Raw genomic sequence first — 225,432 nt, forward strand, 5'->3', positions numbered from 1 at the left:
CAAGCAGCCAAAAAACACATGAAAAAATTCTCACCCTCACTAATCATCAGAGAAATGCAAATCAGAACTACAATGAGACACCTCTTAAGTCTGGTAAGGATGGTTATTATTAATAAGTCAAAAAAAACCTGTATGTAAACCACATATGTAGCCACTCCTGATTTGTGCTCTACATCTTTAAAATTATATATATTTTTATAAATTTATATATAACATATACATAACATATATATTTATATATGTAAAATCTAAAAAAAAACAAGTCATGAAACAATAGGTGCTGGTACAGCTGCCAAGCAAAAGGGGCACTGCTATACTGTTGGTGGGACTGCAAGATAGTTCAACTTCTGTAGAAAGCAGTGTGGCAATTTCTCAAAGAACGAAAAATTGGGCTTCCATATGACCCAGCAATCCCTCTCTTGGGAATATATCCAAATCTCTCTACCAAAAAGGCACCTGCACATGCATGTTTTTGCTACACTATTCAAAATAGCAAAGACATAGAACCAACACAGATGCCCATCTAAAGGGGACTGGATAAAGAAAATGTGAACATATATACAATGAAATATTATGCAACCATGAAGAAGAGTGAAATCATGGCCTTTGCAGCAACTTGATAGCAGTTGGAGACCATCATACTAAGTGAACTATCACAGAAACAAATAACTGAATACCGCTTGTTCTCACTTGTAAGTGGGCCCTGAACACTAATCACACTAGCACAAGGATGGGATCAGCAGACCCTTGGCACTGCTAAGGGATGGAGGGAAGAAAGTGGGAAAGGGAATGTGACAACACAATGGGTACCTGGTCCATTACCAAGGGGAGAGAGGGCCAGTTAGAAGTCCAAACTTCACCTGCATGCAGCCTACCTATATAGCAAATTCTCACTTGTACCCCACAACTCTAATGTTAAATTTAATTAAATTTTAAAAGTTGGAGTCAATCCTCTTAAACCCTGCTGTGCTTTATCAACTAATTTTATGGAATATTCTAAGTTCTTTTTGTCATTTCAACAATATTCACAGCATCTTTGCCAGGAGTAGATTTCATCTCAAGAAATCACTTTCTTTGCTCACCTATAAGAAGCAACTCATCAGTTCTGGTTTTATCATGAGATTGCAGGAATTCATTCATGTTTTCAGGCTCCACTTCTAGCTCTAGCTCTCTATTTCCACTACATCTGTGGTTACTTCCTCCTCTGAAGTCTCCTAAGTGACTTCCCCTTCTGAGTCATCCATGAGGATTGGAATCAACTTCTCCCAAACTCCTGCTAATGTTAATATGCTGACCTTCTTCCATAGTTTTCAATTTATTTTGCCCAGATACATCAGAAGAATTGCTATCTATAGCAGCTATAGCATTATGAAATGTATTTCTTAAATAATATGACTTGAAAGTCAAAATTAATCCTTGATCCATGGGCTGCAGAGTAGATATTGTTACCAGGCATGAAGATAACACTAATTTCTGGTATATCTTCATGAGAGCTCTTGTGTGACCAAGTGTGTTATTAGTGAACAATAATATGTTGAAGGAAATATTTCTTTATGAGAAGTAGATCTCAACAGCAGGCCTAAAAGATTCAGTGAGCTATGCTGTAAACAGATGTGTTGTCATCCAGGCTTTGTTGTTCCATGTACAGAGCACAGGCAGAATTGGTTTAGCATACTTTTTAAGGGCCCTATGATTTTTAGAATGATTAATAAGCATTAGTCTCCATTTAAAGTTACCAGCTGCATTAGCCCCTAACCAGAGAGTCTGCCTGTACTTTGAGGCTTTGAAGCCAGGAATTGGCTTCTCCTCTCTAACTATGAAAGTCCTAGATGGCATCTTCTTTCAACAGAAGGCTGTTTCATCTGCGCTGGAAGTCTGTTGTTTAGTTGTAGCTACCTTCATCAATGATCATAGCTTGATCTTCTGGAGACCTTGTTGCAGCTTCTCCATTAGCACTTGCAGCTTCACCTTGTACTTTTGTGTTATAGAGATGGCTTCTTTTCTTAAACCTCATGAACCAATCTCTGCTAGCTTCCAACTCTACTTTGGCAACATCCTTACCTCTCAGCCTTCAAAGAATTGAAGAGAGTAAGGACCTTGTTCTGGATTAGGCTTTGGTTCAAGAATGTGTTGTGGCTGGTTTGATCTTCTATCCAGTACACTCAAACTGTGTCTCAGTAATAAGACTATTTCACTTTATCATTGGTGTGTTCACCAGCGTAGCACTTCTTACTACCCACAAAAACTTCTCTTGTCTTCACAACTCGGCTAACTATTTGGTGCAAGAGGCCTAGCTTTCAGTTTGTTTCGGCTTTTGACATACCCTCCTCATAAGCTTAATCATTTCCAGCTCTTTATTTAAAGTGAGAGATATGTAACTCTTCCTTTCACTGGAGCATTTTCAGAACACTACAGGGTTATTAATATTGTTGTGTCTCAAGGGACATGGAGGCTCAAGGAGAAGGAAAGAGACAAGAAAACAGCCCATAAGTGTAGCAGTTGGATCATACATAACAGTTATCAATTAAGTTCACTATCTTATATGGGTGTATTTCATAACATCCCAAAACAATGATGATAGTAACATCAAAGATCACTGATCAAAGATCATCATAACAGATATAATAATAATTAAAAAGTCTGAAATGTTGTGAGAATTGCCAAAATGTGACACAGAGGTACCAAATGAACACATTGGTGTTGGAAAAATGGCACCGATAGACTTGCTCAATGCAGGGTTGCCACAAACCTTCAATTTATGAAAAATGCAATGTCTGTGAAGTGCACCAAAATGAAATGCAATAGAACAAGGTATGCTTATATACATTTCTTACAAGTAATTAATTGTATGGTCTTTAAATTACTTAAAGCCAGGGGCTTTGGACACCATTTATGTTTTTATAGGTTTGTTTGCCAGCATCCTTGTCAAACAAGCCCATCTCATCAGTGTTGAAAAGCTCCTCTTCCACATAACTCTCTCCTGTATAATGCTTAACAGGTATTTCTGAATTTCTTTTGCAGTCTCCTGATTTGCAGAACTTGACTTGCCTGTAAGTTTAAGATTTTTCACGTTATATTGCCTTTTGAAACTTGCAAGGAAGCCAGCACCAGCCAAGAAGGATTTAACATTTTCCTGACCCTTGATAATATAACCGTAAATTTCTTAGACTGTCAGCTTCACAACAATGCTGTTCACTATGAAATTCTTCTCAGTTGTTATCTTATGAATTCACAAATATAGCTGCTTTTCCACAGTTTCCATAGCTTCTCATGCACTCTAGATGTTACTTTGGCATTTTCCAGAGCAGCCTCACATACAGATTGGTGAATTTCCTCTTCCTTTTTTTGGATGTACTAGATTGCTGATTAACATTGCACACACGGCCAACAGCACTATAACTCATGTCTGAACTAATTTATCTAACACATAATTTTTTCTGTAACGTACATTACAGCTTTCTTCTTTAGGAACACTAGACAAGCACTTCAGCACTAAGATTGGGGGCCATTTTAAACATCAACACAATGCACAGAAATGTGAGACACATGGCCTTAAATAGACTATGAAAATAACACTTGTTTTACAGTTTGAGAGCTGTAACAAGAAGGCAGAGTATTGCCTTGTTCAACTTCAGCTGGGATTGTGCATGTTGGGAGATTCAAAGTTTGAATTACTCTGTGCACTTCTGGGAATGAGCACTAATACTCCATAAATATTGATTTTGGTGTTACACATAAATGTTAGCAAGTAGGTGAAATTCACAGACAGAATCTACAAGTAATGACAATGACTCATATCTGCATCTGAGCTCTCTTTTATGGTCCCTTTTTCTAATTGGCTTGTCCCTATACTGTTGCCTAATTTTTATTTTTGTAATTTTGAATGTCGTTAATATCCAATTGCCCTAGATCTTCCCCCTCTTTGTTCTTCTTCTTCAAAATCAAGTTTTGTATTTGTGTACTATTATTTTTTTCATAGACATTTTATAATATAGTCTTTGAATCTTTCAAATGATTCAGCAGAAATTTTGTTAGGTACTGGATTCAGTTTAAAGATGAATTAGAGAATAGTTGACTTTAGAATGTTAACTTATCCATCTGTGAACATAGTATACCTCACTACTTATTTAGATTTTCTTTTGTATCAATTAGAATATTTAAATATTTTTCTTCTATATTGTTAGATGAATTTTAGGTACATTATAGCATTGTACCTATTGCAAATAATATCTTATTGTTTATTGTATTTTAAAATTGGTTATCATAGGTGAAAAATTTTTGTGAGTTGATATTTTATCTTGCAATATTGATGAACTCTTTTATTCATCTGATGGTTCTGTCTGGTTTTTTTTTTTAAGACCTTTAAAAATAGTAATTTTAAGTTTACAGCAAAGTTGAAAGGAAGGTATAGAGATATTCCATCTAACCCCTGCCCCTATACATGCATAATTTCTTTCACTGTCAACATCTGTGGTACATTTGTTACAACTGATGAACCTACAGTGACACATCATTATCATTCAAAACTCATAGTTTACATTAGGTTCAGTTCAAGTTTACTTTGTGGTCTAGTTCAAGTATATTCCATGAGTTTGGACAAACATATAACAATATGTATTCACCATTATATTATTTCCCTTTCTGCTGCCAGCCCCTGGCAACCACTGATCTTTTTACTGTCTCCATAGTTTTGCATTTCCAGAATGTCAATAGTTGGAACCCTACAGTATGTAGCTTTTTCAGATTGGCTTCTTTTACTTAGTAATATGCATTTAAGTTTCCTCCATGTTTTTCATGGCTTGAAAGCTCATTTCTTTTTAGAACTGAATAGTATTCCATTGTTTGGATGAACTACGTTTTATTTGTTCACTCAAATTTGTGGGCATAGAGTGGTTCATAGTATTTCTTCATTATTCTTTCGGTGTCCATGGGAGCTGTAGTGATAACCCACTTTAATTTTTGATATTAGTAATTTTTAATCCTACCTCCATTTTTCCTAACCTAGCTAGTGGGTAATCAATTCATTGACATTTTCAAAGAACCAACTTTTAGTTTCACTGATTTTCTCTGTTGAATTCCTGCTTTCAATGTCATTGATTTCTGCTCTAATTTTTAAAATTTTTTTCTTCTGTTTACATTGGATTAAATTTGCTCTTTTTACTTCAGTTTCCTAAGGTGGAAACTTAGATCATTGATTTTAAATCTTTCTTCTTGTCTAATACATAAATAAATATAAATAATCACTGCTATAAATTTTTTTTTAAGCACTGCATTCCACAACTTTTTTTTTATTTTTTTTTGAGTTGAGGTCTCACTCCGTTGCCCAGGCTAGAATGCAGTGGCACATTCATGGCCACCCCAGCGTCAACCTGCTGGGTTCTGGCGATCCTTCCACTGCAGCCTTCCAAGTAGCCAGAAATACAGGTATGCACTACCATGCCTGGCTAATTTTTTTGATTTTTATTGTAGAGATGAGGTCTTGCCAAGTTACCCACAAGCTCAGGCAATCCACTCACCTTGGCCTCCCAAAGTGCTGGGATTACAGGCTGAGCCACTGAGACTGGCCACAGCCCACAATTTTTGATAAGTTCTGTTTTCATTTTCATTTAGTTCAAAATATTTTAAAACTTCTCTTGAGATTTCTTCTTTGGTCCATGTATTATTTAGAAGGGTGTTGTTTAATATCCATGTGCTTGGGATTTTCTAGTTCTATCTGTTATTGATTTCTAGTTTAACTTCAATGTGATCTGAGAGCAGACATTGTATGACTCCTTTTATTTTCCATTGTTAGGTGTGTTTTATGGCCCATAATGCAGCCTGTCTTGTTGAATGTTCCATGTGATCTTTAGAAGAATGTGTGATCTGTTTTTGTTGGTGACTTTAACTATGTCGGTACTGATTTCCTACCTGCTGAAACTGTGTATTTTTGATAGAGAAATGTTGAAATCTCCAACTATGGTAATGGATTCATCTATTTCACCTTGCAGTCCTATTGGTTTTTGCCTCATGTATTTTGACCCTCTGTTGTTAGGTGCATGCACAATAAGAACTATTATATGTTTTTGGAGAATTGATCCCTTTGTCATTATGTAATGTCCTTCTTTATCCCTAATAACTTTCCTTGTTTGAAGTCTGCTTTCTGAAATTAAGATAGTTATCCCTACTTTCTTTTGACTAGTGCTAGTATGGTATATCTTTCTTTATCTATTTACTCTTAACTTAGATGTGTATTTATATTTAAAGTGTGTTTTTTGTAGACAACATAGTATTGGGTCTTGTTTTTTAATCCACTCAGACAATCTCTGTCTTCTAGTTGGTGCATTTAGAACACTGACATTCAAAGTGATTATTGATACAGTTGTAATAATAACTACCTTATTAGTTAGTTTTCTATTTGTCTCCTTTGTACTTTGTTTCTAATTTTGTCTTCTACTCTTTTTCTACTTTTTGTAGTTTTAATTGAGCATTTTGTGCAATTTTGTTTTCTTTCTTTTCTTTGCATATTAATTACACTTTTTTTTTCTTTTTTTTGTGGTTGGCCTAGAATTTGTAATGTACATTTATAACAAATTTAAGCCCACTTCCAAATAACACTCTACTATTTCATGACTAGTGTGTGTACCTTCTAACAACAAAGTAAGCCTAATTATTTCTTCTAGTTCTTTGTGTCATTGATGTCCTTCATTTAACTTATATGCAAGTGTGCATACACAATATATATATATTTATACACACACACACACACACACACACACACCCCTACATAATAAAATACATTGTTTCTATTTTGGGGGAAATTTACTTCTGTTTAATTTTCTATTAAGCATTCTTTTATTTCAACACTTATTTATTAAATGTCCCTACTATGAAGTCATAGTACTATGAACACGATCTTATTAAGATGAATGAGGGTTTGAGCTGGGAATGCTGTGATCAGAGCTAAAATATGGAGGCTATGATAAGCCCAGGTAAGTGTCATGAGATCCTGAACTAAACTGAGGGCTGGGAGAATGGAAAGGAAAAACAAGTCTGTACTATTTCACTCAGACTTGGAGAACAGGTATGTAAATGTTATTTAAAGATCTGCCATACATGGTCATATCAGATACTATAATTTTTTTATATGCCCCCAAATGATGCAGATACACAGAGCTTCCAATTTATGCTTCAAAGAGATAGTTTGATAAATGATAAATGCTTATTCAGAATTCTAAAAAGAAAACCATGAGATAAACAGTTGAGAGGAGATCCCTGGGAAGAAAGATTCTTACATAGGAAGAAAACCTCCTTCTGTCTACTCATAGAGCACTTTGTTCATGTTTGTTATAGCCTTAAGCTATAATAAGGCTTATAATAAGCTATAATAAGGGAATTGCCATCCCTTATTTATATTTCTCCTACAATTTTGAGTACAAAGATCAGGTATACTATTTATCTTTGTGTCTACCTAGCCTATGCCTGACACACGGTGGACAGAAAGTGATTTCTGGAGGTCATCTAACTTGACTTGTCTGCAACATCTAAAATTGTTGACCATAGCCACCTTAAAACATGTCTCTCTTTGCTTTCATAATACTAGGATCTCTTGACTCTTTCTCCCACATTATTTTCGGTTTTCTTTGCTGAGTTATCTTCCCTCCAACTACCCTTTCTGTACTGGTATTCTCCAAGGTACCGTATTCTTTTTTTTTCTCTCTCTCTCTTTTCATTTATATTAAATCTCAAAAAAATTCTTAGCACTTTATATTTTGAATATTTCTTTAACATTCTTTCTATACTTGCCTTCTAAACTTTCAGTTAGCCCTAGTTTACATTTTCTTAATGCCATTCTCAATCCCTCTTAACTTCCTTCATACTTTTTTCATATCTTTATTCTTTTTGCTGGATATAATAATGTGATCTGTTTTTCAAATTACAAATTATTTTAGTTCTCTGATTAATTCATCCAAGAAAGGTTTTATTCTGTACTTAAATTATCAGGCTCTCCTCAAAGTTATGTTTGGATCTTTTTTTTTTTCAAACCCACCCACTTAGTTATTATAGTTTCTTTATCTTACTCATCTTTTAAAAACACTTTTATTGTAAATTGACAAATTATATGTATTTATGGAGTACAAGGTGATACTGTGATTTATAAATATAATGTGAAATAATCAAATCAAGTCAAGTAACAAATTCATCACCTCAAATACTTATCTTTTTTTTGTGGTGAGAACATCTAAAATGTACTCTCTTAGTGATTTTGAAATTTATATACACTATTATTATCTATATTCACCAAACTGTGCAATAGATCTTTTTAAAAGAAATTCCTGTTCTTCCTTTCTAACTGAAGCTTTATACTGTTTGACCATCATTCCTCCCATATCCCAGTCTCAGATAACCACCATTTTACTCTCTGCTTCTATGAGTATGACTGTTTTAAATTACATTTATAAGTGAATAACAGGCAGTATTTGTCTTTCTGTGTCTAGTTTATTTCACTTACCATAATGTTTTCCAATTCCATCCTTGTTGTTACAAATGACATGACAGAATTTCTTTTTTTTAAAAGCCTGACTGTTATTCTATTACATATATATATTCCACATTTTTTAATCCTTTCATCTGTTTATGAGTAGTTACATTGATCTTATAACTTGACTGTTTTGAGTAATGCTGTAGTGAACATGGGAGTGCAGATATCTCTTTGACATACTGATTTCAAGTCATTTGTGTAAATACACTGAAGTGGGATTGCTGGATCATGTGGTAGTTATATTTTTAGTCAGTTTGTTCAGCTTTTTATTTGTTATTAGGATGGAGTGGTGACTTCTAAGCTCTTTACATGTGCAGCTGGAAACTGAAAATCCCCTGTAGGGTTTTCTATGTAGATTATCAAATCTGAAAATATGAACAGTTTTATTTCTTCTTTCCAAATTCTTTTAGTTCTTACTTCCTTTTTTGTCTCATAAGTGATTGCCAGTACTTCCAGATTTATATGGAGTAGCAGTGGTAATAGTGGTCATTTCCAATCTTTGTGGGAATATTTAGATTTTCCTAGTAAGTGTAATATCTTCATTGACAAAGTATGTTGAATTCTTTGGGTAATTTTTGTCATAATAAGAAAGTACTCTTGCACTTCCATCTCTGAGATTTTTTTTTAAAGTAAAAATCACCAATAGAAATTGAATACTTTCAAGTGCCTTTCTGCATATGTTATCATAATCACATGGTTTTTCCCTTTAATTCTTTATTAAGGACTGAATATGACTGCCTTTCTGGTGCTAAATTATGCTTGAGTTTCCAGGGTAAACCTTTCTTGATGACAAAGCACTGTCATAAAAACCACTGTTCTTAGCTACTATTTTGTTCTTAAGTAGAAAGAACTACTTTTCTTGTTCTCTCCCTATCCGATTTCAGAATTACACATATAAGAGGGATTATTTTTCTTGAAAGGCTGGTAGAAGGCACTCATAATGTTCTTTGAGTCTGGGTACTTTTTGGAAACTTTAATTCGATTGCCCTAATAATTGTTGGCCTATTTAATATTTATTTGTCTTTTTATGCCATTTTTTTTGCATTTTTCCAGAAATTTATTCATTTCACTTAGATTTTCTTTTAGTTAAGGCTAAGTTCTTAATACTTTTATCACTGCTGTATCTCTGCTGTGTCATAGCTGTTCCCTCCTCTAATCCCACATTTATTTGACTTGTATCACCTTTTTTTTCCTTGTGCAATTGTACCAAAGGTTTGTCTACCTGATTAGACAGATTCATCTCAGAGTGTATTTTTACTGGCCAAAGCAGATCCAATGTTCTTTAAAAAAAATTAGCAAAACTTTCCCCATTATTTTGTAGCAGTTCTTCTCTTTTCAATTTTCTCTGGGAATTTCCCAAACCAGACATAAATACTAAAGGTTTAATGTACATACATTAAAGGTAAGTTTACATGCTATATGATAGTAAAAACAACCAGATTCCTTATCCCAGGGAGATTACAGTCCAAGTGAAGTTAGGCTGCTGTCTAATTATCCCACGAACACAAAAACTACCTCTGTCATGAGTCCTAAAAAGAAGAGGGGAAAAACTATGAGAGATAAAAGAACTGACATGAGATTTCTCTGATAGGTGTTAACCTGGTGAGGAGGAACAGCATTTTACAACAGGGAACAGCATGAACAAAGCTCCTGGCATCAGGAAGCCGGTGTGACTGAATGAAGAGAAAGAATAAATAAACACATGCGGGGATTCCTGTAGCCTTGGGTTTCTCTTTGGTATTAGTCTGACACAGGAGGGTTGGTTGTATGTTTAGATAGAGAAGGGTTGAGAAAGTACCACATAATGAACTAAAAGAGATAAGCATTAACACTTAACATAGGAAAAACAAAAAATCAAATTGAGAGATATAAATCTTATTTTCATCCTAAGAATAACTGCAAAGGTTTCCTTTGATAACTGAAGATACCCTCTGGAAACATTCTTCTCTCGCTACAGGTTTCATAAAAAATGCTGACTTGGGAACACTTTGACATTGTTTCTACATTGACTTAAAATAATTAAAATCCAAAATGCTGAAGTTTAAAATAAAAAATACTTCAACTTTAAAATGATTCCTTGGGATCAAATAATCCATGGGAACAAGTGAGCTCTAGAGTAAAATCTCTTCAACTTCCCTCTCATTTAACATCGAGGATTAATATATTTTCAACTTATGATAGTATTTGCCCTTCATTTAATTCCAGTGAAAAGGTGCTGATTAGAAACTTTTCAAATCTGCAACCACCAGGCTTCCTTAGGCGTACACACGCAGCCACAGTGCATGTGCTGCCATGCCATGACCTACTGAGGAGGTGGTGTGTATGCATTGGCCCTTGAGTCTCCCTTGTGCCACATACCAACCTTTTGGTTGAAAGATTATACCCACAAGCACTAAATACTCTTGAAGTGAACAACATTTAGGATTCCTTAAAGGGAACAAACTGCAACTGCCCCAAAGATGTGAGTGTAGCTTACAAATATGAGCCAAGAAAGAGCCAAGAAATTGAGGGGCTGTGATTTACTGCTTCTGTTTCAAAGAAGTTGATGCAAAGGGATTTGTTCATCTTCATAGGATTTTAATAGATTCTTTCTGTGACCCTTATTGCAAACTAGAACATTAAGCATAACGGAAGCCTTATTATGACTATGGATTTAGAAACACAACAAACAAATTGCCTTGGATATAAAACTTGAGATTGCTTCATTTGCTTTTGTGGCATATGGAATTCTTCTTGCCAAGCCATTACACACGCAATACGCCTTTCTAATTAAAACTGGTGATTTCTTTTGCCGCCATTTATTCCATCATTTCCTGGTGCAGAAACCTTCACAGCGTGTGATAAAGTGCAAATATCATGGTCTGAATGCAGCTCCTCCATGACCTTTCTTTCCGGGCTTGCTACCTTCCAGCTCCTATGGGAGAAAACCTTGTAGATAAACCATCAATGTGCTCCTCCCTAAATGCTGCTGAGAAAGTTCTATTTTTTTCTCTTCACCTCTGTCTACTGGAAGCCTTGTTTTGGTTTTTTTGTTTGTTTGTTTGTTTTTTTTGTTTTGTCTTTAGATTTGTCTCAGCTGCACCAAGCCTCTGGAAGCTTTACCCAGTCTTCCTAACTATGTTCACCCCCAAAATTGGGTTCCACAGAACACCAATCCTAAGATCATATACGGACTCTGCTTCCAGGAGTGTCACAAAACAAAAGGAACACCTAGATGCCCCGAGAAATCATAAATACACCTGATGATTTTTTTGGTCAGTTCAGCAATTTCTTATATTTGACTATGAAATTCTGTGGGTTTTTTTGGTTCAAATAGCACTCATTATTATCCCAGAGAGCACACTTTAAGAAATTTTTCCACACTGCACTGTGTTCTTTTGTTTCACATTTTAATTTATTCATCAATTTAATAACAGATATTTGTTGACTACCTGCTAGATATAGAGAAAGGTTCTTAAAAAACAACTCAGACTTAGATCCGAGAGAAGCTTCCAGTACAGTGGGGAAAATACGACAGTGATGGTAGCCCAAGGTAGACTGTGTTACACGTCATGAGAGAGGTACCAATGAGGTGCCCTGGGGGCTCAGGAGAGGGTAAACATGATGGCAACCCCGGGGGAATGTGCAGACTAGATTTCAAGAAACAGATTGCAAGACAGGATTAAGCATGCAAGGATTCAGTTAGGGACGACTGGCTCAGAAAAGGGAAGGAAGTTGAAGAAGCCTGTGAGAGCCACCCAGCCATGCAAGCTCAACCCTGAGCAAAGGAAAGGGAGAGGGTTGGGTGGAAATGTGTGCAGCCCAGGTAAGATCCAGCAAAATTCTTCAGCTACCAGAATCCCTATGTGATCATAGGATTGGCATTCTGCAGAACCCAACTGGGGGTGGGGGAGGGCAGTGGTTAACATAGTTAGGAAGACCAGGTAAAGCTGAATCAAGTCTTCAAGCCAAAGTTGGTGTCAGAGTTGTCCTGAGCTTCCCAGGAAAGAGTCTGTCATCCCCTGTCACACAGGACACAGCCTGTGGGTAGCATGGCTTCAGTGCACATACGGCAGTAAAATCCCGAGTGAAGCCGTAGGTCTCGGGGTCAATTCCATCCTGTCAGGGCAGGTATCTGAGTGCATTCTTTGGCTGCAGCATAAAATCTGGTAGATTTTGTGTGGGAGCTGGCATTGCTTGACCTTGATGTTGCACCAGAACACAGGGACGGAAGAGAAGAATATTCCATTAAGAGAAGCAGTGTGACAGTATGAGGCTGTCTAGGGAAGCCTGATATGGCAGGGACATGGGATATGGGACCCCTGTTAAGGATTGTAGACATACATTCTGGAGTCAGGCAGTCTGGCCTAAAATCCCAGCTGCTCTTCTAATTTGGGTACGTCACTTAACATCTCTCCACTATAGTTTCCTTATTTTTAAAATGGGAATATTTATGAGCCTGTTGTGTCTTCCTAACAACAACTGATTTTCTGATTCTCTGAAACCAACTGCATGTCCAACAATTCAATCCTGACACTAACACGCTGGAGTTAGCACAGACCCCACAAGTTAAGGACTCAGTCCCACAAGACAGCTCTCACTTAAAGCATCAGCTACAATTGGAGGTCCCCAGGCTAGCTGTACTTCTTTCAGGCCAGCTATGAATTTGGAATTTTCCACAACCCCCCTTCAGGTTTATAATTTGCAAGAACAATTCACAGAATTCAGGAAAGCACTTACAATAACCACTTCATTATAATGGATACCACTTAGCCAGGCGTAGTGACACACACCTGTAATCCCAGCACTTTGGGAGGGTGAGGTGGGAGGATTGCTTGAGCCCAGGAGCTTGATCAGCCAGTCTGGGCAACAAAGTGAGACCCCATCTCTACAAAAAATAGAAAAATTAGCCAGCATGGTAGCGTATGCCTGTAGTCCCAGATACTTGGGAGGCTGAGGCAAGGAGATTGCCAGAACCCAGGAAATCAAGACTGCAGTGAGCCATGATCATGCCACTGTGCTCCAGCCTGGCCCACAGAGCGAGACACTCAATTCAAAAACAAAACAAAACAAAAATACAACTCAGGAACAGCCAAATGGACAAGGGCCAGGAATGGGGGAGGTGCAGAGTTTTATGTCCTATCTGGCCACAACACCCTCCCAGCACCCGCATGTGCTCACTAACCCAGGAGCTCCCCGAGCCTAGTTCATGCCTTTTATCAAGACTTCATTATGTAGGCATGATTGATTACATCACTGGCCACTGGTAATGGAACTCAGTCTCCAGACCCTCTTCTCTCCCTAAAGGTCGAGGTTGGGGCTGAAAGTTTCAACACTTTAATCATACGCAGAGTCTTTCTGGCATGGCCAGCTTCTTATTCTTTTATTTTTTTGTTTTTTGTTTTTGAGTTGGAGTCTCAGTCTGTCACCCAGACTGGAGTGCAGTGGCCGCTCCCGGCCACCGCAGCCTCGACCTGCTGGGCTCCGGCGATCCTTCCACCTCAGCCTTCCGAGTAGCCGGAATTACAGGCGCGCGCTACCACGCCTGGCTGATTTTTTGATTTATTGTAGAGATGAAGTCTCACCTGCCCAGGCGGGTCTCCAGCCCGCGGGCTCAGGCAATCCTCTCACCTCAGCCTCCCAAAGGTGCAGGATTACAGGCTGAGCCACCGAGCCCGGCTCAGCCTCTTCTTTGAAACATCTAAGGGACCACCTATGTTTCCCTGTTAGCATAAACTCAGGTATGGTCAAAAGGGGCTCATTATGAATTACAAAAAACACTCCTTTCACTGTATACTGGCATGCAACTTCTAAAATCCTTAGAATCTTCAAAGAGATAAGTGTCTTTTTGTTTGCTATTGGGTTGACTAATGGCAGGCAGTTCCGGTAGCTGCATGATGGAGCTGGTCACCAGAAAGACCAAGGCATGATCTAGAGGGTTGGGACTTTTGGCTCTACATCCCAACCTCTAGAAAGTAGAGAGGATCTGAAGGGTAAGTTGATTGCCAATGGTCAATTATTTAACCAATCATGTCTATGTAATGGAGCTTTCATAAGACCCTAAAAGAACAGGGCTTGGATGAACTTCTGGCTAGCTGAACATGTTCCTGAAGCGTGGTACCCCAGGAAGGACTTAAAAGCTTCATGCTCCTTCTCCCAGTACCTCACCGTATGCATTTCTTCATCTGTATCCTTGGTAATATCCTTTATAATAAACTAGTAAATGTGTTTCCCTGAGTTCTGTGGGCTGCTCCAGCAAATAATCAAACCCAAGGACAGAGGTGTGGAAATTGACTTATAGCACAGTTGATCAGAAGCACAGGAAAAACATTGGCACTGGAAGTGGGGAGCAGTCTTGGGGATTGAGCCCTCAACCTGTGAAACTGTCCTCATGCAATTAGTAAAACTAAATTTAGGTTTTTAACTGAAATGTAAGCTTTGAGTAGAAGCATAGTTAAGCAGTAATCAGCTTGCCCTTTGGCACTGTTCCTTATCGCAGCTTACTGCTTAGAAGTCCCTGTCACAAGGTCCTAACTTCTGTAGATGACATCTTAAATGTTAAGATACCTAAAGTTTTTCATTTTGAGATATCATCCTGCATCTCAGTGGGTCCACTGATGCCAGCCAGGCTGAAGATCTCCTCCAAGGAACTGACTCAGCAAAGGAATGTGGTTTTCTCATCTCCCTGTCCCATGATTTCACCCCTTACACCTTGACCAATCAGCAACCCCCAGCTCCTCAGCTTCCTATTCACCAAAATTCTCTTAAAACCCAGGTCAAAACTCTTCAGGGAGGCAGATTTGAGGTTCCCTCCCACCTCCTCATTTGGCTGCCATTTGATTATTAAACTTTTTCTCTGCTCCAGCTCCTGCTGTTTTGGAGTATTGGTCTGTTGCTATCCACAGAAAGATCTGTGGATCTGACTGTACCTACAGGTAGACAGTGTTAGAACTGAATTGAATTAGAGGACATTGCAGGTGGTGTCTGCTGCAGAAGCATGGTGTGAGAGTATAGCAGGAGAAACTAGTGGAAAAAAAGGTGTTTTTTTTATTAGAAAATATAATTTATTTAAAAGTAAATTAGAGAGACAGAGAGAAAGACAGAGAGAGAGAGAGACAGAGAGAGAGAGAGGAGAGAGAGAGAGAGAGAGAGAGAGAGAGAGAGAGAGAGAAAGAGAAAGAGAGAGAGAGAGAGAGACAGAGAGAGGAAGATTCACCTCCTCAAGGTGGGGTAGGGGACCAAAGCCAGGAAGCATGGTGACAGCCATAGCTCAAAGAGCTCATGGCCACACCAGAGTCTAGCAAGGCAATGGTCCAAAAAGTTTTTCTTCACAATTTTTTTACTATACTACACTGACCTAGCTCAAAGTGTTGTTATGAGGATTAAGAGTTCAGCAGCGTAAGAGTGTTAAGAGTTTAGCTCAGTGCCTGACAAAAGTAAATGCTTGATAATATTAGCTATTAATATTCTTAGTGAAAATAAGGTGTCAGTGCTTAGGGATTTAGATTATACTCCCTAGGCAGGGACCAAACATGAACAAGAAGCTGTAATTGGAGCTGCCCTTAGAGAAAATTAATTGGGAAGAATATGGATAATAATCCTGAGGGGAAACTTCTATTTATTGAGTACTTACTATATGTAGCACATGCTCAAAACATATGCACACATTTTCTCATTTAATCCTCATGAGGGACCATATTAAGTACATTTTACAAATGAATAATCTGACGAGTGATTCTCACATTCCCAGAATTGCACCTAGGTCTATTTTACTGGAAGAAGCCAGAGGGTTTTTTTTGTGATAAGAAGAGAAGTAACAAAGAGATATGGTTTTGTGAATGGACAGAAAGATGCAAATTATGGAGAAGCATGGGAAAGAAAGGAGGATGGCTTCCTTAGGTTGTCCATGGTGTAATTCTTTGTGTGATGGTCTCCTGCTGCACACTAAGGTATTTTACACATGTTGTATCTTTCACAATATTTGCCTCATAATAGACACAGCAACCTATACTCATCACAAACAATGTGCCCAATGCTGCTCTAAGAGCTTTCAATCCACAAACTAATTTGATGATCACAACAACCCTTCGACATGGATACTATTAATAACATCTTAATTTTACTAGAAAGGAAACTGAGGCATTGAGATGGTGGGGAATGTGCCCAGGATCATGCAGCAGTTAGGTGCCTCATTGTTCAAGCTAGGATGTGAACGAGGAGGTTTGGTCCCTGAGTCTGTCCTTCATCACAATGCCAGCTGCCTTCTGGCTCCATTTCAGCAAATACTGAGTGAATTACATGATAGTTCTACTTTTTGGTAAGTCTTGATTTTTACCTTACTTAGTGTTTGTATCTAACTAAAATAATGGAGGCTATGGTAATCAGAAAAATAAAAATTTCTGTTTTTTCCTCCCAAAGAAATAATAAGAGATCATAATATCCCCTGGAGATATTTCACAGGAAAGAGACTCTCTCCTTCACTGCCTGCTGCCTGCTTCTAAGATTTGGCTTGAGTCCCTGGGTGGATGGCACTGGTTTTTATTGAAATGGGGATGGCTGGTCTAGGTCTAGGATGGGGGTAAGAGTGGAGAAGTCAGAGTCAGTTTGGGACTGGTTAAGTTTGAGGTGTTGTTTGGTCATACAAGTAAACATGTGAAGCAGTTACGTGAATATATGCACCTGGAATTCAACAGGCTAGAGATACATATTTGAGAAAATAGGCAGTTAATTAACCTGGCAATCATAGAAAGCTTATAAAGAAGTCATGAATATTCCAACATTTTGGGATCAAGTAGAGGAAGAGGGACTGTCAAAGAAAACAGACGAATATATATAACTGCTAAATGAACTAGTAGCAATGAAGGGGTAAATCAGCTAATAAAATTTTATACAATTTAAGATGACTAACTTAGGTAAGTACAGATGAGAAGCATTACTTGATCAATACTGGCGGAAAAGGTGCCTGTCTCGATCTGCTAACATGGGAGAGAAAAACTATTAATATATTACAATTGGCCAGGCTCGGTGGCTCAACCTGTAATCCCAGCACTTTGGGAGGCCAAGGCAAGTGAACTGCCTGAACCCACAGGTTTGAGACCAGCCCAGGCAACTTGGTGATACCTTGTCTCTAGAAAAAAATCAAAAATTAGCCGGGCACGGTAGTGTACACCTATGGTTCTGGCTACTTTGAAGGTTGAGGCAGAAGGATAGCCAGAGCCCAGCAGGTTGATGCTGGGGTGGCTGTGGCACACCTGGGCGATGGAGTGAGACTCCAACTCAAAAAAAAAAAAATATATATATATATATATATATAAAACAATTGCCTGAAGTAACAATGAGCCTGTATCTGGTAAGAAACAATATATAAATAGGGTTAGCTAAATGTTCTGCTAAACTATTAGGCTGTGATCAAAACAAAACAAATAAGGAAAACCCCCAAACATTTCATAATGGACTATAACTCAAAATGGACTATAGGTCTAAAAATAAGAGCTAAAGCTATGGAATTTCTAGAACAAAACATAGGAGGAAAGCTTCATGACATTGGATTTGGCAATGATTTATTGGATAAGCACAGGTAACAAAATTAGATAAAGTGGGCTTTGTCAAAATTAAAAACTTTTGTGCATCAAAGAACACCACCAAGAAAGTGAAGAGACAACCCATAGAATGGGAGAAAACACTTGCAGGTCATATATGTAATAAGGAATTAATATTCTGAACATATAAAGAACTCCTACAACTTAACACCAGAAAAAAACAACAGTTCAGTTCAGAAATAGGCAAAGGATCTGAATAGACATTTATTCAAAGACGATATACAAATGGCCAATAAGCACATGAAAAGATGTTCAACATCACTAGTCATTAGGAAAATGAAATCGAAACTACAATAAGATATAACTTTATACCCATTAGAGTGGCTATTATTTAAAAACAACAACAACAACAACAAATAACAAGTGTTAATTAGGATATGGAGAAACTGAAACCCTTGTGCATTGCTGAAGGGCATGTAAAATGGTGCAGCCATCATGGAAGATAGTTTAGCAGTTCCTTACAAAATTAAACATAGAATTATCATATAATCCAGCAATTCAATTCCACTTCTAGGTACATACCCCAAAGAATTGAAAGCAGGGACTCAAGCAGATACTTGCACACAATGTTCATAGCAGCATTATTCACAATAGTCAAAATATGGGAGCAACCCAGTGTCCATCAAAAGTTAAATGAATAAACAAGATGTGGAGTATACATACAATGGTCTATTATTCAACCACAAGTATGGAAATTCTGACACATGCCACACATGCATGAATTTTGAAAGTATTATGCTAAGTGAAATAATTCAGACACAAAAATATTGCCTGATTCTGTTTATGTGAAATATTTAGAACCGGCAAATCCACAGGGACAGAAAGAATAATGGAGGTTACAAGGGTCTGGGGAGAGGGGAGAATCGGTAGTTATTATTTAATGGGTACAGAGTTTCCGTTAGGAATGATGAAAAAGTTCTGGAGATGCACAGTTGTGATGGTTGCACGATATTGTGAATGTACTTAATGCCACTGAAGTGTATTCACTTAAAAATGGTTCAAATAGTAAATATGTATATTTCACCACAATAAAAAAGATAATACACAAGACAAGAAAAAGAAATAATGGATTTGAGAATCTCAGATCATCTCTGACCAGCAGGTCTCTTCTTGAAGAGACCTAGCCCTTGACTGTGGGTCAGGTCTCTTCTGAAATTAGTGACTACCTAAGCAAAGTGGAAAGAAATCTACCGCAACCTTGTTTGTCGGTCTCTTACCTCCATGACTGTGAAGTAAAGCAATCTTTGCATTGAATAATATTCCCCTCAGTGATTTCTAGAGAAGAGTCTTGCTCTGCAGCCAGTGCTGTGGTCACTGCCTGCAGAACCCATGTCTCACTACCCTGTTCACGTCAAAGGAATTTTGATACCTGATGAGGACTATTTTTAACCTGTTTCAGTTTCTGTTTGCCTAGCTGAATCAAGGGCAAAATACGATTTTTCTCCTGGAACTGTTAGATGTCCTTATCACTTGCTAGAAGGAAACGAGTGTATGTATAGAGGTATATATACGTGTATGTGTAGATGTGTCTACACACACACACACATTTAAGAGTTTTTCATCTACTTCTTTCCAAAGTGTACAGCATACATTCATAGGTGTTGCATGTCTTTTAGATTATCTCTGAGGGCTACAGTAATAATTTTCCCCTCATTTAAGACAGTAAAAGTTAAAAATTATTTTCCAAAAGTTGTAATTTATACTGACATGAGCTCTATCATTTGTTTTTCTTGGAATTCATGCTCATCAGATGTACTCATTTGTGTATAATCCATAGGATTTCTGATGATTTTATAATAATGACCCTGAATACTTTTCTACTCATTATTTCTTATTTTTGAGGGATTGGAAAACAACAATTTCTTGAGGTTCTAATATCTAGTATGATATTATCATCACCTAAAGTTAATTATACTCTTGAGAGCATTTTCTAAAAAATACTGTATTTCTAAAGTCCTGTCTTTTTCAAATGCACAATAATCTCAGCTGAATATCAGAGAGCACTGCATTGTCAGGACTGCCTCAGTAATCTGGGTGTTCAGACCTTGGGAGGTGGGCTTGGATTTGGGCCCATCTAGGGCAGGTCTAGGGAGGCTCCATGAACTCAACCCCTGCTCTAGCAGAGGAATGTCTGCTCTAGCAGAGGATTCTAAAACTTGGCTCTGGGCTGTGGTGGCACCACAGAACTGCTGGGTTTGGGTTCTATCCCATCTCATCTACCAGAACAACTCCGCTTCTGCATATTTCACACATCAGAGTTTCATCTCATTTTTCAAAAGTTTGAAACTCATTTCCCTCCAGTAGTCCAAGTTGGGAATAGCTCTAGGGGTGACCCAATTCTCTGGCCATTCTCTGGATCAGAGATGACATGAAGTCAAAATCACAGGTTGGTTACAGCAATAGAAGAACACAGCATTTTCTGATGACCCAGCTGATTAAAAAATATAACTTGTAATTTTCCTTGAATATGCCTGTATTGAAGATACTTGCCCCTTCCCACTTTCCAGTATTTTAAGACTAAAAGAAAAACAAACCTAATCCAATAACAGAAATATTGAGTTACTGAACAAAAACAATGGCAACAAAGCCCAAATATGTACTCAGAACATAAGGCCAGTACTTATGTTTAGAACATAAAATCAGTGATTTGGGTCTGTTTTTAATTAATAAAAGAGGGTACGTGAGGTTGGCGTTAAAAAGAATAATCTGTCCCCCAGATTGTTAATTATATACTTCTATTCATTCTGATAAAATACAACCACTTATATAGTTTAGATACTACATTGAATTACTAGCATTTTACTTTGGCCTAAAAACATCTAAAGGCAGGTGTTAGAATTAGAATGTCTACCTTAGCCAAAATAAAATCCCAACAAATTATACTCATAAATGCTTAGCTTTCAGCAACGATATTTTCCAAAAGTAAGCTGTAAAATGTACATCAGTCACTAAATGAGATTATTAATCATATGCAAACATTTAAAATTAATATTTGATATCAATTTAAAGTTGAAATGCTTTTTAAAGAATCTTAGAATACTTATCTTCTTTCAAACTAATAAAATCTGATGATTTTTGTGTAAAAGAGCATTTGTATTTTTGTTTGAGCATAGGAGCTTTTTTATAGCTTCAGAGAATGAATTCATTTTTTATTGTCTTAAAACATTCTTCTATGTATTTAAAAATTAGCTTTATCTAGGTAAAATTCGCATGCAACAAAACACACAATTTTAAATTCACCAATTCAGCCAGTTTTGTCAAACTTACCTACCTGTGTAGCCACCACACCATCATGTTATACTTACCATATCTACATTTGATGTTCACTCATGTTATTAATTGCCTTTTGTATGGATAAATGCATCCCATTGTATGGATACATGCAATTTATGAATTAACTGGTTGATAGATATTTGGGCTATCTTCAATGTGGCTATTATGACTAAAACTGCTATGAACATCTTAATATAATTGTTTGAGTGGAAATATGCTTTCATTTATGTTGGGTAAATATCAATCAGTAGGATTTCTGGATTATATGTTAAGTATTTTTTTAAAAATAAGAGACTGAAAAACTATTTTCTAAAGTGGTTGTACCACTTCAAATTCCCACTAGAAATATATGGAAGTTCCAGTTGCTCTATATCCTGACGAACATTTGATGCTTGTTACTGACAGTCTTTTGAGTTTTAGTCATTTGACTGGTTGTGTAGTGATAGCATACTATGTTTTAATTTGCCTTTCCTAACCACTAATGGTGCTGATCATCTCTTCATGTGCTTACTTCCCTCCCAGTCATCTTCTGAATTTAAATTCACTAAATCAATTAGTTTTGACAAATTGATATACCTGTGTAGCCACCACACCATCATGTTATACTTACCGTATCTACATTTGATGTTCACCATATTATTAATCGTCATCGTATCAATAAACGTATTCCATTGTATGGATACATGCAATTTGTTTATGAATTCACTGGTTGATAGACATTTGGGCTATTTCCAATTTGGTAAAGTGTCTGTTTAAAATTTTGCCCAGTTTAAAAAAATGGTATCTTCTTACTGAGTTATGAGTTCAACACATATTTATGCACACATTTTTAATAGCTTTAAGATATATTTCAAATACCATAGCTACCTGTTTAAAATGTATAATTACATGGATTAGTATATTTATAGAGTTGGGGAAATATCACTCCAAAAGGAAACCCATACCCATTAGCAGTCAATCTCCATTTTCTCCCCATGCCTAGCACAAGGCAAATACTAACCTATTTTTCTTTCTGTAGGTTTGACTATTTGGGGCATTTCATATAAATGAATAATAGAATATGCAGTCTTTTGCTAATGGCTTGTTTCACCTATCATAATGCCTTCAAGGTTCATCTGTGTTGTGGCCTGTATCAAAATTTCATTCCTTTTTAAGGTTGAATAGTATTCCATTGTATAAATATACCACATTTGCACTATTCATCAGCTGACGGATATTTAGGCTGCTTCTATTTTGGGGTTATTATAAATTTTGCTGCTATAAACATCCATGTATAGCTTTTTGTGTGAACAGATGTCTTCTCTTGAATTTACGCATATACATTTTGCAAATGTTTTCTCCCCATCTGTGTATTCCTTTCTAATTTTCTTAACAGTACCTTTTGAAGAGCAGAAGTTTTCAATTTTGATGAAGTCCAGTCTGTCAATTATTTTCTTCTATAATTAATGCTTTCAGTGTCTTATTTAGGAAATCTTTGCCTATCCCAAGGTTACAAAGAATTTTTATTCTAGAAGTCTTATAATTTTAGCTTTTATGTTTATGTCTGTTATCCATTTTTAATCAATTTCTGTATATATTGTGAGGTAAAGATCAAGTCCATTTTTCCAGCATATGGATATCTAATATCAGCATCACTTTTTGAAAAGACGATCATCTCACCGTTGCATTACTTTGGCACCTTTGGTAAAAATCAATTGACTATGTGTGTGTGGGTGTTTTCTCAACTCTTATATCTGGTTTCTTAATTTATATGTGTATTCTTATTCCCAATACAACTCTGTCTTGATGACTGTAGCTTTACAAAGTGACTCTGACTCTAGAAATTAGGTAATGTAAGGCCTACAACTTTACTCTTCTTTTTCAAAATTGTTTTTGCCTACTTGAAGCCTGCATTGCCATATAGAGTAGAACTAACCTGTCAATTTCTACAAATATGTGGCTAAAATTTTGATTGGAATTGCATTAAGACAATAGATAAATCTGGGGGAGAACTGACACTTTACTGATATTGAGTCTTCTGATTCATGAACATGGACTATCTTTCCATTTTTTTGCATCTTTACTTTCTTGAAGACATGTTTTGTAGTTTTCAATGCATAGAATTCTGCCCATTATTTTGTTAAATATCCCTAAGTATTGTATGTTTTTATGGCATTGTTTTTTTAAATTTAAATTTCCATTTTTTAATCACTATATAGAAGATATAATTGCTTTTTGAATAATGAACTTATACCCTGTAACCTTAGACTCACCCTTTCTAGTTGCTTTTTTGGAAGTTCCTTGTTTTCTACACTGTCTTCAAATAAAGAGAGTTTTACTTCTTTTTACCTGCAATCTGTATGCCTTTCATTTATTTTTGTCATATTGCACTGGGTAGAACCTCTAGTACACAGTTTAATTAAAGTGTGAGAGATGACATTCTTGTTTTGTTCCTAATTAGGAAGAAATAATTGAATCCTTCACACGGAGTATGATGTTAACTACATGTTTTTTGTAGATGCCCTATATCAGGTTGAGAAAATTCCCTTCTATTCCTAGATTGTTGAGAATTTTTATGACTTGGTGTTGAATCTTGTCAGATGCTCTTTCTACACCTACTGAGATGGTAATATCTTTTTTGTTGTTTTTTTTGAGTTGGAGTCTCACTCCATGTCGACCTGCTAGGCTCCAGTGATCCTTCCGCCTCAGCCTTCCAAGTAGCTGGAACTATAGGCGCGCGCTACAGCGCCCGGCTAAGTTTTGATTTATTGTAAAGATGAGGTCTCGCCAAGTTGCCCAGGCGGGTCTCGAACCCGCGGGCTCAGGCAATTCACTCACCTCAGCCTCCCAAAGCACGGGATTACAGGCTGAGCCACCGAGCCTGGCCGGTAATATCTTTTTAACTGTGTATTCTGTAAACAGTGAATTATACTACAGATAGTCCCCAACTTTCAATGGTTAGACTTACAATTTTTAACTTTATGATGATGTTAAAGCAATACACATTCAGTTGAAACCATACTTGAATTTTAGTCTTTTGCTGGGCTTGCCATATGATGTATGATACTTTCTTGCAATGCTGTGCAACAAACAGCAGAGAGCCATGGCTCCAGTCAGTCATGTGATCATGAGAGTAAACAATGGACAATCTAGTGTGCTATGTTGCCAGAGGTTTTTTGGGTACTGTGTTGCTTTTGTATACCATCATGTCTACAAAACATCCATTTGTGTACAGTACACTATACTATAATAAAATGGGTTATGTGTTAGATGCTTTTACCCAACTGGAGGCTAATGTAAGTGTTCTGAGCCTGTTTAAGGCAGGCAAGGCTAAGCTATAATGTTGGGCAGGTTAGGTGTATTCAATACATTTTGGACTTATGGTATTCTCAACTTATGATGAGTTTATTGGGATGTAACCCCGTAAGTTGAGGAGCATCTGTAACTGAATTTTGAATGCTCAAATAACATTGCAATTCTGGGATAAATCACACTTGGTCATGTTGTATTTTCCTTTTTATGCATATTTCAAATCGATTTTGTAATTATTTTAAGGATTTTTACATCTTTGTTTATGAGAGGTATCAGTGCACAGGTTTTGTTCTTGTAATGTCATTGTCTGGTTTTGTTATCAGGTTAATGCTAATTTCATAGACTAAAGTAGGAAATGTTTTCTTCTATTTTTTGGATGAGTTTGTGCAGAAGTGGTACAACATCTCTCTTAAATACTTGGTAGAATTCACCAGTGAAGCTGAGTTGGGAATTTTCTTTGTGGAAGGATTTTTAACTGGAAATTTAATTTATTTGATATTAGACTATTTAGATTATTTTTTCTTGAGTTTGGTAGCTTGCATCATTCAAGGAATGTGTCATTTTCATCTAAGTTGTCAAACTTATGAGTATAAAGTTCAAAATATTTCCTTATTATTCTTTTACTCTGTAGGATTTGTAAAGATGTCCCCTCTCTCATTTTTGGTATTGGTTATGTGTGTTTCATCTCTCTTTTTCCTTGATCACTCTTGGTAGAAGTTTACCAGTGTTACAAATCTTTTCAAAAAATCAGATTCTGATTTCATTAATTTATTGTATTTTGTTCTCTGTCATTGGTCTCTTTTTTATTATTGACTCCCTCCTGTTTAGTTTTAATTTTATTATTTTGCAAGTTCCTTAAGGTGTAAGCTTAGATGACTGAGTCCTGTATTCAATTCTATATAAGCATTTAATGCCATACATTTTCTTATACGCACTGATTTCACTGCATGCTACAAGTGTTGGTATGTTGCATTTTCCATTAGTTCATATTGCAAAATTCCCTTTTTAAAAAACCACTTATGGACAATGTAATGTGTTTTCAATTTTCCAATAATTTAGGGGATTTCTTCAGATTTGTTACTGATTTCTAGTCTAATTCTTTTGTAGTAAAACACTTTGCAATTATTTTATATTTGAGAATTGTCTTATGGCCCACAATATGGTCCATGCATTGTTGGAGGAAAAAAATGTGTTCTGCTGTTGCTAAATAGAATGTATTTTTGTTCACTAGAGCAGAGGGGTTTCTTTTTCTTCTTTGGCTTAGGGACAAATTTCATATACGGATTGTTCTAATATTCTCCCATGGATCTTAAGAGGTGAAATCTGTTCTAACTTTACATTTTCATGTCAACATAATTACTGCAGTTTAGTAATACTCTTTTCAAGCTATTTTTAGTTTACACATAGATTTAAACAATCTCTTCTTCCCTTTCTCTTTTCTACCATGCTATGAAATGTATATTGGTCTTATAGATATTTTCTATTCGTATTCTTTAAGGCAGAATTAAACTGAATTAAAATGTAGATACTGTACACTATTCTGACAAAAGATGATTTTAGAGTCAGATGGGCATGCTCAAATTCTCTTTCTGCTACTTAATATGTATGTGCGCATGGGCACATTGTCTTTATTTGTACTTTTAAGGCTTTTGTGAAAATAAATTTTGATAGTGAAATACTGGAGCATGGCATGAGTAAATAACATATAGTACTATTATTATTGTTGTTGTTATGTGATTTGAGGGAATACTGCGAAGGGTCCACACATATTTTCCTTTTCAAAACTTCCGATAATGCCTAAATACTTTTTATTAGCCACTTAGCCATATGTAACAAGCACAGTCCTTGTTGCGCTTTATATTACAGCGTGCATACCTCCTAAGAAGGGGTCTCTAAAGTGAGTCTACTAGGTTTGGTCCTATCAGTCCTACCAGTGGTAGTCTTGTCCATAAAGCCTTCAATGCCTGTGCCATATACATGAACTTAAGTACCAGGGAGACACCTAGAAATAAACTCTTGGCAAGTCAGAAAATAAGGCTATTAGAAAAAGAAGGAATAATTAATTATATCTACTATGCCTAGTGTTTAAGAAGACTTAATAAGAAAATCATTAAATTGTTATAATCATTTAACTTATATATTCTGGAATTAGAAGAAAAAGACTAATGAAAACATGGCTGAGCTCTGTAAACAAGCAGATTATATTTTCATCCAACAAATATTTATTAAACCAACTAGTGCCTAAGCACTGGGGATGTGAGCGTGACTAGTGGGGAAGGAAGGAATATAAGTAACAGAATTGGAGCTATGAAGGGAGAGGTCCAAGGAGCTGTGGGAGAGTTAGAAAGGCATCTAAACCCAGACTTTCCTGAAGTGTCATGAAGGCTGAGAAGTTGGGGATTAAGAGTAGGGAGTTAAGAGTTTCAGGAAGAAGGAGTAACCTCTGAGGAGACCTTTAGCTGTGAACTCAGACCTCCCTAGAAACATTTAGCCACAAGAAAATTCATAATTTAGTGGAGAATGTCTAAAACATTTAGTGTTACCCAAACTCAGTTCAAGATGAATCAAATGCAGGATGACAGTGTAATACCCCCATTTCACAGAGAGTTTTTCAAAGAAAATATTGATAATGATTAAAAGAATGACAGCAGGTCAGGCTTGTTGATGCATTTTATTGTGAGATGGGGGAGTCTGGTAAAAAACTAGAAAATGACCATGGTGTAACAAGGAACTTAAAAATGAAGAGTCAGATTTGTAACTTACATACATGAATACAGGAACAAATTGGCACAAAATGTTAAACATTGTTCCCAACACTGTTTATAGAAGGTAATCCTAATTTGGCTTACTAAGGAAATGAGAGTTTTATGGTTAGGCTAATCTCTTAATAAAACTGCAGAGCATCATGCTATTAGTCACACAGTGAATTTCAAAATTTAAGAGTTTTATATTAAAAACTGGGTAAAGGTAAAATGACTTGATTGTAGTTGTAAAACTAATACATTCCCATTTAAATTCTGTTCTACAGTCCAAGGCAAGTATAAATGTTAACATAACACCATTAAATCAAATCTCAATGCAAGAGAACCAATTGCATCTCTACTTTAAATCTTATCAACTTTCCAAATTTTCATACTAAAATATATTATTGTATTAATACAAACTACAGTATTATACACTACACTGTGTAATAAATAAAGAAATATAAAAATAAGACACATAAATATAAAAGTTTTCTAAAACTAAAAGTACATATGTCAGTAAGAAGGGTATTAATACTGCCAGGTTTGAAGACATACAGTACAAAAATGTTGCACAGATCTATAAACTAAAAGAAATAAAATAATACTGATAGGTAAAAATCAGCTAATGTTGTTAATAAATTGGGTCCATAATAACTAACATTTGGAAACAGTTATGATCCAAATAACAATGGCATGTCCATGTCTGAAATGCAAGTACATGGATAAAGCAGATTAGAAAATTTCCCTTTCGTTTCTGTAGAGAAATTCTGAAAGTCAATTAACACAAAATTAATACTGAGGAATTAAAGGATGAAATGTCCCAGTGTTTCAGTTTCTCTGACAGAGCCAGTGGCTTTAGGTTTTATTTGGGAATTTGATACAACAAACAAATCAACAAATGCTAGTTATTGTAGGCCACACATTGGATAAAGGCGGTTAGAGCCTTGAAAATACTGAGAAATGGCACTTACAGCACACAGGTCTTGCTTAAGGCCAGAGGAGATACAAAGCTTCATGTCATATCCTTCATATTTGTTACCACATACTCAAACACAATCACAAACACTGATTCTGACGACTTTGCTGTCCTTACCAGATTAGCATGGTTAGTCTTAGTCCCTGCAATCAGAACTCAATGACAATCTTTTGAACTCCATTTTAAATCGCATGAGTAAGAAACTTCAGTTCTATCAACTGCTTTCTTAAGGCTAACAATACACTTTAAATGATAATATGTTCTACTAAGACATCTAAATATTAGAAATGACTACCTTCTAGATTGAATTTATAAAAGGTAGTTAGCACGGGTTCGAACTACATTATACTTCGTGAAGGGAATTTTGTAGTGCAGAAGTTCTCACATTTTAAAAAACATAATAAAATACTGAAGCGGATTTAGCATATGTTTACCAATAAAAAATTATAAAATTTTCCCAATTGTACAGCTTAAGAATAAACCAACATAAGAGCGATTATTAATACTGATAAAATAAAACAATGCCAGATGCTTATCTAATTAATCAGTTTCCTTTAACCTATTAAATCTTTACTTTCTGAGTCATTAAAGTTTTCTAATCTGCTTCATGTTACAAACTTGTTCCTAACTTTGAAAACTGCATGAAAAATTACTAGGTCTGAGGTTCAGGCACACCCGGATTTTTTTTTTGTGTGGTTTTTTTTTTTTTTTGTATTTTGTATTTTTTTAGTTTTTACTTTACACAGTAGTGAACAGGAATCACAGCATACAGGTTACTGTGTTTCCATGAAAAGCATGGATAATATAGAACAAACTTCATATCCAATTAGAATTTATTTTCCTTCTAGAAAGACTACTAGGCTTCATTTGTTTTTTCTTCAGACACCTGCTCACTATTCTCGCTTACTTTTTGCTCTAAGCTGCTTGCTTGACTTACAGCTCTGTCATCCTTCATCAGACCTTCAGTTTTTGCTGCTTCTCCCTCATTCTCTGCCTCTTCCACCTCTTCTTCTTCTACTTCTTCCTCTTCCTCCTCCTCCTCCTCATCCCCTTGTGGTTTTTCACATTCTTTTTCTTCCTGCAATTCTTCCATCTCTTTATCCTCCTCTTCTTCTTCCTCCTTTTCACTGTCTTCATCCTCTTCCCTTGTCAAACTCTCCCTGTCATCGGAGTCGACCTGTGAGGGAGATTCCCTAGTGCCCACATGCTCACTCGTGAGGGCTTCTGGGCCTGCCTCCTCCTGCTCTGTGCCGTCACGTTCTTCGGCTTCTCTCTTGCAGTAGGAGTAGCGATGATTCATGTGTTGAGAATAAGACCCAGAGTGTGAGAAGCGCTTTCCACATTTGTCACATTGATAGGGCTTTTCTCCAGAATGTAATCGCATGTGTTCAATCAAATGATGTTTGTGTTTAAATGCCTTTTTACAGATTCCACACTCGTGAGGTCTTTTACCTACAAAATAAGAACACAGCTATGAAATAAAATGGTGGTATCAAGCAAATAAAACCCTTATAACAATTTTGGGGCACTTCAGGATATGGAAATAAGAAGGTTATTAGTTTAATTTTTAAAAAACTTCCAGGTCCCAAACTCTCTGTAACATACTACAATAATTTGGTCTGTTACTTATATAAGAAAATCCAGTGTTCTATATTCTGCTTTGTAGATGAGAAGGTTAATGGGAACCATATGAGACCGAAATCCCAAAAATACAAGCATTATGACAGCAAGATGGAAAATCAAACAAGTGCAATTCACATGAGGTATCTGGTATTGAACACAGCAAGGGCAGGTAGGAATGGGTATGCTTCTCAACTTGATTTTTTCATGAACAGGACCTTAAGGATTCTTTCGGACATTTTTTCCTCTAGTCACAAACCCTGTCCCCAATGGAATGTTAATGCTTCCTATATATTTTTTACATATGATAAAACTCACATATAGACAGTCTATGTACTGAGGTCCTTCAGAAAACCACAAACCATTGTAATATCTCAGATTTTTTTGCCCCCAAGAAACAAGTGTTGCCCCTTGAGGAAAACATTGCCTCTTCTGACAATTCATGGGCTGGAGAAAGGATGCTGCCCACACATGAAAAGAATTGACAACAACTTGATCATAATCAGGACTGAGAATGTCCAATTTCAGTGCTATCAAGCTGTTACTAACAAATGCAGATGTGATTTTTGGAAAATATTTAGGAATCATCTATCTTTTGAATATATTTTTCACTTTGGTATTTGTTGATATTTAACTCTTGCCCAAGAGAAGATTTTCTAACTTTTCTCACATCTCAGTGAAAACAACCAAAGGAATGAGTTACAAGGGGCTTATTTTGAGAGGTATGACTTTCTCTTATGTAACATTCATTTTTAACTCCAAGAATCTTCCAAGTGTCACTGTATGAATCTACAGATTAAAGAAGGGAAAGCAGTTCTCTGTACCTTTTCGCACAAAAGAAATGAATGAAAGCAATTGATAAAACTATGAAAGATAAATATGGATTCTATAGCCAAAATGGCTGGTGGTGGGTACAGAGAAGAGAGGGAGGGGATTAAAGAGCTCATGATAAACCCAGCCCTTCCACACAACCCATGTTAGAGGCAGGTGTGGCTAAGCCAGTTCATACCAGCTGGAGAGAGTGTACTGCTAAATTTTCAGGAATTCTGCAAGCTGGTTGACATCACAGTCAAGCTTGAAATCAGTCACGGTGACAGTATTTATGCCACACAAATCTGCAAACACTAAAATCAAAATTTCCCTGACCAATCAGAGATCCAGTTGTTAAAATTTATTAGCACTCTACTGGACAGAAGGAATCAGATCGGCCATGACCTGGCAAATGTTTTCTGTAAAGGTCCAGACAGTATTTCAGGCTTGGAGGTGAAATGGTCTCTGTAACAACATTCGTCAACTTTGCCACTGTAAAACAGTGTGAAAGCTGCCATGAACAATATGTAAACAAATGGGCATGGCTGTGCTCCAATTCACTTTATTTAGGGACATCAAAATTTGACTTTCACATCATTTTCACCTGTCATAAACATTAGTCTTTTTTTCTTCATTTTCAATCACTTCACACACATACATACACACCCACACACACACACTTCACAGGCCTTAGAAAACCAGGTGGAGACTCTCATTGGCCTATGAGGCAAGGTCTGCCATCTCTGAGTTGGCCTAAGGAGTGTATATTTTGTGGAAGATTTATAGGATCTCAGAGTTGGAAGAGCTTTTAGAATCATCTAGTCCAACTTCTTAGGCAGAATTTCTTTCTAAAATCAAAAGAGCCTGACTTGCCAGCACAGCAGGCTGCATACTTCTAAAGCAGCTTTTCCTTTTATGAAGCCAGATCCTGTCTCCCATGACTTTGGCCCATTGGTACCATATTTTTAATTAATGGAAACTACATTTTTATTAGTACAGCATAAGTTTGCATCAAATGAATGTGGACAGAATGAATGCCGTGCCAGCTTAAAGGAATTAAGTCATTAAAGAAAAGTCAGGTAGAAGTGGCAACATCAGAAAATTGAAAACAAAAATAAAAGCGTTTAGTTTTTAATTTAGCCTTTTTCAGTATGTCACATCATAGGCACTTTTAAAAAGAACAATATGTTTGTGTTCATGGACATACCTGTGTGTTCATATTTATGTCTCAATAACGAACTACTTTTTTGGAATATCTTATCACACAAATCACAAGCATACATTCCATTTTCTGTCTTCCGCATTTTCTTTTTAGGTGGTGTAGAATCAGAGTCGTTCTGATCTTCCACATTTGATACTCCTTCTGAGCTAGTGTCTTGCCTTTCATCCTAAAGGGGAAAAGGAGTGAGACAATTTCAAGCTAAAAGGTAAACAAAGAGATATAAATGAAAGCATGTGTTAACAAACTACTATGACTTATACTTTTACCAACTTGATCCAAACAAGCATACTGCTCACTGCATATGCGCTCCAGGGGTGGGGCTAGATCATAGGTGGGCTGACAAAGACAGAAGTGAGCTGGGGATAATACTGCCAAACTGTAGCAACAACATATGCCTAACTGGTAGTGGAAAGAAGAAAAAAGAATGTGTAAAATGTATATTAGCAAAATTTACTTGGTTCCACGTGAATCCTTACTTTATGAGAACTCTGCAGAAAGTTTTAACTTATGAGTTTGCTAATTAATTACTCATTTCTAACCGCACCATTTACCTTCATTTTTCCATTCTGGGTTTCACTAAGCAAAAATCAAGATTCTGTTTTTAAAAAGTGGTCTTTAAATTGTATCCTCCAGAACTTTGGGGTTCTTTGAACTAACTTCCAGTCTCCTTGGAAAGAGATTAGCTCTACCACTTTTCTAAGATAAGATGGAAAAATAATGCAGGAGGGCTTCTATTTTTAAGTAGGCTTATTTGCTAGTTAAAATGAATCATTAGAATTCCAATGGAATGAAAAAAAGTTCAGGCAGTCTCATGGAGATAATTTTGGGCAGTGGCTCTCTTATGGAGAGAATAATCCTACAGAGAACCTGATGTGGAATTGGATCCTCTAAGATTGTTGTGCTTTTCTAGTGTTTCATTCTATTGCCTCTCTAACAGGTGAAGGTTTTTCACAACAGTTATTATGGCTTTGTTAGGCAGGAGAGGTGCAGCCTGGGTCATTTGTGTGCTGCCAAGAGGTGCAACTTGATTCTACTTTCATTGCTATGTGATCTAGTCATATGACTATTGAGAGTTAAAGGCAGCTCTTTTTCTGTTCAAAGGCACACAAAGTGTCCTATGCACTAAAATTTTTTAGGAATTCACTGGTCATGAAACATTTTTTTCAAGAGTTACGAAAATTAAAGGAAACCCAATCAGTAGCAATATTTAAGGAAGAACAAAAACAGCAAATACATGGTTGAGTTGATATTGAAATTATAATAGCTGTGCCTATTTACAGCAAATATTTGCATAAAAGATCAAGTTTATCTCTAGTACTCATTTGCTTCTTCAGAACTTGATGGAAAAAAATGAAAAAAAAAAAAACTAACAACATTAGTGTCATGAGAAAAGCCTGGACAATGAGACACACAACAGCTCTATCACAAACCATCATGGATTTTTGGGCAAGGCAAGTTCTCAGGTTCTTTCTTGACAGAATAGACACTGTACTGGTAAACATTAATGATCGTTAAAGAGGGCAATCATATATAGGTTCAGAGCCATATTTCCTCATATATATTAATTATGACTGAACACTTGTATGCACAGCTTGTAAACTGATCAGTAAATTCACTAGATGAGTTCTTTGTGTACTGAATTCTTGTTTGTTTAATTAAAGCCTTTTATAAAAAGCGGTGTTAGTACATAAAAGTGATAGTTAAGTCTGCCTGGTGTGGACCTATGAATGGAAACATATTTTCATTTGTTAATGATCATAATCAAGGCAGAAACTATTACTAATTTTAGAAATTTAAGTATAAAAACAGGAATCCAATTAGTATTTAGATTTTTATTTTCTCTTTTGCTTCTAACTTCAAATAGGCCTTTAGTTGAGACATAAATCATTTTTTACAGTAGGATAACATTTCAAACCTTAAATTAATAACAAAACCTTAGCCGAGCAAACAACTGGAGACATTATGCCAGAAAAGTTAAAGCAAACACTGATCTATTTCCTTTTAACAATGACAGTTTGCAACAACCCAGCTGACTCTGCAAGAGACTGGTTGTTATTAGACAAAGTTAATTGAAATCAGTCAAACTAGCATTTTACTAGTCAAGTTCAGGATGGGGTATATATTTTTTTGTACCTGATTTCCATTTGGCTGGATCACTTTCAAAGGTGGCTCCTGAACTGCAGGGCTGACTGTAGTTGAGTATGTATAAGCCACCTGGGGAATCAGAATAGCTTGCTTATTGGCAGCTAGTGCTCGTAAGCATGGAACACTGTTCTGGTCGGCAATGGCCACGATTGTGGGTAACTGGGCAGTGACTGTAGGTATAGCGATATTTATGGGGTTGGCACTTGGTGGGATTACATTTACAACTGATTCTGAGTCTGTAACACAACTGTCCTTTTGTGGTTCCTTTTTTGTGCAAGACAAGTTCAAGGGTTCTTCCTGGACAGAATAAACACTGTTCTGGTAAACACTAGTGATAGTTGACCTTTCCAATAATTCTCCCTGTTGCTTTGGTAGTGAAAGATCAAGAGGTTCTACTTGTGGCTCTTCTTGTGCACCCTCTGTTGTGTACAAGTAACCCTGTGTATTTCTGGATGAGGAAAGGTTTAGAGGTGATGGGGATGGTGTACTACTTCTGGAATCATTGGCAGTTGATCCCACTGGTAAAACTGGAGAGTTAGTCATCTTTAGAGGACTCTGTATATTTACTGTACTGTCCTGGGGTTCGTTAGCATTTGTAGACTGAGGTTGATCATCATTCTTTGCAGGGATATTTACTTTGCCTGGTTCAGGAGAAGATGGTTCAGAAGACTGCACTGAAATCTGTCCAGCTTGCATCTTTTCAAACCACTTTTTTACTACATCCAGTGGTAGGTTTACTGAATCAGCAATTTTTGAGAGCTCTTCTGCACTTGGTTGTGCATTTAAAGCATAATATGCTTTTAAAAGAGACAAGAGGTTCTTCAAAGGTGGCTGACTAGGGGACAAATTTCCATCTCCAGTACCTGATGAAACAGAGGGCTCGGGCTTCTCAGCTTCTGGTGCAGGGATTGGAGGAGGTTGAACAGACGGCTTTAGGTCATAGTGCTTTAATTCTGGAAGTGCATTAAGATCTCCTGGACAATCATCACACAGAAGGCAAGTGCTATCATTCACGCTCCCTCCAAAGCTTTTGTCCTTTTCAGATTTAACAGTAAGATCTTCTGGTAACTTTTCACTTTTGCAACTGTTTGTGGGGACTGGATTTTCTTTTTTTAAATTTTGAGGAACAACTTGAAGTTGGCTAGGCTGCTCAAGACTGTAGTTGATGATAATTTTGGTTGTTCCATCTTGATCAACCAAAGGAAGACTAATAGCTGAAATAACAGAATGGCCACCTTGTTGTATGGATGAAGCACTGATTGTTTCTTGTTCTTTGGATGCAAGATTGGCTTGATTATTCTCCAAAACTTGCCTTATTACATTACCATCTACTGCCACTTTAAGTACATTCTGAATATCACTTAAATTGATACTTATGGGAGACACCAAACCAACTGTTGGCAGAACAACAGCTTGCACCACACCCTGAGGAGAACTGGTTGCCTGTAATGGGCCACCACCACTAAAAACCCCATTTTGTAAAGGGGTTGAACAGTTGATTCCTGAAGCAACCACTATGGGTTTGAATTCATAATCCACAGGTTCAGTTTTAATTTGGTTTACAGAAAGTTGTTCTTGAAGGGGCTTATTCTCTATCTTTTGTCGTATCTGTGGTCGTGTGGGACTGCCAGGTGATGCTGAAAGAGATGGCGAGGAACATTGAGGTGTCTTGAGTCCTGTTCTTGGTCGCCCATTCACAGGCATCAAGCTGATGCATTTCTTACTGCTTATATGTGAGCTATAGGAACCAGAATGAGAAAAACGTTTCTTGCAGTTTGGGCATTCATATGGCTTCTCTCCTAAACAAAACAAAATTATTTTCATTGAATGATTACATGTAAACATTTATGTATCCATGTTTTACCTAAAACAAGCAATATCAATTTAAAAAGAGATTACCACGTATGCGTGTGATATAATTTTATTCAGAATCATCATTTTAAGTTCAAAACCTACATATATGTTAAAAACACTAGCAAAGCCTTAGTTTGAAGTACACATGCTAACCAATTAGGGAATCTTCTCAGCATACGTATGTAACATTTCTGCCAACATTTGTAACTTCAAATAATTCTCCCAAACCAAAAATAATTACATCCTACTCTTTCAAGTAATTTTTTTCTTATCCTGTTTCACCAATCTATATAATTTTATTTCACTCTACTAAACCATCTGTAGGAGAAATTAATGTTAGGGGAAACAAAAGTAAGTAAAATCTCCCATAAGACTCAACGAGTGTGAATATCTATCCTTGATTTTAAAAATTCCCATATCCATAAGGTTTCCTTGAATAGATTTTTTTTCTAATGGGAGGAAAACTTTAAATATAAGGTATTGCTATTATCACTGGCTTATTAAACAGGAATGTATATACCTCCAGAGTCATATGCTTTAGTGGGTATATGAAGCATCGTGGAGTTTTAATTTCAGTGACAGTGGATATGGTAAAACATTATTTTTATATTAAATCAGATTATACTATGGAGAAAAATGCAGTATTTGTGTGAACTGTTAGGAAAAATAACCCAAAGTCCAAGAAGCCTCTTACTTGTAGAGATGTCCCTCAAGCTGCCTCCCCATACTCTTCGGGCTCCAAGGTCTTCATTTTCCATGGGCCAGTAGCGATACTTTGGTAGAACACTTTGAAAAGTACTGAGCTAAATGGTTTCCATACAAACTGAATTTTCATTTGGGTTTTAATTTATAGTTACAGTTCACAATTTATAGGTTACCACCTATAAGTTCAGTCAGATAGGAACTTCTGGGATTTGTTTGCCATTTACCCAATGCACCTATCACAGTGCAGGTCACAAAGATGTTCATGAAATCTGTTAGGTGACTGAATGACTAATTACTGAATTATGAAGTGTGATGATGCTGATATGTCTATTCAATATAAAAATAAAGCACTCTCTCATTCTTTTAAAGAATTAAAATGAAAGCACTTAGAAAGTCAGTGTCAACCCTGCTAACAATGTAACTTCAATGCTGTAAAGCTAAAAAATGGGAGGTATGTTTTTTCAAAAGTACGATTATTTGAAGTTTGAGATATTTGAATTGGAAGGGATTAAGAAGCTCTGTAGTACAGCCTCCTTTTCAATAAAGAGTTCATTTTATATCATCCTGGACATCAGCTAGTGTCTACCTGAACTCCATTCGTGAAAAGGAGGTTATGACTGGGTAGATAGTCCTATATAGGAAGGTCTAGTCTGGTTCTGCTGTGGACCATGAATTTGGGTTTAAATCCTTGCTCTGTCACATACCATTTTCTTAATCTTTCCAAGCTTCCAGGTTTTGATGTATAAATGTAAATAATTCTCACTAGAGTATTGTAGGGGTTATATAGCAAAAATCTCAGTATGCTCTTAACAAATACTAGTGATTCTTTTAAAAAGTATTTCTACTGAGAGAGAGGTTAAGTACCTAGCAAAAGTTGGCATGCTATAATGCCTATTTCCCTATCCTAGTCTGGCCTTCTGATGTCACACAAAACAAGTATAACTTTTCTTCTACAAGCCAGACTTTCAGGTTCACAAAGAACTACCACGTGTACCCTTAAACTTCACTTGTGTACTTTAAATATATCCAGGCCCTTCAAATATTCCTCACAGAATGTGGTTTTCAGAACCTTTATCTGTTTGTTAACTTGCCTCTGGATATTCTTCAGTGTATCAATATCTTTTCAATGGGATGCCTGGAATAGGGTTCAATATGCAAAATACATCTGATTTTCCAAAGGGGGTAAAGCAAAAGATACATTCTAGTACACCTCTATTTTAATGTTTTAAGTTACTTGTTAACATTTTTAGATAAACTACATGCTTATTTTGCTGCTAGAGACACTAGAAAGACAAACATCTATAATATAGACTGTTTATCTTTAAAACAGGGAGACAGAGGAGAACAGAAGGTAAGGCAATGAGACTTTGGAGTCAAAATGACTCATCAGAGGCCCAGCTTTGCAAGGTACTAGCTGAGTCCTTTGGATAAGTTAATTAAGCTCTCTAAGGCTCCATTTTCTCGTAAAAAGGAAGAAATAATAGAATCTACCCCAAAAGGCTATTCTGAGGACTACGTGAGTTAGTGCATACAAATAACTAACATGTGGCTGTGCACAGCTAAGTGTCCAATAAATACTGGTTATCACTGTTGGGAATTACCTTGATATTTTATCACTGCCAGAAAAAAAGTCTACAGAACAATTATTCTAAAGCCAAATCCTTATTGTTTGTTAGAAAATTCCTAGTCTCAAACTTCATGGCTTTATTGTTTATAGTTTAAACATATCACTTAATTTTTATATTTAGGTTAGGATTTACAACTAGTTTAGTCTGGAGTGTACATCAACAAGTTCCACTACTCAAATTTAGATATACTATGAATACTGAGATTTTTTTTTTTAAAGTAGATGAAGTAGGTGCTTTGTTGCATCTAATGTAAATGTTTTTTAGGCAAAAATTACTAATCATTGAACAAACCTAAACTTATTTTCTGGGAAGGGTCCTGGTGCATGTGCAGATGTTCATTTGTCTCATGTCTGTGTGGAAGTGTGGTAGCCTTCTCTTCATTATAGCTCAACTCCTGCTATAGGAGTTCAGATAATTGTTAACATACATGATTCTGCTTAAGGTTTATTATTAAATTTTATGGGCATCAGTATATAGCAACAATCTAGGTAATTTAAGGGAGTATAATTTTGGATGCTGATTATCAACCTTTTAAAACTCATCTAAGAAAAACAACAGGTTTCTGAAGGATATGCAGTTCATCATTATTAGATACTCTAAACAGTGCTTTTCAAATTACTTGTAGTGAGGGACCAATTTTTTTGCTTGTTTCTTTTTTGTTTTAAATTTCCAATCTACTGTGGACTAATATTTTCTAAAATATAATGAAAATGCCACAGCAATATCTTGTTATGATAGTTTCTAAGTGCTACTCTCAATTTCTGTATTCATCTCTTCAAGAATGAATTACAAATGGTTTGCAGACTGGCACGAGTCCTGAGATGACACTTGGGTAGCCCTGCTTGACAATCTTCCCTTGGAATAAACCAGACCATCAGAGAGCTGTATATGGCGGGTGGCGGGGGGGTCCCCCCCAAACCCCAGAAGTGTCTTTTAGCAGGGCAGGTCCTTTGTAGTACTGGCTTCCTCTGCTAGGTAAGTGTTCTAGAAACCCATCAGCAACACAGTGTATATGCTAGCATTGTTGTGAGAGGCTGCATTCGGCTTCAGTTAATTTTTTTTGGAGATTCTTTCGACATGTCTGGTCATTTCATGATGGGTGATTTAGGAGAATACCTGCCCATGCTGTGCTGAGTGTTCAGTTGTCTGACCAAAACCGGCATGACCCCTATACCCCGCCTCCCTATTCACCCAATCTTGCCCCAAGTGACTTTTTTTTTTTTGTTATTTCCCGGATGAAAAAAATATCTTCAGTAGGAAACATATTGCTGATGTGGAAGAGATGAAACAAAAAATGGCAGCAACGCTAAAAGGCATCAAAATTGATGAGTTCAAAAACTGTTTTGAGCAGTGGAAGAAGCACCTCAATAGGTGTATTGCATCAAATGGAGAGTGACTAAAGTTTAAACATGTAAGAATAAATACACAATTTTTTATAAATAAATTCTGGGTTTTTTGGGGTCCCCCCCATACTTGAACTGTCTCCAACTGGCTACCCTGGAGAACTGCTTGTCCTAAATTATACTTTGATGAAGTATCACTGGCTTCTATTGAATAATATGATTTTAAAAAAGAAACCCACTGCTGTATTACTTTAAGGATATTTCTGAGGATTATATAAATTACATTTTGCTCTTTCCTCTTTTTGATGCTCCAAGGAACAACTTTTTCAATAGATTTAGAATCAGGAAGAACAGTTCTTTTTCTAGCAACTGACTCTTTTTACTTACAGACACAGTTTGACTTGACTGTAGTTTTCTTACTTCCTAAATCTTAGAACCTAATTTGTGGGGCACTTCCAGCATGTGTATGGGATTACATAGTATTCATTTCCTACCCCCACATTTACTTTATGTCAGTATTAATTTTCTTTGCATATTTTAAAATTACTTGCTGCATTAAAGGTACACAAGCCTCATATTAAAATAATTTTAAATTTAACTGTAAATACATTTTCAGTAGAGAATACAGAGGGACTTTTGGGTTCCGTGATCTTGCCTGAAGTTGCATGTTTTTTTTTTTTTTTTTTTAAGCAGGAGCAGCCTACTGTCAGTTTGTATTAACCTCTGGACCATCCAAATTTACTACTTGATTGAGACCAATTTTCACAATTAAATTTCAGTTTCTTGCATCTAGACTAATATTTTCACTTCTTTAAATCTCCGTGCTTTCTAACTTCGTATCACTTATAGATCTGATAGGTCCTCCTGTATGACTGCAACACGACAAAATAAATATGATGCATCTTGTACATGAATCATACTTTAAAGCTTAATATTTTTCTTCTAGCTCAATTTCAACATTTTAAAAACCCTCTTGAATTAGCTATATTTCTGTCAGCAACTTTAAATTGTCTCTGGCAAGAAAGTAGGTTATTAAAGAACATTATTATTGATTAAAATGTTCAACAGCATAGGGGCTAAGAAACAGGATCCTGTAGCAGGCTGAAAAAGGTAGCCATTTACTTTTCAGCAACATGAATCATATATGAAAACAAATAAATGTTTTGGTAAAGATCTTGGTTAGCATTTTCAAGTGGTAACCTTAGCATATTTATCATTGAAGATTAATTGCAACAAGGAATACAGTAAAACTGCTAGAAATGCAGTTCTAAAATGAAACAACAAATGTCATCAACTACTCCTCACAGAGTTACCCAACTGTGTATTTTTGTAGAAAGATGTCAGTAAGAAGTAAATGTCAATACAATGATCTTCACAAAATAAGCAATGTACAAACACCCACAATTTCCCATTCATGGCTAATAGTTCTTTTTAATTAAAATTATTTAAATCTAAAAATAAGTAGCAAAATTAATTCAGAGATGAAGAGATTTCGTAGTGAGATGTGGGATACTACTAACTTTTCTTGATGAGCTTTTGTTCAAGTAGAGTCTTTAAAGAAGTGCAAATATAGCTCTGTTTACTCTAGGTTTCTAAAATAGACAATCTTTCATCATATAATATTCATCTTGTAAGTAATAATTTAGAAAATGACATGGAATAGAAGGGTGAAGATGATGGGGAGCACATTTTTCTTTTACATTCTCATTTATGCTGCAGTCCTCTCATGCTGCCCTCTCTCACTACCTCCACAGTACCTCTCCACCACTTTCCTATCTTGACTTCCATTTCTTTTTTTTTTTTTTTCACATAAAGGATATCCTCACCTCCTTATTCCCTTGAGCAAATCATATCTTTATATTCTTTATCATTCCCCATAGAAACTGTGCAAAGAAGGCAATGACATCCACATTCACCAGAAGACAAAAGTGTTTTCAGGCTGTCCTTGATAATATGCTATATTATCTACTAATGAAGAAATCTGGACCTTGTCATATTACATTATTTTCACATACTTTAGTCAAAGGTTAAGTCTCCAATAATATATCATTTATAAACAGAAAATTTATCCATATTAGTCTTTATTCTAAATAAAGCAATAAGTTTTTGATCATGTATGTAGAGCATAAATTATGACAGATTTATTTATTACCAGATATGCTATGATATTTGGGGCGTAAAAAAGAAAACAAATATTTACCACTGTGAATTCTTAAGTGCTCTTTTAGATGGTGTTTGTATTTGAAAGCTTTTCCACATTCAGTGCACTTGAATTTACGATTACCCCCAGACTGCGTCACATGTCTCTGTAAAAAAGAATTTGTATTTTATTTGCAAAGCAAAAGAACTTTAGACTAAAGAACATCCAATCTGCTAAAAGTAACATTTTGGGTGAGTCTGATGATCATTTGTTTCTTAAACACCGCAAACTGCAGCAGTGACAAAAATCTAACACTTGAAATAATTATCAAAAAGCATGGTGATAGTGGAACAGAATTTTGACACAGAAAATCTCCACTTTATAATTTAAAATATCAGAGAGTCCATACTTTACTAAGCAATATGTACTTAGCAAAATAAAGCAATATACGCTTTACTAGGAACTAGAGATTATAACATCTGCAGCTTAATTTACAGATAAAGAAATAGTTCAAGAATATTTAATAATCTGCCTAATTCAACATAATAGGTCTTGAATAGAAAAAACAGGCAGACTTTTTACAGTACTTTATCCTGTCTCTTATATGTTTGATATTTCAAAAATGTACTTTAATCTGATGGTTTAAAAAATACTTCCACTTATCTAAGGTGGAGGATAAGTTAGAAAAAAAAAAACCTTCCATTTTTTTCCAGTCAAATGTGGATTATTATAACTTTCTGTCTGGTTTATTAAATTATAACTTTTATATATTCAAAACATATTCATTACACTTAGATTAATCATACAAAAGCATTGCTTGAATTGAATTGTATCAACTCTGCTCATAAATCTCTGAAGGATCCTCATTAACCCTGAATAAAGATTTGGAGTCTGTAGATTCCAAGATTATCATTTCTAAGATGATTCTTTACCAGTTCTTTGTGAAGGCCATGCCTCAGTCATTTAATGAATTACAGATTTCTACACACATACTGCTCCTTTCTATTCCCTTGCTTTGGTATACATTATTCCTTGGCTATGTGTCCCCTTAGTTCTGACAGGATTCCATCCATCCTTTCAAGGCTGAATTTACTACTACTGGCTTCACATTCTCCTTAGTTGGAATCTCCATTCCTTTGCCTTTTATTCAGGAAGGAAAGATAATGGTACTTACTCTGTATCAGGCCCTACAGGCCCTACTTCAGACAAATTCATGGCTTGAAACACCAAATAGATGGTAATACCTCTCAAATGTGTATCTCAAAACCTCTTTCCTCAACTCCAGACACTTGTAGCCAATTGCTTCTTTGACAATGTCAGTTGGAAGGTGACAGACATCTGAAACTTAGCATGATTGACACCAAACTCTTAATTTCTCTCCTGAAAATTAGCTCCTTCTTGGTGTCTCTGACCTTTGTAAAATGGCACCCTCATTTATTCTGTCATTGCTTAGGCCTTGAACTCGAGTTATCCTTGATTCCTCTCTTTCTCGTACACATCAGCAAGTCATCTGAACATATTCTGAATCCAGCGTTCCTCCCTGTGTCTGTCTACCATCACAACTTCTGGCCTAGATTATGACAGCAGCCTCTAAACTGCCTTGTTGCTTCCATTATTGTCTTTTCTGACCTATTTTTTACCCAATAGTCAATGTTTTCTTAAATATAAAAATAAAAAAATCCAATATCCTGCACACAAGTCCCCATCACACTTTAGAATAGACAGGCGCCTACATCACATGGCCCCTCATGCCTCTCTGGCCTCACTTTTCTTTCTTCCCTTTACTCACACTGGCCCCCTCGCTGTTCTTAGGGCATGCCTGGCAGGTTTTGGCCCCAAGGGTTTTTTTGTTTCACTCTGTTCCCTCTGGCTAGAATACTCTTCCTCCAATATTCCATGATGTGCTCCTTCATTTTACTCAGATGTGCCATTTCATTCCAGTTCAAATGTACCATTCTCAGCAAAGTCTCCCTACCCTGTAAAACTAGCAGTTTAATGCTTTCTGTCTCTTATTCTGCTTTATTTTTCTTCATATACTTGTTCATTATTTTAGTTCTGTTCTATATCTCCTGCTAATGTATGTTTCCTACTGTCAAGGACTTTGTCTTTTTCACTACTGTGCCTTTAACACCTAGAATAAGGCCTGATACATAATAGAAACGCAAATGTTGGTTGAATAAATAAATTAGTAAAACAGAAATGTTTTTAGCTGTAGTATACTTTTCAAAGGCTGCATGATAGACATTCTACCCTTTAGTGTGCTGGCTTGCAATCTAAATGGTTTCTAATACCTCCTAGTTATATTTCTTCATATTACCGGTTTTCACATTTATCACAACGCCTTCCTGACCTTAGTCTGACCCATCAGTTTTTTAATACATAAAACCTACTACATTTGTACCTACCAGAAAAAAAATCATCACAAAAGTGGCTTTAATGATTACCAAAGATTTTAGAGATCATTTTACCATTTTTATTATTAGAGATGAGGTCTTGCTCTGTCACCCAGGCTGTAGTGCAGTGGTGCAATCACGGCTCACTGCAGCCTTCAAGTCCTGATTTCAAGCAACTTTACCGCCTCAACCTACCAAAGCTCTAGGACTACAGACATGAGCCACTATGCCTGGCTAGAGATTGTTTTTATAATGGCATATTCTACTTTCACCACCAGTTCTAAGTATCCTTTCCTTTGACAAGGACACTCAGGTGTCAGCAGTTATAGGATGGGTCTGCTTCCTACATGTCATGTGAACAGGCTCTCTTCCCAAACCTTGTCTATTCTGTGGTCATGTCAGGACTCTAAGGTAAACACTCTTTTGCTGTTCTGCCCCTAGTAAGACTCATCAACAGGGGCACCTGGTAAGAAGATGGTGTTCATCTTCAGTAGCCTTTTCTATACTGATATGTTCCTTCTCTTGGGACTATTTCCGATTTTAAGTGCTCCTTCATGGACTTAACTGTTAACCTATAAAATCTTGGTTCTATTCTTCAATTGCCATTCTCTCATTATTTTGTTATTTTATGAATGTTGCTGCTAAGAAAATAGGTTGACCCTGCACAATCGTTCTTTTTCTGTTACAATTTATTTCATTTAGCCATCATTAGCAAATGGTCTAACTTATTCTCTAGGGCATATGTGAGATGTTAGCTTGTATACTTAGGGCAAAGTTCTCCCAAATTTAGGTATGCATAACCCTTTGACATAAGAAACTGGGTATGTGTCCAACATATTCTCCTCACATGTCTTGACTAATTGATTATTTATTTGATTTTTAAAGTTAGAGTTAAGTCAATATTAATTTGATTGTTAATACTTGATAGTTGTTAGGGCCTTGTAAAAGAAAGACAATTGATAAAAAAGTTTATTTGACTTTAGTCCTAAAACCTTAGTCCTAAGTGTAGAGTCAACAGTTTAAACGTGACTTATAGTTAAAATAGTATTCATTTATTCTTCCAGAAATTGGAGCACAGTGACAGAAGCAGAGTAAATCATATGAACATCGAATCTTCTTAAAGGTGGCAACTCCCTTTCTACAGGAAAAAATCTATAGTAGCTTAAACAGAATAAATAAAACAGTTGCAGGTTCAAATAAAATTAAACTACATTATTTGATTTTCTTCTCAATTTGGTCAGCACAATGTGGCTTATGTAACCAATATTTATTTTTCCTACATGGAACATTTTAGTAGAATGCAACTTGAAATATTCTAAATCTGGGCAATTAATTGTTATGGTATAAGCAAAATAATTAAATCAAGATGGAAAGGAACTTACCTGAAAAAAAAAAGAGCTACCTCTAAAATATTGTTCATATGTGCTTTTAAATTCAGGAATGATCAAATAATTAAATCAATAATCACTTTCTGCAGAAAGGCACTGTCAAGTACATCCTTTTAACTTTTAAGTATATTAACACCCTCACTGTCCACTGAGGGTTGAGTTCTCAAAATTTGGAAAGTTAGTGAACGCTCAGTCATTTCACTTACTTGATCTCTTCCTGATTTATGTGACGTCATGTGACGTTCAAGTTGGGTTCTGTATGCAAAGGTGTAACTGCATAGGGAGCAACTAAAATTATCTTCATTCTTTTCATGGCGATATTTAATGTGTTCTTTCAGAGAGGTAAAGCGTTTATAGCCTCTATCACAATATGGACAGGTGAGTAATTGTGAAAATGCATCTGGTGTTCCTGTAAAAGAAAGATTATATATTTTAAACTTAATACATTAAGAAAATATTATCAAAGTTTTCACTGAGTTCCTATGATATGTACCAGATATTGTGTTACTCATTTTATATTTGATTCTTAAAATAATGCAATGATTCTCTTTCTTATTTTATAAGAGAGAAAATGTGAAGCCCAGAAAGGTTAAATAACTTCAAAATCACAGAGCTAGAAAATAACGAAGTCAGGATTCAAATATGAGCCATCTGACTTTCAAGTCCCCATCTTTTCAACTAAACCAGAATTCTTCCCTTCTGTTGTATGGTTAGCTAGACAAAGAAAAGGAAAGTAAAATTAGCATGTAGGTTATATTTGTAAATGTATACATATTAAAGCAAAACTGTACTCCATCATGGAATCTTTCTACTGGTAATAACTATATATTTATTTAATGTTCATTCTTTTGAATTTAAAAAACTATAATGTTATTGTCGGGGAGGGGAGAAGAGAAAGAGAGAGAGAGAGAGAGAGAGAGAGAGAGAGAGAGAGAGAGAACGAGCGAGCTCATTCTGGGTCCCACACACTCCCAGAGTCCTAAGCAGCTACGGCAAGGCACTACTGAGAGCTCAACCCTCACCAGACAGCATCCTGACGAACAGCCCCTGCACTCCACATGCCTGGAGCCCCCACTGAAACGCCCTATCTGCAGTCATCACTATTGATGGTTGCTATCACCAGGGCCAATGTGCTAGTTATTAATAGTGACCATGCTGCCCCCAGCAGCAGAGCCAAGCACATTATCACACCCTGAGGACAGAATTCCCTTCCTGCAGCTGCTGCTGGGCCTGAAGTGCTAGTCACTGGCAACAACCCTACCCACTGCCCTCAGCAGCAGAGCTGCCATGCATTTAAAGGACCCCAAGGACAGGCCACCTTGCCCATAGCTGCCACTTGGAACTGAAACACACTCCCCAGCCACCTCCTTATAGCTGCTGCCACTGAAAGCAATACCACTCTTCCCAGTAGCAAGGCCACAGTATAGCCACCAATGTCTCCATCTAATAATTCCACTGTGGTTCTGGGAATGACCTGCCCCTGTCTCCTACCACAGCCAATGCCTGCATGTACCAATGGGGGACCTAAGGAAAGGTCTGCTGGTTCAGTTGCCACCAGTATACAAGCACACTATCCCCGGGCCTGGGCATTGCCCAATTTAGTCCAACATGAGCACAAATCACTTGGGAACCAGAGGGTGGTCCTGCCACTACTACTGCCACTGTCCAAGCCACACCCACTGCCCAGGGGCCTGAAAACTCACCCACCTGCCAAGCCCACTGTTGTCACTACCAGTACCCAAACAAGTCACTTATAAGCCCAAGAATCAGCCTGCCTGGACCAACTAAAACTGGGTGCCAATGTATGCTTCCCTAGGACTCCCAAATAGGTGGCACACTTGACCTGTCACTGCCGCTATAAGGCCTGAGAACTGGCCAACCTGGCAACCCTGTCCCCAGAAAAACTTCACCACAGCCTCCACTAACAACTGCACCCTAAGTCACTGAGGAAAGCATAGGCACCACTGACATCGTTTATAGTCCAAGAAATCTATGCAAATGGTAGTACTACATGTACCCATAATCACAGCCAAAGTGCCCAATCGAACCAATATCATAGACACATAATTAGAAAAAGTCCTCCCCTTTGAAAGCAAATTCGAAAAATTGATATAAGTGAATGTTATGCCAGATGTAAATATCAATGTAGGGACCCAAGTAACATGAAAAAGGAAGAAGATATGACACCTCCAAAGGAACACAATAATTCTCCAGGAACAGATTCCAACAAAAAAGAAATTTATGAAATAAAAGAAAAAAAAATTCAAAATAATTATATCCCTTAACAAAGCTTAGCTGGGCAAAGTGACTCACACCTATAATCCCAGCACAGCACTTTGGGAGGCTGAGATGGGAGGAGTGCTTGAGCCCAGGAGATTGAGACCAACCTAGGCAACAAAGCAAGACAAGAAAGAAAGAAAGAAAGAAAGAAAAGAAAGAAGGAAGGAAGGAAGGAAGGAAGGAAGGAAGGAAGGAAGGAAGGAAGGAAAGAAAGAAGGAAAGAAAGAAAAGAATGAAGAAAAAAGGAAAGAAAGAAAAGAATAAAGAAAGAAAGGAAAGAAGGAAAGAAGGAAGGAAGGAAAGAAAGAAAGAAAGAAAGAAAGAAAGAAAGAAAGAAAGAAAGAAAGAAAGAAAGAAAGAAAGGGAAAGAAAATTAGTTGGGTGTGCTTAGTCCCAGCTACTTGGAAAGCTGAGGTGGAAGGCTCTCCTGAACCCAGGAGGTCAAGGCTGAGGTGAGTCATGATCATGGGTGATAGAGTGAGACCCTGACTCAAAGTAAGCAAGCAAGTAAGTAAGTAAATAAATAAGCAAACTAGCCCATGGAAACACAAGAGAACAGTGAAAAACAATACAAACAAATCAGAAAAACAATGCAGGATATAAAAGAGAAATTTAACAAAGAGGGAGATATCATCAAAAAGAACCAAACAGAAATTCTGGAAATGATGAATTCCTTGAATGAAATTAAAAAGTACATTTGAAAGCTTCAATAAAAGACTAGATCAAATTAAGAAAGAATTTTAGAACTTGAAGACAGGTCATCATTTGAAATAACCCTGTCAGAGAAAAAAATAAAAAAGAATAAATAAAGCCCATGTGATATATGGAACACCATAAAGTGACCAAATATTCACAGTTGTTGCATCTCAGAAGGCAAAGAGATAATAAAAAGGATAGAAAATCTATTTAATGAAATAATAGCTGAAAACTTCCCAAGTCTAGGTAGAGACTGAGACATCCAGAAGCACAGAGAACCCCAAATAGACATAATTCAAAAGGTTTTCTCCATAGCACATAATAGTCAAACTACCAATTGTCAAACACAAAGAGATAATCCTAAAAACAGTAAGAGAAAAGTGTCTAGTCACTTGTAAGGGAATTTCTAATCAGAATAACAGATTTCTCAGCACAAACCTTACAGGCCAGGAGAGAATGGGATGATATATCCAAAGTGCTGAAAAATATCGTACAAAAGTATCCTCAAGTAAAAACCTGAGGAAATTAATCACTACTAGATTGGCCCTACAAGAAAGGCTTATGGGAGTCCTGTAACTGAAAGTGATAGAACGACATCTGCCATCATGAAAATATAACTCACTGGTAGAGCAAACATACAAACAGGCAAGAGAAATAACTCAAATTTTGCCACTAAATAAAAAATATCAAACCACAATAATAAAAAAGAAAGGAACAAAGGATATACAAAACAACCAAATCAATTAATAAAATGACAGGAATAAGCCCAATAAATCAAGAATAACTTTGAATGTAAATAAATTAAACTTTCCACTTAAAATATATAGTCTGGCTGAATGGATAAAAAAAATACATGACCCAAAAGTGTGCTGCCTACAATAAACTCATCTTACCTAAAATGATACATGTACACTGGAAATAAAGGGATAGAAAATATGCAAATGGAAACCAAAAGTGAGCAGGAGTAGCTATACTTATATCACGTAAAACAGACTTTAAGTAAGAAATGTAAAAAAGAGACAAGGATGATTTGTATATAATGATAAAAAGATCAATTCAGCAAGAGGATATAACAATTCTAAATATATATACCCCAACACTCAAACACCTAGATATATGAGGGAACTATTATTAGATCTAAAGGAAAAGATAGATTCTAATAAAATAATAGTTGCAGACTTCAACTATTATTGAAGTTCACTCTCAGCATTAGATCATCTAGACAGAAAATTAACAAACACTGGATTTAAACCACACTTTAGACCAAATGGACCTATGAAAACATTTGAAGAACATTTCATTCAACAGCTAAAAGATATACATTCTCCTCAGCACATGAAATGTGCTCCAGGGTAACTCACATATTCGTCTACAAAGCAAATCTCAACAAACTTTAAAAAAATCATACCAAGTATCTTCTTAGACCACAATGGAATAAAACTAGATTTCAATAACAAGAGAAACTTTGAAAACTGTCCAAATAATGGAAAGCGAACAACATGCTTCTGAATGACCACTGAGTCAAGGAAGAAATTAAGGAGAAAATTTAGACTTCTTGAAACAAATGAAAATCAAAACACAACATACCAAAACCTATGGAATATAGCAAAAAGAGTGCTAAGACTTAAGTTTATAGTAATAAACATCTACATAAAAAAGTAGAAAGATTTCAAATATACAATGTAACAATGCACCTCAAGGAAGTAGAAAAGCAAGAACAAAGAAAACCCAAAATTAGTAGAAGAAAAAATACTAAAGCTCAGAGCAGAACTAAATAAAATAGAGAACCCCCCAAAAAAGAAATGAAGCAAAAAAATTGGTTTTCTGAAAAGAAACAAAAAATATATATTGCTAGCTAGACTAAGCAAGAAAGAAGATCCAAATAAACAAAATCAAAAATGAAAAGGAGACATAATAACTGAAACCACATAAATACAAAAGCTCATCAGAGATTGTTATGAACAACTATACATTAACAAACTGGATAAATTCCTGAGGACATACAGCCTAGATAGATTGAATTAGGAATAAACAGAAAACCTGAACAGGCAATAATGAGTAATGAGACTCAATCAGTAACAAAGTGTCTCCCAATAAAGAAAAATCCATGACTAGATGGCTTCACTGCCAAATTCTACCAAGTTTCAAAGAACTAACATCAATTCTTCTGAAACTATTAATAAAATAGAAGAGGGGGAAATTCTCTCTAATTCCTTCTATGAGGCCAGCATTACCCTGATAGCCAAAACCAGAGAAATGTTAAACAAAAAAAGAAAGCTACAGGTCAATGTTCTTTATGACTACAGATGCAAAAAAATTCTCAATAAATACCAGCAAACTAAATCCAATAGCACATCAAAAGGATAATGCACTATGATTAAGTAGGATTTATTTCAGAAATACAAAGATGATTCAAAGTATGCAAATCAATAAACATGATACATCATATTAACAGAATGAAAAACAAAAACCATATGATCAGCTCAATACTCAGAGAAAAAGCATTTGATAAAATTCAATATCCTTTATGATAAAAAGTCAATAAACTCTGCAGAGAAGTAACACACTTCAACATAATAGTCATATATGGCAAACACACAGCTAACATCATACTGAATGGGGAAATGCTGAAAGCCTTTCCTCTAAGAATTGGAGCAAGACATGGATGTCTACTTTCACAACTCCTATTCAATATAGTATTAGAAAGCCCTATTTGGAGCAACCAGGCAAGAAAAAGAAATAAATGACATCCAAACTGGAAGAGGAAAAGTCAAATTTTCCCTCTTTGCATATGATATTATTTAATGTCTAGAAAGGCCCAAAAATGCTACCAAAAACTCTTAGATCTGATAAATAAATCCAGTAAAGCAGCAGGATAAAAATAAACACACAAAAATCAGTAGCATTTCTATACAACAGTAATAAACTAGCTAAGAAACAAATCAAGAAGGCAATCTCATTTACAATAACTACAAAATGAATTAAACACCTAAGAATAAATTTACCCAAAGAGGTGAAAGATGTTCACAGGGAAAATGACAAAGCACTGACAAAATAAACTGAAGAGGACACAAACAAATGACAAAACATCTCATGTTCATTGAGGGGAAGAATTAATATTATTAAAATGACAATACTGTCCAAAGCAATGTACAGATTTCAGTGCAATCCCTATCAAAATAGCAGTTTCATTTTTCACAGAAATAGAAAAAAAAAATCCTAAAATTTGTATGGAACCACAAAAAAGTTCAAATAGCTAAGCAATCCTGAGCAAAAAGAATGAAGTTGGAGGTATCACACTACATAACTTCAAAACATATTACAAGGCAACAGTAACCAAGCAGCATGGTACTGGCATAAAAACAGATATATCTACCAGTGAAACATAATAGAGCACTCAAATAAATCCACATATTTACAGCCAACTGATTTTCAACAAAGGTGCCAAGAACACACACTAAGAAAAGAATACACACACTCTCCAATAATGGTGCTGGGAATATTGGATATGCATATGCAAAATAATAAAAACGGACTCCTATCTCTCACTATATAAAACTACTAGAAGAAAACAAAGGGGAAACACTTCAGGAAATTGGCCTAGGCAAATATTTTATGGCTAAGAGCTCAAAAGCATAGGCAAAAAAACCCCAAAACAGACAAGTGGGACTATATCAAACTAGAAAGTTTCTCCACAGCAAAGGAAACAATTACTAGAGTGAAGAGACAACTTTCTAAATGGCAGAAAATATTTGTAAACTGTTCATCTGACAAGGAACTAATATCCAGAATACACAAGGAACTCAAACAACTCAATAGTAAAAAAGAAAACAAAAAATAAATAATCCCAGTAAAAAGTGGGCAAAGAAAATGAATAGATATTTCTGAAAAGACATACAAATAGTGAAGAGGTATATGAAAAAATGCTCAACATCACTAATAGTCAGGAAATGCAAATCAAAACCACCATGAAATATCATCTCACTGCAGTTGGAATGGTCATTACAAAAAAGAAAAAAGTAACAGATGATGGTGAGTATGCAGAGAAAGGGAACTCATATACTATTGTTGGGAAAGTAAATTAGTACAGCCATATATATGAAAAACAGTATGAAGAATTCTAAAAAATCCAAAAATCGAACTACCATATACTCCAACCATCCCACTATTGGGCACTTATCCAAAGGAAAAGAAATCAGTACATAAAAGGGGGGACACTTGCACCCCAATGTTTATTGCAGTACTATTCAAAATAGCAAAGGAATATTATCAACCTAAAGGTCCATTAATAGAAAAACAGATAAAGACAATATGGTGTGTGCGTATATACATACATATATATGTATGTATATATATGTACACACACACACACACACACACACACACACACACACAATAAAATACTATTTGGCCATAGAAAAGAATGAAATAATGTTTTTGCAGTAACACAGATGAAATTAGAGGTCACCATGTTGAGCAAAATGAGCCAGGCACTGAAAGACAAAACTTGCATGTTCTCATTCATATGTGGGAGCCAACAGAGTTAATCTCATAGAGGTAGAGGAGAGAGAATGATAGATACCAGGGAATTAAAAGGGTGTGTGTGTTGTGAGGGAGGTGAAGAGAGGCTGGTTAATGGGTACAAACATACAGATAGATAAAAGAAGTAAGTTCTAATGTTTGACAGCAGAGTAGGGTGACTATAGCTATTGACAGTGCATTGTATATTTCTAAGAGGCTAGAAGACAGCACTTGAAATGTTCCCAGCCTATAGAAATGAGAAATATTCAAGGTGATGGAACTGTAAATACCTTGTTCATTACATATTCTATGCATGTAACAAAATAGCACATGTGCCCCCAAGAATATATACAAATATTATATATCAATATGAAAAATAAAACCCCCAAACATGTTGAATTATGTCTCAAATATACAAATAAAATTAAAGGACTAAAACTTGAAAGGTAATGATGGCATCTTTTGTTTCCAGCCAGCAAGGCAACTTGAACCAGACATGAACCTCCTTCTTTGGTGACTAGATCAGCTATATGAAGAAACTTTTTGAAAATTATATTACATTTTGTCCATTATGAATTTCCAACTTATATATATCAGTGGGAAATCAACATTTGGGAACCTTCTCCTTGCCAGAATGTCTAGTCCACTTTACTGATTTTAGCAGGTTACAATGGCAAAAGTCAAAATCTACCATTGTGGTGTTTCATAATTGGCATCACAACGACATGTGATTTCCATTAATTAAGCTGCTTCTACTCTACAGTGTCATAGAGCTGTCTGCTTTCATTATGTTCTATTTTCTTCTTCATCTTCATAATTAACCCTTGCCATTAATAAGTAAAATATTAATATTTTTGTAAAATGACAGGTTGGTCATGGCATTTTAACAGTAAGTTATTATTCTCATAAATCAATATCTATTGAAGTTTCTCACACATATGAGATGAATACATTCTTTATAGGCCACTAGCACAAAGCAATGAAAAGTAAATAAGAATACTGAGCATAATAAGCAAGTTATAGAATGAATTGGTTTAAAAGATAAAAGTTTTTGTTTCTATTTTTGAAAATTATTGAAATTTTGTTTTTTTTTTTAAAATCACTTTTTAGCAATGAAGATTTGTCATGTAGGGGAAAAAAGTTTCTTTTTAGAATTCCTATAATAAACTTAAGACAGCAATTCACTACTACTAAAAAGAAAATCAATCTATGACCATTTTTTGACCTGTTTATAATTTCTCTAAATATCTGTGACATAAACATTCTTAGTTTTTCCAGAAAAAAAAAATTTTTTTTTTTGAGTTGGTGTCTTACTACGTCGCCCAGGCTGGAGTACAGAGGCACACTCGTGGCCACCCCAGCACTGACCTCCTGGGCTCCAGCGATCCTTCTGCCTCAGCTTCCAAGTAGCCAGAACTACAGGCGTGCGCTACCACACCCGGCCTGGCTAATTTCTTTTTATTTTATTATAGACACAAGGTCTCACCAAGTTGCCCGGCTGGTCTCTAACCCATGGGCTCAGGCAATTCACTAGCCTCAGCCTCGCAGTGTTGGGATTAGAGGCTGAGCCACTGAAGCCAGACAATTCTTTAATTGTTATCCTCTAATTTTCCTTTGGTAAGGAAGCACAACACTTCAGAATGATAGTACTACTTGATATTTAAAATCTGAAAAATCTCCTCTATTTGTTCCCTATCGATTCAGAATTTATGATTATTCAAACTGTTGGAATAAAGTTTGTCTCTCCATAACTTATGAGGAAAGAGTGGAGAAGGGCAGGTTTAATCTACTAAAAAGTAAAGCACTTCAGGGCCTTTGAAGATAATCACCTTTTTACAAAAAATTTTTTTTGAGTTGGAGTCTCACTCTGTCGCCCAGACCGGAGTGCAGTGGCCGCTCCCGGCCACCGCAGCCTCGACCTGCTGGGCTCCGGCGATCCTTCCACCTCAGCCTTCTGAGTAGCCGGAATTACAGGCGCACGCTACCACGCCCGGCTAATTTTTTGATTTATTGTAGAGATGAGGTCTCGCCTGCCTGGGCAGGTCTCGAACCCGTGGGCTCAGTCAATTCACTCACCTCAGCTTCCCAAAGGCGTGGGATTACAGGCTGAGCCACCAAGCCGGTTGATAATCACCTTTTGTATGCAAACAAATGCTCTTGGAATGGCATTTTTAAATATTTTATTAGCATTTAATTAAATTACATTAAATAACTAAAAGTAATAAGTATCTACGTTAATATCATATTCTATAATTCAGACTTTTTACTAATTCAGAATAGTTAGCTCCTAATTTTTAGAAGAATTTACTGTGCTGGTTTATAATGACAAATTTTATACAGTTTAATCTTATTAAATCTATGTAATAAAACATTTATTTAGTTTTTTTTCACTGAGGCTTTTTGAAAGCAGTTTGCCATATACAATTTTTACATATATATGCATATTTTAAAATTTTCTATTTCCCTTTCATTTCTTTTATAACCTACTGTTTCTTCTGGTGAAGCAGTAACACAGTTTCTTTAGGAAAGAACGAAAAATGAAAGTAGAAATGTTAGGGCCTTACAACATTACAATGCCAATAGCTAGGAGCTCTCCAAATACGCAAATAAATCAACAGAGCCCTAATGATTTAGCTGAAATGCAGTATCCCCAGGGCAATAATCTATATTCTTCAGAAAGGTATTCATTTGACATTCTGGAAGAAACAGTTCTATAGTTCCCTACTAGTTCCTTTGTTACCAATTTAGTTACAGAAAAATCCTATCTATTCTAAAGTGAAACTTCTGTTTCTGCTCCTTTCACAGTAATTCTGATTTAAGGAAGATACAGTTGACTACTAGCAATGAAATCTATTTTGTTTTTATAGCATCCTTCTCAATTTCCTCCAGAAAACTTCAAAGTTGATTATTTGAATGCTAAGCTAATCAACTGGGAACACTGGAAAAATAAACCAGGTTTAGGATCTTAACACTTCAAGTATCCTTAAATATTTCACATAGCTTCCTAGTCAGTACACATCTTGTACAATATTTCTTAAAGGAATATTTGCATGCTATTTTCATCTGTTTATTGTGCATGGGTGGGCAGAATGACAATCTACTCCTTTTCACGAGAGTCTAAACACATTTTTTATTTCATTTTCCCCACTCTTTATACACTTACTGTTCACATCAAAGTTACAGATACAGAAAAAACATTGTCTCCAAATTAATGTATTTTGAACCAGACAACCATGTTGTGTTTACTAAAGGAAGTGGAAAAGAATCAGAGGACAAGTAAGGGTCATCCTAGTTCTCATTTCTACTGCCTACTTCCATATGAGTAAATGGAACTCAATGTCCAGGCACCATTGTGAGCATTTCATATGCAGTGGCATTACCACTACTTATGTGAGCAGTCAATAATTTATTATTGTACTGTCATCATGGACAATGTCCCATTAATAAAACAGATTACTCTCCATAGGCACTTGCAATAAATTCTGGTCCTCAAAAATATTCCCTATAGTAGAGTAGGCTCCCATAGCAGAGTAATAGAAATAATAATCCTCTAAAGAGAAAAGGGAAATAACTATGAAGCTCCATTTACCATTTTCATCATGACCACTGGCTTCTGGCGTGCCTTGCCTCTGGTCCTCTTCAGGTGCCTCAGGATAAATGACAGCAGTGTCTTGTTGTTGCAAGAACTCTTCAACATTAGGATCATGGTTTTGCTCATTTTCTGCATCTGAGTCGCATTCATCATCTTTTACTAAAAAAAAAAAAATGCATACTTTATGAAAAGCAATTTTACCAAGTTGTTACAAAGCTTTTCTAAAAAAGAAATTATTTATCTTGAGAGACCATGTGGTTATTCTTGAATCTGCAGAAAATATTTACTGAAAACTAAAAATGAATTTCACTTATTTGACTGTAATCTATTAAGAATTCATTTTACTTTGTAAATTTAAAGTGGTATAAATGTCTGAAATTCTCACACTATGACTTTTAAGCTTTAGAGTTATACTTCTATTTTACTAATAAAACAGAAAAAAAGTAATATAGTTGACTGAATTTTTTATTTCTTAATGTAATGCAAGGAAAAAAAACTTTAGCTCTCAAAGGTCACCTGCCTAGTAACCTATCATACCATAATATTATCTGTTTATTATTATTATTATTATTTTTTTGAGTTGGAGTCTCACTCTGTCACCCAGACTGGAGTGCAGTGGCCGCTCCCGGCCACCGCAGCCTCGACCTGCTGGGCTCCGGCGATCCTTCTGCCTCAGCCTTCCGAGTAGCCGGAATTACAGGCATGCGCTACCACGCCCGGCTGATTTTTTTGTGATTTATTGTAGAGAGGAGGTCTCACTGCCCAGGCAAGTCTCCAACCCGTGGGCTCAGGCAATCCACTCACCTCAGCCTCCCAAAGGCGTGGGATTACAGGCTGAGCCACCAAGCCCGGCTTGTTTATTATTTTTTTAAGTCAGGGTCTCACTCTGTTACCCAAGCTGGAGTGTAATGACAAAATCATGGTTCACCACAGCCTCGACCTCCAGAGTTCTGGCAATATTTCCACCTCAGCCTCCTGAGTAGCTGGGACCATAGGTGCGTGCCACCATGCCCGACTACTTTTTTGGACTTTTTTGTAGAAATGAGGTCTTGCTATGTTGACCAGGCTGGTTTTGAGCTTCTGGACTCAAGTAATCCTCCTGCCTCAGCCTCCTGAAGTGTTGGGATTATAGGCGTGAGCCACCAGAGCCCTCCCCATAACATTTATTTTAAGTTGTACTGTAGCACCCCCTTATCTATGGTTTTACTTTCTGTGGTTTCAGCTGTGCTCAACCATGGCCCAAAATTAGGTGAGTGCAGTACAAGAAGATATTTTGAGGGAGAGGCCACATTCACATAACTTTTATATTACTGTTAATATTTCATTGCTATTATTTTTATATTATTGTCAATAATGTTATATTTTATTATTAGTTTTTACTGTTGATATCTTATTGTGCCCAATTTATGAATTAAACTTTATCACAGGATATACATGTATAAGAAAAACTATAGCATATATAGGGTTTGGTACTATCCACAGTTTCACAGCGTGTCTTGAAACTTATCTCCTGTAGATAATAGGGGATGGATGTATTTTAAATCTGAATCATTCTCAAATAAACCACTCTGGCACTCAATTCAGTTTTGTGATTTCTTAGAAAATAGCTTTAATAGTTATCTATAGTTATAAAGATTTCCAAAGTCAGAATAGCACATCAGTGAAAACTGCTTCTCTACTATTCATAAACAAACACGGCTATTCTTTCTCTATTTCTGCCTCAATACGTGTTTAACTGTGGGATTAAGGCAGAAGGACTTTTTCTCCAGTTGGAAAAGTTTAAGAGATAAGTGTCTTCACTTTGAAAAGTGAGCCCAAGCCGGGCTCGGTGGCTCAGCCTGTAATCCCGCGCTTTGGGAGGCTGAGGTGAGTGGATTGCCTGAGCCCGCGGGTTTGAGACCCGCCTGGGCAGCAAGACCTCATCTCTACAATAAATCAAAAAATCATCCAGGCGTGGTAGCGCATGCCTGTAATTCTGGCTATTTGGAAGGCTGAGGCGGAAGGATCGCTGGAGCCCAGCAGGTCAAGGCTGAGGTGGCCAGGAGTGGCCACTGCACTCCAGTCTGGGCGACAGAGTAAGACTCCAACTCAAAAAAAAAAAAAAAAAGAAAAAAAAGAAAAGTGAGTCAGAGAGCCGCTTTGTTTCTAAAGCAGTACTGCTACACTACGGTTTCCTCCATTTCCTCCACTGGCTCCAGATGGGAATGTCTGTTCCATGCTGGTGGTAACTGTAATGGGTTAGTATGGGTCCCAAGTGTCTCATGGTTGACTTCTTTATAGACTTCAGACTAAACTGTTAGTTCTAAATTTGTAAAACAACACTTCCCAGCAGACTGAAATTGGGCCAAATTAAAATGGTGATGTGTGGGTATTTTTTGTTAGATGGTTATTAAAACAATCTTGCTAAACTCCTGCACAGTAGTAGTAACAATTCCTCAGGGTGGCTGCTGTTTAAAATCTGAGGACAGCAAAGTGATAATGATGATCCAAAATATTTTCTTCCTTTTTAATACAGCCAATGGCTATCAATTATTTAGTACCTGTTATATATGAGAATTGTATTACTTAGTTCAAGTAGTCACCAAACTGGGTTATCAGATCCAGATGTGAGAAATAAGAATGGTGATTCATTTTCAGATTGGAGTCTTGCTTATCTTGGGTTCTCAAGATGGTGTCTAGATGCTTTGTGCTTCTCTTTTGTTGATTCACTTTCTGCCTCTTTGTGCTTTCTTTTCATGGTTGTTTTTTTTTTTTTTTTTTACTTTGGAGGGCTTCTTGTTTAACTTTTGGTGGGATCCAATCAGCAAATAGCACATGCAAATGAAATGATTCTGTACACCAATCAAAATGTGTCATGGAGGCATCAGCCGGGAAAGCCAATAACTTCTGCAGTATTCCTCCAATGAGGAACCAGGAAAGGAACCTGCCTTTTAGGGTTAAAAGTGCTGATTCTTCCTGCTTCAGTGTTCCTGCCCATAGACACCCTATCTTGCAAAACCATCATTAAAGTCTCACTTCTACTGAATGCTATGTCTCTGTGTCCATCCTTTGATTTTGGACAAGTGAGTTCATTTCTCACACAGAGGTGAGTGAAGACTTCTTAAGACATGAGCTGATAATTGTTGGTTTCAAGGAAATCAATTCCCAGATCCTCAACCTCCATGAACATATTATTTCTTAGTATCTTGAAGGTTCTTTTCCCTTTTCCTCTTTTTCACAGTATCCCTTGCTGTTACTTTCATAAAATAAAAATGAAAAAAGTCATATCTCTCTATTCATCCACTACATTATTATGGTGTACTGCTTTGGAGTGTAAAAACCTGTAGGTTGCCAAAGGAAAAATATTCAAAATACTGATTGGGGAAAAATCTTCTTTACTAATCAGTCAAGGCAACATAAAACCACTATAGGTTTTCCAGGCTTCCCTGTTTACATAGATTTCGATTAGGCATAAACCATGGCCACTGAAATGAGGGTATTTTGGCTCAAGTTGGGAAGCTGAAATAAACTATATAATACGGCCAGAAGGAGTGAGAGTAATTTTCTTTTAATGATCCCCCTAACTATTAATAAAAGAAAAATTCATTGCATTTCAGGAGACTGATGAAAGCAAAGAATATTCTCAAACATCATTCCTAGGATCTGTCATTAGCTGGAACAATAAGCACATCTGAACAGACAAAGCAGAACAAATCAGTGACAGTGAGTCTTTTTAAAGCAATTTCAATTTTCAAATTAAACTAGAAAAAACTCATAAATGAAATTCATATTTTATGTGATTTTTTAATAGATTGCATGCAGTTAGATTTGATGACAGTTAAAATTATTTTTATCAATATATTATAAAATATTTATTTCAATTAAGCACTCTCCACCTTATAAGATATTTATATTTTCCACATCCTAATAACAAATTATATGAGGGGGGACCCCCCCAAAAAACAGGAATTATTTTTTGGAGGTTAGGCCTCTTGTAGTACAGGCTTCCCCTACTAGGTAAGTGTTCTAGGAACCCATCAGCATCAGTGTAGGAGCCAGTCTTGTTGTGAGAGACTGCATTTGGCTTCAGTAAATTTTTTTTTAAGTTTCTTTTAGTGTATTTGCCTATTTCATGATGAGTAACTTACATGAACAACATGCCCACACAGCACTGAATGCTCAGCAAGTTTTTGACCCAAAACAGCATGAGCCCTGTGACCCACCCACCCTATTCACCCGATATCTTCACCACCAACAGCCTTTTTTTGTTTCCCCAGTGGAAAAAGTCCTCAAAGGGAAATGTTTTGCTGATGTGGAAGAGGTAAAACAAAAAACAGCAGAAGCACTAAAAGGTATCAAAATTGATGAGTTCAAAAACTTTTGAGCAGTGGCAAAAGCATCTCGATGGGTGTACTGCATCAAACGGAGACTACTCTGAAGGTGACTGAAGTTTAAACATGCAAGAATAAACACATAATTTTTTATAAATGAATTCTAGGGCTGTTTTGTGTGCTCCCCTGCCCCTGTATACATGCCAGCTGCTGGAATGAGTTTTTAAATAGTATCACTTTTCAAAATTACATAATCTGCATTTTGTAAATGAATTTTGTGACTTTAAAAAGCTATAAGCTTACCTATAAGATTAATTCCACATGGAGATTAATTCCACATGAAGATTAATTCCACATGGAGACATTTGGACACAAAATATTTTAATAACTTATAAAAATCAGATTAGATCTATATCACCTTGATCTTGACTTTAGAGTATTAGAGTATTTTTATAAGATGTATTTACTCTTTACATATTCTTCATTATTTATAATTTCCATATTCTTCATACATGTCCTTACTGATGTAATTTTATAAAATTCCTCAAAATGTGTATTGACACATTTATTTGAATTATAAAAACAAAGACATGCTTTTTTTTTTCTGACAGAAAGGAAATCTGACTTGGCTAGCTGGCATGACAGTGATAATTGACATTGTTAGCTAGAAATTAATTTATTCATTCATTCATTCATTTATTTATTTATTGAGTTGGAGTCTCACTCCGTCACCCAGGCTGGAGTGCGGTGGCATGCTCACAGCCATCCCAGTGTCAACGTGCTGGGCTCCAGTGATCCTTTCATGTCAGCCTTCCAAGTAGCTAGAACAACAGGCATGTGCTACCACACCCAGCTAATTTTGATTTATTGTAGAGATGAGGTCTAGGCAGGTTGCCTAGGCTGGTCTCGAACCCGCGGGCTTGGCAATCCACTCGCCTTGACCTCCCAAAGTGCTGGGATTACAGGTTGAGCGACTGAGCCTGGCTGCTAGTTAGCTTATTAGAGGGAAACTTTCCAGAACTTGGGTGAACTAAGGTTTGATAAGAAAATGGCACATGGAGTAAAAACATTTTCATAAAAAATGTATTTGCAAAAGATACTGAAATTAACCATATTTCAATTTTCCTAACCATTTCTAAATATATTAAACAAGGTTACTGTAAGTGAGAAAAAAAGTTAAGAAAAGCCAAAAACAGATATCATGAGTCTTTTGGTAAGTAAGTACTGGCAAAGTATTTCTGATATATGTCTCAGATAAAAAGGAAGTGAATGATTCTAATGACTAAGAAACAAATCCTTTTTGCAAATTAGGTGGCACCGAATTTTTGTTTCCCACAAAACTGAAGGAGTACTTAATCAAATTGTTAGCTGACAGGATATAAAAATACTTTTATTAATAGATAACCATAACTCTTGACATATAATTCTGAAGATCTATAAAAAACTGAGTAATGCTAAACAAAAAATAGAAACAGAATTAGTGCTGAATACTTTCTTCTAGAAAAAAGTAACACTAAGCTATTAAAATATGAAGTAACTAAAAAATGCTTTAGCTCCTTTATCTTATTTCCAGTAACATTTTCTTTAATATTTATTAAAATTTATATTGTGATCAACTATGAACTACTAACAATTAAATCATAAATCAATCTATAACTTTTTAAAATCTAAATATCTTTGTGGTCCTTGGAGATTAAAAACAAATTTAATTTTAATCCATAAACATATTTTTTCTTATAAACAAATATGAAAGTTGATCAAGAATATCTCTAAACAGGAAATATGTTAGCAAAAAATTGACAGCATATATAAAATAGAAATATGAGTTCAAGTAAACATTGTAACATTTCTGACTCTTAAGAAAGCATATGTTAGGCTGGGCGCCGTGACTCAGCCTGTAATCCCAGCACTTTGAGGCCGAGGTGAGAGGATTGCTTGAGCCCGCTGGTTCGAGAACCACCGGGCAACTTGGCGAGACCTTGTCTCTAAAATAAATCAAAAACTAGCCAGGCGTGGTAGCACGCGCCTGTAGTTCCAGCTACTTGGAAGGCTGAGGTGGAAGGATCGCCAGAGCCCAGCAGGTTGAGGCTGCGGTGGCCGGGAGCGGCCACTGCACTCCAGTCTGGGTGACAGAGTGAGACTCCAACTCAAAAAAAAAAAAAAGAAAAAGAAAAAAAAAGAAAGAATATGTTCATATTTTTAAAAAAGTGAGTAATAGTAGGTATTAAATTACTATGGATTTCACATATAAGAGTAATGTTAAAACTGCCAGTGTTTTAATATGTCAGAAATTAAAATGTTTCTACTTATATTTAAAATGAAAAATTTTATGTTCATTAATAAGTTTGTGAAGCTATATGTACTCAGTTTATATACTATAAAATTTTGATGATAACGGTAACTCTTACTGTTGGTGGGAGTGTAAACTAGTACAACCTCTGTGGAAAACAGTTTGGCGATTCCTAAAAGGTCTAAAAATTGACCTTCCATACGATCCCGCAACCCCCCTACTGGGAATATACCTGGAGGAACTCAAAATCACTCTATGAAAAATATACCTGCACACGCATGTTTATTGCAGCATTGTTCACAATAGCAAAAACATGGAACCAATTGTGCTGCCTATCAAAAGAGGACTGAATTTTAAAAAATGTGGTACATATGCACAACGGAATATTACGTAGCCATAAAGAAGGACAAAATTAAGCCGGGCTCGGTGGCTCAGCCTGTAATCCCGCGACTTTGGGAAGCTAAGGTGAGTGGATTGCCTGAGCCCACGGGTTCGAGACCCACCTGGGCAGCGAGACTTCATCTCTACAATAAATCAAAAAATCAGCTGGGCGTAGTAGCGCATGTCTGTAATTCCGGCTACTTGGAAGGCTGAGGCGGAAGGATCGCCGGAGCCCAGCAGGTCGAGGCTGCGGTAGCTGGAAGTGGCCACTGCACTCCAGTCTGGGTGACAGAGTGAGACTCCAACTCAAAAAAAAAAAAAAAAAAAGGACAAAATTATGAACTTTACAGCAACTTAGATGGACTTAGAGGCCATAATACTGAGTTATCTATCACTGAAACAAAGAGCTGAGTATCACATGTTCTCACTCATAAGTGAACCTTGAACAATTATCGTAATACTATAAGAAAAGGATTGTCAGCAGTGGGAAATTGCCTCAGGGGCAGGGGAGGGATTGGCAATAGTGGGATTCTGCTGGGGGTTGGGGGTGGGGGGCACACCTCATCAACAAGGGCACCTGCATAATGAACATTTGTATACCTAATCCTGAATTGTACCCCACATCTTTAAAACTAAAAAAAAAAAACAGTAATTCTTAGAATTGTTATGAGGATTAATTAGTACAGTAATATACTTATTAATACTGTCCCTGGTCTGAAGTGATATTGTTAGCTATTTTTCTTAAAGCAGTACTGTAAGGTGAACATCATAATTTCACAATTAAAATTTTTCTCAATTAAAAAAGTGAAGGATAAAAATGTTAGATAGCTTTTGCAAGATTATACAGGAAAAAAGTATTATCATTAGAGTAGATCATTTTGTATTAGGTGTCTAGTATCAAATTCTGGGCTCATTCTATTGAACTACACTATTTCCATGAACCCACAATTACTAAACCCAATTTCAAGCCATGACCAAGAATTCTGTAGTTTTAGCCATAACTACATTTAAAGTGTTGGGAAATGCATATCATGGTCAATTATAAAGCAAATATTCCTAGTCTTATGATGATAAACTTATGCATTAGGGAGATGAGAAAATACACAGACGCATATAATGATAATTTGGTTTTCTTTTCAATATGACAAAACTCAGAACTAACTGTCAAAGTAGAGAATTATAGGACTATAAACATAGAGAAAGCAAACATTTAATATAAATGCTAAATATTTTTTATTTAGTTGTCTCTCTCTCTCTGTGTATATGTGTGTGTGTGTGTGTGTGTGTATATATATATATATATATACACATATATATATATAAAATTTTTCCATCCTGTATAAAGTATCCTCAGGTTTCCTCCTAACTTTACCATCCTTTTTTTGAAACATTGTAAATCTATTAGCATATAAACAACATCAAAAAAGGGATGCTCAAAAGGAACAAAGGATGTTTGGGGTGAATTTTTCACTCTCTGAATACTAAGCTCAGGGTATATTCTCTTAACTTCATGAATTGCAAAAGGAAGTCAGCAATAGAAAAGATCTGACCAAGTTCTGAACTAATGATGGTGACCTCTGTACAATGTTTTTACTTACTTTGTCAGCACACTATTCCCTAGAAGTTAAAGAAGCAACAGAAGCAAAGGCAAAACATAATTTTAAAGTTTAACTGTTCAGAAGTTCAATTTCTATCTGTCTTTTCTTGCAGTTACACTTATTGGAGCTTTATGAAATGTCTGCTTATTCGTAACTCCTCATGTTCCAGGGCAATAATGCAGCAGGGATCATGTGGGTCAGGAAGACCCTACATTTAGCAGCAATCTTGGTTAATACAAGGTTACTCTGCTTTCCAGATGTGATTTTTTTTTTTAAGAAAATGTTCATACCACTTAGTACTTAAAACTGAGATAATGTGTTTATTTTCATAGTGAAGTACAAACTGTCAAATAAAATACTGTATATTTGAAACTATGAATACCTTTTTTCGATAGTATTTTTCCTAGAAGGGCAAACGGTCTTCTGTAACTCTGCTAATATTGGTATTTATAAGTCATCAAAATTTAATATTAGGTAAAAGAGTAATAAACAGCATTCTTTTGTGTTCATCAACGCTACTATTTTACTGATAACAAATGTCCAGTTTAAATATTTTATATCTTCTATAGCTTAGCATGACAAATATTTGATAACAAGCATATCTGAATGCATTATTCATGTAAGTTATACAGAACCACATTAGGGCAGAATATAAAATCTGAGGCTGTAGGCACCTCAAATGATCACATATTCCATTATTATTTAATTTGGAATTCACCTTTAATAACAGCACAAAGATTTACTCTTTTATGGAAAAGACTGACAAGTATCGGAGTGCTAATGTTTATATTACAGATGAAAATCTATTATTGACACTTATTAACCATGAACCACACTCATTTGACATAATAAAAGATAAATTTTATGGCCTTATGGAATATTCCTAAAATGTACTGCAAAGTAAAAAAAAAATCTATAAATGACAAACCACTGAAAAGAAGGAAAAAAAATAATTAAAACTATATGATACAAATATATAATTTATGGTTGAAAACACAAATTTAAATTAGACTACATTTAAGTATAGTATTTGGAGGACATGTTTTAAGAACTTGGTATCCATTTTTGGTTAACATCCTAACAGTTCTAGCTGACAGGGGACACCATAAAATGTGGCTGGTATTAATATACATAAGATCTGATTTAAGTTTCCCACTTACTCTTTTGCTTCTTAAATCTGATCTGATTCCATTACAGAGGAATATACCTAAGTCTTAGGGAGTATGTAATCAAAGTTACCTACAAGCAAATTTTGTTTATTATAGTTCAACTTCATTTTGGCCTTTTTCAATCACAGAAATTGAAAGAAAAAAGTTTGATTCTCTCGATTGCTATGAAGTGTTCACTCAACTCATCAATATTCATGGTTCTCATCTGGTTTATAAATAACCCATGATATTTGTGTATTCTTTCTTCTGCTTTCTTTCTTATGGGCAATTCAAAGCAGACCCTGGTAACTAATAATGAAACTCAAAATTGTTAGATCTGCATTTCTATAACTTTGGTCAAAAATATGATAGAAGTTCAAAATTGTCCTTCAAACACTCATATTTTTATCTGTAGATTATATAGTTATTCCTATAGAATGGAAAATCTGCTCTATTTTATATGAATCTGTAAGTTTACACTGTATTTAAAGAACATTTACTTCTAACTTTCTATGTCGTTTTCCACATGCCTAGGTAGCTAAATATTTAATGAGGGCAAGATAAACGAGGAGGAAATAGACTAAATTCAGGAGTCACAAATGCAAAAACAGTGACACCAAAGACCTCCTGCAAGACTATAATACGAAAGAAAATAGCAAGAAAGTACCTGCACCACCTGCTTCATCTGCCTGAGCTTCAGGCCCCAGGATTTTTTGCCCTTCCTTTCCTGCTGAAATCAAAGAACAAGGAATTAAAATAGATCTGTAATGTTCCTAACACAAATGAAAGATAAATGTGAGGTGATGGATATCCTAATTACCCGGATTTGATCGCATACATTGTATACATGTATCAAAATACCACATGCACACCCTAAAACATGTACAAGCACTTTACATCAAATGAAAAAGTTAAAAAATCCATGTGTCACAAACACTTTGACTTTTAGAAACCTGAAAAAGAAATTTTCAGTACAGATTGTATTTAATCTGGATATTTTTCCTTTTATAAATATGGTAATGTGTCCTTGAAAAGTAAAGCTTTAAAAAAAATCTAGGTGAATAGTTTTATCAAACTCACAGATATCTTGAAGAAGTAAAAGCAGTGCAGATTTAGATATTCTGAAATTATACATATTTAAAAATTTTAATAAAACTGGAATTTTAGTAGGAAAAGAGCTCTACCAATAGGTAGTAGAATTATTTTAAAATTTACTCTCCATAGCAAAAATGTCTGTGCTCTGGGCACTGTGCTACATGCTTTATAACTTACTTCTTTTAATTTTCATAATAACCTATTTTATAAGTTAAAAAAACTTGAGGCCTGGAAGAATTAAACAACTTGCCCCAGACCTGCAGCTTTAGGTGGTGGAAGTAGAATCTGAATGTGGGTCTGACTGACTCCAAAGTCTACTTTCTGTTACACTCTTGCTTGTCTAACTAGAGTACCAGAAACACTAGAAAGAAGACTGAACTGAATGTCATTGTGTCCAAAGTTAATACCTAAGGCATTATACTATTTCTTTTACTCTATTCATTATTCTAACTACTGATAAGTAGTAAAAAAATAACACAGTGGTATTGATAAATATTTTAAAATGTTTGTTATCCTCCCTTGCCATCTCCAAATTTATAGTGGGCTAACTTTAGTATTCTCTACGGAATAGTTTCAAAGTGAACATTTTGTACTATAAATAAATACATATATTTCTGGCAAAATAAAGTATGTCTTATGTACTCAGGTACATTTTATTTATTATAGTAGTTTATTAAGAACATGTGCATTTATGAAAGGCATGAAGGAGTTCTTTTTCTAACTAGTAGCAGAGCATATGAGGGAGGATCCCAAAAACCCAGCATTATCTTTTGGAGGGTGGGTCCTTGTAGTACAGACTTCCCCCACTAGGTAAGTGTCTAGGAACCCATAAGCATCAGTGAACCAGTCAGTGTTGTTGTGAGAGAGAGTGCTCGGCTTCAGTTAATTTTTTTTAGGGGAGGAGGGAGATTCTTTAAATGCATTTGCCCATTTCATGATGGGTGATTTACGAGCACACCTGCCCACATCACACTCTGAGTGTCCAGCAGTTTTTGCCCCAAAATGGCATGCCCCCCATGCCCCTTCCTCCATATTTACCTGATCTCACCCAAGTAACTTTTTTTTGCTTGTTTCCTTAGGTTAAAAAAAATCCTCAACGGGAAATGTTTTGCCAATGTGAAAGAGGTGAAATGAAAAATGGCAGAAGTACTAAAATGTATCAAAATTAATGAGTTCAAAACTGTTTTGAGCAGTGGAAAAAGTACTTTGATAGGAGTATCACATCAAACGGAGAGTACTTTGAAGGTGGTTGAAGTTTAAACATGAAACATAAATAAGCAATTTTTAAATTTTTTATTTTATTTTTATTTTTAAAATGTGGGGTATAATTCAGGATTAGGTATAAAAGTGGTCATTGTATAAGTAAAGTTTAGGCCTCCCTTTGGTCCCCCCACTTCGCTTGATTTGAGATCAGGTAACCTTATTGATGCTGTGTCCTCACTCTGCATCCCCCTGCGGTATCCCACTACTGCCAATCCCTTTCTTACCGTATTTAAATATGCAATTTTTAATAAACTCTGTTTTTTGGGTCCCCCCCTCTTATATCATAATTATGATCAGAATGATACCAAAGTACAGTGTAGATATCTGCACTCTAATCAAATCCCACTGAATGTGTCAGACAAAAATCTTGATTTAGATTTCTTTTAGGTTTGTTACATTGAGAAATAGAGCACTAATCAAGTAAAATCTTTGCGTCACATTAGAGCATGAATTTCTTTTAAGTGACTTGGATTATTAGGTGGATTTATTCAGTAGATTCTTAACTCATTAGCTTTTATACTAGTACTTAAAGATGATCACTATATGAAAAACAGTTAAAGTATGCATAAACCTCTTTAGATCAACATAAAAAATATCATCTAAAGTAGATAATGATAAGATTAGCTTCTCATTTTATACTTCCCATCAGTAAAACAACAATTTAAACATTCCTGGCAAAGTACTTACAATGCAGTAGGATAAACACCAGTATTTGCTAATCTTATCCAAACCACTAACACCCCCCTTTTTTCCTTCTCTGGTACTCTCCTTAAAGTACAATAATAAACAGTATGCTAATGGTGTAGTTATATAATCATAATATCATTACTTTCTGTTGCATATCTATGCCTCTTGTTCTTATCAAATGAAAATCACAACAGAGTTACTACTTGTTAAGATGGAATATGATATTAAATTAAATGACATTTTTGGACATTACCAATTTTTCTACTTAGGAGTTACTATAGCTAATTTAAAAGCTGTTTTCAGTTTAATTAAGTGATTTATTTATTTTTTCATCTCTGCTTGAGATAAAATCTAGGCTCTTTAGATGAGCATTTAACATATTTCAGAATCTGCTCCCAAACTTACTTCCCACAACTTAAAAACCAGAAGTCTCATTTCCTTCTTTCATTATTGGGACTGGAATTTCGGTTGAACAACTAAAACCATCTTGCCCAATGAAAACATAAACTATCCTAGCGCTGGCCTGTAATGGAAACACGCTCTCACCCCAAAAGTACTGCCCAGAAATAGGGTCCTTGCATTATCCATGAACGAGCATGGATTTTTCAAGCAGCAGTCTCCCTCATGTGTTCTGATCTTACTTCTAGTTTAGGAAATATAAAAGGAATAAAGCAGTAAAATCTATATGTATATGGTATTTTTAAAATAAGACTTAATAATGCCAACACATTATGATTGGCTAACCTAAATGAAATTTTTAAAAGAGCAGGATGCTCCTAAGACTTTTGCTTTTGGTATAAATGCCAAAACAAATATACACAATAGGAAAAATACCTAAGCAATAGACTTTATTTTTTCAAACATTGGTCTGAACAATAAGTCATGAAATACTACTTAGCAATAAAAAGGAACAAACTCCTCATTCATGTAACAACTCAGATGAATCTCCAAGAAATTATGAAAAGTGAATAAAATCAATCTAAAAGGTTAATACTTTATTATTTAATTTATATAATATTCTTTAAGTAACACAATTATAAAAATGGAGATTAGTGGTTGCCAGGGGTTAGAAATGGGGCAGAGAAGAGGGAGAGAGATGGGTATATAAAAGAAAACTAGGGTACCTCGTAGTGATAGAATTGTTCTGTTCTTGACTATATCAACATCAATATATTGGTTGTGATATTCTTTTACAGTTTTGTGAGATGCTACCATTGGGGGAAACTGGCTAAAGGGGAAAACAGGATCTCTCCTGTTTTATTTATGAATCTATAACTATCAATGAATTATTTATGAATCTATAATTATCCCCTAATTAAAAGCTTAATTTAAAAAGTCAAAGGCAAATACTGCAAATTTAGATAAAAAGAGTTTATGGTTTGTTCATTTTAGCCATATGATAAAATTCTTAGTAAGTAAAAACAAGGATGGCAAATGAAATTCACTTTAATTTAATATCAAGAAGACCTACTATCAATTGCAGCATAGTTCAAAATACAGGACTTATTATTAAGCACATGTGCTAAATTCTAAAACTTGCATTTTTGAAATTCATACCAATGTGTTTCTAATTACTTCAAAAGTGTTCCCGGCAATACTTGATAGAAACCGCTAATAAGGCAGAGTAAGTAGCTAACTGCACATTTATGCACTTGCTAACACACAAGCCATGCACATTTACACATGTATAGATGCTCTCCAAATTATGGTGGTTATGTCTCAGTAAACCCATTATAAATGGAAAATCTCGTAAGTCAAAATGCATTTAATACACCTAACCTACCAAACATCATGGCTTGGCCTAGTCTACCTTAAACATGCTCAGAATATCTACATTAACATACAGTTGGGCAAAATCATTGAACAAAAAGCCTATAAGTCTAATTTATAATAAAGTGTTGAATATTTCATGTAATTTATTGAATACTGTACTGAAAGTGAGAAACAAAATGGTTGTACAGGTACTTGAAGTACGGTTTCTACTGAATACTTCCACTCCATCATAAAATTGAAAAACCGTTAAATCAAACCTTACATCATAAGTTGGGGACCTTTTGTATACCTTTTCTTAAGTTATTCTCTTGGTCTAGAGAGCCATTACCTATTCCAACATACTAACTTTTATAAATCTGATTTTTTAAAGATCTGTTTACATCTCTCTCATTCTGTAGTTCTTCCGTGAGCCTGCTTCTCTGCTATTCCCATTCTACTGTCCCTACAAAATGAAAACTATCCAAAAAGCAAATGTCAACATTCCTGAATTCAAACCTAAAAGTGTTCAAACTATTAGAGATGAAGTATTTCTCTGTGTTCTTTGACAGATAGCTTCTTTTCCTTTTCCTTTTAAAATTCTCTAGTTTGTTATATACAAATATCTGTGATTGTCCAGCAAATACAGTTCACAACCTCCACGAACCTGGTTAACTTAGGGATTTATTTATTTATTTACTTATTTAAAGCAGGATTTCTGGGGAAGACAGAAAAGCCCCCACAACAGGAGGGGACCCAAGAGGGTTGCTGATCTTAGGGATCAAAAATATGTACCTGAAGTCAGATTCAGTTAAGATGGAGAAAGCACAAGCTATCCTATATCTACTACCAAAAGTAGCTAATAAATCTGGGGAGAATGTACGGAGCAGCTACTTAAAGACTCTGAGAGGTAAATCATAGTAGGAAGACTGGAGAAGACGACACAATAAGAATTCTAAGTACCACAGGGCAATTCCCCTTACTTTTAAACTTAAACTCTGGTGTCCCCTTGCTTGGATTTAAGGCAGCTTAAAGTCTGGAAGTGGACACTGGGGCATAACAGAGAAGCTCTGTAGTAAAGCCCTCTAGTTTAGGCAAGGAGCAAAAAAAGGAAGGGAGAAATATTCATTTTTCCCCCTTATTCTCTTGCACTCCAGCCCTCAGGTCATTTCAAGGTAGTGTTACAGGCAATGGTGACACCCAGCAGGGGCTTGAAGTTACCTAAAACATTCCTCTCCAGTAGGAGGAGCTGTGGCCCCAAGAGTATGATACAAACTTTGAGTTGTCTCCCTTGTCTTTTTGCTGCTCTTTTTCCTATAGATGTTGTTGCAGAAGTGTATGACAGAGTGGAGTAAAGAAAGTCCCAGAATTTTGGCTGGAGAAATGAAAAGCAGAGACCCAGGAAACTAAAAGTACTGGGCAGACCATGACAGACAGAAGCTCAGAAAAGTGACCCCATAAAGTTGTTTATGCTGGGTTTATGTCAAACTTCTCATATGTGAATCTGAACACAGACTTTGAGAACCTAAGTATGAGACAGACAACTACCCATGTACCAGTTTGGCTGATGGGTAGTACATGAAGGACAGATCCTAAGAGCATTTCAAAGGCTTTGAAAATTGAACTAATTATGGAACCACAACATACAGAAAGCTGGTTGGAGCTTATGGTCTGAATACAACTTGATAAGCTGCCTAATAAACCAAAAATGTGAAAACTCTCTACTGGATTTATATAAGACCAAGAATCTCATAAAATAATACTAAAAATGTCCAGAATACAGTCCTAAATTAGTTGGCATATGGAGAATCAGGAAAGTCTCAACTTGCACAAGAAAAGATGATCAAAAGATGGCAATGTTGAAAAAATAAAGACGTCGGAATTATGAGACAAAGACTTCAAGGCAGGTATTACAAAAGTGCTCCAAGAAGTAAGGGTAAATATTGTTGAGAATAATGGAAAGATTTAGAATGTCTTATCAAATTCTCAGCAAATGGAAGATACATAAATAGAAACTAAAGGGAAATTTTAGAATTAAAATACAGTACAAAAAATTTTAAATCACTGGATTAGCTTAATAGCAAAATGAAGATACAAGAGTAAAGATCAGTGAACTTGACAGTATATTGGAGTCACAGGAGAAAAAGAATATGGTACAAAAATTTTTGTGAAGCAATAATGTCTAAAAGTTTCCCAAATTTAGTGAAAGACATAAATCTATAGAGTCAGAAAATCCACTGAACTTTAAACAGATAAACCCAAAAAATCTAAGTCCAAACTATTAATCAACTCTGAAAACTAAGTTAAAAATATTAAAAAGAGCCAGAGGAAATAATACATACCTGTAAGGAAACAATGCCTTAGAAAGACTGCAGGTTTGTCATCATGAACCATGGATTTCATAAGAAAGTGGAACATGTTAAAATGCTAAAACAAAAAAACTGTCAACTCCAAATTCTATGTCCAGTAAAAATATCTTTTGAGAATGAAGGTAAAGTGAAGACATTTTCAGGTGAAGTAAAAGTAATATGGTTCGCTGCAAGCAGATATATTCTAAAAGAATTGCCAGACCAGGCGTGGTGGCCAAGCCTACAATCTCAGCACTTTCAGAGGCTGAGGCGAGAGAACTGCCTGAGCCCAGGGGTTCATGACCTGCCTGGGCACCTTGGTGAGACCTTGTCTCTACAATAAACAATAAATCAAAAAAATAAAAAATTAGCTGGGTGTGGTAGTACACACCTGTAGTTCCAGCTACTTGGAAAGCTGAGGTGGAAGGATCACCTGAGCCCAGCAGGTCAACACTGGGGTGACTGTGAGCATGCCACTGTACTCCAGCCTGGACAACGAAGTGAGACTCACACACACACACACACACACACACACACACACACACACACACACACACACACACACAGAATTACCAAAAGAAGATTGTCTAAAGATGGTGCAGTAATATCACAGGGACACCTGGAATGTTAGTAATGAAAGAAGAACAAGAGAAATATATAACAACTACAAAATAAAGGAGGGAAGATAATGGGACCTACATAAAAGTAAGATTTACACATTCCACTTGGAATAGTAAAATACTGAATCTGGCCAGGCATGGTGACTTATGCCTATAAGCTCAGCACTTTGGAAGACTGAGAAGGGAGGACTGCTTGAGCTCAGGAGTTTGAGACCAGCTTGAGGACAACATCATGAGGTCGTGTCTCTACAAAAAAATTAAAAATTTGGCCAGGTGTGGTGGTGTGCACCTGTAGTCCCAGCTGCAGGCAGGACTAGTTGAGGCAGGAGAATTATTTGAGCACAGGAGGTCAAGGCTGTAGTAAGCCATGATCATGCCACTGCACTCCATCCTGGATGACAGAGTGAGACCCCAGTTAAAACAAACAAACAAACAAAAACCCCCACAAAAATTCATTCTAAATAGTTTGTGCAAAGTTAAGTATATTCTTAATAGAGCACAGAGTAAAAAAATATTGGCACAAAGAAATATAGTCAAAAATGAAATAAAATGGAATACTAAAGGTATTCAGATAACCCCCAAAAAAGGCAGGAGAGGAAGAACAGAAGAATGAAAAAACAAAGGGAACAAACAAAAAACAAATAATAAAATGGTAAGCCTAATCAATGGGAGGCCCAAACTCCACTGTACAACGACCACTTACGTACCTAATCCTTAATTGTACCCCACATCTTTAATTTAAAAAGTAAATAAATAAAATGGTAAGACTAAACCAAACATCAAAAATTAGATAAAGTATAAATGATCTAAACAAGCCATTAAAAGACAGAGACTGTCAGATTTTTAAATAGATTTAAAAAAATAAAAGCAAGCTCCATCTATTTGTTATCTACAAAAAATTTACTTCAAATAGAATGGTATAGATAATTTAAAAGTAACAGGATAGAAAATTATATCATGCAAATACTAATAAAAGAAAGCTAGGTAGTGCATGCCTGTAGTTCTGGCTACTTGGAAGGCTGAGACAGAAGGATCGCCAGAGACCAGCAGGTTGACACTGGGGTGGCCATGAAGGTGCCACTGCACTCCAGCCTGTGTGATGGAGTGAGACTCCAACTCAAAAAAAATAAGAAAGGAAGGAAGGAAGGAAGGAAGGAAGGAAGGAAGGAAGGAAGGAAGGAAGGAAGGAAGGAAGGGAAAAGCTAAAGTGATTGATTACATTAATATCAGACAAAGTAGAGTACAGAATTAAGAAAATATTCAGAGATAAAGAGAAATAATGCCTAGTGATAAGAGGGTCTACTCACCATAACACAACAATCTTAAATGTGTATGCATCTAACAACAGAGCTTTAAAACAGGTGAAGCCAAAACAAACAATTAAAAAGTAGAGACAAATCCACAATGTAATTGTAGACTTCAATACTGCCCTTCCATTAACTGACAGAACAAGTAGACAAAAAATCAGCAAGGATACAGAACAACTAGGCAACAGTAACAACTAGATTCCATAGAGTACTCCACCCAACAACAGGAGAATTCATATCCTTCTCAAGTGCACACAGAACATTCATGAAGACACACCATATATCTAGGCCCATAAAGCAAAACACCAAATTAAAAAAAATTAAAATCAGCCAAAATATGTTCTCTGACCTAATGGCTAGATGTCAACAGCAAAAAAAAAAAAAAGAAAATCTCCAAACACTTGGAAATTAATTAACATACTTCTAAAAAAAAATCCATGAATCAAAGAGGAAAATAAAAAAAACCTTATCAAAATTTGTGGGCTATCCCTAAAGCAGTAATTAGAGGAAAATTTATACCACTAAATACTTATGTTAAAAAAGGTCCCTCTCTCAGTCTCTGTTTCTCTCTCTCTCTGTCACTCTCTCCCTCTCTGCAGCTCTCTTCCCACCTCTCTCCCACTTCCTCTCTCTCTTTCTCTCTCTCTCTCTCTCTCTCTCCACAGACCCTTTCCCTTTTCCCTTGTAACCGCCGCTTTAATAAATCTCTTGGTCTTAAAAAAAAAAAAAAAAAAAAGGTTCAAATCAAATTCCAAGCTATGTATTAAAAAATAAAAAAGAGGAACAAAATAAACCTAGAGTAAGCAGACGGAGGGAAGTAATAAAGATGAGCCATCAATAAAATTAAGAACACAAAAATAGAAGGAAAAAAATGAATGAAACAAAAAGTTGGTTCTTTAAAAAGATCAACACAGTGAACAGATCCTTAGTAAGATCAGTAAGCAAAAAAAGATAGAAAACATAAGTTACTAATATTAAAGAACATAAAAGCGTTGGGTGTGGGGACTCATGCCCATAATCCTAGCACTTTGGGAGGCTGAATCAAGAGGATCACTTGAGGCCAGGAGTTCGAGACAAGCATGGGCAAACTAGCAAGACCAAGTCTCAAATATAAATAAATAAATAAATAAGTAAACAAATAAATAAAATAATAATAATAACAACAATACAAAAATTAGCTGGGCATGGTGATGCATGCCTGTAGTCCTGCTACTCAGAAGGCTGAAGCAAGAGGATTGCTTGAGCACAGAGGGCTGAGGCTGAAGTGAGCCATGATCATACCATTTCATTCCAGCCTGGATGACAGAGCAGGACCTTGCCTCAAAACAAACAAACAAATAAGGAATATTATTACAAAACCAGCAGATATAAAGAGTAACAAAAGAATACTCTGAAAAACTCCATAGACACAAATTTGAAAATACACCAATTCCTTGAAAACCAGAGATTATTAAAAAACATCCATGATGAAATGGTTAACCTGAATATTTCTATTTAAAAACTGAATTTTAGGCCAGGCAAGGTGGCTCACGCCTGTAATCCTAGCACTTTGGGAGGCTGAGGTGGGAGTATTGTTTGAGTTCAGGAGTTTGAGACCAGTCTAGGAAACACAGTGAAACCGCATCTTTACAAAAAAAAAGAAAAAAAAAGTTAGTGGACTTAGTGGCATGTGCCTGTAGTCCCAACTACTCATAAGGTTCAGGCAGGAGAACTGCTTGAGTCCAAGAGTTTGAGGCTACAGTGAGCCATAATTGTGCCACTGCACTCCAGCCTGAGTGACAGAGTGATACACACACACACACACACACACACATAAAATTTTAGTTTAAAACCATCCCACAAGGCCAGATGGTTTCACTTGCAAATATTGTCAGACATTTAAAGAAGAAATAACACCAAATTTAAACAATATTTTTAAGAAATACAAAAGAGAAAAACATTTTCCAACTAATTTTTATGAGGCCATGATTACTCCAATACCAATACCAAAAAGAAAAGGAAAATTGCAGTCCAACATGCCTCATTAACATATTAACACAAAAATCTTCAACAAAATAATAGCAATATATAAAAATAAAAAAGAAGAAGAAAACTAAGTAGGGTTTTCCAGGAATCAAGGCTGGTTCAATATCTGAAAATTAATGAATACATTCCACCACATTAATAGGCTAAAGAAGCAAAATCATGTGATCACTTCAACTGATACAGAAAGAACATCTGAAAAAATGCACCATATATTGACAAAGGGCATCTACAACAAACACCTACTTAAAGGTTAAAGACTGAATACTTCTGCCCTAAGATTGGTTAAAAGGCAAGAATATCCACTGTCACCACTCTTGATATGTAGTAATAAGTCGATTTTTAAAAAGGCATATATAGTAGAAAGAAAAAAATAAAACTATCCCTATCTGCAGAGGACACAATTATCTATACACACACACACACACGCACGCACGCACGCACGCACACACCCCAAGGAATCTAAAAAACGCACGCACACACCCCAAGGAATCTAGAATGAATAGGTATGTTTAGCAAGTCAACAGGATTCCAGAACAACATAAGAAAATCAATTATATTGCTGTATATTAATCCTAGCAATGAATAAGTGAGAGCTGAATTAAAAGGAAAAAAAAAAACACAACAAAACCTCAAGTCATCCACAACAGTTCTTCTCCCCAAAAAAGAAATATGTAGGTGTAAATCTAACAAAATATGTACATGATCTGTATTCTGAAACTATAAAACAATGACATAAAAAAATAAAAACAGACCTAAATAAATGTAGACACACACCATATTAGTGAATTGAAAGACTTCTCACTCAACACAATAAATATGTGAATTCTCTCCAAATAAAACTATAGACTTAACACAATCCAGATAAAAATCATGGCAGAACTATTTTCAATATAGATAAGATTACTCTAAAATTTATATGGACAGGTAAAGGAACTATAACAGTCAAAACAATTTTGAAAATTTGGAAAAATAATAATAATTAGGATTATATGGTATTGGCAAAGGGACAGATACACAGATGAATAGAACAGAACAAAGTCCAGAAATAGATCCACATAATATGAACAATTTCTTACAAAAATGCAAAAGCAATTCAAGAGAGAAAGGATAGTTTTTTTCAGAAAATAGTATTAAAACAATTTAAAAAAATGAACCTCACCTCAATCTTATACAAAATTAACTCAAAATGTATCACAGACATGAAAAAAGCAAAGGAGAAAATCTTTGCAAAGAAAGCAAAGGAGAAAAGTGTTCTTGGACATCACACCAAAAACATGATTCATAAAAGAAAAAATTGATAAACTAGATTTCAAAATTAAAACTTTTGCTCTGTGAAAGACTAGGATAAAAGAATGAAAAGACAAACTACTGTAGTTTTTACTACAACTATAAAGAAATTTCAAACAAGAATCATAAAACAACTCAATTAGAAAATTATGAAGAAGACACAAGTAGACACTTCACAAGAGGACATACAGATAACAAATAAGCACATGAAAAGATGTTCAATTTCCCTAGCCATTAGGAGAATGCAAATGAAAACCAAGCCTATTATAAAAATACATCTATTAGAATGGCCAAAGTAAAGAATAATGATACAATCAAATGCTTGTGGGGATGTAGAGAAAGTAAATCATCTCTCATACATTAATGGAAAAGTTTGGAAGTTAATCAACATATTAAATATACACTTAGTATATGATGCAACAATCCCACTTTTAGGTATTTACTCTAGAAAAATAAAAACTTATGTTTACCCCTACTCTTAAAACCTGTATAAGTAGCTTTATTCATAATCTCTATAATGGAAACAACCCAATGTCCTTCAATGGGTAAATGGATAAATAAACTGTGGTACATTCATATACTATTGATACATGTAACAACTTGAGTGAATTTGAAAGGCATGCTGAATGAAATACAAAATGATTCACACTGTATGATTTTATTGTTATGAAATTATCAAGAAGGCAAAACTATAGTGACAGAGACTAGATCTTGATTGCCAGGGTGTACAGTAAAAGGAAAGAGTGACTCAAAAAGAAAGTAGCACAAAACAGTTCTTTGGTAATGGAACTATTCTGTGCTTCAATTGTGTTGTCACATGAATGTGTGTGTGTGTGTGTGTGTGTGTGTGTATTAAAGCTCATCAACAACTGCACATCATCAACAAAAAGTCACTTTACTGTATGTTAATTGAAAAGGATTTCTGAGTTATTTTTTTTGGAGTCTCACTCTTGTCACCCAGGCTGGAATGCAGTGGCATGCTCACAGTCACCACATCCTCGGCCTGCTGGGCTTAGGCGATCCTTCCAAGTAGCTGGAACTACAGATGATGCATGTCACCACACCTGGCTAGTTTTTTTTGTGATTTATTGTAGAGACACATGGTAGGCTCTCAAATAATGGATGAATGAATCCATTTTGAGATTTATTGTAGAGGTCTTGCCAAGTTGCCCAGGCTGGTCTCAAACCCCCAGGTTCAGGCAATCCTCTTGCCTTGCCTCCCAAAGTGCTGAGATTACAGCCTGAGCCACCACACCCGGCCCTGAGTTCTTAACACTTAGAAAAAAGGAAGAAACTTTACTTGTCTGGTTGAAGATGCGACCAAATTCTGTAAGTCGAAATCTAGAATAATTAATAGGAGTGTTTGTAGAATTTTAAAACTATTTTGATGTTTTAGCCTCAGTTACTTGAGATATCAACTGATGATAATACACGTTTTTGTATTTAATCAATTCATAAAGTAAAAGGGAAATCAGATCCAGAAATCCTGTGAGTACTTTTGCTTTAGAAAAAGAGATAAGGAGGCAGTGGATGAGACAAAGGCTTTAGAGTCAATTAAGCCTAGATTAAGTCCCTGGCTTTACTGGTTCCACAAGCAACCTCAGGAGAGTGATATAACTCCTTTAATCCTTAGTCTCCACATCTATAAAACTGAGGCATTACCTAATAAGATAGTTGTGAAAACTAAATGAGAATGTATGTAAAGTGCTTAGCGGCAATGCCTAGCAGGCAGCAAATGTTCAATAAGTAATGGCCATTAATTAGAGATTCTATAAAAATATACGAATTGGCTCACGCCTATAATCCCAGCACTTTGGGAGGCCGAGGTTGAGAGGAATGGCTGAGCCCATGGGCTTGAGATCTTGGCAAAATTCCAACTTTAAAAAAAAAAAAAAAAAAATATATATATATATATATATATATGTACACACACAAAATATGTTGAGACTTTAAAAAGTATTTTTATTACATGTAGATCTTAGAGAGCATCTGGCCTGAACTATTTTGACCCCAGATTAATTCATTAAATTTTAAGAACCAGGTACAAATAGATTGACAATGATTGGAATGATTTAATTAATTAACTAATCCATTCATGCATCCATTATTTGAGAGCCTACCATGTGCCAGAAATTCTTCTAGGTGCTGAAATACATAATTGAAAAGACTTTACCACTAACATCAAAGAACACAGCTTAAGGAAGAGACAGATACAAACAATTACAACACCATTAAAAGTGCTGCAACAGAGATGCATGCCATCAGACTGCATGGTAACCTAATTACCATCTTTTTTTTCCTAATTAAGTTGTGTTGAAGGATCTGATTTAACAAACAGTGACACATATTCTTACACAACAGTGATGAGTAAAATAATCTAATAACATTCATTTTCAATCATCCATGTATCTTCATTATCATTCCTTTTCTCTCTGAGCCAGTAAGAAAAAAAATTCATTTATCTAAAAGACTAAGAATAAATAACCAGCCTATATACAGTATAGCCTTGCTAAGTATTTTTACCCTAATTAGTTAAGCAAAATATACAAAGTCCTGAATCATCTGTGTGGCTCATGGTAATATAGAGGTTAATGGCTTAATCGCCACACTCAAACCACCCAGTTCAAATCTCAGATGACATTTACTAGCAGTGAGACTCTGGTAGGTTACCTAATGTCTTTTGTACCTCAATCTCTCCCTTATCTATAAAATGAGGCTAAGTAACCTGCCTCATTGCAGAATTGTGAGCATTAGACGAATACAAGTAAAACACAATTTAGAACATCACGTGGAACATAGAAAGTGCTCAGTAAAAGTTGGCTATGACTATTATTAATATTAGCCAGTGGTCTGTGGATTTGGGTGATTTTTTTTTTACAGATGGGGTTATGATCCACAAAATAAAAGCTCCCCAAAAATGTCCACGTCCTAATCCTCTGACCCTATGAATATATTACTACCTGAGATGGTAAAATGGACTTTGAAGATGTGATTAAAATTATGGACCTTGAGATGGGGAGATTATCCTAGAATATCTGGGTGAACCAATTAATCACTTGAGCTCTTAAAAGTAGAAGAGAGGGAGATATGAGCAAAGAGATGAGATGGGAAAAGTAGGAGAAAACTGAACAAGAAAGGAACTTGACTGCCTTGCTGACTTTTAAGATGGAGAAAGAGGGTCTGAGTCAAGGAATGCAGGTACCCTTTCGAAGTTAGGAATGGCTCTCAGCTAGCAAGAGACCAAGATTTTTGTGAAATCAAAAGCATCTAACTCTGCCAACATATGAATGAGTGAGGAAATGAATCCTCCCCATGAACCTACAGAAAGGAATGCAACACTTAGATTTTAGCATAGTGAGAGTTGTGATGGGTTTATGATCTATAGAGCTGGAAAACAACAAATTTGTGTTGTTTAAAACCAGGGGTCCCAACCCCCAGCCCATGGACCTGGTTAGGAACCAGGCCACACAACAGGAGGTGAGTGGTGGGCCAGGAACAAAGTTTCATCTGTATTTACAGCCACTCCCCATCACTCGCATTACTGACTGAGCTCTGCCTCCCGTCAGATCTGAGGCAGCCTTAAATTCTCATAGGAACCCTGTTGTGAACCGTACATGTGAAGGATCTAGAAATAAAATACACAATAAATGCAATGTGCTTGAATCATCCTAAATCCACCCCCACCTCTGGTCCGTGGAAAATTAGTCTTTCATGGAACTCGTCTCTGATGTCAAAAAGGTCGGTGACTACTAGTTTAAATTGTTAAGCGTGTGGTAATTTGTTATGGCAGCAATAAGAAACCATTAAAAGTGCTTACTTTTAGAGCAGGAAGAAGAATGAGGTTAACAGCTATTTGCCAGTTAGCCATGGAGAAGATTGCTAGGTAGAGTTCAATATTGTTTCCTTCTTTCCTTTTAGTTTCATCAGATAGTATGAATCTGAAAATTACCAGTAATCTAGCAATTACTGGATCCTGGCCTTGCTGGAGGTCATGGGAAATTCAGAAGGAGTACATGGCGTAGTAACTGCTCTTAAGGTGTTTCTATATGGATGGACATTGATACAGACAAAATTATCTCTGTATTGTTCTATACATGTACATGCCTCATGTACAGATGTTATATTCAATGTATGTGTACATATATGTTTCTGTTTGATATATAAGAAAAAATATCATGCTTTAAGGCTTTGAAATCAAACATACTTGGAGTTGAATCTTGGCCTTTCATTTATTTAATGTGTCATCTTGACAAGACATTTAAACTTTCTGAGCCTCACCTTCCCTATTTATAAAATAGAGGCAATGTCTATCTCACAGAGCTGTTAGAAGAATGAAAACAAGTAATATATGAGAAAGCAAGTAAATCAGGTCTGTACAGGTATAATCATTATTGTTTTTCTTATCAAATATGTAAAAGTTGGGATTGCAAATGAATGCTTGTTCATTTTATTACCTTTCCAGTCCTCCAGTGTTTTAGAAAAGAAGCATTTCTCTCAAAGCTAAAACCAGACCTGAACAGAAAATTCTTAAATTGAAAGGCATAATTAGACTGATTTATCCTTGCCACAAAGTTCAAGATATAGAGACTAGCTCTGAAATATAGTGAATTGTAAGCTGGCACCCTACAATGTGGAGGCCGACCAAGAAAAGTGTAAAAACCTTTCTGAGTCCTTTGGGTCTAGATAACTTTAAGAGTGGGTCAAGGATAAGAGATCTAGGAATGATTTTCAGACAGGTAATGCATTTTGTAAGCTAAATTATTATGTTTCAATATTTTGCCATTTGTTCTATTACTGTTTATTAAAAATATTTTTAAAAATTCCAACTTTTTTTCAGATATACTAACAAAACCCAAGAAAAAAGTTTTTGCTTCATTTTAATCAGGATTTAAAAAAACTTTTCAGTTTGAAAAATTTTAGACTTACAGAAAAGTTGTAAAAATAGTAGAGTACCTGTATACCCTTTACCAGTATCCCCTAAAGAGAACATGACATAATTATAGCACTATTACGGAAAGCATAAAATTTACATTATATAACTATTAACTAATCTAGGGACTTTATTTGCCCTTTTGCAGTTCTTCTACAAATGTCATTTTTTCCTGACTCAGGAATCAATTTAGTATCCTACCTTGCATTTAGTCATATCTCTATAGTCTTCTCTAAAATTTGACAATCCAATCTGTCTTTGACAAGTTGCTTCAGGTCTTTGTATTTTATGACTTTAACATTGACAATTTTGAAGGGTACTGGGCACTTATCTTGTTGTATGTCCCTCAACTTGGATTTCTCTGATTTTTTTCTTTTCTGAGTTGGAGTTTCACTCTGTTGCCCAAACTGGAGTGCAGTGGTACGTTCCCAGCCCCCGCAGGCTCACCTGCTGGGCTCTGGCGATCCTTCTGTCTCAGCCTGCCAAGTAGCTGCAACTATAAGCTCGCGCTACTATGCCCAGCTAATTTTTGATTTATTGTAGAGATGAAGTCTCGTCAAGTTGCTTGAGTGGGTCTTGAACCCATGGGCTCAGGCAGTCCACTTGCCTCGGCCTCCTAAAGTGCTGGGATTACAGGCTGAGCCACTGAGCCCGGCCTCTCTGATGTTTTCTAATGATTAGTTTGAGGTTATGCATGAGCAGGAATACCAAAAAAGTGATGTGTCCTTGTCAGTGTGCCACACCAGAGGTACATGGTATGTCATTATGTCTTATTATTGGTGATGCTAATCTTGATCACCTGATTAAGGTGGTACATGCCAGGTTTCTTCATCAAACTAGTTATGATGTCTCTCTTTGTAATTAATAATTATCTTGTGAGGAAATACCTTGAGATTGTGCAAATATTCTTTTTCCTCATTATTCTTTCACCCATTATTAGTTTAAGCATTCATTGATGGTTCTTTTATAAAATTTAGATTCAGGGGTACACATACGTATTAGTTACATGGACATATTGTGGAATGGTGGGTACTGGGTCTCAGGTGGCCCACCCCTAGAGTCATGGATAATTCTTGTCTGCAACAATTATTAACATGGTATTTGCCTAATGGTGATCTTCCATTTCTCTAATTAATTATTAATTTATAATTGGAATACTACAATAGAGAAGCGCTGTCCTTTCTCTCTCAGATACTTATTTAAGTATTTATATTCTACACATTATAATCCAATGATATCATTATTTATTTTGATGCTAAAATTGTTCCAGATTTGCCTATTAGGAACTTCTTCAAGTTAGCTAATGTGTTGTTTTGATATGTCCTCATCATTTACTTATTTTTTATATACTTATTTGCACTTACTGTTCCAGGCTCCTCTTATAATTTTCCCTGCCCCAGCTCTGGGATCAGCCATTTCTCCAAGGACCTTTGGTGCCTTTTACTGGAGAATAATATTTGAGTCCCAGATCTGGGCACTAAATATGTTCACTGCTATTGGGTGTCACTAGTTCCATATCTTCTCAGTAGACAGAGCTAGGAAATGAATATATGTATACTAACACCTACATATACCCCATCCATATTTTTATGTCTATCTATCTATCTATCTATCTATCTATCTATCTATCTATCTATCTATCTATCTATCTATCTAACCATAAGTTCATACTGATACCCCCAATCCCTATCTATCTATCTATCTATCTATCTATCTATCTATCTATCTATCTATCTATCTACCTACCTAACCATAAGTTCATACTGATACCCCCAAACCCAGTTGAACACCATAGGGCTGACTCCAATCTTGTCTCTTTCTTTTGAGACTTCTTTCTCTGACAGTGAGAAACCTGGGTCTTATTATCTTCAATTTATTTATTTATTCAATTCCAGTACACACATAAAATTGTTTCAGAGTAACCCAAATCTCTGTGAGAAACAAATTCATTAACTAGAGGGATAATAGGAACAGTGTAACAGAAATGGGAGCACTTCTCTGAGTACACTTTTTTGTATAGCTTACCTATATTACCATGGTAACTTTTCCCATGTGCACAAAAATAAAACATTTAAATCATCCAGCAGACAGGGAGAAAAAAAATACTAATAGTAACAAAGGAAATTAACTATTATAATTGAAGTGGGGGGAAAATTAAATTTAAAAATTAACTAACTTTGGAAAACTGTAGTTTGACAATATAAAACTAATGGAAAAAACTCATATACACAGTGCTCTAGGTAGTAAATTAGCTTGATTTTTTTTTGTTTTTTATTTTGGTGAAACATTCTATCAGTTTTAATAATATATATTAGATCTGCATTGCTATGTAAAATGATAATATGATATTATATAAAGTTAACTTATTGTCCAGACATACCAATGTTTGCACATATAAAACCAGCAATGCTCAGTACACAAGTTTGATGCAGCCTGAATGAATAACATGAGATCTAATTAGCATGTTTTAAAAAGTCATACAGGGTTATACTGAAGAATAATTGTTATTTGAAGTTTATTTATTTGTTTTGAAATTATTAGTTAATGATGGTAAGGACATGAGATCTACCTCTTCACATATTTTTAAGTGTAGAATATTCATAGGTACAATGTTGCACAGCACATCTCTAGAATTTATTCATTTCGCATAACTAAAATTTTATACCCATCGATTAACTTCTTGTTTCTCCCTCCCCCTTAGCCTCTGGCAACCACAATTCTATTGTTGGTGAGGCTGAAACCCTCATATACTATTGGGGGGGAATGCAAATTGCTGCAGTCACTGTAAAACTATTTGAAGATTCCTGACAAATTAAAAAAATAGAACTACCATGCAATACAGTCCAGCAATCCCACTTCTGGGCATTTATCTCAAAAACTTGAAATTAGGCTCTCCAAGAGATATTAACATTTTCATTTTTATTGCAGTACTATTCACTAGAGTCAAAATGTGGAAATAACCTAGATGTCTATCAATGGATGGATGTATATTTTTTTAAATGGGCATATACATGCAACAAAATGTTATCCAGTCTCAAAAAAGAAGGAAATCCTGCTTGATTGTTTTTTTTTAAAGAGAGCAGTGCATACTACTGAGGTTCAGCATTGTGAGGCAAGCCCAAACTCTTCATTAGTGCTACCTCTGAATATTTACTTGGAAGAACTTAAATATTAGTGCTGAATATTTCCTGCAATTGGAATTGGGTTCCCTGATAAGCAGAGTTTTGAAAAATCATATGACCCTGTCTCTTCATTTTACAGGTAAAATTGGAACTCAAGAGACAGTGACGCAGTGAAGATGAGAAGCCAAGTGCTGCACTTTTTCTACCTCACACATTACACTTCTAGCTGTAAACAATTCCAAAGAGCAGGTTAAACTGAATCTTGAGGAATGAGTACATTTTGTTTCAAGGCTTAGACAGTGATTGATGTATTGTTTGCATAAATTACTTAGTTTTTATTATAATTCTTTTTTTGAGTTGGAGTCTCACTCTGTGAAAAAAGTGTTTTTAAGTCACTATTACTTAGAACTTTAAAAAAACTAACCAATTCTAAAATATTAAGAAATAGTTAACATATTAAATGATATTTTATATTATTAGATTAGTTTTATGTATTTAAAAAAACTGAAAGCATAAGCAAGTCTTTAAAACAGGTGTTTCAAAAGTTAAGTGTGTATTTATTTTAAAAGATTTAACTGACACAAGCATAAGAGTTTTTGGCTGAACTGCACAATCTTGTAAGATAAATAAAGATATGGTGAAACACTGCCAGATTATACTTTCTTCCCTACAAAGAAATTTAAAGTTGATGGTATTTTAAGACAATAGTACTTAATTACCCTAGAAATTTTATTTTTGATAGTGAACATATCTAGTTTAGTATCTTCAATAAAAATATTGCTTCTTCTTTATAATCCTTTTTTCATAAACTTGATGCTAACCTGAGACTTCCTTCACAGATAAGAATAACTTTTTAAATGTATCTGTTACATACTTAACAGTTCAATAGCATATGGTATTTCCCAGTATAATTTAGAACCTTGACTTATATTAATGTTACAGATCTGTGAATATCAGTGCTAGTCTCTAGCACAGCTGAATATCACTGTATACTTTCTTGCTCTTTGCTTCCCTTTTTGCTTATAAATCTCAAAACAACTAATTCACATAGGTTGCGTGGCTTCCTTTAGCTCAGCAATGGTAAAGGACCTTTGGTTCACCATCGCTTGTTCACCTTTAAGAAAAGAGACAAAACTTTTCACTGAGCAACTGGCTTTCTAAACTTCCTTCTGAAAAACCTAAGTTGCAGTTCCTCTATCTTCTCAGCAAAACATTGCTAATCTCTTTTTTTAAAGCAGAAAACTTTAAATATTCATGTCTTCTTGAGGCTATAATAGTGATATATATGATCAAGATACCATGCCTTTTTCTTTTAAGCTATGGCTATAAGTTAATTATTAGGATGCATGAAAAAGTAAAGAACCCAAGAAGATCAGCGGCAACAGGTTTCATTAAATATCAGAACCTGAAAGTAACTGTAAATGGAATGGAACTCTATTTAAAGTAGGTTAACTGCTCTTCAGAGCAAGCTCCTCTTGTGGTAACTCAAGTTCTCTGTTTCTGTTTCAGGATCAAGTTGATCAATTACATCCAAATTAACAAACTAATTTTTCAAATTCAGCCACAAGGATCATCCTGAGGAGAGTCAAACAACAACGATAACAACAACAACAATTCAATAATAGAAATTTTTTCTTTGGATCTTTCATTTGGTTGTATGACTAAAAGCCAGAATTATCTTGATTTGTGGCTTTCAATGGTTAATACTGACATTGTTATTTTACTTTGGGCAAAATTTTTTATAGGTAACACAGTTTTGTATTAATTTGTTCTGTTGGCCAAGGCAAGATTGTCTTAAAGATGGTGTGAGATATATATAAACTTAATAAGTAAATCCTAGCATTAGCACTTTACATAGGTTTAGAAATGTAGTTTACTTACGAAAGAAATGTATCTTCAAGTGGAGGATTGTTCTTTTTTTCTGGTTTTATTAATTTTTTTCTACACTTTTTTTGTAGTGATTTAAATTCCTCCGGGTATATTCCCAGAAGGGGGATTGCTGGGTCATATGGAAGGTAAATTTCTAGTTCTTTTGGGAATTGTCACACTGTTTTCCATAGAGATTGAACTAGTTTGCATTCTCACCAACAGTGTAGAAGCGTTCCCTTTTCTCTGCATCCTTGCCAGCATCTGTTGTTTTTAGTTCTATAAATGACGGCCATTCTTACGGGAGTTAGGTGTATCTCAATGTGGTTTGATTTGCAGTTCTCTGGTGATTAGGGAGACTGAGCATTTTTTTCATGTATCTGTTGAATGCTTTTATGTCTTCTTTCGAGAAATGTCTATTCATGTCTTATACCTACACATGCATGTTTATTGCAGCACTATTTACAACAGCAAAAACATGGAACCAAACATGCTGCCCATCAAAATTGGACTGGATAAAAAAATGTAGTATATACATGATGGAATGTTATACAGTCATAAAGAACAAAATTATGAACTGCACAGCAGCTTGGATGGATTTAGAGTTTATAATACTCAATGATTTATCACAGAAACAAAGAACTGAGTACCACATGTTTTCACTCATAAGCAGACCCTGAACATTTACCATAATACTATAAGAAAAGGATTGGTAGTTGTTGAAAACTGCCAGGGGAGGAGGAGGAAGGGCAAATAACATCAATAAGGGTACCTGATCTCAAACCAGGCAAAATGGGGACCAAAGGGAGGCCCAAATTTTACCTGTACAATGACCACTTGTACACCTAATCCTGAATTTTACCCCACAATTTTAAAATTAAAACAAAAATTTTTTCTATCTATATTTATATTTTTTACCTCAATCATCATATATAATTGAGAAAATGCTAGGGGAGATGGAAATTTTGTTGTAGATATCCAATTTTTACTCTTTCATTGTCCTTGCTTCCTTTCTGTTGTCCCATCATCCCTCTCTTTTATCATCCTTTCTGTTGAGAGAGCTTCTTGTAGCTAGGGTAGGCTTCCTGGTGATACACTTTTGGTGTTCCTCCATCTGAAAAGGTCCTAATTTCTTCTTCATTCCTGAAGGATATTTTTCAAGGACAAAGAATTCCAGGTTGGCAACTCTTTTCTTTCAGCACTTAAAAAATGTGCTATTTCCTGCTGGCCTCCATAACTTCTTATGAGAGATGGTCATTCAAATTGTTTATCCCCTATAGGTAAAGTGTTATTTATCTCTCGCTCTGCTTTTAAGATTTTTTTCTTTCTCTTCAGTTTTTAGGAGTTTGCCTATTATTTGTCTTGGCATAAATTTCTCTAGGTTTATCTTGTTTGGGGTGTAGATTTATCACTTTTGCCAAATTTGGGAAATTTTCAGTCATTTCTTTCAATACTCTTTCTGCCCAATCCTCTACCTTCTCTCTTTCTGGAAAGCCAATGACATAAATAGTAGATTTGAACAGCTTGCTGAGACTTTGCTTTCTTTTTCCGCTATATTTTCTCTGTTGTTCAGATTGGGTAAATTCTATTGTTCTACCTCCAACTTCACTGATTCCTTCTCTGTTTCCCCATTCTGTTACTGAGCCCATCTACTGAGTTTTATTTTAATTATTGTATTTTTCAGTTCTAAAATTTTCATTTGGTGATTTTTTTTATTTTCTATTTATTTGCTGAGACTTTCTATTTTTTGGTTTCAAGCATTTCATAATTGCTTGTTGAAGCATTTTTTATCATGGCTACTTTAAAATCCTTGTTAAATAATTCTAACATCTGTGTCACTGCAGTGTTGGTGTCTGTTGACTCTCTTTTCTATATCAGTTGAAATTTCCTGGTTCTTGGTATGACAAGTGATTTTTAAATGAAACTTGGACATTTAAGGAGACAGAGACACCAGATCTTAATCTTTTGCTTTAGCAGGCCTCCTATGACATTATTCAATCTTTTGCTTTAGCAGGCCTCCTATGACATTACTCTGGTAGAGTAGGAAGGCATTCTCTCATTACTAGCAAGTAGGGGTAGAAATCGAGGCTCCTCTCTCAGCTTCCACTACCTGCCTGAGGAGAGTGATTGTTCTTACTTCTAAATGGGGGGGGGGTCCCACTAGGCTTCTAGCTGGGAGATGCAATGGTGCATCATTACTGCTTCCCAAGTAGCTTCCACTGACTCCCTGCATGAAAAGGTACCCTCTTTGCCTCAGTGGAGTAGTGAAAGCCTTGACTCTCTATCAGGCTTCCTCTGGTACCACCTCTGCAAGGAGGGAGAGGGATGACTTGCTACCACTAGGTAGGGGTGGAATGTAAGTCACAGTTTCCCACATGGTCTTCACTGACACTGAGGGAGGAAGAGGAGGCACTTTTAAAGGCTTGGTGGGAATACAAATCTTAGCTCTTTAACTGGTCTTATGTAATACTACTGTGGTGGGGAATTAGAATGCTTCATTTCAGTAAGGGTAGAAGTCTAAGGCTCCCCACTCAGTCTTTGCTGGTAGAGATGGGGAGTGAGGCTGAAGTTTTTCTGTGATATGTGGCAGGAGTAGAGCAGTTATTGTCTCTTCCGTGTTCTGTCTTACGAGGCTTCCTCCTTCCTGGTCCTTTGGCTAGAGAGAGCAGGCTTTCCTTGGGACTTTTTGTTTGTTTGTGCACAGCTGTTGAGGTTTTCAGGTTGCCGACTTTTTCAACACCCAGTCTTTATCTATATAATGGATATATAAGCTAAAAGAAAACCCAGGGAACTCACTGCCATGTCATTATTTGGCTTCTGAAGTCTCTAACCTGTCTGCTGCCTTCTTGTACTTTTCAGTCTTTTATATTTGTTTTACATGTAATATCCAGGAATTTTGGCTGTACTCAGCAGGAAGACTAGGGAAAAATATCTTCTCCATTTTTTCAGAAACAAAAGTCTCTGCAGTGCTTTTTAAAATAGTTGATAATGGATTGAGTGATTATCTTATTTTGCTACTTCCTAGATAGCTTATATGTGAGCTAAGAAAATATCTTAATATTTGGGAATTGGTTGTTTTATATTAAAATGTTTCTTAAGAAAGGAAAGTGTCACATTGAGGAAGCGTGCTTAGGTAGTTCATATTTTAAAAGCATATTTATAAAGAGCAAAATGTATGTCACATAACCAGAGATGAATATAGGCGTTTAGACACTGTATGGTCCAAAGAGTATCAGGAAGATAAAAAATTTAAAAAGTGAGGTTCTCAAATTGCTAAGGAAAGCAAAAAAGGGCAAATCCATCTTCTTGAAATTAATGAAGATTAGCTGATGAACAGTTGAAGATTAGAAACTTAAAAAAAGAAAATGCCTTAACTTTATTTGTAGGAGATTTCTTAAGTATCTAATATAAAGCATTTTATATATATAAAAGAGCTATAAATAAGGTATAGTCTCTACCCTCAAGATTTTTTTTAATGGAACAGAGTAATATGTAATCAATCAATCATAATACAATATGTAAAAGTTATGAACAATAATAGGTTTCCAGACTACTTATTCCCTATGTCTAGGAAGGCCAGGTAATGGTTTACAAAGAATAAGACATAAAAGGAAGAGAAAGCTATACCAGGCAGAGGGAATAGTATATGCACAGGTTTAGAGGAATGAAAGGGTGTGGACAAAGGGAGTGGTGTAAGATCAAGTGTGAGAACACAGTGTGAGGCTCGCATGTAAGGAACCTCATCTATCATGCTAAAGAGGTTGTACTCAAATTCAACAGTGAACAGGAACTATAAGAAGATTACTTTTCATCTTCTTTTCCAGAGAGTATCAAGTTCAAGAAGCAAAAGGGAGAACAAAAAACCAGGAAAGATAAGCCATTGTACAAAATCATTAGGTTTTCTGGCTCACATATTTCAGAAAATAGAAAAACCTCTGAAAATTCATCACTAATTTGGCTATAATTTTTGAGAAATGGTAGAGAGTAGGAGAAATGGGCAAATGTCATTAAACTTGCATATTATACCTTTGGTCTCCTTTTGTAAACTACAGATCAGAGAAACTTAACTTTCGTGATGAGAATGCTTTCTAGAAGAGATTATAAAGGTATTTCTTGTATATGTGCATGCTTAAAAACAAGCCCATAGATCACTAGCATCCAGAATGGGTTCACTAAAAAACTGTCATGTAATTGGTCTCATATTAATTTGATAGTATTACTACAGTAGTGGTCTGGAAAAACTGGTAGCCATACTATATTTGGGTTTCATTAAAGAATCTGACGTATCTATTATATTTATCTTGGAAGACATGAATTACAAAATAGTTGAATATATTTATTCAAAAAGTGTGGTTTACAGATTGATGACAATAGAAGACAGCTAGTGCCATACCACTAGTTCTGTGTTTGGCCATACTCATTAAATTCATGGATGGTGAACAAATGGACAGGAAGAACAACAGAATCAGATACAAATGGGATTGATTATAGCAAGATTAAGAGTAAGAAATGTCTCATACTTAGCCTCTCTCTAAAGCTACACATACAGTGAAACCACAGAATCAACTTAAACTCCTCTTTCTCTCACAATCCAGATCCAGTCCATCAACAAATCCTACTGATTCTACTTTCAAAGTATAACCAGAATTGGATAATACCACGCTATCTGTTCTGCTACTATCCTGCTGCAAGCCACCATCCTAGATTCTTGTAATAGCCCCTTTACTAGCCTTCCTATTCCTACCCTTGCCTTCTACAGTTTATTCTCTATAGAGCAGGTAGTTATCCTTCTAAAATCAAATCAAATTATGTCACTACTCAGTTCAAATTCTTCAAACATCTCTCATTTTAATAAAAGTGCTTCCAATATCTCATGTGATTTTTAAATGTTCTGGCATTTTGTTAGCTTTCTGGCTTCATTTCTATTAATCTCTCTCTTGCTCAATCTGCTAATAAGCCTCTTGATTGTCCCTCATCTGACAGGTTAAAAATCATAGTGATGTCATGTGGCTATCATGTACCCCTGAGATGAAGTGATAAGAAGAGTATTTTACCATGATGTTACTCTTTCCAAAAAATCCCACACTCTCAGTCTAATCATGAGAAAATCTTCAGACAAACCCAAATTAAGAAATGTTTTACAAAAATACCTGACAAAATATGTGACTTGAACTCCTCAATATTGTCAAGGTCATGAAAAACCAGGACAGATTGAGAAACTGTCTTGGTTGGAGAAGACTAAGGATACATAACTAAATACAATGTGGTACCCTTGAACTGGATCCCAGAAAAACTAGTGAAATTCAGAGGCAGTCTGGAGGTTAACTAAAAAAATTACTGAGTCCTCTAATCCATGAAAGTAATATATTTTAACTTTCTTTGAGGTGAAATACCTCTCTAATACCTCTAATAAAGTTTTATAATTTTTTAATGTGGTCATACACATGTAATTTTTTTCTGTAATGCTTAGTGATATATAGAAATAACTTTTAAATTCAGTATATTTCTTTCTATCCAACAAACGTATCAAATTATGCTATCAGTTCTAACAATTTATCTGTAGATTCTTTTTAAAATGACAATTATATCATCCATACATAATGATGAGAGCTTTATTTTTTTTCTTTCCCTACCTCTACTGATTTATTTTCTTGTCTTATTGCACTGGTAGCATATCCAACAAAAGGTGGATAAAAATGGTGCTAGTGAAAATCCTTACCTTGTTTCTGATTACAAAGAAAAAGTGTTCAATGTTTCATCTTTAAATATGATGTTTGCAATATAGCTTAAATAGATACACTTTATTAAATTAAAGAAGTACCCAATATTCCTAGTTTGTTGGCTTTCATGGTACTCATTCATAGGTACTGAATTTCACTAAATATTTTTTCTATGTTTGTTGAGATAAATATTTGATTGTTAATCTGTTATAGTGTCATTTAAAACTGGCTTAAATGTGTTGGTTACAGTGTCATTTAAAACTGACTTAAATGTTATTCTTATCTTGCATTTCACACATATACATACACATAATCATACTGTTAATAATTTGTTTTGAACTTCCATCTCTGTGTTCTGATAGGTCTGTAATTTTCTTTTCTTATATTTCTTTGGTTTGGTATCAGTGTTACAGTATTCTTATCTAAAGGAGCTGTCTCTCTTATACCAGGACCTTGGAAGAGTTGTCTACAACTAAAATTATTATCTCCTTGAAAGTTTAGTAAAGCTTACAAGTGATACCATCTGAGGTAATTTTAGGGAAAAGTAATTACATAAAAGTTATTTTACAGAAAATTTGACTGCTATTTCTTTAGATGTACAGCTCTATAAATTTTAGCGCATGTATAGATTCCTATAACCACCACCACACTCAGGATACAGAACAGTTTCATCATCATCCAAAACACCCTAGTTCTATCTCCTTACAGTCATTATCTCTTTCTACCTCTAACCTCTGGCAACCAATGATTTGTTATCCATCAAAATAATTTTGTCTGTTGTTAAAATGTCATGTAAATGAATTACTATAGCATGTAATCATTTGAGACTGGCTTCTTTCACTCAGGATAATAGTTTTAAGATTTATCCAAGTTGTTGCTTGTGTCAGTAGTTTCTTAATTTTAATTGTTGAGTGGTATTCCATTTTATGGATGTACTACTTTGTTTGTCCTTTCACTTGATGAAGGACCATGAGTTTGTGATGGTTAATTTTAGGTATCAATTTGACTGGATTAAAAGATACTTCGAGAGCTAGTAAAGCACTATTTCTGGGTGGGTGTTTCTTCAGGAGTCACTGGACTGAGTGGGGAAAATCCATGCTCATGTGGGAGGACATCATTCAATTGTCTGAGGGCCTGGATAGAACAAAAAGGCAGAGAAAGGCAAATTCACTCTTAATCTCCTGGAGCTAGAACAACCTTCTTCTTCTGCCCTTGGACATCAGAACTCCAGTCCCTTTGGACTCTGGGACTTGCCCCAGCAGTGTCCTTGGCCTCCACCTCATCCCTGAGTTCTTTAACCTTTGGCCTCAAACTGAAAATTACACCACTGGCTGCCCTGGTTCTGAGGCCTTCAGACTTGGACTAAGCTATGGTACCAGCTTCCCTGGTTCTCCAGTTTGTAGATAGCCTATTGTGGAACTCAGCCTCCATAATCACGTAAGCCAATTACCCTAATAAATATCCTCTTCTCTTCCTCACCATCCATCCATCCATCCATCCATCCATCCATCCATCCATCCATCCATCCATCCATTCATCCATCCATCTCCTCTTGGTTCTGTCTCCCTGGAGAACCCCGACTGATACTACTTTGTTTCCAGTTTTTGGCAATTGTATATAGAGTTGCTGTTAATATAGGTGTCCAAGTTTTTTGTGTGAGCCTGTTTTTAATTCTCTAGGGAAAATATCCAGTTAGTGGGGTTGTTGGGTTACACAGTAAGTAGATATTGAACTTTATACAAAACTGCCAAACTGTTTTTTCAGAGTGGGTGAACCATTTGCAAATTTATGAGCAATGCCTAAGAGTTTCAGCTGCTTCTTTACCATCTCTTTGCAGGAATATTTTTGACTACTAATTCAATTTCTTTAGAGGTTATAGGACAAATTTATGTTTTCTAATTCTGATAAAAATTCTTTAGTCCTGCTTAAGACTCACTAATATTCTTAAAATTTTGTCCACATATTCAAATTTATTGCCATAAGCTTGTTCACAACATCCCTTACTTATCTTGCCAATGTAGTTATGTCCTCTTTTTCTAATCCTGATTTTGCCTATTTATGCCTTCTCTATTTCTTTGGATACATCTTGTCAAAGATCTGTTAATAGTTTTCAAAGACTAGTTTGCCTATGTTGACCTTTGTACTGTAGGTTTATTTTTTATAATTTACATTTTCTTTTCAATTTCAAACAGCTTAGTCTACTGATCTTTTTCTACACTCTTGAGATAGATGCTTAGCTCGTTAACTCAATATCATTTTCTAAAATACATGCTTAAAGTTTTTACATTTTATATTTTCCTGTAAAAACTATTTAAATCATGTCCTACAAATTTTGATATGTAATATTTTCATTTTTATTCAGCTTAAAATATATCCTCATTTGAATTATGATTTCTTCATTGACCCAGGAACAATCAAGTGTCTTTCTTAAAATTTCCAAGTAGAATTTTACATTTATCTTACTATTAATTTTAGCTTCATTGTATTATGTTCAAGGACCACATCCTGCATGATTTTATCCTTTGAGATTTGTTTTATGACAATTTTTAATGTTTTATGAACAGTTATGATCTGCTTTTATACATATTCAATATAGCTCGAAAAGCACTTATTGTGCAATTACTGGGTACATTTTTAAAACTATGTCTATATATTTTATGTATATTTTCAAATCGCCTATATTATCATTGGTCGTGTATGATTATTCTATCAATGACTACGAAACGAGTGATAAGCCTCCCACAATGACTATAAATTTGTCTATTTCTCTTTACAGAGTGACAATTTTTTTCCTTACATTTTTGAGGCCTCATTACTAGGTGCAAACATATTTAGAAAATGTCTTACTTGTGAATTTAAACTTTTGTCATCATAAAGTGATCCTACCATCTATAAAAATACTTTTAGTCTTAAAGTCAATACTATCTGAAATTATTTTAGCTGTATCAACTGTTTTGACTTAGTATTTACATGGGAAATACTATGTGTTTTTCTTTACCCATATATTTGCCACGTTCTCTGCTCTTTTTATATCTCAGATTTCCTAGCAAAGATTTCTTTCCCTATGCTTAAAATATGTACTCCAAAATTTGCTTCAGTAAGGGTCTACTGCTAATAATTTTTCAATTTTTATTGCCTGAAACTTACCTGAAACTGCTACCTTATTTCATCTCTTTTTTAAAAAAGATACTTTTGCTAAGTAATAGAATTCTGTGTTGACAGACATCTTTTTACTGTGTTCTGGCTTTATTTGTTGCCACTAAGACTACAGCTGTTAGTCCAAATGTCATTCTCTCCAGACTGGCTTTTTTAGGGGTTCTATTTTTAAAAGTTTTTTTCCTTCTCTTGGATTTTTTGCAATTTCACCATGTTACTGAGGGTGGATTCACTTATCTTTCCTTTTTTAAAAAAAATAATTTTATTGAGGTATGACTGACATAAAAATGTTGTATATACTGAATGTATAGAATGTGATAGATTTAGAAATGAGTATACACTTGTGAAACTATTACTACCATCAAGGCAATAAACATAGCTATCACCTCCCAAAGTTTCTTCTTACCCCCTTTATTATTGCTATTGTTGTTGTGGTTTCTATGTGGCAAGAAAACTTAACATAAGAATTCCCTCTTAGCATATTTTTAAGTACGCAATACAGTATTGTTAACTATAGGTACGGTGGTGCAGAGTAGATCTCAGGAATTTATTTATCTTGCATAATTAAAGCTTTGTACCCTTTAATCATCATCTCTAAATTGCCACCCCCCCCTCCCCCACAGCCCCTGGATTCCACATATGATTATACAGTATTTGTCTTTCTGTGTCTGGTTTACTTCATTTAACATAATGCCCTCTAGGTTTATCCATGTTATCCAAAATGACAAGATTTCCTTATGCTTTAAGACTGAATGATAGTCCATTGTATGTCTATACCTCAATTTTTAAATCCATTCATTCATCAATGAACACTGAGGTTGTTTCTGTATCTTGGCTACTGAAAATGCTGCTGCAATGAACATGAAAGTACATATCGTTTGAAATCCTGATTTTTTATTTTTATAAATTCTGTGTGTGTGTGTGTGTGTGTGTGTGTGTGTGTGTGTGTGTGTGTATGCGCACGCGCACTCGTGTGTATGTGTCAGAGTCTCACTCTGTTATCCAGGCTGGAGGGCATGGCAGGATCATGGCTCACTGCAGCCTTGAGTACCTGGGCTCAGGTGGTCCTTTCACCTCAGCCCCCCAAGGAGCTGGGATTACGTAAAGGCACACACCACAAAGTCTGGCTACTTTTAAAACTTTTTTGCAGAGACTGGGTCTTGTTACGCGGCCCAAACTGGTCTCAAACTACTGGACTCAAGCAATCTTCATACCTCGGCCTCCCAAAGTGCTGGGATTATAGGTGTGAGCCACCATACCCAACTGAGAAATCCTAATTTGAATTCCTTTGGCTATATACCCAGAAGTAGGTTTGCTGGATCATATGACAGTTCTATTTTTAATTTTTTGAGGAACTTCCATATTATTTTCCAATAATGGCTACACTAATTTACATTTCCATTGATAGCATACAAGGGTTTTTCTCCACATTTTCACTGACACTGGTTATCTTTTGTGTTTTTAATCATATCCATCCCAACAGGTGTGAGGTGGTATCTCATTAGACTTTTGATTTGCATTTCTCTTATGATTAGTGATGTTAAGCACCTTTTCACATGCTGGGTGGCTATCTACATGTCTTCTAAGAAATGACTATTCAGGCCCTTTATTCATTTTTCAACTGGGTTTTTGATTTTAAAGTTTATTTGGTTTTAAAATATATTCAGTTGTATGAGCTCCTTGTATATTATGAATATTAGCCCTGTATCAGATCTATGGTTTACAAATATTTTCTCTTCTATAGGTTGCCTATTCAGTTTGCTGACTGTTTCCTTTGCTCTGAAGAAGCCTTTAGTTTGGCATAATGCTACTTTTTAATTTTTGCTTTTCTTGTCCATGCTTTTGTTTTCTTTTCATAGCTAATATATTTAAAAAAAAAAAAAAAAAGAAATCTTTGCCCAAACGTCAGAAGTTTATTCCCCTATGTTGCTTTCTAGGAGTTTTATGGTTTAGGGCATTATGCTTAAGCGTTAATCCATTTTATTTTTTGTATGCAATGCAAGATAAGAGCTCAATTTCATTCTTTTGCAAGTAGAAATCCAGTTTTCTCAACATAATTTATTGAGGAAATTATCTTTTCCCCCACTGTATATTCTTGACACGCTTGTTGAAAATTAGTTGACTGTAACTGTATAGCTTTATTTCTGGGTTCTATTCTGTTCCATTGAGCTATGTGTCTGTTTTTATGCCAGCACCATACTGCTTTGATTACTATAGCTTTGGAATATAATTTTAATTACAAAGTCTGATGCTCCTAGCTTTGTTCTCCTTGCTCAAAATTTCTTTGGCTATTAGGGTTTTTTTTAGGTTCCATATTAATTTTAGGATTGTATTTTCTAATTCTGTGGAAATTCTAATGAAATTTTTATAGGGATTGTATTGAACCTGTAAATTGCTATGGGTAGTATGAACATTTTAACAATATTAATTCTTTCAATCCATGAACATGTGAGATATCTTGCCTTTTATTTGTGTCTAATGCCTTCCATCAATGTTTCATAGATTTTAGTGTATAGATCTTTCATCTCCTTAGTTAAATTTATACCTAAGTATTTTATTCTTTTTGATGCTATCATAAATAGGATTGTTTATTAGCTAAAAGTTTTTTGGTGTTCTTTAGGATTTCTACACATAAAAACATACTACCTGAAAACAGAGATAATTTGACTTTTTTCTTTTGATTTATGTCTTGTTTCTTTTTCTTGCCTAATTTCCCCAACTAGGACTTCTAAAATACTGTGTTGAACAGAAGTGGTGAAAGTGGGTATCCTTATTTTCTGCCTGATCTTAGAGGAAAAGCTTTTAGCTTTTCCCTGTTGAGTATGATGCTAGCTGTGGCTCATTATATATTGCCCTCATTATGTTGAGGTTCATTCCTTTTATACCTAATTTTTAATCATAAAAGGATACTGAATTTTGTCAAATGCTTTTCTGCATCTATTGAGATGATCATATAATTGTTATCTTTTATTCTGTTAATGTATCACATTTTAAAATTTGCATATGTTAAACCATTCTTGCATCTCAGGGATAAATCCCAGTTGATCATGGTGTATGATATTTTTAATGTTCTACTGAATTCATTTGCTATTATCTTGTTGATAATTTTTGTATTTAACTTTATCAGGGATATTGGCCTAATACTTTTCTTTTTTTGTAGTGTTCTTGTCTGGATATGGTTGTCATGAAAATCTTGACCTTTTAGAATGATTTTGAAAGTGTTCCTTGTCTCCAATTTCTTGGAAGAGGTTGAGAATTGCCAATTCATTCTTCCTTAAATGTTTGGTAAAATTCACCAGTGAAGCCATCTTGTCCTAGTTTTTCTTTGTTGGGAAGTTTCTGATTACACCTTCAAACTCCTTGTGATTGGTCTGTTCATATTTTCTATTTCTTCATGCTATAAGTCTTGATAGGTTGTACTTTTCTAGGCATTGGTTGATTCAGGGTTACTGGTGTAAAACTGTTCATAGTTGTCTGTTATGGTCCTCTGTGTTTCTCTGGCATCAACTGTAATAGCTCCTTTTTCATTGATAATTTTATTTGAGTCTTCTCTATTTTTCTTAGCTACTATAGCTAAAGGCTTGTTAATTTTGCTTATTTTTTTAAAAACTCAGTTTTGTTGATCTATTGCATTGTTTTTCTATTCTCCATTTCATTATTTGTGCTCTAATATTTATTATTTTCTTCCTTCTGCTAACTTTGGATTTATTTTTCTGGTTCCCTGAAGTATAATGTTAGGTTGCTTATTTGATTCTTAACACAGGTATTTTTTGCTATAAAATTATCTCTTAAAACTGATTTTGCTGCATCCCATAGGTTTTAGTATATTGTGTTTCCAGTTTTCTTTGTATCAAGATAGTTTTTGGTTTCCCTTTGATTTCTTCTTTGATTTTTCAGTTGTTAAGGAATATGTTGTTTAATTTCCACATATATGTGAATTTTCCAATTTTCCTCCTGTTACTGATTGCCGGTTTCATACCACTATTGTTTAGAAAAGATACTTGACATGATTTTCATTTTCTTAAATTTGTTTAAACTTATTTTATGGTCTAATATGCTGTCTATCTTTGAGAATGTGACATGTGTGTTTCAGAAAAATGTGTGTGTTCTCTTATTATTGGATGAAACGTTCTATATATGTCTGTTAGGTCCATTATGTCTAGTGTTTGTCAAGTCCATCATTTCCTTATTGATTTTCTGTATGGATAATCTTTCTATTGTTGAAAGTAGAACACTGAAGTTCTCTATTACTGTATTACAATCTATTTCTCACTTCAGTTCTACTAGTATTTACTCTACATTATTAGGTGTTCCAACAATGGTTGTATATATACTCACAATAGGATGACCGTCTTTGTACAACACAGTTTTTTTTTTACTTAAAGCCTTTATTGTCTGATATAAGTATAGCCACACCTGCTCAATTTTGATTCTCATTTACATGGAGTATCTTTTTCCATCCTTTCTCTTTCATCCTATGTGTGTCCTCAAAGACAAAGTGAATCTCTTATGGGCAGTCTATAGTTAGGTGCATTTAGTAACTATGTGTTTGATTAGAAAGTTTAACCCATATATATTAAAAGTAGTTATTGATAAGTAAGGAATTAGTATTACCATTTTGTAATTGTTTTCTGATTGTTTTGTAGTGCCTTTATTCCTTCTTTTCTTGTTGTCTTCCTTTGACATTTGATTTATTTCTATAATGGCATATTTGATTCTTTTCTCTTTTTCCTTTGTGTATCTCCTTATAGGTTTTTTTCTTGAAAAAAAAATCCATGGGGGTACATAAACCATTTGGTAGTTTATTTTATTGTAAGCTGATAAGAACATTTCCATCACAAACAAAAATATACATTCTGACTTCTCCTCTCTCACATTTTGTTATTAATATCACAATTTACATCTTTGAATCCATTAAAAATTATTGTAGCTATGTTTAATATTTTTGTCTTTTAATGCTGATATCAGAGTTAAAAGTGATTTCTACACCACCATTACAGTATCACAGTATTAACGTAAACATATTTACCTTTACCAGTAAGTTTTATACCTTCGTAAGTTTTCATGTTGCTCATTAGGGTCCTTTTATTTCAGCTTGGAAAACTCCCCTCAACTTTTCTTATACAGCATGTCCATAAATCCCTAAGCTTTAGTTTGACAAAGAAATGATTTATTTCTTCATTTCTGAAGGACAACTTTGTTGAGTACAGTATTCTTGGTTGACAGTGTTTTTTTTCAGCACTTTAAATGTTATCATCCCACTGTCGCTTTTCTGGAAATGTTTCCGTGCAGAAATCTGCTTATAGTTTTATGGAGCTTCCCTTGTTTGTCATTTTTCTTTTCCTCATTTTAAATTGCATCTGACTTTGACTTTTGGCAATGTAATTGTAATGTGCCTTGGTGAAGACCTCTTTATGCTCAACTTCTTAGAATGCTTTGATCTTTAGAGATCTGGATGTTCACTTCTCTCTCAAAATTTGAAGAGATTTTTGTCATTATTTCTTAAATAATTTTTCCACCCCTTTCTCTTTCTCTGCTCTCTCTGAGACTTCTAGAGAATGTATGTATATTGGTTTACTTGATGATATCCTAGAAGTCCTGTAGGCTTTCTTCACTCGCTTTCATTCTTTTTTATTGTTTTCCCCTCTCAGTAGTTATTTCAAATGATATGGCTTCAAGTTCAAGTCCACTGTTTCTTTCTTTTGCTTGAATTTTTCAGTGTATACATCATATCTCCAGCTCTAGAAATTCTATTGGGTTCTTTTTTTTAAGGTTTACATCTCTTTGTTGAAATTTTAGTTTTGTCCATTTATTGTTTTCCTGATTTTATTTAGTTGTCTGTGTTATTTTGCAGCTCACTTGAATTCAAAGATGACTATTTTGAATTCTTTGTCAGGTAACTCACAGTTTTCCAATTCTCTGGGGTTAGCAGCTAAAGATTTATTTTGTTCTTTCAATGTTGTCATATTTCCTCAATTCTTTGTGATCCTTAATTGACTGCATTTCTGTCTTTGCATTTAAAAGAAGCAGTCATCTCCTCTAGTCTTTACTGACTGGCTTTGAGAAAGACTGACTTTGTTTCTGTTACTAAACAGGAACAAAATACTAGAGATTGGGTAATTTATAAATTAAAAAAAGTATTTCTTACAGTTCTGTAGGCTGGGAAATACAAGAGCAAGGCACTAGCAGGTTCAATGTCTGGTGAGGGCCTGGTCTTTACTTGCAAGATGGTGCCTTGCTGTTGCACTCTTCTGAGGGAATCAACAATGGAGACTCACATAATAGAAGGAACAGAAGGGTAAAAAAAGCTAGCTAGTTTGCTTGAGCCCTTTTATAAGGGTGCTAATCCCATTCACGAGAGCAGAGCCTTCATGACCTAATCCCCCCCTAAAGGCTCCACTTTTTAATACTGTTGCATTAGGGATTAAGTTTCAAAACAAATTTTGGCAGGGACACACTCAAACCACAGTAAAGTCCTTTATTAGTGAGGCCAACATGAGATACTGAAGGTGTCTCAGACCTTTCCTATAAAAGGATCAGCTCCACTCCTCTTGTTTTCTCTTAGGGTGCAAGTCTTAGAATTGTGCAGTCTCTTGATTCTACAAAGTCAGGCCTCTCATTTATTTTTGCCCAGGAAAGTGCCCGAAAGTATTCAAGGTTGTGAGCCTTCTTCCAAATCAGCAGATTCAAGCAGCTGCTAAAATCCATTCCTGCTGTTTAGACTGACAGGCTATTTGTAGCATCTCACATGGGCCATATGTAGGAAGGCACATTGTGTGTGGGGAGTGTGCAGAATCCTAGGGGCAAACATTGACCAGTAGAGGAGGTCTGCAGGTGACTTGTTCTGCAGGATTCATAGGTATGTAGATTTCTTGGTGGAGTCTTCAGTCCAGTGAGAAAGATCTGTAGCTGGCTGCTGAGAAACACATCCTGGTTGCCATGCACTCCTTCCTCTTCTCCCTGCTCTAGCTTCATTCAGATGACTCAACCATGCCAATCCTTCCAGAGTTCTGAGTGGGGTAAGGCAGATCTGAGCCTCCTGGGCAGTAAGGCATAAGACTGAGAAGCTCACTTTGTTTTTACTTCCCCCCATAGGAAAAATCACTAGGCAAGGGGTCTTTTTTAGTACTTAAGTATGCCATATTGGATAAAGTGAAATTGCTCTTTGTACCCTCCTCAATGCATCCATTCCCAATGTAATTTTTGCTGCACCAAAGTGCTGAAACCTGTCAGCAAGAGTCTCAGGCTTCAACAAAGGTATTCTTGTCTGCAAGTAGTCGCCAAAGTTGGTGTGTCTGTGGAGAAATGAAGACTGGAATTTCCTATTCTGCTAACTTGTTCACATCATTCTATTAACCTCTTTTGAGATTTGTTGGGCTCCTTGGCTCTGTAGTTTGGTGTCCTTCATTAATTATGAAAACAAAACAAAACAAAACACCTCAGCAAGTATTATTGCTGCCTAGTCTCTCTTCTGGAATTATGACATATATTGAACTTTCATGTCTCTTAATCTGTTTTTCATATTTGTCTATGTGTGAGCTTCATTTAGTGTAATTTTTTTCTTATCTTCCAATTCATTCTTTCTTCAATTGTTTACTTTGTTGTTAAACTCATCCTCTGAATTTTGAATTCCTACTACTCAAGTTTTTTTAGAAGTTCCATTAGGTTCTTGGTTATATTTTACTCCATCATTGCAGATAATTTCAAGCTTGTTTTTTCTTTAAACATGATAGTTATTTTATAATCTGTATCACATACCCCTAGCAATTAGCCTATGTGGGTCAGTTTCTGTTTCCTTTCGTTTCTGGTAACTCCCACTCATGTAGCTATCTTTTTGCTAAATTATATGGGATACTACCATAGTGCTATGATGATGATATATATTCCTCCAAAAGACTTGTATTCACTTATGCCTGGTGCTTACAGGATTCAGAGCAATTCTACTTTAAGCCAAAATATGGCTTTAAATTTATCAGGCTACTGAGCAATGTAAATTTGGGCTTCAAATCAGTATAAGACGGATTATGGTTACCACTTCTCAGAGACAATTCTCCATTTCCTCAATACCTAGCCAAAGCAATTGTGCTTGCTGACTCTTGAGGATGGTAGAAATGGTAGATAGTTTGCTTTTAGTTCATCCTTATAGTCAAGTGGTAATATCCGTACTAGGGGAGGACCTATTATTAAACTCTTTGGTGGTCTTGGGATTTGCTTCCTCTCAGAAACCTGAAAACCATATCACACATTTTCCTGGCTAGGCAAACATCCTCAGGGACAAAGAAGCTCCTTTGATCTGTTCTGTTTACTTCCATGGGTTCCTGTCTTCACTTGGATTTTAACACGTTAATGTCTTACTATCTACTTAACTTTTGAAAATTATTGCAGTTTTTTCATCTATCACCACTAGTTGATTTAAGTGAAAGCATTAGTCCAAATAATTTATTCCAACACATTTTCAGAGGCAGAATCTCTTCACTGATTTGTCATCTTTTGTTCTCCCTTCATCTAATTCTTCTTATTGCCTCCTTTTCCAAACAAGTAATTTCCTTCTTCGCTGGACTTGGTGGCTCAGCCTGTAATCCCGCGCTTTGGGAGGCTGAGGTGAGTGGATTGTCTGAGCCCGTGGGTTCGAGACCCGCCTGGGCAACTTGGTGAGACCCCATCTCTACAATAAATCAAAAATTAGCCAGGAGTGGTAGCACATGCCTGTAGTTCAGCTACTTGGAAGGCTGAGGCGGAAGGATTGCTGGAGCCCAGCAGGTCAAGGCTGCGGTGGCTGGGAGCGGCAACTGCACTCCAGTCCGGGCGACAGAGTGAGACTCCAACTCAAAACAAACAAACAAACAACCAACCAACCAAATAATTTCCTTCTTGCTTCCACAGTAAGACTCTGGATCAACTATATGGATGAATCAATTCAAGCCACAGATAGGAAATACATAAGAAATACCTTCTCTAAAAATGTTAGAGTGGAGTATTAAAGTTTAACAGTTTAACAGCCCTACCATTAGCCAGTTCCCTTATAAATAAGCAAGTCAATTTCAATTTCTCTGGGTCCTACTTCCTAGAAACCTGGAAGTTATGTCAGTTCTTTCCTCTGTTACCTTCCATGTAGAATTGACCAATTCTTATATAGTCTATCTACTACATTTCTTTCAAATATCTTCCTTTTATTCCCATCCCATGGACCGCTGCTTTAGTTAAAAAATCTTTACCACTGCTGATTATATATAGCCTCATGGAAGGCACCACCTTAGGTTCCCACCCTCTAAATTTTTTTTCCATACTGCACCAGATAAATTACATATCAATGATATTCTTTTTTGGAGTCAGGGTGTCACTCTGTTGCGCAGACTGGAGTGCAGTGGCATGATCACAGCTCACTGTAGCCTTGACCTCTTGGGCTCAGGTGATCCTTTCACCTCAGCTTCCAGAGTAACTGGGACTACAGACAGGTTCCACTGCACCTAGTTGATTTTTTTATTTTTTGTAGAGATGAAGTCTCACTGTGTTACCAAGGCTGGTCTTGAACTCCTGGGCTCAAGGAATTCTCCTGCCTCAGCCTCCTAAGTGCTGAGATTAGAGGCTTGAGCCACTGTGCCTGGTCAAAGATGATTTTCTCTTGGCTTCCAAGATAAACCTCGAATTCCTTGTCTTAGTACACACAGCACTTCATATTATTTCCCTTTTTACTTATATGATCTCATTTTCTGTTAACACTATTTGCTTAAACCTCTGCAGCTTCAAGCATTTTGCCTCTTAAGCCTGAAGCACCTTATATTCTCTCTTCTAATTAACCTCTACTGGTCCTTTAGAACTCAAAATCAATTCTGCTTCACTGAAAAATTATTCTAGAACTTCTCCTTTATCCTCTAATTTGGATGTTCCCCCTTGGCTCTCCCACATACGTTTTTGGTATAAGTTTACAAAGTACATATACAGTTTTGTTACTTGGATATACTGCACAGTGGTGAAGTCTGAGTGTTTAGTGTAACCATCACTCAAATAATGTACATTGTACCCATTAAGTAATTTCTCATCCCTCAGAGTCTCCAATGTCTATTACTTCACACTATATGTTCATGCATATATATTATTTAGCTTTCACTTATACGAGACCATACAGTATTTGTCTTTGTTTCCGAGATGTTTTCACTTAAGATAATGGCCTCTAGTTCTATCCATATTGAGGCAAAAGACATGATTTCTTTTCTTTCTTTTTTTTGGCTGAATAGTATTTCATTGTATATGAACATATACCATATATTCTTTATCCAATCATCCATTGATGGGCACTTAGGTTGATTCTTATATCTTTGCTATTTTGAATAATGCTGCAATAAACATATGAGTGTAGGTATCTTTTTGATAGGATTTCTTTTCCTTTGGGTAGGTATCCAGTAGTAGGATTTTGGATCAATGGGAGCTCTATTTTTAGTTCTTTGAGAAATCTCCATGCTGTTTTCCATAGAGGTTGTACTAATTTATATTTCCACCAACAGTGCATAAGTGTTGCCTCTTTTCTGCATCCTTGCTAACATCTGTATTTTTTGACTTTTTAATAATAGTCATTGTAATTGGTGTAAGATGCTATCTCACTGTGGTTTTAATTTGTATTTCTCTATGACTCGTGATGCTGAACACTTTTTCAAATACTTGTTGGCCATTTGTATGTCTTCTCAAGTGGGTATTCATATTCCTTACCCACTTTTTTACGGAATTAGTTGGGTTTTTTTGTTGTAAATTGAGTTGAGTTCTTTGTAAATTCTGAATATTAGTTTCCTGTCAGATGCAAAGTTTATAAATAATTTTTTGCCAATCTGCAGGTCATCTGTTCACTTGGTTATTTCTTTTGTTGTACAAAAACTTTTTAGTTTAATTAAGTCCTATTTGCTTATTTTTGTCGCTTGTGCTTTTGAAGGCTTAGTCATAAATTCTATTTCGAGACCAATGTCTAGAAGGGTTTCCCCTAGGTTTTCTTCCAGTATTTTTATAATTTCAAGTCTTATATTTAAGTCATGAATCCACATTGAGTTGATTTTTGTATATGATGACAGATAGGAGTCCAGTTTCATTCTTCTGTATGTTGCAATCCAATTTTTTCAGCGCCATATACTGAAAAGAATATCCTTTCCCCAGTGAACATTTTTGCCAACTTTGACTACAGATATGTGGCTTTATTTCTGGGTTCTATATTCTGTTCTATTGATCTGTGAATCTATTTTTATACCAGTACCATTCTGTTTTGGTTACTAAAATCTTGTAACAAAATTTGAAGTCAGGTATTGTGATACCTCCAGCTTTCTTCTTATTGTGTAGCATTCCTTTGGTTATTTGGACTCTTTTTTGATTCTGTATGAATTTTAGAATTTTTTTTCTAATTCTGTGAAAAATGACATTGGTATTTTGATAGGGTCTGCACTGAATCTGTAGATTGCTTTGGGTAGTATGATCATTTTAATGATATTGATCCTTCCAATTCACAAGCATGGGATATTTTTCCATTTCTTTGTGTTATCTACAGTTTCTTTCATCAGTATATTATAGTTTTCCTTGTAAGGATCTCTTATCTCTTTGGTTAATTACATTCCTAGGTATTTTTTTTGGTAGACATTATAAATGAGATTGTCTTCTTGATTTTGTTCTTTGTTTGGTCATTTTTGGTGTACAGAATTGCTACTGATACTGTTACTTCTATTTTTTATTCTAAAACATTACTAAATGAACATCATATCTAAGAGTTTTCTGGAAGAATCTTTAGGGGTTTCCAGGTATAAGATCACATCATAAGCAAACAGAGATAATGTTAAATTCACGCCTAAATCAAACTATAACGTATTTGTGATTTATTTATCTCTTTCTCTCATTAAGCTATAAATACTGTTCACACAGAAAGTCTGTGTGATATTTGCAACCCATTCCTGCAAAGCTTACTGAATAGAAAAACGAACAATGTAGTAAAAATGAGAGGGCTGATTACATGATTTCAAAAGTCCTTTGTTAACTATTAGATTTATCACCTTTTAGAAATCTTAACTTCTGCTACCCTGTGACTATTATCTGGACTTTTACCTAAACTTCCACATTTCATTATCCAGAATCTCTGACCTGCAAGGCTGACCCGTTTTCCCTGATTTTCTAGCCTTATTTTTGATATACTGTCTAGATGATTTCCTTGAACTTAAACTTTTGCTGGGCAGCTTCTCCTTTGACTGGCCTTGGATTTGAGCTCTTGCATGCTCCTTTATCCTTTTTCTGATGACCTTGTTCCTAAGCCCCAACCCCTCTAATTCATAATACTGTTACTTCCATATCCGATTTTATAACACTGGTTCTTAACCTGGCAAGACTGGTTAAATAATTTAATTAGTTTATTAGGAAAAATAGAAAGAATAAAATTTAGAGCTAGAATAAAAAACCATCCAATTTTTCAATTAGACATATGAGGAAGAAGGTTAAACATCTGAGTGTTTACTAATTAAAACAAGTAGAAGGTCTCCTTACTTTCACTGCTCCTTCCATTAAACCATGCTTTATTTGAGTAAAAGTAAGAATTTTATTTCAATAAAATTTAAAGCAAATGAGAGAACCATCTTACAGGATTGTGATATGTGTATAGAAAGGCTTACAAACACTAAAAATATAGAAAGGCTTACAACCTCTCTCCCCCATGATTTATCTGTTTTTGAGAGCTTTGTGCATTGAATTATATTATAATTTTACCAAACCAAAACACTATTCATTGGTTTCTAAGTAGTTTCCTCATCTGAGGTCACAACAGGAAATTAAGGATGGGTTCAATTTATTTATCAACAATAAATGAAAAGCCTGACTACATTTAGTAAAATCTACTGAAATTCGATTATTACATGCATTGTAAAAATGCATTGTAAAAATAACTTTATTATTTGACTTCATAATAATTTTTTTTGAGTTAGGTTCTCACTCTGTGGCCCAGGTTGGAATACAGCAACTGTAGCTATGATCTCCTGGGCTCAGGTAATCTTTCATCTCAGCCTCCCGAATAGCTGGAAATGAAGGTGCAGGCCACCATGCCTGGCTAATTTTTTGATTTTTTTGTAAAGACAAGGTCTCACTATGTTGCCCAGGCTGGTCTTGAACTCCTGGGCTCAAGCAATCCTACTGCCTTGGATCCCAAAAGTGCTGGGATTACAGGTGTGAGCCATTGTGCCTGGCTACTTTATAACCTTTAACAGACATATTTACTGTTCATTTAAAACTTTCCATCCAACTTATCTTTTCAGTTAATATGTACTTTGAAAAAGAACCAAGATGATGCGATATTACCAAAAAAAAAAAAAAAATTAGGCTTACCATCATCCTCCCAGCAGTTTTTAGCATTTCCTTCTCTTTCACTGCTCCCTGGTAATACTGTTTGGTCTGTTGGCAGGTCATCTTCTGGCACACCACCTTCACAATCAGCTACATCTGTAACACTTTCTTCTTCCACAATATGGAGTTTGTCTTCATCATCTGAATCTGAATTTGTTTCTACCACAGTATTATAACTTGTAACTGTAATATAAACAAGAAAAGAATAATTAAAACTAACTTGTGGCTGGGTGTGGTGGCTCGTGCTTGTAATCCTAGCACTTTGAGAGGTTGAAGTGGGAGGATTGCTTCAGCCCAGGAGTTTGATACCAGCCTAGGCAACATAGCAAGACCTCATCTCTACAAAAAAGAATAAAAAAATTAGCTGGGTGTGATGGTGCACACCTGTAGTTCCAGCTACTTGGGAGGGTAAGGTGGAAGGATCATCTGAGTTCAGGAGCTTGAGGATACAGTGAACTGTGATCATGCCACCGCATTCTAGCCTGGGTGACAGCATGAGACCCCAACTCAAAACAAACAAAAAAGTTTTTACAACTCAGAAAAATAAAAGTAAAAATGACAAACAATTTTAGTTATTTACATATTGTAGTCATCTGGAGGACATTCCTGAATTACAATTAAAACAAATTGTAATTCAGGAATGTCCTCCAGATGACTACAATATGTAAACAACTAATTTATTTGACCATACATATGACAATTACAAGATAGTAGATAACCAAAATGACAAATAATAGTATTGAACTTATTGAACACTTACTATAGATACAAGTTCTTTATAAATACGAACTTATTAAATCCTTACAATCTTAAAACAACTCTATGAAATATTACTTATATTCTTATATAATACTTGTATTCTTATATAATATACGATTTATACGCTTGTTTTACAGATATGGAAACCAAGGCGGAGAGAGGGTAACTTGTCTAAGATCACAAAGCTAGGAAGCACCAGAGCCAGAATTCAAGCCCCAACCATCTGATCCCACATTTTGTGCTGATAAATACTATATTAAACCCCATCTCCAACCATAATTAGGTTATTGTATCAATAATGCTTCTGTATAATTAGGGCTTCAAATCCTTGATGCATTACAACTTTAAAAAAGAGGTTATCTTTCTAATAGGACTACATCATCAAATTTACCACAAGAAAAGTATTTTCAAATTGTCAAATACATCCATACATTTAACATTAATCCTACACTGACTTCAGAAATAATCAACCAATTTATTCAAATCTCTGTGTAATTAAGACATCATTTAAGGTTTCTAAGTCTGTCATTCTGAAAAAATACTTGACATTCAGAGGTTTTCAAATGGGCATTATTTTCATAATTTTTAATGAATTTCAATAATATTTAACACCAGGATTTTAAAGACATGTAATTATTCTGAATGAGTTCTACAGTTCTTAGAATTATGAGTAATAGCTAAGAATAAAATTCTGTAAAACACATAATCTAGTATAAACATTTTCCTTCAAGTCCTTCTAGCAATAATACTAATAGAATAAATAGCTAGTACTTCACTGGGTATGGTCACTGGAATACCTCTTTTCAACTATTTGTAGGCTGATTCTTACTTGCTAAGATAAGATTGAGAGGAAGGGAGAAAAAAGAAGCTTTGCTTTTGCCTAGATAACTAAGCTATAAGTCCTACCAGTATTCTTTCTATTCCTTCCTTAAATTTTCTTTAAGGAAAGTTCTTGAAAGATAATCACTGAAATACTCAAATGATATGTGTACATATCCCTCTTACCACATAAATACATATACAAACACACACCCTGAGAACATGAAGAAAAAAATAAAATTAGGAGTATGGGTAGATACATAAAGATGAGAACAAATTACCAAAACCTCCAAAACTGCTTTTATAGACCTCAGAAAGACCCCTTTGTCTAAAAGAGTACCAGAGTTAACACTGGTACTCATATTAGGAGTTCTTCAATATTCTCTCTGTCAGAAGAAAAATATCAAGTTTTGTTGTGTCATTAATACTTTATTGTGAATGTTTCTCCAGATCTTTTCCCAAGAGCAGATGATTTTCTCTCTTATTTTATTATAAAAATAATACATATAAAATTCAGACAATATAAAATATGTAAAGTAAGTTCAATCACCTCTATTTTTGCTTCCTCAATCCACCATTATAAAGGTACAAATAATTATAAAAGTTTTTATGCCATCTTATATACTTTTTCTTATAAAATTGTAACAAATCACACCTTATAAACACTCATGTGTTTTACACTTAATATAAATCCTACATCATCTATATATACGTGTGTGTATATTTAAAAACACACATATGAGGTTATAATATATTACTTTGCCACTTAGTTTTATGCCACTTTATAACATGTTTTGGAAACCATTCTATGTCAGTCCCCAACTTATGGTAGTTTGACTTAAACATTTTCAACCTTATGATGATACAAAATCATTGTTTTTCACTCTCAGTTTAGTATAAAATAAATGACATGAACACTTTATTATAAAATAGGTTTCATACTGGATAACAGATTAGGTGTGTTAAATGCATTTTTGACATAATGACACTTTTAACTTACAATGGGTTTATCAGGATGTAACCCATCACAAGTTGAGGAGCATCTATATACACAATGCTTTCTCGTTCCCCTCTGGATGGCTACACAGCATTCCACTGTATAAATATAATTTAAACTATCATCTACTAATAAACTTTAGTTTGCTTCCAGTGGTAAGCATTAGCGACAATGTCACAATAAATTTTCTTGTAAATACATATAATTTTGGCCATTCCTTAAATACATTTATCAGATAGATTAGTAGGGATTGTATCGAAAAGAAAACTTATTAGCTGAAATCATTAAATTGCCCTCAGGCAATTTTTTTTATGTTTCCAAATATTACCTGAGAAAGGCTATTCAATATGCCAATATAATAAAGAAAAAATTCCCTTTGGTATAATAATGGGAAAATATGTGTCAGAACAGAAACATGGGAAATTCCTTGTTCTGCAGCCATACTACGAGCAGAGTGAATTGTCTGTGGGTAAAGTGAATGATTCATAGCTGACTACAAGCATTTCCTGATGTGCCTTTAACTGGTAGTAAGATGCATACACACACATACATTTGGGCTGGGGACTCTTCTCTTACTGGCAAATAAAACTTTCAAGGGTTCCTCATTAGTAACAAACCAAATGACTTGTTAAAGTCATGTAAAGTTCACTGCAAGCTAAAATTAGAACATGGTAGCCAGGCTTGGTGGCTCAGCCTGTAATCCTGTGCTTTGGGAGGCTGAGGTGAGTGGACTGCCTGAGCCTGCGGGTTCGAGACCCGCCTGGGCAACTTGGAGAGACCTCATCTCTACAATAAATCAAAAAATTAGCCGGGTGTGGTAGCGCGCGCCTGTAGTTCCAGCTACTTGGAAGGCTGAGGCGGAAGGATGGCCGGAGCCCAGCAGGTCAAGGCTGCGGTGGCCAGGAGCAGCCACTGCACTCCAGTCTGGGAGACAGAGTGAGACTCCAACTCAAAAAAAAAAAAGAACATGGTTAGTGATGGCTGAGGATTAACCAATTCTATACTCCAGTAATATCTGGCTATCATGTGAGGTTTGACTCACTGCAAAGCTCTCACTTTGCTTGCGCATGGTGAAATTGCATGCATGGATTGAAATTCCTGCTATTTTGTGGAGGGAGGCTTCAATGCTTCTTTGGTGTCTAGAGTTGGCCATGGTTTTATATTGGTGCTATTCTTACCTTTTAATGATAAAATACTGCTGTTTAGCATTATCATTATCAATTTTGTTAGCTATAAGTTGTTTGGCTGACCCTAGATTTCATATTTAACATATTTACATCTAGAGTATTTTGGACTTGAAAATTTCCTGAAAATTAGGCTTTAAGACATACATGTCATATGGTTCAAATTCTTGCTTGCATACTTCATGTATTTTGCTGAGTTCTTTTTAACCAGAGATACAGGGTATTCTATCCTGCCTGAGGCGACTGTAGCTCAAAGTGCTCTTAAAGACTACTATCACTTTCTAGAACTCTAGAAAAAACTCCTCTCTGTCTCCTAGCATAAGCTGCTATTATGATATGAAAGACTGTAAGTCATATATCCAAAAATAGAGACTGTATGGATTTTACAGCTATCTTTTGAATTTTCCCAGACCATGTTTTAATCTGTGACATAAAACACGAAAAATCCAAAAAAAAGCAACACATTTTATTGGCTAAGACGGAAAAAAGACCAATAACTATTTTCCAAGGCAGTCTTCTGCTTCACAGTCATTTAGCTCAAAGAAAAATCAGTGAGAACTACTTATGTTAATTACTGGAACTGAGATGATAGAAAATCTTCCCTGTGATTCTGAACCTATAATTTTGTTTGTGGATCTAAAGAGCTAATTTAAAAAATGCCCCATCACCAAAAGGATAGAGAATAATGCAGGCCCTTGACAAATTCTAGTAGCTATTAAAGGTTTTAGTTATCTCCGAATTTTCTCTCCATCTATCTTCATGTCTCTGTATTGTTTACCTTTGGCTAAAAATATATAAAAAATAATTCATCTGAAAAGTGGTATATTCTTAACAATCACAGATGATTACCAACTCTTGATTCTGAGTTTTAATTAAAATAATATAATATCAAGAAAAGCAGGGATAAATAAAAGTAGATAAGGTAAACAGTTTTAAAAATCTTTAGCCAGGCTCAGTGGCTCAGCCTGTAATCCCGCGCCTTTGGGAGGCTGAGGTGAGTGGATTGCCTGAGCCCGCAGGTTCGAGACCCGCCTGGGCAGCGAGACCTCATCTCTACAATAAATCAAAAAAATCAGCCGGGCGTGGCAGCGTATGCCTGTAATTCCGGCTACTTGGAAGGCTGAGGTGGAAGGACTGCCGGAGCCCAGCAGTCGAGGCTGCGGTGGCCGGGAGCGGCCACTGCACTCCAGTCTGGGTGACAGAGTGAGACTTCAACTCAAAAAAAAGAAAAAAAAAAATCTTTAAATACAATTTATGGTACACAATATGAAACTAAATTTCAATAAAAAGGGAACATTTTCAATGCATTCTTATTATCACCAGGATGTAGTTAAGGACACAATGACTTCTTGATGGTAGCTCTTGTTGATATTATGATATTATTTTCTAATATTTAATGCTGGACACAAAAGTACCCACTGCATAAGATGGCTGTGAGGATCTAGGGTTCTTACAAAGTAGTGTGTTTAAATCAGTGTCTGATATACAATAAAGACTATAGAAGTATTTTCTGCTGCTGCTGCTATTATCTTACTGAATCTTTATAGCAACTACTAACAAGTATACCATTATGTCTCCCTCCGACAGACAAAAAAAAAGTAGCTGAGTAACTGTTTTTTATGCAGCTATTAAGTTGCAGAGTCAAACTCAGGACTGCGTGATTTCACAGCCTATACACTTTATTATGTACCAAGCAAGTCTACTGACTGAAAATTGTTGCATTAATGATAAACATTCTTAAACTATATTTTTGTTTCTATATCTATTCTAGGGCTCAAGACTCTGCCACTGAAGACATTTTCAAATGATTACAGAGTTGTAACCTTTAGGGTCTCATAATAATATAACAAATAGTATGTTACAGGATAATATCATCACTATAGTCATGAAACCTTTCACATATTTTTAGCACTTGATTGCATGCAATATCATATCAACCGTACTACTTAAAGTCCCACATAAACATGCTTCTTCAGTAATATACAACTATAATAAAAGAACTAGAATGAATCAGATAAATAGGGTTCCAAAACAGAGCAACTCAACTTCAGTTGCTAGGATAAGAGCATGACCATCTACATGCTTTATAAATAAAGAATCTCATCATAATCATTTACTGTAGTTTTCAATAGCAGTAAAGGAAGAAACTCAGGTAGAGGAGGAAGGAACAGATTAACTTTGAGGTCTTCAATTCTTGTCAGATGATAACTATAGCATGTGTTGATTAAAGCCATGTTTGGAAATATTTTCTTGCATGCACGACAGATTTTTCTTTCTAGAGGAGGAGGAGGTCCTGCTTACTTGATGCCATTAATATGTACTTAACTATTCCAATCCCACTCGTTCCAATCAAGTCTATCCCACTCGTTCCAATCAAGTCTCTAAATACACACTCATCTGGCATGATAGAAAAGAAAGATAAAATTTCTCTTAGAAAAGAAGATTGATCCTTAAAAACTAACAGACTATTTCTAACAAACTAGTTTCACATATATCAGACTAGCATATTATCATAATTTAAGAAAAATCTAGAAAAATATTTACACTTTAGTTGTGTTTTCCAGAGCCAACAGATTGTATTTATAGTAAGTAGTAGAATATTTTATACATGTCAGTACTATGCTGAGGACAACACAAATTTAGGCACAAATGCTAGGAATTATGAAGACAGAAGTAGAGACACTAAACAAGTATTTCCATCATTCTTTAGCAACAGTTGGGACCAAAAGAGTAACAACATACACACAATCTCATATATATACATATATAATACATATACGTGTATTAAAACATATAAATATATTTTATATATACATATATAATACATATACATGTATTAAAATATATAAATATATTTTATATATACATATACAATACATGTATATGTATTAAAAATATACACATATTTTATCCAAAAGACAGGCCTGGCATACTGCCTTCCACATAGGCATAGAATTATTTGTTGAATGGAATCTGGGGTCACTGTGCTTTCTTTTCTCAATGAAGAAACAAATCAATATACTCATTACCAATAATTCAGAAAAATAAAAACAAAATTGAAATCATAACAAGACAAAGTAAATAAGTACACAAAATGGAAAGGAAAAGTCATCTGATAATTCATAGGGCTGAGAAAAACTTCTGCATTTAACACTTAAGTTGTCTAAAAATACTATACTCAGTACATATTGCAAATATTTGTTAATCTGGTTTTTGACCTAACTGATAGATAATATTAACTTACTGACTATATGTATTATACTGTATAATTAAGACTATGATGTAATATGTATATTTAATTTAATACAAAAATAATATACACTGTACATATTTAATGTATACAAAATAATATACAATGAATATATTATCTAATTTTAATTTAAATCCTTTAAAAATAGGCATCATATGGTTTTAGAATGTCCCAGGGACTATGAATATGCTAGGTTTTAATAAATTCCAATGACTCAGTAAACTCTGGGGCAAGATTATTTTTTAAATGCCTCTCCAGGTAAAATCTTTATAAAAACTTTTTTTTCACATTTTCAAAATATCCTTAAAACAACTCCAATGAAAGTTAATGATTCTGAACTTTACTGCTGCAAAAGGCTTGGTGGTTTTTAATATCTTCAGATACATGCTATTAATAGAATGAAAACTGATAGGCGAAGGCAGGGAATGGATTGCCATTGCTTACAGAATCCTAGTTCTTGTTTTCTCCAGTCTCTCATTACATGAAAGTTATTAAGGATTCATAGGATTTGTCTTCGGTATTCTCTCAGTTCTTATTCCGGCCTTTCTCAGCTATCCCACAGATCCTCTATCTACATGCCCCCAACAAGAGCAATCCTCCCAAATTACCCTTCCCTTTTCCTGCCTTATCAAAATTCCCATTCACTCAAGAGAGCTAATATCAGCCAGAGTCAGTACGACTCACAAACAGGTAACTGAAATAGTCAAAGAGCAAAGTCTCCAACAGATTAAACTAAATTCAGTTGAGGAAAGTATTTGCATTAAAATAATTCACACAAAATTACCAATAACTAATATTTCCTTCATAAAGTCTGCATTTATAAAAAGGATGCTTTTTTAATTTATAGGAACCACTACTAATTAAATGTACATTTGTATACCTAACCCTGAATTGTACCCCATATCTTTAAAATAAAAAAATTAAAAGAAAAAAAGAAATAAAATATGACAATTTCAGTTAAAAAATTATATATATATAGGCAGTAGGACAAAATCCAAGAAGTGTGAAGACAAAATAAAAAATACAAAAGGCTAACCATGGTAGTTCATGCCTGTGATCCCAGAACTTTGGGAGGTTAAAGTAGGAGGATTGTTTGAGCCCAGGTGTCTGAGACCAGTCTGGGCAACACAGTGAGACCCGTCTCCAAAAAAAATAAAATAAATAAATAAAAACCCAAAATACAAAAGCAGAAATTGTTGAGTCAAAAGTGGAGAAGCCATGTAATTGATATACTAATTTAAAAGCTGGTTTTTAAAGAATCAATAAAATAGATTAATTACTAGCTCACTTAATCCTAGAAAAAACTTAAGAAGCAATGTAGTACACTTACTTTATAAATATTTTGTACAAATCTAAGCAAATGAATTTGAAAACCTAGATGAAAAGTCTTTCTAAGAAAATGTAAATGGTTATCACTATATTTATAATTTTATATAACTTAGAAAATTGTATATCAGACAGAGGCAGATAGACCATAGAATAAAGTTAGGAAGATATTACGTAGTTAGCCACCCCAAAATTGCCAGATGTTTTCCCAGGTTAGTTTCTTTAGATTTTTAAAGGACTGATAATTTGGTAGCTTTTTAAAGAGAGAGAGGAAAATGAAACAAGTCTAAACTCTTTCCATGAAGCCAGCATAATAACAGTTAATTAAGATCTGAGAAAGAACAAAAATGCGCACACATGCGTGCACACACAAGCTCAGTGTCACTAGTAATCACTGATGTGAAAGTCCTAAATGAAAGATTAAATCCATTAATTCATTTTAAGAGTAAAGCAAACATTTCTCAACATTAGAAAACATATGAGGGTTTACTATATTAACAGACTAAAGGAGAAACAATGACTTCTATATATGCTGACAAGCATTAAAAAAATTTATTCCTTGCTGTGTTAACAATAAAATTGACGTTAGTATCATAATAAACAATGTATCAGAGGCATTTATCAGATAAAGATGCTTACTGTTATCATTAATTAACAATGTTCAAAAAGAACACATTTAAAAAAATAAAAGTATTAATATTAGAAAAAGAAAGCAAAATTATTATTTGCAAGTAATCTAATTAATAATTACAGTAATATAAGATATAATTTCTCAAAGATTTAGGAAAAATCAATAAAAAAACTATTAGCAATAAGAAAATTTGGTAAATGATTAATTAAGAATTTAACAGAAAAATCAACAGCTCTCCAATATGCCAAGAACCAGCTAAAACACAACAGAAGAAAAAAAATCCTATTAAATAACAACACGAAAGACAATACATGAAAGAAAAAGCTTAAACTGAAACACGAAGGACTTATATAAAGAAAACTTTAGCACTCTATGTAAAAGTCATAAAAGATTTGAATAAATGAAAGACATTATCTTGTTTTTGGCTGGGATGATTTCATATTGCAAATATGTCAATTCTACCCAAAATTGTTTATAAAAACAATGTAATTCTAATCTAAATACTAATATGGTATCTTAGATCCTAAATCTAAGTGATTTAGAACAAATGATTCTAAAGTTTATACAGAGGTAAAGGAGCAGAGTCTCTGGAGCCTGACTGCCTAGTTCAAATTCGAGCTTCACCACTTACTAGCCTTGCAACCTTGGGCATGTTACTTATTCTCACGCCTTACTTCATCTTTAAGGGGGAAATAATAACAATACTGTAGCTCCAATAAGACTGTCATAATGATTAAAGTAATTATATATGCAAAACACTACAGTACTGCACATATGTGCTTAATACATATTGTTAGTATCATTATCTGGGGAAATAAATACATTAAAATAGTCAGAAAAACTAATAGTAGTAGTGGTGGTAGGAGAACATGAGCGAGTCATATCAGATAGTAAAATATATCTCAAAGTTATAGAAATGGAAACAGATTTATACTATCACAGGAGTAGAAAGACAATCTATGGATTTGAATGCAAACCAGAAATAGAACCCCAAACAGTTGTCTTTTAAATCAGTGGGTGGAAATATGCATTGTTTAATGAAAACCATTGTGGAAAAATAAATCCAGATCCCCACCTCATGGGGACTTTTACCAAAATGGGATCCGCATGAATCAAAGATTTTAACTTAGAAAAAAAAGTGACATCATAAAAGTTCTAGAAGAAAACATTGGTAAATCCTTTTACAATCTTGGAATAAGGAAAATTGGTATAAGCATAGTATAAAACCCTAATTGGACATATTTAAAAATCAAGTAAGGGACAAATGACAAACTGTGAAAAATATTTGTAACACATATGACACCAAAGGCTGATTTCTCTATTATACAGAGAATTCTTAAATGCCCATAAGAAAAAAAAATGAACCACCCAATAAGAATATGCAAAGGCAATTCACACTCACACAAATATGAATGGCCAATAAGTATGTAAAAAAAATGCTCAACTACATGAATACAAGAAATACCTAGTTCAATCCTATATTGTTACAGCCACTTCTCACATACACTCTTAACTTTCTTGCCCCTCTCTGACTTCAAAACCTCTATTCTGAATGCAACCACATCTTGATTAAATCCCATTCTTCCCAATCATATACCTCAGTTCCCCCTTTACTATATAAAGTTTTCTGAAAAAGTTGCCTGTGTCTCAAATTTGTTTCTTCCTATTTTATCCTTAAACCCACTCCAATCACAACATTCCACTACAACTGCTCTTACCACGACCGTGAAGAACTTTTACACTGCTAAATCCAACGACAATTATCAGTTCTCATCTTACTTGACCGAATAGCAGTTATTTGACATAATCCTTTACTCACTCCTTTTCAAAACAATCTCTTCTCTTCGCTCTATCAGTGTTCCTCTGAACTCATCAACTGCTTCTTTTTCTCCATCTCCTAGAGCTCAACCTGTTTCATGGCTCAAAATGCCATTTTTTGACTCCCAGTGTGTATTCCAACTCAAACTTTCCCTATGAATCCCAGATTTGTACACTAGACTGTCTTCTTGACATTTCTACTCGAATGCTGAATGGAAAAATCTGCCATATCCAAACCCAACTCCTGATCTCTCAGTTTTTCTCTTATTTCAGTAAATGACAATTCAGTTCTTCTAGCTGTTCAGGCCAAAAGTCTTAGTATCAGTTTTAACTCCTCTTTTTCTCTTATACTCCACATCTAATCTGAAGGGAAATACTTTTATAAGCATATTTAGGATCTTACCACTCACTACCAACTCCCTGCTGCCACCTCCCTAATGAAGTCACCATTATCTCTCATCTTGAATACCATCTGGTCTACCTGCTGCCATCTTTGTCTTCCTACAGACAGTTCTCAACACAGTGGCCAAAAAAATCCTTCTACAGCATCAATGGACTCTTGTCACTCCTCTGTTCAAACCATCTAATGACTTCTCACCCTATTCACTGCAATCCAAAGGCCTTTTGTGAGCTGACTTCCTTCATCAGTCACCTCTCAGACTTCGTCTTCTACTTCACACTTGGCTCACTATATCGCAGCTATACTGGCCTCTTGCTTCGAGGTGCCTGTGCTTCATATCACCATACCTAAAATGTTCTTTATGCATAGCCAAATTTCATCGTCTTAGTTATGTCTTCCATGTTTACTCTATTAAAATTTTTAGACAATCCACCAACACCACAACCATAGCACTCCACACTCTCTCTTCTGGTTAATTTCTTTTAAAAATACTTATTACCAACTGCCAGAATATTTTGTTTATTTATTTATTGCCTTTTCTCATTAGAATGTAAGTTCCATGTGGACAGGATTTTTTTTTTTTCTGTTTTGTTCACTGCTATGCCCCTACATCTTTGCCTACAGGTGCTAATTGCTAAGTAAATGATGCAAGTTGGCAAAAAAGATCCTGGTAACACACACATATATGTATATGTAAGAGTTAAGGAAAAAAGCACACTCTTACATGCTGTGTTAATTAGGCAATATTTATAAAAATTTAAAAAAGTTTAACTGTTGAAACAATTTCTTCATTTTTACTCTACCAATTAACTTATACATGCCTGCAAATATGCATACACATGTTTATCTGAAAACTTGTTTGTAATTACAAAAAACCTTAACAATCATCTAAGATCACTTTGTACTGACAGAGAGAAATCCTTCAAAATAGTATGATTCCATTCTTGAAGAAAATACAGTATAATACCATACACACATCTTAACATTAATTGACAATGTCTAGAGGGACATACAAATGAGGTCAGGAAAAAGTGACTTGTTTTTCTACTTTATTCCCTCTATACTCTTTGAGTGTTTATATTACTTAGAAAAATTTTAAAGATAAATTTTAAATGTGCAGCAAAAAATACAAAATAATTTTCAGCATACTGTTGACTTTTGTTCAGAAAACTGAATTGGGGTTGGGTGAAACATTTTCTTCCTTAATATTTTTTATGTTATTTGAATTTAATAATAGTGGACAGGAGGAATAATTAAAAGCACTAATCATAATACTGAAATCATATTTTAAAAGTAATTAAAGGCTAAAAGGACATTTAGGAAGGTAATACTATGTTGTGAATATACACCTGCAGCTTTTGAAATAATAAACAATTTATTTTATGTTGTCATTAGAAAATAACAAGTTCCAATTAGCCAGGTGTGGTGGCATGCATCTGTAGTTCCAGCTACTCGGAAGGCTGAGGCAGAAGGATGACCTAATCCCAGCAGGATGAGGCTGCAGTGGCTGTAAGCATGCCGCTGCACTCCAGCCTAGGAGACAATGACTCCAACTCAAAAAAATAAAATGAAATAAAATAACAACCTCCATTTTCCTTCTATATGAAAGACAGCAGTCTGTTTTAAAGTATGAATAACAGTCACCTTTTCTATTCAGCATTACATAAAGTGTGAAGCTATGTAAAACAAAAAAGAAGGTAATGCTTGGAAAGAAGTGAAGAGTAAGACAAATAACTTCTGCTCCTTCCTGCTATTGCTAAGGGAAGTACCCTCCTGTTGCATGAGTGTCAGGAGGAAAGCATTATGGAGAGCATATAAGGAGGGACTCCCAAAAATTAATTGTAAAAAATGGTATATTTATTCTTACATATTTAAACTTTAGTCACCTTCAAAGTACTCTCTATCTGATGGCAATACACTTACTGAGATGCTTTTTCCACTACTCAAAACAGTTTCTAAACTCCTACATTTTGATGCCTTTTAGTGTTTTTGCCGTTTTTTGTTTCACCTCTTCCACATGGGCAAAAATTTCCCTTTGAGGACTTTTTCATCCAGGGGGAAAAAGAAAATCACTCAGGGAGAGATCCAATGAACAGGGAGAGTGGGGCAAGGGGGTCATGCCAGTTTTGGTCAAAGACTACTAACACTCAATGTGATGTGGGCAGGTGAGCTCATAAATCACCCATCATGAAATGGGCAAATGCGTTGAAAGAACCTTCAAAAGAAAATTCACTGAAGCTGAGTGCAGTCTCTCACGATGTTAGCTGGCACACTGATGCTAATGGGTTCCCAGTACATTGACCTAGTGGGGAAAGCCCTCCAAAAGATAATTCTATTTTTGGGGGATCCCTCCCATACACTTTCCCTTGTCAAAAGCAACTAATAGCCCAGAATGCAGGTTACAGCATTTCAAATATACCCATGCATGCAGACAAATGTTTAAATAGCTTCTACCACAGAAGTTGGCATACTTTTTTCTCATTTTACAAAAGAAGCTTAAAAAATGTTTTGTCATTTACCAATCCCAGAAGGCACTTTTTCCATGACTGGCTTTGAGACTCACTGACTGTAGCTGAACTGATTGAGAAAAATAAGATGAAAAAACAGGACGAGAATTCTATTCTAATTCTCTCATTTGGTTCTCTGAGATTCCTTTAAACGAGTAATGTAGTGTGCGTAATTTACAACTCTTGGCTATGGGAAAGTAAGTCACAGGAGAAGTGAAAAAAAGATCATACGCCCCAAAGATGTAGTGAGGACTAATGCTCCCTTGCTTCCAGATGAGCGACAAAACATGTTATCTAAGTAAGGCTTATTGGTCCCACTTAGGAGACTTCTTTGCAAGCTTTCCTGATGGCCAAATTTCAGCACGGGGCACTAATTCCCTAATTCTAGCCGCCTACAGAATGTCTCCCAGTTCCTTTACTGGGAAGACATGGAGAATAATAAGGGTCATACTACTAAAATTTGAGTTGATATTTCTTAATGAAGCATTAAAAACCAACAATTTATAGGTAACTGGAGTTTAGTCTGAGACCTTCTAAACATGACATGCTACATGCTTGCAATTTGTCAAATTAGAATTAATAATTTAGTTTCTCTGACTTAAGTGTTCTGGAAGATAGGAGAACAAAGACATTTAATATCTACAGTCTCTGCTTCTGAAATATATGCATCTTTTAAAAATAAGTTAATATATATTAAATATTACAGACATAAATATGACATATAATTAAATGCTAAATTAAGAACAATATAGATAATACTAAATAAATACAAATTGTGTCTAATCTCTTTTATGCCCTGCTAATGTGCCACAGAAATAAAATTCTGAGTATTTTGTTTCTTTTTAATTTGAAATATGTTGTTGGGAAGGTAAATGAACTACAGTTCCAAATAAATCCTGATATTTTGTTTTACCTGAGTTACCTGAGAAGCAGTAGCTTAGTCAATATATATTTTTGTAAATTTATCTTAAAGAGTAAGTGGTCAGCTGGGCTCGGTGGCTCCGTCTGTAATCCCAGCACTTTAGGAGGCCAAGGTAAGTGGACTGCCTGAGTCGTGGGTTCGAGACCTGCCCAGGCAACTTGGTAAGCCCTCATCTCTACCATAAATCAAAAACTAGCTGGGCGTGGTAGCGCACACCTGTAGTTCTAGCTACTTGGAAGGCTGAGGCGGGAGGATCGCTGGAGCCCAGCAGGTCAACACTGCGGTGGCTGGGAGTGTGCCACTGCACACCAGTCTGGGTGACAGAGTGAGACTCCAATTCATAAATAAAAAGACTAAGTGGTCTTTGTGGTAAAAGAAATGGACATTTTTGGGGAAAAAACTCACATGTTTATCTGAAAACTTAATACTATACACAGAACTAAAAAGACAAATGAGTATCTTAACATTACTTTAAAGAAATTACAACCTAACAAATTTCTAGTACTAGTAAAAAGAAAAATTAAAGTTAATCAATGCTCTTTATGTAGCTTTGCACTCTGCCCCAATATGATTCACAAAGTTCTCATTAAGTATTCAGTACTTTGTATGCACTGAATCAGTTAATCCTTACAGGAGCCACTTGAAGTCAACATTATTATTTTCTTCATTTTATGAAGAAGAAAACTGAGATCTGGAGAGGTTATATAACTTGCCAAAGGTGGACCAGTTAGTACTGCAGCCAGGATTCCAACCTAGACCACAGGGCTCTGGAGACCATGCTCTGAACCAGGTTACTATACTGTCTCTCCAAAAAGCAGAATAGTAGAGCCTACAAATGAAAAAAAAAAAAAATAAACCCTTCAAAAACAAAACAGAATAAAAGTGAGGTTCCCAATGAATTATTAAATACTGTACTGACAGTACTTAAATCTTTCCGAACTTGGAATCTACAGTAATAAAATCTAAAGCACCCTTATTTTTCTCCTTTACCTCAGGATGAGAATGGATGACATGTACAACCACAAAACCCCAGTTCAGTGATTGTTTTTTATTCCCTTGATTTAAGACAGTTCTGTATTACGTAGCAGAAATTTCAAACTCATATGCATGGCAAATGAAGGTCTCCAGAGTGTAGACGTTATAGTTTCACTGATCTCTTTGTCTTTATCTCCTACTATCCTATCCAGTATATATTCTATTCCCCAGACATTCCTGTACTTTGATGTTTTCCCTTTACCTTTTTTATCCTCTTCTCTAGGGCCAAATTCCTACTCATCTTTCAGAACTCACATCCAGTCCATCATATTCAACCCTGCTGTTTATACCTCTCCATTGCCACTGCCACCATTCTATTTCTAGCTGTGAAAGCCGCCCCTCTGGATACTATAATATCCAGGTCACTTGTCCCCTTGTCAACATTTGCCACACAGCAACCAGAGTGATCTTTCAAAACATAAAGCAAAATGTATCATTCTCCTTAAAATCCTTAAAATCTTCGAACGGCTTTTCACTGTTCTGCATGTTTGGATCCTCAACACCTTCTCAACTAACCTTCTACCTTCTCACTAAATGACTTACTGTTCTTTGTAAATTACAAGTCCTTCTCCATTTGAAGCCTTTGTACTTGCTTTTCCCTCTGTTTTCAACTTTGCATAGCTGGCTCTGATCTTTAACTTCCGTCTTCAATCCATTGTCATAGCTTCAAAGAACCCTTCCATCAATACCTAATTTGACATACTCCTCATCTCTACAATAAATAAAAAAATTATTAGCTGGGCGTGGTAGCACACGCCTGTAGTTCCAGCTACTCAGAAGGCTGAGGCGGAAGGATCACCAGAGCCCGGCAGGTCGAGGCTGCGGTGGCCGGGAGTGGCCACTGCACTCCAGTCTGGGTGACAGAGTGAGACTCCAACTCAAAAAAAACAAAACAAAAAAACAACACAACATCTTATGTATTTCCTTCAACGTATCCATCATTATCTGTAACTATTTTGTTTAGTTACTTATTCACTCTCTTTCTCTATGTATTAGTTTCTCTCTATATTAGTTTTCTGCTCTAACAAATTCCCATAATCTTAAGAGTCTTAAAATAATACACATTTATTATTTCACAGTTAGATGTCCAAGACAAATCTCACTGGGCTAAAATCAAGAGACTGGCAGAGTTGTGTTCTTCCCAGAGGTTAAAACCAAGAGACTGGCAGAGCTGTGTTCTTTCCAGAGGCTCTAGGGGAGAATCCATTTCTTGCTTTTTCTAACTTCTAGAGACTGCCTGCATTCCTTGGCACATGTCCTGCCTACCCCTTCCATTATCAAAGCCAGCAATGGTCAGTTAATACCATCTTACATGACATCATTCTGACAGTGACTCTTTTTCAAACTTTGACTTCTACTTTTAAGAATCATTACATTGGGCCTAGCTCGATAACTCAAATAATCTCCCTATTTCAAGGTTAGCTGATTTACAAACTTAATTCCTTTCCTACTTAACTCTCCTTTGTCAGGTAATATATACACACAGCTTCCAGGGATTAAGGAATGGCCATATTTGGGAGGCCATTATTCTACCTACTGTACTCCCCACCAAAATATAAGCTCCACGAAGGCAATGGCATTGTCATGTTTACTCCAGTAGTCTAAGTTCCAAGCATTATGGGGCCTATCAAAGGCAGGCAGGACATTTGTTGAATTAATGAGCAGTCCTGTGTTTTACACTTGAGAAAACTGAAAACCCCAAAAGTTAAGTAATCTACACACAAAAAATTGTGAGCCTGGCACAAATTCTAGTGGACTTTCTATAAAACTTACTTCCTGAGGTTGCCATAAAAATAAGTTAATGCATTCATTTTACATTTTATTTTATTATAGAGATGTGGAGTACAAGTAAGGGTTAACTACACAATTAGCACGCATTTAAAAATACTGAATGAAATTAATGCATTTAAAAACATTGAAATGGCTGGACTTGGTGGCTCAGCCTGTAATCCCAGCACTTTGGGAGGCTGAGGCGAGTAGATTGCTGCGCCTGCAAGTTCGAGACCAGCCCGGGCAACTTGGCGAGACCTCATCTCTACAATAAACTTAAAAAATTAGCCGGCTGTGGTAGTGCGCACCTGAGGTTCCAGCTACTTGGAAGGCTGAGGTGACAGGATCGCCAGAGCCCAGCAGGTCAATGCTGGGGTGGCCGTGAGTGTGCCGCTGCACTCCAGCCTGGGCGACAGAGTGACTCCAACTCAAAAAAACCCCCAAAACAAAAAAAACCTCAGAAACACAGTGCCTTGCACACAGCAAGTGCTCTATAGTGGGGGTAATAGATAGTTTTTTGCATGATCATTATTCTAAATGCTATAATTTCTCAACATTAAAAATAACATACAAAGTAAGTACTCAATAAATACTTGTTCAATTGACACATGATTAAAAAAGTAAAACGGCCAATTTTTAACATGCTGTTTTCCGACTTTCATTCTGATAGGAAAAGGCCGATGAAGAAGTAGGAAAGCAGGCACAGCATACTACACTGACTTCTATCACGGAGCCTTCCCTAACTTGTTCTAAGAGCAACTTCTCTCCTCCCTTATTGTCTATACCAGCAAAATCAAAACCATTTTTACAATGATGCTAAGGCCTGCTTCACAATTCTGGCATTTGCACTAATGATACAAAGTAAAGGTAGGTAAAACTGCTGGTGTCTTAGTACTTAAAAAGTCAGTGGCAGAAAACTGTATCCTTGTATCCCTCTCTGCCCCTCATTTCCAGTTAGAAAAATTTGCCACTTTCACCTAAGAAGACCCTTGAAGAAGTAGTAAAAACTACTTTAACAAATCTTGACACTTTAGTATTATGTCTTTTTATTATTGGGTGCAACAAAATGGGATGTATATCAAAATGTAACAGTTGACTTATTCCAACCACATATCTGTATGAGGCTAGGTTTTTTGTTTCTTTTTTAAAATTTATTTCAATAGCTTTGGGGGAAGTGCAAATGGGGCTAGGTTTTAATATGCTTCAACCAAAACCATATAATGCAACATATAGAATGCAGAAGCAAATATGAAAATTCAACTACCTTCTTTTATGCCAGGCATTAAAGAGATTTGCAAAAATGTAAAACAATGTCACTCTAATTATTATTGAAAAATAGTTTTCAAAAATGTTATTTATGTTAACATAGTAATTTTATTATTAAGAATCAATACATATTTAAAGTTTTGTTTTAATTTTGAATACTATACATATTGATAAATATAACCCACACAATTAAAAGCACTTTGAGGCCACCAATCATTTTTAAATGAAGGGTTACTGAGATAAATTTAAATTTAAAGAATTGTGCCATTTAATAACGTAGCTACTAGTCACAAGAATCCATTCACATTAAAGTTAAATCAAATTCAAATGTAAGTAAAATATTAAATTCAGTTTCTCATTCAAACAAGTTACATTTCAAATGCTCAAAAACCACTTGTGGCTAGAGGCTGTTAGATAAGATAGATACAGAACATTTCTTTCAACAAAGAAAGTTCTACTCGACAGTGGTGGTCTATACTATATTTGGTGGGTAGTTAATTAATATCTTACTAAATATCACTGATATAATACTTTCAGTATTTATCATGCCTGTTTTAACTCCTTAAAAAGAAAATATGCCATTTGAGGGTAGGAACTAGAACACTGATATCTATATATGATATAATATTGTTATGTATATATGAGGGGAAACCCCCAAAATGGAATTTATTTATAAAATATTGTGTATTTATTCTTACATGTTTAAAATTCAGTCACCTTTAGAGTACTCTCTGTTTGATGCAATACACCTATCAAGACGCTTTTTCCACCACTCAAAACAGTTTCTGAACTCATCAATTTTGATGCCTTTTAGTGCTTCTCCTGTTTTTTGTTTCACCCTTCCACCTGGGCTAAAACTTCCCTTGGAGGACTCTTTTCATCCGGGGAAACTAAAAAATGTTGCTTGGGATGAGAATAAATGAATAGGAAGGGTGGGACTTAGGGGTCATGCCAGTTTTGGTGGAAAACTGAACACTCAGTGCAGTGTGGGCAGGTGTGCTCATAAATCACCCATCATGAAATGGGCACACATATTGAAAGAATCTTCCCCCAAAATTAACCAAAGCCGAATGCAGCCTCTTACAACAACACTAGCTGGTACACTGATGTTGATGGGTTTCCAGAACACTTACCTAGTGGAAGAAGCCTGTACTACAAGGGCCTGCCCTCCAAAAAATAATTGTTTTTTGGGGGTACCCTCTCGTATGACATTGTAACTCATAAATGCCCATTGTATCCCATATCTACACATTCTTAGGCAAATGATACTGAATAAGCTAATTACTGACTTCAATATTAATTCCATATTTACTGAGGGTTTTATATATGTCACGCACTATGTGATTATGTTTAACTTCCATATTTCAATATATTCCTGCCCAAACTTATAAATACGGGGTCTCCACTTTTTCTGTTCTATGTGTTTATAATAAACTACTCTGTCAACAGGCTAATACTGGTGTTACTTCTCTTTACATTTCTATAAATGAGGAGTTTTAAAAAATCATCTTATCTGTTGTTATACTAAATAGGTCTTACAGTTTACAGTTAGAAACTACAAATCATGACTTTCAAGTATTCCAATAAGTTCTGTACATGTGATTTAATGGAATGTTTTCATTAAATCATTATGTTAATTCTGTTACATTAAATCCATAAATAATGACATGATTAAATTTATATTGAATGAATTAGTATCACTGGAATTCACAGAATTTTATTTACTGTATAGTTTTGTAGAGTTTCTAACTTTTTGAAATTTAGCACCTACAATTTTGGCTTGACAACCATGATATCCTACTTAAAACAGTGACTGAAGTTTTTAAAAGCTTATTAAAACTACAATTTAAATAAGTTTTGTTTAAATATGCTCCTGAAATGTTTACATACAAAGATCACTGCAAAGTACTCTTAGAGTCCAAATACTAGGGCTGGCCTGTAGTGATCCATCTGCCCTTTATTACTCCTCATACAATAGTTAAGATTGTATATGTAAAATAGTATATTATTTCAAATATAATTTATAATTTAGAGTGTAATGAATGCTGCCGCTTACTTCCAGTTTTGTTTAAGGCACAGTTACCTGTCAGGCAATGTCACATTTATAGGAAGGAAAATAACAGGAGAGACATATGGGCTTCTGGCCAGGTACTCTTTTGGTCAACAACCAAGATATATACCTGGAACTAGGTAAGAAATTAGTTGCTGTGTATACACTCAAGCTCTCTGCCACTTTAAGGCTATGCAATCCTTTTGGAAAAAAGAGGAAAATTTTTCCTCTTAAATTTTCTTTTTTGTGAGAGAAGCAAAGACATGATTCCTAAAACTAACATACTATTTGTAGAGCAATAAACAACTGATTTGGGATTTATAAAATCATCTTTATCCATGTAAAAGACTGTGTACCATAGACGCATCATAGGTATTTGTTTCTTCAATAAAAGCAAATAAAAATAATTGCTATTTAAATGAAGTAACTTTTGTAAATGACTTTATACTATGCTAGTTTCTAAATTCTAAATTTTGTCTTACTATATAAGCTCATTCTAAACAATTTTGTTTCTGTAACTCGAAAGGCTTATGAGCTAAATAAAGAACTAAAATAATTTAATAAAATAATCTATTTTCCACATAAATTATGTATGTGCATGTGTAGCAGTTTATTTTCCAAATAACATTAATCTTAAGCTACTGGTAAAAATTTTACATTGTAAATGCAGTGGTAGAAATATTTTTTAAAGTGAAATAAAATTTCACAGTTCAAATTGGTTTAAATTTTAACATGGCAAACAGGAAATTTAGATAAAAGTCATATGAATAAATATTTATTAAACTGGAAAAAGAGACACTTTTAAACATATTTAAGCAATATTTGTAAGTGTAAGACTCTAAGACACTATAATAAAAGGAGCTTTGGCTTGTAGAAAGATAGCAGTTTCTCAATAAAACTTGTATAGGTATTACCTAATAATGCAACTGGTTTTGGAGCCAGGCTGATCTGAGTTCAAATTGTGGGGTCAAGCATTCAATGGTTGGTTATTCTTGGGCAAATTACCTTCCTAAGTCTTTGTTCTACTCACAGGTAATATGAGAATAATAATGACTTATAAGATTATTTTAGGAACTGAAAGAGTAATTATGTAAATTGCTTAGCACAGTTTATGATATACAGTAAATGATTAATAAATGCATCCCCCCGCCACCCTCACATACAGCTTCCCCAATACACAAAAAACACACACATTTTACTTTGGATTTATCCTAACAGTCTACACCTCAACTAGTATAAAATCTTAAAATAGCATATTATTTCAAATATAATTTATAAGTTTACATAAGAAAATTAAATGTTTAGACTTCGAAATCATATTGCAATTATATATAAAGAGCATCAAAAACAGCATGTCAAAGTCATATGAGAATCCTTCCCTTAAGTAAGAATTCTGCCTATAAGTATTTACAACAGATTCATTGATTTTAAAAGCAATCAGTTTAACTGTCCTATATATCTCAGACGGGGAGAGGGAAGGAAGAAAGCAAGGAGGCAAGGAGCAAAGAGAAAGAGATTGAGTCCTGGTGATATAGTTTGAACCCCTGTATCAAAATCAACACCTGACACCATCACTTCTTGTACTTTTCATTACTTCCCTTCTTTGGCTTCTATCTACTGACTTGGGTTTCTGAAACTTACAATCAAAATAGACTTGATTAATACACAAATTATGGGCGAGAACACAGCAATTAGAAGAGAGGTTTTATTTCTACCACACCTGGTAGAATTCTTTAGAAAGTGGTAGATTTAACATTTATACCCAGGATACTGATTCTAGAGCTTGTGCCCTTAATCACAATACTGTAATAAAAAGCAGCATTATTATAAATATCCTTGAAATGTAACAATGGAATTCTGTTCTGAATTAAGACAAACTTGCACACACCTATATGCATCTGCTTTTTAATCACACACTTAGCCATATACTGTAAAAAGAATTCAAGTAGTAAGAGAGACTACAATGATACAAATGGTATTTTCCTGCTCTTAACAATTTAGATAAAAAGATAGTTTAGAAATAAATTATTTCTTTTCCCAGAAAGATCTCTTCTATATTCATAGGAAGAGGCATATAATTCAAAACCGACCGTCTCAGTTATACAGAAGACTACAAGCCTGTATTTGTGCTTTAGATATGTCTCCCTTCCAGATCAAAGAAAAGAACTACCCAAAGCATGACCATGGAGACAGAACGAGGGAATCCATTTTATACAATCTTACCTTTTTGAGCCCAGAGACTTACCTATGAGAGGTATTTGTTTAGGTAGAAGGTAAATAAACTCAAACTACAGATTTCTGTTGAGAAGGTGCTATACAGTCTGGTAGTAGACTTCCCAGGCATCTATCCAATTACTCACAAACAGGATACAGGTGGGATTAGCTTGTGCACCAAGAACAGTCAGATCACAGGATGTCCAATTGGAAAACCTAAACAATGTGAGAGCTCTCTGTACTACTCTAGGGCTAGAAAGTTAGACTGACCCTATAATCAGAAAGTCCTAGTAATCTAGACTTTGGAATGAAGCTACAGTTGTAAAGTTGTCTTTAGGAAAAGTGTCTCAGAAGCCTGAAATGAACTAGATAGAGAAGTCACTGAATATTCACACAGGGAGCTCTCCAAACTGTCCTCCCCCCACCCCAAGTATCTTTTAACTAAGAACTGCTGTCAACCTGAGTCACAGGAGTGGGCTAAGGGTAGGGGGAAGGGAGCCATGTTTATACTTAGGTCACATATTTTGTATTCATCTCTCAACTTGAAACTTTATGTTGACAAGTACAAAAACATTTTGTCAAATCTTACAATTCTACTCACAATATACAAAGCACAATACTACTATGAAACTAGTAGAGTTGGTATTATCAACACTTAAGGAAAAGACATATGAAACATAGTGAAGTTAGGTAAACTACTCAAATTCACAGAGTGAGTTATTAGAAAAAAAGGATTAAAAACAGGTTTTCAGAGTTCTTTCCAAAGTACCCTGGTACTCCAGGATTAAATAACTCTTGCCAGGTCCTTAGGATATATCATCACATTTGACTTTTACAAAACCTTTGGGCTGTTTATATGTATGCATATAAATTCTGTTTGATACCTTCAACAATTACTATATCCTTTGGTAAACATTTGTCCTCCAACTTCTTAACATATGGATAAAAGGTCAGGTCTAGAAAAATATGCCCTTCTTAATGTTCCAATCAAAATACAGACTGCTACACAATAATTTTTCAGACTTGAAAAATAAAACGAGGGAGAAAAATCAAGTGAAAAACTCAGTTTTAAGCCAGGCAATTTAAAAACTTTAAAATGGGTGCAATTTACATAATTCAAAATGTGAGGGAGACTGACACTACAGAACACAACTGAGGAAAGTAGGCCAAGTGATGAGTCAGTTAGGAGAGGAAGTTTGCCATGCTGAGAAATGAGATTTATTTTTTAGATTATAGAATTTCTCAGGCTTATTGTGGAATACACACATAGTAATTTTTATTATTATTTCCCTAATTTTTGGCTTTCGAGGACCAACTTTCTCTGCTGCAGTTTGCCAACCACATTCTTTTTAGAAACGCAATCTCCTAATTCCCTAATTGGTAAGGGAAAACTAAGTTGTAATATTAAAATGCATTTTAGTAAATCTTGAACGTACCTGAAAGTGTCATGAAATGACAAAATGCTGTGAATCCATGAGAACTAACCGTGAAAACTCATTAAAGGTTTACTCAAAAATTTAAAATGCTTTCCTAGATGTCTTGTTATTCTTAAATAAAAAATATTATCTAATCCAAATTTGATTAATATGAATTAGATAATATTTTCTGGTCTTCGAATTTAAAATTAATAAAAGTTTAATGGAATACCAAGTTTATATCTCTTCTCTTGTGGATACATTGTGCTATCCCAAATTTCTTCAGGAGTACTAACATTTCTCCCAGAATAACAGTTGCTGAATGTTAACCTACAAAATGTTTTCAAATTTCCGTAAAAAAGGCTTTTTTCCCCCATAAAAAATAAAACCTTGATTGCATTTATCTTATTGGAGAGCTTTAGAAAGAAGGCCAATGTTCTATTTAGGAACTAATACTCCATCTATGTTGACTGCTTGCTTGATAGCCTATACTTAGATTATTATTAAGTATAAAATGTTGATTCCCTATGCTAAAAATTTAAATGTAAAATAAATCAGTAAAATACCAAGATTCGGTAAACCACTTTAAAGAGAAAAACCTATGGAATAGGTTATACCAACAAACCACATGTCAAAATAGAAGTTCTCACCTTAGAAAAATAAGGTACATCTGAGCAGCTTAAGTGTTCTAACACTAGTTTAGCAAACCAGGAGCTGTCAAGTTCCAATAACCTATTATTCACACCTCTTTAATCACTGCCACAGAGTCAATTATAAATAGCCTCATACATTTTAAAATAAGGTCATTCTGAAATGAAACAAAGAAGGTAGTAAATATTCTTGTACATAAGGGATTCAAATCTTAATGCACAACAGAACTACGTATTACTCAAATGTTCAATATAAAGAACGTTAACAATATCCTTTTAACTGTCAAGTATACAGTCTATTTAAAGTAAGTGGACTAGCAAAATTTCAGCTCCATTTAAACACAGCAGCTTTAAAAATACCATCTGCACATTACTACGATTTTAGGCACCATTCATGGTACAGTAAAATATTTTTAAAAAAATTTGTTGATCTAGCTGAAACAATGCTATGCAAAGTCATAATGAAAAGGCTAGTCTAATAAGTAAAATTTATAGTCTCACTAATGATGCCTTCAGCTATTAATAACATCACAGAGCTTATAATCTAAGTTGATTTCTTCAATGTGAATTTATGTAAACAAGTGTTAGAGAAGAAAATGTTAAATGTTGTAATAGAATGGCAGGTCACTTGAAAAATTAAATTACAACTGAGCATAGGGGATAAAATACTACTTAGAAAGCAAGTATCTAAAACAATAAACTAAACCAACCAAAAGGAAGAAAAGAAAAACAACAACAAAAACAAAAGCAAACATTTGACTTTGCATGAAGTATACTTTATAAAAATTGATCACTGTAGCATCTCTAAGAAAAACCCAAACTATCACCATTATTCCAGAGTAGTTTTCTACCACTGTAGCATATTCAATGATTACCTGTTGGAATGAGAGTAGAGTATTCCTAAAATTTCTCCTTTAAGAACAACAAGACTGACGGAATCGAAAGACTGGGCCAGAAGAACAGCTGATATTAAGTAACTACAACCAAATTTATTTTTAATTATTTAAAAAATCTCTAATTAAGGCTTCAGACTAAGCATCCTTAAATTTTCTGGATGAACAAAGTTGCTACATAGCCCACTTTTCTCCATTTTTTTCCATTTCTTCCTACAACTGAGCCTGATTACAGATAAGTCAGGAGATACAACACTACTTTGGGAAGAGATAAATTTGAGGCTTTGACTACTCAGTTGCTTAAACGCTGATCCTCATGCACTTACATTATATAGTAACACAATATTTTGGGAGTGTACCTATTGTATAAACCTTTGTTACCAGAATAATTTGAAAATAAAAAATAAGTTGGAAAAGCTTTCATAATATTAACATGTTTCATAATCTTTGAAAAAATTATATGCATGTTCTAATTTCTACTCAGCCACTCATTTTTTTCACCTGGTGGTAGAAGTGTTTACTTAAAAACATTATTTTTACATACAAAAATTAGTCACCTCTGTTTTCCACAAAAGATATCTTTTAAAATAAAAGCTGTTAGTTAACTGTGGTCAGTTAGATATCTATGACAAGGTGAGTACTCTCAGAAAATGGATGACTATAGAGAAAACCTTAAAACTAATTTCTGTCCATATTCCAGAAGAAGAGCTATATAAAGGTTTCAGAAATGTATGTACTATTGTTACCCATAGCAAATCCTCATAATTCTATACTCCTATATCACAGTCACTAATATTTTATAGAATTAATTCTCATATTAAAAAGTACATTTCTGATATGAAAGCTGTGCTCTTCCAAAGCTGTACAGCTAATTATGCTACTGCATAATTTTTAATGCTGCTTTTCAACAGTAAAAACATGCAAGTATCTTCAGTGGAGAGGATAATCTGAAGACACTATCTCTGATTTAGCTCTCTGTTAAGTATGAATATAAAATTATTCTCCTTACTAATTCAAATATTCTACAACCTTAAAATCATTCTGTATTTACAAACTTAAACATCTACTATACATTTCAAAATATGGGGATTTCTGAAGATTTTCTTTGGTCTATACCCAAAACTAAAGTTCCTGAGATGACAGTTCCTATTTTTCTATTTCAAAATCTCAGAAGTCACTCAAATGTGAAGAACTGTAGTTAAGATCCTCTACAACTGTTGCACCCTATACCAAGCACTGTGCTTTTCCCATACTCTCTAGAGTATCATACAGAGTTTCAAGACAAAAAAGCTTTGCCCTAGTCATAATATCTGTTTGGAAGACTGGTCTTATGACTTTAATATATACCGGTCAGTGAGGGGAAACATGCAGAGAACTCTAGGCCACGTAAACAAACTCACTCCAGAAAGATTGATTAATAGTTCAAACATACATCTATGGATCAAAATAAACATAGGTTTAATCAAGGTCAAAGTCTGTGTCTGAAGGGATCAGATGTGGTCATCTGAAGCCAGAAAGCTAGAAATACAGTGATTTGGGTTGGCGCAATAATTGATTGATTCATTCATTTATTCAAAACATTTAATAAGCGTTTGTCATATGTCAGGTATTACAGTTAAGAAAATCAGTAAGTCTATATCTATCCTCAAGGACCTCTCTAGTAGATAGACATGTAAATAAAAAAATTATAATACACTACAATAGATGTAATTGACAGAAACATATTACTTAACGCAGGTAGAGAACAGAGAGAGGAAAGGATTGACTTTCTCAAGGATGGACATTGGGGACAGGTTTCTAGAAATGGAAAGGCTTTAGCGGGGAGGTAATGTCTAAGCTTTTTTTACTAAGCTGGGTTTTAAAGGATAAACCAATCAGATAAAAAAGACAGATGAAGGTCATTTCAGAAAGAGAAAATGGAACTGCTCCTTCCAAGCAAAATTCACCAAGCTATCTTTACATTTGTTGCAGAAGCCCAAAGGCCTTAAGTATGCAAAATATTCAATTTTTCTAAATGGCAGAAGGTTGAGTTAAGGTGCAAATGCCACACTTAAATTCTAAAAGTGTACTTGTTTTTAGCAATGTAATTTGAAACCACTGGTGGTTAATATCACATAGTTGCTCCAACCCATGCATGGTTAGCCCCTCTCAATAAAACTCTCATCCATACTCTTCTAAGGTTTCCTGGCATAACAGGACAATACTCCTCCATGTCATTGAGGCTGCATCTTCAAGAACACACTGACACAACTGCCTGTCACCCATCTGGTAAGGTTTTCTGAACCACCACACACAGTTTACCCTAACTGGAATGGCAGGAACTGTAATCAGTCATGATCCCCTGGAATTCTGCTCAAATGGGTCCAAGTGTGGCAAGAAGTAACATTTTGTTTTGTTCATTATCTGGTGAGTTTATGTTCTTTAGCAAATAATTTGAGAAAAAAGTACCTGCTCTTAGCTTATTTTTAGAACAAGAAAATTGGTCCTCAGTCAGTGGAAAACAAGAGGTATAGGGTCAAGAACCAGGCTGGATAGTTGCTAGGACGTTTTGGGAGAACTCAACATCCCTGAAATGGAGTGAAATAATAAAAAATAAACCATCAAAGACACGAAAAAACTAAGAATGACTTGTTGAAAATCAAAATATGTGAGATTTTATAAAATGGCAAGCAAGGTGAGTAGAATTCTAAGATGACTGACCCCCAATGACCCATGGCTTTATATAATCCCCTGACCTGTAAATATGATGGGATAGCCCATATTTATGTCATCTGGCAAATGTAAAAGGATTCTACACATGTAATTAAGATACCTAATCAGTTGACTTTGTGTTTAGCAAAGGAGATACCCTGGGGTGAGCCTGATTTACTCAGGTGAACCCTTTAATAGAGGACTTAGGCCTTCCTTGAGCTCAGAGACTCAAAGCAGCAGAGACTCTCTCTCTTCTGCTGTTTTTGAAAAAGCTAAGAGCTATATGTAAACTGCCTATTGAAAGGAATGATGTTCCTGCAAGTGCAAGGAAAATTTTTTTTATCAAGAACCTAGGTGAACCTGGAAGAGGACCCTGAGCTACATGTGAGAACACATCCTGGCTAGTACCTTGACTGCAGCACTGAATAGAGGACCCAGGTAAGCAGTGTCTGGACTCTTGACCCATGGAAACTGTGAGATAAGAAATATATATTGTGTTTATATATGTGTTCATGTCACATATTGCTGCATATTGTTGTTATGCAGCTACAGAAGATTATAATATCCATCAAACAAGGTCTCAGATTTTCTAAAAGTAAAAGAAGAATCAGCAAAGAAGAATCAGGATTCAATCTTCAAGTTGTCAGGTCCTGGCTGCATGTGTTAGGACTTATCAGTGGTACTATTTTCGCCTAAGATCTTCAAAGTGAGAAACTTAGTAGTACAAGTTAGAAGCAAGAGGAGGTAGAAGAAAGAGAGAGTTAAATTGTAAAGAGGATCTCATGATTCATTCAGGACATTCCAGATGCTGAGGCTGGGACAGACATGCTAATTCCACACAAACCACTTAGAAGGCATGAGGCAAACATACTGCCTGCTCTGCTCCGCTCTGACTACAAGTCACTCAACGGCAGATATCATGTTTATCTTTTTCATCCATTCTGTATCCTCAGCTCTCCGCTAGTATTTGGCACAGTTTAAACACTGAATGAATGAATGAATGACTTGCTTTCATACTGTGCAAGATGAAGAAGCAGTTGAAAATATCTGAAATTTTATGAGAACAAATTAGTACAAATCAGCACTACTTTTCATGACTCCTTGAAAATACCCAATTTAGCTCAAGGTCAAAATACAAATAATTTGAGATGTTACAACAGAGGCAATGATATAGTCATAATGCAGTTAATCCAAAAATATCTACTGAGCACCTACTATGTGTCAGATGCAAGAAGAAGACTCCTATACCTGATGTCCCTGTATTCACTCTAGGTGATTTCTGAGCCAATCACCATACATTAGCCAAAGTAATATTATAATAAGATGAATCATATTATTCCCTGTTCATAAGCTTTTAACAGTTTTTGTTACACTGAGGATAAAATCAAAGTCATTAACTTGGATCTCCATAATCTGGACTTTGCTTCCCTCTACAACTTTACCTGCTGTCACTCACCCTATCACCTCAAAGCATTTATGCATGCTATATTCTGGGACTGGAGCATCTTTTGTCTACCATCTGCTCATCCTTCAGATCCCAGTTTAAATGTTATTTCTTTAAAGACCTCTCAATATAAATTACTCATTCTATACAGCGTTTGCCACATATATAGCTATATTGTAAGATTACTTTTTAGTATCCATCTCCATCATTATTCTGGAAGCTCCATGAGGTCAGGGATTGGGTCTGTTTTTCTCAGAGAAGTATCACCAGTACTAAAAATGCAGGTTGAGTGTCTCTTATCTGAAATACCTTGGACAAGAAGTGTTTTGGATTTCAGATTTTTTCTAAAAAGTTTTCCAAAATCTGAAAGCTTCAGTGAGCATTTCCTTTGAACATCATGTTGACAGTCAAAGAGGTTCAGATTTTGAAGTATTTCAATAAAAGTAAAGGCCTAGGAGGACTACCCAACCACATATTATGAAAGCTACTGCTACCACCAGTCAGAACCACAGAGCCCTACTTAATAACATAATGTGACTCTGGAACACAACTCCTAACCTCGGTGGAGTGCAGAGAGGCAAGCAACCAGGGCCGCTATCATCCCTGCCCACTCTACCACCCCACAACAACACATAATAAAATAAACCCTAAACACCACCAAAACAAAAGTAGTTCTGTTTTTTTCCCTTTTAAGAAATATTGAGCTACTGGATAAAATTTTAAAACTCTTAAGAATTCTACTGCCAAAACAACACAGGTTTTAAAAATCACTGATTTAAACTTCTTCATGATCTGGCTCCTGTCTACTTCTGCAACTTGTCTATGATCATGCCTACACCCCCCTCACCTACTTCTTCCAACCACACCTATGCTCTGACCTTGGAAAACTATCCCCCCAACTCATTTTGCTCTTTTTGTTTTAAACCACTGGGCACTTGTTCATGTTCCCCTTGCCAGGAATACTCCTGCTCTTTGACTTCCACTTGCCTCAGCTTAGCCATCCTGTCCTCTCAAAGGTGGTTCTAGCATTTCTATATGGGAAGATTTAGAGTGGTACTCTGCAGCTCATGCTGCAGATTTGTCCTCCAGCTGTATTTGCATAGCAAACACACATTGTTACTTTGATTGTAAATTTCATTTGATAAAATTTAGGGAACTGAAAGAGATTATCAAGGACTATAATTTCCTAATCCCCTCCTTCAGGCCAACACTGATTCTAGGAAAAGTTGGTTTGACACCCTCAGAACAAATTAAGCACCCCGTACTATTCTGCATTTCCCTGTATTCAAGAATTTATACTACACTAGAATTGTCTATCTGCCTGCCTACCTCTTCTACTAGTCTATAAGCAGGCTGACAGACAGACTGTCTTTTAATGATTATAGTCCTAAAAGCCAGCAAAATGCCTGGAACCTAGTTGCTGCTCAATAGTTTTTTGACTGAATGAATCAAGTACTTGATGAAAACCTATTGTGTGCAAAGAACCATGGTAAGTGCTCAGACGAACAGATACTGCCTGGTTAAAAATGAAACAAATACAACATTTAAAATAACTTCAAGTAAGTAAAATATCAGCAAATATGAAATAAATAGTAAAAACCAGACATATCTATTAACCATCATTCCTATACATCTAAATTTCTAAGCAAACCATATTCTGTATCTTCAAAGAAGTATTAAATGCATTGCAATATATTTTCTTATGATGTGCATTTTACGAATAAAGAGTGCTTAGTATTTTTAACTTAAGATAGTATGTGATACTAAACTAAGATAGAATGTAATAAACCCACTAACTAGAATACTCAATTTCCTCATGAAGCTTTCAGGATCCAGAATAAAAGAATAACCCAGATGAGATGCCTGATCCAATCTAAACTTCAAACCTCAAAATGTAGTTTTAGCTGTTGTTTTTAAAATTAAGGGAAGAAAAGAAATACATCCTTGAGGAGGAAAGATGATGCACCAAGACAAGAAGTGGGAACAGACACAAACTATGCTGAGAAGAGTAAGTGTTACTGTGAGGAGACTGCATTGAAGAGTAACAACAAGTGAGATTTGGAAAACTCTAAATTTTAGTCCGAGTTTAGTTTTGATATCAGCTAAGGACTATAACTCCTACCTTGAAAATGAAAAACATAAAAATACTGCTTAAATAAACGCTCGACACACAGCAGGTTCTCAAACATCTACTGAACAAACTCATTTATGACTAAATTTATTTGAGCAGTTCCAGACAGAGGCATGGATTCCAATGAATGATGATGTAGTAAACCAGGCGTAAAACAATGAGAGTCAGGCCTAGGGTAGCAGCTGTAGAACTGGACAGTAATGGTTCTGTAAATATTCTAACAGCCCAAGTGTTTGCACTGAAACTGATTTCGTTACTCAGGGCAATGCCACAAACACAAACTTTAGAGGCTGTTATGGTATAATCAAGAAAAGGTTTGATAAAGTCATTTTAGTTGGTAAATATGTGGCTATGTTGTTGAGTTCTTGGAATAACTATAACGTGTGCAACTGAATTTATGCCTTCTATTAACTTCTGTTTTTTTCTCTGGTGCTCTTGAAATAAGGCTTAGATATACTTGTAATATCTTCTAGTTTATAAGGTGGTTTGACATCCTTAGTTAAATGGCATTGTTAAATTTGCTTCAATATCTACTAAAAAATAACTAAAGAGTTGACTGAGAATTCAAATTCAACATTTTACATAAATGTGGACAATGTTTTCCATTTTAATCAGTTTGGTGCAAGACCATTATGCGGATAACCATGAGCTTATGATAAGACTAGAAAATACACATTGGCACATCATCATCTGAGAGTAAGAAAGAACTTAATCTTTTATTTCATTTTGTATTACAGTAGTAAAATATATAAAATACAAATGCTTAGCATTTAATAATACTAGCTTTGGCTTAGAAGTCTACAGCACATAAAATTAATATATATAATAAATATACTTAGAACTAAATTATCTTTCTTCTTTCCCAAATATATGAAATATTAAATTATAATCAATCAATAACAATAAAAATATTCAGTGAAGGTAGTCTTTTGTAACTACACGTTAATAGTAAATAGTACTTAATATTTAAAATATGAAAAAAATCACTTCTTAGATAATCACATTTCTGCAAAGGGCATAAACTGTAACTGAGGAAATAATTTCAAATGTTTGAATCATTTTTATGTCAGCAAAGACAAGAAGTAGAAGACTAACAAGACATTAGCATTTCATCTAAGATTATTATAAATAACTCCAGCCTCAATTAATAGTAAGATAGCCCATGTTCTGAAGCCCTCACCAATTTTTGGATGTCAATCTGGGTAGCTGTTAAAACACTGAGGACATTATGAAACAAGATTTTTGTTATTATTCACAACAGAAGAGAAATTAACCCTTGTTGCTAAGAATCATTCATACAGGGTTATTTTATATAAGTTGCTGTATACAAAACAACCAATCAATATTAGTGTTTCTAGATTACCCTTTAGAAGGCAAAAAGACAGCAAATACACAAAATACAGGTTTTAAACTTAAATGAAAATCTCCCTTTATGTATTTAGAACAAACCTCTCAAAATGTATTTATAAAACTGATAAAGTATGTTAAAATATGGAGCAAATAGTAAAAGGCTCTATGTATGTCAGAAATTAATTACATAAATGAAAAATACCTGATGATCTAAACAAGTCCACCAACACAAGATATGTTATTTATTTTTTAAATTATAAAGTTTTAAAAAACAGTATAGGAAAATCTTTTATTTGAGAAAAATTAGACGATAAAGATGAACAAAAAGACATTAAAAGAGATACGATCTCATCACCATATATAATAACTTTGTCTTATCTCCTTACTCCCCACTGCCACACACACAGGATCAGAGAGATCTTTTTTTACATTACCACTAGTAGTAGTAGCAGCAGCAGCAGCAGCAGTAGTAATCGTAACAGCAGCAGCAGTAATAGCCAGGATTCTTAGGGTATCCTTGTTGAATTTAAACCACAAATGAACTACATTTTTATATCACTGTACTATCTTTTCACAGAAATCCTATTCTCTGTCTTGAGCAACTAATTATATTGAAAACACAGACTCTGTATTCCAAAGGGAAACTTGGAAAAACTGTTTTACTAGTCCTATGTTACACATGAACAGAGAGAGAGATCAACCGACTTGCAAAAAAAGGATTAAAAAGGGTAAAGGGAAATGAGAATTCACAAATTACTTCCAGTTTGCTAGTACTTGCATGTGCCATCAAGAGGAAAGGGAGCCGGGCTCGGTGGCTCAGCCTGTAATCCCGCGCCTTTGGGAGGCTGAGGTGAGTGGATTGCCTGAGCCCGCGGGTTTGAGACCCGCCTGGGCAGCAAGACTTCATCTCTACAATAAATAAAAAAATCAGCCGGGCGTGGTAGCGCATGCCTGTAATTCCGGCTACTTGGAATGCTGAGGCGGAAGGATCGTCCAAGCCCAGCAAGTTGAGGCTGCAGTGGCTGGGAGCAGCCACTGCACTCCAGTCTGGGCAACAGAGGAGACTCCAACTCAAAAAAAAAAAAAAAAAAAAAACAACAGGAGAGGAAAGGGAAGTTTGGAAGGGTCAGGGCTTAGCAAGAGTGAAGGCAGGAGAGAAGACTATGGCAATGGGCATACTTTGATGCAAGAGTAGGCAACAAACAAGAGTTGTTTAGGGTCAGTGGAAACGAAGACTGGCATGGAGACCAAGCCATCTTACTTTTTATGTTTATGGATATCAAGTTTATTTCAATTGCTATGAAAGCATAAAACTGTCCAGTCTAAAAACAAAATTAAACTGCAATGAAATCTATTTCAGAGACAGACCATATTTGTATTCTAAATAACAGTAAAAAAATTTTAAAGGTGGCCTTATTTAAAGACTATATTTTGTCTCTCTTAAATTTCTTTCCCTGAAAGAAATCCACTGAGCTCCTAATTAGTGGACTCTACATCAGCTTGTTCCTCATCTTTCATATTTGTTTGACCCTTTCCTTTCTTTTTTTTTGACAAATCTGTTCTGTTACTTTGCCCACCACATTTTGTATTCTATTTCTACACCACTGCCAGTCTCTGCTCCACTGCCAGGGCTTCTCTATCTCTATATCTGCAATCACACATTCTCTGCTTTTTCCGAATCTTGTCAAAAGCAATTTCTGGGCAACCCCTTCGGGTCCCCTTCCACTGTGGAAGATTTTCTGTCTTCTCAATAAATTCTGCTTTCTCAAAAAAAAAAGTAATTTCTTCCATTATCTATATTAACACCTAAAATTCCACCTCCTGTGTAAAGTTTCCCAAAAGAAAAAGATACAATTTTTGTTAGAATGCTCCAGCAGAAACAGGGCTTACTACCTATGAATCCCAAAATATACTTACAGCTTTATCAATATGTTCTTTGATTTATGCTACTTGTTGCTTGCATATCTTCTATAAGTCTTATGTTGATATCTGTGTTAAGGATGTGGTGAACAGACATTATATTTCTTTAGTTTCATTTTTAGTTGATATCTTGTACAATGCTATGCAAAACTAGGTGCAGAACTAATGCTTCTAATGTAGCTTATTTTCTTTGTAATCTAAATATATAATTTTAGATGAAAATACAAACAATAAAATAAAATCATTTGTCCATAGTAAATTCTATGGGACTTAAACATTCCTAAGTATCTGATTCTTTAAAAATTTTCCTTTTGCCAAAGGAGAAACAGCAGGGAGTCAGCTGACTTCAAGCAGGGGATCTCTTTCCCTTAGTTAAACTTCCACGATACAGATTTTTACCACCTTCACTGGGCTGATAGGAGTATTCCCCGCTTAAACCTTCAACCTGATGCTTTCTGATACTCTTTACAAACCCAGGAGAAACCTTCTGAAAGGCTATTACATTTTGGACTAAAGCCAAAGAAATCTAAAACTGAGCCAATGAATTCTTAGAATTCTATAAGAAGGAATCCTTAAAAATGTATTTTATTAATTTTAAAACAGAAGAATTCCACAAGTGAAGTCATTTTATAATTTAAAAAGTTACTATTCTCTCTTTATCTAGTTTTTAAAAGTTAGTTATCTATTATGTGTTCAAAAAGGGGAAAATAAGATATTTTGTAAAAGTGGGACACACTTTCATTAATCTGCAGAAAAACAAGTAGTGTTGTCAATATTTTTCCCATCCTTATCTTTTTAAAAATGTTCCTCCTTAATATAATAAGGCCTTATTCTTTATCATAATGGTTCAATAATGAATTCTGGCTGTGATGTATAAAAATGGAATTATAAATTTTCAAAAATTAACCTTATATTGGTTCACTCAAGTCTGCAAGGATTCTTATGAACTTCACAATTCCCTCCCCACCCATTATTCCACAGTTTATTAGAATTCAAGGTAACTCTTACATGAAATAATGTAAAAAGTTTTACTTTAGCTTGGTTGTACACCAAATGAAATACAAAACTTTTGCAAAAACAAAGATCTAAAAAAAGAGCCTAGGTGAGATACAAGTAAATAAGTGAGAGTACTTGGTAGCTTCAAATGAAATTAAGAAACTGACAGGGTTCCTTAAAAACCATAATGTTAGGGATTTTTAATTTCTAAATTTTAATTTCCAGAATCTTTAAAAAATAATGTTTACAAGCACTATTAAGGCACAAAACAATTATCACTTCAGAGATAACAACAATATAAGGAAGGAATAATTACCAAATTGTAAAGTACTGTATTGACTATAAAGCATCAGTAATTATGGGTAAAGAAGTACTCTTCTGGGCTGCATTAAAAGGTAGTAGGTAATTCAAAATACACTCTGTAGTTCCAATTGTTTTTACTTCTCAAATTATGTGTACTATATACTGACTTGGTAAGGTCTCTATTGGAATTCTGACCACCTTTTATACTTTTATAAGAGAATATTAACAAGCTCCTCTTTCCATTTCCCAATACTTAGGTAAATAACTAAATATGTGTATATATACACAACTACTTTTAAAGTAGGCTAATTTTCCACAATTTTTCACTGTAAGTCATAATTTCAAAAATAATGCCCACTCTAGCTATACTGGAAAAAGAAACGAAGAATCAAGGAGACATAAGAAACCTTTGCTTCCTCTTCCTTATTATTTTTCTACTGTAGAACAGGCTATATAATTTGTGGGACCAGTACAAAACGAAAATGCAGAACCCTTTGTATAAAAATTATTAAGAATTTCAAGATGATAACAGCAAAGCACTCAACCAGGTATGGGACCCTTCAGAGACCTGAGCCTTCATGACTTCACAGGTCACAAACCCACGAAGCCAGGCTGCTCTTTTCCCTCTGTGACCTTGTCTTTGTTACACCCTTCCCCCCACCCCCACCAGCCTCCTGTCAAACACTCATTTCCTCTGAAGCCATCCATTTCTGTCTTCACTTTCCTTAGCCAACCCATGGCTTACATTCACACTCTGATCCTGCTACTTATTTTCAGACTGAAAAAATGAAAGGAAAGATGCAGTTTGAACAAGACAAGGTCTACAGTTTAACATAACGCCCCCCAGGACATTTAAGTTATTTTATTTGTAAAATAAAATAGGATAAGAATAGGATATATTAAATGCATAACTTGATAGAAAACTATACAAAGTAATTAATATGTGAAAATAAGCAATGTTGAAGTATAACCAAATATATTGTTTTCCAGTAAAGGTAAAAACAAATCCTTTCAAATAGAAGGTATATCTTTTGCCTTAAACCAGAATATCCAAGTTTTTTTTTTTTTTTTTTTGAGTTGGAGTCTCACTCTGTCACCCAGACTGGAGTGCAGTGGCCACTCCTGGCCACCGCAGCCTCGACCTACTGGGCTCCGGTGATCCTTCCGCCTCAGCCTTCCAAGTAGCCGGAATTACAGGCATGCGCTACCATGCCCAGCTGATTTTTTATTTATTGTAGAGATGAGGTCTTGCTGCCCAGGCGGGTCTCAAACCCGCAGGCTCAGGCAATCCACTCACCTCAGCCTCCCAAAGGCACGGGATTACAGCCTGAGCCACCGAACCCGGCTAATATCCAAGTTTAATGAGACACTTTTACATGACTTCTAGGCCACAAAGTTGGTAACTTTTTCAGTAAATGAATACTTCCATAGGCAAGTGCTATGTATAGGCAAGTAAAACAAAAGACAAAAAAACCCCCAAAAAAACATAAAGGCAGGGAAGCAGAAGACTGCATTTATTATTAACAAACATTTACTATTTCTAAAACAAAAGAATCACTGTAGTAGAAAACAGACTTTAGGAGTAAAAAATAAAAAGACTGTGGAACTACTCGGAAGGCTGAGGCGGAAGGATCGCCGGAGCCCAGCAGGTTGAGGCTGGGCGACAGAGTGAGACTCCAACTCAGAAAAAAAAAAAAAAAAAGGACTGTGGAAAAGGATGGGTATATAGCAATGAGAGATGTGAAGGATCATATCAAGATATAATCTTCAAATATATCTGCAATCATAAAATGAATTTGTTTCTTCAAGCATATTGTTCCTGCTCTTAAAAAGAATATGATTTACTATTTTTAAATGTCCAACAGGATAATATACTGAATCTTTTATAACTTAGTGAAAATTTAATATAGTAAATATAGGTTAGTCCGTTCATAGTTAGCATGTACATTGCTTATTCCTTAAAGACTATATGAATTTTCAGCAGCAATTTGCCTTTTATATTTTCTGTATCTATTTTAAGAAGTATTTATTTCAGAAATAAAATATGATTTCTTCAAAGACATGACAGCTTTACCATATTACTAGCATTATCAATCTATTTTTATTTAAAGTAAAAGCACAAGAGGTATTATAAATACAAAGTACCTAGTTTCAAAGTATTCCTTTAAAATCGTTAAAAATAAATTTTATAAAAGCAAAAGTAAATATGACATGTAAATAATATACTGGCAAGCAATGTTTAATATCCACGATATGGGGATCTTTTAAAGGAAGTAGGGTAAAAACAAAAATTTATAGAATGTTGATTCCATTATTTTGTCAGATCCAGCAAATAACTAGCCTGAAGTATTCTTCCTTTAAAAATGATTTTTAAAAAAATCTGTCTGGGGATGGGGAGATACCTCTTATCAACAAAGGTGCCTGAATGAAGCATATTTGTATACCTAATCCTTAACTGTACCCCACAATATCATAATAAAAAATATTGATTAAAAATGATTTTTTTTACATACTAGTCTCAGGAATAATGCTATTCTGAAATGCAAGAAACAGAAGAGCAAGTCATTCAATTTTATGCAAGCAATATCTCTCTGAACAAAGGGGTGATTCTGGTGTTTTGTTTGTTTTTTTAAAGATATTAGTTTCAACTACCTGTGATGAGGCCACTACTTGTCTCTATGGTATAACTCGGTAACAGAGTCACAAAATTACCCTTAGCGTATGCAATTCAAACATTACTAATTTTTAATTGTTGAAAGAATGAAGTAAAGCTTACTCTGTTTATTAGTTAAGTGCAGTGGTTCTCAAAATGTGGTCCCTGAAACAATAGCATCAGCACCACTTGGGAACTTGTTAGAATTTTATTTGCTAATTTTGAGGCCCCATCCCAAACCTACTGAATCAGAAACAATGGGAAATGGTCCATCAATCTTCGTTTTAATAAGCCCTCCAGATGATTCTGACACAGATAGAACCACTGGCTTAGTATGTCTTCAAAATGTATTATGGAGTCTTTGAAATAAAATTGTCCAAATTACATATATTGTTTTATTGAAAAAGTGTCCCTGGACCAACTGAATAATTTAGGGACAGCTTAGAAGAAACAATAAATCAATATTACAAATACATAAAACCTACTCTTTTTAGCAATAATGTAATCAAACCATATGAAGGAACAATTATTATTGAATGTAATATCTTGGTCAACAAGTTAGGGAACTGAAAAAAAAAAAAGAAAGAAATGCCAAAAATATTTTAAGTAATAATTGTATAATATACCTTCCAAATTGAGAAACTGTAATAAGTGCACACCACCTCCTGCGCTCATACCAGGTACAAAATTCAGGAATGCAACATAAAACAGAGAAAGCAATATGTCTGTTCCTTAAAGATAGTCATCAATGAAAGTCGACATTCTGAAAATGCAGCTATCTTGTTCCAGTTTGAATCAATTCCAGCACAAGATAGGTCTTATGATAGTGTAGAAGTTGGCACTAGTATTTCCATCTTTTTTTTATTATTGAAGATGTCTTTTCTCGTGAACTTAAATATGTTGGCTCTTGTCATAAAATATATGTTCAATGTATTAGAGTTGTTAAAATGTTTTGTGATTATTTTCATCTTTTCCTACTTTGCCTTCCTGATTGAAGTCATTTTCATCCATCTTTTCTTCTTGGTAGAAGCTGCAAGATCACCATTCCTTCACTTACTACTTTTCTTTCCTCCACGTGTTTTTGAATAAAGATTTTTCTAGGCATACTTTAAAAAATATAAATCAAGCCAATGAAGCAACATCTACTTTCTTTATATTCCTAAAAGCAATAAGCTCCCAAAAAAGGCTAGTGAAAGCCACAGGAACCCTCCTCCAGTTTGAAAGCCACAGGAACCCTCCTCCAGTTACATACCCAGAGCAGTTCCTCTGTCTCTGACATTAGCAAACAATAAATTTGTGTACGTGTAACAACACACTGCTATAAACACAGTAAAATAAAATATAATCAATAATCTTTAAGGGGAAGAAAATTAGCTTCCCTGAATACTATCACAAAATGTTTTGTACTATATGACTTAAACTCCCTAAAATTTTAGTACGCTTCTAGTTCTTTATTTGGACTGTGGTCTAGATGTAACAAGTGTTCTTGTACACACACACACACACACACACACACTTCTATAACATTATATTTGTATTACTTTCTTTCCAAATAATTTATTGGGATTTCTGATAGCTAATATAATAAGTACAAAAAAAAGTAATTTAGGAAAAATTCCAGAATACTTTTTCCAAGTTTGGCTTTAAATATCTAATTTTCCTTTCTCTTAATTTTTATCTACAAGGAGCTTCCACTGGAAGAGAAAGATAAAGGAAAATGGCAGTTCTGGCATTTCCTATATCAGGTCAGGTGTTTCCAGGATGCAGAAAAATTTAATCTCCAATAGACTCTGGATTGAGCATTTTATCTTCAAAATTTTTCATAAAAGGTCACTAGAAAGCAATCATAAATAAACAGTAATGAAGCTCAAATAAAACAAAAGAGCAATTGTTTCAGAGCTAGAAGAAAGTTCAACAATCACTAGTACTCCAATATTTATTTTGTGGGTTAGAAAATCGAAAGCCAGAAAAGTCAACTATATTGTCCAGGGTCACTCTGATGACTAATCAACACTTTCTTAATGCTGAGTCCAGGGCTGTGTCCACTTAGCCAGGTTTCCTTTCAAACTAAACTCATCATTTCAGGAATAATCCCTCCTCCCACTCACACAGCTCTTTCCCCCCCCAATGATCTATTCTTTTTCTTGGATCATTGTTCTTTAGTCACTCAGGGTAATACTTTGGAGAAATCTTGGACAAACATTTATTTTACATCTTTTTTTTTTATCATTTAACTGGAAGTCAAATCCTACCGCTAAGAAAACTTCTCACATTATACTTTTCTTTTCCATTTATACTGTGTCACCACACTGGATGGTAACCACACCATCTCCAATTTACACTCTTTCTATGGCCTCCTCTTTGGCCTTTCTACTGTTTCTAGTCTTTCACCTGTTAACAACCAAAACCAAAACAAAAACTGACTTCTGGTTGCCTACAGAAAGTTTAAATTTTTTAATCTGTTATTCAAGGCACTGCTCCACGTAGGTAAAACCACCTTTCTAGGTTGGGGCTTTCTTCTTCTTCTTCTTAATATCTTCTCTAAACTCCATTTTGGCTTTAATCATTCTTGGAAGAAACCTGTCCTCCGTTTTTTTCTTGTCTCTGTGCAATTATGCTTTATTATTATTTTAAAATAACATTTCTACTGTCTGTCATGGTTGGAGTTAGATCTTAAGACTACATCAAACTAGTATTCTAAAGACTTTAGTATATTTTATTAAAAATATATTTTAAAATTACCAAATAAAAGTTAAAAACCTAGCACAATGTTAAAATTGCAGTGATACTGGTGAGATAACTAATCAGTATAGTATATTCTGCCATAATGCTGATTTTGAAATGAAAATTTGTTTCAATGCAATTGGTACATTAGAGAACAATGTGAGCATAAAGAGAATTTCACTTCTGCTTGTGCATGACTTTATCTGCAAGAAACACCAGGTGAACACATAAAACTGCAGTAAGCTTAGACAAGTCACCAAAGATTAAACAAAGTACACACCTGCACACATCTCAAGAAGTGACCAGCCACTTCAGCTCACTGTACCCATGTTATTAGTCATACCCACCTGTATCCAATGTTACAACTTTCCTTCTGATTTCAGATAATCTTCCTTCCATCACTTTACAGAAAACTCCTAGACCACAACCTGACATTCACTTGCACAAGCAAACTTCAGGGATTTTTTTTTTTTTTTTTTAAAGATAAAGGCCACATTTAGTATAGTGGTTGTGCATTTATTAACCATTTAACATATGGCTACTAGGTTCCTGTCTTTTTAAAAAATGTATCAACAACAAAGTTTTTGGGTGTTATATTTCAGTCCTATTTTCCCCATAAGACCTGTGATTTTTATAGCCAATTTACTTCTGAATAATTTAGCTTAAGGAAATAATTTTGGTAAATGCAAGCAGTTATATGCATAAAGATATTATCTACCAAAATATTAGTAACAGTAAAATAAAACAAATAACCTTAAGATGTCCAACTGGAAAAGAACAATTTATTAATAATGATACAACACCAAGATGGTCCATTATTCGTCATTTAAAAAGACAACAAGGAATTCTATGACAAAACATGGAAAATGCATGTCATAATTAAGAAAATAAATGGAACTTGTATTATGACTAAAATTATTTAAAATAGTTATAAATGTAGTCAAGACAGAAAATTAATATGAAAAATTAAAAATAATTATTTGGTGGCTATTTAAAAAATTGTTTTAAAAAGCAATCACATTAACACAAGCTGTATTGGTAGGCTGAGCTAGTATTTGTGTGATGCTTTTGGAAGCTTGGAAGCTTATAAAACACAAAATAAAGATCCTGAAGGGTATAATCTCTGTACTATACAGACTTTTGCAACTTTTCTGTAAATCTAATTTTTTAAAGTTTTTTTAAAAAGATTCCTTACTACTTTAATAAAGGGTTGATACTTTTAATGACAAAAGATTCTTTTAAAATGTATCTGCATCATTGTTTTTAAGTGTATGCCTGTGTATTTGTGTATTACACCCAAGTGAATATGATGCATTAGAACTGACATTCTATGTTACTTTGAAATGGAAGCAATTTAAGGCTTAAATCTACAGCTGGCCTTTGAGAAGAAAACACGGTAATTAAAGAATCAGGATTTGTGTAAACAGTAAAAGTGCTCCTTTCTCACTCCCCAGAAGTATGTATCATTTTGGAAAAGATTCACCTTAGTACTTGTAAATTTTCTGTTAAATGGCATAAAGATATTCATCTAATCATTAAATTTGTGCAATGTATCTTAAATTCTATCACCTGTTAACTCATTATATTAAACAAATAAAATAAAACCAATAATGAAGGAAACCAAAAAATATATCTACGTCATAGCATACTCAAATGAATAATAATGATATTTAAATCCAAATATTTTTTGAGTTTTCCATATTTGTAAAATTGAATAAGTGGTCAAAACCAAGGATTTGTGCAAAAAGCAAGTTCCACATATGTTATAATACCGATGCATACATTTTCAATACCTTTAGTCCCATGTATGTTATGTACCGAAATATTTGAGTACTTATTAAAACGACCTAGGAGGTTCTCAAAATCCCTGAACAATTAAAAAATTTTCCACATTGGTTATTTTTCTTTAAACTTCATTCATTCAGTGAGTCCATTCATCAGTCAATCAATATTAAATAAGTGCATAACATGTGCCAAGCTCTATACTTGTGTGTGCTAGGATAGATCAGTGAACAAAGCAAATAAAAATCCTTGCCTTTATAGTCTAGTAGAAGAAAGCAGAAAATAAATGGAAAAAGCAGATAAAATACATGGGATAGTAGACTGTAATAGGTTTCACAAGAAAAAAACACAGAGCAGGAAGGAAATTTGCAATTTTAGATTAAGTGGCTAAAGAAAGACTTACTAAGTTGACATTTGAGCAAAAATCTCAGGGAGATGAGGGAAGAGCTATGTAGAAGCGCAGGGAAAGAATGTTACAGGCAGAGAACAGACAGCACAAAGGCTCTACAGCAAGAAATTGCCTGGTATGTTCCAAGAACAGCAAAGAAGTTAATATGAGTGATTAGAACAAAGTGGGAGCGGGGCTGGAACTGGAAACAACAGCCCAGAGCATAGATTCTGGTCAGCTATTTCAAGGACTTTAGCTTTTGCTCTGGTTGAGATGAGCAGTCAACGGAAGATTTTCATCCAAGGAGTGACAAAAATATGGCTTACATTTTAATATAATTACTTTACCTGCTATATTAAGAATACACTAAAGTAAGCCAAGGGCAGAAATAGGAAGACCAATTATAAGAGGTTTTTGCAATAATAAAGGCAAGAAATCAAGGTAACTTGGATCAGAATTGTAGTAGGAGAGATGTTGAACAGTGACTGGATCTTACATATATTTTAAGGATAGAGAAAGGAGAATTTTCTGTAACAGAGTTGTGAAGAATTTTCATATGTAGAATGAAAGAAGGATAGGCATCAAGGGTGACACCAATGCTCTTCAAAAGACTGCAGCTGCTGTTCCTTAGATGGGAAAAACTACAGGAGAAGGTTTTCGTGGGTGGGAGAGGAGATAAGGAATTCCGTTTACTATATTACATTCTAAGATGACTAAGGATTTCTGCTCATCAGCAAATGTATGACTGACTAAAGCCATGGTACTAAATGGGATCACCAAGGGAGTGTGAATGTGAATTCCAAATGGTGGAACACTCCCAATTTAGAAGTGGGGAAGGCAAGAAGGAATCAGCAAGATATTGAAAAAGTAGCAGCCAGAAGAAAAACCAGGAAAGCATACATAGTACAGCATCTAAAAGCCAAACAAGAAAGTATTATATGCTTGCTGCCAGGTCAAGTCAGAGGAAGTCTGAGAAGTGACCATTTAACTGGGCAGCATGGGAGTCATTAACAAGAGTGGCTATGATGAAGTTGCAGGGGTGATGGAAACTGAATTCAGACAGTGCAGACAACTATAAATTTCAAAGAGATCAGCTGTAGATGAGAGAAAGACATAGGGTAGTAACTACAGGGAGAAATGGAAGTAAGATTTTTTTTTTTAAATGTGGAAAAATAGCATTATTTTTATGTTGATGAAAAGATTCAGTAGTGAAGGACAAATAATGATACACAGAGAGAGGGCTGAAATACTGAAGTTTTTGAGACTCACTGATTATAACATATAATAATCCTTAATAAAAAGTAATTCAAAGCCGGGCTTGGTGGCTCAGCCTGTAATCCCGCGCCTTTGGGAGGCTAGGGGGGTGAATTGCCTGAGCCCGTGGGTTCGAGACCCACCTGGGCAGCGAGACCTCATCTCTACAGTAAATAAAAAAAAATCAGCTGGGCGTGGTAGCGCGCGCCTGTAATTCCGGCTACTCGGAAGGCTGAGGCGGAAGGATCGCCGGAGCCCAGCAGGTCGAGGCTGCGGTGGCTGGGAGCGGCCACTGCACTCCAGTCTGGGCGACAGAGTGAGACTCCAATTCAAAAAAAAAAAAAAAAAAGTAATTCAGTATTTATCCAGAAGTTAGAACATATTATCTCATACATTAATAATAATGCATATATTTAAGCCAACATATATTTAAGAAATCTAAAAAATAAGCACAAATGTTGGGTACACCAATGAATAATATACTTTTTATCAACTGCCCTGTCAAACACATGATCAGTTAAATGTATGTTTTCTTTTGCCTTACTTGATTTAGGAAAGTGGTCTCTCCTCAAGCAAAAATTATATTCTAATACCTTTCACTTGATCTGACTGTGATCACTGCATTGCATAATACATTCATGAAGAGCAAAATCTACTTTTATGGCCACAAAGTTATTTGAAATAGATCACTAAATCCACCTTTTTTCAACTCTAGACTTTAGAAAGCTAAACAGCTGAATATCCAATACAGAAAAGAAACAGATTACCTTAGTAATCAACTTTTCTAGAATTTTAACTTCAAAGATATTATCTATCCACATGTATTTGCTTGTAGAGTAACACATGTATCTGGGACAGCTTAAAAACAGAACTACTTTAAACCAAGGGTTGGCATAAAAAACCAAGGTCCAGTTAGTAAATACTTGAGGCTATGAGGGTCACATACAGTCTCTGTTGCACATTCTCCTTCTTTTTAAAAATATTAATCCTCCTTAAAAATCCTTTCTTTTTTTTAACAATTGTAAAATGTAAAAACAATTCTTAGAGCATAGGCCATACAAAAATAGGCAAGGGCTGAATTTGGCCCTTGAGCTATAAATTGGTCAACTTCAGCTTTCAACAGCTGTACAAAAAATTAAATCTGATTCAGGAAGAGTCAGATTTCAAAATTAAAGTTGAACATTTATTTAAAATGCTTTATATTCTGTAGAAAAGAGAACTATACTATGTTCATCCAAAAGTAGGAAGAAATTTATACTTGAAATAGACTAGAAACACATCTGTATCTAAAAAAATCAATTTAGTTTTCCTTTTACTAAAAGCCATGGAATTAATAAAATAGCCACTCTCTCTGGTTTTATAATCAACTCAACTGATATATTTTTCAAGATTATCTCTTAAATACTGTACCAGTAAATAGTAAGAGAAAGGGAAAGTACTATAATATTTAATGTATTTTAATTTACCTACATTAAAAAATATAAAGGAGTAAGAGTCAAAATATTTTGTTAGGAGAGCTAGAGCAATTTTATTAACATCTTCTGAACTTTTATATCCTTTAAAACTCTGTTAAAAAGTAACAGACCCAGCCGTGCTCGGTGGCTCAGTCTGTAATCCTGTGCCTTGGTGAGTGGACTGCCTGAGCCTGTGGGTTTGAGACCTGCCTGGGCAACTTGGCGAGACCTCATCTCTAAAATAAATTTTAAAAATTAGCTGGGCGTGGCAGCACGCGCCTGTAGTTCCAGCTACTTGGAAGGTTGAGGCAGCAGGATCACCGGCGCCCAGCAGGTCGAGACTGCGGTGGCCAGGAGCAGCCACTGCACTCCAGTCTGGGCGACAGAGTGAGATTCCAACTCAAAACAACAACAACAAAAAAAACCAAAAACAAACAAACAAACAAAAGTAACAGACCCTTCCTCCAGAAAAAATTACACATCCTAACTTTTCCTTTAACTACAAAGAGATCCAGACTCCCTAAAGTCAATCATGAACCCAAAGAAAAGATGCTCAAAAGCATGATCACTTCATCCTTTCAGTAATTTCACAAACATTTTAAAAAGGTAAAAACCTACATTATGGTCAGGTGCAGTGGATCTTGCCTATAATCTCAGCACTTTGGGATGCTGAGATGGAAGGACTGCTTGAACCCTTGAGTTCAAAACCAGCCTGGGCAACATAGTGAGACCTCGTCTCTACAAAAAAAATCACAAAATTAGCTAGGCGTGGAAGCATGTGCCCATAGTCCCAGCTACTTGGGAAGCTGAGGTGGAAGGATCGCCTGAGTTCAAGAGGTTGAGGCTGAGGTGAGTCATGTTTGCACTCCAGCCTGGGCGACAAAATGAGACCCTGACTCAAACAAAAACAAAAATCTACATCATTACTATATGGTGGCAAGTAAAGTTATATTTATAGATAATCTTTTAAAAATCATGACAATAATCATGCATGCTTTTAGGACTAGAGAATCTTTGAGTTATTCAAGACTTCTTACAACTTGGTCAAACCTTAATGATGCTTTCCTCTCTCTCCTCACACCAGTTTACGATTTCTACTGCAGACTGGCCAGTTTCTCGCTGTGCCAATATATGCTGTATTTTTTCTGCACCAGTTCTCACACAGTATTACCTCTGTTAGTGTTCTTGCCACATGTATTCAAATCCTACCTATACATCAAGACCCAGATTAAACTGTAGCACTGCCATCACTTCTTTTTCTATATCACAGCCCATGGTTTATTTTCTCTGAATTCATTGTTTTTTAAAAACACTATTCAAATAGCTAATTATACAATAATTTGTATTATCACTTCTTTTGTGTGTTCTGAGTATCTCAACTATGGTGCTAGTAACAAAAGGTGGAGTACTTCTATCATAATCATAGGCTCTAGCATAATTATAAATATGAGACCTGTTTCATAAGTAATTATTAAATAAGTGAATTAATTTCAACAACTTCTAAAATACTGTTTTGGTTGCTCAATGTAAACTTGAATAAGAGACCAAAAATTAGATAGAATAAAACCTCGAATGTATACTTACAGTGTTGTATACAAAGCAAAACCCCCCTCAACAAAATAAAATTGACCATTTAATTTTTAAAACTGTTAATATCAGATAAGTAACAAAACCCAAAGCTATATACAACTCTAGAAACTGAAGCGCATGACTATGATTACTTATTTGTTTACCCCCAACCCCCATAAACATGATGGAATGAGAATAAACTGCCTTGATTTTAGTTCATATTTTGTGGTTTAAACAAAGCAATGACTTATAACTGATTGGCATAATCTATGTAAACTGCAAAGTAAATTTAATGTTCTACTATGTCTTAGGCATTTGCTTCATTCAGTGCTTTTTTATTATTCATCTTCACATAAAATTTTCCAGGGGTATAACCAGTCCAGGCAGCACTGCAAAGTGGTAAAGTCTCTTCTTCACAGCTCCTAGCCCACTCCTTTGGCATCCCATCTCATTCAAATCAGGCTTTCAACCTGCCCTCCAACACTCAGTGCTCTCCCTGGGATACTCTGCCTGCTTGTGCTAAGGTCATACCTCATCCTTATCTTTCTTTCCTTTCTCATACCAAAATTTAATGAATATTTATTTCAGTCCATTAAAGTCTTGCCAAGTAAGTAGTTAGTCATTTCTTATCAACAAAATCACTTTAAGGTATGGTTATTGTGCTAATTAAAGTTAAAAGTACAATGACGGAAACACAGGTTTTTAAGTATGAATGTATTTCAACAATGCTCTTCATATCATAACTATATAATGTATAGGAAGTGCCTTGACTCTTGCATATAAAGTCAGCACTACTTTAGGGTAGGTATGCTACATAAATACAAAGAAAAAGCATAAGATATGACAAAACTACTATAAACATTTAGGAAAAGAGTATCTAATGGGGTTTAGAAATGAAGAATAGTGAGAAGACAAGATTTGCAGTTTTCCATATGTAGAATGCTTTGTGCGCACACTGATTTTATTAATTAATGTAAAGTAATTCATTATTTCACTTAATAAATGGCTATTTAGTTGATAAAGCAGATGCTTGTCATCTTTCACAGGCACCTCAAATATATCAAAAATTGAATTTGTTATTCTATCACTAAAACACAAACAACAATTCACTTCCTGTCCAGTATTTGGACTTCATGAAGGGCACACTATTAAGCTCTGCCCAAGTTAGAAACACATGAGTTATGCTTGGCATCTCTGTATTCCTCATTCAGTTAATTCCTACATCTTTTGAATTCCAATTTGTGAATAAGTCTCTAATATGCCCATTTTTCTTTATCCTTATTGTTACTATGTAGCTCACGTCCCATTATCTCTTTCCTAGACTCATTTGAAAACTTGCTTACTTCAGACATTTCTATACTTCATAGGACAGATGCAGCAATCTCGGAAAAATGCAAATCTGTGATCCAGGCATACAACGGAACATTACACAACCGTGCAAGTGATTAACCACCATGCTCACGTTGAGCTCATACTGTTCATCAGCAATCTGGATGAAGTGCACCATCATAATGCTGTATTAACATCTTTCACTCAAATGAACACACACTGTATGCTCCTATTTATGTAAAGTAAGCCACAGGCAATGTCATCTACACAGTATGAAGCCAGACCAGAAGTCTCTTTGCTGGGTAGGGGACAGGACTGACTGGAAGAAAAAATGAAGGGGAATTTCTAGGATGCTTGTAACATTCTGTTTCTTCATCGCGGTGATGGTCACATATGTGTGTTCTTTCACTGAACATCCCTGGAGCTATGAACTTGTTGTATCATCACTGTTCGAGATGGTAGGTTTTAATGAGAAGTTTTAGAAAAAAGTACAAATCTGATGGTCAATGTCTTCCCACTCTTCTTAAGCTAAAGCTTAAAGGCCAAATATCTAATACTTCTAATACTGACTTGCAAGGAATTTTGCCATCAGTCTCATCTTTCCTTCTCTCTGTACATCTTTTATCCTGGATGTGTCTTGCTCTCTTTCTTCTTTTAGGGCTTTCACATCTGCTGTGCCCTCTGCTCAGAACACTATACTGCCTTCCAATTTTATTTTACTAACTTCTCATATGTCTCAGTTTCAGTTAAAATTTCATTTCTGCAATCTGAAATACATTGTAGTTTTGTTCTTGGACCCTAGATTGGGTTTGCAGTCCCCCGTCTTCCCTTTGTCACTTATCTTTAACAGATTCTAAGTTCTGTGAGAAAAAAAAAAGGTGTTTTGTACCACTCTAGTCTCACAGTTCTTTATCTATTTGATAACTAAATATATTTATTTATTTTCTATACAAGGACATGGCAGGTAGTTGTGGCAATGTTTCAACGCACTCAAATCTAACCACTCAACTGTAAATGGTGAAAATGCTAAGAGTTCTTGAAACATAAACTTAAAGAAAATAAGAGTGAAGTGCTAAATTGCTTACACACAGAAAGACATAAGCCATGCATATATCTTGTAGGCACAGGAAGAAGTCATGTTTAAAGTTTCTTAAATTTATTTGAAAGTTCTATTTTAAACAATAATCTATAATAAAATTCTGAAATAAAGGTAATCACACATAAATTTACACTCCTTATCTACATAGAGATGTTGATTATTTTTAGTGCCATAAAAAAAGGCTCCATTATTGACATAATGCATTGAGTAGGTCACTTAATTACTTCAGTTTCTTTTGATGAAAAGTCAAAAATATTTAATACTTGCCTACCTCAACCTTTTAAAAAACGATTTATAAATATATGTAACTGTTTCTGAGAATTCAAACTCTTCTAAATTAAACATAAAATAAGTTGATGAATAAAAAGTAAAAATATAACTTATTACTCATAGAGAATAACACAAGTGTTCAATGAAGTAGCATCACAAAATGTTGTTCCCGGATAAAAAGCAAAATCTGGTCACCTTTTTTAAAGGCAGAAGAGTATAAGTGATAATCATCTTGAGTAAAATGCCCAAAGGAATAAAAACAAAAATAAAACTATAATCTGTTTTAGAAGTCAATACTATTTTCTATAATGAGCTATACAATTTAGAATCTTGAATAATTTAAATTAAAAAATCGTGTCCTAAGTTGCCTTTTTTTCCCTTGGAGAAAATAACTGTTTTCTGTGCATCATTCCCAAAATTTCTTTTTTGTTCTAACATTCAACTAATGGCATAAATTCACTAAATCTTAAATTAGGCAGACTTTATTGACTAGTACTAGGAAGACAAAAAGAAAAAATATTTCCTTTATTTTGAGAAAGAGGTATTCGTTTTCATAATTAATACAGAACTGGTTTACTTATCATTTCTAAAGTACTACTGTAACATTAAAAGCATCTTATAATAAAAAAGACCTTAAAATACACTAATCACTGAAAAACAACTTGAAGTATATATAGTCTACTATCTAATTTTTTTAACTAGGGTTCAGAACCAGAAAGAGTACCATTAATGCCAATAAACTATACTGTTTATTAAGGCAATTAACTACTTTTTTAATACTCTGGAAATAACAAAATTAACATTATTCATCTATTTTCATAAGGTTTAGTTATTCTTGGACTAAGTTACTCTTTTTGAAAAAAGAATATAAATTATAAAAGATAATTCATGTTCTTTTTAACCCATCTTCACATAATTTCATACTTTATTGGGGGACCATTTTTACGAAATAGCCAGTAGAGTTCAGTTAAAGGGCAGAACAAAAGAAACGATTAGCAAATGAGCTACTCCCATTTAGGATGATATTCTCAAGTTTAATTAATTGAAATTAAAAGCTTTTTCTTCTCAAAAGAAATGATTTTTTAAAGAAATAAACTTTAATTTTTACAAGTATTAAATTTCTTTTTTTTTTTTGAGTTGGAGTCTCAGTCTGTTGCCCAGACTGGAGTGCAGTGGCCGCTCCCAGGCACCGCAGCCTCGACCTGCTGGGCTCCAGTGATCCTTCTGCCTCAGCCTTCCAAGTAGCTGGAACTACAGGCATGCGCTACCACACCCGGCTAAGTTTTTGATTTATTGTAGAGATGAGGTCTCACCAAGTTGCCCAGGCGGATCTCAACCCGCGGGCTCAGGCAATCCATTCACCTCAGCCTCCCCAGACGTGGGATTATAGGCTGAGCCACCGAGCCCTGCTAAAGTATTAAATTTCTTTGGCTTTGCAGAAGCTTGTCAGTTTAATGAGGTCCCACTTGTCTATCTTATCTCTTATGGCCTGTGGGTTTCGGGTTTTGTTCAGGAATTGGATGCCAGTTCCGATTTCCATGAGGGTATGTCCTTCATTTTCTAAGGTTCTTATGGTTTGAGGTTTTACATTTAGGTCTCTGATTCATTTGGAGTTAATTTTTGTGTATCGGGATAGACAGGGGTCCTGTTTCAATCTTCTGCATGTGGTCAGCCAGTTTTCCCAGCACCATTTACTGAATAGGTTCTCCTCTCCCCAGTGGTAGGTAGTGGAGGCTTTGTCGAAGATGAGTTGGTTGAGAAATTGAGGTTTTGCTTCTAGAATCTCAATTCTATTCCACTGATCTATATGCCTGTTCCTATACCAATATCAAGCTGTTTTGATGATTGTAGCTTTATAGTAAACCATCAAGAGAGCAGGGAGACAGCCTACAGACTGGGAAAAAGTATTTGCCAACTCCAGGTCTGACAAAGCCCTAACATCTTGGATCTACAAGGAACTCAAACATGCTGAAAAGAAAAAAACAAACAACCCCATTATTAAATGGGCAAAAGATATTAACAGACACTTCACAAAGAAAGATATCCGAGCAGTCAACAGACACATGAAGAAATGTTCAACCTCACTAATCATCAGAGAGATGCAAATCAAAACCACACTGAGATACCACCTAACTCCAGTCAGAATGGCAATTATCAACAACTCAAAAAATAACAGCTGCTGGAGAGGGTGTGGCGAGAAGGGAACACTTCTACACTGTTGGTGGGAGTTTAAACTAGTGCAACCTCTGTGGAAAGCAGCGTGGCGATTCCTAAAAGCTCTAAATATCAACCTCCCATATGACCTGGCAATCCTCCTACTGGGAATATATCCTGAAGAACTCAAGTCACTCTATAAAAAAGATACCTGCACACGTATGTTTATTGCAGCATTGTTCACAATAGCAAGAACCTGGAAGCAACCATGCTGCCCATCAAAAGAGGACTGGATTAAAAAATGTGGTACAAGCTGGGCTCGGTGGCTCAGCCTGTAATCACGCGCCTTTGGGAGTGTGAGGTGAGCGGATTGCCTGAGCCCGCGGGTTTGAGACCCGCCTGGGCAGCGAGACCCCATCTCTACAATAAATCAAAAAATTAGCCGGGCGCGGTAACACATGCCTGTAATTCCGGCTACTTGGAAGGCTGAGGCGGAAGGATCGCCGGAGCCCAGCAGGTCGAGGCTGCGGTGGCCGGGAGTGGCCACTGCCCTCAAGTCTGGGTGACAGAGTGAGACTCCAAATAAAAAAAAAAAAAAATGTGGTACATATGCACAATGGAATACTATGCAGCCATAAAAAAGAACAAAATCATGAATTTCACAGAAATCTGGATGGAACTAGAGTCTATAATACTGAGTGACCTCTCACAGAAACAAAGATCCAAGTATCACATGTTTTCACTCATATAATGGACCTTGAACATCCAATGTAATACTATAAGAAAATGACTGACAGTAGTGGGAAACTATGGCGGGGGAGGGAGATGGGATTAACGGTAGCAAATATCTGTCTGGGGATGGGGAAACACCTCTTATCAACAAGGGTGCCTGAACGAAACGTATTTGTATACCTAACCCTTAACTGTACCCCACAATATCATAATAAACAAAAAATATTAAATTTCAAATGAATGAAGGCATGCTCCATTCAGACTTAAATTCTTTGAACCTCAGTTTCTTTATCAGTCAAATGATCACATTAGACTAAATCAGTGGTTGTTAACCAAATATTTTCTTAAAACCCTTTGAGAATATGATGAAAACTATGGATATTCTCCCTAGCAAAAAAAGCATACATACAAAATATGATTGTAATTTCAGGTGATTCATAGATCCTCTGAAGTTCATCCCAGCATCCCTGGGTAAAAAGGAGACTAGATTATATATAAAGTGTTTTGTAGCTTTAAATGGTGGTTAAAGTCTGTAAACAAAAGGAAGTCCTTCCTGAGAATAAAAGTGAAAACCCAAATACAAGTCATTAATTTACTCACTGCTGTTTAAGACATTAGCTAGGAAATGATCAACATCCTACATATAGATGTAAATGTTAATTTTACAAAATAATTCATTATAAATTGGGCAAAATGAGATTCTTACATATACCTAGGATATTTCTAGACATGAAAATGTGACGTTCAGAGTTTTCAAATGACAATAAGTTGTCTCTTTCCTAACCCCACAACCAGCAGCAGCTTCAATTCCTTCTTAGAGTGAGGAAGGAAAATGCTATATGGTAAAAGCCATACTTGAGGTCTTTCAAGTGATTGTTTTGGGGAAAGGGCAATACTTTCAGATTCTGAGATGTCTTATTTAAAAATAATTATTTGATCACTAAAAAATAAAAAATAAAACCCAAACAAAAAAACCCAACTTACCTGTAATTCTTGTTCTCTGAAGGAAATGCAGTAATTATAAACATACCCACACTCTTGGGTACATTCTCCTAAATGTGCATGGATTTGGAATGCGCCATAGCTTAAGCTCTGAACTGCTGAACTGCCACACAGCACTGGCAGTTGGTATCTACCTACCTAGCTGGCAATGATGCAGACCTGTCACCTAATGTCGTGCACCTCTTGAAGGCAAGTGTTTCCCAAGAGGGAGTATAGAGCTGGCATAATTACTGTCCCTGGAGAGCAAGAATGATCTCTTCTGCACAGTTAAAGGAGGGCAGATTTGCATTACTAAGGAAATTGTTATGTGTTTCAAAATAGTACTAAAATTAATACATTTAAAATGTTAAAGAATAAAATGAAAAGATGTTCCACTATAAAAGAAACCCTTAGGGGAAATGAAAGATACTGGTAAAAGAACTGACTTATTGTTGACTGGGTGTGAGTCCAATAGTCAACAGCAGAGCAAAACAATTACAAATAATTAAATATTTGAACTGTAAAACAAGCCTTATCTTGGCATGCAGCAACCTAGCATTTTGTGTAAATGTTTGATAACTTAAGAGTTATATGACAGCTGCAGTGGAAACCAATTGTAGGAAAACACCTTGAAATGGTCAAGACACTGAAAACTGCTTAGATTATTACCATAGGTGAATTGATTTTCACAAGATGTGATATCAGTAATGCGTTGCTGGATGATATATATTTTATAAATTCAAGTAATTATTCAATTGAAAAAATTTAATAAACCTTATATTTTAATGAAAGTCCCTATTACATAAGCCCCTCTTCTGTCTTAAATATCCCAGATAATTAAAAAAGGGGGGAGAGCTACAAATAGATCCTGGTTTATGTGTTGATTTTTGGGGGTTATCAGTATCTTCCATAGAGGAAGGTTCTCTGTCCTCTAGTCCTACAAGATTTTAGGCAGCCCAATGATGTCTTCTACTCAAGTTAAATTTAAATATCAAATATAGCACGGGACATAATTACACTAAACAATTATTTGTTATCTACCTGAAATTCAAATTAAACTGAACAACCTATTTTGTTTAGTGTTATCCTTCTGCTAAATCTGAAAACTCTAAGTCAGGGGAACTCACAGGGTTACCCAATGGACTCTAGCATGGATTAAGCTAAAATGGAAATTCCACTCTTTGTTTGTATCTGTACTGTGAAATACAGGGACTACCAGTCACATGTGGCTGTCGAGCATTTGAACTATGTCAAGTCCAATATGAAATGTGCTGGGAGTATAAAATTCACACTTAGTATGAATACTTAGTATAAAAAAAGTAAAATATCTCATAAATGTTTGTGCTGATTACATGCTAAAATAATATTTTAGATATAGTGGGCTAAATAAAATATAAACAAAATTAATTTTGCCTGTTCCTTTTTACCTTCTTAATGTGGCTACTAGAAAACTTAGCTTGTATGTAGCTTGCATCTGTGGCTCAAATTTATTTTTTACTAGACAGTGCTGGTCTAAAATGCCTCCAAGGAAAGGACTGGGCTAGAATTTCCTTGTTCCATCTCTGAAAAAGTGAACACTGGTAAAGATATAGGACTGCTACTCTCTCACCTTCGTTCAGTGAGTAAAGTAGGTAAGGACCTCATGACCATAGCAAGAAAACTAAATTTCTAGTAGGGACCAGCATGGACTGGTTATGAACACTTTAAGGAAAAAACAAAAACCAAAAACGAAAAACAAAAGCACCAGTGTGTACAAATTTCAGTGAAAAACAAATCAGAAACCTGATCTTTGACAAATCTTTTTTTTTGAGCCTCTGTTGCTCAGGCTGGAGTGCAGTGGTGTGGTGACAACTCACTGCAGCCTCAAACTCCTGGCCTCAAGTGATCCTCCCCACCTTGACCTCCCAAAGGCGTGAGCTACCACACCCAGTCTGACAAAACATTTTTATATAATTCAAAAGAATAAATACGTGTGTGTGTGTGTGTGTGTGTGTGTGTGTGTGTGTGTGTATGTGTGTGTGTATGCACATATAAAAATAAAATATTTTTTTAGATCCTAGTTTCAGTGGAAGAATGCCTCAGGAACATTATATTGGGTTTTCACTCCTACATACTACCAAAATAATAGAACAATAATTTACTTTGTTGTCTACTGTGAATTGAGATGATATAAGTTATTAGTAAAAGCTGTGGAGTCAAGATCTTATTTTTAATACTCTCGACACAGAAGGCAAGATCTCAGTGGTCCCATTTTATTTATACATACTACCTAACTGATCTGAAATTGTCCTAGAATAGTGAAATAAGCTTTTTTCCCCTAAAATATTTACTATTGTAAGGCGAAAATCATTTTTAATAAGGTATGTGCTAGGGAGACTTTTAGATTAAACAGATTTGTCATAATAAACCTTTAGTTTGGGTAAGAAAGAATAAACTGTTTAGTTATCTTTATATCCCACCTCACAATTTCAGTAGGTTGGAGTTTTAATTCAAACTTGTTCCTCAACTGGCCAAGAGTTAACTTCACTTTTTTCATTCTGTTCTATGCTATTCTAAAGGCTAAGATAACTAACATGCCCTCACAAATAAAAATTCAAAACAATTGCATGCATATATATAGATTATATTAAAACACTCAATAATCTGTATTTCTTATCTAATATAACCTATAATAGGTAGATATAGATTATACATACTTTTAAGATTTAAATCTTTTAAAGTTGCCTACAGTTATAATAATCAAGACTAATTCTAACACCTCAACTATGTATATACCAGAAAGAAAATTGCTTGTATTTTTTTCTCATTCTAATAGCAAACACACAAGGTTTTTTCCTCTTTAATGTATTTTATCATACAGATATAGGAAAAACAATGGTTTTTAAAAGACACATTTTATCATGTATCAGAGGTAGGGCTGCCAGACAAAAATAAAATTTCTTCCAAATTCAATGTCCATAAAAAGTTCACATCTTGTAGAACTAAAGTTTCCAAGATCATTTTAAGAGCTTTAAAAAAAGTGAATGAAATAAAATGGACCAACTAAATTTATTCATCAGCACTTTTAGTCTTATTTTAATTGTCAATACTACCATATACTAGGGATTGCAATCTAAGATGCTTTGTAAGAATTTAGTCTTATGGTGGGAGCCAAAATTATTCTTACCTAACACTGACCTACCTCTAATATTAAGGAAATTTTCAAAATCAACATGCTTCTGTACTTCTCCATAGTCAATGAATGACATCCAAATGACATTTTAATTTAAGATTGGTCATTTCAAGAAGTGCCAATAAATTACACAAGTGAACAATAAGGTTTTCTGATGTAGAATTTGGAAGTAAAGCACAGACAGTAACTTATTTCTCCTTTAGAAAGTTTCCTGCTGGAATCAATATATTTATTCTTTACTTCCTGAAGATAGAAAAAAGTTGTAAGATAGAACAGAAATTGTTGATTTTAAGTGATTTTTTTTTCAATTAGGATCTGACATTAGAAGTTTTATGATCATATATCTTCTAAAGACTAAGAAGGCCTTGCTTCCATACTTCCTGAGGTTTAATATGAATTACAAAATGGTTTGAAGAACTTTCCTTAAAGTAAAGATAAGACACAGCCTCAAAAAGATAACTAAAAAGCTGGTTCTATCAATGTAAGCTATCATGTCACCAGACTGCCTACATGCTTGAATGCAAAATTCTTGAATGCCAGTCTCATAGCATTCAAGAAGAGTTCTTGATGAGGGGTTAACCTCAGCAGTTATTAACCGATTTATATGAGGACTGAACTGGAAAATAAGTTTTACTATAATTGGGATTTTTTTAAAAAAGTAAAACAAAACAAAAACATTCATATATCCCTAAGACATGCTTCACTTTTAAACAATGAAAACAACCTCCTGATGGATGTGTGATGTCCTGTCCACAAGTGGCTGCTTGAGTCACTCTTCTGTGAGAAAGTCTAATGGTCTCAAATCCTCCATGGAGCATTCCAAAACCAGTCCTAGGTTAGGAGCCTGGGCCCACGAGTGTGCACTCACTACACAGTGCTTACCTTTAGAGAACAAGGTGGCTGACACAAACTGATCAAGTTCTCACACCCCACACCTCCAAGAACACTGAAAAAGATCTGCAGATCTTTCTTGGTGCAGGAGGGGCCTCGTTATAATCTTCTTGTGGTGGAAGTTTAAGATTTTCCTGAAGGAGGAAAGAAGAGTAAAAGATTATGCTGGGATTAAACCATTTGAATCAATTGCTTTTTTCATATTAGAAGATGAGAGCCTGAAAATTCCGTATTACAAAATGAGGGTCTAAAAAAAGACATTAAATAAAATCACAAGTATTCTAAAAATCACAATTTCTTCTTTCAAAAAAAAGTATCTCCCCTAAATATTGCATTTTCAAATATTACTCCTCAGACCCAATACCATAAATGACTAGTTCAACTTCTGCCCTACCACTAGGAAGTTGAGAAAAATATAGAAAAAAGTCTAGGTTGACAAATGATCATAGCTAAAATTCAATGTAAAAAACAACAACATAGTTAAACACACTGAAAAGCAATGTGTTAAACAGAGCCAGCAGAAATTTTATCCTCCCCTATATTCCCCAAATAATAACATGCTATTTCCTGACAACTAGTAGAAAAGTAGCCCTGTGGGTTAAGAGCCACAGAATCATATATAAATAAATCTACTAGAATGCAAAACTCCATGAGGGAAAGGAATTTGGTTTTGTTTTTATTTTTTAACATGTTTATTAACTTAAATAGGTCTGACACACAGTAAGCATAAAAAATAATTTGATAAATAGGAAGAATAGTAACCAATTAGTCAATATTCTTGAGGTTGAAATTTGCATGAAATGAAACTATTAGAAGCCTACAAATGTTCTGAGGAATTTGAAAATGTGTTATCTAAAATAATATTAAGAATATAAACATTTAATCACATATTAAATAACTTATCAAAACAAAGTAACTTAAGAATATAATTTTTTAATGTCATATCTTAAAATATTAATGAGAAAATGCTATAAATATATTATTACAATCCAAATTCCTGGAAAGGAATGGAATACTTTAAGATCAGGAAGTCACACAGTATACTTTAAAAAATATTCTAAATTTCAAATATGAGAATAAGAATATTAATGCAGATGAAAAGTAACAGGTCTACTTAATGCTTTAGTATTATTTTTCATCTTTTGGAACATAGAAAAATATAAACCAAGTGATAAAATGGTTGTCTATAGCAATAATTCTGCCTAAATAAATCATTACCATAATATTAAGTTGAAACCAGAAAATATCACTCTATCAGTACAATTTTATTATGTTCTTTCAGTAAGCATGTACATTTTGCTTTATTTTTTTAAAAGCAGAATTTAAATAATAGTAAATATTATTCACTTATGTATTTCCCATTAACTTATAGACTACTATTAAAAACCCAGAGACTTATTTCCTTTAAGTGTTTTCCAACTCTTTCCAAATTTGATAAATTAAGGAGAAAAACAAGAAATGCTAAAATGAGTATCAGATTAATAGCATGATAAAGAACTGAAAGTGTATACTTTTAAAAATCCAATATGCAAGGCCACTAGAATCAGAAGAAATAAGAGCTATTTACAAAGTTCCTGATTCCATTTGACCCAAAATTCCAAAACTGTGGAATTAGTCCTTAAATCAAACTGAGTGTGTTTGGTGCATTTCATTTCAAAGTATAGTATACTATTTATTGTACAGTCAAAACCACAATAAAAAAACAGGTAGTAGATTCAGGTTTTATGCTTATCCTGTATCACTAAAATAATACTTTGACGGATTATGCCTTGATTATAAGAAAAAGCTTTTTACATTTCACAAATAATTGTGAAATGATTTTCACAATTCAACACATAATTCAATTTAATATCTTGTCTCAAGAGAACCAGGCTTAAATGTGAAAAAGAAGAGATTTTAAAAAAACTTTAGGCTAAAGAATATACAAAAGTTCACTTATTTAAAATAATTTTCCTATTTTTGACATCTTGTAAGCCTATGAACTAACTGGTAGAAGGGGTGAAAATAGGTACAAAGAACTAAGTACATTAGTATGCCAAAAAGAGCTAAACAGGATAAAGATCAATACAAGTTAGATATTTTACTGAAAAAATTCCACTAGTTGGTTGAATCTCACAGGCCAAGGAGGGTAGAAAGAAGAAACAAACTCTCAAAATAGAAGACCTGGCTAGGAACACCTTTAAGCTCCTTATTCAGATTGGTGGATAATGGATCCTTTGCCTCATTTCCACAGCAGGAGGGATGAAGTCTAAGTTACCATATTCAGAGATTTAATGTTCAATTTTTAAATTTCACTTTTAGTGAATACTAAGCCATACTAACAACTCTAAGTTCCTTACAAAACTTCCCTAAGCAATCTACTCTCTCTCTTTCATCTTGACCAATGTTGCTCATAGTATCTGTGTCAGAGGACTATTTTTTCCCATTGTGGCCCCATGCTAGTGGATACTACTCATGGCTGTACTCAGCTCATAATTCAGGCAGCTGTGTTACCAAGAGTGGTCTACCCTTCAACCAGATGAGATAGATGATAATGTGGATGATACAAAAATACCACATTGCCATAAGAGTTTCTAAGCTAGCTAGTACAGAAATTGAGAGTAGTAATAGATTGGTTAATAAACCCATACCAGTTCACAAACCATACTTTAAGAAGCACCGATCTTATGTAGGATCTTATGATGCTTTTCCTTTACACTTTTTATTCAATCCAATTTCCAGTTTTAATTCACGTGTGCCCTTGGAAACTACCGGGCTTGGTAGCTCAACTTGTAATCCCAGAACTTTGGGAGGCTGAGGTTAGTGGACTGCCTGAGCCCATGGGTTCAAGACCAGCCTGAGTAACCTGGCGAGACATTGTCTCTACAATAAATCAAAAATTAGCCAGGCGTGGTAGCAGGCACCTGTAGTTCTAGCTACTTGGAAGCCTGAGGTGGAAACATCACTGGAGTCCAGCAGGTCGACACTGGGGTGGCTGTTAGTGAGTCACTGCACTCCAGCCTAGGCAACAGAGTGAAACTCCAACTAAAAAAAAAAGAAAAAAAGAAAAAAAGAAACTACTAATAGACTATCAATAATTTGCTCCAGTATACTTCTTTTATTAGTTCTCTCTGCAGCACTGTAATATAAATTAATCTTTCATATTCACTTCTCAATTATATATCAGAATCTTGGTTTCTAAACTTGCATATTCTGAACAACATATAACTTCCAGTTATCTTCTTGTAACTTTTGATGTAGGTGCCTTCCTCAGTTTTCGATAATCTTTTTGATTATAATGTTTTAGACTAACAAATGTTTTTAATATTCAAGTATATCTTCTTGGTGGGTTCTATTAATTCTTTAAATATGAAATGTAAAGATATTCTCGCTCTGCTACCTTTTCTTTTTAATTCCTATGGTCATGTAAGATATGAATGAAAACTGTTTTTCTAGTAAGCTTTTCAGTTATATAACTATCTGATACCTTTGAACAAATACCCTTTAAGTGGCCTCTGTCTTAGAAAAGAATATTTTTTCACACAGTTGTTATATGGAAATAGGACTAATTTTAAATTCTTCATAATGCTCCAATAACCCACATTTTGCAAAATGGGAAAAGTTTATTTTTCAGAGTTCCTCTTAATAAAGCAACTTATTAACTGAGGGAGGTGTGAAGAGAAGGAAATAAAAGATGTGGACAGCACGTTCTATTTAAACACGAAGAACAGAATTTGTTGGTCTATCACCTACTCAGAATTTCCAAACACACAAAATGCCCAATTTTTAAAACTAGAAAAGGGGCTTATTGCACATCTGTATTGATACTGGCAGATATTAAAAGCTGCATTCGAGTGGGGAAACTGAAGTCATGATTCAGTCTCAGGAATTTGTGTAAGTCATAGGATGAAGGCTATACCTCCTGACTTACGTTGACCATGAAGTCAGAGCTTCAAAAATAATTTTTACTTAACTTTCCAAGGGACATACAGGTCTCTTCTGGTTATCTAGGTTACACATCTCTTCCTGCACCATTATCACTACTATACACACTGCTGCTTTAAAAACTTCTGATAGTAGTGTGAGACTTCCCTTAAATAAATCACTAGGAATTTTGAAAGTTTAAAAAAATTCATAAATTACTTTCAGTCAAATACTTGCCAATATTCTCAATACAGAAACAGCTTCACTCCATTTAAATCTTAAAATTGTTTTAAATTCAAGGTACATTAATATTTTTCCTAAAGATCCAACATCTCCCTCAAATTTATTGCTAAGTACTATACTTTGTTTTTTTACAATTTGTTACAATTCTAAGTGGGCTCTTTTTCCAGTATGTTTTCCAGCTGGTCTAACAATATAGTATATATACTACTTCATTAAATTTTAATTGTTTAATAAATTGTTTTAAAGATGATTGCTTGGATTTTCTAGGTAATCAATTATGTCATCTAAAAATGAAATATTCTGGTTTGTTTCATTTCTTCTTCAAGTTTTGTTCATTATCAGTGTCAAATAAAAATGTAGTAAGATGATTGGAAAATAAATTAATAATAAAAATGGAGATTGTTTCATTCCTCAATTTAAGTTTAATTGCCAATTATTCTACTTATTCTGGCCAGGTAATATTGTTCAGTTTGCTGGCTTAGTGAAGTATCCTGTTCCTTGAAGCTCAACTCATTACCCACAACTCATCACAAAGTAGTATATTTGACCAAGTAAAAGTGGGAAAAGGTCTCCAACTCCTACGAGACCAACACTGTAAATATGTTGACTGTGTAAAGTTATCCTAATGTTCATTAAAATCAAATAAGAAATATATTTATTCCATAAAAGTCCTCACAATCACTTATAAAATGGGTACTGAAGGTGCTATATATATAATCTTTGTATCTCAAGTTGTCTTTGGATATCAAACTAGGTATTTAAGAGACCATATTTAAAACACCAGGTTTCTTTCCAAAATGAATTGTTTTGGCAAATTAAAAAGTCAAAATTTATGAGAGAGATTTTTTCTTATGAAGAATTTCCATTAATAAATGTGGAAGAGGTGGCTTTTAAAAACTCATTATTTTGCAAACCCTAATGATAGAAGTGATTCAGAGAACAATCAGCAATGAATGATCCATGGGAGGAAAGGTTGACTTAAAAAACTCAATAGAGAGAATGGGCTGCCACCACTGCCCAATTTTAGCATTGATAGGAGTGTGACAAGCAGACATTATAGGCTCCGTGATGTGATGCAGTATGGAAAAATAGTCCTGGGTGTGAAGTATTCCTGTCTGCTCCGGTCCTCAACACCAAAAACAAAGCTGAACCTGAATCAAATTAAGTCTTTTGAGCTATTAATTTACAGGAAATTTAGAGGCTAGAGGTAGAGGGAGAAGTCAACAAAAAAATCCAGAATGAGGGAGAGTCTACAGGGGCGTTTACTCAGTTTTTTCACTAAGTCATAAACAGGAAGGAGAGGTAGATAGGTGGTGGGAAGGAAAGACATTTTAATTACAGGACAATCCTAACAACCAAATGCTATATGGGTCTTGTTTGGATTCTGAATGAACAATCCAAGTGTAAAATGACATTTTTCAGTCAAAATCAAGGAAACTGAATATAGAGATAATATGAGGTGATAAGTCATTATTTTTTAATTATTTTGGATGTGGTAGCGGTATTGTGGTTATAAAAGAAAAATGTCTTCTTTTAAAGAGATGCATACTGAGGAATGTAGGAGTGAAAAGACATGAAGTCTGAGCTCTGCTTTAAAAATAGTTGAGGAGAAAGGAGAATGCAGATGAAGCATATGTGGCAAAATTTGCTAATTGTTAAATCTAGGTCATGGGGCTTATACTAGTCTTTCCTCTTTTATTTGGAATTTTTTACAGTAATTTTTTAAAAATTCAGGCCTCTGGAATATCATTTTTAAAGCAAAATATATTCTAGTAAAAGCAAAAATACAATGACTTACTAATGCCCTACTACCTAACAAACATTCACAACTGATACAAAGCAAGGATGCAAAAGATATGACAGGTTGCCATGTATATGACTGGCACAGATTTGCCCACACTTTAAAAGATTTGCTTTTAAATTAAATGACCTGCACACACTGTCACTGTGTGTGTGTCTATGATATAACATGTTATTCTATATATATTCATAAAGAAAAATGTCATAAGTTTAAGGAAACAATATTTTAGTTAATAAAATTTTAAACAATAAAATAATTTGTACCCCCAAACAAACAAAAGATATTTATGTTTGTAGGGTATGTTGAACCAATGCAAAGTAAGTTATTTTATTTTGATACATTCCTACTTTCTTCATATCTCAATAAAATCATGCTGCCCTCTGATTTTATTAGTACATGTTACTTAGGTCTGCATTCTCAAAAATTATCCCATGATTCAAATAATTCCTTCTAACCAACAGTCCCTCTTTGAAGAAGACTGATTGGACTTAGTATAAGGAAAGTAAGACCTTTCAGCTTCACTGTTCTAAGCATAAAAAATTGTATACTTAGTAGGTACTCAGGAATTTAAGTGAATGACAGGTATGAGTTAAACATCCACAGAGATATTTATTGTTTTGGGTTTTTTTTTTTGAGTTGGAGTCTCACTCTGTTGCCCAGACTGGAGTGCAGTGGCTGCTCCCGGCCACTGCAGCCTCGACCTGCTGGGCTCCGGTGATCCTTCCTCCCCAGCCTTCCAAGTAGCTGGAACTACAGGCGTGCACCACCACGCCCGGCTAATTTTTTGATTTACTGTAGAGATAAGGTCTCGCCTGCCCAGGCGGGTCTCGAACCCACGGGCTCAGGCAATCCACTCACCTCAGCCTCCCAAAGGCGCGGGATTACAGGCTGAGCCACCCAGCCTGGCTCGGATATTTAAATTTATATGCTCCTCTTAACGATCGACACGAATTTCTTTTCTTTTTTTTTTTTTTGAGTTGGAGTCTCACTCCATAGCCCAGACTGCAGTGCAGTGGCCGCTCCCGGTCACTGCAGCCTGGACCTGCTGGTCTCCGGCGATCCTTCTGCCTCAGCCTTCGAAGTAGCCGGAATTACAGGCTGATTTTTGAATTATTGTAGAGATGAGGTCTCACCAAGTTGCCCAGGTGGGTCTCAAACCCGCGGGCTCAGGCAATTCACTCACCTCAGCCTCCCAAAGCGTGGGATTACAGGCTGAGCCACCGAGCCCGGCTCTACACGAATTTCTAATGGGTCACAGGTAGAAGTACGTTTGAACTAGAAAGACTCCCCTATGCCCCTACACATCCACCACAAACAGTGGTTATCACTCATTCCCTCCCTTACAAAAAGTGTACCACAGCATAAAATGAGATTGTCTACTTGTCATCTTATTTTCACAGCAATTAGGTTATTTGCTGGCTCATGACTTTACTTTTGCTGTGTTAATGATATATAAGATTTTTTCCCCCAATATACCACAGTAAGAAAATCCTCCCAAGGGGGAAAAAAAGTTTTCCTTAATGCAAATTGTATTTTCTTACAGACTTCAGTATTCTTTTGTATGATATTTTGCATCTTAATATTTAATAGTATATATTTAATATTATTTAATAGTATCCTTTTCCCAAAATGTTTGTACTAGGCCCTTGCAAATATTTTAACATTTAAACATAGTTCACAATATAGGTGTTAAGTCTTCTATTAAGCCTATAAAGGGCATTTATTTTTAACTCTTTGATGTTTTTAATCTGAAAAGCTATTCTAATTATGATTATATTAGCATCTAGTAGTTCAAAAGGCATACCAACTAACTTTTGATGTTATCTATATATTGCATTTTTCACCCGATGATCACTTGACTCTAAACCTATTAGGGCATAGACCACAATAATGCACAGCTAGATAATATATGATGTTTTAATTCCAACTACTCTCCTCCTCTTTAAGAGCAATGAATGTTGTTTAAGTAATTCAGTGAGGACATTTGGCAAAGCAGACAGGTGTGTACACACACACACACACGTATAAATGTATAATCTTGCGTGTTTTAGTCCCTTTCCATCAAAATACTATAGTCTACCTTTTAATGAGTTAGATTATCCTGAGAACTCATCGCACTATCTGAAGAACTAGAAATGCCCTATCTAGTGTTGCTAATGGCAGAGTTTGTAATGAGTGCTGTAATTATTTAAAATTTGTTTGTAAAAAGTTAGTCCAAATATAGAAAAAATAATCTGGCATCTGTTGAAACTGTTTGCTATTAGAAAAAGATTCTTCATCAGCATAACAAGAAAATCAGTCTGAAGATTAGGCACACTAAAAAATACTTTTACATTTAAAGTACTTTTTTATATTTAAAGTACTTTTACATTTCTCTTATGAAGTTAAGAAACACTATACTCGATCTTAGTCAAAAGACCAAGAAGTGATGAAGTTAAGAAAGAATACATAACTTATGTGGGAATATTTAAGAAGTCCTGAAGTATTTTATGTAAAAATAAATAATGTCTTTTCATTTGAAGGCATCATGCAAAATGTTCTTCAGAACAATTCTTTATTCAGTAAATTTGGAAATTAAAAATAAACTAATGAATTTTCCTTTTCATTTCAACTTGAAGAAGTAATTTGGGGTGGCTGCACATGTGTGTATGCATATGTCTGTATGTCTGTGTGTGTGTGCGCGTGCACACAGACACATTATATATGTATGTATACACACACAAACACACACCATATACATATATAAAGAAAATTATATGAGATGCTAACATGGCCTCATAAATTTAAGTTAATATCAGTGGCAGAGCAGGAACTAGAACTCAGATTTTGTGCTTCAAGTCTAAGTATCCTTTATATAGTTCTAGTTTCCTAGGGTCTAAACAGAGTGATAGCATAATTATTTTAGGCTACTATGATACTACTTGTAGCAAGTGCTAGATGAAATAGTAATTTTTCAAAAGACATTTCTTGGTTGACTACATCAGAACTAATCATGGTCATAGGAAAACATACTTGTACTCAATTTTCTCTTATTTAGCATCTTACAATGAAATAAATACTGAGTTGCCAAAAACATATACACATTTAGGAGATGTTATCTATGTATGACTTTTCGAAGTTGAATTGAATTATAGTAGCAATGTATAGTATGACGTTTGTTCCAAAGATTGCTTTAATCAAATGAATGCTAGTGTCACCATGAGATACGTAGGACAGTCAAGGAAAATGGCAGAATGACGGCTGTCATTCAAGGAGCACAAGACCATTTTGAAGTGGTATTGGAAATTCAAGAACATTGTGGAAGTACAACAATGGAGGCATAAGTAAGCAACAGAACCAACACGCCTAACTACTGCAAGCATCCATAGTAAGTTTGAGATGCATGGTACTGTATGTGAGTGCACAAGGGACCATCCAGGAGGGTTCACACAGCAACAAGTGTTGCAGTAGTTCACTGTAACTAGAAGTGTCTGGATTCTGAGAGTAACTACTTTGAGCACCTCTTGTAATTGCAGAGCTCAAATGTGACTTGCATTCATCTTTTGGTAGAAGTATATACTATTACAATTTTAATATAGTTTTTTCCTTTCTTAAAATGTGTATACGTTTTTTGCACCCTCTGTATTGCAAACAAACAAAAAAACTAGGTTATAAAATATCTCTAAATTGTATCTCCAGGAGTGACTGCTGAACTTCAGTAAAGAGGTCCCAAAGCTTGGATGAAAATTTCACTAATATTTTGTTAGCAGTAATAATAACAGTTCTGCTGGGCTCGGTGGCTCAGCCTGTAATCCCGTGCCTTTGGGAGGCTAAGGTGAGAGGAGTGCCTGAGCCCGCGGGTTCGAGACCTGTCTGGGCAACTTGGCGAGACCTCATCTCTACAATAAATCAAAAATTAGCCGGGCGTGGTAGCACACACCTGTAGTTCCAGCTACTTGGAGGGCTGAGGTGGAAGGATTGCCAGAGACCAGCAGGTCGAGGCTGCGGTGGCCGGGAGCGGCCACTGCACTCCAGTCTGGGCGATAGAGTGAGACTCCAATTCAAAAATAATAATAATAATAATAATAACAGTTCTTTATAGTGTCATATAAACATTACACTATTAAATATATATATACATATATATGTATATATATATAGTGTGTATAAAATTCTAAAACACCATCTGCAATTATTTTTGTTGGGCCAGTTTTATGAATCAGGCAGAATATTTTTAAGATGAAGAAATTATTAACTGAGCACTTTCTATATGCTAGATACTGTTCTAGGCATTTTATATGCATAAAATACTTTAATAATTTAATTTTCTATAGGACATATACTTTTAATCTCCCCATTTTACAAATAAGGAATTGAATCAGGGTGGAGTTATACAACTTCTTCCCAGATTTCAAAGCTTTTAAGTGTCAGAGTTAATACTTAAACCCTACCAGTAAGAATCTAGTCTAACTTTTTAACTACAATGACCTGAACATTTTAAATGTAAAACTGCTTCATTTAATTTTATTAAAACAAGTTTTAGAATGTATAAAACACATGATAGGCATTATAAGTTTATTCTGCTCATAGTCACTTTCTTGATAGCTCAGAAACTATAGTGGTTTTCATTTTTAAATGTTATACAAGTAATATGGCTATTTAAATCTCTATTAATTTGTAAGATCTATTTTTAAAGAATTTCTAATTTTTATATTAGAGTGAAAAACCTCACTTAATGAGGAAAATGAACCGATTAAATTATTAGCATACTATAGATCAAGTTTCAAAGTATCTTCAAGAAAGGACTGCTTGATTTGATAATGTCACAAGCCACTATACCTTACTGTAATTGCTTATCTAAGGTCTATGTTCCCTGCCAGACCTACAGGATCATATCCGTCATTCATGAGTATGCTTCCAATGCCTACTGCAATGCCTGACATATAGCAGGTTGTCAGTAAAAATATATAGAATGAAGAAATTTAAATTTATTTAATAAAGATCCCACTATAAGTAGTAGCTTAATTTTTTAGTAATACCTATTTCATATAAAATTTTATATATTTCTATTATAATTATTATCAATACATTAATAGTTAAAGACATGACACTGGGTCGTATGGGTGGTCAAGTTTTAGATCTTTTAGGGATCACCACACTGTTTTCCACAGAGGTTGTACTAGTTTGCACTCCCACCAACAGTGTAGAAGTGTTCCTTTTTCTCCACATCCTCTCCAGCTTCTGTTATTTTTTAAGTTATTGATGATGGTCATCCTGATTGGAGTTAGGTGGTATCTCGATGTGGTTTTAATTTGCATTTCTTTGACGATTAGTGAAGCTGAGCATTTTTGTATGTATCTGTGGGCTGCTTGTATGTCTTCTATTGAGAAGTGTCTATTCATATCTTTTGCCCACTTTTTAATAGGGCTTTTTTTTCTTTTTGGTATGCCAGTCCCACTTCTGGGAATATACCTGAAGGAATTAAAATCATTCTATAAAAAAGATACTTGTGCACACATGTTTATTGCAGCACTACTCACAATAGCAAAAACATGGAACCAACCATGCTGTTCATCCAAAGTAGACTGGATAAAGAAAATGTAGTACATATACACGATGAAATATTATGCAACCATAAAAAAGGACAAAATTATTAACTTTGCAGCAACTTGGATGGATTTAGAGTCTGTAATACTCAGTGGTCTATCACAGAAACTAAGAACTGAGTACCACATATTCTCACTCATAAGCAGATCCTGAACAATTATCATAACACTACGAGAAAGGGATTGGCAGTAGTAGGAAACTACCAGGGGAGGAGAGGGGCACACTTCATCAGTAAGGGTACCTTATCTCAAACCAGGTGAAGTGGACCAAAGTGAGGCCCAAACTTTACCTGTGCAATGAGCATTTGTATACCTAACCCTGAACTACACCCTACATCTTTAAAATAAAAATTAAAAAAAAAGATGTGACACAAATTTTCTTCAACTAAATCTTGTTTATAACAGCAAAAACTCCTTTTTTTTTTATAACTTCTGTCATAAATTCTTAAGAATGGATCTAGGAAGGCATTCCATTTTTATTTTCCACATTTAAAAAGTTCTTCCTTATATTAAACTGAAAACATTATTTCCTTCCCACAACGAGGAACAGTAACTTTTATTAAAATTTTCCTTTCTCATTCAAACTTCCAATTGTACACCATTAATCCCAACTCATTTCCTCTGACAGCAGCAGCCCCAAGATTCAAAACAGAAGCCATTACTTTACATTTGCAACATATATACCTAATCAGACACAGCATTATTTGCTATACTAAAAAGTCATATAGTTAAAAACTGATGGCTATTAGTAAAACTTTGCTTTAGATACATCATTTTTAATTCATTTCAATAAAAGTAATGCTAAGCATCATCCTCCACCTGCAATATTTACATAACTATGTGTTTTAAATCTTGGTACAGCTAAATACCAAATTCTCCACCTGACATCATGAACTAATCAAAGCTGCCAACTGCAAAGATCAAAAGGAAATGTCAAAGAAAACTGAATGTTATGGACACTGCCAGGCATGTTACCCAGTAAAGAATATTCCTCAAGACGGTCCTTCTGGGAGGTACAGGAAGGACAACTTCCCAGCAGTGACAAGTGGAATTGCCTATATCTCTAAGTTGAGATCTTCAAATCAGAAAGATCTCAAGTTTGTGATTTTCTTTTGAGTATAAAGAAAAGTCCAACTAAGTTGAAAGCCACCACAGAGATTCAATTCAACATAATAATTTTGACGGGAAAGTTAACAACAGAATTTATTTGGATCTTGCCATTTAAATAAGATTTATACTTATTTAATATTTTAAATATCTTATTTACTTCAATAATAAATTAGGAAAATATCATTTCTATTATAAAAGTAAGCTTTTTTGATTTTAGTTTCATGCTGTATTGTTTGCTCTGATTCAATTAGTTTATTCTGTCAGCTGAATAAAGAAAAGCTAGTATGAGAGTCTTAAAAAATGTTCACAATTAACTGTATTATTATTATTTATTTATTTATTTATTTATTGAGTTGGAGTTCCACTTCGTCACCCAGACTGGAGTGCAGTGGCCGTTCCTGGCCACCACAGCCTCGACCTGCTGGGCTCCGGCAATCCTTCCGCCTCAGTCTTCCAGCAGCCGGAACTACAGGCATGTGCTACCACGCCTGGCTAATTTTTGATTTATTGTAGAGACAGGTCTCGCCAAGTTGCCCGGGTGGGTATCGAACCCACAGGCTCAGGCAATCCACTCGCTTCTGCCTCTCAAAGAGCTGGGATTACAGACTGAGCCACTGGACCTGGCCTGTACTATTTTTCGAATATCACTAGTATTTTTCCCTTAGACAAGATTTTTCTGTGTCCTATAATAAAAAGTGTAAACATTGAGACATCTAAATCCTCTACCATGTTATTTTCTAAAATGTAATAAATATGTATGCTTTAGGATATATACATGTGTGTGTATATATGTACATATACACACACACATAGGAGAAACATAAATGATACATTTTTTAAAAAAAGGAATCATACTATCATTATGCTGTAAATATGGGGAAAAGCCTTTAAATTCAGTCGAAGAAATCAGAGGCCTCCCTCACAGCATTCATTCCTGAAATGTTAAAGGATCCTAAAAGAACTTCCCTCCCACAAGTGAAATTCTCACATAAGAATGCTGCTTTGACAAGAATTTTTTGTAAATTTTAAAAAATCTAAAAATAGAATAGCCATGAAAAAATTGATTTCTCCATGCTTAGACTTCTGTCTTTCCAATGCACCACTTAGTAGAAGGTCATTTATTAGAATTATTAACTTTCAAAGTTTAAAAATTATCAATTCACTTAAAAAAATAAATATATGATTCTGTACTTTATACACCAACCATATTGTTTCAACTCTCATAGCACTTTCTGAGTTTTCATAGTACTGGGTTCCAGTTGCAATTTTAAATTTGTGTAATTATATCTACACTATAATTATAATCTACACTGGAAGTTCAAGAACAGTTGGAGAATCTTTGTTTTTAATCTTATCATTTTATCCTCGGCACCTACCTGAATGATTGGCACATAGTAAATAGTCTATAAAAATCTCAATAGATTGAAGGATGGATGTTGCCATTAAGTACTTAGTTCATTGTCAACATTTGACTGCTTACCATGATGACAGATGATGTGCTAGGTGCTTGTCACAGTACTTTTCCTAATATGCTTGTTATTAAGCTCTAGAGAACAGCTAAGAATATAGCCATATTCAATTAACATTTTGACATCTCTTATTAGACAAGAAAAATTACTCAAACTATGTCAATTTCAAACATCATAAGTTTGACAGCAGATTGTGCAACAGAATCACAATCTATTATTAATATGTTAGTCTACATCAGTCATTATCTTGCTATCACAAAGCTATTGTGTCCATAAGGACACTGGAATAAGGTTTTTAGATTTCAAATGTTATAAACTACTACCTTCACTTCTGTTCAAAGTTAACATAACTAATCATGAATCTGATAGGACACATGTCCCAGGAAAGGGATATGTAGGAACCAAATGCATGTAGGAGAAAACAGTAAGTTAAAGGTCATTTGAAGCATATAAAAATGTAGCCAAATTTAGAAGTTAGTTTCTTTGAACAAACATGTGTAAGGCATGGGACAAATGTCTGATTTTATCACCAAAATGTGATACTGCATTATACTGTGAATAGTTACTCTGCTTTGTTTTGGGCATACGGTATATATTTCAAATTTAATATTTTCCAAAGGCATAGTAGCAATAATACATTTCTAAAGGTGCAATGTTAAATTAAATGTATTTTATTATATGATATTAAACATTTAAAATATCTTATATTATTTTACAATGGAGTAGAAAAACATACTCAACAGACTATTGCAAAATTTATGGCATCTACTTTAAGTAAGAAGTACCTATGAAACAAAGGATAAATTTTGTATAACTTTTTTAAAAGTTAAACTTTACTCAAGCAATATTTATAATACTATTTTTAAAGATAATTAACTGCAACATAACTACAAATAATTGAATGTGTTAAATGGACATGAACTATGTAATTGGTTTTTCATACTTTTATTCTATTTTCTAATCAACATTAAGTATATAAAAATCTCTTATTTACAAAACCATTATTTGCATTTATTTTATTAAAATATAAGTAATAGACATATAAAATTCAAACACTGACATTATGTCCTAGATTTTAAAAGCTGTAAAGTCTAATTCAAATATAATAAATTGGTAGGCTTTACATATACACACACATTATAATTTAAATGAAAACTCTTACCATTGATTTCCTTTTGATAGTTAGTCACTCCATTAGTCTTTCTTGATATTGCTTTCCTATGTCAAGTAGATAGTAGTCAAATCACAAAATGACATTTGGATGCTCACGTCTTCAGATGAGAGTTTTCGGCCACTTGCCAGTTGAGAATTTAAACTGAAAACTAAATTACCCAAACTTTATTAAGTTATTCCCACACCCACCAACATATAATGAGCAATGACTCTTAAACTGGAAAATAAGGTGACTGAAAATGGTTTATCTCGTTTTTAAGCAATTATATATTATAGTTGAGAAGAAATGCTATGATTTTAAAAATCTCCTAAAACTCTAATATCTTCTGAGAACATTTTTAAGTAAATTTCAATTTCTCTCCCCAAAGTTACCCCAATGATCCTGTCACCCAAATTAGCACATAATAAAGAAAGTATTTATTAAATGACATAATAAATTAGGAGTCACAACTTTAAATTCTGTCAAGCATTGCCTTCACCTAAAAACTAACTGTAATACTTGGAAACACTTTGACAGTATCATCTATATTTATAGTTATTAAACCAACTACTTGTAGTAGTATATACCGTAAGTTAAAGGTTGCACTGGAGAAATATGTTCTGCCTGCAAACAACATTTTTGTACTGAGAAGACAAAATTTATCATTTATGGTTAAATCATAATTAGAATTATGGTACAAAAATGACTCAGCCCTTTTTCTGCACCAATTTGAGCTCTTTTCTGCTTGATTATCATAACTGCTCTTTGTAGAGTCTGCCAATTATATATTATGTTTTATCATTATGCTTTATGATTATTGGGTTGTACAGTCTGTTTTTATGCTTCTCAAATATTAGACATATTAAATTGTTTCAAAATATTAAGATATACCTCTGTGCCATAATATAATTTCTGCCCAGCAATAAGTTGGCCTGTTTCAACAGTTATTATTTATTCTTGACAATTTAAGTCTTTAACAAAACACAGCAGAATAAAGCTAAAATGAAAACAGGAAAGGAAAACATGTCCTTCTCTTCCTTGAAAATTGTTTCTGAATGTGAACTATAATAGGTCCAAAATTAAGTGCACATAACTAGATAGCTACGTATGATCAGTTTGAGTTCTAAACATGAGACATATACCTCAAAAATCTCATATATTCTACGTGTGGTTCTTCTGTCTCTCACACACACACGTGTGTGCATGTGAATACATACATGCAATCTATCCAACCTATAACCTGATAGACATTTGCCTACCAATAACCTGATACCAAGGTATTGTGTAAGAGAGAATATAAAATGAATAATCAGTGTATGATTAAATCAAGAAAAATTGACTTCAGAAACAAAGCCTAGAGCTTACTAAATCGGCTAGTCTTCACATTAGTCACATGAACTCCCAGTTATATCTCCTAGAAACAGGCTTATTCTATTCTATCAAATAATTTTAACCCCAAATCCTCAAAAACAATAACATTTATAAACTATTCAGAGACTAAAAGAGTTCTGTGAAATATAAAGGAGTTATGAAATACAAAGGGAAGATTAAGCTTTTTTCCCCAAGGAGTTTATCATCTAAAATTTGGTGGGGGAGAGAGGGTGGTGCATAAAGACACATAAATGACTAAATGTCTAAGAGAGGAACAAGCACATTGTGACTGCTTAAATTCTTTAAACAGGTTCATTACATGTGGGGGACTGACCTGAGAAGACTTCATATCAAGAAGTTTAAAACAGAAAATGCACAACAATTTTTTTTTATTTAGCCTAATGAAACTCATAAAGCAAATAGTGATTAAATACAGAAAATGGCTATGGAAGTATTCATGTCATCACTCTGGAAGATCAAAGATAAATTACTTAGCCAAATTAAATTACCGGACATGGAGATGATTAATAGATAATAGATACAGATAGATAAATACAGCTTTCAGTACAAATAGAAGCAATTCAAATATGTTCATTTCACTCATCCTAATGATTATCATCATGGCAGTAATATAATTGTTAATACAGGAGATATACTGAAAAGTCACTATCAAATAAATAAAAAATCAAAAATGAATCAAAAAAACACAGAATGATTACCCTGGTGCAAATAACACTATGGATAACACAGCCATACAAGAAAGCTAGTATCACGTTCCAGAAGTTGATGAGCAGCAAACGACTTGTGTTTTTGTATAATCTTAAACATATTCCATTGATTCTCCTATAAGAGTGTTAGAATTTATCAAATGAATAAAACGGGTCTGGTAATATGACATTATTTGCCTAAAGTCACACAACTAATAAGCAGCAAAATTAAGTCCCCTTAAGAACCACACATTCTTGTTTTACTACATCAAAGAATGAAATAGTTATACTTTAAAAAGGTACAAAATTTTATTAGGAAAATTTCAACTTTTTAACCTCCATGCTATATCTCAAACATTCAGATCATCAGCCCCAGAAAATGCAAAGAATCAAATTTTACAGTTAGAGAAAGAAACCTGATACCTACCTTTTAGCACTATCAGCTTTAAGGCAGATAATCTTACACCAAAATCTTAAAGACTAAAAACATGAGTTTGAAAAATATGTAAAAATTTTACCAAAACTCTCTCTAAAAAGATAATTCCCTGGAATTTTCCATGGCATCATATCTATTTTTCTTTCACTTCCTGGCACAAATTTTTATCCAATTTTTATAGGATTGTCTAACAATTTAAGCATGCCACATGAACAGCATCAGAAACACAGTCTTATCTTGACTGCTTTAGGTAATATAACTCATCCTAAGAATATACAAATGGGGAGGGAAGGAACGGGGAGTTGTTGATAAAAATTTCATATAGACAGGAAGAATAGGCTTTGAAATATATTACATATTGGGGTGACTAAAGACAATGATAATATATATTTCAAATAATAAGAAATAAATATATTTCAAATATTTGAAATAAGTATATTTCAAAATAATGAGAGTAAATTTCAAACATCAGAGCACAAAAAGTGATAGGTAAGTGAGGTGACAGGTATATTACTTAGCTAGATTTAAGCATGCCACATTGTATACACATATCAAAACATCACATTGCCCCATAATGTACAAAGTTATGATTTGTCAATCAAAAATAAAAATTAATTTTAAAAGTAAAGTAAACAGATGAAATTTTTATAAAAAGAAATAGTTCAAACACTGTCTACATTTAGTTGTAAGGATAAAAATTGTCCACTAACTCAATTTAGATTCCATTGTCTATTCAAAGTCACAATTTACAAGATATCTCTAGTAAAGCACAACATGCTTTATAGTCCAGCTGGTCTCAAGTCAGTGCACTCATTAGGCAACACCTAAAATCATTCACCAAAACTTTTTCAAACTGGCAGTGATGTTAAACAAATTAGTTCCACCATACTACTACCACAGCCACCACTTTCACATACCTTCTTGATTCCTAGAGTCTACGAGCTAAAAGGGCATGCAATACTCTTACCATTTATTATTTAAAAGACAACAAATATTATACCATATCAGACCAAGTTTACTTTATGCTTTTAAAACAAAAAATATACACTTCAGGAGTTTTATATTCCATTAGTTCACAAAGCAACATCTCAATACACACACACACACACACACACACACACACACAACACCCCCTGTGTCCACAGGTTCCATATCCTACTGATTTAACCAACCATGGATAGAAGATATTCAGAAAAAAATTTAAATTGAGCAATACAACAATAAAATAATACAAATAAAATTATACTTTAATAATCATTTAAAAAGCATGTACATTAATATTAGATATTATAAATAATTTACAGTTGATTTAATGTATACATGAGGCTGTGGCTAAGCTATATATGCAAATAATACACCATTTAATATCAAGGACTTGAGGATCCTCAGATTTTGGTATCTGAGGGTGTCCTGGCACCAATCCCCACACACTATACTGAGGGATGACTATATAAATATAGTAAATATATGTGTGTGTACACGTGTGTATGTCTACGCATGTGTGTATAAAGGGCAGTATTCCTAAAATGTGAGTTTTTTAAAGAAAGTGTATTATTTCAAGGTTTTCCTCGATGTGCTAAGTTTGTGTGTGTGCACCTACTTCTTTGCCTAGAATTGTGAGAGGCTTCCTAAAAGCAATAGCAAGTATGTATATTTAGACCTAGCTGTTGAAGTATTGTATATAGTTAGTATACTGATATCCCAATTTATGTAAGAACCAGATTACGTTCATATTATTCACATTATTTACAACAATCCTTTAGAAAGTGATTTTTTAAACAAAAATCTTCCAAAGAAATATGTCTCATTCTTTTCATGGATACTCATCATGTTTGTATGAAAGTTATTTGGGAGTAAATTATTTAACTTATCTCTACCTCAGTTTTTCCACTTGAAAAATGAAGACAACATTAGTATCTAACCACACAAGCTTCTTGTGAACATTTTGGAAAATTAATAGTTGCAAACTGCCTAGAAGAGTACACCAAGCAGATCATAAGCTTTCAAAAGCAGAGCTATTACAATCATCCTAATCACCACTACCATCACTACCACCATCATGATTTTCATAAGCATCTCAACTGATTCTTAGTAAAAATGCAGAGCCCTAGGCCACACTCCCAGAGAGTCTAATTCAATATCACACCAAAGTTTGAAAATGCTGTATTGAAAAGAAAAAACATGGAAAAATATGCAATATATTGCTTATACCATATCAATACCATCTTATGAATACAGTAACAAGAAGCAAAATACTTTACAACAGAAAAAAGCTTCAGTTTTAGAAGCCCACTAGCAGTTTTACTTTCTCCTCTAAAATACATACAACTTATCCCCAAAGCCAACAGTTATTTTCCAATGACACTACTACTACTCAAGATTGGTAGGATGCAAAAATAAGTAAGGGGTCCTGGGCTCAACAAAAAGTTGAAGAAACTTACACATTTTATTCCTTCTTGGGTAGAGACAAGCTGGTAATTTTACACAATTTTTTTGTGAGCAATTATCAAATATTTGAATGTTGCCTATATGTGGCATGTTCTACTAAATATTAAAGGGGATAGAAGTATAAGACATGAAATTCTCCTGGACTGTCACTCAATGAGAAAATAATCTCCCCTAGCTTCTTCCAAGTAACACAGAAGACCCGTTCCAGGTAAATGAGTAGTATGAGCTGGGAGTTCAGAGAAGAGATTTTAGTTAGGATCGATAAAGTTTCAAAGAAGAGAAAAGATCTTTGCGAGAACCCATAATAACTAAGATTAGTATAGTCATAGAGCAACTGCACTTCTGTTCAAAGAAAATAGTGTGAACAGAAAGCAGAAACTTGGAAGTTCTACAGATATTTCAGGATAGAACATATACAAAGTATTTGCCAACCCTAGAAAGGATGACTTTATCACTCTCTGCTCATAAATCTAATTAGTACTTCAGGAAAATTGTTTTGGCAACGATATGCATGATGGGACACACTATGATAGTATAACTCTGGCTTTGAAAATGGGCAGAGACAGGACTCTGAAGGATCACTTAAATTAATCAATTGGCTGTGAGGAAAAAATAAGTATTAAAGATGATGTAAGCCCGTTTTTTTCTGGCAACTTCCTATTCACTCCTGGTACATTCATGATGAAGAAGATGGTAGACAATAAAAGCTATAAAAAGTGAGCTTAGGGGTGGTCATAGAGAGCTAATCTGCAGGAGCAAAGGTAGCTAGCCATTTGAGTAAAGACCTGCAAGTGTCAAACTGCAAACATTATCCTCAGGTTAATGTCTAGCTCTCATCTGCTAGAGTCAACCAGCTCACAATTGCCTTTCCTTTATAATACATCAAAAGGCAGGTGTTACAGAGGAAGAAAGCAAAAGCAAGACAGTTTAATACACAGAATGCCTATAAATGATGGTAATCTGGGGTGTAAATTAAATATTAAATTATGTTCTCTATACTTAGCAGAACATACAAATGTATTTTAATATAGCCTACAACGTAAAATATTTACAAATTCAGCCACACACACAAAACGATCATCAATAAAGCTTTGCTATATTCAGTACAAATAAAATTATCAAGTACTTGTAGACAAACTTCAGTAATAAAAAAATGAATTTACTTCCTTTGGAAGTGAGAATACTTGTTTTGTTAGCCTGAACTTTTAATTTTCATATCATTAATCTTACATATAAAAAGGCTTTAAATAACAATCATATCTTTGATTCTCATTCAATGTAACCCTATTTTTAAAAAAATTTTAATATTCCATTTCATTACATGTACGGATCTTCCATTTCATTACATGTACGAATCAAATGATTCATATTACTGTGAAACAACTCTTTAAAGGCAAAGGCCATGCTTTATTTTCACTCTGGTTCTATTTTTTAAATTTTAATTTTAATTAATTTCTTTATTTTAATTTTTGTTTTGAGACATGGTTTCACTCTGTCACCCAGGCTAGAGTGCAGTGGCACAATTACTACTCCCCTCAGTCTTGAATTCCTGGGACTGCAGGCATACACGAGCATGCCTGGCTAATTTTTCTATTTTTTGCAGAAACAGGGTCTTGCTTTGCTGCCCGGGCTGGTCTAGAACTCCTGACTTCAATTGATCCTCCCACCTCAGTCTCCCAAAATGCTGGAATTACAGGCATGGGCACCTCACCCAGTCCTCTCTCTGGTACTATCAAAACTCAACAGTGCTAGATATGTAGTATGCTTATTAAAAGAATTATATCTTACAACTGATCTGTGAATGGGTTAAGTAAAAGGTATGAACAATTACAAAATTTCATGACAACAGATATGTGATTTACCAGAGCACCTATGAAGTATTGTTTCAGGCCACTGAAGCTCACTGTAATAGGGATGCCACTGCTGCAGCAAATACATTTTGCAAATGCAAAACGGCTTTAAGAACTCTGTGGGGTTCTTTAAAGTATATATATATATGGTTTCTATGTTACAATTTATATTTGCATTAAAAACAGCACTTGCCAGTTTAACATGATTAGACTTACTGGCTGGAAAAAAAAGAAAACCAAAAAAACCCCCAAAAACAAAAAACAAAACTGCTTTCCACGTTAATTAAAAATACTTTTCTTGCATCTAAATTTATATTTTCAGATGCCAAAGATATTCCAGAAAATTTCATTTATTTGATCAACCAAATTAACCAATAATATTTTGTCACATGACATTTATTTCTGTGTAATTTTTAAAGAGATCATAAAAGCTATCATATTTTAGAGATACTGACTCATTACTTCCTTTTTTCCCCCAATTTACACTAAATAATTTATTTTCCCAAAATGTGTATGTGTTATGAGATGAGACACATGATACAGTTCAATTGGTCATTCTCTATGACAGGACACAAGAGGCTAAAAATGGCTCATCATAATTTATTTTATGTTAAAATGTACAGCATTTGTTTGTGTTTTGGTTTTCGTTTTTTTTTTTAAGTGACTGACTAAAAAGAGAACAGATAAACACAAGAGTGTCGCTGGCTTGTATTTTACATAAGGATTACACCTCTCCTGCTTGGCCCTTACTGTCACCCTGTACAGGTACAAAGACTCATTACTTCTTACATCATCATACTAAAATAGTCAAATACCATTTCAAAAGTTAGTGGGCCACTCATCTTAAAGTATAAGGAAAGAGAACTAGCATTTTGTTAAAATACCTCCTCCACTAGATTTCTGACCCATTATTTTAAACCCTTATTCACAATCCTAAAGAGATAGGTATAACATACCCATTTTATAGCTGTGAACTTGCTTAAGGTCCCAGAGCTATTAAATGATCCTGTTATAATTCCCATAATTTTTGTCTAGCTCTAAAGTCTAAGCTCATCCTTCTTACAATAACTATCTGGAACACTGCCAAATACTCTGATAAAGAAGAGGCTAGGGCATAAAGGGACAGGGGGATGGGGCAGAGGGGAGGTGATAAGTGGAGTAAAAGCAAACATCATAAGCCCAAGTACTCTACTTCTTGAAGTGCTCTTTACATCTATTAAGAACAGTTTTTCTCACAGATAACCTTCTCGGCATAGTAATACAAATTAATATAAACTTTGAAAAACTGAGAGTGATTTACAAAAACTCATAGCAACAATAGCAATAGAGAATTGTTTTTTGAAGGACAAATAGCCCTATGACATACCTCAGTCGTCTCTAAAGACACTATTAACAAATACTCATCAATAATCCCAAGTCACTTACAATAGCTGAGATGAATGTTCCAGCAATCAAAGAATATAACCACTGATTATCTGGAAAATTTACCAACTGAATTTACGTCCAATGATTCTAGATGCTAATTTTTCCAGAAATCTTCTGTAAGTACCTATGCTATCATTATATTCTATCCAAATAGGACAGAGTGTATGAAGTCAAGTATTATAAACTTAGAGGAAAAAACCATATTAAAACTTCCAAAAGGTATACAGTTCTTACCTTTAAGAAAAAGAAAACGATAGGTCCTGTTTTATAAAAAATAAGTTAAAAATAAACATAACCTTTTCAAAGTTAAAAGAAATTTTCAAAATGGAATTTTAGAACTTAAAGCACTTAATAAATGAAGGCGAAATTTCTGTTACTCCAGTTTACTTCTTTCTTCTTTCCTACTCCCTACCCTTTCCTCTATATCATAAATGTGAGACTCCTCATTTTACTTAGTTGCCAAAGCATCTAGTATGAAAAGGTGGAACAACTTTATAACTTAAATTTTCATAGGGTCTTTAGGAGTTTCGAGGCTCTCAATACCAAATTGCATAGAGGTTGGATCTTTAAAAAACGTTCCAGAAGTGTCAAAACACAGTCTCTCTAGCATTTTAAACACGGTTTCACAATAATTAGCACGGCAGTAGGTAATTTAAGATGTGACCCTTTGTACAGTAACAATTTAAAACATAACAGCCAAGAGCATAGTCATTTGTTTGCTGTTACCTTGATTTAAGATGAGAAGGAAAGGAGACCAGTTCTACACAAAGAATTAACAAAGTACTGTGAAAATATAAGTAAATAAAGTTTATTTGAAAAGGAACCAAATGATGAAAAGTCAAAGCATGGTCAAAGACAGAGCTAAGCTGGCAACTGAGAAGCATAAACCGTTTTGGCCTAGATTTGTTAGTAATGACTGTGTGACCCAGATACCAAAATATTTGGCTAATATTCAGAAAAGTGACAACTGAGAGAAATAAAATATATGGTTGGCTGGTTAAATATTTTAGCCAAATGATAGGTGCTTATTAAGTAATCAGTACTTTCTACACAAAGATTTTTAAAACTCTAAAAACAAGCTTTTTTTTCACCATGTAAATGATCCCATAAATTATACTACACCTTTATAATCAAACAATAAGGATACTATTTACTACAGATATGATGGTACAAAAATCCTCTGAAGAGCAGAAAGAGAATATTCATTTTTTAAAAGTAACACTTATTAAAGAAACTATTTTCCTAAACTGCATTTGTTCCAACTCATGGTCCACATAGTTTATTCTACAGAGAGGATCTATTAAATGACAAGAGTTTTTGGAAAAAACACCTTCAATTTAGAAGCTACAAAGCTCTGCTAACACAGAGAATCTTCACCAGGCACTCAATCTCATACTTACAGGTCTGACAGGGGAAGGTGGTGTTTCACATAAGTAAAAATTTCAGATAATACATAATCCACAACGCACCTATAGTGGACCACAGGAGTGACTAGCCAATGCTTCTTTCTTCCTAATGATTTGATTTCTATATCCATATCCAGTAGTCAATGTGCTTCAGGAAGCTGGCTGTCCTGAGCTGCAGGGGTAGACCACAATTAGTCTAATCCATTATGGTAAGCTCATCCCTCTTGCCAATGATTAGGTAGGGTATATTTAGAATTAAACAAATTTAGGCCAATGAGGAGCACACTGAGGCAGGGGTGAATGGGAACTCCTTAGGAAAAAGACGCTATATTGCTCATGAGAAAGCCAAGAGAAGATCATTTTTCTCACTTTGGATGAAAAGAGGAAACACATATTCATGACTGCAACTGTTATGTATATGCATTCTTGTTTAGGATTTGGGCGTTTATCTGAAGGGATACTGGAAGGCCACGGAGAGATTTTAAGCACAAGGGTATGCCATGATTAAATTTTCATTTGCAACAGGATTTTGTTACATTCATCCTGTAATTATAGTGTTGGGAGAAAGGCAATACTGGGGAGAAGAGTAGACAAGAAAGACATACTGAGTCCTTGAAAACAAATCATCAAGCCATTGTCATAGCTAACCCTATGCTTTCCTTACTTTTGGAACTTTCTTATCTGAGTCAACCAATATTCTTTTTATTTAGGCTAAAATTAGACTAACTTGGAAACTAGCTATTAGGAAACTAAGAATTGCCAAATTCTACTTAATTACTTTCAGAAAATTATAAAATTTGTTTTACCTATTTCTGGTTTTTAAATAAATACTATATATAACTTTTTTATATTTTCTGCATTTCCTATAATTATTGTATACTGGATATATTATTGGCATGAGGATATTTAAAACATCTGAGTGTTTCAAACAATTTAAGCTCTTCTTGATAATCAATATAAGAGACAAATTATGGTTTTAGTACAGTAATGCTTCCATGGGCCAATGACGTCCTCAGATTGCTATGTTCTTACAGTCTGATTTTGCTTCAGTATCAATTGTCTCTTGTTCCTGCTGTACATTCCTTAACAGTTTAAGAGAGAATCACTAGGATCTCGTCTATAAATCATTGGCTCTCTACACTCTACACATGCTCATCCTGCTGAGTTACCAGTCATGCATATTCAGATGGTTGGTGTTGCTGTAAGTATGCTATAAAGAATATGAAAATTATTCTTGGGACAGTAAATTTCTCTTTGATCTTAGTTTAAACTAAAAATATAACCTAGATAACTAGTTTTGTACTTATTAAAAGTATCTCATTTCCTCCTTTCCTGCTTTCCTTCCTTCTTTTCTCTCACTATTTACATTATCCATAAATAATTTAAATCTTTAGATATCGAAGTCGTCTTCTGTAAGGCAGAGGCTATAAAATGGAGACCTGTGGGCCAAATATATTTCACAGACATATTTTTCCCGGTACAGTGATGGTCACAGGATGGTTTTAGAACAATTTTAATTAGTTATAAACTAATTTATATAAAAATCTGTATTTCAGGATCCTTCTGAAAAATTTGGCAATGGTTGGATGGAATAGCTGTCCCTCTACCCAGTTAGATGAGCACAAGTTTTCTAGAGCCCCACTCTCCATATTATTTCCCTAAATGGCCTAATTCTTTATAATTAAGGCCCTTCTACATGTTTTACTATGCTAACCTTGATAGAAACTAATTAAAAGCCATAGGCACACACAAGAAATACTGCTATTTAAGAAACTATAGCATTCATAAGAAATTCAGGCAAGTCTGCTTCCAGGATGTTTTTCTCCTGAATCTTTTACTTTATTTAGGAGTCTATTTGTAGAGTCAGTGATCCAGCAATAAATTCTAACAATAATTATGAAAAAAGTGTTTCTTAATAGAATGATGTTTAAAACAAAATGGTTTACATTTTTCATCTGAGTTTCAACCAATCAACCAAAAAGTTTTTAAAAAATCCTAAACAGTCACTGTTCAAATCTGATATTGCTTAATAAGTGAAGTTTATAAGATGACTATATGTATACACACCACATGTGTTCAAAATTACTTATGTACTTTAACATATAAATTAGAATGGTAAATTTTCTTTTAAAACTAAGTTCTCCCTATACTATTTAATGGAGTCAAACAGACAATAATAGGAATTCACAAATTATTTTTAAAAGATTATTTCATAACATAGTCACTTTCTAACAGTGAGCACAAGCTACTGAACGGATTTTAGAGACGATCTTATAAACAAAGTCTATAAATGGAATAATAGTTTTATATTTCCGTCATATACCAACCAGGCTTTTTCTACATCCCAAATTTCAAATGCTACCTTTCTTCCAGTTCCAGTGCTGTACTCATCATCTCCAGTCTGGCCTACAGAAATAGTTTCTAACAACACTGCTTCTACATTTACTGCAGTCAGATTCATGGTTTTCAAATGAAATTTAATCATGGCATGCCCTTGTGCTTAAAATTTTTCCACGGTTTCTCAATATCCCTTCAGATAAAGGCCAAAATTCTTAACGAGAATACATGATTTGCTTCCCACATTCTTCTCTACCCTTATTTCTCCTTTTTTTTTATTAATCAATATTTTTTATTATGGTTTTGTGGGGTACAGTTAAGGGTTAGGTGTACAATTATGTTTCATTCAGGCACCCTGTTGATAAGAGGTGTTTTCCCAACCCCAGACAGATATTTGCTACTGTTAATCCCATCCCCCCCCCATAGTTTCCCAGTACCGTCAGTCATTTTCTTATAGTATTACATTGGATGTTCAAGGTCCATTATATGAGTGAGAACATGTGATATTCGGATCTTTGTTTCTGTGAGAGGTCACTCAGTATTATAGACTTTAGTTCCATCCAGGTTGCTGCAAAGTTCATGATTTTGTTCTTTTTTATGGCTGCGTAGTACTCCATCGTGTATATGTACCACATTTTTTTAATCCAGTCCTCTTTTGATGGACAGCATGGTTGTTTCCAGGTTCTTGCTATTGTGAACAACGCTGCGATAAACATACGTGTGCAGGTATCTTTTTTATAGAGTGTATTTCTCCTTCTAAATGCTCAGTCTCATTGGAATCTTTTTAGTTCTTTCTTTTACTTTTGCACATGCTATTTCTGTTGCCTGCAACATTCCATCTAACCCTTCTCCCAACTCCTAGGCTTAAGTAACTCATGCTGGATCTTCCAATCTCAGTCTAAAAGTTATTTCTCTTGTCCTTCCCTGACTTGGTCAACACTCCATCTCAGATAAAATCTCCCTGTTATATTTTCCCTTATCACCTTACAACTTCTCCCTTAATGGTCCTCTTAGTTGTAATTATTTGTCTTGAGTTTCAGTCTTTTCCAAAGTTGTTGGCTTCATGAGGACTTGTTTATTGTCTTACATTATAACACAATGACTGGTATATAATTACAGCATTGAATAAATATTTGTTGAATAAATGAAGCTCATTATATTGAATTTAACCCATAACTAAATGAATTATTGGTGAAAGGCAGCACAGTACAGTAGATAGTACAAACATCTGAAAGTTCTGAAGACCTGATTTGTAATTCCATATCTACCACTTGTTGTGTGACCTTAGGTCTCAAACACTCAGACTTTTTTTGTTTAACCTTAATAATAACAGTAGTCAATGCCTGTTCTATCTTCCTTATGCAGCCAACTTTCTGGAGAAAAGAAAATCAAATTTCTCAACTCTTTCTCAAAAAGGCACTTTTTTTTCTCCTTAACATTTTTCAAATTAAGAGGAATCTTACAGTAGATATCAAAAAAATTTTGCCAGATATTACAAATAATGTTACAATATTTTGTATTATATCCACATATATCCTCATATCCACATGTGAACTTAGACTAAATATATACCAAAGAATTCTTAGACTAAGAATATAACTATTATCTGTCACTTAAGTTATCTGTATCAACACAACTATATATACAGGTGAATTTTAACTTAATTTTAAATCCTTAATTATCTCTCAAAATGTCTTTATAGGGCAACCTCCTCGGGTCCCCTCCTGCCCTGGGAGCTCTTCTGTCCTCTCAATAAATCCTACTTTCTTTAAAAAAAAAAAAAAAAAAAAAAAAATATATATATATATATATATATATATGCCTTTAAAAAGATTCTTGTAACATAGCATTAAAACAAAAATTATTATCTATGTAGAACTGCCTGTGACATGTGGCTGATTTACGTTTAATGAAGTGATACTTACTAAGTGATAATTCTGAGCAGATACCAAATATCTGTGTGTTAAAGTCTTCTGGGTGATTTTCTAGAGAAGTTATTTAACTTCTAGTAATATGTAATATAATTAATAAAAAAAACACATTTAATTAAGTAGGAAATAGAAATGTAGCCAAAGTAATTCTGGATATGTCTCAGAACTATGTTATCAATCCCAAAAGTGTAAGAAGTCAAGAAGAGCAACCTGTGTTACAATGCCTATGCCCAAAAGTAATTTAGAATCGTACTTAGATCAAAGATCCTCCTTCACCAAGTGTTTGCTTTCTCCAAAAAAAGAGGGAAAAAGTTGTTACTGAATAAAAGAACGTGTCTTACAATTGGTTCCTTAGAATCAAGAAAATATAATATACTTGAACATATTCTTTAAATTAAGTGCTATATAAATAGGTCATTTTAAGATAGCCCCTGTAGGCTATGTACCAAAAAAGAGTGCTTTACATAAAACTTAAAAGCTTCACCCCAAAATCACTTTAAAGTTAATGCTTGAAAATTAGAGGATGAAATGAGATTCCAATTTTTTTTTATTTTAGAAGAAATAAAACAATCCCCACAAATTTTCAATACACAGATTCAACAAAAGAAGTCTACTTCTTTTGTCCTGTTCTCATTTTCAGCACTGCGCATGTAAGTCATAACATTGTCATATGCTAAATTCTTTAAATTATTCTCCTGGAAAATTTATTGTAATATCTAATCATTATTATTGCCTGAAAGTTCATTATGCTTATCCCATTCTTTCAGTTGTGATATATTTAATGTAATATTTTACTTGTTTTTGCCTTTAGTAGCTATTGTTTAAAATCAATTTTTTCCTCAACCTTATCTTCAAGAGCAAATCAGGACATGTGCTTTCACTGATTTTACTATAAGCACCAGTTTTCTGTGACTCCCCCACCTGGTGACCAAAGCTATGCATTGCCAGTATGACAGATTAGTAGTGCTGATGACTACTGAGCCTAGAACAGCAGCAGCTGACTGATAAAGAATAAAACCTTTGACTTAGGCTACTTAGTACCATGATTTTTAGAAGGAAGTATTCTATCTCTATGGCCTCCTTATAAATAGCCATTGGAAAATCACCTATCTCTTCATATTTCTTTTTCTGATTCAGTGTCTTAATCCCTCTGGCTAGGGCCTTCCAAATTAGATCATAAACAAATTCTGGAATTGACCTAAAAAGACTGCTTAGGAAAGTCACAAGATTCTTCTGCAAAATAGAAGGTAGAATAGAATGTAGCACTATGGCAAGCAGATACAGTCAGCCAATGTGTTTAAACACTTTTACCTACCGGTAACTCACAACATTATAAAGAGCCTATATAGGATAGCTTATAAAGAATTTTAGCATTAAATAGATGTTGGATTAGAAGACTTATAAATTATGTGACTCATAACCTTTATTCAGATTGGAACTATCAAAATATCTTCATAAGGCTGATTAAAGACTTTAGATGAATTATGATTTTATCATTAAAACATACCCTCAATTACCAACATCACAAATATACAAATTAATCAAACATGAAGGACATGGGGAAAAGGACAAGATGGGAGTAATGGAATTTCCAGCACTATGCTGTATACTTCCAAATAAAGGATCTCAATCAACTGTCAATCCTGTGAGACTGATACTACTACTGTACAGATGAGAAGATAATGGCTAAATAGCTCTTATGTGACTCTAGAGTAAAGCCAGTGCTCAAAACCATATATCTGACTATGCCAGTTTCTGAAATGTGGTCATAGCCAGCACATATGCTCAGCAAAAACTGCACTTCCCTGTGGCAGTCTGCATGTTCATAGATGGTTGCAACAATATATCTCATCCCATCTGCTCTTTTACAGTGTGATCTTGACACTTCCTCATCAAGATATGATGTCTGGCCTGTTGTGGTAGCTTACGCCTATAATCTGATCACTCTGGGAGGTCGAGGCAGGAAACCCACATAAACCTAGAAGTTCATGATCAACCTGAACGACATAGGGAGAGACTGTCTCCACAAAAAATTTTTAATAAGTGAAATGAAGCCCAGATCCCTTCCTCATGATCTGGACTGGCCTTGTGACCAGTTTTGACCAACAAAACGGGCAAAAGTGACTTTATATAACTTCAGAATCTGGCCCTTAAAAGAGCTTCAGCTTCTGCTCTTGCCTTTCAGAACATTCCTTTTTGGATCTAGCTACCATGCTGTGAGGAAGCCGAAGTAACTCCACAGAGAGGCACACTCACAGAGACCCACAGCCCCCAGACCAGTCCCAACTGTGTTCCCAGTCAGCCAGCAGCCTGCATCTGCTGCCAGGCAGGCGAATGAGGTTATTTGGGACTGCCCCACTTTCCTGGCACCCCAGACAAAACCATCCAGAGCAGAAGAAGACTCACCCTTATACTAACCTTCAAAAGTATAAGGAAGAATAAATCACTGTTGTTTTAGGCGAATAAACTTTAGGGTGGCTTGTCACGCAGCAACTGATAAAGTGAAACACTCAACATCCTCCTTAAAATTTTTTTTTAACAATACTAGTGCCAGCATTTCAAAGGCCAATAAAAACCCAAATATCTGGGTTTCTGTGACTACTGAAATTGAATTGTGAAAAAACACAGTAAAACCTAAGTTTTAAGAATAACTAAAGTCTAAAAGAACTAGAAATTGACTTTCCATATGACCCAGCAATTCCCCTCCTAGGAACATACCTGGAGGAACTCAAATTATTCTACTAAAAAGGTACCTGAACATACATGTTTATTACAGTAGTATTCACAATAGTAAAAAAAAAAAAATGGAACCAACCATGCTGACCACTGAAACTGGACTGGATAAAAAAAAATTTACATGATGGAATATTATGCAGCCATAAAGAAGGACAAATGTATGGACTTTGGAGCAACTTGGATGGATTTAGAGTCTATAATACTCAGTGATCTATCACAAAAATAAGACAGAGTACCACTTGTTCTCATTCATAAGCAGACCCTGAACATTTATCATAATACTATAAGAAAGGGATTGGCAGTAGTGGGATACTGCCAGGATTGGGGAGGAGAGATACAACATCAATAAAGGTATCTGATCTCAAACCAGGCAAAGTGAGGACAAAAGGGAGGCCCAGACTTTGTCTGTACAATGTCCACTTGTATACTTAATCCTGAATTGCACCACACATCGTTAAAATAAAATATAAAAAATTTAGAAAATTACAAAAAAGAATAACAAAGCATTACACTTAGTTGAGATTAAAAAACAACTTAAAATCACCATGTTTCATGAAATATCAGTGATTATTTACAAATGCAGTTAATACTGACTGAATCACCAAGTCATAAGAAAATAAGGACATTACTTGCAATTTGAAAAAGAAAGGTAAATAGGTAAAAGAAAACAGTTTGGTTATATCAAAATAGAGCTTCTACATGAGATTTGTATCCTAAGTATTATGAATTATTCTATGTATTACATGTATTATGTAGCCCATGTACTAGAGATTATTATCATATAAAGATTTAGCATATAATAATAAAATACATAACACTGAATTATACTAAACATAATATTTTGTTGTATTTAGAAACTTCTTTAAGGATAAACATTATATTGATGAAGTTTCTATACATAGGAGAAGCAGCAAAATACTAACTCATAAATATATTTCCTGTTAATAGAAGTTTGGATTAGAGTCCATTGCCTTACTTTAAATTTCTGTTATATAAATGTAAAAGTTTTGTTATACCATGAAATGTGCTGAATACATGAACATTTTAAGAAATATTCTTAGATAATGTCTTAAGGTCATCAGGTATTAATGTGTTATAAACAATAAGGATGCAGTTGATTTATGAAGGATAAACATCTCCAGTAGTGTCATTGTCTAAGGAGAGTTTTGGGCTAAATACTTGCCCTGACCCAATAAAACAGAGTCTCCTATGATTTAAATAGCAGAGAAAAAATAACCTGGCAGAATTCCTACTTGGGTGCTGTAACAAAAGGTAGAAAAAGTGGAAGTTCACATAAACACTTAATATAGTCTTCATAATTCTTAGAAAATAAAGAATTCTAAAACAGCAAGTAAATAATTTAGAAAACAATCTCATGTTTTATCAGACTAATGTTTACAATGTTAATTCACTAAAAAAGTTTCATAAAAAAATAAGAAAAAATTCAATGTTTTACTTAATTTTAAAACAATTTTGTTTTCAGACACACTGTGAAAGATTCTATATGCAGAAATAAAAATGTATTTTGCTAAAAGAAAATCCCAGGACAACTCTACCATAAGGGTAAGATCTATCAATTTATAACCACTATATTTCTTTCCAGTTGCTACTGGAAAATATACATTAAACACATTCTTCATTTTCTTATGTGACCCCAGATATTCAGCTAACACTGAAGTTGAAACTATGCCCAAGCCCTTGCACATTCACACAAAGTTGCTCTTTGGCTGCAAAGGAGCCTTTTAAAAGAGAGAAAGTGAACATAATGGGGGAGAAAGGAACTGGGAAGAAAGAAAAAGCTGCCTTTGTACCATATGAATTATTTATTCAGTCAAGCAACGAACCCACTATTTCTAATGCTAACAATCTATCAGGGAACTCTAAATAGTGAATTTAAAGATTAAGAAAGTTTAAAAATTATCACTATTTAGCCAACTTGTGACTTTTTTCCTCATGAAAATTTTTTTAAATGTAATCTATACTTTATCCAATAATTTGCATTTTTAATTTATATATTTTATAAATCAGGCTCAAAGTGTCAATTTTTAAAACCAACCAAAATAATCAGCTAATAACTTTCACCACAGGCTATTAGAAATTAACAAACTACTCATTTTTTATTATTCTTAATTTAGGAAACTAATGACAGACATGCTCACTTATGAAACTTACTAGTAGTATTATTATCATTATTTGTGTCTAACTGGGAAGCAAATATCTATTTTATGGATGAGGGGTACAATTCAGGAGTTTGGAACTAAATATCTTATACTGGGGTGCATGAAAATCTTTCCACACTTAGTGAGTGCTGCTGAGATTTATTTTACCGAAGTCTCTGGAAGGTAGTCCTGGGTCTCCATCAGCATAGACAGAGTCAGATTTCTCCCACAGCCAGTAAAGATGTTTGGTTCCCTAAATTATTAATAGAGATTAAGTCCCCTTGAATAAGGACAAAGATAAGGTACTTGCTTCTTGAAAAGAGGAATAACCATGTCTAATCTGTGCCCATATTACCTTTTCTACACACCTGAGATAATGCAGAATTTTTGCCACCTTTCTCATGACAAAATAATTTACTTTAAAAATATGAATAGGCACTTATAGTCAATTGGGTTTCAACAAAGATACCAAGAACACACAACGGGAAAAGAAAAGTCTCTTTAATAAATGGTGCTGGGAAAACTGGACATCCATAAGAAACTAAACTTTCATCTCATGCCATATCCAAAAATCAACTCGGAATAGAGTAAAGACTTAAACATAAGATCTGCAACTATATAACCCCAAAAGTACAGACAACAAAAGCAAATATAGACAAACGAGATTGCATCAAAATGAAAAGCTCTGTTCAGCAAAGGAAGACAACCAAGAATAAAAAGACAACCTATAGAATGGAACAAAGTATTTGCAAATCAAATATTACTAATAGCAAGAAAACAACCCAAATAAAAAATAGGCAAAGGACCTAAATAGACATTTCTCAAAAGATGGCATACAAATGGGCAATGGATATATGAAAAAATGCTCAGCATCATGAATCAGTAGGAAAATACAAATTAAAACCAAAATGAGATATGACCTCACACCTGTTAGAATGATGATTATCAAAAAGATGAACAATAACAAGATTCAGTGAGGATGTAGAGAAAAGGGAACGTCTTATACACTGTTGCCAGGAATATAAATTAGCATAGCCATTATGGAAACTGGTATAGAAGTTCCTCAAAAAATTAAAAATAGAACTACCATATAATCTAGCAGTCTCACCACTGAGTATATATCCAAAGGGAAGGAAATTAGTATGTCAAAGATAAATGTACATCCCCATATTCACTGCAGCATAATTCACAATAACGAAAATATGAAACCTACCTAAGTATCCATTAATGTATGAATGGATAAAGAAAATGTGTCATATATTCATAATAGAATTCAGCCTTAAAAGAAAAGGAAATTCTGTCAACTGTGACATGGATGAAACTGAAGGACAATTATGTTAAGTGAAATAAGCCAGGTACAGAAAGAGAAATACCACATGATTTTACGTATATGTGGAATCTAAAAAAGTTCCAAAAGGCTGAGGGGTAGGAAGAGTAGAGGAATTGGGAAAATGTTGGTAAAAGAAAACAAAATTTCAGTTAAACAGGAGGAATAAATTCAAGAGATCTATTGTACATCATGGTGTCTATAGTTAATAACAATATAGTAAATACTTGAAAAGTGCTAAGAGTAGATTTTAAGTGTTCTCACCAAAAAAAGTGTGTGAGGTAAAACATTATGTTAATTAACCTGATGTTAGCCATTTTACAATGTGTACATATATCAAAACATCAAGTTGTACACCAAAAATATATGGCTTTATTTGCCCATTTAAATAAATAAATAATAAAAAGAAAATATTTTGCCTTTTACACAATGAATGAATCTTTAAAATACTCTTTTATTGTTTGGATTGAGTAATTCTATAACCTAAAACCTACACAGAACACAACTTCTTTTGTAAAATTACACACCTGTCTCCTTACACTTTCATTCTCTATTTGAAACTGGTTGAAAATCCCTAAATCTCAGCAGAAATGCCTATATAATTTTACTGGACTCTATTCTTAAGATTTAAAAAAAGTATATACATCTGATTCTCCCTGCTTGTGTTTTCTTTCCAGACAAATTGCCTGGTAAGATGTCAGCATTGATTCTCCTTGATTAAGTCCATTTTTTGTAGAGGGAGAATTAGGGATGATAGAGTAGTTAATATTCGTCTAAGTGTTATGGTGAGGAAAGTAAGGCCCACACAAGTCATGTTGTTAACCCAGATATTTACAACTAGTACCTGGCATAGCAAAGATTAGAAACCATGCTTTCAGACACCATCTGGTACTCTCCACTAAATGTTCCCTGTCAATTCCCCAAAAGGATCCTGGAATTTACACTGGAGAGTATAACTGATAAAGCCTTCAGAATGTACTTTAGCAATATGTTCTATGAGGCTTAAAAGGGTTTGCTTAATAATTCTGGGAGTCTATCCTAGGATAAAAATCTGTCAGACAAGCTGTATACTTAAATATTCAAGTCAAGTATTTATGACAAATTTATGATAAATTTTTAAGGGGCAGTGGTACATTCACTATAATGGATCAACTTATAGTAATGTTAGAAGAGGTATGTTCCTATGTCAAGTGGCCTGTCAGGGGGAGAATAAGTTATCAAAATACATTAAAAATATATGAATGTATGCTATACAAATGTTTTCAATCAGATAAATCCTTGGATTGTAGCTGGGTGTGGCGGTGTGTCCCTGTAGTCCCAGTTCCTTGGGAGGCTGAGCAGAGGATCACTTAGGCCCAAGAGTTCAAGGCCAGCATGGGCAACATAGTGAGACCTCTTTTCTAAAGAAAAAATTTAAACAAGCAAGCAAACAAACAAAATACATGAATGTATGCTAAACAAATGTTGTCAAATCCGATAAATCCTCAGATCTTTATTGAGTAAGATGCTATAACATTAAATACGACTGACAGAGATAAGAGTGGAAAGCTATTTTAAATAGATGGCTGTAATACGGAGGAGAGAAAGATCTTTGTTTAAGAAATACTTCTGCTTTTTTTTTTAAGCTGGTAGAGGGAAAGTGAGATACTCCTACATACGGTGCCCATGGCCACATATTTATACACAATTCATTTTTTTCCCTTCTCTCACTTCACAGGGAATGAAAACTTGCTTTGATAATCACTTTAGAGTGGGAATGAAATGAATTTCCAAACCTCTACTCACCCCCTCAAAAAAAGAATTCAAGATCCTCATTATTAAAGCTGAACTGCATTTTACTTTGGAGAAGTGAAATAAATATCTTCCAAGTGTTCTGAGAGACTAAAAGAATGTCCTCCTTTAAAGCACTACATAGCACTTATCAAAGCTTTAAACCAACCTCAGTAGTTACAGACCCTACACTATTAAAAATCTGTAAATCTAACTTCACAGCAACTTGGATGGACTTAGAGGCTGTAATACTGAGTGATCTATCACAGAAACAAAGAACTGAGTATCACATGTTCTCATTCATAAGCGGACCTTGAACAACTATCATAATACTACAAGAAAGGGATTGGCAGTAGTGGGAAACTACCAGGGGAGGGGGAGGCACACCTCATCAACAAGACTACCTGCATAATGAACATTTGTACACCTAACCCTGAATTGTGCCCCACATATTTAAAATGATTTTTTTAATCTGTAAATCTTGTCTGATCTTAACCCCAAGGAAAAGACAGTTAGCAAAGTACAGTCTGAGCATAATAACTGACATCACTGAACATGTATGGTTATACCTTTAAGACAGAAATGGGCTAAATCAATTTACTGATTAATAGAGTAATTAAAGAGCCCTGTAAATGAAAAGGCGAGTCAATAAAGATGCTAAATATATAAATTGTTTAGCGAAGTGCCTGTGAATTTGGATATTCAACTTGCTAATTTGAGCTTGACCACCTCCCCAATTCCCTTTCCTCCTCCCCCAAACTGTAAATCAAAACAAATTCTTCAGGTAGAAAACTTATAGTAAAATCTTAACACTTGGATAAATCTTTAAATATTTTATTTTCTGTGTTCTTATATCAAACTTATTGGACATCTCTATGTAATAGTTTTCACTAATTTATATTTCAAATTAATATTTCTTATTTATTAAAATAAAAATATTAGAATACCACAAGTTTTAATCACTAAACTACTGATAAAAAAAAAAAGAATTAGTTAAGTTCTCAATCATTCCATGAGTCCAGTTCAATACATTCAAAATAACCCTGAACAAGTTGAAATGCCCAAGTTAGCAAGAAATTTCCCACAATTGGGAGTCTAAAGGGAGGTAAGGGTCTTTTCACCCAAGGCACTGAATAGAGCTTTTCTTCTAAAACAAAGTGTATGAGGTACAGCGAACAAACTGTAAAGGTAACTAGTTCTTTTGTCATTTGGTCCCCTACAACCTTCTTATATTTTAACAGTTAATGACTATTTGCACCTTCTAACCAGCAAGGATATAATAGTTTCTGCTGTAAAAAGTGGGCCTAAGAATGTTCTTAATTTCTTAACCAATTATCAGAACTTAAATCAAAAAGTTTGTAATTGAGAATTTTTATTTTTATTACAATAAAAATTAAGACACTAAGTATTAAATACTTATTTAAGTATATTAATATGTGTTTAATTTTTAAAGTATTTTATACTTGAGTTGACAAACTGTCAAAATTACCAAATTTACAAAAATGTACACCAAAAAATATACAAATAATCTTCTAATATGTATGTATGCTATATACATACATGAAAAACATGATATTTACTGTGAGGTAATCTAATCTACTGATAAAGGGAAAGTGAGACACTTATACATATAGTGCCCATGACTATATTTTTATTTACTTAGTACAATCTGTCAGTTAATGTGCCTAGTACATAACAGGCACCTGAATCAAATAGGAACAAAAAATACCAACCAGCAACCCATCTTAGTCTGCTTTCCAGTAATGTATGAAAATCCCTGAACCCAATGAGGCTGCTGGAAAAAAATACAGAGAAGACAGCAGCAAGCCCACCTACACTCAACTTGCACTTTCTCCTCAGAGAGAACTGTCATCTCATCCTCCAAGAAACCTCTATAATAGAAAAAGATAAATGTGGAGATTATGCCAAGTTAACCCCAAGCTTTGTTCTCCTCAAGGCATGTTGAGCAAAATGACCTAAACACACTTCTGATTTGACAAGCATTTAGGTTTACAAAGAATATGGTGAAACAAAATCATACTTGGGGCATGCACGGGTTCTGTGTCAAAGGTCATTTAGCAGTACTTCAGTTGCTGCCCACTAAGATGTAAAGTGGGCAAAGCATAGAGAACCACAAAATCATGTACATATTCTCTAAAAGGCACCTTTGGAAATCATCTCCTCCAACCTTTTCATTATACAAACATATTTTATAACATATTTGATTAACTTTGAATTTCCTAAGAGCTATAATAAGGTAATGCTAATTTATGGGAAAGACATACACATACAGCCAAAAGATAAGCAGCCATAACTATACAACCACAAAATGAAAAATTCTATAAACCAAAGGCCATGCTTTAAAAGTATATAGTAAATAATAAAATCTAAAGTTTAACACAATCCTATAACAAATTACTAGATTTTCGTACTTCTCTGAAGGGAAACATTCAGGACATAAATTCCAATGCTATCAAAATATATGAGAAAAATTAGAACCTTTTAAAGCAAATGAAATATCAGATTAAATATCTGTCTGGGGATGGGGGGCACACCTCATCAACAAGGGTTCCTACACAATGCATATTTGTATACCTAACCCTTAACTGTACCCCACAATTTTAACATAAAAAATATGTATTAGAAATTTAAAAAAAAAAAAAAATGGTTATAGCCCTTTGTAGGCATGATGGCTAAAAATAAATAAAAAAATAAATAAAAATAAATAAAAATGAAACAGGAGTAACGCTTAGGTTATTGAAAAATTCTAAAAATGATCAACTTAAGATGTTAACTATAATCTAGTGCTAAAATGAATTTAACTTTTTCCTGTGCCACAATAAATGTAGAAAGCTCTCAAGAGCTTCATGAGATAAAACCATTTTAAAAGAGGCTTGGAGGGCTGGGCATGGTGGCTCAGCCTGTAATCCCACGCTTTGGAAGGCCGAGGTGAGTGAATTGCCTGAGCCCGTGGGTTCAAGACCCGCCCGGGCAACTTGGCAAGACCTCATCTCTACAATATACCAAAAATCAGCTGGGCGTGGTAGCACGCGCCTGTAGTTCCAGCTACTCTGAAGGCTGAGGAGAAAGGATTGCCAGAGCCCAGCAGGTTGAGGCTGCGGTGGCTGGGAGCGGCCACTGCACTCCAGTCTGGGCGACTGAGTGAGACTCCAACTCAAAAAAAAAAAAAAAAAAAAAGAGGCTTGGGCTTAGGGGAGGGGAAAGGGTCAGCAAGAGAACTGGGAACAAATGACAATCCATTGGTTAGCTGCTAGAGATTTAGAAGAGTCAGTGCATTTTGTTTTTACCATCCTTAGGATGTGTACCCAACAGCTACCAAACAAAAAGTGATAAGACGTGCTGTCACAAACACAAATAAAAATTCTGTTCTACTGCTATATAAAAATAGCGTGGTAACTTTATTTATTTATTTTTTTGCAGAGGGGAGATAGAACATTTATAATTATACCTCAAATATGGCTGGTGTATCAGGAAAAATTTTAAGTCTTTGTATTTATATCTGAATACTTTTATCCAAAGGAGCGATAAATCATACTTAGCAAACCCACCTAACCTCAACCTATGTTTAAAAAGCTGGAGCTTAAAGAAGGAAAATGACATTTATCTATTCCACTCTCTACCATTCCTTATCTATAGATCTCCAATTATACTTCCTCAGTTACTGGGGGCTGTATCATAATCTTCCTGTCTACCCAAACCTCTATTTTATTTATTTATTTATTTATTTATTTATTTATTATTATTTTTTGAGTTGGAGTCTCACTCTGTCGCCCAGACTGGAGTGCAGTGGCATGCTCCCGGCCACCGACCTGCTGGGCTCTGGTGATCCTTCTGCCTCAGCCTTCCAAGTAGCCGTAACTACGGGTATTAGCTACCACACCCAGCTAATTTTTTATTTATTGTAGAGACAAGATCTTGCCAAGTTGCCCGCTGGGTCTCAAACCCGTGGGCTCAGGCAATCCAATTGCCTTGGCCTCCCAAAGTGCTGGGATTACAGGCTGAGCCACTGAGCCCAGCCCCAAACTTCTATTATAGTCTTAGGAGCTTTCAACATTTACATAGATGTCTATAGAGTTTCAATAATAAACATCCTCCACTCCACCCCATTGTTAAAAGATGACCCTTTGTCATCACCCAGAACAACCCTATCTCAAAAAAATCATAAACTCGAACATTTTACACTCTGATCATACATCTACTCTCTCCCCTTCTATATCTCTCGTGCCTTAATTTCCACTATACCTCACAGAGATTTCCAGTCCTAGAATCCCTCTATTTTCTGCATCCTCTCTATCCTGCATTCATTTTCTTCCCTACTGGCTCTGCCACTAAATGGCTGTGTATGTAAGTTACACACCTTAGTTTCCCTAAACTCACAACTTACGCTGTACTGGCCTGGTAAAACATTAATCCTAGATTAATGATTCATTCTGATCTTTCTCACTCATTCCAGTCACAGAAGGAACCTAAAGAAATTACAACTATATAGATTTGTTCCAAAATAGGTGAACTAGTACTCTAAAAATTTTGTCTGATTCTTCTCTTTTTACTTCAGTCCTTCACTTTAGAATTACTACTCACATCTTCACAAAATCACTTACAATTACTCGATTTTGTCTATTCACAGTCTACCTCTATTTTACTATAAGAATTTCCCAAAAGTAACATGTCAACATCCCTGGATCAAATATTACTCTCTCAAATTTATGCATGCTACTGTTAAACTTTCTTATTTTAAATTATGACTCCATCACCCCATCTTTGGAAGAAGAAAGAAGTTCACTATCATCATTTGCACATTATGGCCTGATTTGCAATTAGGCTAACAGGTACTTTCACCTATCTACTTTTCTCATCTGATGAACATATGGGAACACAATTCATTTAAGAGTAAACTCAAGCAATATCCAGCAGTATATAAATTACAAATATTATTTTTTATTTACAATCTCTGGTAAAAGGGAATAATAATCATTTCATCATAATCTGACAATATGCTGGCAACCTTCAAAAACAGTACCTGTTATTAAAGAATATTGAAAAAGATGGCATACTCTCCTCAGAGATCTACTTCATATGGTCTTTTATCTTAGTGGTTAAATGCACAGACTATGGAACCAAGCTGCACATAGGCTTGCATACAGGCTCCAATTACTAGCTATGTGACCTTAAGCAACAATCTCTATGCCTCAGTTTCCCTTGACCTATCAAACAAGGATAAAAATATCCTCCTTACAGGGTTGTAATAAAAATTAAATGAGTTAATATTTTTAAAGTGCTTAGAATAGTTCCTCACATATAAACACTATTAAGTTAACCCTTTGCACTCGCATGTCCCCTCTGAGGGAACACTGTAAATCTAGCAAACTACTCAGATGTCTCTTCTTGGGGGACATAAAGAAATTGCTGGTAATTATAAAGGACAAACTTACGCAAGCACAAATTTTTCAAAAATGTTTGTTTGCTTGAAGTTTTCCATTCAAATCGCATGAAAAAGCAAATAAACAGATGGAGTACATATGGACAAATACATCAGCTGACATTATGTAAAAAGACAGTGTGAAGGTAGAGATAAAGAGCATTTATATAAGAAAGGCAACTGTGGGTATACGCTTTGTATCATATGGTGTAACTTGAAAAGATAGATAAGCAAGTTACCTTAAAAGAAAGAGACTTTCAAAGTTGAAGGCAACGGATAACACTGAAGTATCAAGCTGCACAGATCAAATATACCCATCTGCACCAAGCCCAAAAAGTAAAATTGGAAAAGTAATATTATTTTGGTAAATTTCATTTCATATCATAATTTACAATTAGACATTTTTATCCATTTATTTAGTTTGTAGAACAATGGCAAAATGAAAAGACAAAAGAGAGAGTTATAAGCAGCAGTGAAGATGAGTTAGATTTAGACTTTCATACAGATAAGTTAGAAAAAACATTGATGTGGAAGAAAACAATAGTAGCGATAGTAATATCATCCCACCAATATGGGTGAATGAGATATAAAGTGACAGCAATGAAAGTGTTAGTTTCAAAGAAGTAGAAGACAAAACAATGTATTGTCAAGTGAAGAATGGGAAGATGTTACAGAAGAAGACAATCCTCCAGCAAGAATAAAGTATGTTGTACATCCTCAGACAACAGTATCACAAATAGCAAGTAATATGACAAAACCAATTGACTATTTTACTCTGTATTTTACAAATGACTTATCGGATAGTGTAATAAAAGAAATAAGTCATTGTGTGGGTGAAAAATAAGGAAAAAGCAGCTATCACACAACTCTATTTGGCATAAGTGACATAGTATTGACCAACAGGAATTTTGAGCTTTTATCGCAGTTATCCTAAATATGGAAATAATTCAAGGTTTGCAAGAGTACTGGTCAACTGCTTTCAGTAGTAAAATATTCTTCATTTCTGAAACATTCAATAGAGAAAGGTTTATACAAATCTTCCAGATGCTTCGTTTGAAGACACCTATGTCGAGTGATGGGATGATCAGAACTCATATTCAAAAGGCCAATAATTATTTGGAATATATCGATTCAAAGTTTTTGCAATATTTCATACCAGATCAGGCAATTTGTATTGATGAATCCATTGTTCAACTTAAAGGGCAGATATAATTTATAACATACAATCCAAAAAAGTCTACCAAATGGGTATAAGCATTTAAGCACTAGCTGATTTTTTTAAAAGTATCTTTCTTCAATACTTCCCTACTATGGCAGAATAACATCCAAAAATATCATTTGACCTGATCTTCCAGTAACAACCAGAATTCCACTACATTTATATAAGAAGTTGTTAGAAAAAGTTCCCAATGCAGCAGGATACCACGTTTACTGAAGAACATCACACTAGAATTGTCCTAGCAGAAGAGTTACTACAGATGAAATGTCATCTTACTAAAACAAAGTCAACCAAAAAGGAATACCAGCACAAATCTAAAAACCAAAATTTTTAATGAAAAAAAGTCACATATAGGAAAAATAACCTTATGCTTGCTTTTTGCGTGGAAGGACAAAAAGATTGTTATAATTCTCAGTTCAGCACTTGGAATCATGCAGGAATGAAATCTACCACAAGGACATTACATGGTAGTAGTATTATATTGATCAAAAAGCCTGAAATGATTCTAAACTATATTGCAAATATATGAGCACTCTGGATTGTGTGGATCAATATACTTCTACATAATTTTTTGTGAAAATCTTTAAAATGTTGAAAGAAATTATTCTGCTGGGGACTAGAAATATGTTACTAACTCCTACATACTGTACTATGCATCAGAAATAAAACCAAAACCCTATGTCCCATTTGAAATTTGTCAAAGCCGGGCTTGGTGGCTCAGCCTGTAATCCTGCGCCTTTGGGAGGCTGAGGTGAGTGGATTGCCTGAGCCCGCGGGTTTGAGACCCGCCTGGGCAGTGAGACCTCATCTCTAAAATAAATCAAAAAAATCAGCAGGGCATGGTAGCACATGCCTGTAATTCCGGCTACTTGGAAGGCTGAGGCGGAAGGATCGCCGGAGCCCAGCAGGTCGAGGCTGCGGTGGCCGGGAGTGGCCACTGCACTCCAGTCTGGGTGACAGAGTGAGACTCCAACTCAAAAAAAAAAAGAAAAGAAATTTGTCAAGATTCTGATCAATCAGTTGAGAAGTGGTTTTTAGAAATCACGAGTGCATCCTTCCACATTGTCTTCAAACAACAGACTGGACAACAAATTACATATTATTAACATGGAGGGATGAAAATGAGACTGCACTGTCTGCTCAAACAGAAAAATACCAGGTGAAAGATGTCAAACAAGTTACTATTGCACAATGTGTATCAATGAACCTGCAATGCATCATGGTAACTGTTTCACACTTTACAATGTGTTAGAAAAACAAAAGATATAAGATTTTGATTTTTTGTCAAAAATAAATTCCTCAACGTCCAAAATTCCATTGTAAGCCCAATATCATTACAATAAAATAACTGGTTCCAACACTATGTTATTTAATATGAAGTGATTTGTTTTTCACTCTTTCAAGAAAAAGTGTGGATGAGTCACTGGTAGGTGAGTTGCAAGATGTCTACGAGTGCAAAGGGTTAAGAGATTGACAAACAAAATGGTAAGATTTTTTAAACAAAATGTTATGTCCACAAAATGCAATAGGAAGAAGTATACATATTTGTTTTATTTTGTTTTGTTTTTGAGTTGGAGTCTCACTCCATCGCGCAGGTGGGAGTGCAGTGGCACACTCACGGCCACCCTAGTGTTAACCCACTGGGCCCAGGCAATCCCCATGTCTCAGCCTTTCAAGTAGCTGGAACTACAGGCACACACTACCACGCTGGATAATTTTTTGATTTATTGTAGAGATGAGGCCTCGCCAAGTTGTCCAGGTTGTTCTCAAACCCATGAGCTCAGGTAATCCCCCCACCTAGTCCTCCCAAAGTGCTGGGAATACAAGCTTGAGCCACCGTGCCCAGCCATATACATGTTTTAAAAGAGAAAAAATGTAAGGTAATACCTTTCCCAAGCTTCCTAAAATGTAGTCAATAAACATAAAACATATAAAGGTAGAAGCCATGTAAATTTCATGCTAAAAAAATGTAAAAGAATTTAAAATGCCTATACCCCTTGAAATAACTGAGTACATTTTGAAGTACCATGTAACCAGGGATAGAAATTATTACACTCTATGAAATATAGAGATAATATTTAAAAAACTAAAAATACCCAATAAACTGATACATTGAGAACTCAGAAAAATTAAATGTATATACACAGAAAACACACAGCAAATACTGCTCTCTCCCAATGATTCACTTTTCTTTTTTCAGTTACTATTTTCAATTAAATGTTGATTATCAGTAACTATTAAATATCAGTAATTATTAATATCAAATATCAGATAAAGAATTCTATAAAATAAAATATAAAGAATACAATCATCCAGTTTTTTAAAGATATAAAAAAATTCTGACCTCTGATTTATCTACTCTGTATCCAAACTCATTCACCCATAAATTTTATGTCTATTGAACACTTTAATGTTGTACCATATATATTTGTAGCTTTAAACAATATATTACTGAATTTTGCATGTTCTTGAATTTTATATAAATGGAATCATGCTGCATATTCTTCAATAATATGTTTTGTTCCAACATTATATTCCTAGGATGATCCAAACTGTTGAGCATAGGTGTAATTCATTCATTGTATTATATTGTACTCCACTGTATAAATGTACAATTTATTTATCCTATTATTGATAATATTTGCTTAGTTTTGTTTTATGAACATTGCTGTATAAACTACTACATATATCACCTGTTATATCTGTATAGGGGTTTCTCTAAGGCATACAGGTAGAAATACTGGATTACAGTGTATGTGCCTCTACAAATTTCTTTAATGTCAAATTATTTTTTTCAATGTGGAGCATTAATTTACATTAGCATTAGCACTGCCTAAGTGTTCCAGTTTTCCATAACGACACCAACAGCAATAAAATTTGGCTTTTAATTTTTGAGAATCTATGAAATGTGAAATGCCTTCCCATTGTTATTTTAATATGCAATTCCTTGATTACTAATAAAGTTGAATATCATACAATATGCATATTGGCCAAATGAGTTTATTCTTTTATGAAGTATGTATTCATGTCCTTTGCTGAATTTTCTCCCAGGCTGTTTGTCTTTAGTTCACTGAATGGTAGATTTTTATATGTGCTAAATACTAATCTCCAGTCTCTTTATCTATTAGTAAGAAGAAATTCTTAATTTTGATGTAGTCATATTTGTCAATCTTTTGGTTTATGTTTTGTGCCTGTTTACCTTGTTTACTCAAAGTCATAGAGATATCCTACTCTATTCTCTTTAGAAAATGTTATAGTTCTACATTTCCTTATCTATATATTAAGATGTATAATCCAACTGAATTGGTTTCTTTAAATAATGTAGGCCAGAAATCCAACTCAATTATTTTTCCATTTAATAAGTCAATAACTACAATTATTGAAAGAGTCAACCTATTTCCAGATTGGTAGTTCCAATGCCATCATAGATCAAGTTTACTTAACGAGTATCTTGCTACTCTTAGTTTGCTCCTATATGTTTTTGTCAAGTCCCACAAAAACCTGTTGATATTTATAAATGGCACAGAAGCTATAGATAAAACGGGGGAGAACTGACACCATTATAATATACAAGTTTCCCTCCAGGAACATGGTATATTTAATTAGATCTTTCTTTAGATCTTCAACGTTTTATAATTTCTCCATAAAGGTATTGCATGTTGTTTATTATATGTATTCATAATGTTTTATACTTCTGTAAGGATATAATGATACCTTTTTAATTGCATTTCTATGTCAGAAGAGTCTGCATAATTAACTTTTGGATAACAATTTTGCATTCAAATTTAAACTTTGAGTAATCCTAGTAACTGATCTGTGAATTTTTCTGGGTTATGTAGATAATCATATATTCTGTAAATAATGATAGTTTTATTTATAAGACATTTCCATATATATGTGTGTGTGTGTGTGTGTGTGTGTGTGTGTGTGTATTTTTTTTTTTTTGAGTGGAGTCTCACTCTGTCACCCAGACTGGAGTGCAGTGGCAACTCCTGGCCACTGCAGCCTCGACTGCTGGGCTCCGGCGATCCTTCTGCTCAGCGTTCCAAGTAATTGGAACTACAGGCGCGTGTTACCACGTCTGGCTAATTTTTTTTATTTATTGTAAAGATGAGGTCTTGCCATGTTGCCCAGGCGGGCCATCCTTATATGCTTTTTTTCACGTATGGCACTAGCTATACCTTTTGTGCAATGTTGACTAAAAGTGGCATCAGCAGGCATTTTGTCTTTTGTGTGATATCAAGGGGAATGAATGCCTTCAGTACTTTACCATTAAAGTACCATTTAAAGTACTTTTGTACTTTACCATGGAGATTTTCTTTGGGGAAAAAAAGTAGCTTCATCAAGTTAAGGAACCTTTTTATTCACTGACTTGCTAAGAGTTTTATCACAGATGGATCTATTGAGATGCTCACATGAATCTTTTCCTCAGTTGATTCAGTAAATTCTATTAGTGAATTTTCTAATATAAACCCAACTTTGAAATTAGAGGACATACCCAACTTGGTTATAATGTGTTGCTTTCTTCTACATGGCTGAATCAAGTACAGTAGTTATCCCTTATCAACAGGGGATATGCTCCAAGATTCCCCAAGTGGATATCTGAAACCATGGATAGCATCAAACCCTATATACTATGTTTTTTCAGTAATCCTGTCTAAAGCTGGTATTTTTCATTGTGAGAATTTTTTTTTATGTTTTAAGGCTATTCAATTTCCCATTATGTCTTGAGTCAGTAAGTGCTATACTTTACTAAGAGTTTGTCATTTAATTTATGCTTTTAGCTATAATAGCATAAATTTGGTCATTTCTGAAGCATCTGTACTATTATCTCCTTTTTCATCCTAGATTCTGCTTTGTGATTTCTCTTTTCCCTGATTAATCTTGCCAGTGGCTTGTTAATTTTGTTAGTCTTCTCAAATAATCTATTTTTAGCTGCATTGTTCCCTCTTTGAATTACTTTATTTTCTCTAGTTCATTAATTTTTACCTCCATCTTTATTATTTCCTTTTTATTTTAATTAGAGTAGGTCATTATTTTTTCTCTAATGCTTAGTTATTATCCTTCAGCTTTATTCCTGTAACGTAAGCATTAAAATCTTTAAATTTCCATAAAGTATCACTTTAGCTATGCAAGTTCTGACATGTAGTGTTTTATTATTGCTATAATTATAAATATTTACTAAGCTTTCCTTTGGCTCACAAGTTATTTGTAAATAAACATATTTATTTCCAAACATACAGGGAAATTATTTTCCTACTTACATCTAAGTCAACAGCATTGTAAACAGAGAATACAGTATGATGCAATCACTTAAATTTGTTAAAATTGCCTGTGTTTGATCAGAATGTGATCAATTTTTGTAAATGTTCCTCATGTACTTTAAAAGAATGCCACAGTTATGAGGGTGCAATGTTCCCTACATATCCATCACAGCAACTTTGTAGATCCTATGATTAAAATCTTCTATATATTTTTACTTTTCCTTCTTGTTCTGACATTAAGAGAAATTATTTTAAATACCCTACAGTAATGATAAATTTGGTTTTCTTCTGCAGTTCTTTTTGCTTAATATATTTTAAAAGTATACTATCAAATACATACTAATTTAAAATTATATCCTCCTTTTATCATTTAGTGACCCTCACTCTCTAGGACAATTTTTTTTGCCTTAAAATCAACTTTATTTGATATTAATATAGCCACACAGCCTATCTTTTGATTAGTAATGTCAGACATATTTTTTTTATCCTTTTTACTTTCAAGCTTTTTACATGCTTTTTAAGGTATGCTACTTGTAAACAGTATAGAAATGAATTTTGTGATTTTATCAAACCAACCAACAAGTTTCTGTCAAACTGGGAATTTTGTCAACTCACATGTACTGTAATTACGAATATATTTGCATGTATTACTACTATCTATTTTTGTGCTAGTTATTTCTCCTTCCTCAATTTTTTTTCAGATGTAATATTTTTTCCCATTTCCCTTCTTTACTAGTTTGGAAGACACACATACCATTTCTAGATTTTTATTCCTTATCTTAGAAATTTTAAGATGCATATAACTGGCCAGGTTCAGCAGCTCAGCCTGCAATCCCAGCACTTTAGGGGGCCAAGGCAAGTGGATTGCCTGAGCCCGCGGATTTGAGACTAGTCGGGCAACTTGGCAAGACCTCGTCTCTACAATAAATCAAAAATTATCCAGGCATGGTTACGCATGCCTGTAGTTCTGGCTGCTTGAAAGGCTGAGGCAGAAGGATCGCTGGAGCCCAGCAGGTTGACGCTGGAATGGCTGTGAGCATGCCACTGTACTCCAGCCTGGGCCACAGAATGAAACTCCAAATCACCAAAAAAAATGCATATAACTTACAAAAGTCTACACCTAATCAATAATTTTATCCTCCTCCCAAGTTTTATACAGTGTTTGTCTATACCCACCTGTATATATCACTTCCTGTGTTCTTTAGCCTTTTCACATCTCAGACGTTCCACCTGCAACCACTTTAAAGATCTGTGAGAATGGGGTGGATCAGAAACTTAGAGAATGCAATGGCAGAAGTATAATCCACTACTGTTACCAAGGACTTAACTAAAGATAGCAATTCCCAGGTTCTACAAACTCAAGCAAAAATGAAAAAGATGGGGGTTACCATTACCATAAAACCTTAAAATATGTAACCCCTCTCCCACATGCTTAATATAGTGTCAAAGAATAGACTGCCAAGATCTGCCTGTATTGCCCTGAACCATTTTTAAAATTAGTATAGTAAAATTCCCTATCTATTATGAAAAAAAGACAACGATGTTCCCCAACAAAAATCATTTTGATTTGATGACAGTTAAAATTATATTTGCAAATATCTGTCTGGGGATGTGGAAACACCTCTTATCAACAGGGTGCCTGAATGAAACATAATTGTACACCTAACCCTTAACTGTACCCCACAAAACCATAATAAAAATATTGATTATGAAAAAAATAAAATAAACTATTTTACCATATAAAAAATTATATAGCATTTTGTAACTATTCAGTTTCACCAGTCACACATTATAACACAGACAAATAAAGCACATAAACACAGCACAGCGAGGTATAAGTGAATACTAGTAAAATGAGGTTAATTTTTAAAGTTTTGATTCAAAAACATATATAGTATATAAGAACACAGAACACACAAACCTTAATTCACATACAAAACAAATCACATAAGAAATACTTAAAAAACTGTAATCCCAGCACTTTGGGAGGTCGAGGCGAGAGGATTGCTTGAGCCCACGGGTTCAAGACCCACCTGGGCAACCTGGCGAGACCTCATCTCTACAATAAATCAAACACTAGCTGGGCTGGGCATGGTAGTGTGTGCCTATACTTTCGGCTACTTGGAAGGCTGAGGCGGAAGGATCGCGGGAGCCCAGCAGGTCGATGCTGCAGTGGCCGTGAATGTGCCAATGCACTCCAGTCTGGGTGATGGAGTGTTAAACTTAGAGGTTGAAACATGATAAGGTGTATTTTCTCAACATTTGTTATTTAAAAAATGCACTGGTTTTAATCTATACAAATAAAGCTTGATTTTTTTTATTCAATAAGAAAACATATACCAGGCTGGAATCATGGTTTATTTTGAATGAGAAAATATTCAGGTAAATAAAGTTTTATTTTATTTGGAATTTAAAGCCGTGTAGTTGCCTCGATAATTTAAAACAGAAAATAAAAGGCCAGCTCACTTATTAGCCTCATTTATGATAGGTAATCAAGTACTCTACCAACCCAGCTTATAGAATGGCAGGAATAGTTTAATTGCATTTTATTAAATATCTATGGTACCTGAGCCCGCGGGTTCGAGACCCATCTGGGCAGGCGAAACCTCATCTCTACAGTAAATCAAAAAAAAAAAAAAAAAAAATTCGCCGGGCGTGGTAGCGCGCACCTGTAATTCCGGCTACTCGGAAGGCTGAGGCAGAAGGATTGCCGGAGCCTAGCAGGTCGAGGCTGCGGTGGCCAGGAGCGGCCACTACACTCCAGTCTGGGCAACAGAGTGAGACTCCAGCTCAAAAATAAAATAAAATAAAATAAAAAATATCTATGGTATAGAACTGATATCAAAGAACAATAACAGGTTTATGAGATGGAGCTCTACACAGACCCATTAATAAATGTCAAAAATAAACCAGAAAATTATCAAGTAATAATAAACAAAAAGTTTTAAATCCTTGTAGAACCATAATTAATGGCAGTAAAACCATCTTACTCCATAGGACTGTAAATCACTTGTTTGGGTTGTGATTTATTCATTCAAAAAAAAAATAAGAATACACAACTCCCCATAAGAAGGCAGAACACAGAAATGCACAGCCAACTTGGTGCATATATTTCAGTCACCAACTCTAACCTAAGGTCATTTATGCTTCTACTAGTGTAAGACTTCTATTGATATTATGATGATGGTAGAAGTGATAGTGGTGGCAGTGATGGTGGTGGCAGCACCATTTCAAAGCAATTACTGTATGAATCTATTAGCATTATTAGAACAGAAATAAACAAGTGGTTTATAATCCTATGGAATAAGATGATCTTACTGCCATTAGTTATGTAAATTAATTATGTAAATTATCCAAGGATGTAAATTACCCGTCATTTACTATTACTCAACAATTTTCAGGAAAGCAGGATGAATCAGATTTTACTTTTACAACTTTTTCCACTTTTAGTAAAGCAAGCATATGTAGTCTCAAATTTGCAATCATCTTAATATATAAAGAAGCAAAATTATGAATTGCTATATATAAATATAATTATGTCACATCTTGCTTCAGGACCTTTGGTAATTCCTCATTCAAGATAAAATCTAAACCAGCATAACAACACAAAGCTTGTTTCTTCATTAGCTTACTATCTAATTCTCTAACCTCATCTTTAGCCATTCCTCCACTCACCCTACAGGGTTTTACCTGCAGGTCCCACAATGTGTGTGTGCACGTGTGAGTGTGTGTAGGTCATGTCTTTATGTACATACTAGTCCCCCTGTATGGAACATTATTTTCCACATTTTCACTAAGAGTAACCCACACACAGCTATTAAGACTTGGCATAAACACTATCCCCTCTACATATATGGAATAGAATATAACATCAGTGGCTGGGCTTGATGGTTCAGCCTGTAATCCCAGCACTTTGGGAGGCCGAGGCAAGTGGATTGCCTGAGCCCACGGGGTCGAGACTCGCCCAGGCAACTTGGCGAAATCTCATCTCTACAATAAATAAATAAAAAATTAACTACGGGCGTGGTAGTGCACGCCTGTAGTTCTGGCTGCTTGGAAGGCTGAGGCGGAAGGATCGCTGGAGCCCAGCAGGTCAAGGCTGTGGTGGCCGGGAGCGTGCCACTGCACTCCAGTCTGGGCGACGGAGTGAGACTCCAACTCAAAAAATAAATAAATAAATAAATAAAAGAATATCACATCAGTTACCAAACTATATTCTCAAGATGTCTTTCTTTCCCTGTATTTCTTCCCTACTACACTGTAAGCTCCTTAGATCCAGGTATTGTATCTGTCATCGCAGAGTCTCATTGCCTAGTATACAATAATCCATCATATTCATTGCATAGATGAACAAACTTAGGCCCAGATAAATTGAACTGTTTTCTCAATTTCATAGGCCAATTAATGGTAAATTCAATATTAGAATCTAAGACTTCTATCTCCCAGTTCAATACTCTTTCTATAAATGCACCTAAAAATACCAAACCAGAAGGAACTATGCATTAATATCTATAATGTTCAAGACACACAGAGATAAAATGAGTATAAAAAAGTGAGATCTTTAAAAACAAAAATAAGATACAAATTGGTTATAATGGATTTACAAGGACAAAGATTAGTTGATGAAAAGAAACAGAAAATTCAGGCAGAAAAAACTATCTTGAAAATAAGAACTATATGGGCATTAGTACAGTGACATCTACCTTTTTTAGGGAAAACACAAATAAATATGAGCAAATATTATACAACTATGATAAGTATTGATAAATATGAGCAAATAACTATCTGTAATCAATTCATTGAAGTTCAAAAAAACAAAAAACTTTTTATTTAGCTATAGCAAAATAAATGGTAAAACATGTAACTAGAAATTAAGCGTTGATGTCAAGGATAAAATTATGATCCTTAATGAATTCAAGATAAAGGTACATTTAAACCACACTCCCATGTAAAACTATAAGCTAAGGAATGTGAAAAAGAATTGATATGCTACTAAACTCCTTAAAACTATGTAGTAAAACAGAGACCACAAAGATAACATACACATTCTGCTTAACATGGCCACTCTCCTTATGCATCTTTCTCTGAAACTGTAGCCTTACTAAAGTATGTCTCAGTAAATTAAAAATGTGTCAAAGACTCAAAAAATCTTGAAAACACTGGCTAGGCACAACACAATTGCTCTCATTTAAAAATTATTAAAACCAGGAAGGTAGGATTTATGTTCTTTCTGACACAACACTTAGCTTTGATTCTTAGTTGGGCCCTGAAAAATATTTTTCTAAACTCAAATACAAAATTCTCATATTTAATTTTGATGAGTTTAGACCAAGTTTTTGTCTCTTGCAAACTACTGAAGGCTATCTCGGCAGACATAGATAAAGACAAAACAGTGTATGGACAAAAATTAATGTGTAATGGGCCACAGATCTAAATATCAAAGCTATAAGACTAAAAGAATGGAAGCAAATAAATCTTCACCTTGGAGCTTGCAAAAATATTTTTAGAAAGGACACAAAAAGCACAAAGCCTAAATGACTAAAATTATTAATTTGGACTTTATCAATATTTTAAACTTTTGCGCTTCAATGATATCATTAAGAAAATTAAAAGACATGCCACAGAAAGGGAGAAACTATTATATATATACAGACATACACACTCAACAAAGAACTCGAGTCCAGAATAGACAATGAACTCTTATAACTCAGTAACACAAAGACAAGCAACCTAATTACAAATGGACAAATGATTTGAACAGATATTGCACAAAAGAAAATATACAAATGGTCATAAATACAGCAAAAGATCTTCAAACACCATTATTTAGCAGTGAAATCAAAATCAAAACCAAAATGATTCTATCACTAAGCTACTAGAATGGCTAAAATTAAAAACAAAGACAAGTGTTTGTGAAGGTGTGGAGCAATTAGAACTCTCACACATCACTGGGGGGAATGTAAAAATGTTACAAGTACGTCACAGTTTCTTACCAAGTTAACCATACACTTACTATCCGACCCAGCAATTGTACTCCTAAGTATTCACCCAAGAGAAATGTAATCATATATCTGCATAAAATTTTTTATGAATGTTCACAGCAGCTTTATTCATTGAGCAAAGAACCAGAAAGCAACCCAAACTAATAGGTCCTTTGTAGGTGAACGGCTATACAAC

The 225,432-nt window shown here is 34.8% G+C and overlaps 1 protein-coding gene across 10 annotated transcripts; it reads right to left on the bottom strand.

The window, feature by feature from the left end:
* Positions 1–26,692: 26,692 nt before the first annotated feature.
* On the bottom strand, positions 26,693–198,775 carry ZEB1 (zinc finger E-box binding homeobox 1). 10 transcript variants are annotated; one of them, XM_021715876.1, is made up of 10 exons: positions 198,729–198,775; positions 170,157–170,299; positions 110,955–111,155; positions 67,112–67,171; positions 56,715–56,876; positions 45,835–46,037; positions 41,908–42,013; positions 34,166–35,976; positions 32,018–32,198; positions 26,693–29,832 (listed from the first exon to the last, which is right to left on the bottom strand). In XM_021715876.1, the coding sequence occupies exons 6-10, from the start codon at positions 45,862–45,864 to the stop codon at positions 29,237–29,239; spliced, it is 2,724 nt and encodes a 907-aa protein (XP_021571551.1). In that variant the 5' UTR covers positions 45,865–46,037; positions 56,715–56,876; positions 67,112–67,171; positions 110,955–111,155; positions 170,157–170,299; positions 198,729–198,775; the 3' UTR covers positions 26,693–29,236. The 10 variants fall into 10 exon arrangements, with proteins under 10 accessions (XP_021571551.1, XP_021571550.1, XP_008062933.1 ...); XM_021715875.1 differs by lacking the exon at positions 198,729–198,775 and adding an exon at positions 185,439–185,600 and having other exon boundaries at positions 67,112–67,174; XM_008064742.2 differs by lacking the exon at positions 198,729–198,775 and adding an exon at positions 185,439–185,598.
* Positions 198,776–225,432: the final 26,657 nt, after the last annotated feature.

Source organism: Carlito syrichta, unplaced genomic scaffold (assembly GCF_000164805.1).
Source record: "Carlito syrichta isolate Samal-C Ts95f unplaced genomic scaffold, Tarsius_syrichta-2.0.1 Scaffold307990, whole genome shotgun sequence".
NCBI classification, from domain to species: domain Eukaryota; kingdom Metazoa; phylum Chordata; class Mammalia; order Primates; family Tarsiidae; genus Carlito; species Carlito syrichta.

Excerpts from the sequence above, each read along its gene's own strand:
- ZEB1 (XM_021715876.1), bottom strand. The coding sequence starts at position 45,864 with ATGACGTCACATAAATCAGGAAGAGATCAA. Across the intron at positions 42,014-45,834 it reads ATAAATCAGGAAGAGATCAA|AGACATGTGACGCAGTCTGG; the intron begins GTAAGTGAAATG and ends TCTTTTTTACAG. Across the intron at positions 29,833-32,017 it reads ACATAAATATGAACACACAG|GTAAAAGACCTCACGAGTGT; the intron begins GTATGTCCATGA and ends CTTATTTTGTAG.